The sequence below is a fragment of the Nycticebus coucang genome, chromosome 11 (assembly GCF_027406575.1).
Source record: "Nycticebus coucang isolate mNycCou1 chromosome 11, mNycCou1.pri, whole genome shotgun sequence".
Classification (NCBI taxonomy): Eukaryota; Metazoa; Chordata; class Mammalia; order Primates; family Lorisidae; genus Nycticebus; species Nycticebus coucang.
This window is the reverse complement of record NC_069790.1, coordinates 59,431,532-59,719,889: the sequence shown is the minus strand read 5'-3', so window position 1 is coordinate 59,719,889 and position 288,358 is coordinate 59,431,532.

The window sequence follows — 288,358 nt, the reverse complement described above, 5'->3', positions numbered from 1 at the left end:
ACAGCTTCTTCAATCTGAGTCCCAGAATGAGGAGACATATGGAGCAGACCTGAAGCCAACCCATGTCCTGGTGCCAAGCCCAGGGAAACCCAGCCCAGCCAAGTCCAGTTGAACCATACCAAATTCACAGACCTGTGAACAAGAAATAAATGTTTTTGTAAGTCATCTGAGAGTTGGGGGGATTGTTTGTTACCTAGCATGATTGTATCAAAAAGTTAATTAATACAATGGTTATCTAGCAAATTATTCTGGCATTACTTCTATATGATTTGTAGTAGTTTTTAAAATTCAAATTATATATCTATTGTCCAGTTTAATCAAGTATCTATTTGAAGTAACAAAGATAAATAACCAGTACTCTACAGAGTTGCAGTCACACTTGGGTGAATGCAGTAGAAATATATCTGTGTCTGCTGCTATAACAAAAAGTCACAGACTGGGTAATTTAAAAATAATAGAAAATTTTTATCATAGTTCTAGGGGCTGGAATATCCAAGATCAAGGACCTGGGAGATTCAGTGAAGATTTGCTTTCTGCTTCAACGTAGTACCAGTTACTGTATCCTCACATGAAAGACGGGGCAGAAGGGAGATCAACACTTTGTCCTCACATGACAAAACAGATGAAAGAGCCAGGAAGCTCTATGAATTAATCCCTTCGCAAGGGTAGAGCCCTTGTGACATAATCACTTTTCCAAAGACCCCACCTATTACTATCATCACCTTGGGATTTAACTCCCAACATATGGACTTTGGAGGGACACGTTCAAACCATAGAAATTTGCATCTTTCCATTAGGGCTGAAATATTTCAATTGTTTTCCACCAGCAGATCAGGAAACTAGAGAGATCTTCACACATGCAAGCCCTTATATTCAACTTGGAGTGTAGCCACTCTTGGCAAGCTTTATGTTGGCCAAAAATAACATCCTATGCAGTGGGAAGAAAAGTACAACTTCCTAATGACCAGCTGTTGACTTCTACAACTGCAGCACAAGGGCAGCATCCTATCAGTGTGATGAAAGAATAAAGTTGCAGTGAATTTTGGTATTTACATATTACCACAGGTATCTATCTCCTCTATCTTATGTTGACATCTGTGATGGCCTTTCTAAATAACTCAGGGCATCAGAGAGTTGCTGTCTACTGCAAGCCAAGATAGCATTGGCAAACACATCTGTATAATGTGTGCACTGGGCACATTTCCTTGTTGAATTATTCAATTAAATCTGATAATGAGAGCACATTGACATAGTTAAATACTCAGGTGAATAAAAGATTCACTTTGAAGTGCAGAAATTTCTGGAGTCATCTGTGTGTTACCAAGTGATAATTCTCACTGCCATCAATCCAGGGAAGGAGAAACTTTAGAGAAGGTAAGTTGGAATGGAGCATGCTGAAGGCCTTTTCTGGCATGATTTCAAGGAGATGAAAGGTGGAGGCAGTTTTCAGTGTTCATTTGAGCCATCAATCTTTTTGGAATGAATGTATTGAATTTTAAGAGACAGAAAAAAATAAGAACTCACTTCTGAGGTAAATCTTTTTCTTCTGAACTCTAACAGGACACAGATGAACACTAGCACAGGTATCAACATCTGTTTTCTGCTATTTCCTCTGCAAAACCCTTCACACACAACAAAAACATCTGACTTTTCTCCTCTCAGTTCTCACTCAGTAAATGGGAAAGTTTGGTTCTCCATTATTGATTACCACAGCACATTACAGAGCACCCACGAAAGTTTTTGCACCTGAAAGGACCATTCATAAATGCAAATTTGGTAATAGCTAGAATGCATATTTAAATGATGTGTACATTATGAAACATCTGCCAGTCACACTGTCTATCTTTAAAGCAAGTGCACCATCACTAACAGTAATTGGCACTTACAAACATCAGCTTGTATTTTGATTAGCCCGCTTTGTACATCCAAATAATCTGTATACACCTTAGAGACAAGGACCATTTCTTAACTCTCTTAATCTTCATTACTTAGCATGACACTGAAAGCACAAGGTAGGTCACCATTAATTGAACAATGAAGATAGTTAATAACCACTATTTATTGATCCTCTTCCATGTGCCAGATCCTATGTCAGGCATTTTATATTCACTATCTCTACTTAGTACAATTGTACAAAAACCCCAAAGAAAATATTATTCCCATGTTGCAGGTCAAGAAATGGGAGGTCCTAGCTGGTGCTGTAAGGCAAGAAAAGGAAACAAAACAAAAAGGCACAGAGATTTAAAAGGAAGAGCCGGGCAGCGCCTGTGGCTCAAGGAGTAGGGTGCCGGTCCCATATGACGGAGGTGGTGGGTTCAAATCTAGCCCCGGCCAAAAACCACACACACACAAAAATAATAATAATAAAATAAATAAAAGGAAGAGCCAAAATTATCATTATTTATAGATATGTAGTTTTGTATATTATAAAATCTAAAGTATCTACAGTTTTATTTTAGAATTAAAAAGATAGCTAGGTAACTTTGCGGGATTAAACAAAGCAATATACAAGAGTCAATTTTATTTCTAAATGACAAAATATAAAATGAGTGAAATTTAAATAAAACATTTATAATATCAAAGATCTAGAAAAAAAAATCTGCCAAAAGATATGCCAGACTTCTACAGAGATAACTATAAAATTTTATGAGAAAAAGCAAAGACTTAAATAAGTAATTGATAAATATACTATATTCATGGATTAGAAGACTCAGAAAAAAGAGGTAATTTCTCCCCACATCGATCTATAAATTCAATGCAATCTCAATCATAATTTCAACAGGAGTTTTGTTAGAACTTGAAAATCTGTTTCTAAAAATTTAAATGAAAGGATGAAGGGCGGATAAGGACTAGACTATTCCTGAAGAACAAGGTGGGGGGCTTGCTATATTGGTTTTCAAAGTTGCTATAAATCTACACTCACTATGTTGCATTTTATAACCTATATAAGGCCTGCTCAGGTGTTTACAATATACATAATGCTATATGCTTATGTTTATTCACTTTTTTAATAGACAATTTTTATTGTGTTTTGTATTTGAAAAGGGGTATTTGAAAAAGGAAAAATAAAACTGAGGGTCAGAGGGGCTACGAGTTAAGCCAAGGTTATACTGCTAGTTTAATAAGTATGATTATGCCTTTAAATGAATAATATATGCTTAAAATAATTAGATGTTCATGGTTAACACTTTAGAAAAGCAAGAACCAAAATAAAGTACCACTAGTAATTGTTAATTACTGACATATTTTATTGTCTTCATTAACCATTTATTCATGAAACATGGAAATCAGTTCAATCACAGAAGATGTCTATCTGGCTTAATTCTTTCTTTCCAAATCCTTATGTCAAAATTATGAAGGGGTACTGTTTTTGTTAAAGCTTTTTGCTTACTTGCCTTTGAAATAATGTCTATTCAGTCCCATACTTTACATATACTTACACTTTATATATTATACTATTTGCCCCATTAGCTCAAAAAGAAAAATGTTAAAGCAAGACTGGGGGCGGCACCCATAGCTCAGTGGGTAGGGCGCCAGCCACATACATCAAGGCTGGTGGATTGGAACCCGGCGGGCCAGCTAAAACAATGACAACTGCAGCAGCAGCGACAACAATATAATAGCCAGGCATTGTGGCTGGCGCCTGTAGTCCCAGCTACTTGGAAGGCAAGAGGATCACTTAAGCCCAATTTAAGGTTGCTGTGAGCTGTGATGCCATGGCACTCCACCCAGGGTGACAGCTTGAGACTCTGTCTCAAAAGAAAAAAAAAAGGCCAGGGAGAAAATTGGGAGGCAAAGGATATAACATAATTTTTTGAAACACTGACCTGTCCAAATGTAGTAATTGAATCATTCCCCTAAGAGGTTAGAAAATAAAATCTATTTTTTTTCTTCTCATTGTGAAAAGATGTTACCCCTAAATTTGTGTAAGCTGGGTGTTATTTCTCCACTGGCCTCCTCAGGATCATAATCTGATAATGTGGATGAGTCACTTAGAAGAGTTTCCTCCTCATATTATCTCATTCACCATCAAGAAAGGGCCATTTAGCTAACCATTCTGTTTTTGCCTCTGAAGAAACTGGAGCCCAGACAGATGAAGTGACCAGATTGCGGTCAGTCAGCTGGCCAGTGTCAGAGCTGCAATTAGAAACCAACCTTTCTTTCCATTACTCCAACCCCAAATTTCCGAATTGTACTCTTAAAAATACACTATCCTTTTCTCATGTAATGATTAAGAAATATAATGATACAAGCCTAAGAACCGCATAATTTTCTTTAGTCATGAATTAGCTAGTGACTTGAAGAGTATGCCTCCACATATATGCAGTAAATCTAATGGTTTTGTTTGTTTTATTGTTGGGGACTCATTCTAATGTTTTAAAGTCAATTCTACTTATCCACAGCAGTAGGAGGACCAGGATCTTATTAATAAAAAAGCTCACATTTAGTGTTGTATTTACCTCTTTTTTTTTTTTTTTTTTGAGATAGAGTTTCAGTTTATTGCCCTCAGTAGTAGAGTGCCATGGCATCATAGTTCAAAGCACCTCAAACTCTTGGGCTCAAGTGATTCTCTTGCCTCAGCCTCCTGAGTAGCTGAGACTACAGGTGCCTGCCACAACACCCAGCTATTTTTTTTAGAGATGGTGTCTGACTCTTGCTCAGGGGGGTCTTGAACCTGTGAGCTCAGGCAATCCACCGACCTTGGCCTCCCAGAGTGAGTGTTATATTTACTACTCAATGAAATCTTGGGAACTGTTATTACAAACTTGACTTTGTAGATGAGGAAATTTGATCAAAGAGACTAAATCATCCAGTCAATGGCTGGTAGAGTCAGAACTCAAAAAATGGTTGTATAAACTTGCTTGCATTGCTTCTTCTATTTCAAGAAATTTCCTAATTCTTCTCATGGCAGAGTTGCCTAACTATCTCCCCAAGAGTACAAGCTCCTACTTTTCAAGTGTAGAGGTTTAGCCAGGAGATGGATGCCTATGTGGTGACCACAGCCTCCACTCCATCCCCATTTAGGTGAGATCCTATGTTAAGCATGGGCAGAAGTGTTATGTGTTGGAAGACATGCCTCCTCCACCCTTTCTTTTTCTCCACATGTCTTATGTTTGTTTCCAGGGTACTACATATCCTCAGAAGGAATGTGGACCATAATCCTGAAAGACATGATCTCGAATTCCATAATCTCAAATGTTGAAATCTGGAAAGATCAAAATCCCTAAGGGAAAGTGCATATTGATGATGGTAAGGCTACGGAGCCTTGGTCCCTGAAGAACAATGGAGTAGTTAACTGTGCCTTGCACACCTCTGCTGTTAAGCAGTCATTTCCACAATGAACTGTTACATGAGCAAAAACAAACGCTTCTCGTGAAAGCTGCTGGAATTGTGGGGTTCTGTTACGGCAGCTATAGTACCCTAACAAAAATGAACAGACTTTTTCTGGCTAGAGTTCGGTTTTCTAGTTCCTGATAAATCTCCATAATATTTGTTTATTAATTCACTAATTTTAATTGTACTAATGGAAAAGACTCTACTGAGTCACTTTCCCAAGGGCCTCTGTTCTTTGCTTTTCTACCAGTTTAAGTTAATGATAATTACTACCCAAGGTTTCTATGTGTGGTGCCAAAACAAAATTATCATAAAAACCCCTTATGGCATAGTTAATTGTAAAATAAATAGATATATGACCCAAAAAAGAAAATTAAAATGACTTCCCTCTCTTAAACCCTTCCAAGCACTTCCTATCTTCAAAAATAATTTTGAGCAAAATATATACCTTTGACTGGGAAGGGAGTGGTGGTCTGAAATTAACCACTGAGGATTTATAGAGTTTCTTAAGTATATGGCTTATCTACAAGTTTCCCTGCAAGTTGGCAACCCTGAAAGCCTTAACCCCGAGGACGCTCCCTCAGGAAAACACAAGGCCTGTTGTCTGAGCACTAGTTCCAAAATGCGGCCTGAAAACCATGCCAAGACTCAAATCTCTTGCATTTCCCCACCACACAGAAGGTCTGAGGCCTTCACTGCTTACACTCCCTTGATGTGGTTGCTCGAGGAGTAAGCAGGGAGAAAACGCTTCTGAGAAGGGTCCCTAGAGAATTTATTTTGACAACTCCCTCCTCATCCGAGGCTTTGCACTTGCCCTCTCTCTGGAACTTCAAGGTGTTGCTCCTCTTAATATTTGAAGTCTAAAACCTGAATGCCAAATCTGAGAAGAAGGAAAGTTTTGCCCACAGAGCAGCCCCCATGGCAAATGATAAATGCTCCAAGTGCTTTTTTGGAAAAAATTCTGAAAGCAGAGTTTGGTTGCTAGAGAAAATCCCCATAGAGAAAGAAATAAATCTCTGTGACATCTGCTAATGTATACCATTTCCCTTAAACACCTCTTCCTGTCCACTGTCCACACCTCCTTCCCCCTTCTCCCAATGCTTCTTTTGTTCTGTGCTTTTGGCCTTCAGGGGAGGACTTAGCCAGCAGATGGTACCAGGAAAACCAAGGGTATTGCATCCAGCTGTGTGTAAGCAGATTGGTGAATCAAAGCCCCTGATCTAGGATCTGAAATAAAAATCAGTATAAGCAAAAAGATGGATACTTTTTACTCATGACTTATTCATTCCTTAGTCCAGAAGCGTTTACCGTTTACCTCTGGTCTTAGTACCGTGTGAGGCATGTGCTACATCTGCTATCTCTTATAACTCTTACTAGGTACATTCCTCTTTTGTTCTCATTCTGCATGTGAGGAAAAGACTGAAAGGGATTATGCGATGTGTCCACTGGTCTTGATGACACCTAGTTGGGCGGATACCTGAAGGCATCTGATAAGAAACTACTCGTGATTTGGGGACTCATGTTTGTGGGTGATTTCTGCCTTCCTTGAATTAATTTCAAGTGAATGAAACATGCTGAGTCCTTCCTTCTCAAAGCCTCCATGCTGCTCTCCTCTGTCAGTCTCGCCTCTATTCTCACCACACCCATATATAAGACTTCTAGGCACTTTCCTTCCACACTTCTCCTCCCTGCTACCTACACGAGGTGCAGCGCCCGCGGCAAGGGTGCAGAGGAGCCCTCTCTCACACAGGCCTGTATTAGAGGGCTTTTTTTTTTTTTGCAAGAAGTGCTAAAGGCTTTTATGACAAAGAGAGAAATTTTCCCTGTTCTCAAGAACTATTGGGCAAGTTTCCAAACTCCCAATGAAGTAATTTATTCCATATGATGAAAAACAAAATCCAGCTATCTCGAGCATTTTCTGCACCTGACACCATCACATTAGTGGCATCAGATTACATATTCAGTAAGGACTTCTACCACATGCTGTTGCAATTAACCACATGGAAATGTGCAGGCCAGGACCCCTCGCAGTTATTCAATCAGTGACATAACACAACACACAAAGCAGTGAGAACAAAAAAACACCCGTGGAACAGAACGCTGTATCTCATTAGGAAATGAAATCGTGACTTTCCTGGGAGTGACAGCTCTGGCAGGAAGAGATGGTGGCCCGGATTCCTAGTTATCACCAGTATAACTATTCTTTAATCCTCTGACTGTCTGTCAGGTCTTTGATAAAGAATCTCTAAGAAAACTTCAACATGGTATGACTGAGGCAAGGCCTAAAACAGTGCCCATAGATGTTAGATGCCTGATCAGCTCCGAGCACCCAGCAGGGGGGTGGGTATAGGGCATTCACTAGTCCTTAACTCACATGTTGCTTTGAGGCCAAGGGAAGTCAATGCAGTTATGTCTATGGTACCTGCCCCAAGACACCTAAAATAGCACCTAAGAGTTCTGCTTTTGAAACTGTTCTCACCACTCCCAACTTTTCCAAGGATCCTGGAACACCCAGGCTCTACCCAGGCTGCTAAGAGATCTCGGCAATGTCTTCCTTGCTGCCCAGAGTTTCAGATCTGGCCCTACTTCTCCTCTCTGCCTCTACCACCTGCATCTGTTGACAGCATCCTTCCTTACAGGGGCTTCTTAGTTTGGGAACTGTCACTACCTAACTAGGGAAACAGAAGGTTGCAGGCATTATTTTCTGACGGATCTTTGCTATCTTCAATTTTAATCACAATGGGCTAAGTCCGCTTGGTAGTATAATATTAGAAAGTGAGGGAATAAATAATGATTGAGCAGTCTTACTATAGAATCCTGCTTCCTGACTCTTGATCATCTGAAGACTTTGCATAGCCCTCAAAATAGGTATGGTTTTAGTACTGCAGCAAAAAGTCTGTTCTGAGAGAGCATTTATATAATCCATGCCAATTGCCAAATATAGGTTAAAGAATAGGCATTCATCATGAAGATAGCTTAAATGAGAATGGACCACTGTCTCCAAGTAACAAAGCCAGAGACCACACCAACACCACTTGGAAAGATTAGCAGGGAACATGCTCTTCTTCCCACTTGTCAGCATCTCAGTTAATACAGAATTTATATTATTACCATCTACTGTGGCAGAGACCAGGTATTATGCTCGTGAAATCTCTAGACCACCTTATTCAGCCTCTCCTGAAGTTGGCTGAACCGTATGACTGAGTTCTGGCTGATGGAATGTGGGCAGAAGTGATGCTATGGCATTTCTAGACATAGCTCCTAAACCTATGTGTGGTCCTCTGTGAGCTCTCTTTCCTTGTATACCACCTAACGCAGCAAAGGAAAAACACCAAACAATTGCAGAGTCGTCCTATAAAAGGAACCTAGTCCCTGATTAACTGTGTACACAAAACACGCCCCACCACTACCCCCGCCCCTCCATACCCTCCTCGGACTGTGAAATGAGCAAGAAAGTCACTCTCCTTGTCTCAAACATCCCCCAAGCATCAGAGCGTTGTTAAAACAATTATCCTGATTAAGAAATGGACTTCCTTTGTGCTCAGGGATGTTCCCTGGGTACCAATGAGATAATTGGTGCATCAGGGTCAGGACACAAATAAAAAACTAAACGACCATGAAAGATGATCAAGGCTCTCCTTCTGCAGCAGGAAAATTTTGGCATACTGTCACTGAGAAATACCTATTTTTTTTGCCATTGTCCTGTTTCCTTCCTGAATAGTAATGGGGAGGACATTCCTTGGGGACCAGGGCTCTTTCCGCCCACCTTTGTAACCTGATGAGATCCTGCTGCAATGTGCTGGGCATTCTACAACCCCTCGGTGGTTTTCGGCCGAGTGAATTCAAACAAAAGGAATGTGGTGATGCAGGCAGCAATCTCAGCCCCTTGGGTGCCATGGCCTTTCACACACAGCACGTGTCCACAGCCAAAGCACTCAGGATTCAGACCCCAGATGAGTGCATAGTGTATGGGAGGAAGGGGATGACTTAAAACAGATGAGGGTTTTAAGTTCAGCCTGTGCTTAACAGTTAAATTCAATTTAGAGACTTCCCAAAACCTTTCTGAAATTACAAAAAGGCCATGAGAAATCAGCTGCTTTCTTTTGTGGTTGCCGAGTTAATTCTGCAGTTCATGAAGCTGCGTCAAAGGCTTGCATAACACTGCAAGCTGTTGCTGATGGAAACGAGGATGGTTCTTCTCTGTTGTTAAATACCTAGAGTTATTCCACAAACATTCAGCGCCCACTGTTGTGTTAGATGTGTGAGCTGTGATGCCTGCCCCCAGAGAATTCACTAAAAATGCCTGAGTGAGGAAAATGCTAATGGTAGAGCTGGGGCCCCCTAGAGGTTACACTTGAAAAGCCCATCCCTGAAAGGGAAGACTTGAAAGTCTGGGGAAAATACAAGGCTAAATTTACAGGACTGAGAGGGGTGCCGAAGACTGGAGGTTACATTCCCTGCCCCTGGACATGGTCAGCACAGCCATTTTTCAGCACTACAGAAAATCTGCCTGCTCTGAAATTGCTTCTCACAACCCGAAGGAAGGTTTAGATTACAGCCTGGAGGCACCAAGCTCTAGCATCCTCAACCTCTTGATGGCGACTGGGTACATTGCACTATTTTTTTTTTCCTTTAATATCAAAAAGTCTAAGCTTGGAAACTAGAAATATGGTTCCCATCCTATAATTAATTGGTTAATAATGTGACTTCGAACAAGTCCCTTCCTTTAATTTTCTTCTGTGAACTGCAGAGTCTGTTACATGAAGGCATATAATAAATACGTGTTAATTTGAAATCCTGGAACTGCTTTCTCATTGGTAAGATTATTTAGAGTGGGAACTCTGGAAGAATAGGGCATGGAAGTTGCTAGGGAAGAGTTTTTCTTTGTTAGCTTTTCTTTAAGATATAACTTAACAAAGTTAAGAATGCATTGGTCTTAAATGTACAGTCAATGTGTTTTGACAAAATATATACACTCATGTACCTACCATCCCAATTTAGATATAGTGTTGCCATCACCCCAGAAATTTCCCTGAGCCCCCTACCACTTAAGTCCTTCCTCCTCATGATCAACCACTCTTTGATTTCTGTCACTATCTGAATGGAGCCCAAAGGTATTCCTTAGTATCTGGCTCATTTTACTCATGTTAATTAAAAAAAAAAAAAATCATGATTTTACTTTTTATTTTTTATTTAAAGGAAGAGCTTTATTTCTCGTGAAGAGTTCTCTACCTGCAGTGGCCATTCTAACTGGTTGGGAAACACCACTCAGGCGTCAAGCCAAGAACACGTATCTCACATGAGAGATAAAACGGAACAGGATTTTATACTGAGCAGTGTGGCTAATTATACATATTTAACAAGATATAGGAGGAGTCATGAATATTTATGAAGAGAAAACACACATATGTAATGGTGCTTTTCACCTCCCATCCCTCTGTGGCTGGGAACACAGTTTTAAGGCTTTTTTTTCTGGGGTCCTCTTGGCCAGGAGGGGTGGGTTCAGTTAGCAGGGGGCTTAGGATTTTATTTTTAGTTCATACTCATAATATCTTCGAAATTCATTATTTCCTTTTTATTGTTGAATAGTATTCCCCTGGAATGGCATCCCCCAAATTTCCTATGTTGAGTCTTAATCCCCAGGTGATTGAATATGGAGATAGGAATTTTAGGAGGTAATTAAGGTTAAATGAGGTCACAAAGGTGGGGCTCTAATCCAATAGTATTAGTGACCTTATATGAAAAGGAAGAGAGAGATATCTCTCTATGTGCTAAAAAAGCACATTTCTCAAATATATTAAAGTGGGAAAGAACTTAGGGGAAGATAGATAGTTGTAAAGACAATGATTTTGCTGTCTAAAAATACCAAATAAAAGAGAAGGATTCCATTTGGAGCAATGTGATTTTCAAAACCTCAGAAACTATAAGGAAGATCTAATAAACAACAACATTTTAAATGCTAAATTAGGAAGAATAAATAAATAGCCTTCCCAAGGGAGAACTGGCTCCCTGGATATTTTAGTTAGATTTTCTTATTTATGAGAAATTAAATTTCATTAATATTAGACTTTCCAGTTATCTGTATGAGTAACATAGATGTTTTTGAGAAAGGAGAGATTAAATAATTAATATTTACTTCTTCATTAAAATCTATGACTGACAAAAAAAAAAAAATTAACCCAGTCTTAAACTATGCAAACATAAAAATTATCTTAAGTTTAGCAAACATTTTATAAAAAGCAGCTAATATATGAGCCCAAGTTTTAATTGGTAGGAAAAGTTTTTTCGTAATTTAATAAACCACCTCTACCTCCATCCACAGGCCTAACTTTGAAAACACTGGAAAGACAGGCAAGCAATCTAATGAGTATGTGAACACTCCCCAGGGACTGACCCAGGGTTGAGCAAACGTCTAAGAAATTTACACTATAGTCCTCCAGGTCTGGCCATACACCCTTAGGGTGATTGTAGGAATGGCTCCTCCCCCCAGTCCTCTGTTCAGTGTACAACAGACACCCATTATACAACCAGTATATATTATGCCAGTGCAGGTTATGAGAATGGATGCTCCTGTGGTGCAAGGCTAGAAATTGGGCTGTCAGACAACTAAACAGTGGTGGGAGAGACAGATTGGTGGCCATATGGCTCTGCAGTGCCTGGGAAAGCTGAGAATGAAGAAAACACAGAAGATTTAAATTAATGTAAAGCAATGGCCCCCCAAATTTTTCAGATGCCAAAAAAGTCCATTGGTCTGTTTAATTCTAACAAATAAATTAGCATCTGTTTTAACAGCAGAAAATATGACTATTGGATAGGTATGCATGTTTCTGTGTGTACATAATACACATATGTGTGATACACATACACAGTACAAAAGCATTACCACATGTCTACTAAGGCAGGCTGCAAGCCAAACACGGGGGCTGCCTCTCGTTTTCCCTATTAACGTTTCTCAGGTTGTTCATTTTGTCATCTGCTAGGATTCTCAACCGGGCAAGTGGTTACAATTGCCAATGGTTTGAGAAATAATCTATGGAAGAATAATGGAATCAGGGAGATCATTCCTTAACTTATATTTGTCTGAGAACTGGAAAAAGATGATTATAATTGTATTGTAGGGGAAATTAGCTGGGTCTATTATAAGACACACCCATAATTGTTAAGACCCTTAGCTTGCAAATGGCTGAAACGGACTTGAGTTAGCTAAAACAAAAAAGGAAAAATGTTTAGAAGAATACTTGCATATGAGTATTTCTTAGCATATAAAGGCAAAGATGAAATAAGGATTCACGAAATATTGGAACCGAAAACAGTGAGGACAGCAGGACTCTTGCTCCAACATGATCTTGTTTCCCTCTGCATGTCTGATAGTCTCTCTTTCTCTCTCCTCTCTCCCTCATCTGTCCTTTCCCTGGCCAGCCCTTCTCTAAACTAGTTCTTGGCGCTTTTTACCCATAAAACAGTTGTATATGATTACTGTCATATCTCCCTATTCATATTTCATATTCAGAGATAGAATCTGTTGTTTGCTACAAGGGAAATATACACCCAGCTTACTGTATTATAATTGTGTATCACTTCTGAACTCTGTACTTTGTGACTGCCTTCCATTGTAACAGTAGAGAGTGGACATCATCTACTTAACGACCATCAAATCCTTAATCCTTTGTGCAAAGGACTTTTACTAAAAAATACCTCAGCACTGAATGTTTTAGCTTATGGAAGTGGCCTTAGGAACAGGCTACAGCCCTGTTCTTATGCATTTGTTAGGAAGTTACTGCTCAGATGCAGAATTCAGCTCTGTAAGCAACTAGGATTCCAGACTGCTTCACAGGGCTCCTGGGGGACAGTTGCCCTCCTCACCACAATGGTAAGTACACAGCACAGCAGCTTATAGCCCCCAGTGCACCCCGATATAGAGTCCATACACTTGAACTTTTCCTCTTAATAGGCAGAGAGTTGCTGTGTCCTCAGGACAGTACCGAGCAGGCGCATTGAGTGACATCTGTTTCCTGGAGGAGGGAGAGCTGGCTCGCCCTGGGCAGCCGGGCACAGAGGATTACACTGCTTCTGTGGCTCCAGAATTGTCCATATTCACACAGACTATGAAGTGAAAGAGTGAGCTGATGTTGAGCACTATAATCCGTCCTGCTGGCACAGTCACATCTAACTTACCTGTGCGTGCTGAGCTGCCTAAGCAGATTAGGCAGCTGTCACGCACCACAGATGAGGAGAACTCCAGTCACCCATGAGACCCAGGACTTCTCAGTACTTCCCAAGGTGGGGGGAGTCACCTGGCTTTGCTGGAGGTTTATTTTGGCTGGAGGAGAAGGTGGTAAAAGGATGTTAGAGGTATGACAATTAACAAATAGCTATTTTGTACAGAAGGGTAATAACTCAGGTTACTAAGACATGGTGTCAGGTAACGCTCTACTAGATCATGTAGCTGGTTGATGAGGCAAAGATCTGTAGGTAGAAGTGAAAGATTCTGGGTGCTCTTGCTACTGTGTCTACAGGCCCCTGATAAAGATGTGTTAAGCCAAACACCTGACCCATGTCACAGAGCCCCAAGGTGCTTGTTACACACCCTGACTGCCCCAGGTTCGATGGACCATTGAGGTTCCTCTGCTGGGTACTGGGAGATCAGAATCCAGACTCCATTTCTAGCTGAAGAACCTTTGCAGGCCAGCTTTATGCCTATGCACATAGAGGTATGATATAACAGGAATGAATATCCACTTGCCTAAGAGCATTTCCTCATCAGCCTGCCACGTGCCTAAGTTCCAGGAGATCTCTCTTCCTTTGTGGTAATACCTCGTAAACCTACCTGTCTTTTCCCTTCCTGCTCTCCTCACCCCCTACCACCATTGGCCGGGGCTACAGTAACTGCTTCTACACTAAGGTCTCTGCTCCCAGTCTTTCCCCAAACTAACCCATCTCCCAAGATGCTGCCAGAGGCTCCTGTTCAAACACATTTCTGGCATGTTACACTCCTCCCTGCTCAAGAACCATCATCTCCCTGTGGCCCGGGAAGTGACAGTTTGAGCACAAAATCCTCTGACTGGTATTCAAGGCCATTGCCAATGTGAAAGTGATCTAAATTTGCAATATTTGCTCTCATTTCTCTTCAAACTGACATGTACACTCCAAACAAATTGTATTATTCTGTTTCTGGGATACATTCTGCACCATTTATCTACAGATCTGTGTTTCTGCTATTTTCTAGGCCTAGAATTCTATTCCTCCAAACGTCTCTGCTTGTAGAACTCCCATTTATTCTTCCAGGCCAATCTCAAATGCTATTTCCTGGGGATAGTAATCTGATAATGTATGTTATAAATGATTTAAAATTTGACAGACACGAGATGTAAAACGTTATTTACAAATACTTTAGTCTTGGAAACTGTATTAGTTTGCTGAGATTACCTTACCAAAGTACGGAAAGTGAGTGGTTAAAACTACAAATGGTTATTATCTCACAGTTCTGGAGGCTGTAAGTCCAATAGCAAGGTATTGGAAGGGCCATGCTACCTCTAAAGGAGCTAGGGATGATCTGTTCTTCGCCTCTTCCAGCAATTCCTTGACTTTGTACAGAGTAACTCCAGTCTTCACTCTCCATGTGTGTAGGTACCTCTGTCTCTGCGTCCAAATTTTCTTCTTTTTAAAAAGACACCAGTCATATTGGGGTAGAATGCCTCTAATTGACTTCACTTTAATTTGATTACCACTCTAAAGATGCTCTCTAATAATTCATTCAGAATTATTAGGGGTTAGGATTCCAACACATTTGGGGGCGGGGAGAAACAATGAAACCCATAATAAAGGATGCAACTTTGATCTTTATTTTGGCTGAAGAAAGGCCCTTGATACTGGAAGTTTATCCTTTCACCACCAAAACCAAAAAGTCATAGAACACAGGCAGAAGCTCAATAGAGTAAGCAGTGCAGGGATTTCCTGCTTCACAGCACCTGTAGAGTTGATACGTTCCCTACACCTCAAGACACAAAGGATTATGTTCTTATCTACCTACAGATTCAAGAAGACAAAGTCAGAAGTCTGTGAAAGGAATACGGCAGAGGATAGGCCATTGAAAATCTATGATAAAGAAGATCAAGAAAGTCTATAGCATCACCTGACACCAGACTTTGATTCTACTTAATGACCTCATAAAACAGTACCACATTCAAGAGACGGGTCTTAACTCGGCTGCACATTGGAATCATACTCCACCTGCCCCAGATGTTGATTTAATCAGCATGGGGTGGATCCAAGCTTTGGATGAAACCAGGGAAGAGAAGCACTGATCAAGGTTCTAGATGCTACAGTAAGGCAGCTCTGAATACCTCAGTATTTACAATAGTACCTATGATGGCTATGAATTTAAATGGAATTTGCACCCATCCTAGACTGTTCATGCTGCTATATAAAATACCTGACACCAGACAATCTGTAAAAAACATACATCTTTCTTATGTTTACAGCTCTGGAGGCTGGTAACAGCATGAGAAGGGCACCAGAAGGTTTGTTGTCTGGTGATCGTCTGGTCTCTCTTTCCGTGATGGTGCCTTGATCACCTCGTCCTGTAAATGAGGAGGACACTGCATCCTCATGTGGCAGTAAATGGAAGAGAAAAAAGGGGCAAACTCCCTCTGTCAGCTCCTTTTTATAAGGACTTCTAATCCCCATGTTGTTGCACTGGGGATTAAGTGTCAACATGAATTTTGGAGAGAGCAAAAACATTCAAACAATATTTTGTACCACTTGTCCCACCAAATCCATGTCCTTCTCCCATACAAAATATACTCATTCCATCCCAGTAGCCTCAAAAGCTGTCTTAACTCACCCCCATATCATTTAAATTAAGTTTAATTCCAAAGTCTCATCTAAACATCATATGGGTGCACTTGAGGTGTGATTCATCCTGAGACAAAATCTTCCTTACCTAAGAGTCTGTGAAATCAAACCAGTTATATGTGTTCAAAGTAAAATGGTGGGACGGGCATTAGACATTTTCATTCTAAAGGGAAATAGGAAAGAAAAAGGAATAACAAGTCCCAAGTAATTCTAGAACTCAACAGGGAAAACAAGTTTATATTTTAAGGCTGGAGAACAATCTTCCTTGCTCCATGTCCTGCCTTCTGGACACACTCCTTGGTTGGCCCCAGGGCTCCAGATGGCCCTGTCTTCTTGGCTTCGCTGGGCATAGCCCAGGCCATGTTGTAGCTTTCATGCTGCCTGCAGCTCTGTCAGGCTGGCGTTGCCTGCTGGTGGCTCTACAGGTCTGGGGCCTTGAGTGGCAGCTCTGGCTCCACTAAGTTTTGCCCTAGTGGGGCTATCTGAAGTGGTTCCACCCCTGAGGCAAGTCTCTGCCTGGGCCCCAGGCCTGTCTGAGGCATCCTTTAAAAGCTAGGAGGTAGCCATGCCTCCATGACTCTTACACAGTGCATGCCGCAGAGTCAGCACCACGTGGACCCCATCGAGGTTCATCACTCGCACTGTGTAGAACAGTGGTCTGAACTGCACATCAGCCCCAGCTGGGGCAGCTGAAGAGTGCTACTTCAGAAGTGGAGGAGGCAGCTCTGTGCAGTGAGCCCTGAGGTCCCACAGGTTCCCTGGGCCCCTCCTTCAAAACTGTTCTGCCCTGAATTCCCTGGCACTCTGAGCCTATGATAAATATGGCAGCCTCAAACTCTTTGAAATGCCCTCAGGGTCATTCTCCCCTTGTCTTGATCAATAGCACCTGGCTTTTTTCTATCCACAAGGACGTCCTTCTCAAATGGATGCTTGGACACACTCTTATTTCTCACCTGAATGTGCTTTTTTTGTTTTCTATGTAGCCAAGCCAAGAATTTTCTAAATCTTTACGTTCTGCTTCCCTTTTAATTATAAATTCAGTTTTAAAATTGTTTCTCTCTTCTTGTATTTTACAATAAGCATTTAAAAGAAGCCACATCACCTTTTCAATACTTTGCACTGAGTGGTTTCTTTGGTCAAATATCCTAGCTCATTCCAATCTTAAGTTCTATTTCCACAGAATCCTAGAACACAGATACACTAGTAATTCAGGACTCAGCCTCACGTTCAGCCATGATCACTCTGCCCTCATGACTCATCACCTCGCTAAGGCCACATCTCCCAATACTGTTGCACTGGGGATTAAGTTTCAACATGAATTTTGGCAGGAGCAAGAACGTTCAAACCATAGCATGCTCCCTTTGTAGTATTCAGATAATTCAGTCAAGAGGAAGCATATATGGCAGTTTTCCTCAGGGCAGTTTGCCCATATTGAGCCCATGTTGTATTCTTTAGGATTTCTGAGGTAATAGCAAAGCCCTAGGTTGTGAGAATAAACTCCTTACTGGTCAAGCTTTCTGTTTGATGTGGTAAAATGTCTGTTTTGTCTCTTGAGAACTAACTGAATGAAACTAGTAGAAAGCAGAGCTCCAAGCACCCTTGTTTCAGTAACCCCCCCCCCCCAAATTGCCTGTTGTATATACTGAGAACTTAAATGCTTACACTTGGGAAAGATGATATCAAATCACTTTCAAATTGAAAGTGTTATTTTGCTCCATAGAAGGGAATTAAGGAAGTCTAGAACATCTAACAAAATAAATGACCTCAAAACCAGTAGCCTAAACTGGAAAGATTATCGGAAAGATAAAATCTTGTAAAGTTTATAAAGTCATCCTGTGGCTCAGTGAGTAGGGCGCCAGCCCCATATGCCGAGGGTGGCGGGTTCAAAACCAGCCCCGGCCAAACTGCAACAAAAAAATAGCCGGGCGTTGTGGCGGGTGCCTGTAGTCCCAGCTGCTCGGGAGGCTGAGGCAAGAGAATCGCTTAAGCCCAGGAGCTGGAGGTTGCTGTGAGCTGTGTGACGCTACGGCACTCTACCAAGGGCAGTAAAGTGAGACTCTGTCTCTACAAAAAAAAAAAATAAATAAAGTCATTCTAAAGTCATGATTTTAGTGGCATAAACTACACTTAATTCTGGAACTTATCTAAAACACAAATGACCAGGCCCTCCCTTTCCAGTTCCCAAGGTTTAGGTCTTGATCCCCTTCCCAAGGCTGCAAGCTCTGTGAGAACAAGGACCATGCTCTATCCTTCTCTCACCCAAAATAAACAAGTACAATGCCAAGCATATTCAAGGTTCTCAGAGAGCAGAGCGTTTTATAAATGAATTCTCTAAGCCTGTCTGTTATTGCTAGAACCAGGAAGAAGGAGAAAAGGAGAGTAGCCTACTATGTCAGCATTTGGTACCCATACTGTGTGCTCCAAATGCAAACTGCAGAGGATCAAGAGTAAGTGTGGTATTGCCTGGTCAATCATTCAATCACTGATGACTGTACAGTGAAAAAAGAGAGAAACACGTTGACCAGAGAAACTCAGCTGGCTAGCACAACTTTAATTATTTTCTGTCTGTGTGTGTTAGTGTTCTTGTTGCATATTTCTGATGACTCATAAGGGATGGAAAGTGAAGAAATCAATACTCATTTCTGGCCATAGCACAGGATGACCTAGCCTCTGGTTCCATAAAAATAATGTTGGAATCTCACAGAAGGATGCCCCTTGTGCATTTAAATATTGGGTTATCTAAGGATGTAGATAGCTGAGCAAATATTTTATGAGCCTAGAGTACTGTACCAAAGTCCCATTATTATGGGTCCTTTAGAGATGGTCTGTACTGATAAGATAGAGTTAGGTTTTGCAACAATGAAAGACTGCCTTGTTGGGCAGTGCCTGTGGCTCAAAGGAGTAGGGCGCTGGCCTCATATGCCGGAGGTGGCAGGTTCAAAACACAGTCCTGGCCAAAAACTACAAAAAAAAACCACTGTCTTGTTGACAACTCAGCAACAATCCCATTATTTCAAAAATTTATAAATTGAATTCATGAAATAACTGAGATTTTCATAGAATGTTATATAAACTATAAAGAAATTTCTATAAATTACATGAGTATAAAAATAAGGATGTGAGCCTATTAATTATGAATGGATGATGCTATTATGTACAAATTAAAATTAAGACATTTTTAAAAAGCAAAGTAAGAAGGTTCCCCCTAATAGTTTCTACTCAGAAACTATTTTGGAAGAGTCAAGATACTATATATACTTTAAAATTATTTCAAAAGAATTTAAAGTTCAAATTTACAAAATCCAATTGCTGTTCTCCTATTCATCCGAATCTGTAAATTTCTACTAAAATTTAATTTTCCAGGATAATTTATGACGTTGTTAGTGTAAATGACCTGCCATTCTGCTCGCATACAGCGTTAACTGAATCACATTGAGAAATTCTCCACTATTTTAAACTACTCAATTCATCTTAAAATTGAAAACTATGTTATCAAATAATGTTTCATATTTGACATCTGAGTTTAAAAACAGTCCATTCATCGTAAGGTTTAAGAGCATTTCAATAAATGGTAATCATGTGAGTACAAAAGCTCCATTCTGATTACTCCAGTCATGACTAAAATAACATTTAAAGCACCGATTCCTGTATTTCAGCAGCAACTTGCTGAATTATCTTTTCATTTTATGCTAAAGAGATGTGACATCAAGCCAAGAATTAATGCTGTTGCTTGACTTAAGGCCATAAAAGTCTGTATAAATAGTTCCAGAACAAGAAAAAACCAAAACACAAATAATGTTTCATATTAAAAAAATTTTAATGTGACATTGCATTGGTTGTCAGGTTTTTTTTTTTTAATCACCATGAATATGATCATCACTGAAACTGTATTTTGCCATTTCAGCCTACTTCCTTAAATACTATATGGGGACATACTTTAAGGATTGATGGAAACCCATAACCAACTTCATGTCTTCCTTCCTTCTCCTGAGAAAAGAAGCTGCGACGGTTTGGGGACAAGAGAGACCTCAGGCTTTCTGGGCACCGAGGTGGGAGAATTTCACTGTGAGCAGCATGAATGACTGAAGACAAGCAGACACTCCTGGTCCCCACCCAGGAGTGGATTCTGGGAAAAGCCTGGCTCAGAAACATATCTAGATCCGAGAGGGGGATGAAATGTGGCCTCCTGTAAATGTGTGGTTCGTCTTCTCTCTAGGGGCTGAGAGGAGCTGGACAGAGAAGCGGCGGCTTCTCTGAGCCTGAGCTCGGGGAGGGTGAGGAGACTAGACAGACAGGAGGCTTGCTGCAGGAGAGACCGCAGCCGGCTTTCTTCTTCACCACTAACCCAGTGGGGAGAAGCTGTCATCTGCCCTTTCCTTAAGAAAGTGCTGCACTTAGGGTCCTGGATTTGAGTTCAAAGTAACCAGCACATAAAAAAGAGGAAGCTACTTTAGAGAAAAATCAGTCAGAACAACAACAACAAAAAAGAACATGTGTAGGAAAATAGGACTGCTGGATGATGGACACCAATTGAATTCAAAAAAAGAAGGGAAGAAAAAAGAAAATGGAAGAGGAGGACAATTTTCAACAATAATGTCAAGGCAATTCGATGAGGGAAAGAATCTTTTCAACAAATGGTGCTGGAACAACTGCACAGCCACATACAAAAAAACGAATTTGGATCTCTATTTCACACCATACACAGAAATTAACCCAAAGTAGATTAGAAATAAATATAAGAGCTGAAGATATAAAACTCTTAGGAAAAAGCACAAAAGTCTGTAAGACTTTAGGTTAGACAATGTTTTTTTTTTTAATATAAAACACCAAAATCACAGCAAAAAAAAAGAGGAAGAAAAGGAAAAAAGGTAAATTAACCAAAATTTAAAACTTTTGTGCTTTAAAAGGTACCATCAAGAAAGAGAATAAAGAGTTAATATTTGCAAATCTGTTGAGAGACTTATATCTAGACTACATACTGAATTCTTACATTTGTAAAAAGATAACCTAATTTATTTTATTTTTTTTATTATTTTATTTTTTGAGACAGAGTCTCACTATGTCACCCTTGGTAGAGTACCGTGGTGTCACAGCTCACAGCAACCTTCAAACTCTTGGGCTCAAGTGATTCTCTTGCCTCGGCCTCCCAAGTAACTGGGACTACAGATGCCTGCCACAACGCCTGGCTATTTTTAGGGATGGGATCTCGCTCTGACTCAGGCTAGTCTCGATCCTGTGAATTCAGGCAATCTACCCACCTCGGCCTCCCAGAAGATAACCTAATTTAAAAGTGGACAAAATACTTGTATAGATATATCACCAAAGAAGATATGCAAATGACCAATAAGGATCTGAAAATGTGTTTAATGTCGTCAATCATTAGGGAAATGTAAATCAAAATAATAATAAGATACCACTTCACTTCCACTAGGATGGTTATAATAGAAAAGACAGATAGAAATATGTGCAAATCACACCAGATATAAAATAAAACAACAAAAAAAAGCCTTCGAATGTATGAAGATGTTTCAGATTCCAACTGATGAACAAGCCTATAAATCCCTTCAATTAGACAAAAATGTTCAGGGGGAAAAAGTGTGGCTTTCCTTTGAACCTTGAGAAATGTAAGGAACCCACAATCAAGTGGAGAAAGAATGAGAGAACATGGAGAAAAGAAAAAAAGGAATTTAGCATATCTAGGAATCGTATATTAAAAAATGGAGAGTAAGCTCTTGGTATATGAAGCTAACTAGAATAAAATACCTAAAAATCTGACCAAATTTTGAAGAGAATTGCACGGCCAATAGAAGCACCAGCTTGATTAAAATTGATTAAGGTTACGGTCTAACAAGACCCCTGGGCTGGCAAAAAAAGAAGCAAGAAACAGGCTGAATGAGCTGCTGAGGCTCCAGAAATAATCTTCAGTGGTCACGTCAGGACCAAGGAGATAACAGAGGAGGCAGAGCCTCTCAAACAGAGGAGCAGAGGACAGAATCAGGTCTGACCAAGGGACACGTATCACCCCTCAGGGAAGGGGACTCCCGCCTCCTCTGCCCAGAGAGATTTAAACATTCCTAGGACTATCCCATACTTCCCCTATTGAAATGCAAAATAGTTGCCTAGTTTTTCCTATTTCTGTTCTACCCTTATATGTCAGGCATATGGAAGGAATAACACACATGTTTTAATTCACAGGCTTAAGAAGCCACATCCAGACCTGATACATCCCTCCGAGATCCTGAGCTCTGAGCTGGATGCTGTAAGTGGGTGGGATTTTGGAGTTGCCTCCCCTGGGCACACAGAGTAAACAAAATATGTGGGAACCACAGGGTGAGCTGTGGTAGTCAGGTTTCATCAATATTCTCAGCTCCCCTCCCAGGCACAAGGTAGATTTGTACCTCCCCCTTCTGAAACTCGGTGAGGCTGTGCTACTTTAGACAGTGAAATGTGAGAAGAAGGAGTGTGTGGTGCTTTGAGCCACTTCATGCTTCCCATGTTCCCTTCCCTCTAGTATAATGATTGCATGTGTCAAGACAGCCTCAGCCTTGATCTACAACTATAATGAATAGAAGCCTCTACATTGGACCACAAGAAAAATGTGTAAGATAGACTTTTCTTTGGTTAAGACACAAGGATTTTTTTTTTTTTTACCAGTATGTCTATATTGACCGAGGCATATGTCAAACTGAATTAGAAATCCTAGCTTTTTATGGCATAAGTATTGAAAAAACCTGAAAAACAAGACATTCACATTTTAAAAATAACAACACTTCCACAGTGCTGGATAAAATTTTAAGTTATAACCCTGTTCCTAGATTCTTTAATGATGCCTTAGAAGAATCAATTAAAAGTTTGTGTAGGATCACAATTTGTCCTGGGATCATAATGGAAAGTAAATTTTTAAACACCTCTTTGAAATTCTTATTGAAAGGGTGCGCTCACACAGCTTCATCATCCACTTAAAATTGCTTTGGCTATGTGGGCTCTTTTTTGGTTCTTAAATAAAGCTTAGGATTATTTTTTCTAGATCTATAAAATACGACAGTGGTACTTTGATGTGGATTACATTTAATCTGTAAATCGCTTTGGACAGTATGGACATTTTAACAATGTTGATTCTACCAGTCTAGGGGCATGATATAGTTTTCCATTTGTTCATGTCCTCTGTAATTTCTTTCATCAATATTTTTTACTTCTCCTTGTAGAGGTCTTTAAACTCCTTTGTTAAGTATATTCCTAGGTATTTTATTTTCTTCATAACTATTGTGAATGGTTTTGAGTCCTTGATTTGACTCCCCACTTGACTGCTATTAGTATAGAGAAATGTCACTGATTTGTGTACACTGATTTGTACACAGATCAAAACTTTACTGAATTTATTTATCAATTCTAGGAGTCTTCTGATGGAGTTGTTAGGTCTTTATAGATACAAGATCATATTGTGAGCAAACAGGCATATTTGACCTCCTCTTTCCTGATTTGGATCCTATATTTCCTTCTCTTGCCTGATTGCCCTGGCTAAGACTTCCAATACTATGTTGAGTAGAAGTGTGCTATGTGCATGGGCAGATGCCCTATCTCTTGTTGACAAGGAAAGATGGAGGTCTTTAAAATCCTTTCTCTTTGGCTAGGCCTGTGCTCTTCTTAACAAAGTGAATTATATTGGGATGGCCAATTTAATCTCTGAGATGGTACTCTCTTTCTGGGTAAGAGTCAGCCATACACCCTATGATTGAGTCAGTAAATTCTATAAGGGGCTGTACAAGTTGTCCTCCCTGCCAGTAGGTGGTGTTTGAAGGAAAGAGCCAGTTGCAGTGTTGTTTACTGGGACGTGGGACTGGGGTTCAGAATCCCTGCCAGAAGTGACAATGATTCATATTGTTATCTTTATCTGGCAAAGTTAGCTGTTTTATTTCCAACACATTTTGTTCTTTCTGTGTCCCAAATATTTAGTTAATAAACATTTATTGCTCCTTTATGTGTGCCAGGCACTATTCGAGATTCTGGGGATTCAGAAATGAGTAATATATAAATAAGAACTTTGCCTTCAAGGAGCATAATTCTAATGGGAAGACAGGGACAATAGATAAGTAAATAAACACAGTAATTTCAAATTATGAGAATGGTTGTAAAGGAAATAAATAGAATGCTGAGCAAATGGAGTGAAGTGAGGGGATCAGGAAGGTCTCTCAGGAGAGCTGAGGTCTGAAAGATGACCATGTGCCAAAAATGGGAAAAGCTGGAGGTTATATATTCTAGCCAGAGGAAAAAGCAAATGCAAATTCACTAAGGCTGTGCAAGCCCTATGCTCCATGATAAACTGGCTATATTCTAGTTATAATGCTGATTTTAAAAGTTCAGAAAGTTAACCTAAGAATATGGGGAAGGGGGAGAGGAGGGGAGGGAGGTGGAAGGTTGGGCAGAGGGAGGGTGATTGGTGGGATTACACCTGCAGTGCATCTTAAAAGGATACATGTGAATGCAGAATATGATTGTCTTAACACAATAACTAAGAAAATGCCAGGAATGCTATGTTAACCAGTGTGATGAAAATGTGTCGAACTGTTTATAAAACCAGTGTATGGTGCCCCATGATCGCATTAATGTACACAGCTATTATCTAATACTAATAAAAAAATAATAAATAAAAAAATAAAAAGTTCAGAAAGTTATTTCTCCTTTGGTTGACAAGTGCTCAACTTCCTGCCTCAGTATTCAGAGATCATCATCTACATTTATGTTGCTCTGGCTATTTTCCCATTGCTCTTGCACACATATGTGTTGGACAAGAACTGTGGGATTTGTAGCTCATTTGTACAACTTTCAAATGCCTTTGAAAGGTTGAGGTGGAAAGGATAGTCATCTTCCAGCCTAAGTACTACTTGAAGACTCCTGCTATGGTTTGCATGTTTGTCCCCTCCAAACCTCATGTAGAAATTTGATCTAGGAGAGTTTAGGAGAGTGAGTGAGCTCTCACCCTATCAGTTCCTGAAAAAGCCGGTTGTTAAAATGAGCCTGGCACCTCACCACTTGCTTCTTCTTTCACTGTGCGATGTCTGCATACACTGGCTCCCCTGGCGTTCCCCATGAGTGGAAGCAGCCTAATCTTGAGCTTTCCAGACATCAGAATTATAAGCCAAACAAACATTTTTTCTTTATAAATTATCTAGCCTCAGGTATTCCTTTACAACAACACAAAACAGATTAAGACAACTTCCATAACCCAATTCCATTGATTTTTCTCAGTACAAATATCCCAGCTCAAGACAGGAAAACCAAAAGCTAGTAAATAAAAAGCACATCTATTACTTTCAATGGAATGACTTCTGCACCTTGTTAATAACAACTTCTGGAAACACTTTAGGTGCTTCACCACAATTAAATGTCATGGTACTTAGTTGATATATCTTCTCTGATGTATGTATATGATACAAAAAGATACATGGACATATCTAATGCAGAATAATAATAATCCTTCTTTGGAATGCTGTTTCATTTTTAATGCTATTTAAAATTTTTTATTCTGATACACTTTTTTCCTTTATCACTACCATTAATGACTATTCTATGTGTCGTAGATACTGGGTTTTGGCCCTTTGGCATTCATCTATCCTACTCCATTCACCAGCTTCCCATTTTGCTTTGAGTATCCATCTTTCCCCCACTCTTAATCCACAGCAATAATGGCAAAACTGACTCCATACCCAACTCTATAGATGTCATGAGACCCAAGCCCAATCAATCAGAGCTTTAGCCGGTCATACTGATTGGTTTATGGAAAGGCATCAGAGGTGATGATATGCCATGAACCTCTTAATGACACTTCTGGACCTTAATTTGAACATAATTAGAGCAAATAATTGCTACAACCACCTTGAAACTCCATGTAGCACAAGAATTAATTGGACACATAACAGAGCAGAGCCAAACCAACAGATGATAAACAGATCTGGGTCCTGGTATCTCTGTTACGTAAATCCTTGTAGCTCATTTGTACAACTTTCAAATGCCTTTAAAAGGTTGAGGTGGAACCAGAGATGCCTGGAATATTTAGTTCCATAAGCAAATAAACAAGTTTGGGTTGGGTTTTCAGTCACAACAGAAACAGTTCTGACCCCTGATAATTATTGAGAACAAATTCATTCACCAACTTTTCGATGGTTCTGCCACACTTCCTTAACTGCTGCTCCCGCGTTAGCCATAGTGTATTCATCCTCAAATGGATTTATCATTGCATTACATTAGAGTAGTATTATTTTCTGTTCCCATTCTCATCCTTAATTCTATTTTTTTCTGTGTTCTTCTAGATTTAAAGATCAAATAGCCAAGCTCACTCCACATTAACTTGCTGTTTTGCATGTTTGAAGATAATTTCTCAAACACAATGTCTACAATCCTTTACTATGATTCAGAGCATTAAACTAAGAGACCAATATAGCCTTTATAAATGCCAGGCAGGAAATAACTAATAGCTGACTTCATAAATCCAGTTCTGAGAAACAAGTTTCAAATAATACCTTGTATTTAAACTGTATGTTGTTTTTTCCCAAAGGGCAATCAGCAAAAGTCTGATAGTATAAACCCACCCGCCCCACACACATATACATAGCCATGATCACAAATGTATATGAAACAAGGTTTCTTTGAAAATTTAATGAATGGTATTTACTCCAATTCCCAAGTCTTGCCACTCAGCAGTACACTTTGGCCTGAATAATTTATCCTTCTAGCTGATACTGTCTCTACATTGGAAATGTGCTTCTCCCTTTTACTAAAAAGATTTGGGTAGCCCCTTTGCAAAGTAAATTTGCCATTAACCACTTAATCAGAGTTATACTATAGGGAAAACTTGAAAGCTTCAACACTAGACCGGTCAGCTGGGACCACTTTCAAAATCTGTCTCTACTGGCTCGTCAGGAGACTTCTAGAGACCCACTTTCCTTGAGATCTGAGTTCTCTACTGGGAGCAAAGAGATAACAGAAGGCAAACCAACCAGCCTCCAAGGGTCAGCTTAAGAACCAAAGACGGTATTGGTCAACTAATGAAGCAATTTAAAGTCATTATGAAAAGAAGGAAAAGTGTACCATTTAACTTTTGATCCATTTTTATAGCATTTTTGTTTCCAGTCAGTAATTTAGCTAAAGAAATACAGTTTTCTCATCAGTGAGACAGCTATGTGATTACCTTCCCTTCCTCCTTGCTGCTGACAGTGAGCTTGAAGCCCCTGGAGTTACAGTTTCTGGCAGAAATGAGACATTTCAAACCTTCTGAGAACATGGTTAGTTCCCTCATCTTGTGTATAGAGAGTTCATTACTGAAAAGTGTATGCTGTGGGTGGGAAATAAAAACAACAGGCCCTAAATAGCCTAGAGCTAAAGTAATTACCTGTGGAATGGTTTGGGAGTGCTGTGGTGCTTAATATTTTATCTGTTTAGGCCAGAGCTAGGCTCTAAAGAAAGCCTCACACTAAAAATCTACTGTCTGAAAATTTTGGAAGGCACTGAAGTGGGCAGAAGCAAGACTCATTGGGAAAGAATCATTTTTCTCCTTGGTTCCTGCTACTTCTGAAGCAAAGCCCAAGCCCTCTGGACCTGCTGTTCTGTCTTGGGCACAGCTGCCAGGCTGGGGTCCATGAGAGGGGCCTGGGAGGAGAGGTTCAGGCTGCCGTTCACAGGCAGGTTTCCTGTCTGGTGTCCTTCTTTTATGCACTGCTGGGAGAGCAGCAAAGAGTAATAATTGGAGTTTAAACTCAGGGTGTGAGTTTGTCATGGATCTTGCTGACATTTTAAAGATGGGAGAGGGACTTGGGCAACATATGTATATAATGGGGTAGGAGAGGAAAGGGATCTAGAAGTGGTAACTGATCATTAGATTTTTTTTAATTATTCCTAATATTAAATTATTCCTACTTTTTTTAATATTTAAATATATCTAATATTCACTTAAGCCACAGTTGGCTTCAATCATTTTATAACCGAGGCATTGAAGAAAGAAATAGGGAGACTGTCTGTTCGCATGGAGTAGAGAAATTGCTGCAATCATCCAAGACAATTCAGGCAAAATTTCTACCTAAAAATTCATCATTTTTACCTAAACCATCCAGATAATTAAAGTCAAAGATAGAATATTTATTAGGTTTAAATAGATAGTCACCCTTAGTTCTCCATTTAAATGCTCACATTTTAGAATTATTTGTTTCTCATTCATTCCTAAAATAATTTAAAGTCACTAAAACTTGTATAGTAAAATGAAATTTTTAAAAAGGAGACTTCTCGAGCTAATAAGAATAATAGCCAATATTTATATAGAGCTTACTCTGTATCAGGCATTATCTTACTTTACCTTTTTAAACATCTCACTATGACCCTAAGAAACAGGTACCATTCAGACTTCAGGTTATATTACAAGTCCGCAGTGATCAAAACAGCATGCCATTGACACAAAAATACAGACAGAGACATATGGAACAGAATCGAAAACCTAGAGATGAAGCTAGCCTCTTATTGACATCTGATCTTCGATAAACCAAACAAAAGCAAACACTGGGGAAAAGAATACTGGAGCTGGGAGAACTGGATAACCACATGTAAAAGACTGAAACTGGACCCACACCTTTCACTACTTAACAGAAAGTGACTCAAGATGGACAAAAGATTTCAATCTAAGACATAAAATGATAAAATCCTAGAAGAAAGCATGGAAAAAACTCTTGATGATGTAGGCCTGGGGAAAGATTTTATGAAGAAGACTTCATTGGCAATTGTACAACAAAAAATAAACAAGCAGGAGAGAATTAATTAAGCTGAAAAGCCTCTGCACAGCTAAGGACACAAAAATTAAAGCACATAGACAAACTTCAGAATGGGAAAAGATATTTGCATGTTATTAAATCAGATAAAGAGCTGATAACTAGACTCTATAGAGAACTCAAATTAAGCCCATATATCTCTGGGCAAGAGATTTGAACAGAACCTTCTCTGAAGAAGACAAATGAATGGCCAACAAACATATGAAAAATACTCATCATCCCTGATAATCAAAGAAATGCAAATCAAAATCACCCTAAGATATCACCTAACCCCAGTGAGAATAGCCCACATCATAAAGCCCCAAAGCTGCAGATAATGGTGCAGATGTGGAGAGAAAGAGAAACTTTTATTGTCTTGGTGGGATTGCAAACTAATATTGCCTTTTTGGAAAGAAGTATGGAGAATCCTCAAAGAACTCTGTCAGGATCCCACACCTGGGGCAGGGTCCATTAAGACCTGTGGAAGTAGCGTGACCAACTAAAGAAATATAAAGTTAGGAACGACTATCTATAAAGATAGAAACATAAGACACAAAATAGAATTTTCAAAGGTGGGAGCTCAGGGGACCACTGCCTGTTTGTGAGCTATGGCGGGTGGCCATAAGACTGTATTCCACTCAGCTTTTATTCAAATCTCTTTGCCCAGGTGGTAAGCTGAGGGAAGGAACAAAGACACCAGCAGTTTCTCTGAGTGAGTGTATCATCTCCTATTGTTATTATTATTAACTTTAAGGATTTGAGCAGTTTTGAGGAATCTGAAACTTGAGTCTTGTGTAGGGGAAGTCTCCTGTCTAGAGTCATACACACAGCTCCCTAGGGAGGTGTTAAACTTCGCTCGTTCACTGTGGAGTAAAATGCCACTGGTGTTAATCTCCTCTGAGGAATCAGTGGGAGAGAGGCATTTTCCTCTCATCACCACCACAGAGGATTTTCCTCTGTGATAGGGATGTAAGCCCTCCTGTCTGTACCTCAGAGGTCAAGCTGTTCTTGGTCTCTGCCCCAGCCAAATGCAAATCTCCATAATGGGTATCTGCTTTGTCTGTTTAATGGGCAGGAAATGACCTAGAAGGTGGATCTTTTCTAGTACTTGCCATAGTTTCTTCTATGGCCATTATTTTCCTCAGAGTGTTCATAAACTCAGCAGGGGTATTTGTATAAGCAGTATCCTCAACAAGCCAGAGTTTCAGGAAAGGCCAGAAACTTGTTCAGATAAGAAATTTAGCAATGGCTGGCTAAGGTAAACTAGCTGACTTTTCTTTGTTCCAACTCCTTCAGCTTACTTTTTAATTTTCTTTTTTTCTGGGGGTGCCCTCCCCTACCAAGAATGGGGTCTTCAATCCCCATTCTGCCTGCAGAACTCAAAATAACCTTCCATTTATTCCTGAAATCCCATTACTAGGCATCTATCAAGAAGAAAAAAATCACTTTATCATAAGGACATTTGCACTAGATTTTTTATTGCAGCTCAATTTACAATCATTAAATGTGGAAACAACCCAAGTGCCCATCAACCCATGAATGCATTAATAAACTGTGGTATATGTATACCACGGAATACTATTCAGTCATTAAAAAAGATGGACACTTTACATCTTTTGTATTAACCTGGATAGAGTATGAAAGCGTTCTTTTCAGTAAAGTATCACAAGAATGGACAAGCAAGTATTCAATGTATTCAATATTAATATGAAGCCAGTAGATGAACTAATACATGATGACACAAGAGAAAAACTCAATTCAATTCAAGTTGGGGGAGGGAGGAAGAGGGGAAAAGGAGGTTGTGGAGAGGGAGGATTGTCATGCTCCCACCTAATGGGCACAATGTAAGGGTACATGGCACACCTCTTGGGTGCAGGACACACCACAACAGGGACCTCACCTAAGAAATGCAAACATTGTATCCCAATCATTTGTACCCCGATATTAATCTGAAATTATAAAAAAAGAAAAAAGTACTGTTATTGTCTCTGTTTTAGAGATGAGAAAACAGGAGCACAGAGGGGTTAAGAAATGTGCTAAACATAATAGGGCTTAGAGCAGCGGTTCTCAACCTGTGAGTCGCGACCTCTTTGTTACAATGAAAATGCATCCTGCATATCAGATATTCACATTACGATATAACAACAGCAAAATTACAGTTATGAAGTAGCAACGAAAATAATTTTATGGTTGGGGGTCACCACAACATGAGGAATTATATTAAAGGGTTGCAGCATTAGGAGGCTTTAGGAAGGTTAAGAACCACTGGCTTAGAGGAAGTGGTGCAGCAGAATCCAGACCCAGTCTGTCTGGCTCCAGCCTGTGTTTTTAGCAGCTAATGCCCCTCTCCCTGTGAGAAAAGTGAGATGGAAGAAGAGGAAGGACACACAAGTGACAGTCTCAGTTGGTTACCAAAGGAGGGCCTTAGGGTGGCTATGAGTCTTCACGGCCAAAGCAAAAAGGGAAACTAGAGAAGCCCCAAGTGTTGAGACAGAAGAACATGTCAGGTGCTCTGCTTGTGTGCACACACATTACCCTGCTGGGATGACTGGGTTCTCCTTCTGAAGTAGACATTGGGTTGGACAAAGGGGAGGGGTGGGAGATGATGCCTTCTACCACTGCCAGTCTGACAGCAACAAATTACAGAGGGCGATTTGCTAAACACATCTTCAAAGCAGACCAGAGGTATAACAGAAGTATAACATCAAAGCACCACATTTGAATTCACAAATTCAGTAAGAAATAGTTCTTGGAAGAGAGGGAACACCAGTAAGATGCAAATAGCCATTCCTCTGATGGTCTGGATGAATAGAGAGATAAAAATCTAGCTTAACAGTGGGATAAAATAACTGCACATCTTCCTGGCAATCCTTCGTAAATATTATTTCTCATAAGCGAGCTTTAGGCAAATGCTCGCCAACAGACAGTTTGAGCCTAGAAAGAGGGAAATATTGTACTAAGAGCAAACCTATATGCTTAAAAAAAAAATCAACCCAAGAAAAGGTGAAAGGATGTTCCCTTAAAGACACCAAGGGATAAGGCCCAGAGGCTTGCTGCAGAGGCCACCCAACCACCCTTTCGTGGTCAGCATATCTCCCTCTCATCTAAGATTTTATTTCTGAAAACAGAATCAATCTAGGAAAACAAGTTCTAATTTTAAAGCCACCTGAAGTCACGTTTGTGTGTGTGTGAGAGATAGTCAATTTGCATTTAAAAAAAACAAACAAAATTTAGTGAGTGGTGCTGAGGTGACACTTGGATGCAAAGCTTCACAGAGAGGGGAAACAAAATGCAGGTGACTTTAATATCACCTGTGCCACAACTTCTCCCATCAACCCAAAGTAAATAGCGGAAACCCAAAATAAGACACCAGAGTAGTTGCATAAAATGAGTAATTTTACTCTTTTTGAGCCTAGGATAATCACATCTCTGGCACCTTATAAGTCAGTGTGGGACATTTCTGAAAAATTAGATTTACAGATTAATAACTCTTCCATCTCATTTTTTCCACCCTCTACTTCCTCACCCTCCCCATCAGTGAAATTGTGACTTGCTGGTCAAGTATGAGCACAGTATCCAATCACCTTATGCGTGAGGGTGCTTACCAATGCTTTTCCATTAAGATTCCATAGGTTTGCCCCAGGCAACAGATTGCATAATTTTGCTGAATGCCTCATGCTGTTCTTAAGGAGAAAATTTTTATTTATTTATTGCTCTCACTGCAAATGGCTGTAAATCCAGCCCAGCCTCATCTCTGTCTTCAGGTGGACCTCATCAGTTGTAGGCATCTTATCAGCAAGAAACAGCCTCTCCTAATGGCTTGATAAATATTCCAGCCTCCCCAGAATCAGTTATCAAGAGATTCAAATCATGGTCAGTACTTATAGCAGCTATTACTACAAACTTAATGCCAGTTACCCTTTGTACTTATCTCTGCAACCAGAGAGGCTGAAAAGCTCTTTTTATCTCTCCACTCCTGGTCACTAAAAGCTGAGTTCATTCAAAATTTCCTCCTGCCTAGGGAGCTTGCAGGCCTGTAATAAAAATTGAAGAAGAGATTTGTGTGAATATAAAATAAAATGTTTGTTTCCCTGGCATCCACTTCCTCCCCCAAATCCTGCCCTAAATTTGGCACAAGGGCAAAGGAATGTGAGAATTAAACGGTAGGGCAGGGTGAAGGTAGAAACAAGCCTAGTTGCCTTTCGATTGTTTAGTGTAAGGCAAAATGGTTTTAGGGTGATATGGTTTTTCCCTTCTGCCTGTTTGCTTTAATAAAATTGACCTACAGAGCCTGAAATCCAAAGAATATAGGGCTTGGCATTTGTAAAATTTTGCCAATTCTTGACCGAAAAGTACTTCTTCTGTAAGGCCCCAACAACATACTTTTGATGAAAATAATTACAAAATCTCAATTGTTAAGAACATTAAGAGGAGCTGCAAAGCAAAACCCTCATTCCTTTTCCTGGGAAATGAGTCCCATGTGATAAATAGAGAGTCTGGTAACTCTTCTGTAAGGAAACGTGACAGGATGCAGAGAAAGGTGGTACTTTCTCAAGGAAATTAAAAACAATCAAACGCTCATAAGAACAACTCTCAAAAATAGAAATACACACATCTTCAGTGGCTCTTTAAAGCATCATCATTTATATCCTTTTTATTACATTTTATGGTTAATTGGATCCTCCATCAGGGAAACAGCGTTCCACAGAACACCAACCGGATGGCTTGATTTTTTATAAACTATCAATTGTATAGAACACTCTTTAGCTGCCGGAGTTCTTCCCTTTGTTGTATCTTGCTGATCCCCACAACAACCCAGCACTGGAAAAGAATGAGTGTACCCATTTCACAGACAAGATGGTTGAGATTCAGGCAAAGTTGAGCAATTTGCCCAAGGCCACAAAATCACTCAGTGATGGAGCACTTATTGTGGGTCTATGTGCAGCTTACAAAATCCCGGCTCTTCCCAACCTGCCATGCTGCTACGGAGAGTACCAGGGCTGAGAGCTGATGGGAGTGAGAAGGAAACCAGCCACGAATGGACACACATGAGCGAGAAGGGACGGACCTGCCAGGCACACACTGCTAATCCCACCTAGCTCTAATTCGCCTCCCTGGTTGTCATTTTTGCACAAAAGGAAATGAACCAAAAAACAGTATCTACTTTCATATTACTTATAAAATTGTTCCTTTTACAGTTTTTGTTTCTTTTCTTCATAGGGTCATTCTGTTGCCTTGCCATCTTGTCAGTATCTGAGGACGATCTTCCCTAAGAAAGCCTCCATATCTGTCACCTTTTGTCCAAACTCTATGCTTTGTCAAGATGAGAGGAGAGGCACAGGGCTGAAGCAGAGATCTGTGCCCTGCTCTGGGTTTCCAGCCTCCTCATCCCTCCCGGGCCCAGAGACAAGCTCCTCACAGCCTTGGCTCAGCTCACCCCCTGGGAAGCAGCACTGAGGACTTTGTCCTGCCTGAGACAGGGTTCAGGGGAACAATTAGCAAGAAATAGCCTGGCAACTGAGAAAAGCAAGGGAGCTCAAGATCTGCAAGTGAAGCCCCAGAACTCTTAAGGCCATGAAAAAGTCTTTGCTTAAAAGCTCTTAGTAGGAAAAAAAAAAAAACATTAAATTCTCCTCAAATCACTTTTTTTCCGTAAGTGGAAAAACTTGCTAAATCTGTGACCCTATGGTTGACAATAACTGTGGAACTGAATATATGACAATAAAAGATTTCCCTCCAGTTTCAACACCCTTTAGTGCCATCCCTGAGGCGGTCACAATTGTCTTTGGACCCCTTACAGCCTTTTACCTGGAATAGGAAAAGAAAATTCACGCTGAATCCTTCCTTCACACCCAGAGATTAAATGGTCAGTAGTATGTAGGAGGCCGCATTCCAAGTCCTTCTGAGGCCGTTGAGAAGTGACTGTTGTTTTAGGGTTCATCTGCTTGCGTCTCCGCCCGACGACAAGCCTACGCCTGCCACACGTCTTTCCCTCGGAAGTTCTTTCCTCACAACCGGCCAGGAATCTCCTCACCTCTTACCCAAGGAGGGACTAATGAAAGAACATTTCCTCACTCAGGAAGGGGCAGTTGGTTTTGCTTTTCCCCCCTTGGCATTCACACCGTTCTCATCTCCCAATGAAGATTTAGCCATAAACATTCTATTACTTCCTAACACCATAGGGATACTTCAGTTCACTGTTATTATCGTATCTCATTTTTTATCGGGCAGAAAGATTTTCTCATGGATACTTATTCCTCTTCTGCGACCCTGTGTTTATTTTTCAAACTTGTCAGAAGACAACTTCGTTTAACAGGAAACTCTGGGCCAGTCTAGGTCAGCTAGGCTTTTAGTTCCGCTGTTCCTGTCTGGTCTGATCATCCCCAGCACACCTCTGCAGCAGCCCTCAGAAGGCCTGGCTGAAATGCCAGCATCTGAATGGAATATAGTCTTTTAAATCGCAATACTTTTCTCCAGCACACCCTGTGAGAGGCGTTTGGCAGAATCTCACGCACACCAAGGAAGACAAGTCAGCCCCATGGCGACCTCCGTGGCGACCTCTATGGCTCTCTGACTCAGGCCTGAAATATTTGCTGTCAGTGGTGCATAGACAAGGTAAAGCGTCTGCAAATGGCTCTGAAAATAGCTGAATCAATCACCTGGGTAACTAGGCAAACAAAAATAAAGCAAAAAAAAAAAAAAATTAAACACAAACCAGTGCCACCCACATGTGGCAAAAAGCCTGCAGCAGTGGTAAAACAAAAAAATTTTTCAATGGCTTTAAGACAAAAAAAAAAAAAAGAAAAGAATGCAAGAAGGGAACTGTAACCTTAGGGCTGGAGAGGAAGTTCCTTTAGCCTGCCCCAATCCGATCCTGAATGTCTGGAAAGGATTCCTGTGCTTTTATTAGGATTATTTGTAAGGAACCAGTTCAAAAAGGTAGGAACGAACCTTAATCCATCTCAGAAACCTGCTTCAGTCTTGTGTCCTCTGTGGGGTGTGGGCAGGAAGACAGCCTGGAGATGGATGGTCCTAGGGTTGTCGTCTTGGGGTCTTACTGTATTTGGTTCTAAATACATCAGTAGAATTAAAGCCAGACCTGGGCAAAATTATAAGGCAATGGCAGCTTTGTGCATTTCTAACCCCTACCACTCTACCATATAGTCTGCTGCTTGTGGCTAATATTTTGTGATGTTAGTCACTTTCCTCCACTTTTTTCTTCACAGTACCCTGCCTTATTTAAGCAGGCTCTGCTTTACCTTACCCCAGGGTACATTCATTTTAAAATATAACCAGAAAGTAAACAGTCTCTAAGGTTTTCTGACTTTTGCTTTCCAAAAGCCTGAACCTTTAGAGCACGGTAAGTTCACTGGAGAGGGAGAGGAAGAGAAGGAAGTTTGTAGGTAGAAGCAGAGTAGCTTTGGGGGAGCCTGGGAGGAAACAAAAATAAAAGAGGTTTCTCTATGCCCAGAGGTAGGAGAGCAGGAGACAAAACAGTTGGCTGATTCCAGAGGGGCAGAAACTTGGATCAGCTTTTGGGCAGCACCCCAAAGAAAGGTGCAGAGAGGCATGACCATGACCGTGAGATTGATCTAAAACTAGGCATTATCTCTGATGTGTCTTACCTCTCTCTGCACATGGACTGGGGTTCACATTGACTCTTCCTGTAGTGACCTCATTTGGCTTGCTAAGAATTTTCATGCAGCACATCTGCTATGTGGTCAGATTGCAATGCCAAAATTAAAACAGGCAAAGAAAAGCAAAGGAAATCTTCAAGATTTACTTATTTATTTATCTTTATTTTCCTAGATGATGGGTTAGTTATTCTACAGATGTGCATCACATAAAATTGCTGTTAATCAACTGTTTGTTGACCTATAAAAAAGGTGATTTCATATGGTTCACAAATTAATGAAAAGGTAATCTGTCCACCTGATAGGTACTGACCCTCCTGGACAAGTGGGTGGAGGTATCTGCCTCTTCCCGGGTTTCCCTAAACAAAGGTCCACCACAAAATCATCATGCTGTTTGCCCACCATGCATGGAACACCCACTGAGTGCTTAAGTGTGACTCCTGGCAAAAGAGAGGCAAGATAGGATGTGATGGGGAGTTAAGTGGCTAGAAGCTGGGAGAAAGGAGGATCACAAGTTAGAACACAAACCTACTTGGCAGCCTTTCATTTTTCTCTTTGGGAGGCTTGGCTTTCCTAAATAGGGTGCACTTTTCCATCTTTTTGTTTCCCATCTTCAAATGAATACTTGTGCTTGTAAGCATTTCTCTGGGCAACAATGAAGAATAAACTAACCACGGTCCCTCAGCTTTCGTGAAAGCAGTGAAATAAAACTCTTCCATGCATGACAAGAGAAGGAAAGTCTTTGATTTAGGATGTTTTAAATATAAACAGTCAGTTAAATATATATCCATGGAAGAAAGGACATACCTCCAAACCCAAGCCCAGATCTCTGCTGACAACAGAAAACTCCATTTTCCTTGGGTATATTCTACATTATAACTGTCAATCAGCTCCAAAGCCGCCTCTTCCATGAAGCCTTCCCCTAGTCTCCCAGCCGTAATGGGTTTCTACCTTCTCTGCTTTTCCAAGAAACCTTATGTTACATCATGAGATTGTTTCTTGGGTTACTCAAATATCACTCATCTGTGAGCACCTACTCTATTCAAGGCACTTGAAAACACAGCCATACCTCTAAGACGCTCTGTGTCTAGTAGGTAGTTATTTTTTGTGGGCAGTTTTTATTTGGCCTGTGGCAAATGCTTTAGTATATTTCTCGTTATTAGATTGCAAGTGTCCAGTCCTCTCTTTGTCCCCCATGATGCAATGTCCAGCACTGTACTCAGCAATACAGGGTTCCATAATGCAGAGACTGAGTTCCTGGATTTGGGGGTTAACATTAAAACTTGGTGGATGGATGCACCTGCTCCACACTGTATCTCTCTCCACACCCATTCATTTATCTTTTGGGCCAGCCTCCAGCAAGCTTCTGTAGTGGGGCTCAAAGCATTGGCTCTTGCCCTTCACTCACTCAGTCCTAATCTCAGGACTAAGATAGTCACACTCGGCCTGAAGCACATGCTCCATTGTGTGCCGCGCCCACGGCACCATAGCCGTAGTGAGGCGGCGCTGTCCGCGTTCTAGAACGACGGGAAGGTGGATTGTGCTCCACGGAGCTTAGCCCCCAGGGCCCCCAGTATGCACAGCATCAGAAATGTTGCCTAGCATGCTCAGTTACCCGCTTAAGTTTAAAGATTGTGGCATCTATTCATGTGTTTGTCATTCTGTACCAGAAGTCTGTTTGTTCTGATAAACTATCAATATGTACTTTCTTAAGAATGAACACAATACACTGTTGATCCAAATATAACACCACCTCATGAGCTTGTTAGACTCAGTGGCACTACTAATGAACACACAAAGAGGTTTTTCCCACCATAAATATCAGTGGGGACAGAAAAAACAGAATGAATGCATAAGCGGAACTTTTACAAGACATGACCTCCCACAATAAGGATTTGTTCAAACATCTTGCTTCACTAATTTTCATATGTAATACAAATCAATAGAGTAGTTTAATGTTTAACAAACAATCAATTATGAATCAAAGTATAGTTACTAATAAGAGTAAAAATATATAGAAAATATATATAAAAGTAGTCAAGCATTATACATAAAAGAATATGTCCAGCTGTTTTAAAAATAAAATCATAAGAAACTGAAAAGAGTTGCAGGACTGAGAGAAGTTGTAAGCCTTGACATTCCTGAAGAGGGAGTAAGCAGGTGTTACTGATAAACCACCTCCCTCCGGAGAGCAAAACCTTGAAAACATGTAATGCATGATAAACCGCATATGCAGACACAAAGATAATTTACAAGCATAAGCAGAATGAAGATTGCATTGTTTGAACCTTGGAAAGAAAATGTATAAATACCAACATATACTCTCAGTAAAATTTGCAGCTGCATACTTTAACCCGTAGTGTGCCAGACTGTCATTCCTGCGCCGACCTCTCAACTTTCCTCGTTCCTTCTCCCTGCTTTCCCTCGGACTGGAGCCCACTGACAGGGTGGTCCGTGGCAATTGTGTAAATATTAATAAGCACAGTCATTCAGTTTTCTCTCCTCTTTTCTTACCCTGCTGACCACCAGGGCACATGGTTTGCTTTTCTTTCAAGTACATTCTCTTTAAGACAGTTGTGGGAATCTTATTTTCTTTTTTTTTTTTTTTTTTTTTGTAGAGACAGAGTCTCACTTTACTGCCCTCGGTAGAGTGCCGTGGCCTCACACAGCTCACAGCAACCTCCAACTCCTGGGCTTAAGCGATTCTCTTGCCTCAGCCTCCCGAGTAGCTGGGACTACAGGCGCCCGCCACAACGCCCGGCTATTTTTTGGTTGCAGTTCGGCAGGGGCCGGGTTTGAACCCGCCACCCTCAGCATATGGGGCTGGCGCCCTACCGACTGAGCCACAGGCGCCGCCCGGGAATCTTATTTTCTCATTGTAAATTCTTTGGGAGATCACTATGGCATGATGTGTTTCTTTTTTATTTTTATTTCAGATTGATATGAGGGTACAAATGTTTAGGTTACATTGTTTTCATTTCTAAGGTAAAGTTCAAGTTGTAGTTGAGATTTCACCCAAGGGATGTGCTTCTTTCTTAATGTTATCTGACCTGTGAAATAGTACTTCCATTCATGAAGAATTTCACATGCTAAAAATTACATTTAATGCTCCAGACGTTGGCGGGTACAAAGTCCCTAGCTGGAATTATAATGAAGAAGCCAAGGTCTTGGTTTGGTTTCCCCAAAGCAGAGTCTGAGACATGGATTTGCATGCAAGGATTTGAAAACTGGTGCTAGGAGGCAGGGAGAAGTGAGGGCATCTGAGTTACTGCTACTGCTATCACAAAATGCCACGGACTGGCCTGGCTTATAAACCATCGGGATTTATTTCTAGCAGTTCTGAGGGCTGAAGTCTGAGGTCAGGCTGCCAGCAGGGTTGGGTTCTGATGAGGAGCCCTTCCAGGTTGCAGATGCTCACTTCTCTTTGTGTCCTCACGTGGTAGGGAAAGTGTGAGACAGCTCTCTGGGGCTCCTTTGTCAGGGCACCGATCCCATCCCCCTGGGCTCTTCCCTCATGACCTAATTAGCTTCCAAAGGCCCTCACCTCCTGATACCACCACACTGGGGCTTAGGGTTTCAACATATGAATTGGGGGGGAGGGATCGGTGCCCTGAACAAATGTTCAGTTGGTGACAGAGAGTGAAATAAGGGAAGGAAGAAACACAGCAGAGGGTGTGTTAACAGGCAGACGCACCTGGAGCTCAAGGACCCCATGGGACACCGTGCAGACAGACACACCTCTGAGGGGACGCCCCCAGGGGCAAGGAGGCTGGGCATTTACCCACCAGCTCCGCTGCACCACTCCCTGTTGACAGCTGTTCATGCGTATTAATCCCTGTCTGGTCCAGCGTGCCCCTGAAGCCGGAAAGAGTCCTCAGGCAGACAAGTAAAAGGTCTTGGCTTGTACAGAGACGCTGCAAATAACTCTGGAAGGGCTGAGGGGATCTGACCAGGCCCAACCATATCTGCTGTACTTGCTGATGTACAATGGAACCTGAGACCTCACAGGACCCACCCTCTGGTGACTGAGAGAATATTGTGCCTGGGACTGCACAAGGGCGTCCAGCTAAGGGGTGAGAGTGGAGCTAAAACCCAGCTCACATTCTATCCACCAAATTGTTTGCTCTGTGTGGGGCTGTATCTGCCTGGAAAGGAGGAAGCTCTTTTTCCCATTTGTACCCAAGTAGTAAATGGGCTAGCAGTGGCCTTAATTACACCACCTCAACATTACAACAGATCCCAAAAGAAAATAAGCATTCAATGTGGGTGTGTATTAGATCGTCTACTACTTCATATTACATTGGATTCTTGCTTCTCTGTTCTTGTGATACTTATACTAAGAAGAATGTGTTCCAACTCTATCCATTTTAATGCAAAAGATATACAATCTCCACCATTTTTAACGACTGAATAGTATTCCACGGGGTACATATGCCACAGTTTGTTAATCCATTCCCGGATTGGTGGGCATTTAGGTTGTTTGCACATTTTGGTTATTGTAAATTGAGCTGCAATAAAGAGCCTAGTGCAAATGTCCTTATGATAAAATGATTTTTTTTTTCTTCTGGGTACATGCCTTGTAATGGGATTGCAGGGTGAAATTGGAGGTTTAATTTGAGTTCTTTGAGGATTCCCCACACTTCCTTCCAAAAAGATTGTATTAGTATGGAGTCCCACCAGCAGTGTAAAAGTTTTCCCTTCTCTCCACAGGACAACACATCTTTTTGCATAACAGCTAGAGGCGTCCCCTTGGAATTGTGTGCTTTCCTGTCTTTTCTTATCATTGGCTTATCGCTTTGCTCACCAATGACTGTGCCAAACCCAGAGAGCATTTTCACTTGACCAGAATCTTCTTTTCCAAACTGAGCTCTGCATGAGGAAACCTCATAGACTCCTTGAGGCTCCTGATGGGGAGGGTTGGCCTAGGAGAGATGTCTCTGGTTATTTCAGTTTGGAATTTCAGTTGGTGCTGAGGCTCCAAGTTCCACATTTACAATGGACATGTTGGCTCTGCTGAATATGTTTCCGGCACTTCCCTGTGCTTCTGGGCAAGGGATCTTAATGATCCTTTCTCTTCCATAAACTGTGGTTTGCATGTTTTCCATCTGACTTCTTAATGGCAAGATGCCTTTCTCCACCTCATGAACAAATTGAATTTTCTCATCATGGATTATTTACTTAGTCTTTGAAATCCTATAACTTGTGCAAATCCATAACTTGCAGCCTGGAAAAGCTCAGGAGTAGTCTGGTGTAACAGAACCTCAGTCGAGAACCTTTAAGTTCCACAGCTACTGGACATTATGAAGCCACCCTCAGGGGCCTTTCTGTCTTGCCAATTGTTAGCCTCCTGGAATCAGAAAGCGAAGGCTGGACAAGGCCTTGGAAAGCATCCCAGAGTACTGTCTAATGTCCGTGGCTTCTAGAATACAATATCTTCCCATGATTTGATGGAGAGAAATTATTTTAAGGAGGACCTGAAATATGTTCTATCTGTCATCCTGGCCTTACTTGAAATGGAGGAGGCATATGGATGGTGAAAAGCAGCCTCCTGGCATGTTCTTGAGATTTTCTTTTAGTATTTTTTTTTTTTTTTTAGTAATTTTTGATAGCTGTTACCCTGGCCTTAAGTCTAACCTGGGGAGTCCTGAAGATACAGCGAGTAAGAGATGAAAATCAGTACAGGGGTGTCCCTGTACTTGACAGGGGTGTCAAGTTGTGTTGAGTTCAAGTTGTGAACTCAACACAACTTGATCAGAGTCTCATGCACCACAGGTGGATTCTCCTCTTTCCCGTAAACAAGGATGGCAGTTTCATATTCTGACACTTGGTACAGGGAACTTCTATGTTGGCACATGAGTAGAGCACCAAGGAGCTCTTCAGTTGTGGGGCCTGCTTTTACAGTTATTGAAGTTAATGGTTCAACTAGGTAGACAAGCCCATTTGACCTTCTGCATAGGAGAAATGACTTTGATATCATAAAGTTTCTTTAAACAGTATGTAACCTGTTACCACATTGCAGTTTATATTCTTAACTTGAAATTTAATCTTTCAACTCCTATAATAACTTCTTGGATTTTAATGATTCAGTCACAGAGATTTTTTTTTTATAACTGGAATCACTTGAAATAATGGGATAGTGGCTTTGGGGATGAGAGAAATAGGAGTTAAATCCCTTTGGCTAGCTCTGTGACCTCAGTCAAGTGATTTCATTTGGGAAGCTTCAGTACCCCTGTCTGAAAGACTTGAGTTAATAATATATTATAATAATAGAAATGTTGAAGCTAATATAGCGTCTAGTACATAATTGATCTAGCTCTTACCAAACATTTCTCTCATTTGCTTCTCTCTATATTTCTCCTGACTTTCTTATATGACTATATCAAGAACTCTAGTAAAATACTCAGTATTTCTTTCCAAGCTAAAAATAATTATTCACAAAAACTGCAATATCTTCCATATTTTCTTTCAGGACAGTGTTTTGGTCTCTTGTAAGCCAGATGCTGAGGTTTATTTTTTGTGAGTAGGCCTTTTTCTCTGTGCTCTTTCTGGTACTAGATTCTGCATTGGTATAAGAGTTCAGCAGGATGTCAAGTTTTGATCAATTAAATGAATCATTAATTCCAAATCTGAGCTACTCTTGTTCTCTATTCTGAGGAAAATTAGAAGTAACAAGAATTTTCTCTCTTGCCTCTCTGACACTTGTGGGTGTCAGTTCTCTTAGCTGATGCTTTGATTTCAGAGATATCACCCCATTGTGTCTTATATTACCTGTTTCTCTCATCACCCCTTCCACAGCCCACTCTCTGTCTTCCCACCTGGTGCAGAAACTGGCAAAACAGTGCCTCATCAGCCCTTCTCTGCCTCCTCAATTGTGATTCAGTGGCAAGCATCTGGAGAAATTGGAGTTGTTGGAGGGATTTATTTTATTTTCTATTTAGTAGAATCATTTTGGAGTTCTGCTGCAAATCATTGCAGAGAAAATGCAAATGATCATCTTGGCAATTGCTAACATTTGTTGAGCATATCTAAGGAGTAGACAAGAAGTTCCTTTGTTAAATTTGTTGTGTTGTGTCTGGAGACATATGTTGGCCTTTCCCTTCTGTCACCCATGTGTGGAGACATGCATGGGGCCACTGTGGAGTGCTGTATGTGGAGGGTCCAGCATGTTGTGACTGCCTTAGAGTCTGGAATCTCCTTAGGTCTCGCAAGTGTCATGTGTTCCATGGAAAACTCTAGCAAGGCAGCCATGAGATCTTTGGGCCCCTTCTCACAATAACCTTTTTAGAAAAGAATAAAATATGGTACCTCATATGTCAAGGGAAGCTAATTATATTAAAATACAGTTATCAAAGTATTTTAGCATGATACCTGCTTTTTCATCAATGCGTATTATAATAATAAGATCTATAATTCCAAAGTAGTGATAAATATAAAAAGCAACGATGAACTAGCATGAAAATATCTTTGGGTTCTTTTTCCTGGTGAAAAGGCATATGTATTACTAACATGACTATAGTTTGCTTCCTACCTTTATAAATGAAGAATCCTAGATTTCTGAGATTGGCAAAAGTAAAGATGAATTTTTTTTTCCGTCCAAGTTTATGGACCTCCCCTGAATTCCGCATTACCAACTCCTTGGTTCTTCAAGGCCCATAAGTTTAAGAATCTTCAGTCCTCAACTCACAGTATGTGAACCAAACTCTCTGGTTGGAAGTTCCCACCCTCTGGCCTCCCTCACTGCCAAAGATGCAACGATTCCTGAGAGTCAATTTCCTGCCTCTGGCAAGAGGCAATATCTGAACATTCAAAGCCAAAGCTGTACTTAAGAGAAGGGCCTTTGTCTTTGGAGACAATGGAAGGGATTCACTATGAAAGATCGTTTATGTACCGTTAGTGTTTGGTTAATGTGCCTTTGAAGGTTCTGGAGCACATCACTAGGAGAATTCATTCCCCTACCCAATAGCAAAAAAAAAAAAAAAGACAAATCAATGTATTTAGTCTATGGAAGACAAACAGCCAGTTTATGTCTGGGCAGCAGTGAAGTCCCTCAGGCTGGATCATGCCCTTGAGACGGGCCTTGGGATTTTCATCCTAGACCCTGGGGGTTCCCAGCACTACCTTTTGTCTGTTTCTTCTCTGGTATTTGTTTTTTTATCCCCTTCCCTCCTCCTCTTCAGCCTGGCTCTGATTCAGCTCTGAACCGGTGCCCCAAAAGGCTGAGGCAGACTTCCTCCAGGAAACCCTCCGAAGCCATCCTAGGCTCTGCTGGGGGACACCGGAGTGACATCAACAGAACGGTCACCACCTCCACTTTCCTCCCGCCACTCTTCACGTCCACAGACGGGTCTCACCTCAGCTCCTGCCAAGCCCTGACAGCTCTGGAAGCTGCGAGGCTTCCTTTGACTACCTCTCAGGTCTCCGGGCTGTGTGCTGCTGCCAAGCCACGGGGCCAGCTCTAGGAATGTGTTTTTAATAGTCATTGTTCATTCTGTCTGTTACCGATGTGTGCAGCTGCAATTACTCTAATTCTTTGCACATGTGTTGTGATGAAATGAGTGCCCTTTAAGCGACGCCAGGTTATTTTTTTTCCTTTCTGAAACCCAAATATATTATTTCTACCTATGTTTCAGTTAGTTTGCCACGCTTCTTTATTTTAGTTCAAAGATCAATCTGGGCGGCAAAGGAAGAGTGGAGCGTGCACAAAGCAAGGTCCGCCTGCTTTCCTCGTGGTGGAACAGTTGCTTTTAATTTAGGCTTGTGCAGTTTCCACCTCCCTCTCTTGTTTTCTTCTCTCCATGCACACAAGCAAGCTGACTGTCAGACAGGCACAGCCCACATGTGCTGCTCCTGGACGAGCCATCTGCACTCAGGAAAGGCACACGTGCAGTGCACAAAGCACAGACACGCACACATGTGCATGCGGACGGCATTGGGGGCAAGATTTCTTAGATATTGATATTCTTCCCTCTCAGTGGTTGGGAGAGAGAATCTAAAAAAGGCTGGCTTGCTTTCTTTCTTTCTTTCTCTCTCTCTTTCTCTTTCTTTCCTCCCACCCTCCCTTCCCTCCTTCCTTCTTTCTTTTCTACTTTAATTGGGCCTTTCCTGACACAATGTAAAAACTTCATTTGCTCTGGCACAAAAAGGATCGTATGTCTTCGTGAATTCAGATAGGTTTATTTTTGGTTTTATTTTTTATCAAAGAAAATAGCATGTGTAAAATTAGATTTTAAAATCTGCTAATATATTTTAAATTTCTTAGGACAGGGACAAAACCTTAGTAAATTAAGAATGACTATTGTTCTACCTTTGAGAAGTGAGTCTGGATATTTCACAGAAGCTGAACGAAGACTAAGAAAAACAGTGGAGTGATCCCCCTGGCACGGGTCACCAGCTCTCCCCACAGACATATTCCTTTCCTTTGAGATTCTCAGGCCACTCTCTACTTTTGCCAGGCAGAGAAATCTGACACGCCTGCACCCCTGCCTGCTAAGCATTTTACTTTCATTGTTAACTATATCCATTTGTCATCGTGAAACATTATTATTTTAAGGTAGCAGGGAAGCAGGACTGTTTGTTGCATAATGGTGCTGTAGCTCTCACTGCCAAGAAGTAATCAAAGAAAAGGACAGTGGTTAATGTGGGAAATCACACCAGAGAGGAAGGAACATGCAGAGAGAGACAGAGAGTTGGGGGAGGAAGCGGAAAGAGCAATGAGGAGACACAGATAGGCCTGGAAAAGATACTGAGAGGCGAAAAGCAGAGACAGGGACCTGCACAGAAAAGCTAGAATTTCCATGAAAAGATCTATAAAAGGATGATATAGCTGTTGCTAGGGAGCTGGGAGAGCAGCAGATCCTGCACTCACTGGAGAATTTTAATATAAACCTGTATGTCTTTGTTTGCATCATCCCTCCAGCGAGGGGACTGGGTACAAAGGAAAAGAAACACAGTGGAACAGTCTTCTTAGACACACACCGTTTCAACAGTACACTCTATGCAACATGAATTTCAGCTGCTGTGCTGAGGGCATGTCTGAGGTCAAAGGGCACAGCCTCACTCCCCCAGTTTCCAGATCCAAGGCTCTACCCATCTAGCTATGGGAAGTTCTGTGACACAGGCAAGGCAGGTCATGCCTTCTTCTGACCGAAGGGCTGTACCTTGGTGACCTGTTGGGGCAATGAAGTAGCCCAGTTTTACTGTCACACAGGTCTGGATTTGGGTAGTGAAATCTGGTGCTGCCAGAAACCAACAATGGTACTTCTCATGATGGGACTAGGGAAGTGGGATGGAGATCACTACTGCTCCAGGATCATCAGAGGGGCAGCCTGTATTAGTCAGTATTCTCTACAGAAACAAAACTGAGAGGGGGAGAGAGTGAGGTGGGGGATGGCAGCAGGTGTGGGGGGGATATTTTAAGGAATTGGCTAATGTGGCTGTGGGGGCTGGCAAGTTCAAAATCTGCAGGACAGGTTAGCAGCCTAGAAAACTCTGACAGCCAAGAGGCAGAAATTCTTCCTCTTCTGGTATCCCGTCTCTTCTCTTAAGGCCTTAAACTGACTATATAAGACCACTCATACTATGGAGGGTGATTTTGCTTTATTCAAAGTCTTCTAATTAAATGTTAATCATGTCTAAGAAAATACCTTCACAGCAATATCTAGACTAGTGTTAGAACAAACCAAAGGGTGTTATAGTCCAAGTTGACACAACAAATTAACTACCACACAGCCCCAAGGAATAAATGGAGCAAATAATATCCATTCACTTACTGAGCCAACACACCAAAGAGTCCAGGGTATGATTAGAGCTGGTGTGGCAGAAGCTAGGATCTTTATCTAGCATAGTCATTGCTTTATTCCATTTCAAGATAATTCCTTCTAGAATTAGGTCTTTGAAAAGGAGGCTCCTCTAAGGAATCTACCTGATCCTGGACACACTCCTGTACTCCAGTCAAGTCCCTTAGGTAGACAATCAAACCACACTAATGGAAACTTCACCCCACTACACCCTTGGGTCCATCCTCTGTCCACACCCAAGAAAGGTCCTTCATACTCAGGCCTGGTATTCACCAAACTATCCTCCACTTAGCTGTGGGCTCCAGAAAGGCTGAGGGAAGTCAATTCTACTCCCATGTGGGAAAGTAAATACAGGTGTCTAAAGTGAAAGATATGGGGCTGCTTACCATAGTACAGTAGGACTGTCAGATTTAGAGGGAGAAAAAAAAAAAACAATTAAATTTGTATTTTAGATAAACAACAGATAACTTTTTAGAATGAATATATTCTATATTTGGAAAATATTAAAAAATTATTCATTGTTGATCTGACATCGATGCCAATTAAATTTGAATTTCAGATGAATAACAAGTAATTTTTAGTTTAAGTATCTCTCATGAAATATTTGGTACATACTTATATAAAAAATTATTCCTTTTTGATCTGAACATTTTGTATTTTATCTGCAGCACTCAGAGGTGGCTTAACTTATAAGGATATTCCTCTAACTCATGCAATATTTTTGTCACAGACACAGTGTAGCCTGATTTTCTATCCAGTAACAGATGTGTTTCCATAGGCAAGGCTTTGGGTCTTGCTCTCTCTCTGTAACAAAAGCTTCTAAATCCTGGGGGGTGCGGGGGTGGAGCCATTCCATCTTTAGTCCTTCTCCTAATTGGTGTAGGGAGGAAGGAATGTCCAATTCATCCTTGTTCAGATGGATGCATTTTCAGAGAAGGGATCCTTGGCAGCCTCAGACATCTAGGCTCAACCCCCCCAGACCCATCCTCAATTCTCTCTTTCCCTTGATTCACCTTTCTAGGGATTTACTCACATGTCTTTTGTGTCTTCTCTCTTTCATCACAGCTATGCTCCTAATCCAGATTCATTATTTTTCACTTGGGTGACAGCATAAACTCCTAAATTTTTCTTCTGTCTATAACATCTTCCTTCTACAGCTCTTCTACCACACTCATGGTCCTGAATTCAGTCCCATCACATCACTGGAACACTCCCAAGACTCAGAAGCGCTTTGTCTCCAGAATCCTGCCAAATGAAGTCATATATTTTGGCTTCCATCAAGTCTAAATATCAAGGCCATATATCAAGCCCTTCAAGCAGCTGACTAAAGGTCACAAGCTTTTTCCTCTAAGAAGCCAGATAGTAAATTTTTTAGGTGTCACAATTACTCAGCTCTGCTTGTTGTATGGAAACAGTTATAGGCAATACATCAATGAATGGGTGTGCTGTGTTCCAACACAACTTTATTTATCAAAACAAGTAGAGGGAATGGTTGGCGCGTAGGCTGTAGTTTGCAGATCCTTTCTCTAGCTGGCAAATCAAACCTGTTCTCCAAGTCGCAGCTCAAGTGTTACTCTCTCTATAAAGCTCCACCAGTTTGAAATGGCTCCTTCTTCACTCCGTGCACTTTGTGCCTCTTTTATGGCAATGTCCACACTCCGCCTTATGCAGAGTACTTGCCTCCTCTCCCCATCAACATGCTTAGCAGTCCTCTCAGAGGCCACCATGATCCCTTACACATGGTAAGTATTTAATAAAAAAGTGTTGGTTAAAAAGAATGACTGAAAATCACTAGAGAGTGAGTCTACTTAGGTGTGGCAAGCTCAAACACCTGTCAAAGTGGCAAACTAGAGAGCTTCAGCTTCAGTATGGCAAGCAGCTAGGCAGAGAAAGAGCAGAGGTTTCATCAACTACAGCCTCCTGCCTCTCCTCTAGGAAAAGTGAGAGTTCCCTTGAAAACCAGGGACCAATAACACCCAGTGCCTTCTGGAGAAGCCCAGCTTCCAGTCCAGTCAGCCATCATTTTAAACACACAGAAGTCTGCCCACCAAAAATAAATTAGCTAAACGTTTAATTCCCCAACCAGGAAGGTTGGTATTACAGATGGATTTGGGCTGAAACCATTTTCCTCTTTGAAACACACCCAAGTTTTAAAATAAATAGCTTCATCTGATCTGAACTGCCAACACATTCCTCCAATTCCATCCCTTGAGAGAAACTTGTTCCCTGCTCAGCTCAAAATCCATGACTCCAAAGCAGCTGAGATTCTCATAGAAAGACTAGAAACATCCAGACCAGGTGTGCCTCAGAGAAAGGTTTTCAGAGCTAGGAAAAATGAGCTGAGGGAAAGATCAGTAACACAAATATATCCTTAGCAAAGTAACTAAAAAGTTTAAAAAATTATTTTAAGTTGGCTATTGTTGAAAATTGTAAGTCAATTTGTTTCTCTATCTCTTCAGCATTGCTGTCATATTTTTTAGACTTATGGATAGTTTGGTTACATTAACACACACTTAATTTTAAGGGTATGTTGCTTTCTTAATCTACAGGCTCCTCAAGAGAAGAATACACATTTTCCATTTCTTGCATACCTCTAGACTAGCATTATAATTCCAGGGCCACAGCAAATACTCAAAAGCACACAATAAATGAATGAATATAGGGAATGTATTAGCCTACTAGAGCTCTTGGTGAAGAAATGAAGTTACCCAAGTTAATTTTTTATTATTTATTATTTATTTTATTTTATTTTAAGAGAGTCTCACTTTGTTGCCCCTGGTCGAGTGCTGTGGTGTGATAGCTCACAGCAACCTCAAACTCTTGGGCTCAAGTGATCCTCTTGCCTCAGCCTCCCAAGTAGCTGGGACTACAGGTGCCCACCACAACACCCAGCTATTTTTAGAGATAGGGTCTCACTTTTGCTCAGGCTGGTCTCCAACTCCTGAGCTCAAGAGATCCACCTGCCTTGCCCTCCCAGAGTACTACAGGTGTGAACCACTGCACCTACCTGCCCAGCGACTCAAGTTAATTTTTTTTAAAAAGAATTCTTGCTTCTCAAATCTTGATCCCACCTCCTTCTCACCACCTCTATTTTAAGTCCTTTGCAATTTTCATAACAATGAGAGGGGAAAACCAAAATTCTGCTTTCAGCTAAGTTTTATAAGATTTAAAAGTTATTTTATTGGTGGGATGTCAAACATTCACACAGAGGAACAACAAAACTTTTTGTTACTTGCAGCTCCAAAGGAAAGAAAGATGCCACCTGGGGCCACTCAGGATGGCACCAGGATCAGTCCAAGCAAGCTCAGCCACAGTAGGCAACGTATGCAGTATGCAGGACAAGGTGGTTTAGCCAGGTTTCCTGAGCTCCCTTTGGACTGACTAATTTGAATAATTTCCTTGGTATGCTTAGTTGTTCTTTGCACCTTGCCCTGGGGCAGGTAGGACTGCTGCCTGAAGGTCCAGAATGTGAAAGCCTGATAAGGGAAGTCCTTAGAGGTGTGGACTTATCAGCTATCCAAAATGGGGAACAAACCAGTGTCTATCAGGGCCTCAAAACAAGGGGGTTGTTTTTCAATTGCATTACAAACTGTAACAGCTGTCACTGAAACACCCTCTCCTAGGGTGTGAGTGTAGATGGTTCCCAAGAAAGCAGGACCCTACCTGCATCGCTCTCCTTGTCACCATATCTCAACGCCTAGCATGTTGAAAGCACTCACCGCATGCTTGAGTAAATTGTATAAATCCATATTTTCAGCCCCCAAACAAGGCAGAAAGATGGTCCAATGAGACAGCAGGCCTAGATTCAACACTTTCAGTTGGTGTTGAGAGCTCCACTGCAGGAAATCCGGAATGAAGTTCTCATCCAGAAAAAAAAAAACTGCAAACTAGGTCAATATTGGTCTAGCAAGAGATTATATCCATAGTCTGGAATGTTTTCATTTTATTGGAATAACATATATCATGCTGATAAAAGCTAGGACAAAGTAACAATTTGGGGGTAAAAGAAATTAGAATGAGGGAGAAAATGGCCAAATGCCAGCTAAATTGTCTTGTAATCATTCTGCTGTGGAGTAGAAGACAACAAAGTTTGAAAAATCAGAATAAAGGGAGGTAAGGCATGATTCTGGATAACAGAAGTTTACGGTTCTGGGAAGAGTGAGTCACTGATTTTATAAGAACTAAGGGCATGTGGAGGGTTATCATAGCCTGTTGGCAGAAAATAATTGAAAGAATCTAGAATGTCTAGATTAGCATAGACAAAATAAATAGGAAATTATGTTTTGGACTATAGAAAATCATTATTCCTATTAATGCAAGGAAACACACTTAAAGAAATGATACGACAACCAGTACAGTGTTTCTACGAGAAATACCACAGAATGGGAGCCTCATGGTAAATAGCTTTAGAAAACTCCAGGTTAAACAAACTTAAATTTTTTTATTTAAATTTCTTTATCACAGGAGCAATCAGATTTTTTACTATGTTAGTGTATGTTGGGAACATGCACTAACATAGTAAAGTTAACATAAGGAAAAGTGTGATGTGTGGGTCTTGACCATCGAATCCTTCTTTCTTGGGGAAGCTCATATAAGTGGAACTCTCTGATACAGCCTATGACAATATGATTTTGTTCCTTTCACCTCTTTTATTTTCATAGCAATAGAAGTTTTTTTATTCTGCCAGAGAACTTAGACAACTAAATTCCAGCACATGTCACACTATCTTACTTCTTTTTTTCTTTTTTTGCAATGTTTGGCTGGGGCCGGGTTTGAGCCCGCCACCTCCAGTATATAGGGCCAGTGCCCTACTCCTTTGAGCCACAGGCACTGCCCTATCTTACTTTTTAGGGACTAACTAGAAAATTCTCCTCATGTCTAATAAAGACACCAGGTGTCCTTTGAGAAAATGCATAAATAAATAAATATATATGTGGTATTAGCTTTCCCCCATGCTAAAAAATTAAAAGCATAAAAATAGAAAAGATTTGAAGCAGGCTATGGTGAGTGATGAAAACGTGACACTCTGATCCTAATGTTAACCTTTGTCCTGTCACCCTCCCATTAAACCTAGAAAAGAATGAACTTCAAGCCTAGAATCAAAGTAGCAAGTTAGGAACAACATTAGCAACTAGAATTTCAATTTCTGCATGTCTTTGCAGAATTTGGTGGTGACTTCTGTTGAATGAGCATCTGATTATGACATCAAATAATATCTAATATCAGCATTTAGCTACTTAATCTGACATGTCAAGCAACAGCAAAATCTCTAGTCAACATTCCAGAAACAGTTGACTGTGATAGGCTGGTCTTCACTCAGCAATTTGCTCAGCAATTCTGAGACAAGCAATCTGTTTCTCTTTTTTGCTGTAAACATTCTTATAGGATGTTGTGATTCTGATGCTCTAATGGGGAAATTGTTTATTGACATTTTGAATGATGTAAGGTCATTTTAAGAGGACCTTTAAGAAACTACTGACATTACCTTTTGATTATTTAGATTTCTTTTCCATTATGCAATGAATTGTAAATATACAGCTAGGAAAGCTTCTCTAAGATAACTGATATTACAAGGAAAACAGCGCAGAGGAAGTTGGTGGCTCTCAGTAACACCTCCCACAGTGGTTTCTTTCATTGAAGTATTTAGTGAGGATATTCCATGTGCCAAATCATTAGTTCCCTGGCCTGATTCAGCTCTATCCTTATAAAGTAAACACCAAGATAGCCTAGTCAACCAGTCTTTAAATTACTTTCAATGGCAAAGAAATAGACTGAAGGTCACACAGTCAAGGTATCAAGCAGGTATCTTAGGCTCATGTATTATTATTGCTTAAAATGAATTCATGCCTAGTAAACAGCCCCTTTGGAAAACTCAGGTACACTTGTATAACGGGCAGAAAAATTACAACACCATTCTCATGGGGGCAAAGAAAATGAAGCTTCTTTGTTTTTCTATTACTATGATGACCAAAAGTGGGATAATCACAGTTTACACCTATTTCTCCAGTACTCCAATTGATCTAGCATTTGTCTTTGTTTTTTTAATGAATGATTATTACTAGTCGCATTACTTTGTATTTTCAGCTTTGGACAAGACCTTGTCTAGCAGCATAGGAGATGAATGTGCGATGAAAAGATTTTTTTTTTTTTTTGCTTTAAAATGTCATTATATCTAAAAGATGTCCAGAATTAACCCATCTTTCTCTTCCCTGTTTTTCAGACTCAACACGACAAGTACCATTCTTTCAAAGACAGCATGCATGGCACTTGATGATGAACACAAAGCACTCAAAACAGAGAGATAACGAAGCCAATTTCTCAAAGTTCGAGTGGTGCTGGGAGAAGGACTCAAAACCATTGCCCCAGCAGCCATTGTTGGGCCAGCCAATGGTGCTGTGACCTATGCCACAGCTTTGAACCCCCTTAAAAATGCATCAAGACATGGAGCTATTAGTTGACAGGGTCAGGAAAAATGTGGAGGTTCATTGGTTAGCTGGGAAACATGAATGAGAACTGGAGGCTGAGCCATCCATTGTAGCTTATACTGAGTAGCCTGCATACCCTTGTTACATAGTTTTGTTATTTATTGTATGATGTACACAGTTGTATCTGTAGCTATTTGTATTTAATGATGCTCTTACTTTACAATAAACTCTTTGAGGAACAACGAGCTCAAAAAACCAAAAGCACATATTTAATGAAAAATTAAGGTCTAAATTTTGATTTCACAATAAAGTTATGATGAATATGGAACATATAGAGAATGTTTTTCAACACAGATCTACCATAAGGCTTGAAGAATCCTGCTGACCACATGAAAACCAGAAGATACAAATTTGCTGAAGAAGCACCAGAATCCACTTCAAAGGTCAGCAGTTCCTTTAAGACTGTGTCCAAATGTGACTGTCAGACATAGGCACCTGCAGGAGGAATATTTACCACTCTTCAGTGGAGCGTGACTCTTCTTTTACCTCAGATGGTGGTTCTTTCACATTAATGTCATCCACTTTGGACTTCAAGTTTCCTTTTGGACATAAAAAATAAAGTGATTACTGCTCATTTGTTGGCTCCATTAGCAGAAGAAGAAGTACGCAAGCAGTTAAATAAAGCCAGTCTTTACCAATGCCCGAGATTGGTAGATTTTTCAAAGAGAAAACCAGTTAAGTTCCATTAAATGTTTGTTTTCTATTTTTCAAAGAGAACACCAGTTAAGTTCCATTAAAGGTTTGTTTTCTATTATTCAATTCATGAAATTAAAATACACTTTTGAATATTCATTCTGTTCATGGGAAATACTTGACTTCATTGTGAATGCTATTACAGGCCCATGTAAAAAGTTTGACATTAAAAATAAAATTAGTTGTTGTGTGGCATGTAAACACAATTTCAGCAGAGTACAGTGTTGTGGTAACAACTAAATATTCTTACTAGATTAAGAAACATTGGAGCAAAACTGTAATTTTTGAAATTGGCCACAGTACATATACAATTAATAGTTGGATCTTTAAAAGATTCCATAGTTCACTAAGGAAAATAAAACTGTTCTTGTCAAATGACATGCAAATATTGTACACAGACGTGTGTGCATGCACCTGCAAAGATAGAGTAACTGAACCCTAATGCTTTTGATGGGGAAGATGTTTTCAACTTTCTTACGGAAATATACATTGCTTTTGCCTCCCACCATCCAGATCTGCCCCTAATGTTTGCAGAACCCCTGGCAAGAATACAAATAGATGCCCTCATACTGTAAGCCTGAAGATTTGTAAGTTATAAATAAAACTATCAGACTGTCGCTGATATACCTTTATAATGGCCTGAAAAGTCAGGTTACAATTCAGAATGTCCAGAGTCCTGGGATTCCTGTGTGGAAAGCGCCCCCTCCAGCCCATGCCCAGCTCTTCCTTACTCCAGGTTCCTCTAGCACAGCAGGTGCCTCCTATACACAGGTGAGGACATCCCAGACCAGCTCAGTGTCCAAGCTCTGCTAACAAGACCCCTGTCCCCACCCCCAAACAGCTGTCCATTTGCTTCTTCGTAGGCCATAGCATGGCCGTACTGGTAGTGAGGTCTGCTCTGGGGCCATCTGAGAAAGGAAATTGGGGTCTAAGTCACCTGGGCATTTGTCTGGATAAGCAAGTCTCCTTGGTGGTTTTAGATTCAAGATGAACTGGAAAAGGGCCAGAGCAGGGTGGCACTGACCTGATCAATTGGATTTTAGAAATGTTTGGTTTTAAAAAGAAAATCCTTTTGAAAATCAAGTTAAGTGCTTAAAAATAATGTACACCCACATACAATCACCACATCTCTGATGCTTTGAAAAATAGAAGAAAAAACATGTTAAACCAGAAAATAAGAATAGCATGAACCTTCAAAGACTCCCAAATGGGGCCAGCTTCAGGCTCCCTAGACTCAGAAGGACCCTACTTTTTGTTGTATGCTCCCCTGTCTCCTTGACATTTTAAATAATTTGAACACGGGACTCCATGTTTTCATTTTGCACTGGCCTCTGCAAATTATGCAGCCAATCCTGTTCTTAAGGCTTTCACTCAGCAAGAGGATTTCCTGTGAAACTTGTGGCTGTCTCTCTTTTGAGAAAAAGTCAATAGAGCCAGCATTTCACTTTCAATTATTTCATTTTCACCTCTAAACCTGGACACAGCATAAGGGCAGAGGAGAAAATGGTTTTTAAAGGCCACTAGAGTATTTTAAAACCTTGACAAAGGCTCTATCAGATGGTTCAGATAGGTTCTTGTCATTCTGGGATTGCCTCACACACTCCGTACCTAATCCCTGATTAAATGCCACCATTTTCAGCCTGGTGTCTTCTTCCCCCAACTCTCTCTCTCTCTATTGTAGAGGTTTGCTTTTTCTTTGTGAATTATTTTTAATTCCCTCTACTTCTTAGATTAAAGTTTAAGGGTAATATTATTATTAAAGCATAATTCCAAGCAGAGATAAGAAGCTCTCCAGCATATTGTTATTAATTCAGGGCAAGTCCATTTTGAAAGAAGAAAAAGAAAGGAGATTTGTAAAGGGCAAGGGCTAGCCTTGCAGATCCTCACAGCAGGGACAGAGTCAGGCGCTCTGCAGAGGTGTCTGCAAAGAAACACAGCAAAATTGCCCATAGCATAACAGTCTCTCATGACTAAATTTCCTTAAACCTCCTGCTCCTCCCTATATCCAGCCCTTCTATCCTATGAACTCTGGCTTAGAGTTTCTTAATTCACTAGTGCCTCAGTTGTTCAGGCTGCTATACTAAAATACCATTAACTGGGTAGCATATGAACCACAGAAGTTTATTTCTCACAGTTCTCGAGTCTGGGAAGTCAAAGATCAAGGTGCCAGCCGTTTCAGCACCTTTTCTTTGTCCTCACATGGTAGAAGGAGGAAGGCAGCTCTCTAGGGTTGCTTCTGTAGGGCACTAATCCCATTCATGAGGGCTCCACCTTCCTCGTGACCTAATCACCCCCACCAGTGCCCCTATCCCTAATTTCATGACATTAGTGATTTGTTTTCAAAATACAAATTTTGAGGGGAGGAGAGACATAAACATTCAGACCACAGCAATTATCTATTCTGCAGATTTTCTCTTCCAAATCTCCAAACTTCTCCCTTAGTTTTTAGAAAAGGCCTGACAACCCAGCATCCCTCATAGGTGGGTAGCACCCAGGGAGAAAAGGTGAATCCACAGGCTCGGCAGCTTAGGAGCAGCCTTCACACTCTTGGCAAGCTGGTAAAACAGAGAGGCCCAGGCCCACTGACTTGAAACCTGGAAGCACAGGAAGCAGCTCGTCTTGAACAGTGTTCCTACCTCTTTTCTTTCTGTCAGATTATTTTAAAAGGACCACAGAGGCTTGGGGTTCAGAATAGAGGTACAATCAAGGCTGAATGGGAATGGCTCCGTAACAAGGCAAAGCTTTCTGGACCAAGGAAACAGACAATCCCACTTCCACTCTAAAGGCCCCCTGAAGTACATCTCTCCATGGAAATCAGCCAGAGGACAGAGACACAGAAATGATGATAATTTTCTGCAATGCTCTGAAAATGCCCAGATCCTCGTCCTCCTTGGGTTTCCGTGAAATTTGCACATAGCTATTCTTTTTTTTTTTTTTTTTTGCAATTTTTTTTGGCCGGGGCTGGGTTTGAACCTGCCACCTAGCATATGGGGCCAGCACCCTACTCCTTGAGACACAGGCACTGCCCCACATAGCTATTCTTTACTTCTCTGAGATGTGATTCTCTAGTTGCTTTGCTAGATTTGACTCAAGGAGCAATATTCTGAAAATTAATAACTGGTAAGGCATAGGCACAGACCCGTGAGAATAGGCCCTGTCTTTGAAGCCAGGGAGAAGGGGTAGTGGTTGAACAGGAGAGATAAAAGAGATGTGAGGCAGCTGCCATTCAACAATAGGACACACTTCAATATTTTAATAGTAGGATCTATCATACGAGTGCTGACCAACTAAGTACTAGCTCTATTAACAAGTCTTTGGCTCAAATAAATAAGGAATCAAATGTATCTGGGTTAGAATCTTCCATCACTCACTTCCAGATGTATCAATGGTCTTAGATAAGTTATTTAACTCCTTGGCCCTTGGATCCCTCATTTGTAAAACTGGGATTACACCCTTTAGGTTGTTGTTGTTTTTTTTTTTTTTTTGACATTTACATGAGATACAACTTGAAATTCTGTTCACATAGAATTCAAGAAGGTATCCCTGGAGAATGTCACATAAGGAAAAAACAGATGTGATTACAGTTTAATGCCACACATGAAGCAGTCAGTGTGTGCTAGGCCCTGTGCTGGTGATGTACATCTCTTAGCTGAATAATTCTACAGTGGCCCTACACAGTGGGAATTTCTATCTTCATCAGATCCCTTTTTGTGGACAATAATAACAACAATTAATATTTATCGAGTGCTAACCAGAACATTTATTGTCAATGGAAAACAGCCCAATTTCTGTAAAATAATTGGAAGGGGTTTATTCTGAGCCAAATTTGAAATGTGTGGACCATGGACCAGAGCCACACCCACGAAGACGTGAGCAAGTAGACTCACTGTGATTAGGTTACAAGTGGTTTTATACATTTCAGGAAGACAAGAATTACATGTTAAAATCATAAATCAGTACATGGAAAGTGTACGCTGGCCCAAAAAGGTGGGACATCTCAAAGTGGGCAGTGGGGAGGTTTACAGCAGTGGTTCTCAACCTTCCTAATGCTACAGCCCTTTAATACAGTTCCTGTGGGTCGCAACCCACAGGTTGAGAACTGCTGGTTTACAGGTTGTATGTGGGTTTCAAGACTCTTTGCTTTATAATTGATTAAAGAAATGAAGCTTTGTCTAAAGGTTTGGAATGTTTTAAATTAAGATAAGGAAGTCTGTTAATCAGAGACCAGCCACCCAAACTCAAATGTAAATTGAGGCCTGCAGTGTGGTTTAAGCTTTGTCTTGCATAGACTTAGGCCTGTTAATGAATTACACAGGATGTCTCCAACAAGGTAAGGGAGCATGAGGAGATTTCTCTGACCTGCCTTCTCATGGCCAGAAACTCAGCTTTAGAATACTTCCGGTGTTCATTAGGCCAGGAGTGGGTCCATTCAGTTATCTGGGAAGGGCTTAATATTTTATTTTAATACATACTATGAAGAGTTCTGTTAGTGTTCTTCAGATAAACAGAACTAATAGGATAAATATATATAGAGAGAAAGAGATTTATTAGAAGGTATTGGTTCACATGAGTATGCAGGCTGAGAAGTCCCTGGATCTGTCATCTGTACTGTGTAGGCCCAGCCACATAATTCAAAGGCCTGAGAGCTGGAAAGTGATAGTGTATGCTTCTGCATGCACCTGAAGGGTCTGAAAAGCAGGGGCAGAGTGGGCAGAGTAAGATGTCCTTGTTCAAGCATCCACGGAGGAAGAAAAGTAGATCAAGCTTCCTCCTTCTTTATTCTTTCAGGCCTTCAGCTCACAGGATGATACCTACCCATGTAGAGAAAGCCATTTGCTTTGCTCAGTCTGCCAATTCAAACGTGAGTATCATGCAGAGACACCTTCATATACACACTGAGAAATAATGCTTAATCAAATGTTTGCATTACCAAAAGTTTAGTACTTGTCCCCACATCCAAACAAAAAACCAGGACAAAGAGAAGTTTATTATTTTGCCAGCAAATGAGGAGAATGTCAGACTCTCATCTTAAGGTACAATTGCCCTCCATATAGGCAGAAATACATGGTACAGAACCTCAGTGATAGTGGTGGGGTTATCTTTAGGCTATTACTGTTCAACTATAATTGATGGTCCTGAATGACTGAGCTCATCTCCAGGGAAGACAATCTTATGACCTCTGCTCAAACAATTCCATTGAGCCATCTCTTGTGAGACAAAGAAGAAGGACCTTCCCCTGCTCCTCTGATTACTGGCCTTGGATGGGGATATAGTTTTTAGTTCCCAAAAAGGGTCAGAGGGTTTTAAAGAGACAGATCATAAAACATTTTTACCCTTTTCAGGCAGTTCCCTCTGTTTCATATTCCCTACTGCCAATTTTATTTTTCCATACCTATGGGAGGAGGAGCTACTTCCTGCTGAATTGGGACGATGTTTTAGATGAAAGGTTTATACTTATTTCTGCTATTGCAAAACTTTGGTAGTAGATTTATAAAAATTAAAGAATGTAATAGGTTACTAGGTGAAAAGAGGCATAACCAGTAACTACAATTTTGAGGATTAGACGAGGCAAAATGGGGGAGGACAAGATAGATTTTTTTCCCACTTGGTATCTAAGACACCAGTAAGACTGTGAGTCTTTACTGTTGCCTTGCACACAATGTCCAGTTCAGGACTGGGTTAGAAAGAAACCTGGGACCTCTGAGTATGGAGCTAATAGTCGCATCCTGCAGTTGATCTGAGAGATAAGCTTCTGTAAATTCAGAAATAATGTACAGGAATACTTGTACTGAATAAGTTTTAGGGTGACAAACAAACTCAACAGTAAGACAGAATGGCAGAAGTGATAGCCTAGGAAATCTTTAGTAAAGAGTCGTCTCTCTATCTCATAGAACAAAATGACCAAAGAAAGGTTAGTAAATAGCAACATTTTCATTTTTCCTTCTTCTTAAACAGATACTTTAGATCACCTAAAACTTGGTCCTATCTCCTGGGGCTTAGGTCCTCTTTACCCGTGGGACATCTCTTTACTCTAGTATGATGGACTCAAGATTTTACTCCTCACAATTTCAATGAGCTGTGCATTTTTAGAGCCACTTTATGAGTTCCTTCCACTTCTCTGCTTCCAACTGCAGCAGGGACCTCATGCATAGTGGTTAGCATCTGACCCACTCATTTGACATATTGCTTTACTCTGCCTTATCCATTCTTATATTACCAAATGTATCAAATGCCATGCTAGGAAGAGTCTCCCATAAACTATTTCTTAGGTGCTCAACTTAAGCCTGCTTCTAGGGGCTACCCTTATTGAAGGAAAGCAAGTGGCAACACATTATCCCACTTTAGATGGGTTTCCTCCATCAATTCCAGGAAGCACACTGTTTTTATTCTAGATGTAGGGCTTTGCTCACTTGCTGGGTTATCTCTGGAATAAAGATGGGTCTATCATCATTCTGTATGGAGGAAGGAAGCTTACCTTGGTGACCTGCAGGATCATTGAGTCCACCATGTCTAGTTCGTTGAAGAAATTGTTCACCAGGTTCCTACCAGAGGGCCACTCAAGGATGCTGATGGGCGATTACAAGATCCTGGTGCAGATGGTGAGAAGCAAAGATCCTCACCAAGCCCTGAAGTGCCATGGAGTGGCACTTTTGGTCACTGCCATGGAGTGACCAAAAATCATGATGGCTTGTAAAATGTTGAAGACTTTGTAGAGGGTACTCTTGGGTTCTGGCAACAATGGGGCAACTGGACCTGAGCCAATAGTTATAATCCAGGGCAGCAGTGTGGTTACACAAGAGCAAGATGCTCAAAAGGAAAATGAACAGTCTGATGGCCTTCACGTAGTCCCGGGACATGGACCATTTGGCCTTCCCTGTCTGAGCCTTGTCTGCCCCCATCAGCTCTCAGGTCTCTTCCTTCTTTGTTCTGGCTTTCTGCAGCTTGGCTATGTTGTTATGGTGTCTGCTGACAGCCCCACTGTGGGATGAGGAGCTGCTGATCTGCCTCTGCAGCTTCCTGCCCATGGCATCCATCACCAGCATGCCATTCTCCATCTGCTTAGCCTCTTTCCCTGGACTGCTAACGCTCATCATCTCATCATCCTCTGAGGCCTATTCCTCCTCCACTCTGGCATATGCACACAGGAACTCAGCACAGGCCCTGTCCCTGGCCAGCAGCTCTGGGTAGAAGCCCATCTGGTAGTGAGTTCCTTCAGAAGAATTCTGGTAGCTTCACTCTCTCCATTGTGTAGGGTAAGCCTCTATGCCTGAAAAGATATCTACTAATACAAGTTTAGACATCTGAATGAAATTGTCAGTCATCAAAAAGGAGGGTCTCCACATGGTGGCTCCCTGTGTGGCAGGTGTCTCGAGTACATAATGGTCAGCTCCAAGATATTTATCAAATGGGGTCTTCTTAAATAAAGTTCCCCCAAATGTATTAAGTCATCATACCCACAATGTGTGCATTCATGTGGGTGCCTCATAAGAGACCATACCAAGGCTTGGGGTAGGAGAATGAGTCCATGAGAATTCTGTCTCCACTTAGGCGTGCCATCCCAAATATCAGAGCCTCAGCCTTTAGTTTTAAAGGGGATTTGCATTGACTAAAATCTACCTGGAGTGCATGACCATAAAATCAAATTTAGAGGGGTGGCGCCTGGGGCTCAAAGGAGTAGGGTGCCAGTCCCATATGCCCGAGGCAGCGGGTTCAAACCCAGCCCCAGCCAAAAACTGCAAAAAAAAAAATCATATTTAGATCTCGACCTGGCACTGGCATTGGCTGATTTGAAAGATCCGTCCTGCTAGAATAAACAGCTACCAGAACCTCTAAACAGTCATGCTGCAAAGGCTCATTCTCTTCAGCTGGTAACAGGCTGGCAGGATTGAGAGCAGACACAGTCTTTAATAATAACTCACAAGTAGCTGCTACTGCCTGAAGGCAAAAAGGCCATCCTCTCACAAGATTGTCCAGTAGCTTTGACAAGTATGCCACTGGCCATGGGATGTCTCCCAGCATCTGTACTAAGACTTCAAGGCTCATTCCTTGTTTTTCATGAATGTATAATTTAAATTCTTTCTGCAAGTCAGGCAACCCCAAAGCAGAGGCAGTCATAAGATTCTGCTTTAGTTTTTTTTTAAAGACATTTTGACAGTCTGCGGTCCAGATCAGGGGCTCCACAAGGGCCGTGTTCAGGGCTTTGCCAGACTTTGGAATCCAGATGTGACAAAGCCCTGTGGTTCCTAGGAACCTGTGCAGTTACTGCTAATTTGGACTCCCAGATAAGAAACCTGCTGTTTGCAATATGTCCAATTGCAGGTTCTACAAATCCCTCACCAAGCTCTCACAGAAAGGGCAGAGTCTTTGTAAACCATTGAGGCCACACAGTCCAGTAGCACCACAAGGCCTACCTAGTGCTAGGGTCTTGCCACTCAAAGGCAGCTGAGTACCACTCATAGTCACTTGTACAGTATCATCAATGGCATGTAGATCCTTCATAAAACATGTACTCACTGGTATGAAGAATTTAAATTCTTTCCTCACATCCCAGGGTCCCATCAGTCTATACAGATTTACTCATTTCCTGGTAGATTTCTTCTTGCAAATGCTGCAATAAAGTGCAGGTCTGTTGCAGCCAGAACTTCAGAGCAAACTGCTCTACAATGGCAGTCTCCCGACATTTCACTAGGCCCTTGTACTCATCCAGCGGGAGCTCGGCAGTGCCCGTGAGATGAGCTTCTGCTGCTTCCAGAAGAGCTTCTGGTACTCACCCAGATCTGTCTTGCCTATAGCTGCCTCACTGCCGCCTGCCTCCCAACCCTGCTCGCGCACTGCCACACAAGGCTGGGACCAGGAGCCAGGGACACAGCAAAAGGGGGACGCCTGGACTACTTCTACACATGTGACTTGTCACCAGTTGAATCCCCCTGCCAAACACACCTGAGGCTTCTGTGGAAATGTATGAATGAGAGCCACTAGTGTGACGACGACGGGGCCTCAGGCCCCCTCCTTTGTCATCTGAGTCCTAAACTTGAAAAAAATCATTTCCTGTTGTAGAGGTTTCTTCTTACCTGGAGCCCTTTGAAATTTTAGGCAGTGCTTTTCCCAATGTGTTTAGTTTTAACAAAAAGCACACTGACTTTGGTACAATGACCAGGGATAACTTCTTTGCTTTTCCTTTCGACTGTCTCGAAGAACCCTGCCATCTGTCCTTGCACATTCAAGCCCCCGTCTGACATTGCCAAAATGGAAATTTCCTTGTCCTGGAAATTCTGGCCAGGTGCTTTCTGGCCAAATTGAGCTCCCTGCTAGATCTCAGAAGGAGAAACCATCCCCCCTTCCCAAGTGATAACCTAGTGTGCACGGGACTAAATTAATTCCAGTCACGCCCTCCCTGGCCCCTCTCATGGTGCTGAGACAGCTGTGGTGGATGCCCTGGGCATGGCTCCATGTGGGGCCATTTCCTGGGCCAGTTGCAAAGTTCTGGCAGGGGGAACCCACTCCCATTAGTGCACTCAATGAACACTGCACTGGGGACCCCAACAGCACAAGCTCAAGCATGGCTGAGCCTGCAGTGCTACCTCTGGCAGTTGGGTAACTGGCAGCCAGGGATGGGCTCAAGAGATCCAACCCAGTTAATCCCTCCCCAGTTTTATCACACACCCTTTCAGCCTCTTTATTATGCAATTGCATGAAAAGATTATACATAGGGAATTTCGTTCCAATTACCTAACCTTTGACAAAATAACTCCTGTTGTAAGATATTATCATTATTTAAGATTCCCTTCAATGGCCACTTCTCACATGTACATTGGATTACAACAACATCATTCTCTTTTAGACATAGACTTATAGCTAAAGTTGGCCACTGGCTCAGAGCCTGTAGCTCAGCAGCTAGGGTGTCGGCCACATACACCAGAGCTGGCGAGTTTGAATCCAGCCTGGGGCCTGCCAAACAACGTGACAGCTACAACAAACAAACAGCTGGGCATTGTGATGGGTGCCTATAGTCCCAGCTACTCAGGAGGTTGAGGCAAGAGAATCTCTTAAGCCCAAGAGTTGGAGGTTGCTGTGAGCTGTGACACCAGAGCACTCTACCAAGGGCAACATAGTGAAACTCTGTCTCAAAAAAATAAAATAAAATAAAATAAAATAAAAAATAAAGTTGACCACATTAAGCCAAGATTCTCCCCAAGGGGCTTTCAGATGGAACAGTAATGTAGCCTCCCATATTAAAACAAAATACACAAAGAAACAAGCAGAGGGAACTTGCAGAACAAACAATTTCAAATGCCAAAGCCTACCAACAAATGAGAACCATCCAGAATGGAACGATATTCTCAAATGAGAGCCAACATCTCCTACTCTAAATGGAGAGTTAATTCCCCAGGTTCCACCCAAGCATGACTTCTACCCTAAAACGGCACTTCCAAACAAATCCAAACAAAATGCCCTGCCACAGAGCAGGAAGGTCTAAAACCCTTCCCTAGACAGGGGATCAAAATCTCGGTCTGCACTCTCGAGAACTTCCTGACCAAATGGCCAAGGCATTGTGATGCTTCCCAAATCTGTTTCCTCTTCCTCAAAAGAAAAGTGCAGAGTGAGTTGTGTGTAATCCAGGATGCGAAAAGTGGGAGCTCCCCCAAGCTACATAGCCTCCAGTAGCTGCTAGGGTGGTTCTTTACTCTCTCATGGCAAAGAGAGGTTGCTTCTATCAGCAAAGACCTACAGCTTGACCTGTAGCTGCCCCCTACCTCTTCCATCAATTGTGGGGTCTTGTTCCACTGGAGCCTGATGGGATCACCCAGGGATGCCAAATTATTTTCCTGAAAGTTTCACTCTTATTGCCAAGGGTCACATCAGAAGAACTGGGACTAGGTTTGAGAAGGAAAGAGAAGTTTGTTAATTTGCCAGCAGTTGAGGAGAATGGCAGACTCATTTGAAAGTACCATTGTCCTCCATATCAGCACAAATACAGAGCTTTTAAAGGGAGGGTTTGGGGCTTCAGACTATTGCTATTCAACTATATAGTTCATGGTCCTAAGTGACCCCATCTCTGTGGAAGATAGTCTTGTGACTCCTGACCAGACAATTCCTTTGAGCCGTATCCTGTGGTACAAAGAATCTAAGGAGACACTCCCCTCCCCTTCTGATTAGTGGCCTTGGGCAGGGAAGCAAGTTTTAGTTCCCCAAAAGGGTGAGCGGATTTTAAAGAGACAGCTCATAAGACATTTTTACCATTTCTCAGGCCATTCCCTCTGTTGCATGTGGGCATCCTATGGTCTAGTTAAATTAACACAAAAAAATTAACCATCACGGGAACTTTTGTACTGACTCCATTGTGAAAACTACGAAACTGTGGTTTAGAATGAGTAAGTAATTGAGATATAGTGTACAAGCAGCAAATATTGTCTTTGGATTTGGAGACATTGGTTTAAATTCCAGCCCTAGAGAAGTTACCAGACCTCTCTAGGCCTTGTTTCCTCATGCTTAAGTAAGAATTTAAAGGGCCTTTAATTATAATAAGCTCTCTGTATCCATAGGTTCTGCACTTGTGTATCCAACCAGCTGCAGATCAAAAATTATCAGAAAAAAAAATTCCTGAAGTTACATCTGTAGTGAATATGTGCAAATGTTTTTCATGTCATGATTTCCTAAACACACAGTATAACAACTATTTACGTGCCATTTACGCCATTTACATTGTATTAGGTAACATAAGTAATGTAGAGATGATTTAAAATATATGGGAGGATGTTTGGGGGTTATGTATATGCAAACACCACTTTATTACATAGAAGGAATTTGAGTATCTATGAATTTGGGTATCCACAAGGATCCTGGAACCAATTCCCCATCAGTGCTGTGGGTGCCTATACTCAGGGTTCTGGCAAGAAACAGATGGCACACTCAAACAGGGAAATTGAGGATGATTTAATGGGCTATGAGCAGGGTAAAAAGAAGTCTACAACGAATGGAAAACATATGGGGGCAGTGATGGAAGGGGAAAGAAACCACAGAATACTCAGCATGGGTATTCTATTGTCTGGGTTCTCCAAAGAAATAGTGTGTGTGTGTGTGTGTGTGTGTGTGTGTGTGTATAGATAGATAGATAGATAGATAGATAGATAGATAGATAGATAGATAGATAGATAGATCCTAAGACACTGTCATATATAATCATGGATTGTCAAAGCTGAAATTTCTAGGGCAGGCCTACAAGCTGGAAATTGAGACAAGAATTGATTTCTGCAAACTAGAGTCCAAATTCCACAGAGCAGCAAGCTGGAAATTTGAGCAGGGTTTTTATGTTGCAGTCTTAAAGAGAATTCCTTCTTCTTCAGGAAATTTCCATCTTTGTTTTTAAGGTCTTCAATGGTTGGATGAGGCCTGCCCACATTATGGAGGCTAATCTGCTTTGATGACAGTCTACTGTTGATCTCATCTTTAAAAAATACTTTCACAGCAACATCTAGAATGGTATCTGGTCAAACAACTGGGCACCAGAGCTTAGCCACGTTGGCACTTGCTATTAACCATCACACTTACCTGCTCCCTTTATCTAGCATGGGTACCTACTTCACATGTCTGCATTGAGTATATGTATATATACTCCATGGTTTCTATAAAGGTAAAATAATGCAACCCCTGGGACAGTAAATATTCAGGAATTGTTAACTGTTACCATTGCTGCTTATACTTAACTTTTGACTGGGTTGCTTCAAGCTCTTGTTTCTTTAAAACAATGATTTAACCTTGAAAGACTTCTCTTTTCTTGTTGCATCTGAAATAGGCCCTATAAGCTCCCTTTTAGTTCCTATATATTGTGGTAACCCAATGACTTTCTGCTCATCCCTCCCAGAAATGGTGCAGGGCTGGGCTGTTAAATCCCTGTACCCAGGACTAGGGGAGGTGAGGCCAACTCCTCCTGAGTCACTGGATCAGCAATTCCCAAACAGTATTAAGGAAAATGGTTTCAGGATGTTTAGGGGTGAGTTAAAAAATAATCTTCCCCTGCACAAATTCAGTTGTTTATTGAATCATTAAACACAATTAAACAGTTATTTACTGGGGAGAGTTTCAAGAGCCTTTACTGAGTCGATATACTTCCAGATGGAGTTTTAGGAAGCTGTTTCCTGAGTTTATATGTCCGCTGATCCTTTTGCCCTCCAAGCCTGTCTTGGAGATCTGGGATTTTAGGGAACGAAGTTTGGGAACAAGGTCCTGGGGCCCTCCTGAGAGTTGTGCTAAGAATGTTATTGGCCTGCTCTCTGCTTTCCTGCTCTGCTCTTGCAGTAAGGGAAAATCCTAGGGAAGTGAGGACGAGCTAGTTCTTGGGAGACCCAGGTCTAGGACCTGCTGCATAATCTGCAGAGCCCAGTACAAATGAAAGTATGGAATTGTGTGTGTGTGTGTGTTGCCTACTGTCCTGGGACACTTCCCGATCTAGACAATTATACCTTCTGCAGCCTTCTCATTAGGCCCCTAAGATCATCAGAGCCTCACCCCTGCCCCTTAGCACTTCCCTGTCCTTCTTCTGGTCACAGAGAGCAAAGGGAAGGGGGATACCCTCTAAGGCTTTAAGAAGACTCTACCTTCCCTAAGGCCCTGTGTGGCTCCCCTGCTCTCTCCTCCGCCCACATGCCAAGAGGAGCATCAACAGGGATGCCTGCCCCCAGAGATCCAGGTGGGACTGGCAGGACCCAGGGCCTCTCCTTCTTGGAGGGAACTATAATATGATTAGGGCCCTGTCTCCAGGAGGGGCACAGGTTTCCTCTAGTCTAGCATCTTTGACTTTCATCGTGTCTTCAGATCCCACCCTCCTGGACCCACACTCGGCGCAAACACTGACCTGCAGTTAAGGAATGCAATCTTTCTCAACTTTTCCCTTCCCTCTGCTCTCACTTAAAGTTGGAGTGTTTTGTTGTTTGTTTGTTTCTGTTGTGTTGTTACCGATTTTTACTTTGGGTTTGGGGTTTTGTTTTGGTTTTTATTTTAAGCCTTGGGATGTTAAATTACTTCAGCCTCATTATATCGATTATCAAATCTTTTCCATCTCATACTTTAAATTTCCTGAAATTGAAGCAAAGAATTTGTATCTTTGATCCAGAGGTATGCCGGATCCACCTCAGGAGAGCCAATTGTTCCATCCCTTCCTAACTCCACATTCAGTGATGTCTCATTGGCAGCTTGAGATCAGCCTTCAGGGGGCTATTTATACTACCGAACCAGCAAACACCACAAATCCAGGCTCTTTTTCTGGAAATCCATTTCTTGAACATCTACTAACATATTATTGCTTTGGTTCCATGCTCAAAACTGAGCAATCTTTTCTGGGGTCAGGGGCAAATTCATCTTACGGCCCTCAAAGGGTGGAAGAGCAATAAAAACATAGAGTCAGTTCACACCTCAAGTTATTATTATTCAAAGTGCACACCGCATAGGTGCAATCGTCCTGTGTTAGCTGACTCTGCTCCACTCCAGCCCCCCACCTCTCTCTAATTGCAACCTGAAGCAATTTTTTTTTTCTTTTTAAGAGAGAAATGAATACCAAAAAACTTAAACATTAATGAATCCAGCACCTGTGACTTCTTGTCTAAAGTAATGTAAATTCTTTTTCTTCTTCTTTTTTTCAAATCAATACCGATGAGTTTCCTTACTGGAGTATCACATGGGATACTGTTAGAATTCTGGCCAAACCTTCACGTGCAAAGAGTGGTTAATTGACGCATAAGACACTATAGGGAAGTTAAATAGATAAGTTCCAGGACTACCTAAATGCAATCAGGATGTAAGTCATTTAGCATACACAGCATTTTAAAAGTAGATCTTTAGTATATCCTATTTCATGCAATTAGTTCTTATCCCTGAAGAAGATTTGAGCTCCCAGATTACAACTCATTCATATTTACAGTATTTGATACCAAAAATTCCAGTTAAGCAAAAAAAGTCTGATGGTCCTTTTATTACAATACCAGGCACTATTCTGACATTTCCATTATCTGAGTCAACAAACATTTCCTGGGCATCTCCAGGCACCAGGCATCGTTCTCAATGAAGGGGTTGCACAGGTGCACAGCACAGACAAGATCTCTGCTGGCATGAAACTTATGTCATAGCTAGGAAGAGATGACACTTACACATAAATGTCTGTATTGCAGAAAATTAAAATAGGCAGATGTGGTAGAGCCTGACAGGCTTGATCCAGTTAGAATGCATAGTGGAAGAGGCTCCTCTGACAGGTCGACTTGTAGAAGGGATTTGAATGACAAGAAACAGGCAGCCATCCCAAGAGCAGAGGAAGACCCTTCTAGCCGAACAGAAAGCCAGGCAGCCAAAGTGGAGGCCCCTGGACAAGAGTGAGTTTGACATTTTCAAAAACCAAAAAGTTGACTAGTATGGCCAAATCATAGTGGGCAAAATGTAGGTGGCTTGAAATGATGTCAAATAAGTAAACAGGAGCCAGACCAAGGAGGCTCATGACTAGAATGAGAAATTGGAAATTCATTCCAAGTGTGATTGGAAGTCATTGGAAGATTTTATTAAAGAAAGTGATGTCAACTAATTTATCTGTTAAAAACCCATTTAAAAAAAAAAAAAAAAACATCTGATTGCTTTTCTGAGAATGAAGTCAAGTGGAAAGAAGAGATGGAAGAAAAAAAAGTCCTGTCCAAGGCTTATTGACCCCTCCAAGAAGTCATCTCAATTTCTCTGCTGATACGCTAAAAAGAAAGTGAACATTATGGATACCTAACACTCTGTGGATACCTAAAAAGAAGTGAATGTTCTGCTTGCCTCCTCACTTCCTGTTTTCTTCTCAACATTACGGCACCCTTCCTCCTTCACTGAACAGTTCTCCCAGGCAAGGGGTTTCCACAGTACAATTTTATCTTGCTTTTTTGTCCTTCTCTCTTAATTCCCTTTTCTATTAATTTCAGTTGCCAATTTCTAAGTCAAGTAGTTAAGACTGCTGACAAATACAAGGACTTAAATAAAAGCTAATAGTTTGAAGAAAGCAGTGTCATCCAATTATATACATTCCATGATTCCCCCTGGTATAGGGAAGCAAAGCTGTAACACCATATTTCTGTTTAGCAAATTGATTAACATGCAAGGAATATTAACTACAGAATCCAAGTGTAAATCAAGCCACACTTGACCAAGGAGCCTAACTCAGAAATCAATTATATCAACATAAGTGTGTGTACCTCTGATATACAAAAAGTGTTTCAAAATGGAGACTGAAAAGAAAACAGCTCCTTAACCACATTAAACAAAATCATCATGTAGTAATAAAACATTGGGGACACATAGGCAGGCTCTAAAATACAGCAACTAAAAATTCCATTAAATCAGCTGCTACACTCAAACTCAACCACACCCATGCCTCTCTTGGATTTTGGCAAATTCCCTGGCTTATTTTGTTCAGCTTTATTTTGACTCCTTTGCCTTTTTCTAATACTCAGAAGCTTTTTAAAAGTACCAGTTCCTTCACTAAGCACTGAATAATTCAGTGGGCTGTCCTATATTTTAATCTCAGTCACACGACACACCCACTGAAGAACCTAGTCATTTGAGCCCCATGTCTCAGTCTGCTCACCACGTGAACTGTGAGGACATCACTGCCCTGCTTCCCTCACTGGTTCATGAGAATTACAACCAACAATGTGTGTATGTGATGGGGGGGGGTGCTGTAAAGCTCTACATAAACTAAAGCTTCTATTTTATACTCATATTAAATAAATAAAACAAGGCATCTATTTTCATCAATACATTTTTAAAGATATTATTTGCAGTGTAGCACGTTTGCATAGCTGTCCTGACACAGGTAACCTGACATTTGGTTAGAATTTTACATTATATCTCTTCAATAAATTGTTGCAGAATTAATATTACCTCTTTTGTTCTATTCCTTGGCACCTAAAATTAAGGACACAGTGCTTAACTAGAGGCAAAATTTAAACTCTAAGTACACAAGTACACCTTGAGATATAAAACAGTGAGTTAAATTCATATTGAGATGTCAGTGACACTTTGCTAAGCAAGATATTGCTACAGAAGAGCAATTGTTAGGTTTGATACTTGGAGTGAACCAGTGTAGGGTGAGAGTGCCTCATTTTTGCTAAATTGATCATCTCTCCAAGGCCGACTCTTTTGTAGGGGCATATTTAAATTGTGAATGCTCTCAAAAGTTGTTATCTATCTTTGAAGACCCCCCCAAACCTTAATAAATTTAAGTAAATAAAGTACGAAAAATATACAAAGAGTTTACATCAATAGGAAAAAGAGAAACACCCCAATTGAGAAATAAATAAAGGACATGATCAGGCTATTCTCTCAAGAAACAGAAATAACAAGTAACCATGAAGGAAATATTAAGTATCTTTACAAGTTGTTTCAAAGAAATGCACTTTAACCCGAGATACATTGTCGCGCATCAGAATGGTAAACTCAGTTTAGCTGGATACAAGATCCGGGGTTGAAAGTTATTTTGCTTTAGGAGATTAAATTTTGGTGACCACCCTCTTCTGGCTTGAAAAGTTTCAGCAGAGAGATCTGCAGTCATTCTAATATTCTTCCCTTTGAAGGTAATGGTTTTCTTTCTCCTGGCAGCTTTGAGGATTTTCTCCTTCATATTAACTTTAGTGAAGTTAATTATGATATGCCTGGGGGATGTCTTATTGGAGTTGAGTCATGCTGGGGTTCTGAAGCTGTCCGCTATCTGAATTTCAGAATCTCTAGGCATGTCTGGAAAATTCTCTTTCATAATTTCATGCAGAAGGGCCTCTGTGCCCAGCGAGGCCACTTCATCTGTTTCTGGAACCCCTATGATTCGGATATTCGCCTTCTTTGAATTATCCCGGAGCTCTCTGAGAGAATGATCCGTTTTTGCTCTCCGTTTCTCTTCCTCTTTGAGAGTTTGGGAGCATTCAAAGGCTTTATCTTCGATGTCAGAAATCCTTTCTTCTGCTTGCTCCATTCTGTTGCTGAGGGATTCTACTGTATTTTTCATATCTTTGAGGGCTGCAAATTCTTGCTTCAGTGTGTCTAAGTCTTTGGTGGTTTTGTCTTTAAGTTCGTTAAATTCTTGAGACAACTTTTGAATTTCTCCTCAAATTCCTAATTCCACTTTGTTAATCTTGTCTGCAATCCAAATTCTGAATTCGCTTTCTGACATCTCAGCCAGTTGTTTATGAATGGGATCTTCAATTGCATCTGCCATATCTTTCCTTGGGGGGGTTGATCTATTCTGGTTATTCATGTTACCAGAGTTTTTCCGCTGATTCCACCCCATGGTTGTTTTACTACCTCTAATTTTTTCCCCTGGGGCTTTGTCGAGGGCCTGTACAGTGTTGTGGCCTGAGAAACTGGAGCCCTGTCTGGTGTGGTGGGGCTAAGTGGTTCTGTCTTGTTTTTAGCTGGTTTCTGTTCCACCCTAGTGAAATAGATACTTTGGATTGAAGTCTCAGTTGTGGAGAAATATCAGCAATTAAGTCACCCTGCCCCCCACCGGCAAATAATTGGAAAAGAAAAATCAAACCTTCCTACCACCATGCACCCAGGGCACTACCTAATTTGTCCTCAGGCGATTGGTTCAGTTCAAAAAGGTCCAAATCAATTGTCTCAGTCTGCACCTGTCTCGGGTGAGAGAGTTTAAGAGGTCTCTGGGAACTGGATCGCAGGGGTCTGGTGACTACTCTGGTGTGGCTTGCTCCAGTGCTGCGTGGAGTCAGGAGAAGCCACCCAGCCGATAAATCAGTCTGGGAAGGTTGCTGCCTCCTTCCCCACCTTGCACCACTTCACATCCAGTCACTGATAGCCCTGCAGTTGGCTGACCCAGTTGCCTGTAGTGAATCGGTACTCCAGGAGTTTGTACCTGCCTGAATCACAAGGAAGTCTGCCAGGCCACTGCGCTCTGCCTCTCTCCAGCAGGAGGAGGTGAGGCCTGACAACCTCGGGCGCTAGATGAAGGTTGAGGGGTTTTCACTCAGGTCCAGTCTCACCCCTGATTAATGTTACTGACAGAACAGAACAGAACAACTCTGCGGTTCCCCTGCAGAAGAGAAGCTGAATTGAGCTCCAAATCAGCTTGTCTTTGCTCTTGTATTGTCTATAGGCTGACAATCCCCTGAGGGCCAGGTGCGTCTTAGGTTTAGTAAAGCGGACCTCTGAGTCAGCCCCGCCCTGGGAGTTTCCCTGGTTTGCAAGTTGGAGTTGCCTCAGGCAAACTCAGAGTCTCTGGTTGCCCAGGGAGACAGGGGGTGTGGCTTCAGAATATTCGGTAGTGAGCAGTATTGCTAGCAAAAGAGGGCTGCTGCTTTATGGCTCAGGCAACGACCGCTCCAGTGTAGCTCCGCTCCGGCCAACCGTCCTCTCTCTGCTCCCATACCCCAGAGTCTGCACTGACTGGCTGCAGCCCAGCACTGTCTACACCCCTCGAGCAATCGTCCAAGAGTCTGGACCCCTGGGGGACAGGCCTCCAGAACTTGGAGCGAGAGCAGAGGGGAGTGCGGGGAGCACTGGGAGCCTGGGGTTGTGGGCAGAGAACACACAGAGCTTTACACAGTTTTATGCCTGGCCGTATTGTCACCAAAAGACGGCTGTTGCACTGTGCCTCAGGGAACTGCCACTCCGGTGCAGTCCCCTGTCCGCCGACCGACCGGGACTGGCCTCCAGACCCCAGTGTGAGTGAAGGGGAGCGCTGGGAGCTCAGAATTCCAGGCAGAGACTATATACAGTTTATACAGTTTTATGCCTGGCAGGAGGACGCCGTGGCACCCTAGTAGGGGAGGTAGGTCCAGTTTTTAGACGGTCTCTCCTGTGGAGTGTAGTGGGAGGATCTTTGAACTCTGACCAGTTGTTTGTGGGGCACTCCGAGCCATTCTCATGGGGGAGGGGACTCCCATCCGCTTGGTGATGGATTTTGTACCTTTTGTTTGTATCCTTGTGGTCGCAGCTCGCCTCAGCGGGGTTGATGTGCGTTCTACAACCTTCTCTCTTAGTGCAGCTCAAATCCACCAGGTTACTTGCTGAATTTTTGTCCTTTAACTCTCCTTCTGGACGGGAGCCTCTGTGGAAAGCTGGCTTCAGTCAGCCATCTTGTCTCCTCCCTCCCTCGGAAATGTGTTTCTGTACCTATTATATAGACCTTGCTTATCAAATCAGCAAAAGGTTTTTCCTCAAAGTACTTATAATTGTTTCAATAGTATAATCTATTTATAAAGACAATACCTGCTCACTGAGTAAAATTCAAACAATATAAATTATTATTAAAGAAAACAAACCTAACCCCCTCCAAAATTACTACACAACTGCCATTACAATCACCACTTAGAGATAATTATTGTTAATATTTGGGCAAACAGCCTACCAGGTAATGCTTTCTATATCCCTAGACAGAGAGAGACATAAATGGGGTCATACTACATATTATACATGCTGTTTTCAGACATATTTTTTTTAATTTAAAACATCTTAATGAATATTATTGCACTTTAACCTCCTCAGTGACTACATATCCTATTGTATCAATGTACCAAAACTTATTTTTTTAAACTTTATTAAGGTATAATTAATAAATAAAAATTGTATATATTCAAAGTGAGCAATGAGGTGTTTTGATATTCATATACATTGTGAAATGATTACCAAAATGAAACTAATTAACATATCCATCACCTCATATAGTTACTTTTTTGTATCCAAACTTAATGAGCAAATATCCTATTAATGCACTACTAGTTGGATATAATTGTTCACAGTGAGATAAATAACACTATGTTGAACATCCTTGCATGTACTCATGTCTTCATACAATTATCTCATTAAATCCTTAGGATGAGTTTCCATCGTGGTGTTTTTGAACCACTGAATATGTACCTATCTGTACATGAGGGTAAACTGACATCAAAAAGTATTATCTCAGTGTACTCTTTCCTACTCACAGCCAAGTTTGACTGCCACCAGTTTGTCAAGCATTTTTTCCAGCTTTTTTTTCATACTCATCAATGATTGCAAGCCATTCATATTCCTTCCTTTGTTAATTGCCCTTCATGTCCATACTCCATTTTTTCTACAAGGATATTCATCCTTTCTCTTAATTTTATAAAACTCTTTACATAGGAGAGCTCATAACATTTTGTGTCCCACATCCCACATAAATTGCAAGGTTTTTTGTTAATATAGGTATTATTTGTTGTTTCATTTGGGTTTTTATTTAATAGCTTGTTATTTGCTGTTTGAAAAAGATGGAAAGCATAATGTGCATTCACTCTGTACATTAGCACCTTATCTTTTAAGAACCAACTTCAATCACATTAGGTTGGGAAGCCTTATCTCCTTCCCATCCTAATAGGATCTCTCCCTCTGCTTAACTTCCAATTCATTGTCCATACCATTTATTTGGCAATTTATCTCCTAGTGCCTAAATCTTCAATCATTTTCAAATCCCTGTTGTCTACACCAGCAGCCATGTCCTTAACAGGATCATACCTGAAAATTTTGCATTCATTCTACCTCTTCAAAAAGGTGTTCAATAAATAATAAATAATAAAGACATTTAAAAATGAACAGAAGAGAAAGTAGGTGACAGAAGTCGCCTCAAATTTTCTAGGTGGGGTGGAGGGACCGTGGCTGAAGTGTTTAGCCAGGCAAGTTATAAAGCTTCATTTTTCTTCTGTTCTTAACATTCTGACCCTGGACAAATTTCATTCCAATGATGTCAACTCATCAGACTACTCTGCTATTTCTATATCCCAGTTTACTCAAAATGATCCCAGTTCAAAGCCCCACTTTAAGTCTTACATACCTGTGCAATTATTAAAGTGCCCTTTATTACTCTACCTAGAGATTCTAATTTGCTTTTTGGTTAAGGATATCCTTCCCCTTGACTCCTACCAGGTCATCACAGACATGTGAGGGGATAATATTGATTAGAGTACTGATTGGGAAGTGGTATCATGAAAACCCAGTTGAATAACAAGATTCACTGTTATGTCTTTGGCTCTGTTGTCCATGGATACAGCTCATCTGAATTAGATGTGTCTGAAAATTCAATTACCCCAATGGAAACACCTGGCTCCTTTTTTCGTCCTTTAATCCTTTCTCCTGGTGACTCTGCCAGACAGTTCATATCCCTTTTGGTTTGGCAGGAAACATATAAGGGCATAGTTAGAAGTGGGAGTAGCTGGTAACAATGTTTCCCTATCTGCTTATTATTATTATTATTATTATTAAATGTGGTCACTTTCCTTGTCTAGATATTAGAATCACAGATTTTTATCAAAGTATAGACCTTAGAAGAGAAGTAGGTGTAACTCCATATTTTATACAAGGAGTAATTTGGAGTCCAGCAAAATGAAATGAGTTGTTCAAAGATACATAAGTCAGAATGGCAGGGCTGTGCCACCAGACCTTCTTCTGATTTCCAAACCGAAGTACTTTTCAGTATGCTAGATTCTAGCTGCTGTTCAAATGTTAGCTATTACTTTGTCTCAATCTGTGATACTAGGTTTTTTTTAACTGTATTAAATAGAAAACTTTGTTCATTTAAAATAAATTTTAATGCTATGAGAAACAAGAAAGTATTGTGTTTTTTTTTTAAGTCTGATACTTTCAGTATATACTGAGGGATAAAATTAACTTCTTATATGGATGGAATATTTCAGCCAAACTCAGACATGTTTGTGTGTGTTTATAAACTATGAGAGAATCAGAGGAAGTAGGATCTGATAGGAGAGATCACAGCCTAAATCATACACCATCATGTACATCTTATCTCTGCCCTGAATCCTTTTCACAGAAAAAGAAAAGTTCTGGGAACAAAAAAAGAGGGAGAAGTAAACTTATATTTGACCTGCAATTTTTAGTTGTAACTTAGGAATAGAAGAGAATGAAATCTTATTATAATTACATCCATAGGGGATAGAGACAGTCCATTTAGATAATCCCAGTTAGAGAATGACTAGTTTTCTAAACTGAAAAGAAAGATTTTGATTCTTTGGGCAAGCTGTGACCTCATGCAGGGGAGAGGCTACACAATATTATGACCAAGAGAAGAGATTTTTTTTATATAACCTACCACATGTCTGAGAATACGGAAAAGATATTTAAAAGTCTATTTAATCCTATTTTGGAAATAAATTCTTATCTTTCCTTCCCCCAAAAATGTTCACAGTGAAATTTCTGTTTCTAGCCCACTTTAGAAAATCATGTGAAAATACATTTGGTTTTTGTACCATATTTTTTTTAATCTTTACTGATTTAACTTGTACTCTTGGGAGAAAATTGATCTTCCCGGCTCCACTCGCCTTAGGCTTAGATATAATGGTGAGGTCATGACAGAGGAACATGTTGAAATAAAGGAAATAAAATCCAGAGTGAAAAGGAACATGAAACAAAAGCCTTTTCCATCTGATTGGAGGGAGAGGGTAGCAAGAGCGATTCAAGGTGGAGATTGGGGTGGCGCTTAGAAGAAGGAAGAAGAGGCAAGAGAAGGTGGGATGCCTGAGTCCTAGCATCCTTTCTCCAGTGTTTGACCTAGAGAATGGCAGAAAAGAGGTAGTAGATAAGTTGGGGGAAGGATGAAGGCCTGGCCGGCTTCGCCTTTGGTTCCCTGGGAGGAATCTCCAAGCAGGGTGCTCTATGTCAACATGGGGCAGACTCAGCAGTGTGAAGAGTGTGTGAGAGTCTGGCAAGAGGAGGGCAATACCTCTCCAGCTCTCAGGTGGGCAACCTAGAAGATTTCACTTGCTCCTATGGAGGAAAGGGTAGAGGAATGGTAAATGATGATTTGAGATGCAGAAAATCTTCCAGGAGCCCACTGTGGTAAGAGGTGAAGGGACCTGCACAGGCTTATAAGGTGAACTGTCCAGGCTCAGGAATCAACTAGGGGATGTGGATAGTCAGCAAGGATGGCCTCCAGTGAACCCCATCTCCCAGTGTCTATGCTCTGGAATTCTTGAGTATTAGTCAGCTGGACCTAGTGGCTCACTTCTAACCAACTGAATACAGCAAAAGTGATGGGATATAACTTCAGATATTAGATTAAAAAAATACGATGGGTTCCATCTTCAGCACTTTTTTTTAGTCTCTAACTCATTTGTTTGAGGAAAGCCAGCTGCAGTGTTGCAAGCTATCCTAGGGAGATGTCTACGTGGCAAAAAGCTGAGGGAATCCAGAAGATCTGAATTCTGCCAACAACTACATGAATGAATTTGCAAGCAATCATGTGCTATACTCCAGTCAAGTCTTTAGAAGAGACTTCGGGTCTGGTCAACATGGTGATTGCAATGTGATGAGCAAGCTACCTGGAGGAAGCATATCCAGATTCCTAACCACCAGCAACTGAGTGTTTTAAGCTGCTAAATTTGGGGCGGGGGGTAATTTGTTAAGCAGCAATTGAAAAAAAAAACTAATACATTTGCTGGGTGCTCGTGGCTCAGTGGTTAGGGTACCAGCTTTGGGACTGGTGGGTTTCAACCTGGCCTGGGCCTGCTAGACAAACAAAAAAAAACTAATATTGCATGGAACCTAATTTTCTTTATAGAAAACTTATGTAAATAATAACATCAATGATGAATCAAATTTCAGAAATTTTAAAGGGATAGGCAAAACAGAATGTCCACATGATATTTGGTAATGACAGACCTGGAGCCTAGGAAGGAGCAAATGGTAAATTCTCAGCACCAAGGTTATAAAGGAAGTCATGACGATGGGTCAACTGTCTGTGAGGACTTGGTAGATAAGAAGCATTTGTCAAATGGATGAAGGGAATAATTTACTTCCTCCCTTTTAAATCTTTAAGCCTCATTTGATGAAGAGTGGGGAGCTTATAAGAAACACTTGGGGAAATTTATAAGTATGCTGGTGGTCCTATCTTGCCCTTCTCCCCAAGACTGTGAGTTGCCTATGTAGTATTTTACCTTTTTTTTTTTCCTAAGTGGGTTCTTTTTCTTTTCTTTCTCTCTCTTTTTTTAACATCTTTACTGTATTGTGGGCATTAACCCCTTTTGTAAATATACTTCACCTTTACTGAAGGTGTTTTTATTTCTCCATTCATATGTTTTTAATTTGTTAGGTCAAATCTATTCATTCTTCCTTTTGTATATTTAGGCCTTGGCAACACACTAGGGAAAATCACTGTTGTCTCAAAAGAGTGTAAAAATTTTCTCTCTCTTTCTCTCACCATTAACAGAGTTTGTATGTCTAAATCCTTTGCTATTTGGAATTTCTTATTGATCGTAGCAGTAGTTAGTCATCTAACATTGTTTTCCTCAAATTGCTATCCAATTGTAACAGTTATATGTGTTCACATTTTTCATTAATTTTAAATGCTTCCTATCATCACACACTAAATGTCCACACATATGTACAATTTCCATAACTTTTATTCCACTTTATTGGAATTTATCAATAAATTTATCCAATTTATTGATTTATTTATCTATTTCTGGACTGATACCACAGTTTTAATTACTCTACCGAGTATGTGCTTATGATTTTTAATGTAATTATCTTGTTATTCGTTCTGTACAATTTATGGACATTCTTTTACTCTAGTAAGAGTGGCCCACATAACAAAATCCCCAAACTATAGATGTACAGATGTTGGCGTGGATGTGGAGAAAAGGGAACATTTCTACACTGCTGATGGGAATGCAAGCTAATACATTCCTTCAGGAAAGAAGTTTGGAGAACACTTAGGGATCTAAAAGTAGACCCGCCTTTCCATCCTGCAATTCCCCTACTAGGTATATATCCAGAAGATGAAAAATCACTTTACAACAAAGATATTTGCACTGGAATGTTTATTGCAGCCCAATTCATAATTGCCAAGTCATGGAAGAAGCCCAAGTGCCCATCAACCCATGAATGGATTAATAAATTGTGGTATAAGTATACCATGGAATATCATGCAGCCTTAAAAAAAAGACGGAGACTTTACCTCTTTTATGTTTACATGGATGGGGCTGGAACATATTCTTCTTAGTAAAGTATCTCAAGAATAGAAGAAAAAGTATCCAATGTACTCAATACTATTATGAAACCAATATATAATCACCCACACTTCCATATGAAAGAAAAAACACAACTATAGCCCAGGATGAAGGAGAGAAGAGGAGTGGGGGAGAGAAGGGGGAGGTTGCATAGAGGGAGGGTAATCAGTGGGACCACACCTATGGTGCATTTTGCAAGGGTACATGTTGAATCCCTTAAGTGTAGAGTATAAATGTCTTAACATAATAATTAAGAAAGTGAAGCGAAGGCTATGTTAACTAGTTTTATGTAAGCATTCCAAATTATATATAAAATCAGCACAGTGTACCCGATAAATGCATTAATGTATACAGCTATGATTTAGTAAACAAAAATAATAAAAAATAAAATAAAGAAAGAAAGAAAGAAACACACTTTAGAGGTTCACATCATTCTAGTCTGGAAACAAATAAAGCAAAAGTCTTCTTACTATTTCATTATGTTTAATCATCAACAGGTGCATTGCACACTGTCAACGTCTTTTTGGTGAATGATGGCCTATAATGATGTGCATTTAACAAAAGCTAACTTATCAAAACTGAAAGTCTTACCTAAGCCAACAGGAGTTATATATGAAATTTATTTTACAGGAAAGCCCACAAGTTAGAACTTACTTTAATGAAGAAAAAGTGTCAGAAAATATAAGAAAGATTAAAAACTCTAGAACATATTTGGCATGTAAATGTTTTCTGATTGTGAATTAACAACTGTAATTTAGTTTTCAGATAATGTGATCCTAGCTCATAAAAAAGTTTTCATAAATACCCTAAATCAAGAAAATCACCTTCTTTTCTCCTTCCTCTTCACTGTGGTAAGTCTGGCTGTGTGTGCCTCAGTGCTCTGCAGTGTTGTGACTTGCAAGTACTGAAAAATCTGTAATAAGGATTCTGGGACAACATGGAAGCCAGAAAATGGTGAATGTGTGGGGCAGGTTGTCCTGGAAGGTAGAACCTGCAGGAATTAGCTGTGGTGTTTGAGACCTCCCCGGTCATCTCCAGAGTCTGCAGGCCAACTCCCTGCTGAAACTGGTGACATTCAGGGATGTCAACACAGAATTTGCTGCAGAGGAGTGGAAATACCTAGACCCTGTAATGGAATTCGTATGGAGATGTGATGTTAGAGAACCTCAGAAACCTGGTCTCTGTGGAAAAGCCATCTGAAGATGGCCGACTGAGAGCAGCTTCCAAGGGAGGCTCCTGTCCAAAAGGAAAGATAATGTCCAGAAACAGCTCAGTTAAGCTGAAGACTGGGAGCCCAGCCGAGAGAGATGATAACTGCAGGTCACTTCTGCTAAGGCAAGCTGCAACGCCAAGAAACCAAGCTTCAGGCAGAAATATCAAACTAAGATCTTCCCTGCCATTCTGAACTTCCAATACACCCTTCCCCCCTTACCCAATGAACTAGAAGCCTAATCCCTGTTGAGACTGACGAAGGAAGTTCTTGAGCAGTGCCCCCACTTCCTGTCTGCTGGTCTAAGCACCCACCCCAGCAAGAGACTCTGGGGGTTGCACTGAGCAACCCCCCACCAGGATCTCTACCGGCAGCTGCGTGGCCTCGCACCCCGCACCACACGCCCCACGCCCCATGCCCACCAGAACCTCCATATGAGTGGTGCGCCGGGCCTCTGCATGCCCTGACCAGGAACTCCAGGAGCTGCAAAACCCCACGTCCTCCCTCCCATACCCTCCCTGCCTCCACACCAGCCCACTCGTCTGACCAGGGACTCTGGTAGCTGTGAGCCCTCCAGAGCCCTCCCTGCCTCTGCATAGAGCCCTTCTCCTGGCCAGAGACTGCAGGAACCTTGGGCTCTCTGTGCCAAAGTCACCAGGTGCCAGGGACTCCCAGAACCATGTGCACCACCCTCTGCCCTGTTGCTGGATCCGGGTGTGCCACACTCCGGAGGTGCTCCCACAACCAGAACTCCCTGGCTGGGGCAGTCCCAGAGGAGTTACACAGGGTCACTCCCTACAAAGATCCATCAACAATAGAGTGAGCCCGCTGGGGTCCAATCTTGGAGAGACACCTCCCCAACTCTGAGGACACCCAGAGGCAATGGTAAAAAACAATCATGAGGCGAAATCAATGGAAAAACTCTGGCAATATCAATAATCAGAGTAGATCAACTCCCCCAAGGAACAATGGGGTAGACACAGCACAAGATCCCATGCACAAATATATAGCTGAGATGTCAGAAATAGAATTCATAATCTGGATAGCAAATAAGATCGGCTTAGAATTACAAGCAGTAACCCAAAAGATGTCTCAAGAATTCTATGAATTCAAAGGCCAAATGACCAAAGATTTTGATGCATTGAGACAAGAAGTAGCAACCCTCAAAGATCTGAGAAACACAGTAGAATTGCTCAGTAACAGAATGGAGCAAGCAGAAGAAAGGATTTCTGACATTGAAGACAAAGCTTTCGAATGCTCCTAAACTCTCAAAGAGGAAGAGAAATGGAGGGCAAAAACAGATCACTCTCTCAGAGAGCTCTGGGATAATTCAAAGAAAATCAATATTCGTCTTATAGGGATCCCCAAAGGCAACAAAGTGGCTTCACAAGGCACAGAGTCTCTTCTTCGTGAGATTATGAAAGAGAACATTCCAGACATGCCAAGATATTTTGAAATTCAGATAGAAGACAGTTTCAGAACTCCAGCACGACTCAGCCCAAATAAGACATTGTCCAGACACATCATTATCAATTTCACTAAAGTTAATATGAAGGAGAAAATTCTGAAAGCAGCCAGACGAAAGAAAATCATAACCTACAAGGGAAAGAATATTAGAATAACTGGAGATCTCTCTGCTGAAACCTTTAAAGCTAGAAGAGGATGGTCATCAACTTTTAAGCGCCTAATACAAAATGACTTTCAACCAGGATCCTGTACCTAGCTAAAATGAGTTTCATTTATGATGGAGAAATTAAATACTTTAATGACATTCACATGTTGAAGAAATTTACCATAACTAAACCAGCTCTCCAGGATATTCTCAGACCTATCCTCCATGAAGAACAGCCACAAAAGTAAACTCGCCCAGAAACTTTTGATCAAATTCCAACTTCCACCGTCACAAAAGTATTAAAAATGTCCACCGGACTCTCAAAAGGCTTATCAATATTCTCAATTAATGTGAATGGTTTAAATTGTCCTCTAAAGAGGCACAGTTGGCTGACTGGATACAAAAACTCAAGCCAGATATCTGCTGCACACAACAATCTCATCTTACCTTAAAAGACAAATATAGACTCAAGGTGAAGGGATGGTCATCTATACTCCAGGCAAATGGAAAGCAGAAAAAAGCAGGCGTTGCAATCCTGTTCGCAGACGCAATAGACTTTAAACCAACCAGAATAATTAAGGATAAGGATGGACACTTCATATTTGTTAAAGGTAATAAGCAATATGATGAGATTTCAATTATTACTATTTATGCATCCAACCAGAATGCACCTCAATGTATAAGAGAAACTCTAACAGACTCGAGCAACTTGATTTCCTCCAGTTCCATAGTAGTTGGAGATTTTAACACCCTCTTAGCAGCGCTGGATAGACCCTCCAAAAAGAAGCTAAGCAAAGAAATTTTAGATTTAAACTTAACCATTCAACATCTGGATTTAACAGACATCTACAGAATATTTCATTCCAACAAAACTGAATACACATTCTTCTCATCGGCCCATGGAACATACCCCAAAATTGACCACATCCTAGGGCATGAATAAAACCTCAGCAAATTTGAAAAAATAGAAGTTATTCCTTGCATCTTCTCAGACCATAATGGAATAAAAGTTGAACTCAATAACAACAGGAACCTGCATACCCATACAAAAGCATGGAAGCTAAATAACCTCATGCTGAAGGATAGATGGGTTATAGACGAGATTAAGAAGGAAATCACCAAATTTTTGGAACAAAACTACAATGAAGACATGAACTATCAGAACCTCAAGGATACTGCAAAGGCAGTCCTAAGAGGGAAATTTATAGCACTGCAAGCCTTCCTCAAGATAACAGAAAGAGAGGAAGTTAACAACTTAATGGGACATCTCAAGCAACTGGAGAAGGAAGAACATTCCAACCTCAAAACCAGCAGAAGAAAAGAAATAACCAAAATCAGAGCAGAATTAAACGAAATTGAAAACAAAAGAATTATACAACAGATCAATAAATCCAAAAATTGGTTTTATGAAAAGATCGATAAAATAGAAAAACCTTTGGCCAACCTAACCAGGATAAAAAGGGTAAAATCTCTAATTTCATCAATCAGAAATGGTAAAGATGAAATAACAACTGACCTGTCAGAAATTCAAAAAATCCTTAATGAATATTATAAGAAAGTTTACTTTCAGAAATATGAAAATATGAAGGAAATTGACCAATACTTGGAAGTACGCCACCTACGAAGATTTAGCCAGAATGAAGTGGAAATGTTGAACAGGCCTATATTAAGTTCTGAAATAGCATCAACTATACAAAATCTCCCTAAAAAGAAAAGCCCAGGACCAGATGGCTTTACATCAGAATTCTACCAAACCTTTAAAGAAGAACTAGTACCTATATTACTAAACCTCTTCCAAAATATAGAAAAAGAAGGAATACACCAAACACATTCTATGAAGCAAACATTACCTTGATCCCTAAACCAGAGAAAGACCCAATAAGAAAAGAAAATTATAGACCAATATCACTAATGAATATTGATGCAAAAAATACTAAATAAGATCCTAACAAACAAAATCCAACAACACATCAAAAAAATTATACACCATGACCAAGTGGGATTTATCCCAGGGTCTCAAGGCTGGTTTAATATACGTAAATCTATAAATGTAATTCAACACATAAACAAACTAAAAAATAAAGATCATATGATTCTCTCAATTGATGCAGAAAAAGCTTTTGATAATATCCTGCATCCCTTCATGATCAGAACACTTAAGAAAATTGGTATAGAAGGGACATTTATTAAACTCATAGAGGCCATCTACAGCAAACCCACAACCAATATCATATGGAATGGAGTTAAATTGAAATCATTTCCATTTAGATCAGGAACCAGGCAAGGTTGCCCATTGTCTCCATTGCTCTTTAACATTGTAATGGAAGTTTTAGTCATTTCAATTAGAGAAGAAAAGGCAATCGAGGATATCCACATAGGGTCAAAAGAGATCAAACTTTGCTCTTTGCAGATGATATGATTATATTTATGGTTCTACTACAATACAACAATGTCTCAGGTTACAAAATCAACACCCGTAAATCTGTAGCCTTTATATATACCGACAATAGTCAAGCCAAAAAAACAGTCAAGGACTCTATTCCTTTCACAGTAGTACCAAAGAAGATGAAATATTTGGGAGTATACCTAACAAAGGACGTGAAAGATCTCTACAAAGAGAACTATGAAACTTTAAAAAAAGAAATAGCTGAAATTGTTAACAACTGGAAAAACATACCATGCTCATGGCTGGGAAGAATCAACATTGTTAAAATGTCTATACTACCCAAAGCAATATATAATTTTAATGCAATTCCTACTAAAGCTCCATTGTCATATTTTAAAGATCTCGAAAAAATAATACGTCATTTTATATGGAATCAGAAAAAACCTTCAATAGCCAGAACATTACTGAGCAATAAAAACAAAGCAAGAGGAATCACACTACCAGACCTGAGACTGTACTATAAATTGATAGTGATTAAAACAGCATGGTAATGGCACAGAAACAGAGAAGTAGATGTCTGGAACAGAATAGAAAACCAAGAGATGGATCCACCTACTTACCGTTATTTGATCTTTGACAAGCCAATTAAAAACATTCGGTGGGGAAAAGATTCCCTATTTAACAAATGGTACTGGGTGAACTGGCTGGCGACCTGTAGAAGACTGAAACTGGACCCACACCTTTCACATTTAACTAAGATAGACTCTCACTTAAGATTTAAACTTAAGACATGAAACTATAAAAATACTTGAAGAAAGTGCAGGGAAAACTCATGAAGGAATCAGCCTGGGTGAATATTTTATAAGGAGGACTCACCAGGCAATTGAGGAAGTAACAAAAATACATTACTGGAGGGAGAGGCAGAGCAAGATGGTGGCCAAGTAACAGCTTCCTTGCATCTGGGCACCGTGAGTCTGGGGAAATAGGACTCCAGGCATCTTTGGCTGGTGGGATCTGCCTATCATCACCCCTGCGAGGATACAGGGAGTCAGCGAGAGACTTCTGGACCCCAAGAGGAGGACTAAAACAGTGGAAAACTGGCAAGTGGTTGCATGTGTTCAAACCGTCTAAACCCGCCCGCAACTGTAAGTTCAGTAGCAGTGAGACTGCAAACCAGAAAGGCCTTACCTGTGAACTGTTTTGGTGTCTTTGGAATTGGCACTCAGTTGAACTGCCTTGGGGAGAGCCTGAGTGGGAGTGTGGAGAACATTGGCCGTTGTCTAGGGCTCCAGTCTGAGCCGCTGAGCCAGACGGATCTAATAGTGTTTGGCTGTGGGTCACAGGTAGCCATTGTAAGCGATCTGCCCCAGCAAGCTCCACCCTCAGGGTCACAGAGCTAGAATCGGGTGGGAGCTGGTAACCCAGTGACCAAGTAGCCTGAGGGCGGGGTCTGAGCCGCCTTGCAGCCCTAACCCTCAGGGGCAGAGTGAGACCGGTTTTGGCACACTGGGTAAGTGGATAGCCACTTCAGCAGTGATTCCAGCGACAAGCACTTTCCTGGGAAAACTTCTGCTCAGCAAGTGAACAAGTTCAAAGTGCCTTTTAAGTGGGCTGAAGAGAGATTTAGGGTGTCTACCTGCTGGGGTTTGAGAAATCAGCAGCCTCCAGTCATATCAGAACTGTGATTAACATCTCATACCCCAGAAGACCACGTGTTGCCCAGACAATATTCAATAACATATACACACTGCTTTGTTTTTGGTTGTGTTGTTGTTTTTTTTGTTTGTTTGTTTGGTTGTTTTTTTAGTTTATTTTAATGTTGTTGATGTTGTTTTGTTTTTTAATTTCAACCTTTTCCATACAGATCCTTTTTCTTTCTCAATTTTTCTAGTTTAATTATAATTTCCCATTGATGCCTTTTTCAATAACTAGAACTTCATTTTTGCTAGTGTTTCTACCACTATTATTTGGTTTTTCACCCAATTTTATCCCATAAAGTTTTCTGTATGCTTGTTTTGGTTTGATTTATAGCATTTTTGTCTTTCCTCTCTACTTGGTGGAGGTGGGGTACTGTGTCTGATCAGGTTAGAAAAGAGCTGCTGACCTCAAAGGAACCACCCAACTGGGCACACCCAAAAGGTGGGGTTTTGTTAAGGTTGTGTCAAAGTACCCTACTGTACACCTATATTGCTCTGTCTCCCTCTTTCTGTGCCTCTCTTCTTTTTGTCAATATTCCTTTTACCCACCCCATCTCCTTTCTCTATTTTTCTTTTTTTTTTTTCTTATCACTCGGTCCTCCTTTCTTTCATCCCTTTTTTGCTCTTCAACCTTCTCACCCTTCTGGTCCCGTAAGCCTTAGTCCACAGGCACGAAAACTTAAAGAGCAAGAGGAAGTGAAAGGAAAATTAGGGCAAGGAAACAGATAAAAGAAATCACTCATGAGGAAGAATCAGCAGAAAACTCCAGGCAACATGAAGAACCAGTCCAGAACAACCCTGCCAAGGGACCATGAGGCAGCTACTGCAGAGGATTCCACCTATAAAGAAATGTTAGGAATGACAGAAAGGGAATTTAGAATACACATGTTGAAAACAATGAAAGAAATGATGGAAACAATGAAGGAAACTGCTAATAAAGTGGAAAATAACCAAAAGGAAATCCAAAAACAGAATCAAATCAGAGATGAACGATATGAAGAATATAAAAAGGATATAGCAGAGCTGAAGGAACTGAAACAGTCAATTAGGGAACTTAAAGATGCAATGGAGAGTATCAGCAACAGGTTAGACCATGCAGAAGAAAGAATTTCAGAGGTAGAAGACAAAGTTCTTGACATAACTCAGATAGTAAAAGAGGCAGAAAAGAAGAGAGAGAAAGCAGAACGTTCACTGTCAGAATTATGGGACTTTATGAAGCGTTCCAACATACGAGTTATAGGAATCCCAGAAGGGGAAGAGGAATGCCCCAGAGGAATGGAAGCCATACTAGAGAGTATTATAAAAGAAAATTTCCCAAATATCACCAAAGATTCTGACACACTGCTTTCAGAGGGATATCGGACCCCAGGTTGCCACAACTCTAACCGAGCTTCTCCAAGACACATTGTGATGAACCTGTCCAAAGTCAAGACAAAAGAAAAGATTCTGCAAGCTGCCAGGAGTAAGCGCCAGTTGACTTACAGGGGCAAATCCATCAGCGTGACTGCAGACTTCTCTAATGAAACTTTCCAAGCAAGAAGACAATGGTCATCTACCTTTAATCTACTTAAAGAGAACAATTTCCAGCACAGAATTCTGTACCCTGCTAAGCTAAGCTTAAAAATTGATGGAGAAATCAAATCATTTACGGATATACAAACATTGAGGAAATTCGCCACAACAAGACCAGCTCTACAGGAAATACTTCAACCTGTTCTGCACACTGACCACCACAATGGATCAGCAGCAAAGTAAGAACTCAGAAATTAAAGGACAGAAACTAACCTCCACACTGATGCAAAAGATAAGACTAAGCAATGGACTCTCACAAATAAGATGAATAGAATACTACCACACTTATCAATTATCTCAATAAATGTTAATGGCTTGAATTCCCCACTGAAGAGACATAGATTGGCTGACTGGATTAAAGAACACAAGCCATCCATTTGCTGTCTGCAAAAAACACATCTGGCTTCAAAAGACAAATTAAAGCTCTGAGTCAAGGGTTGGAAGACAATTTTTCAGGCAAATGGAATTCAAAAGAAAAGAGGAGTTGCAATCTTATTTTCAGACACATGTGGATTTAAAGCAACTAAAGTCAAAAAAGACAAAGATGGTCACTTTATATTGGTCAAGGGAAAAATACAACAAGAAGACATTTCAATTCTAAATATTTATGCACCCAATTTAAATGCTCCCAGATTCTTGAAGCAGACCTTACTCAGTCTGAGCAATATGATATCTGATAATACCATAATAACAGGGGACCTTAACACTCCTCTTACAGAGCTGGACAGATCCTCTAAACAGAAATTAAACAAAGATATAAGAGATTTAAATGAGACCCTAGAACAACTGTGCTTCATAGACGCATATAGAACACTCCATCCCAAAGATAAAGAATATACCTTTTTCTCATCACCCCATGGAATATTCTCCAAAATTGATCATATCCTCGGACACAAAACAAATATCAACAGAATCAAAAGAATTGAAATTTTACCTTGTATCTTCTCAGACCATAAGGCACTAAAGGTGGGACTCAACTCTTAACAAAAATGCTTGACCTCACCCAAAGGCATGGAAATTAAACAATCTTCTGTTGAATAACAGATGGGTGCAGGAAGAAATAAAACAGGAAATCATTAACTTCCTTGAGCAGAACAACAATGAAGACACAAGCTACCAAAACCTGTGGGATACTGCAAAAGCAGTTTTGAGAGGAAAATTCATTGCTTTAGATGCCTACATTCGAAAACAGAAAGAGAGCGCACCAACAATCTCACAAGAGATCTTATGGAATTGGAAAAAGAAGAACAATCTAAGCCTAAACTCAGTAGAAGATAAGAAATATCCAAAATCAAATCAGAGATCAATGAAATTGAAAACAAAAGAATCATTCAGAAAATTAATGAAACAAGGAGTTGGTTTTTTGAAAAAATAAATAAAATAGATAAACCATTGGCCAGACTAACGAGGAATAGAAAAGTAAAATCTCTAGTAACCTCAATCAGAAATGATAAAGGGGAAATAACAACTGATCCCACAGAGATACAAGAGATCATCTCTGAATACTACCAGAAACCCTACGCCCAGAAATTTGACAATGTGAAGGAAATGGATCAATATTTGGAATCACACCCTCTCCCTAGACTCAGCCAGGAAGAAATAGAGCTCCTGAACAGACCAATTTCAAGCACTGAGATCAAAGAAACAATAAAAAATCTTCCAACCAAAAAATGCCCTGGTCCAGATGGCTTCACTCCAGAATTCTATCACACCTTCAAGAAAGAGCTTATTCCTCTACTGCAGAAATTATTCCAAAAAATTGAGAAAGAAGGAATCTTCCCCAACACATTCTATGAAGCAAACATCACCCTGATACCAAAACCAGGAAAAGACCCAAACAAAAAGGAGAATTTCAGACAAATCTCACTCATGAATATAGATGCAAAAATTCTCAACAAAATCCTAGCCAACAGATTACAGCTTATCATCAAAAAAGTCATTCATCATGATCAAGTAGGCTTCATCCCAGGGATGCATGGCTGGTTTAACATACGCAAGTCCATAAACGTTATCCACCATATTAACAGAGGCAAAAATAAAGATCACATGATCCTCTCAATAGATGCCGAAAAAGCATTTGATAAAATGAAGCATCCTTTTCTAATTAGAACACGGAAGAGTATAGGCATAGGTGGCACATTTCTAAAACCGATTGAAGCTATCTATGACAAACCCACAGCCAATATTTTACTGAATGGAGTAAAACTGAAAGCTTTTCCTCTTAGACCTGGAACCAGACAAGGTTGTCCTCTGACACCTTTACTATTCAACATAGTGCTGGAAGTTCTAGCCAATACAATTAGGCAAGACAAGGAAATCAAGGGAATCCAAATGGGAGGAGAGGAGGTCAAACTCTCCCTCTTTGCTGACGACATGATCTTATACTTAGAGAACCCCAAAGACTCAAGCACAAGACTCCTAGAAGTCATCAAAAAATACAGTAATGTTTCAGGATATAAAATCAATGTCCACAAGTCAGTAGCCTTTGTATACACCAATAACACTCAAGATAAGAAGCTAATTAAGGACACAACTCCCTTCACCATAGTTTCAAAGAAAATGAAATACCAGGAATATACCTAACGAAGGAGGTGAAGGACCTCTATAAAGAAAACTATGAAATCCTCAGAAAGGAAATAGCTGAGGATATTAACAAATGGAAGAACATACCATGCTCATGGATGGGAAGAATCAACATTGTTAAAATGTCTATACTTCCCAAAGCAATCTACCTATTCAATGCCATTCCTATCAAAATACCAACATTGGACTTTCAAGATTTGGAAAAAATGATTCTGTGTTTTGTATGGAACCGGAAAAAACCCCGTATAGCTAAGGCAGTTCTTTGTAACAAAAATAAAGCTGGGGGCATCTGCATACCAGATTTTAGTCTGTACTACAAAGCCATGTGGTCAAGACAGCATGGTACTGGCACAAAAACAGAGACATAGACACTTGGAATCGAATTGAAAACCAAGAAATGAAACTAACATCTTACAACCACCTAATCTTCGATAAACCAAACAAGAACATACCTTGGGGGAAAGACTCCCTATTCAATAAATGGTGTTGGGAGAACTAGATGTCTACATGTAAAAGACTGAAACTGGACCCACACCTTTCCCCACTCACAAAAATTGATTCAAGATGGATAAAGGACTTAAATTTAAGGCTTGAAACAATAAAAATCCTCCAAGAAAGCATAGGAAAAACACTGGAAGATATTGGCCTGGGGAAAGACTTCATGAAGAAGACTGTCATGGCAATTGCAACAACAACAAAAATAGACAAATGGGACTTCATTAAACTGAAAAGCTTCTTTACAGCTAAGGAGACAATAACCAAAGCAAAGAGACAACCTACATAATGGGAAAGGATATTTGCATATTTTCAGTCAGACAAAAGCTTGATAACTAGGATCTATAGAGAACTCAAATTAATCCACATGAAAAAAGCCAACAATCCCATGTATCAATGGGCAAGAGACATGAATAGAACTTTCTCTAAAGATGACAGACGAATGGCTAACAAACACATGAAAAAATGTTCATCATCTCTATGTATTAGAGAAATGCAAATCAAAAGAACCCCAGTGAGAATGGCCCACATCACAAAATCTCAAAACTGCAGATGCTGGCGTGGATGTGGACAGAAGGGAACACTTTTACACTGCTGGTGGGATTGCAAACTAGTACAACCTTTCTGGAAGGAAGTATGGAGAAACCTCAAAGCACTCAAGCTAGACCCCCCATTTGATCTTGCAATCCCATTACTGGGCATCTACCCAGAAGGAAAAAAATCCTTTTATCATAAGGACACTTGTACTAGACTGTTTATTGCAGCTCAATTTACAATCGCCAAAATGTGGAAAGAGCCTAAATGCCCACCAACCCAGGAATGGATTAACAAGCTGTGGTATATGTATACCATGGAATACTATTCAGCCATTAAAAAAAATGGAGACTTTACATCCTTCGTATTAACCTGGATGGAAGTGGAAGACATTATTCTTAGTAAAGCATCACAAGCATGGAGAAGCAGGAATCCTATGTACTCAATTTTGATATGAGGACAATTAATGACAATTAAGGTTATGGAAGGGAAGCAGAAGGAGGGACGGAGGGAGGGGGATGTGTCCTTGGTGTGTGTCACACTTTATGGGGGCAAGACAAGATTGCAAGAGGGACTTTACCTAACAATTGCAATCAGTGTAACCTGGCTTATTGTACCCTCAATGAATCCCCAACAATAAAAAAAAAAAAGAAAGAAAAAAATACATTACTGAAACCTGATCAAACTAAAAAGCTTCTACACAGCCAAGAACACAGTAAGTAAAGCAAGCAGACAGCCCTCAGAATGGGAGAAAATATTTGCAGGTTTTACCTACGATAAAGATCTAATAACCAGAATCCACAGAGAACTTAAATGTATTAGCAAGAAAAGAACAAGTGATCCCATCTCAGGGTGGGCAAAGCACTTGAAGAGAAACGTCTCTAAAGAAGATAGATGCACGATCTACAGACACATGGGGAAAAAATCATCATCCTTAATCATCAGAGAAATGCAAATCAAAACTACTTTGAGATATCACCTAACCCCAGTAAGAGTAGCCCACATAACAAAATCCCAAAACCAGAGATGTTGCAATGGATGTGGAGAAAAGGGCACACTTCTACACTGCTGGTGGAAATGCATACTAATACGTTCCTTTTGGAAGGATGTTTGGAGAATACTTAGAGATCTAAAAATAGACCTGCCATTTGATCCTGTAATTCCTTTACTAGGTATATACCCAGAAGACCAAAAATCACAATATAATAAAGACATCTGTACCAGAATGTTTATTGCAGCCCAATTCATAATTGCTAAGTCATGGAAGAAGCCCAAGTGCCCATCAACCCACAAATGGACTAGCAAACTGTGGTACATGTATACCATGGAATATTATGCAGCCTTAAAGAAAGATGGAGACTTTACCTCTTTCATGTTTACATGGATAGAGTTGGAACATATTCTGTTTAGCAAAGTATCTCCAGAATGGAAGAAAAAGTATCCAATGTACTCAGCCCTACTATGAAGCTAATTTATGGCTTTCATATGAAGGCTATAACCCAACTATAGCACAAGAATATGGGGAAAGGGCCAAGGGAGGGGAAAGGAGGGGGGAGGTTGGGGTAGAAGGAGGGTAATGGGTGGGGCCACAACTATGGTGCATCTTAGAATGGGTACAGGTGAAACTTACTAAATGCAGAATACAAATGTCTACATACAATAACTAAGAAAATGCTATGAAGGCTATGTTGAACAGTTTGATGAGAATTTTCAGATTGTATATGAAACCAGCACATTGTACCCCTTGATGGCACTAATGTACACAGCTATGATTTAACAATAAAAAAATACCCTAAATCAAATGAATCTGTCACACTGTATTAGATATTAAAGTATAAAATAATAAAATAAAGTATATTCCAAAAAAAGATAAATAATTTTATGACAAAAGGCAAATATTTAAAGGTAATGGATGTCCCAAATACACAGATTTGATCTTTATAAATTAAATGAATTATGATCTGTTCCCTCCAGCTCTGTACCTCTGTTATACCCCAATAAAACAAAACAAAATGAGAGAAAAGAAAAATTCAATCAGATTTATAAGATAAAAAATAACTAGTTGACACAGTAATTAAAATTTTACTAAATCCATAGTTTAATTTGGAAAGCATCTTTATAATTCTGCATCTTCCTGTTCAGGAACACAGTATCATTAGAAAATGGGGTGAGATGCTGGTGGAAAAGAATTTAATTCCATCTTGGCAGAGTCAACCCTTTTTCCTTTAAGGTCCCAAAGAAACCAAAGTAAGGGGAGAAAGTGCTTATTATTAGCTGATGCTTTGGCTCTGCGCCACATGCAGACTCTGGTACGTTAATTTGGACCAACTGGAGATCTCTTTTTTATTAAGCTCCATCAGTGTGACTGGCCCAGCACCAGAGAGCATGTGCTCTGCTGGTCCTACATGTCATCAGCCCTCTTGATCCTTGTTCTTCAACCTTCCTTCACTCCTACCACCAATCAATAATAAATCTCATATACTAAAATCTGCCACTACAGTGGAATGGAACGCCAGACTCCTCAACACTGTAGAAAGAGGATCAAGAAGGATATGTGGAAAGAGAAAACACACTTGTCCTGTCATTGAAAGTAATACCTAAGTAAAGCCAGCGAATGTGAGAGAAAGAAGGTCCAGTGAAAGAAAGAGAAGTGGCCACACTTGATGGAAAAAAAAAGAGAGAATTGGGACCACTTTGATGATCTCACCACATAAACACAAAGATGAAATTTCCAGTGCTTTCAAATCCCCACCCTCAGAAAAGGTGACCTACTCAGTACATGTCAATCCCAACAACTGGATGAGAATTCCTCTCCAGTAGATTTGAAATGCAGATGTGACAAAACGGTGCAGAGGTGACTTCTATTCAAAGTTGACAGGCATTTCATTCATACATTCAGAATTGTACACACGTCAGCAAATCCTTACAGCATTCCTCATAAAGTGTTACATATTCTTTGTCAGGTTTATTTCTGGGAATAATTATTTTTGGAATGTTTATTTTTATCCAACCTCATTGGACTCTATTATTTTTAATTCTCTGGAATCTTCTAAGAACACTGTCACTCTCTAGATAATAAAACAGTAATTTGATCCCTTTCTTTCTTTTCATGTTTTCTAAAATACATTATATATACAAAAGAGTATTATAACATACATGTACATTTTAAAGAATAATAGTAACAACTTTTAAGTAAAGTAAATACCTATGTTCTCTCCAAGCAACTAAAACACCAATTTCTTTGAAACTCTATTGTATCCCTCACAGAAGTAATTACTGCCCTGAATTTTGCAGTAATACTAATGTCCTTGTATTTTAGTGCACTCATGTGTGTAATTTTGTTTTATCTGGCTTTCAATTTTATACAAATGGAATCATACTGTATACATTCTGTGACTTTCTTTATAATTAAAATTTTTTAATTAACAAATAATTGTGTGTATTCATGGGATACAATATGATGTTTGAATCTATGTATACATTATTAAAAATTCAATTGGGCTAATTATTGTATCTAATCAACTCACCAGTTTATCATTTTCTTGTGGTGATAATGTTAAAAATGTAGTTTAGCCATTTTGAAATATACACGATTATTAGCTGTCGTCACCACCCAGTGTAATAGATCTTTAGAACCTCCTCCTCCAGTCTAACTGAAACTTTGTACCCTTCCATCAGCATCTTCCCTTTCTCCAACCCTCTTCCTCCCCTAGCCTCTGGTAGCCAACTTATTACTCTCTGTTTCTATGTGATCAGCTTTTTTAGATTCCACATATAAGTGAGGTCATAAATTATTTGTCTTTCTGTGCTTACCTTATTTCATCTAGCACTGTCCTTCATTTCTATCCATGTTGCCACAAATGACAGAATTTCTTTCTTTGTTTAGGCTGCATAATAATCCATTGTGTACACATACCACATGTTCTTTATCCATTCATCCACTGATGGACACTTGGGCTGCTTCCCTATCTCAGCTATTGTGAATAAGGCTGAAATGAACATAGGAGTGCAGACACCTGTCTGGTAATGGGCAAACGATCCGAACAGACATTTTTCAAGAGAAAGGTTATAAATGACCAATAGATACATGAAAAAATGCTCAACATCTCTAATCATCAGGGGAATGCAAATTAAAACCACAGGGAGATATCACCTCAGTAGGATGAAGTTTCCTCAAAAACCTAAAAGCAGAACTACTATAAGTTGGCAATAGTACTTCTGGGTATATATACAACCGAATTAAAATCAGCATGTGACTTGTTTTTTTACTCTCATCATTGTGCTTTTGAGATTTATCCATGTTGTAGGAAGCAGTTGTATTCAGACCATTTTCTCTGCTGTACAATACTTTTTTATTTTAGTTTTAATTTTTAACTATTATGGTACATAATAGTTGTATATCTTTGTAGAGTTCCTATGATATTTTGATACAGGCATACAATGTGCATTAATCAAATCAGGGTGGTTGTGGTACCCGTCATCTCAGGTATTTAACACGTCTTTGTGTTAGGAACATTGCTTTGTCTGTTCATCCACCGATGGACACTTAGATTGATTCCATATCACTGCTGTTGTGCATAGTGCTACAATAAACATGGAAGTGAAGATAACTTTTCAATATACTGATTTCCTCTCCTTTGCATGTGTACTCAGCAGGGGTATTGCTGGGTCATATGATAGCTCTATTTTCAATTTTTTTAAGAACCTCCAAACTGTCTCTGTGGTCATTGCACTAATCTACATTCCCACTAACAGTGTACAAGGGCTGCCCTTTCTCCATATCCTACCCATCATTTGTTATGACCTGTCTCTTTGATAAAAGCCATTTTAACTAGGGTGAGATATTTCATTGTAGTTTTGATTTGCATTTCTCTGACAATGTTAAGCATTTTTCATATATTTTTTGGCCATTTGTATGCTTTTGAGAAGCATATAGATCCTTTGCTTTTTTTTTTTGGAGTTTTGGCTGGGGCTGGGTTTGAACCTTCCACCTCCAGCATATGGGGCCAGCATCCTACTCCTTTAAGCCACAGGTGCCATCCTTTTTTTTTTTGCTTATTTTTAATCAGATTATTTGATTTTATCTGCTGATCTCTGATGTCACTTTTGTCATATCTTTAGATTTCCATATATTTGCAGATGCTTCTGTATTCTCTATTCTGTTCCAATGTCTTTCTTATTATAATAGCTTTGTAATGTTCTCTAGCTGCTTAAGTCCCCCAACCTGATTTCTTCTTCAGAATTGCTGACTAATACCACCAGACCTATGTTAGATAATAATAAAACTAATCTTTATTGCTTTGCTCGTCTCTTTATTGCTCCTTGTTCCTCATTAGTTCTATGACAGGCTTGTTGGTTAAGATACATAAATATACATGTTACAGTATAGAAATGACCATCTAGTCTTATTCAAGAGGTTTCTAAAATCAAAATAGAATATTAAAAATTATTGCATTCACCTTGAACATCTTTGAAAATAATTATAGAAGTTTTCCCTTTCATCAATAAACATTATACCAACAAATTATAATTGGATGACTTCTCTTTTTTTTTTTTTGGTAGAGACAGAGTGTCACTGTACCGCCCTCGGTAGAGTGCCGTGGCGTCATACGGCTCACAGCAACCTCTAACTCTTGGGCTTACGCGATTCTCTTGCCTCAGCCTCCCGAGTAGCTGGGACCACAGGCGCCCGCCACAACGCCCGGCTATTTTTTGGTTGCAGTTTGGCCGGGGCTGGGTTTGAACCCGCCACCCTCGGCATTTGGGGCCGGCGCCCTACTCACTGAGCCACAGGCACCGCCCGACTTCTCATTTTTATAATTTAAATTGATCGCAGTAAATTATTCTTTAAATATGCTCCTGGGTTGTTTCCTAGTTTATTTAGGATGTTTTAAATGCTATTTGTAACAGATTGATTTGTATTTTTCCTTTTGAAAGTGTATGTGAGTCTGTGTGTGAACTCAAAAGAAGGTGAATGGGATACAGGACAGATGGATGCAAACGGAAAACAAAGTATATACAACTTTGAAAAAAGTGAAAATCATCCCTCTCTCTCTCTATCACCCCCCAATCATGCTCCTTCCCAGAAACCCCTACGAAAGATCTTCAGAGCAGGTGGAAAACATTTGATTTTATTCCAGATCCTCAGTTTGCAAACAAAGGAGCTGACTCCTAGAAAGATGAAGTGCTTGTCCAAGTTCACTTACCTGGTCTCCTTCTAACAGCAACTAAAAATTGAAAAGGAAGAGGTCTGTGTGGAAAAGCTAGTGGAACTTTATGATAGAGAAGAGGCTGACTGGACATTTTCTTACAGTCTTCAAAATGATAAAGGGGGTTCAAATAAGCAATGACAAGCTGTCCTTTTCCATGCTCATTCTGGACAGGAGAAGTAAAATGGTTTTAATTAATTCATGAGGGATTTAGGTCAATAGTAAGAACTCTTGAATGATTGAATTCCAAGACAATAGAAAGGGCTGCCAAAGGAGGCTGTGAAGAGCTTTCCCTGCAGCTGGTAAGAAAAGCAGTGGCTGCAGCTTTTCTGCAGTGATTTTGGGACTGTTAGTTTGAACCAAATGAAACTGCTGTTTTTACCTGGTTCAATCTCATACATGAAAGCAAGGAAGTAGGCTGAACCCTAGACCATATCTCGTCTTCCATGTTAGCCAAATGTGTAGGCTAAAGACAGACTTATCTAAGAAGCTCATAGTTTAAGACTTACAAAGAGACCCTTGCCTAAATTAAATTCTTGACATTTAAAAAGCTGGAATCACCAATATTCTTTTTGTACAATCAGTCATTCTAGAATTGATAAGCAATAGATGATGTACAATATGAAATGTAGTTGTTAAATCCATATTTGGGATGTTTGATGTCTTTTCGGTGCCAAGAGGTTCCATCTCAATGAGGTCTTTGGCAGTTGAGGCCTTCAAGACAATAACAGCCGTAATGATTCTGTTGATGAGATTCATTTAAATGCTTGTTGACTAGATTATCTCTGTCCTACATTTTTGGGCCAGATACCCCATCTGAATAGTAGTTGTGCAGGAAGTTTTCCCATGGTCAGTGACTTTGGGTCAGCGTTTATAAATTCCTGCTAAGTTTTGACATTACTCTCTCAGAACTCTTGGAGTCCAGGGGGACTACATTTATCAGATCTCTTGTAGTTTTTCTATGTAGCCATCTTTGAATCAGTTTTCCTTCCAAGAACAATGGAAACTGGTAAAAGAATAAGACTGGTGATTAAAAAAATGGAGTTTTCACTCAAAAGAAATTGCCCAATTGGGGCAATTTCCTAGGAACATGTGCAAGCAAAAAGGACAAACAAAACTAAATCCTTTAGTCTTGTTTACTCATCCTGATATGGTGTGACACATCTGAAGGACTCTGTATCCCCTGACATGTAAGCTGGAGACTCCACTTTTGCTATTTGCAATGTCCCTGAGATCCTCAGTATGGTTGCTATAGGACTTCCCAAGTACTCCCATTTATTCTGTTTTTACCTTTTGGGGCATCTACACCACCTGTTGTCACAACCATATAACTTATCATTTAATCCTATCAGGTCATGAGCTTGCATGTGCATCTTAACTTCTCCCATTCTGTAAGCTCCTTCATATGCTCAGAGACCTTTACTTCTTCAGCTTTATGAGTATAGTGAGCTTTGCATGGAGAGTCTAAGTCTCTGTGCACCTTGTTGCTTCATCCTCTTTTAATGAGATTTCAAATTTCTACTCATAGTGTTGTTAGGAAGACCGAACAAGTAAGGCAGCATGAAAGTAACCCATGCAAGTTAGACATGTAATGACTGGTTGTTTTCACAAACTTTGTGTCAAATAAAGGTTCCTAGCACTGTACTGGACACATACATGCTTAGCTCATCATCGTGTCCACACCCAACACATACATCCCAGACTTGTGTTCTCCATCCAGCCACTCAAGTTAGAAACCTCACTTCAACCTTGACTCCTTTTCTTCCTCACCTACCATATCTAATTAGTCACCAAAGTCTGTCAATTTTATCTTTTTTCCTTTACCTTTCTTGAGTATATCTACTCCAGGCCACCCTTGAACTGGGTGTCATTGCCCCAGTTCAAGCCTGGCTTACTGCAATCTCCCTCATTATGACTACAATTTGCTCTGCAAATTGCAAATTGGACAGTGTCACCCTGCTGCTTACGACCACTCACTGCCTCCCCAAGGCCCACTGAGATCTGTCTGTGACTCACCCTCCCAAATCATTTCACACAGCTTCCTGTCTCACTGCTTCTTTTCAGAAAAACCTCACTGTCACACACACATTTCCCCTCCCTGCCCTTGGCCAGGTGTCTCCTCTTCCTGGAGCCTCCATTACCCAGAAGGATCTCTTCAAAGTCATACTTTTAGATCATGCATGTCCCCTGTGCAAAAGCCTTCATTGACATCCCTCCCAGGCCACATGCTCACTCTCCAGTCCCATCCCCACCCTTGTTCACCACACTCCAGCCACACTCGTCCTCTTTAGGATGCTCAAACTAGACAAGCTCATTCCCATCTCAGCACCTGCAGGACAGACAAGCAAGTTATATCCTTTGCCCATATGTGTTAGTGGCAGAAAATTTAGAAAATAAGGAAAAGCAGAAACAATTAAATAAAATCTAATATATAATCCCAGTATCCAGTTTTTGTGACATTTTGATATATTTCCTTCAAGTCTTCCCTTTTGATTTACAAACTGCATTTAAAATAACATCTCAACTTTATTTCAGATATATTCATAATATGTATTTATGAATGAGATGATATTTCATGTACAAAATTATTATCCCTGAACCATTGTGGATATAGTGAACAAAATCAGCTGGATTACATATACTATTACTAAACCAGCATAATAGAGAAAAAAGTTAAACTGAGTTGGTCTTTTCTCATAAAATATAAATATAAATTTTTTTTTTTTTTTTTGCAGTTTTTAGCCGGGGCTGGGTTTGAACCCACCACCTCCAGCATATGGGTCCAGAGCCCTACTCCTTTGAGCCACAGGTGCCGCCCATAAATTTGCATTTTTTATGTTTGTTTGTGACAGAGTTGTGATGACATTGTATAGAATTACATATTATATATTTTTTATCCTTGTTCCATTTTTTCACATAACAGAATCCTTTTCCCAGATTGTTAATAATTCTTTGTTTGCTTATTTGTAAGCAGAGTTGTCATACATTTAAAATGATTGATTATAAAAAGTTTTTTGCAGCAGTGCCTGTTGCTCGTGGGTAGGGTGCGGGCCACATACACCGAGGCTGGCGGGTTCAAACCCAGCCCGTCCCCGCTAAAAACAACAATGACAACTGTAACAAAAAAATAGTCAGGTATTGTGGCAGGTGCCTGTAGTCCTAGCTACTTGGGAGACTGAGGCAAGAGACTCACCTAAGCCCAAGCATTTGAGGTTGCTGTGAGCTGTGACGACACAGCACTCTATCGAGGGTGACACAGTGAGACTCTGTCTCAAAAAAAAAAAAAAGTTTTTTACAAACCTCAATGTAACCTAAACCAATTCTGTAAAAGATACACAAAAAATAAAAAGCAAAAAATTAAAACACACTACCAGAGAAAATCACTTTTAAGAAAGAAATATAGGAAGGAAGGAAGAGAAAACCACAAAACAATCAGAAATCAAATAACAACATGGCAGAGAAAAGTCCTTACCAATCAATCAAATGTGAATTGACTAAACTCTCCAATCAAAAGAAATAGAGTAGCTGAATGGATTAAAAAAAAAAAAAATAAGAGCTGGGCGGCACCTGTGGCTCAAGGAGTAGGGCGCCGGTCCCATATGCTGGAGGTGGCGGGTTCAAACCTAGCCCCGGCCAAAATAAAAAATAAATAAATAAATAAGAGCTAACTATACTATATGTTGCTTATAAGAAGGGCTCTTCACCTGTAAAGACAGCTGTTGACTAGGAATAAATGTATAAAAAAAAGATACTCTGTGTAAATGGAAACAAAAAATGAGCAGAAGTAGCGATACTTCTAATAGATAATACGCTGTTAAGACAAAAACTGTAAAAAGAGATAGAGAAGGTCATTGACCTTCCTCTTGCAAGAGGATACAAGAATACAATAATTCTAAATATATATGCACTCAACACTGGAGCAGATATTTACAGATATTTAAAGCAAATATTACCAAAGTTAAAGAGAGAGAGACTGCAATAATATGAACATCAGAGACCATAATAATTCATTTTCATCACAAGACAGATTATCCAAACAGAAAATCAACCAAGAAACATTGGACTTAATCTGCATCATAGACTAAATGCACCTCATAGACATTTACAGAATGTTTCATCCAACAGCTCCAGAATACATATTCTTCTTCTCAGCTCAGGGATCATTCTCAAGAAGAGATCATATGTTAGACCACACACACACACACAAAAAAAAAAACAAGAATAAAACTAGAAATCAATAACAAGAGGAACACTGGAAAATATAAAAACTCATGGAAATTAAACAATATGCTCTTGAATGGTCAGTGGGTTAATGAAGAGATTAAGAAGGAAATTTATAAATTCCTTCAAATAAATGAAAATTAAAACATCGAAACCTATGGGATATAACAAAAGCAGGAAAGTGCATAGCAATAAGTGCTTACATCAAAAAAGTAGAAATGCTTCAAATAAACAACCCAACCATGCATCTCAAAGAACTAGAAAAACAAGAGCAAATCAAACGCAAAATTTGTAGAAGAAAAGAATTAATAATGATCAGAAGAGAAATAAATGAAATTGAAACTCAAGTATACAAAAGATCAGTGAAACAAAAGTAATTTTTTTGGGAAAAAAAAAAACACAACAAAATTGGCACACCTTTAGCCAGAATAACTAAGAAAAAAAGAGAGAAGACCCAAATAAACAAAATCACAGGTGAAAAGGGAGACATTACAACTGATACTGCAGAGATACTATAAGGGACTATTTGCCAATAAGGTGGAAAATACAGAAGAAATGGATAAATTCCTAGATACTCAAAAGCTACCAAGATTGAACCAGAAAACAATCTATAAGCTGAATAAGCCAATAAAAAATAACAAGATAGAAACAGTAATAAAAAGTCTTCCATCAAAGAAAAACCCAAGACCTAATGGATTCCCACTGCTGAATTCTGTCAAGTATTCAAAGAACGAGCATCTATCCTTCTTAAACAATTCCCAAAGATTCAGGCAGAAGAATTACTTTTATAGACATTGTATAAGGCCTGTTTTCACCCTGAATCCAAAACCAGACAAAGACACATCAAAAAACCAAAGCTATAGGCCAATATCTCTGATGAACTTAGATGGAGACATTCTCAACAAAATAATAGCAAACTGGGGAGGCGGAGCAAGATGGCAGCCGAGTAACAGCTTCCTTGCATCTGGGCACCGTGAGTCGGGGGAGATAGGACTCCAGGCATCTCTGGCTGGTGGGAACTGCCTATCATCACTCCTATGAGGCTACAGGGAGTCAGCGAGAGACTTCTGGACCCCAAGAGGAGGACTAAAACAGTGGAAAACCGGCAAGTGGTCGCGTGTGTTCAATCCGTCTAAACCCGCCCACAACTGTAAGTTCAGTAGCAGTGAGACTGCAAACCAGAAAGGCCTTACCTGTGAACTGTTTTGATGTCCTTGGACTTGGCACTGAGTTGAACTGCCTTGGGGAAGGCCTGAGCGGGAGTGCGGAGAACTTTGGCCGTTGTCTAGGGCCCCAGTCTGAGCCGCTGAGCCAGACAGAGCTAATAGTGTTTGGCGGTGGGTCACACGGATCCATTGTCAGTGATCTGCCCCGGCAAGCTCCGCCCTCAGGGTCGCAGAGCTAGAAACGGGTGGGAGCTGGTAACCCAGCAACCAAGTAGCCTAAGGGTGGGGTCTGAGCCGCCTTGCAGCCCTAACCCTCAGGGGCAGAGTGAGACTGGTTTTGGCACCCTGGGTAAGTGGATAGCCACTTCAGCAGTGATTCCAGCAAGAAAGCTGGGAAAGCTTCTGCTCAGCAAGTTTACAAGTTCAAAGTGCCTTTTAAGCGGGCTGAAGAGAGATTTAGGGTGTCTACCTGCTGGGGTTTGAGAAATCAGCTGCCTCCAGTCGTATCAGAACTGTGACTAACATCTCATACCCCAGAAGACCACATGTTGCCCAGACAATATTCAATAACATATACAAACTGCTTTGTTTTTGGTTGTGTATTTTTTTCTTTTTTTTTTTTTTGTTTGTTTGTTTATTTTGACGTTGTTGATGTTCTTTTGTTTTTTAATTTCAATCTTTTCCATACAGATCCCTTTTTCTTTCTCAATTTTTCTAGTTTAATTATAATTTCCCATTGCTGCCTTTTTTAATAACTACAACTTCATTTTTGCTAGTGTTTCTACCACTATCATTTGGTTTTTCACCCCATTGTATCCCCATAAAGTTTTCTGTTTGCTTGTTTTGGTTTGATTTATAGCATTTTTGTCTTTCCTCTCTAGTTGGTGGAGGTGGGGTACTGTGTCTGATCAGGTTAGCAAAGAGCTGCTGACCTCAAGGGAACCACCCAACTGGGGCACCCCCAGAAGGTGGGGTTTTTTAAGGTTGTGTCAAAGTACCCTACTGTACACCTATATTGCCCTGTCTCCCTCTTTCTGTGCCTCTCTTCTTTTTGTCAATATTCCTTATCCCCACCCCCTCTCCTTTCTCTATCTTTCTTTTTTTTTTTTTTTTTTCTTATCACTCGGTCCTCCTTTCTTTCATCCCTTTTTTGCTCTTCAATCTTCTCACCCTTCTGGTCCTGTAACCCTTAGTCCACAGGCACAAGATCTTAAAGAGCAAGAGGAAGTGAAAGGAAAATTAGGGCAAGGAAACAGATAAAAGAAATCACCCATGAGGAAGAATCAGCAGAAAACTCCAGGCAACATGAAGAACCAGTCCAGAACGACCTCGCCAATGGTCCATGAGGTAGCTACTGCAGAGGATTCCACCTATACAGAAATGTTAGGAATGACAGAAAGGGAATTTAGAATACACATGTTGAAAACAATGAAAGAAATGATGGAAACAATGAAGGAAACTGCTAATAAAGTGGAAAATAACCAAAAGGAAATCCAAAAACAGAATCAAATCAGAGATGAACGATATGAAGAATATAAAAAGGATATAGCAGAGCTGAAGGAAATGAAACAGTCAATCAGGGAACTTAAAGATGCAATGGAAAGTATCAGCAACAGGTTAGACCATGCAGAAGAAAGAATTTCAGAGGTAGAAGACAAAGTTTTTGAGATAACTCAGATAGTAAAAGAGGCAGAAAAGAAGAGAGAGAAAGCAGAACGTTCACTGTCAGAATTATGGGACTTTATGAAGCATTCCAACATACGAGTTATAGGAATTCCAGAAGGGGAAGAAGAATGCCCCAGAGGAATGGAAGCCATACTAGAGAATATTATAAAAGAAAATTTCCCAAACATCACCAAAGATTCTGACACACTGCTTTCAGAGGGATATCGGACCCCAGGTCGCCTCAACTCTAACCGAGCTTCTCCAAGACACATTGTGATGAACCTGTCCAAAGTCAAGACAAAAGAAAAGATTCTGCAAGCTGCCAGGAGTAAGCGCCAGTTGACCTACAGGGGCAAATCCATCAGAGTGACCGCAGACTTCTCTAATGAAACTTTCCAAGCAAGAAGACAATGGTCATCTACCTTTAATCTACTTAAACAGAACAATTTTCAGCCCAGAATTCTGTACCCTGCTAAGCTAAGCTTCAAAATTGATGAAGAAATCAAATCATTTACGGATAGACAAACATTGAGGAAATTCGCCACAACAAGACCAGCTCTACAGGAAATACTTCAACTTGTTCTGCACACTGACCACCACAATGGATCAGCAGCAAAGTAAGAACTCAGAAATCAAAGGACAGAGCCTAACCTCCACACTGATGCAAAAGATAAAAGTAAGCAATGGACTCTCACAAAATAAGACGAATAGAATACTACCACACTTATCAATTATCTCAATAAATGTTAATGGCTTGAATTCCCCACTGAAGAGACATAGATTGGCTGACTGGATTAAAAAACACAAGCCATCCATTTGCTGTCTGCAAGAAACACACCTGGCTTCAAAAGACAAATTAAAGCTCCGAGTCAAGGGATGGAAGACAATTTTTCAGGCAAATGGAATTCAGAAGAAAAGAGGAGTTGCAATCTTATTTTCAGATACATGTGGATTTAAAGCAACTAAAGTCAAAAAAGACAAAGATGGTCATTTTATATTGGTCAAGGGAAAACTACAACAAGAAGACATTTCAATTCTAAATATTTATGCACCCAATTTAAATGCTCCCAGATTCTTGAAGCAGACCTTACTCAGTCTGAGCAATATGATATCTGATAATACCATCATAACAGGGGACTTTAACACACCTCTTACAGAGTTGGACAGATCCTCTAAACAGAAATTAAACAAAGATATAAGAGATTTAAATGAGACCCTAGAACAACTATGCTTGATAGACGCATATAGAACACTCCATCCCAAAGATAAAGAATATACATTCTTCTCATCACCCCATGGAACATTCTCCAAAATTGATCATATCCTGGGACACAAAACAAATATCAACAGAATCAAAAGAATTGAAATTTTACCTTGTATCTTCTCAGACCATAAGGCACTAAAGGTGGAACTCAACTCTAACAAAAATGCTCAACCCCACCCAAAGGCATGGAAATTAAACAATCTTCTGTTGAATAACAGATGGGTGCAGGAAGAAATAAAACAGGAAATCATTAACTTCCTTGAGCATAACAACAATGAAGACACAAGCTACCAAAACCTGTGGGATACTGCAAAAGCAGTTTTGAGAGGAAAATTCATCGCTTTAGATGCCTACATTCGAAAAACAGAAAGAGAGCACATCAACAGTCTCACAAGAGATCTTATGAAATTGGAAAAAGAAGAACAATCTAAGCCTAAACTCAGTAGAAGAAAAGAAATATCCAAAATCAAATCAGAGATCAATGAAATTGAAAACAAAAGAATCATTCAGAAAATTAATGAAACAAGGAGTTGGTTTTTTGAAAAAATAAATAAAATAGATAAACCATTGGCCAGACTTACTAGAAATAGAAAAGTAAAATCTCTAGTAACCTCAATCAGAAACAATAAAGGGGAAATAACAACTGATCCCACAGAGATACAAGAGATCATCTCTGAATACTACCAGAAACTCTATGCCCAGAAATTTGACAATGTGAAGGAAATGGATCAATATTTGGAATCACACCCTCTCCCTAGACTTAGCCAGGAAGAAATAGACCTCCTGAACAGACCAATTTCAAGCACTGAGATCAAAGAAACAATAAAAAAGCTTCCAACTAAAAAATGCCCTGGTCCAGATGGCTTCACTCCAGAATTCTATCAAACCTTCAAGGAAGAGCTTATTCCTGTACTGCAGAAATTATTCCAAAAAATTGAGGAAGAAGGAATCTTCCCCAACACATTCTATGAAGCAAACATCACCCTGATACCAAAACCAGGAAAAGACCCAAACAAAAAGGAGAATTTCAGACCAATCTCACTCATGAACATAGATGCAAAAATTCTCAACAAAATCCTAGCCAATAGATTACAGCTTATCATCAAAAAAGTCATTCATCATGATCAAGTAGGCTTCATCCCAGGGATGCAAGGCTGGTTTAACATACGCAAGTCCATAAACGTTATCCACCATATTAACAGAGGCAAAAATAAAGATCACATGATCCTCTCAATAGATGCAGAAAAAGCATTTGATAAAATCCAGCATCCTTTTCTAATTAGAACACGGAAGAGTATAGGCATAGGTGGCACATTTCTAAAACCGATTGAAGCTATCTATGACAAACCCACAGCCAATATTTTACTGAATGGAGTAAAACTCAAAGCTTTTCCTCTTAGAACTGGAACCAGACAAGGTTGTCCTCTGTCACCTTTACTATTCAACATAGTGCTGGAAGTTCTAGCCAATACAATTAGGCAAGACAAGGAAATAAAGGGAATCCAAATGGGAGCAGAGGAGGTCAAACTCTCCCTCTTTGCTGACGACATGATCTTATACTTAGAGAACCCCAAAGACTCAACCACAAGACTCCTAGAAGTCATCAAAAAATACAGTAATGTTTCTGGATATAAAATCAATGTCCACAAGTCAGTAGCCTTTGTATACACCAATAACAGTCAAGATGAGAAGCTCATTAAGGACACAACTCCCTTCACCATAGTTTCAAAGAAAATGAAATACCTAGGAATATACCTATCGAAGGAGGTGAAGGACCTCTATAAAGAAAACTATGAACTCCTCAGAAAGGAAATAGCAGAGGATATTAACAAATGGAAGAACATACCATGCTCATGGATGGGAAGAATCAACATTGTTAAAATGTCTATACTTCCCAAAGCAATCTACCTATTCAATGCCATTCCTATCAAAATACCAACATCGTACTTTCAAGATTTGGAAAAAATGATTCTGCGTTTTGTATGGAACCGGAAAACACCCTGTATAGCTAAGGCAGTTCTTAGTAACAAAAATAAAGCTGGGGGCATCAGCATACCAGATTTTAGTCTGTACTACAAAGCCATAGTGCTCAAGACAGCATGGTACTGGCACAAAAACAGAGACATAGACACTTGGAATCGAATTGAACACCAAGAAATGAAACTAACATCTTACAACCACCTAATCTTCGATAAACCAAACAAGAACTTACCTTGGGGGAAAAACTCCCTATTCAATAAATGGTGTTGGGAGAACTGGATGTCTACATGTAAAAGACTGAAACTGGACCCACACCTTTCCCCACTCACAAAAATTGATTCAAGATGGATAAAGGACTTAAATTTAAGGCATGAAACAATAAAAATCCTCAAAGAAAGCATAGGCAAAACACTGGAAGATATTGGCCTGGGGGAAGACTTCATGAAGAGGACTGCCATGGCAATTGCAACAACAACAAAAATAAACAAATGGGACTTCATTAAACTGAAAAGCTTCTGTACAGCTAAGGAGACAATAACCAAAGCAAAGAGACAACCCACACAATGGGAAAGGATATTTGCATATTTTCAAGCAGACAAAAGCTTGATAACCAGGATCTATAGAGAACTCAAATTAATCCACATGAAAAAAGCCAACAATCCCTTATATCAATGGGCAAGAGACATGAATAGAACTTTCTCTAAAGACGACAGACGAATGGCTAACAAACACATGAAAAAATGTTCATCATCTCTATATATTAGAGAAATGCAAATCAAAACATCCCTGAGATATCATCTAACCCCAGTGAGAATGGCCCATATCACAAAATCTCAAAACTGCAGATGCTGGCGTGGATGTGGAGAGAAGGGAACACTTTTACATTGCTGGTGGGACTGCAAACTAGTACAACCTTTCTGGAAGGAAGTATGGAGAAACCTCAAAGCACTCAACCTAGACCTCCCATTCGATCCTGCAATCCCATTACTGGGCATCTACCCAGAAGGAAAGAAATCCTTTTATCATAAGGACACTTGTACTAGACTGTTTATTGCAGCTCAATTTACAATCGCCTAAATGTGGAAACAGCCTAAATGCCCACCAACCCAGGAATGGATTAACAAGCTGTGGTATATGTATACCATGGAATACTATTCAGCCATTAAAAAAAATGGAGACTTTACATCCTTTGTATTAACCTGGATGGAAGTGGAAGACATTATTCTTAGTAAAGCATCACAAGAATGGAGAAGCATGAATCCTATGTACTCAATCTTGATATGAGGACAATTAATGACAATTAAGGTCATGGGGGGGAAGCAGAAAGAGGGATGGAGGGAGGGGGGTGGGGCCTTAGTGTGTGTCACACTTTATGGGGGCAAGACATGATTGCAAGAGGGACTTTACCTAACAATTGTAATCAGTGTAACTGCCTTATTGTACCCTCAATGAATCCCCAACAATAAAAAAAAAAAAATAATAATAATAATAATAGCAAACTAAACTCAACAACACATGATTATTTATCATGATTAAGTAGATTTCTCCCAGGGATGCAAGGATGGTTCCACATATGCAAATCAATGTGATACATTATATCAGTAGAATGAAGGACAAAAACCATGGAATCATCTCAATTCATACTGAAAAAGCATTCCGTAAAATTCAAGATCCCTTCTTGATACAAACTCTCAACAAACCAGGTATAGAAGCAATTTACCTCAACAAGATAAAAGCCATATGTTACAGACCTACAGCTAGTATCACAGTGAAGGGAGGAAAAGTGAAAGCCTTTTCTCTAAGATCTGGAACAGACAAAGATGCCCATTTTCACCACTGTTATTCAACATAGGACTAGAAGTTCTAGCCAAGCAATCAGACAAGTGAAAGAAATAAAGGGCATCTAAATTGGAAAGGAAGAAATCAAATTATCCCTGTTTATAGATGATATGGTCTTATATCTAGAAAAACCTAAAGATTCACAAAAGAACGGTTAGAACTGATAAATTCGGTAAAGTAGCAGGATACAAAATCAACATACAAAAATCGGTGGCATTTCTATGTGCCAACAACAAACAATCTGAAAAAGAAACCAAGAAAGTAATCCCATTTACAACAGCTACAAATAAAATTAAATATGTACAAATAAACTTAACAAAAAAGTGAAACGGCTCTATAATAAAAACTATACAACATTGATTAAAGAAATTGAAGAAGACACAAAAAAATTCCATGCTTGTGAATTAGAAGAATTAATATTATTAACAATGTCCATACTACCCAAAGCATTCTGCAGATGCAAGGAAATTCCATCAAAATACAAATTACATTCTTCACAGAAATTAAAAAAAAAAATTCCAAAAATGTATTTGGAACCATAAAAGACCCAGAATAGCCAAAGCCATCCTGAGCAAAAAGAACAAAACTGTAGGAATCATGTTACCTGACTTTAAATTATACTACAGAGCTATAGTAACCAAACAGCATGGTACTGGCATAAAAACAGATCTACAGAACAACGGAACAGAATAGAGAACCCAGAAATAACCCACACATCTATAGTGATCTTATCTTTAACAAAATTCCCAAGAAAATACTGTGGGGAAAGGACAGTCTCTTCAATAAAACGGTGCCAGGAAAACTGGTTATGCATATGCAAAAGAATGAAATCCTTACACTTCTCACCATATACAAAAATCAAATCAAAATGGATGAAAGACTTAATTCTAAGATCTGAAATTATGAAACTACTAAAGGAAAACATTAGGAAAATGCCTCAGGACATTGGTCTGGACAAAGACTTGTTGAGTAATATGCCAAACGCACAGACCACCAAAGGAAAAATGGGATCACATCAAGCTAAAAAGTTTCTGCACAGCAGAGCAAACAATCAACAGAGTGAAAAGACAATGCACAGAATGGGAGAAATGTTTGAATAACACCAATCTGACAAGGGACTAACAATTGGAATATTTAAGAAGCTGCAACAACTCAACAGGAAAAAAATCAAATACTCTGATTTAAAAATGTGCAAAGGAGATGAACAGACATTTCTCAAAAGAAGACATACAGGTGTGTGGAGAAAAATGCTTAACATTATTAGTCATCAGAGAAATGCAAATCAAAACTACACTGAAATCGCATCTCACCCCAGTTAAAATGGCTTTATCAAAACACGGGCAATAATGAATGCTGGCAAGAATGTGGAGAAAGGGGAATCCTCATACACTGTAAGTGGGAATGTAAATAAGTGCAACCACAATGGAAGTTCTTCAAAAAACTGAAAATAGAGCTATCATGTGACCCAACAATCCCACTACCAGGTCTATGTCCAATGGAGGGGAAATCAGAATATGGAGAAGATATCCATACTTCCATGTTTACTACAGCACTATTCACAATAGCCAAATTTGAGATCAACCTCAGTGTCCATCAGCGAATGAACAGATAAAGAAATTGTGGTACATACACCCAGTGGAATATTACATAATCACAAAAAAGAATGAAATTCTGCCATTTGCAACAACATGATGGAACTGAAGAACATTACGTTGAGCAAAGCAAGTCAAGCACGGAAAGACAAATCTTGAATGTTCTCACTTGTGGGAGCTAAATACTAAAAACAATTGATCTCATGGAGACAGAGAGCAGAATGATGATTACCAGAAGCTGGGAAGGGTGCCAGGGAGCAGGGGATAAAATTAGGATGCTTAATGGGTGCAAAAATACATTAGAAACCTAAATAGAATGAAAGATATTTGATAACACAACAAAGTACGACAGTAGTCATACTGATTAAAGTTGGGGTATACTTTAAAATTGAGTGAAGGGGAGGGGGGAGTTGAGGAAGAGAGAGGGTATTTAGTGGGAATTCCTATTGTGCATAATGCAATGGTACATTTCAAAACTACTAATAGTATATTATAAATGTCTTATCACAACAAATAAGTGAGATGATGGTCATGTTAATCAGTCTGACTTAAGCATTCCACATTGTATATCAAATCAGCACATTGTACCCCATAGCTGTACACAGTTATGATTTAATTTAAAAAAATCTTATAAAGCTCGGCACCTGTAGCTCAAGCAGCTAAGGCACCAGCCATATACAACAAAGCTGGTGGGTTCGAATCCAGCCCAGGCCTGCCAAACAACAATGACAACTACAACCAAAAAATGGCTGGGCACTGTGGCCGGCACCTGTAGTCCCAGCTACTCAGGAGGCTGAGGCAAGAGAATAGATTGAGCCTAGGAGTTGGAGATTGCTGTGAGCTGTGATGCCACAGCAGTATATCCAGGGTGACAGCTTGAGGCTCTGTCTAAAAAAAAAAAAAATTATAAAAACAAAATAAATAAATAAACCCCCAAAGTAATATGTAACTAAAAGGACTTATCTATTGTATAAAGGAAGTATGCCTGGCTTAGGGGCCACATTCCTTAAAATGATATCCTAACTAGAATTAAAATCTAAGGTAAAAATACATATGTAACTTCAGGACTTATCTATTGTATAAAGGAAGTATGCCTGGCTCAGGGGCCACATTCCTTAAAATGATACCCTAACTAGAATTAAAATCTAAGGTAAAACAGGATTAAACAATTTAATTGTTTACTTCTCCCTTGTATGGAAGCCAGTTAAGTGGGTAGTACAGAGATAACATGGAAAGTATCAGGATTTCCAGTTTCTTTTACCTTCTTGCTCTGCATACACAGCTTCCATTCCCAAGAACACAGCCTATGAGGGCTGCTGGATCCCCAGCAATTACATCGACATTCCAGCAGCAAGGTGGAAGAAAACAGAAGAAAAGCTTTCCCCTCCTACTGAGGACAGTTTCCAAAAGTTGCATTTTTACTTGCCTTCCATAGCCACATCTAACTAACTATAAGAGAGGCTGGATATTATAATACATATTCTAGGATGGAATATGCCCTGCAAAAAAAAAAAGAAAAGAGGGGGACTTGAATTACCAAGCAAGGCAGATGGGAAAAAATGGATATTGGAAGGTAAGTAGTAGTTTCTCCATGAAGCATATGTCATTCTGGACTAACACATAAACTAGAGACTAAAGAAAACTAAGACAAACAAAAATAAATTCTTTACTTGTCATGGGCAAACATTTTTTCATTACACAGAATTTAAGACAAAATATGATACTGTCTCTAATCCAGTGGGCAGGATCTTTGGTGGAGCCTGTATTAACTGCTGGTTTGGAGTCAACGAGCCTTTATCTTCAGACAATTGAGCAGTGAGTTAAAAAAATATTTCTTGAGCATCACATTGTTACTGAACGTAACACCCAGAGGAGCTAAGCTGGGTACTCTGAGAGGTACAAAAGAAGTCATCAGAAATAAAAGAAAAATGGTCTATCTACACTCCATAAAGTTCTTTATGGAGTTATGAATTTCAGATGAGGCATGACAAATACAACACAAGTAAACTGAGGATTGCATTCAACTCCATCCTTCCCAGTACCCATCACCTTTCAAATCATGTGGGTTTTGTGACTATTCAATAGTGAGATTCCCATCCAATTAGTTGAAATCTTTTCATAAATTCAAATGCCTTACATGATCAAGCTTTAATAATTGTTTCCTCCTCCCTTAGCTTCTCAACAGGGAAAATATTCAGCTTTTACCCAGCTCTTGGGCTTTTATTCCCCCCCTCACCACCACCACCACCCCACACCCAACCTGACCACCATTTTGGCCCTCCTCTAGGGAATGAAAATAGTCTTCTAGGAAATGAAAAATAGTCCCTTTTCACCAAAAAACCTGGGGCAGGTTTTGTTTCCAGAAAGCAGATTCTCTAATTCAAGCTTTTCAAGAAAACAAAATGCAAAAAGAAGGTTAAATGTGTTTTAACTATTAAAAGAGGTGGGCAGATATTCATTCTTTTTATCTGTATAAGATTTCCCTTCCTGACATTGAGTCATGTTCACTTTTCCCAAGAGGGAATAAAATGTTCCCTGTAAAAGCACAACCTTTTCTTTCCCATTGCTCTGGACACATGCCAACATAACAGAAACTGCCAAATAAAGGGCTGTGATAAGCTCCTCAGGTACCAGGGGAATGTTATCAGAGGAAATCATCTTCCTCCCTGTGACAAGATGTATGGATCCACAGCATACTCACACAAAAATTGGGGACCCCCAGGAGTAAGAATTCATCCAATACTCAGTGGGGAATTGTGCACAAAACAGCAATGGAAACCAGTGGGAACACAATTTTATTAACTCCACAAAGTTGTGCCAATTGGATTCTTAGGAATAGTACCCAGAGAGATGTGCCTGGAGATTCAGGACTTTCAATGACAAATATGACAAAATGTGTGAGAAAGATTGTGTTTCTTTGCTTAAGATTCCAATATTAAATCTTGGGGTCTGTAAAATACAGTCTTCACATAAGCTACTGGGCCATGGAAGGAACAAAAATTTAATACATACTACAACTTAGATGTGCAAAATTCTAGAAATGTAAACTCTTTTATTTTGTCTATAACTAAATGAGTCTTTGCCACACGCTGAGTGGTTGAGCTAGTATTTAGCTTCTCCAGGAAAGAAAGCTCAGACTCAGATTTGTGCAATCTTTTGGAGCCCAGCTGGACATATGAGGTAGAGAATCCCCAGGGGGGTTAGGTGTAGCGTATTTTAGTCTTCTGGTCTCTGGAGCAACATCTTTTGCCCTTCAGCTGGTATATGTGGCTGTCTGTGGCTACTGTGATTCAAAGTGTGTTTTCTTAAGAACTGTTTCCAGCTTTCCAATGGAAGTTGTCGCACTATGACCTAGCAATGAATAGATACACATTCAGGCTTGGGTTTCCTAAACCAATTTCCTATAAAACAAAAATTTAATTCTGGGAACTGTTCCACAAAAGAAAACATACATATTTTGACAATAATTCATCCATTTATTGGCTGTCATAAATGTCTTCTGCCTAGGATTTATTCAAGAAAAAAAAAAAGATGGCTATTGAATTTTTCTATTCCAGTTGAAATGAGTGATTCATTCATTAGAGGTTTAAGTGATGATCACAGAAATATACAGCACTGGAACTGGATGGAACTAATCTCTATTTCACAAGACTGAGGAAACCAAGGCTGACTTAACTCAAATGACAGACTGAAGGCAGTTACTTACTGGCAGAGCTGAAATTTGAATTTGGCACCCCCTGACTCTTCATAATTATACTACAAAAGTTCAAAAGTTTAAAGGGTAATTTTTAATTTATCTAAATTGTTAACTGATTTGCCACAAAATTGAAGTCTATACTTTTACTTAGAAATAATTAATGTTAACGTACATATTGTTATTCCCTTTTGTAGGTAGCTAAGTTGGGATATGAATGGTCTTCATTAATAGGAAGTAACTAAAAGTCTTTAGCTTTCATAAAAATGTCTATTTTAAAAGCTGAACAATTCTAAATCAAGGTGAGAGACAGGCACTGGGATTTTCTCCTGGATCTTGTTACTATTCTTTATTTCAAGCAAGAGTTTTTAATGACACCAATTAAACTATGTTTTAAGAGCTCTTTCGCCCTTTAAAAATTAAAAGAAAGAAGAAAATGCCCAAAGAAAGTATTCAGATCAATTGCTAATTGATTAATTCCAAACTGCAATTTTCACTTTATTTTAGGTCTTAATACATGTCCAAGAACAGAGCTACCTGTCTCCATCATTAAAATCCTCTTGAGAAACTCCCCTGCAGAGCTTGTCTCCCAGCCATGTCCATGCATGGGCCTCCGTGGATAGTACATTTTCTCCACTCACAATAGAAGGTATTGTTCTTTATAGCTAGTCAAATTAATTATTCGAGCACCCCAGGATGTACAACATGAAAGAACAGCTTTATAGATATTCAGGGCACTATATAATATGCCATGGTGAATTATTGACTCTAATGAGAACATCTTTAAAAGGCTCAACTCTCAAGGGTGCTGGCTGAGGGATTGGGAGGAGGGCCTCATACATCAAATCAATAATGAGGAAGACAGAAGGAAGAGAAGCAGATTGGGCAAGAGATTTCTGAAAATTGAAAACTTGTCATCTGTGTATCTCCCTTGCTGATTATTAATTAAATGAAGATTAACTTCAGTAACTTATTGACCAACGCGCCAATAAATCCTGAGCCATATCCTTTGCAATGCATGAGACAGACAAGCCTGGAGATACTGCCAAGGGATTGACTAAGTGTAATAAGTTTGGAGAAATTCATTAGCATATTTAAGCATTGTGTTAGTTATGTGTGTCTCACTCTTAGGGACCCATTATGAACGTTTACCACTTGGAGTACTGTGTAAGGTTGATAGGGATATAAAAGCAGCAAATAGCATTCCTAAAGGAGTTTATAGTTTATCTAGAGACCACAAATATGCTTATCTGTTGTTAGGCAAGAGCATTTACTCATGTTTATAAAATGACACTGCGATCTTTTACAACATGATTTGTATCTTTTACCTCGTCTCTGATTCATGCTCACATCTTACCTAAGTAAACTTTCCTTAAAAACAGGTTGCTTTTGCGTTTGCAATATATTCTGCCTAAGGACAAAGAGATCGTATCAGTTTTTCAAAACATGACTAAAGTAAGGAAAAGTATACTTATAAACTACAACGAAATTTTCAGAAGTACTCCTGGTCTATCAGGATCACTTACATATATTGTATTAAAGACTTTTCCAGCTGCTTACACCCAACATGGTAGAGTGAGATTTTAGGCCATCTCTCAAAGAGGTTCAACGAGTTAAGGTCCTAGAACATGGTGAAACCTACAATATTTGGCTCCTAAGACTAGTACAGAAATCAACCTACATATAGTTTGCACTAGCAAAGTGCAAGTTTTAGTTTTAAAAGTAACTAGCATTTTGAGATCTTAGAGAAGTAAGAATAAATGAAGATGGAATCCTACATTCTTCAGTTTTGATAGCCACGAGGGTTGCTGGGTTCCCTCTGATTGATTCTCCCGTCCATGTGCTCCATGAATGGGCCCAGTTAGGCTCTACTCAAACTACTCACAGCTCCCACTAAGGATAGGAAATGTAAAAAATCCGCTCCTGGCACCACTTCCTCCAGTGAGGTTAGCACAGTATCAAAGTCTGTCTTGCTCCTAGGCCTCAATGCTTCTAGTACCTGAGTTTTGCTCCCTTTCACCTACTGCCTAGGACTTTCATCATTGGTCTCCTAGTTTAGGCCCCAGGGTTCCTGTTACCCAAATTCATAGCCTGTTCTGCTAATGCCTACTCAGACCACCCCACTTACTTATTGAGTAGCCTGAGGAGTTATTGCAGGTAAAATCCAAACACACACACACACACACACACACACACACACACACCACATTTTCCTCATTCTGGGATTTTCTGAGAGAACAATGGTAACTGTGGCAACCCTGGCTATTTCCCTGTGGAGTTTTTTGAGAGATTGATGTTTTGTATTGTTTTTCATCCTAGGAAACATTGGCCTCAAAAGGCAAAAGTCCCTGGCAAGAGAAATGTTCCTAGAAGACCCTGTAAATACTGTCTCCTTTTACGACAGTTAGCAAAATATCTTCTGTCATTTCTGGCCTCTTATCGCCCCTCTGTGCAGCATTCATAGTGTCAAGTATATTAAGGATTCTCATCATTTGTATGTGGCCCAGACTCTGTTCTAATCCTGTGAATTAGTACAGCTAACTGCAGCTCACTCGGTGCTGCTGTTTGCACAGCTGGACATGTCGGATAGAAGGAGTTCATCCCTTCAAAGATGAACTTAAAGCCACCATCTAGTAGTGTCTTTCTTTCTAACACCTACCACCAGCCCTCGTTCTCACAAGCACAGCGAGTTTTAATGAAGTCATGTCTTTTAGTGTAACGCTGCAGGTGCACAAATGCTGATAAACCTCCTTAACTCACTGTCAGATCAGCATGTTTATCTGCAAGCTGCAGAATGTATTTAATTAGAAGATATGAAAAGGTCCTTCAGATTTGTTCTCTGGGCGTAGAAGCTAATGACTCATCCGTGAAGCACTGTATCTCCTAAAGGTTATAATGACTAGTTGCTGATGGTCTGAAGAACTCCTTCATGGTAGCACCTGGACTGTAAAGTATAGAAATGTATTTAAAAATAAATAAAAACATAAATAGCTCCTAAAGGTCCAGGAAATTTTACCGTACAGTTAACATAATTAAACACATGTGTGCGTATGTCTATATGTGTGCGTGTGTGTGGAGAGAGAGAGAGAAAAATGCCAACAGGATAGTAGAGCAGCCAGCTTCTAGAACTATGCTATAAGGAATTCACTCCCAACGTCCTAAACTGCGAATACCCCTAGGAGGTTATTAACATTTTAGTATAAATTAAATTTAATCACATTGCTTTTTTCTTAAGACTAAATTTCTGAGGGAATGAGAGTTTGACCTGGAAATTGGAAGGGAAATGCATGAAGGAGGAATGGGTGCTCAGAAGAGGGGAAAAGGATTTTGAAGTGCAGGATTCTCCCCAGTAAGACAGAGCTGCAAACATCCCTTCAGAACAAGAACACCACGCACTCAGAGAGCCATGGGATCCCAAGGGAAGGGGAAGAGGAAATCTAAGGATGTGGGAGGAAGGCTCAAGCAGTGAGTATAGACCCATGGGGCAAGAATAGGGAGGGCCGACAGAGAGAAGACTCAATCCTAAAAACACAGGTTCGGTGGAAACTGCATTTAATCGAGAGTGGACAAATCACTTAACCTGTAAGCATGCTTCCATCTGACACTGGGGCCTACCTGCCTATCTCACCTCATACATACTAGTATAATGTAAGATCAGGCCTTAGGAACAACTTACTGGAAAGTGTTTTAAAACATGAAGCAACGCTGAAAGCAAAGAAATGTAAAGCCCTAGATCATGTAAATTACAATTACCACTTCCATTAATCAGTTGAGTAGTTATTAGACTGACCGTTCAGCATGCCCGGTACATAATAAGCGCAATAAAATCCTTTCACTCATTTTTTTCAGAGTTCTGTGGAGAAGACAGGTGAGTCAACAAATAGCCACAACCCAGGCTGCAAAATATATAGCCCAAAGTGCTGCAGGGGTGAGGAAGAAATGGGCCTCCTCTGCCTGGGGAAATTAAGAAAAGATTTTCAGAGGAGGGACGGTTGTGCTGAGTTCTTTTTGATGAGGTCACCAGAGGAGACAGGAAAAAAAAAAAAAAACAGAGGGACAGTGAGGGCAGAGGCTGCCAGCCCCAGGCAGCTAGTCTGTGCTGCCCAGAGCGGCTTGGCCTAAAGAATGAAAAGTACAGGAATGCGAGTCTTATAACTCACTCCCCAGCCTGATTCTATGCTCACCAAGCCACCCTCTGATGATAATTTGGCTTCCCGCATGGAATCGCCTGCAGGGAAGGCACATGCTGGTCAAGCTCCAGCAGCATCCAGTCCACTTGATGATTGTATTTCTCATTGTGAATTAATAAGCCAGCGTTCTGGCTGATGCATTTTTTACAGCACAGGAATGAAACTATCACTTATAAGGCAGATGCAAAGGAAATTAGGTGAAAATTCACTAGGAAATCAGCCTTCAGGCTGCTGCTGAGGACAATGACAGAACAGCAGTACAAACATCATAGGTGACGTCCGGAAATGGGGTCCTGACAAAGCCATAGGACACAGCAGGTTTCTCCCTAGATGAAGTGCTCCCGCTCACAATTTTCTCCACTGCTATAATCCTCTCAAATAGCCCAGTCAAAAGTCAGCATCAAATGTCAGCCACCCCAGACCCTGGAAACCCAGGTCTGGAGGGAAAGATGTGCCCATTTTACAGAATCCTTTACCCTTCTTATGGGCTGATGGTGTCTCCTCAAATTTGTATGCAGAATTCCCAACCCCCAGTACCTCAAAATGTGACTGTATGTGGAGATTAGACCTTTGCAAAGGTAATTAAGGTTTTGTGAGGGTTATTAGACTGGGCCGTAGTCTGATAGGACTGGTATTCTTATAAGAAGAGGCGATTGGAACATAGACACACAGAGGGAAGACCATGTGAGGGCACAGTGAAAAGATGGCCACCTACAACCCTGTCAACACCCTGGTCTCAGACTTCTTGCCTCCACGTCTATCAGGAAATAAACGTCTGTTATTTAAGCTCCTCAGGCTAGCCGGGTGTTGTGGCTCACAACTGTAATCCCAGCATTCTGGGAGGCTGAGGTGGGAGGATCGCTTGAGCTCAGGAGTTCGAGGCCAGCCTGAGCAAGAGCAAGACCCCATCTCTACTAAAAATATAAAAACTAGTTGGGCCTCCAGGTGGACACCTGTAGTCCCAGCTACTCCAGAGGCTGAGGCAGGAGGATCACTTGAACCTAGGAGTCTGAGGTTGCTGTGAGCCAGGCTGAGGCCACAGCACTCTAGCCCAGATAACAGAATGAAACTCTATCTCAAGAAACAAAACAAAACACCCTGTTTCATAGCACTTTGTTATAGAAGGCTTAGCAAACTAATGCATTTGCTTTCAAGTTCTTTCCTCAACCATTCCCAACATATGTCTACCTGGGGCCTTCAATAACCCATAAGGCTGTTTGCTGCCATCATCAGGAATTTAACTTATTTCTTCATGCTTAGCTTCACACCAGACACTCAAGTGGGTGATCTGGAGCCCCCAGTCATGATAAGCATTGTCTAGTCTTGCTAAAGTAACCAAAGACATGATGTCTGAGGCATAAGGGCTTGAAAGTATAATGCTTATACAAACTGTGCCAAGTTCTTGACACAGACAAGGCAAAGGACTTACAAAATGAAAGCACAAAAATGTATGATTATCCTCATTTTTTCTTGATAATTTCTAGAGAATATCTTTAAAAACCAGTACCCTGATAGACTGGTGAGCCACAGGAGTTGGACTGTGCCCAGTTAATTCCTAAAGATATACACCCTGGAATAATCACAACTCATTTGAAGAACTTCTAAACCTCTCTTATCTGATGATTAATTTCTGAATGGGTGGAATCTCTGAGTTCTAGACTTAATGGTTTCAAAATTTGTTTGCACACAAGTGTGAATCTTTTTTGCGGGCTGTCTCAATGAAAACCAGTTTGAGAAACTAGACCCCCATTAGTTTGCAACTGGAATTGGAGTCAAATATGTTTCATTTTTCCTCTCCTCCACTTTCTGTTTGTTCTTTATCATTTTTTCTTTTGCGAAACGCAAGACCTTTTTCCTTGTAAAAATTGTCATCTAATACATATGTATTAACATGGTTCATTAATATGGATGGTCTGTTTATATATCCCTTTAATTTGTGTTGAGATATACACTTTGGGAAGGTAAAATCTGCTTAATTCCTAATAACTCAATACCTGCTGTAATTTGGTCAAAGTCTTTTATTTAAAATGTTCCTGTTCCATCCACATAACTCATGTGAATTAGTATATACCCTTGAAACAATGTGATAGAAATGGCACTTTACCTATATGGTCTTCCTTACAAAAACTCATAACCCCAGTCTAATCATAAGGAAAGCATGAAACAAATCCTGAGTCCCCCTCCAGTGAGGAAAATTTGACTAAATATCTGTCCAGTACCTAGTTGTCAAGGTCATCAAAAACGAGGAAAGTTTGGGAAAGTGTCACAGCCCAGAGGAAACCAAAGAGACAAGAGAACCAAACATAATATGGGTGGAATCCTGAAACAAAAAAAAAAGAACATTAGGCAAAAACAAAGGAAATCTGAGTGAAAGTATGGACTTTCATTAATAATAATTTGTCAATGTTGATTCATTAATTATAAAAAATGTACCACAGACTTATAAGATGTTACTAATAAGGGAAACTGAATGTGGAACATGTGCAAGTTCTTTGTACTCTCTTCACAATTTTTCTGTAAATCTAAAACTGTTTTTAAATGAAAAGTTTACTCTTAAGAATATTGCTGTTTAACTCTCCAAAACGCTGTGGCTGTCCGTGACCGGGCTCTAACACGTAGCCAGTCTTCTCCAATCCCCTCCTCTTTTCATTCCATGTCCCAGTGCAACTTCTGCACATATTGAATGCAAGCACTTTATCTGTCAGTAATAAGAGCATCTGTTAACTCTTGACAGTCATTTGAAGGTTGCTGCTCCTTCTCTTTAAAACATACTTTGGTGGAGGCTTCATATCATCATCTCATCCCCTGCGCGGCACACGACTCCCATCTTGATGTTTTCTCCATTGGGATATCTACAACTTCAGTTCCTGGGGCAGCTTTCTCACAGTATAAGCCCCAAGTTTTCATTAAATAAAGCCCCCTGGGGCCAAAACTCAGCGGCTGGATGTAGTAGAGAAACGCCAAGAGGCCCCATACTAAATCAGTGTGAGGGAAATCGATACCAGGGAAAGCTGGGGTGTACGCGTGTTCAGCCCTTAGCATTAAAGTTCTGCAGCACTAAATGCATCCAGATGCATGCCACCCAAGACTCAGAGTCCCTGAAGATTTTTCTTTTACTTTTGAATCATCTGGGGTTTGGGCTACTTTTTTGTTGTTTTTGTTGATTGACTTTTAACTAATCAAAAAGCAGTGTGTGTTTGCAGAGAAAGCCTGTTGGCCTTGATATTTAACTCACACTCAAGTTGGCTTGTATTCAGAGCCAAAGAAACCTTGATCTTCATTTATTATTCAATAAGAAAAATATAACTAGCCTGGAGTTGGTTTGGGGGCCCAAACACAAAGAAAGGCCCACATATCTGGGCAGGGATAATTCCATTCTCCCTATAACTGATTTGATAAAGCAAGTAACAAGCTGCAAATCAATACCCCACCATCCTCTTCAACACCAGGCTTAAAGAGAGCTTTTGCCTCTGCTCAGAAAGCAGAGACAGATAGACCTGCCTGGCAAACATTTACTGATGGGAATTGTTTTTCTGTATAAATCATTGATTTAAAAAGCATATGAGTGCTATGAGAAAGAAAGTCTATGAAATTCTGATAATAGATGCTCAGCACAAAAGCAAAGCTAAATACTAGAGAAGAATGGAGCCTTCCAGGAAGAAGAACACTTAAGCCTCCAGTGGGCCAGGTAGAATCCCTGGGACCCCCCTCCCCCGCTCCCAAGAAGGAAAGAAGTGAAATAAACCAGAAGTACAAGGGCAAATATCATGTGTGAGAGTTAAAAGAGGGCATCTCGTGGAGGTAGAGAGTAGCATGATAGCTACCAGAGGCTAAGAAGAAAAGAAGGGGGTGAAGACAGTTTGATTAATAGATATGAGATGCAGTTAGCTAGAATGAATAAGTTTTAATATTTGATATCACAGTAAGGAAATTGTAGGTAGCAATAATTTATTATATATTTTTAAATACCTAAAATAAAAGAATTGTAATGCTCCCAACGCACACAAAAAAGATGAATGTTTGAGGTGATGGATAACCCAGTAACCCTGATTTGATCATTACATATTGTACATCATATCAAAATATCATGTGCACTAAAGTGTGTGCAACTGTGATACAACAACAAAAATACAGAAAAAAGAAAACAAGATTTCGTAACAGAATTGTTATGTATTATATATATATGTCATATCATATGCATGTGTGTATATATATATATTCCATTGACCTTTATGGAAATAGGATCAATTTATATCAAATAATCATTGCTACCAATCAGAATCATCAATATATAACTGCATCGTATGATTAGATCAGTATATAGCGTGTTACTCTGTGAATGGCTACTACTAGTTCTGGAATGCTAACCATATGCCAAGTACTATGATAAAGACTTCCTCTCATTAGCTAAGCTAGACCTCACAAGAACTCTATGAAGGAGGGATCACTATTATTGTCTCCATTTTATCACTGGAGATAACTATTCGCAGTGGGACCAAAGAAAGTAAATAATTCCCCTGAGGTCTCGCTAATAAGAAGGAAAGCTGGAATTTGGCCTAATATCTCTCTGGGGCCTAACACAAAGCCATCCTGCTAAGGGCTCTCTGTTTCCCTAACCTGTACCCTATTTTAGTATTTTTTTGAGACAGAGTCTCACTCTGTTGCCCTGGGTAGAGTGCTCTGGTGTCATAGCTCACAGCAACCTCAAACTCTTGGGCTCAATTCTATTGCCTCAGCCTCCCAAGTATCTGGAACTACAGGCACCCTCCACAAAGCCCAGCTAATTTTTTTTCTATTTTTAATGGGGGTGTGGGTCTTGCTCTTGCTCAGGCTGGTCTGGAACTCCTAATTTACCTTAATACAAAAGCCCTCTCACCATCTCCAGGCATCTGTTAGCACTGCAACTTAATTTTCCCACTCAGCAGCTGCTGCAACAGATTGTTCCCACTAAAAGAAAATATGCAAGAGTAGGAAATACCTACGTGTCCCACAGTTCAATGCCACTGTCTTCTCCAAATAATTGCTGGAGATTCTGCAAAGATGATTTATGATTAAAAAAAAAAAAATTTTCTTTCCAGTCTAAGACTTTAGAGTCATTAGATCAGTGGTTCTCAAACTTTGGGGTGATTCAGAATCACTGGGAGGACTTATTAAAACTGAACCCCACCCCCAGGCATTCTGTTTCTGTACTTTGAACAGGCCTGAAGAGGCTTCTGGCCTTTGAGGTGGGCCTAAGAATCTGCATTTCTAGCAAGTTCTCCAGTGTTTGCTGATGTTGCTTCCTGGCCCAGATTCAGAGAACCATTATGTTAGACTATCTGATTAGCATAAACATTGCAAAGTTTTTCATATAGACCCAGCACAAACAAGTCTGAACAAATACCCATAACACAAAGGTACCAGGCAATTTCCAAATTCATGGCTGGCTTCATGAGCATGTGACCAGGGCAATGGCACAGAGTCCTGTGTGCAGAGTCCTGCACTTAGGATTTAATGCTCTCCAGTCACTATCTTTATGCTTTCCTTTTTTGGCACTCACTGTCTTAAAATTCTAATGATTTGAGCTTCGAATTTCTGTTCTGTAACTGAAATCCAGTGGGAAAACGGAATATGTTTGGTGGGTTTGAAACCTTGGTGTGATTCTGCCTCCTGCCACCTCTCTATCTCCCTGGAATGGCTTCTCAGTCCCCACTGTTCCCTGTTTCCTGGTGCTGCAGCCAGCTGGGCTCACCCTCCCCAAATGCACCGCTGCTGCCTCACCACCAGTCATGCTGTGGGAGGGGTGGGGGGATGCAGTTAGACCCACGTTCCTCTGCTTCCTAGAGGGCCTGTGCACTGGTGTGGGAAGGGTGGAGGCTGGGTACAAGCCCCAGGGCCTTTCTGGGTGGAGCGAGATGATGGTCATGCTGAGTGTGATGTGACAGTGCCACGGTAAGTCCTGCAAGTGACTCAGCACTTAGCACTTGGCCATCCACAGATGTTGATGGGAAAGACACCTACCATTCTTCTAAATTCTAAATGTTGAAGTGGTTGGGTTGATTCTAAAGAAGAATCAACTTGAGTTGACTAGCACCTCCAAAGTGAAAAGATTCTCCAAACTTTTGCAAATGAGTTTTGAATGGAGCATTTCAGGGACATTTTCAGCTGTTGTGGTGATCACAAAAAAAAGAGATATTTGAAAGACTTGAATGGAACTTTTAATGAAAACTTCGTTTTATGTCTGATTTCCTTCCCACCATAGCCAATTCATCTACACGTGTGTTTGATGATGTATGTGCATCTTCATAGTTTGAAGAATACTCTAGACTAGGGTTTCCCAAACAATTAAAGTGCATAAAAATCACCTGGAGATTTTGTTAAAATGTAGATTCTGACTCAGAAGGCCTGGAGAAGAACCCCACAATCTAAATTTCTAATAAGCTTCCAAGCAATAGTGATTCTGCTGGTCAATTTTAGACTCTTGCCCTCAAAATATGGCCTATGGTCCAGCAGCATCAGCAGTCCCCAGGAGTTTGTTTGAAATTCAGAATGTCTGGCCCTACCTCAGAACTACAAAAAAAAAAAAAAAAAAAAAATCTGCATTTTAACAAGATCTTTAGGAGATTCATACCAGATTCATTAACGTGTGAGGAGCACATCCTAGGCCTTCCGAATCATATCTTCCTCCTTCCATTTCTTTGGCTTTCCAAAGCTACTGGCTCTACTGGTGACTGTCTCAAGTTCATAATCTGGTAGCTCTCAGGAAAGACAAAGTCAGCTTTGTTTTATTCTCTATCCTGACTCTCCCACTCATGTCCCAGGACACTATAACTTCTGGCTATTTTCTAAGAGTCATATATAGACTCAAACATAGCTTCAATTTTCATAAAATAATGGTAGGACTAACATTCTTACTTTATAGAGCATGCTCAATCTGAGGAAGGGATGTCTATAGGAGCTGTGGAGGGCACTTAAGTGGGACCAAACTTTTTCTGAACCTTCTGACTTGTTCTGTGAGTAACTGCAAATTATTCATAGGCTTAGATAATAAGAAAAAGCAACAGAAGACCTCTATAATTTCTGCAATTCAGTATTAAATGGAGTGTATTCATGTTACTTACTCGGAGAGGTGGTACAGCAGAGTGGTCAGGAACACACAAAGGCTCCAGATATAGACTGCCTGGATTCAAATTGTACTTGAATGCTTCTTCGAATTGTACTTGAATTGTACTTCAAATGCTTCTTACAAGCTGTGTGATCTTGGGCAAATTACTTAACTTCTCTGTGCCTCAATTTCCTCATTTAAAACAAGTATGATAACATTCCTACTTCATAAGATTCTATGAGTATTAAAGTCATAAAGCCCTTGGAATCATGCCATGCACACAGTAAGGTTTGCAAAGATGTTTCAATGTTCACTTTAAAAATATGGCTAAATTTTAAAATTACTTTTACAGTGCTTCAACATTTCTATAACTTAGCTTAATTGAATCTGTTGTACTGTGACAAGTGACACATTTTGCATTCCATAAGAAGGAAAAGATTCTATCTCAAGCGTCAGGAGCATCCCTGTGGTTACTATGGCAATGAACACATCTGCAAGAAGTTTGAAAGTGTTGATCCAAAACCCAGAAGGTAAGGGCCTGAGTCTAACTTTACGTTTCCTTGTGACCCACACTAGAGAAGGAAAATTCAAAATACACCTCCAGACTCGCACATATGCAGAAAGTCTAAACCAATTTAAACACCAATTTATTTTCCTTTAATGTTCAGAGATTATTATTTTCAGAATAGCTAAGCATCTGTCAAAAGCTACGAAAGTACTGTGCAACATGGAGTCTAAAACTGGATATTTGGCAATTAAATCTCACTCAAAATTGGCTGAGATCGGTGCCATAAAGTAAAATATACAAACACTGCTATTCACTGAGATTAAAAACCTAAAGGGGAAAACCCATGCGACAGAAACTCTCAGATTTCAACACCCCTTCTCCACCCAAGATGTTGGAGATAGGGCTGAATATACTGCAAGGTGTCTGCCCAGCGCCACTGCCAGTTTTTCCTGCACTCCATCAATTATTTCTTTGTTTTACTGGGATGGTGCTTGTCATCTCCTTAAGGTATGCTCCTGGGCACTTATGCACGTTTGAGATTTTTCCCTTCTGATCCCTGTTTGGCTGTCTCTGGACCAAAGCTGATTTGTAGGCAAAGGAAAACTGCTGAACATTTCATGACATTTAGGTTTTCAAAAAGCATGTGGTAGTGGCTCGATTGGTTTGCTTACCTTGGATTAAAACCTATTAATGTTCCAGCGTTTTCCTCTCCACGAGATTCATTTCTGCCTCGCGTGTGGTGACTTGCAGAGTGCTTCATTACAGCTCAGGGGCACAACTGATGCCACACAAGCCATTAAAAAAGAGTTTGCAAGAGTACAAAAAGAAACCTTTGTAGACGAGGGCCAATTTGTTTCGAAGGCGATGCACTGTAAGAGCATTCACAAAGTGGCACGCATTATCTCAGATTCAAGCTATGCCGTTTTCGCTCCTGTTTTTAAATACCAAATAGAGAACGGGGAGAGTCCTTTCTTTGTGACAGCGGCTTTGGTTCCTGCCCTTATTTTCTGCCATTGTAGCTCCAGTTAAGCTATGTGAACAGCACTGTGGGTTTTTTGCTTTGGATAAAAATCCATAAATCTGTGTTTGGCTGGGGTCCTTATGAGAGTCATCTTATTCTCTGTACCTCAGTTTCTTTGCATTTTAAAATATCTCCAAAACCAAATTCACAAGATTGTTGAGAGAGCTGGGGAAGTCTAATGAATATAATTTTTATAAGTGAAAACAAATACTTAATAGAGCATCAATAATTATTTTTGTTGTCATTAAACAGGCATATTTACTATTTGCTATCTCAAGATTGCCCCTTTGTTTTTCCTAATTGATTTTAATTTAATTAATTTGGTTTCAATCGATCCTCTCAATATTTGCATATTTCCCCTAGCTGCAGGCTCCAAGACAAATAACCTTTGTTCAGGGTCTCTCTACCTCAGCAACATTGACGCCTTGGACTGGATAACGCTTAGGGGGTGAAGACTGCCCTGTGCACTCCAGGATCTTTCACAACATCCTTGACCTTTACCTGTTAAATGCCAGCATCCCTCCCCTTCAACCTGGTGAAACAACCAAAAATGTCTTCAGACCTTACCAAATGTCTCCTGGGGAGAGAAATAGCCCCGTAGAGAGCCATACTTTGAAGTTTATCAAGCTGGTGTTGTCTCTGGTTGCATTTACCGTAGGTGGAGAATAGTGAGAACAATTGAGCTAGTGAAAGCTATAGACACCAGTAGACACATTCAATAAACATACCACAATGTGTATGGCACAGATATTAACCAGGTCTAGAGCTCATAGTAACCTCTAAAGCAGTGGCTCAACCTTCCTAATGCCTCCTAATGCCATGACCCCTTAATACAGTTCTTCATGTTGTGGTGACCCCCAACCATAAAGTTACTTTCATTGCTACTTCATGACTGTAGTTTTGCTACTGTTATGAATCTTAATGTAAATATCTGATATGCAGGATGTATTTTCATTGTTACAAAGGGGTCATGACCCACAGGTTGAGAACCACGGCTGACTGAAGTTAAGAATCAGGCTGAGGCCGTCAACAGAAAATTTAAAAAAAAATAGCTCAGGAGGGGTCCTCAGACCTGTGTGTGAACATCCACGTAATAGTGGAAAATGTGTCCCCTCTCCCAGGAGCAAAGGAGAGAGAAAAGTACCCAGGGTGGAGCTAGTCAAAGGGAAGAGGACGACAGAAAAGAGAAAAGGCTTTCATGTTGGGCAGAAGGCAGGTGAAGAGGAAAGAGCACAGGGTAAAATAATCCATAGAAAATAAAAAAGCAAGAAGACTCAGGAAAGATGAGAGAAGAAAAAGAAGGGAAGAAACAAAATTGACAGTGCATGTAGAGGGAAGAAATGAGGGCAAAGCCTAAGGGTGTAAAGATCAGCCCGGCTTCTGGGCTTCTCCTGGCCAACCACCAGCCCACCAGAATCTCTAACCTGGCCTCTCACCCTGTAATTTCTTTCTTCCCACCACTGGTATGACCTTGATGAAATGCATCTGCCTTCTCACAGGCTGCTCTGCCCAGGAGACCATGCACTGAAGGTCCAACTGGTAGAAAAAGACAGAACCCACTGCCCTGTCTGTGCCTCAGCCCATATTCTATCCTTTTCCTTTGAAATCTAGCAAACTCAGTGGCTCCTGTTCCTAACACAATATCAGGTGGAGCTGATATTGAATCACAGAGTGTCAGATGGAGCTGAGACTCCATTCTTGGGCTGACCTTCGAGGCTCTCCAGATTCTGCCTTCACTCCCCTCTCCAACCTTGACCACTCTCATTCTGATTTATTTTTTTCAAAAATTGGAGAGCAAGATATTAATTGCTGTTATGGTCCCTCAGGTAGGAGTCAGCTTTCTTTAATGAGGCCTAACACATTTTGTAACTCTTGTAGACTTAAACCCATATTGTATTTTATTATGAAATTTGTGTACATTTTGCCCTTCCTACTAGAGCAGCAATTCTCAACCTGTGGGTCGCAACCCCTTTTTAAGAATAAAAACACATTACAGCATTAGGAAGGATGAGAACCACTGTACTAGAGCATAGATTCCTGCAGGAGGCACCTAGAATGTCATGAGTATTAACTAAATACCAGATGCAGGCTGGAAGGGAAGGAGGTAGTTGAGTCTAATAAAGCTAATGCTACTAGAGAGGAAATGGAAAGAGAAGGATTAAAAAAGGGGAGAGAAAGAAGAAGGCATTTCAACAGCATGTTTACTGAGATAAATATAATTAATTTACATGCCCTGGTGAGCTACATTTCAGAGAACTTGACATAACTGAATCAGTGTCACTAGCCACTATTTTTTAAGACTCTTAAAGAAGTGAAGTGGGAAGTGATGTCTTTGATAGGGTCAAATAACATTTATTTTTAAGGAACCAAGAAAAGGTCCTTAAAATGAAAGCATAAAAACTTGATGTAGGACAGGCTGCTTCAGAGGCTGGATGCTTCAGGAGCATCCGCGGGGACCGGGAGAGGTGTGAGAGATTGAGGCCTCATGACGCCCCTGCTCTCAGCCTCCAATGCCTCGGCAGATCTGAGCATGAGGCATGGGAAGTGAAAGAGCAAGAGGAAGTGAAAGGAAAAGCAGACCAAGGAAACAAATGAAAGAAATCACTCATGAGGAAGATTCAGCAGAAAACTCCAGGCAACATGAAGAACCAGTCCAGAGTAACCTGTCCAAGGGACCATGAGGCAGTTACTGAAGAGGATTCTACCTATAAAGAAATGTTAGGAATGACAGAAAGGGAATTTAGAATACACATGACGGAAACAATAAAGGAAATGATGGAAACAATGAAGAAAACTGCTAATAACGTGGAAAATAACCAAAAGAAAATCCAAAAACAGAATTAAATAAGAGATGAACGATACAAAGAATATAGAAAGGATATAGCAGAGCTGAAGGAACTGAAGCAGTCAATTAGGGAGCTTAAAGATGCGATGAAAAGTATCAGCAACAGGTTACAACATGCAAAAAAAAGAATTTCAGAGGTAAAAGACAAAGTTCTTGAGATAACTCAGTTAAAGAGGCAGAAAAGAAGAGAGAGAAAGCAGAATGTTCACTGTCAGAATTATGGAACTTTATGAAGTGTTCCAACACACGAGTTATAGGAATCCCAGAAGGGGAAGAAGAATGCCCCAGAGGAAGGGAAGCCATACTAGAGAATATTATAAAAGAAAATTTCCCAGATATCACCAAAGATTCTGACACACTGCTTTCAGAGGGATATCGGACCCCAGGTCGCCTCAACTCTAACCAAGCTTCTCCAAGACACATTGTGATGAACCTATCCAAAGTCAAGACAAAAGAAAAGATTCTGCAAGCTGCCAGGAGTAAGCGCCAGTTGACCTACAGGGGCAAATCCATCAGAGTGACTGCAGACTTCTCTAATGAAACTTTCCAAGCAAGAAAACAATGGTCATCTACCTTTTAATCTATTTAAACAGAACAATTTCCAGCTCAGAATTCTGTACCCTGCTAAGCTAAGGTTTAAAATTGATAGAGAAATCAAATAATTTATGGATATACAAACATTGAGGAAATTTGCCACAACAAGACCAGCTCTACAGGAAATACTTCAACCTGTTCTACACACTGACCACCACAAAGGATCAGCAGCAAAGTAAGAACTCAGAAATTAAAGGACAGAACCTAACCTCCACACTGATGCAAAAGATAAAACTAAGCAATGGACTCTCACAAAATAAGATGAATAGAATACTACCACACTTATCAATTAACTCAATAAAGTTCATGGTTTGAATTCCCCACTGAAGAGACATAGATTGGCTGACTGGATTAAAAAACACAAGCCATCCATTTACTGTCTGCAAGAAACACACTTGGCTTCAAAAGACAAATTAAAACTCCAAGTCAAGGGTTGGAAAATAATTTTTCAGGCAAATGGAATTCAGAAGATAAGAGGAGTTGTAATCTTATTTTCAGATACATGTGGATTTAAAGCAACTAAAGTCAAAAAAGACAAAGATGGTCACTTTATATTGGTCAAGGGAAAAATACAACAAGAAAATGTTTCAATTCTAAATATTTATGCACCCAATTTAAATGCTCCCAGATTCTTGAAACAGACCTTACTCAGTCTGAGCAATATGATATCTGATAATACCATAATAACAGGGGACTTTAACACTCCTGTTACAAAGCTGGACAGATCCTCTAAACAGAAATTAAACAAAGATATAAGAGATTTAAATGAGACCCTAGAACAACTGTGCTTGATAGACACATATAGAACACTCCATCCCAAAGATAAAGAATATACATTCTTCTCATCACCCCATGGAACATTCTCCAAAATTGATCATATCCTGGGACACAAAACAAATATCAACAGAATCAAAAGAATTGAAATTTTACCTTGTATCTTCTCACACCAAAAGGCACTAAAGGTGGAACTCAACTCTAACAAAAACGTTCAACCCTACACAAAGGCATGGAAATTAAACAACTTTCTGTTGAATAGTAGATGGGTGCAGGAAGAAATAAAACAGGAAATCATCAACATCCTTGAGCATAACAACAATGAAGACACAAGCTACCAAAACCTGTAGGATACTGCAAAAGCAGTTTTGAGAGGAAAATTCATCGCTTTAGATGCCTACATTCGAAAAACAGAAAGAGAGCACATCAACAATCTCACAAGCCATCTTATGGAATTGGAAAAAGAAAAACAATCTAAGCCTAAACGCAGTAGAAGAAAAGAAACATCCAAAATTAAATCAGAGACCAATGAAATTGAAAACAAAAGAATCATCATTCAGAAAATTAATGAAACAAGCAGCTGGTTTTTTGAAAAAATAAATAAAATAGATAAACCATTGGCCAGACTAATGAGAAATAAAAAAGTAAAAACTCTAGTAACCTCAATCAGAAATGATAAAGGGGAAATAACAACTGATCCCACAGAGATATAAGAGATCATCTCTGAATACTACCAGAAACTCTATGCCCAGAATTGACAATGTGAAGGAAATGGATCAATATTTGGAATCACATCCTCTCCCTAGACTCAGCCAGGAAGAAATAGAGCTCCTGAACAGACCCATTTCAAGCACTGAGATTAAAGAAACAATAAAAAATCTTCCAACGAAAAAATGCCCTGGTCCAGATGGCTTCACTCCAGAATTCTATCAAACCTTCAAGGAAGAGCTTATTCCTGTACTGCAGAAATTATTCCAAAAAATTGAGGAAGAAGGAATCTTCCCCAACACATTCTATGAAGCAAACATCACCCTGATACCAAAACCAGGAAAAGACACAAACAAAAAGGAGAATTTCAGACCAATTTCACTCACGAATATAGATGCAAAAATTCTCAACAAAATCCTAGCCAACAGATTACAGCTTATCATCAAAAAAGTCATATATCATGATCAAGTAGGTTTCAGCCCAGGGATGCAAGGCTGGTTTAACATACGCAAGTCCATAAACGTTATCCACCATATTAACAGAGGCAAAAATAAAGATCATATGATCTTCTAAATAGATGCAGAAAAAGCATTTGATAAAATCCAGCCTCCTTTTCTAATTAGAACACTGAAGAGTATAGGCATAGGTGGCACATTTCTAAAACTCATTGACGCTATCTATGACAAACCCACAGCTAATATTTTACTGAATGGAGTAAAACTGAAAGCTTTTCCTTTTAGAACTGGAACCAGACAAGGTTGTCACCTTTACTATTCAACATAGTGCTGGAAGTTCTAGCCAATACAATTAGGCAAGACAAGGAAATCAAGGGAATCCAAATGGGAGGAGAGGAGGTCAATCTCTCCCTCTTTGCTGGTGATATGATCTTATTCTTAGAGAATCTCAAAGACTCAACCACAAGACTCCTAGAAGTCATCAAAAAATACAGTAATGTTTTAGGATATAAAATCAATGTCCACAAGTCAGTAGCCTTTGTATACGCCAATAACAGTCAAGATGAGAAGCTAATTAAGGACACAACTCCCTTCACCATAGTTTCAAAGAAAATGAAATACCTAGGAATATACCTAATGAAGGAGGTGAAGGACCTCTATAAAGAAAATTATGAAATCCTCAGAAAGGAAATAGCCGAGGATATTAACAAATGGAAGAACATACCATGCTCATGGATGGGAAGAATCAACATTGTTAAAATGTCTATTCTTCCCAAAGCAATCTACCTATTCAATGCCATTCCTATTAAAATACCAACATCATACTTTCAAGATTTGGAAAAAATGATTCTGCATTTTGTATGGAGCCAGAAAAAAACCCATATAGCTAAGGCAGTTCTTAGCAATAAAAATAAAGCTGGGGGCATCAGCATACCAGATTTTAGGCTGTACTACAAAGCCATAGTGGTCAAGACAGCATGGTACTGGCACAAATACAGAGACATAGACACTTGGAATCAAATAGCAAACCGGGGAATGAAACTAACGTCTTACAAACACCTAATCTTTGATAAACCAAACAAGAACATACCTTGGGGGAAAGACTCCCTATTCAATAAATGGTGTTGGGTGAACTGGATATCCACATGTAAAAGACTGAAACTGGACCCACACCTTTCCCCACTCACAAAAATTGATTCAAGATGGATAAGGACTTAAATTTAAGGCATGAAACAACAAAATTCCTCAAAGAAAGCATAGGAAAAACACTGGAAGATATTGGCCTGGGGAAAGACTTCATGAAGAAGACTGCCACGGCAATTGCAACAACAACAAAAATAAACAAATGGGACTTCATTAAACAGAAAAGGTTCTGTACAGCTAAGGAGACAACAACCAAAGCAAATACCAAGACAACCTACAACCATGGGAAAGGATGTTTGCATATTTTCAATCAGACAAAAGCTTGATAACTAGGATCTATAGAGAACTCATATTAATCAACGTGAAAAAAGCCAACAATCCCGTATATCAATGGGCAAGAGACATGAATAGAACCTTCTCTAAAGAAGACAGATGAATGGCTAACAAACATATGAAAAAATGCTCACCATCCCTATCTATTAGAGAAATGCAAATCAAAACCACCCTGAGATACCATCTAACCCCAGTGAGAATGGCCCACATCACAAAATCTCAAAACTGCAGATGCTGGTGTGGATGTTGAGAGAAGGGAACACTTTTACACTGCTGGTGGGACTGCAAACTAGTGCAACCTTTTTGGAAGGAAGTATGGAGAAACCTCAAAGCACTCAAGCTAGACCTCCCATTTGATCCTACAATCCCATTACTGGGCATCTACCCAGAAGGAAAAAAAATCCTTTTATCATAAGGACACTTGTACTAGACTGTTTATTGCAGCTCAATTGACAATCGCCAAAATGTGGAAACAGCCTAAATGCCCACCAACCCAGGAATGGATTAACAAGCTGTGGTACATGTATACCATGGAATACTATTCAGCCATTAAAAAAAATGGAGACTTTACATCCTTCGTATTAACCTGGATGGACGTGGAAGACATTATTCTTAGTAAAGCATCACAAGAATGGAGAAGCATGAATCCTATGTACTCAATCTTGATATGAGGACAATTAATGACAATTAAGGTTATGGGGGGGGAAGCAGAAAGAGGGATGGAGGGAGGGAGGTGGGGCCTTAGTGTGTGTCACACTTTATGGGGGCAAGACATGATTGCAAAAGGGACTTTACCTAACAATTGCAATCAGTGTAACTGGCTTATTGTACCCTCAATGAATCCCCAACAATAAAAAAAAAAAAAAACAAGCTGTGGTACATGTATACCATGGAATACTATTCAGCCATTAAAAAAAAATGGAGACTTTACATCCTTCATATTAACATGGATGGAAGTGGAAGACATTATTCTTAGTAAAGCATCACAAGAATGGAGAAGCATGAATCCTATGTACTCAATTTTGATATAAGGACAATTAATGACAATTAAGGTCATGGTGGGGGTGGGGGAAGGGGAGAGCAGAGAGAGAAAGAAGGAGGGAGGGGTGGGGAAAGGAAGAGCAGAGAGAGGGAAGGAGGGAGGGGGTGGGGCCTTGGTGTGGGATACACCTTCTGGGGGCAAGACAGGATTGCAAGAGGGACTTTACCTAAAAAATGCAATCAGTGTGACCTGGCTTATTGTACCCTCAATGAATCCCCAACAACAACCAAAAAAAAAAAAAAAAAAAAAAAACCTTGATGTATATTCATAGAAAAATACTGGCAAAAATCACCTCAATAGCAGTTTCAAGGCCTGTAATAATTCATTGATATGCAGGTCATTTATTTGGTGACCTCAACTATCGCTACCAATAAGTAAACAAAGAACAACCAATAAAGAAAGGTCTTCAAAAAGATGCAACATCAGCAGACTGGAGTTCATGTAGTTTAGTAGTGGGCCCAGGGTTAGAACCTATTTACTTTCTCTTCACACATATTTCTATAAAGAATATATAGAAAATATTTTCTAACCTATAATAGATAAGTACAGCATTATTATAAGGTGGAAAGAGGAACTTCCAGAAGATGCTTGGAGCATCAAGTAATCATTTCTAATAGAGAATACCTGTGATCATGTGATCTCTTAGCTCCACCTTCAGAGGCTTACCTCCAGAAAAGCTGCTTCCTGCAGAACAAATGCCCATGGAATGGAAGGTCCCTTAAATCCAGAGGTATAGCCAGAACAGAAAGATTATCTGAGCTTCTGCAACCTAACAAGCATCATGTACCTTTCTGCTAGTCTCTGTATGTTCTCACACTCTTCAGGGCCTGCTGATAGACCTCAGCCTGCTGTTCGGTGGTCTCCTGGAGACCCTCAGAGGAAAGTCTGTGTCTCTGTGCTTGTGTTTAGGAGCCTGGATTCATGTGGCCACAAAACCAAGGAAATGGATGGAGACTTGAGAGCACAGCTCTGTGGTTGATACAACACGATAGAGGAGGAGAAGCTAGAAAAATCCCCCAAAATGTGCATTTGAAAATCTAAAAGGATATAGTAGGCAAGAAACACTTAGTGCACAGGCAGATAGTACTACATACCTTGATATCTCCCAAGGTTGCTCCTGCATAATCACAGTATTGCACAACGACTGGAATTCAAGTTATTAAATATGCGTCCTCAGCACCCAGTGCATGGTACAGTGCTTAATACAGGTTAGTTTAAGAAAGGGGAGTCAATATTTTAGAGAATTTCTATCAATGTAATTAAAAAATTTGGGCACCTAAATGATAAGCTTTAGTTACCTGAAAAATTTACTTGTGCAGAGTACCTTAAAAGAGAAAGATGACATGACTAAGCTTAGATGATCACAATTTTTATTTTGCTATTGACTAACCTAACTATAAATAAGACTTTAACTCAGAAATATTCATCTAAAAGTTGGAAAGTATGGCCTAGAATTATTAGACCACACAATTATTGTGTGGGTAGACAATTGAATAGTAGGTTACTTTCTTGGCTCATTGTCAGTGAAGTAGATAGAAAAACTAAGAAATTATGAATTCCAAGATAATATATATTCCTATTCTTTCATACAAATAGTCCTTAATTTTCACCATTCCTGGAAACCAAGTCATAAAAAAGATCATGTTCCCACTAGGAAAATGAAATAATTGGAGGGTTCATTCCAGACCAAGTATTTAAAACCAAGGAAACCGTAGATATGAATAACAACATGTCTTAACCGTCAACTATAAACTCTTATGACATTTAAAACACTAGGCTGATACTTCAAGTCCAAGAGAAAAAATAGGCTGAAATGTATTGCTTGCCCTTAAGAAGAAAACTCTGTAGTCAAAAATAGAATAGATCCGTGGATCAATAAATATTGGTTGTATAATTTATTATGCTTCATAGTGAAAGAAATTCAAAAGAGCTCTCCTTCACTCAAGGAGTTGAGAGTCTGGTCAGGAAGACAGACATTTACATAAGTAACACTATAGTACCATGCAGGAAGGGTTTAGTACCAGGAGAGGGATGACAATCACCACCAGCATTGATTGAGCACTTACTATGTGCCTGGTACTGTTCAAATCACTTTACTTAAGTGAACCTACTCAATAAATAAGCTTGCAAAGTAGGTACTAATATTAGCCTCTTTTTACAAACAACAAAATGGAAACAAAAGGTGATTAAGTCACACAACTCATGTGTGGTAGAGGCAAAATTAAATCCACACAGTATGGCTCCAGAACTCACATTCTTAAAACCATCAGAAGGAAAGAACTATCTGAGTGAGCCACTGAACAGATCACTTTCAGCTGATGGAGAATGTGAAAAATCCTTCAGGAAAAGTTGCAATTTGTGCTGGACCCAGAAGAACACGTTGCTCTTGAATTTGTAGAAGCACTGGGGAGGGCAGTCCCAGTGGAGGACACAGCACCAAGTCTGGGGGATAGGAAATTGTGAAGCATGTGGCAAATCAATTACCCCAAATGGAGTGTGTTTCAAAGGGAGCCCTTCACCCTACCTGTCTTGTATCTTTTCATTGGTGGTTGGCATCTTCATTTACCTAATGCCTAAGAGAGAATTCAGGATTTTCATCCCCATCACACACCATCATCGCTCCCCATACTCCCTAATCCTCCCTCTCCTCTCCCTCCCCACCACGGCCCCCTCTGTTTAAGCCCCTGTGCCTACTCACCTGTACCATGCCATAGCCTCCTACCTTGAGTCCCCCACTATCAGTCTCCAAACACACTAATATAGATTCCACATATATGTTAGAACATCTTTCAAAAATGCCATCTGGACAAAGAGCCCTCTCACCTATAGGATAAATACAAATTGGTTACTGAGGCATAAAAGACACTTGTGATCTAACCCCTGCTTACTTTTCCAACCACATGTTCTGACATTTCCCTATAGACACCCTTTATTCCAGCCACAGCAGACTACTTGGTCTCCGACAGTAATATTCTCCCTACAGCTTTCGACCCTGAACACCCGTCCCCACCCACCTCTCAACCCTCCATCCCTAATTCTATTCTGAAAATTCCTGGGCAGGTGATTCAGCCCGCATTCTTCTTGTGGAAGTTTTCAATGACCACCCAGCGCAGGTTAGGCGTTTTTCCTGGGCTCCCATAGTGTGTAATTTGAGCCTCTATTTAACAATTTCCTGCATCATATCATACTGTTTCTTTGTGTCTCATTACTTACCAGACTGTAGGCTCGTTACAGGCAAAGGTTTTGAGACTCATCCTTACCTGTACTTCCCAGCGCACCCTCCACATGGCAAATGAGTGACTGATTGATATTCCAGAATTCTGGGGCCATGGACAGTCTCCAGCTCCAGCCTGTCACTTCGTCAACGGAAGGCTCGTTATTTTCTCCACTGGATCTGTTCTTAAATTAAGATAGCCAGATAATTACATTACTGCTAATAACTTTATGTTATCATTTCTAAAGCTGCAAGACAGAGAAACTAATTGAGAATGTTTACAAACTGGTTAATCCAGACTGAAGAAAGAGATTTATGCATTTCATTTAGATCGAATTTAATAGTGAACTCTCAAAAACTGCCAATGATATCTTCACTGCATGGGGAAGGTTACAAGTATAGCATAAAATTGTTTGACATTTGGATTCTGTTCATAATCCTGCAATATAAATCTACAGAGTGCTTTTCTTCTTTTTTGTATAGATCTTTGTTGTCCTAGTTACTTATTTTTATTTTTCCAATGATTTTCCTGTGGCATCTGCTTTTTGTTTGCTTCTCCTCATCCCTAATTCAAGCCCAATTTACTGACACCTTGGCTGCACAACTACAGGCCTGCCTTGCCCTGTCTGCTGTTACCCCTGCAGCTGCCCTTTCTCTGCTGCAAACCCCAGAGCCTCCTGGGACCACGCCCATCCTCCAGCACTCAGGAGCTACTTCTCATCTTGCCCCAATGTTGATTGATGGTGTTTCTTACTTCGAGATTGGCAGTGGTGATATATTACTAAAGGAAAAACTTATTAATAACAGTGGCGGTAGTAGTTTTTTTTTGTTTGTTTTTTTTTTTTTGAGCATTTGCTATGTGCCAGATACTCTGCTAAGCCACTGTCACTTGGATTAATTTTCATAACGCTCCTATGAAAGTTAATAAGTGAAAGGGCTCAAACTCAAACCCACACCCATCTGATTATGATATAATCCAGCAGCTCCTTAGCAGGACTTGTGAAGGACGATGACAGAAGTGTCCTCTCTTCTTCTAGCTAACCGCATGCTCCTCACCTCTTCTCCTCACATGCTCCTGGGTCCCTCATCCTCAGCATATCTCTGCCAGATAAAGACATTAAAACAAACACCACCTCTCATCACTATCATTTTGCCAAAGAAATAACATTTTTAACACCAAACTAGAAATACTCTCAACTTAAGGGATATTTCTTTGTAGAAAAAGTTTACTTTTATGAAAAAAATATAGGTTAGACGAATCTGCCAGTGAACTCTTCAATAGTAATGCAATGTGGCCTTCCACAACCTCAACGCTTGGCCTGAGATGTGAACCTGGAACCAACTCAAGAGCTCTCCAGTGCTCCCCATCCCCTGCCACCGTCCTGCCAGAGTGGTGCCAGCACCACATATCCTATAAGCTCAAGATTCAAGAGAGATTTTAAATAGCTTTTTCTCAAAAGGGTAGTTCGCCCATCCTTGGCTTGAATTGCTCCCCCCATTCTCTTTATTCATTCATTCTTCAGAGAATTAACTGACCCTTTTCTGAGGTGCTGCTAGACTTTGTACAGAATTTTGTTCTCATATATTTTTTGGTGGTTATGGTTTTTTTGTTTCCTCCACTTGACTTTGAGCTCTTTGAGGGCAAGGATTTCGTCTATCTCATCTTCACTTCCTTGGGGCCCAGCACACAGGAGTCTTTCAATCTGACTGTTGAACAGAACCTCATAGTAGGGAAACCAGGTCACTAAATTAAACAGAGAAACAGAGCTCAGTGAAGTGTTTTTCAGGGTACTTTTCATTAATCATATTTTAAACGTTTGCTGTAAGATGGCAATCATTTTTGAAACATAATTGATAAATTATTGAGTCTTATTTTTAGTGAATGCAGGTAAACAAATCAATTCCCATTGATGAACCAAAGGGAAGGAACCAGGCTAGAATTAACAAATCGAAATAGGATCCTTACCTTCCACTGAGAACACTATAAGCATGGAATCTCACCAATCACAACACCAGCTAGAGATTTGTTAGTCATTAACTATGAAGTCCATGTAGAATTAAACATTAAAACTATGTTGTTGTTACTTTGGGAGGCCCTACTACTTAGAATATAATAAAAATATATATACTAAATGAGCAAATAGATTATTTTGGCAGAATAGTTAGTGTCTGAGTTTCTGAAACTAGAACAATGATCCCTGGTATTCTTGTTTGAAAGTGGTGGGTGTGAGAGAGGAAAAGGTAGGATGTGAATGAGCTGATAGATATATCTTAGGCTCAGTGGTCTCACTGTCATAAGGACAGCACCTCCAACCTATCTAGTCCTTTGAGACAACTTTCTCAAAGACATACATATTGATCTGCAATTGTTTTCACTCGGCTATCTGGATTTGGTACTTTCTTACTGTATAAGTCAAAAAATATGAAGGATATGTAAATTGTGAATTTTTGCCTCTCTCTTCCATCTTCTTTTCTCCATGATTCCTATCTTTTCTGTCTATCATAATGACTTTACAGTAGAACCTCCATAGTTGACCACCTCCCTACCTTGACCACCTCCTTAAGTTGATCTAATTGTCATAGACCAGACGTGCACCACAGGCACATTTCAGTACATTAGGCCTAGTTCCTTATGTTGATCACCTCCGTGTGTTGACCAGTCTGTTATAGTTCCTTGGGTGGTCAAATTACAGAGGTTCTGCTGTATTTATTCTCTATTCAAGTTCTAGAATTAATATTACATCTGAAATACCACTGAATGCATTTTGAAGTTCCCACCATATACCAGGCACTCTTCTAGGCCCTGAGTGTACCACAATGAAGAAAACAAAGGTCATCTCTAATTCCATGGCATTTATATTCTGGTAAGAGAGCTAATGATCAAGGAAACAAATATGTACACAAAAGTACAAAAAATGATAAACACTAGGAAGATTGTAAAGTGAAGAAATGGAATTACGAATCATCAAGGAAAATAGAGTACACCCCCCTTATAAATATACTGGATGGAGAAGGCATTTCCCAGTCCTAAAATAGAAATATTAATAATTTCTCCCCACCCAGGCTAACTTGCTCAAAGGCATTGGTGATCAAAGAGTTATCCTCATTTATAATCTCCTCCAGAGAAGGGCTTATGTCAAAGTACAGTGACTTAGATGATCTGAAAGTGACCGTAACCTAAATAATTTTCCTGTCATATTCACTTAGAAGCCCATTAACTAGAAAAACCATTGAGTTGCTCCAGCGAACCTCTGACAGTCACACAAGAAACTTACTCCTCATCAAAGATTTACCCAAAGTACCAGAGACCACCTGACGATGTGTTTTACTTTCTTTCACCCTAAATGCTCTTCACCCACTGGGATATTATCTGTTGACATCCAACATCTGTTGTTCATTTTCGAACACTAATCCCTGTGGTGTGTCCTTTGGGTGATCAAACTTACTCTAAAGCTTGTTATAAAATATTCAAGAAGATTTTGACTCTCCTATTTTTCCATTGACATTTTTACCCCACCTTTGATTTCAACTTGATTTTCTTTTTCCTTTGCTTCCCTTTCGACTATTTATCTTCTTTTTTCAGGAGGGCTTTTCTGTTCTGTGCACACCACACAGCCTTCACCACCTGGCTCTCAAACTTACAAACCTCGTGGAATTCAAGCAAGTTATATTTTTTAAGAAAAAAAAAACACATATGCTGGCACTATTATATTAGAAAATAAAACTTTTTAAAATGTCAAATCTATTCTCCTGGGAAAGATGTTTTTCATATTAGGGTCTATCAAAATTTATACTTCAGAGACCCGTCATAAACCCCTCGGTGTTGGGAACCCCTCCTTCATCACTGCCCTTTGAAGTTAGGAGTTTATACCAAGGATAATAAAAATAAGCACACTTATATTTATACTTGTCCAATACCCTTCATTCCAAAACATAAAAACAAATTTCAAACAAATTAAACTACTTTTTTTTCATAGATAAATATTATGATGAATAAGTAGCAGCAGCAAGGGCATGTTAATCTGCCAGACACGCAGTAAAAGCTGTGCTAAAACAAAAACGTCTCCATGAATTATTTCTCTTATATTTTCTCCTTCTACTACTTCTAACAGTCCCCCTCCCTCATCTTCCAATTTTCTCTGAAGTGGCTAATTTAGATATGAAATTCTTCTCTCTTCAAATCCTTTCAATGACAGTGCACTGAGATTGTTAACCAGTGTGTTTCTCAATGTTAAAGCTACAACAGAACAATTTTATTGGGAAGCGCAATTTGCCTGACATTCTCATCTTTCCAGATGTTATGGAAATTTCCTTTATTCACCAAGCCAAAGAACCGGGATATATAAATGGCTTTGAAATTGGCAGGTAATTTCAAAACAATTTCTAAGAATTGAATTCTTTCTCTGAATCTCTCCCTACATTTTCTGAACCTCTGAAAATGTCAGAAGCAACATTTCCTATGAGCAAAGTGCTCAAAAGAGAATTTGTTCTTCACTTCTGGTACTTTTTTTTTTTTTAATTTCAGAGGGCATGTAATAAGACTTCCTAAATCTTCAAAATCCTCTGGTCCTATGACTAATAAATTAATCAAGAGCCATATGCTATCTAAGACTCTCCCCAAGACATCCTGAATAGAGAGTTCCATTTGCTCTGCAATCTAAAAACCAGGCATGGAAGGAGGGTGGGGACTGAGAGGCAGCGGCCCGCCTACACCGCATCACCATTCATTTCCATACTGGTAACTCTGAGCCATCCAACTCTCCTCTGCAGGCCTCAGGTTCCCGCAGAGGTAGAGTCAAAGAAAGACTTTTGACTCTCAGGCCTTCCCTTCTCTAAAATTATAATGTATTCACTTATTATATTAGTCACCAAAAAGCAACAGGCAAAGTAATAGAGAATAAACACCCCACCGGGTCTGCTCTCTAGCCCCTTTTTTATTTGTGAAACTGGCCCGTCCATCCTCCTCACACAAATCAGGACAATTGGCTTAATTTTCATCTTGTGGGAAAAGCATTTATACTACCAAAGGAAGGGAATCAGAGTACACAGCCTTTACGGACACCATTAAAATGGGGACACAGACCAACGAGAACATCAAGTTAAGATTTTTCTAATATGGAAATCCCACTCTTTCAGTCATCAGAAAGTGCTTCCAGTTGGAGGAATATTTAGCTTGCGTTTCTATCCCTGTAGAAGGACAGTTCTAGAAGCAGTTTAATGGGTCAAGGGAATTAATTCGGGTGACCAGAGAAAGGGATTTCCACATGTACAGGGACGAAGCCTGTTCATGAAACACTTCCCAACAGCTCACCCCATAAAGAAATGCTGCCTCCAGGTCTGTTTGAGCACTGCTACATTCTGGTTTCCTTCTTAATATGGAAAACCTATGTTTCTGATTATTTTCCTAAAGTTGGCATGAACTAGCAGGGAGTAACACATTGCAAAAGAGCTCTGTGCTGGGCAGCCACACAAGCTGCGGCCCTTTAGATCCAGTGTGGCAATGCCAGGAAAGGGTCAGGCCTTCTGGCTCCCTCCACACACCCCCTCCACAAGCCCCTCAGATCTCCTCTGCAGAGCAGGGCAGCAGGGCCAACTCACACAGGCCATCCCACCCACCAGCCCCATGCTGGCCTTTCCAAGTTCCCTCTCTCTTTGCAATGTCTCCCAGCTTGCTTCATACTGCAAATTTCATTCCATTAGCATGTCGAAGCCTCCTCCTAGATTATTAATCAAGATGTGAAATAAGATAAAACCTAATCCACAGTCCCTCAGCTACGAATGCTCAAAGCCAGGCTCATTAAACGTATCTGTCAACGATGGATTACACCAGCCTTAGGCCCCAAATTGATTGGAAGTCAGGAGGAGGGGGAGAAAGTATTTGCTTGCACAATATATTCAAGAGAAATGACTCCTTTAAAGGTGTGGACAATTAAATCTGTTTAGAGATAACCATAAGCTATATAGGTTTAGAGATTCTTTTCTCCAATTATTAATGGCAGCCAAAGTGATGGGAAAATAGATGCAAAGCTGGGATCCAATAATTCATGTACCATGTGTGCAAAAAGCTGAAAATCATTTATGAATGAATGGCGTAAAGCAACATGCCATATAAGAAGCTAACCTAGTGAATTCCTGCATGTATTCAAACACTATTTCCTTATGTCAAAAAGAAAAAAAATACTGCATTCTGTTTAAGTGCTTAAAGTCACATTTCACTAAGGTTCTTATCTATCATTCTGTCATTAGCATCCTTACCACCATCCCCATCATAATATACTTTGTATTTACATTGGGCTTTTCAAGTTCAAAGCACAAAGCAGACACACCAGGCAATTAATCACCTTGAGGGATCTGAGTTGGGTGGAACACTTTCCCAGCAAATGCATTCCTCACATGTCACTGGAAGATCCACTCAACAAGAGTGTTTCTGGCCCACAATTTGATGTCATACGTTGGCATTTTGTCAGATTTCAAATATACATTTTCACCTACCAAACTGACAGCCCTATTTACTGAATCAAAGGAAAAGTGATTTTACTGATCTGTTAGCATTAAGAATCACTCCTCTCGATCTGGGTGTTTCTGGGCAGTAGCCACATTTTATACATATCTAAAAGAAAAGCAGGGGGGAAGTAAAATTAAATAAATATATTAATTGTTTTACAAGGAGAAAGTGAGTAACAGGAAAAAAAATCAAATCTGCTGAGATTTATAATGGGAAACAGATGTGGATGTGCAAGGGATCGGAAGGAACCAAAGGGCTCCAGACATCTTCCAAGAATATGTTTCAATACATAAACATTTCACAGCACAATAGCTAGGCCAAGATTGCCTAATTTCAGAACTTCACCTGCGTTCCTAAGTAAGTTTGCTTTTTATTCCTTGAGATTAAGCAGGACAGAGAGGATTTCCCACATTTGGGCTGTTTATTAACGATTCTTCGTTTATGATGGACAACAAAACCAGGCATGTCTGGTTTGCTTTTCCTAGCAGGTTTCATATTCTGCTTTCAATCCCCATGCCCCCGTGCTGTTCTATTTGAATTTCCAATGCAGCAGAGGAAATGGCTTCTAAAATATTAAAATCCTGTTTTCATTGACTTCCTTTACGCTTTTCGACCACATTTCTATTCAGATCAGGTTGCACAGCTTTTAACTTTTCTAAGCCTAAATTTAAAGTTAGAGCAACTTCACGGTACCCCTTAAGCAGATAGCTCTTACAACAAGGGAGAAAGCTGTCTTTAACTTCACAGCAGCCAGACCGAAGATATGACTCTTTTTTTTTTATTTTAAAGGTTTTTTTATTCCACTTTTCAGACTTTTTGAAACTGTTTCAAGCAACAACTACATTTTGAAACAGGGGGCTCATTTGGAGCAAGACACCAACCTGGGTAAAGTCTCCAAAAATCAAACTTGCCTGGAATCACTTGGTGTGGAAAATAAAGTCTCAGTCAAACTCCCAACCCCCATCCCATGATTTTTCTCCTAACTTCCAATCTTGCTTTGCCTAAGTCTCAAATTTTTACGTAGGAATCCTTTTTATTGTTCTCATATTAGGTAGGCCTTTATCTCTCCCTCCCTGAAGATCGAGCAATAGACTAGAAAAACAAAGCTGACCATTCTCTTTGAGAGAATCAGTTATAAAGCCCCACCTTTGTCCCTAAAGAAAAACTACCCGAGAAGTTGAACTTGGGGCCCCAAGAATCTTGCTTGCCCTTCCCTAAGTAACAATTCTCACTGTAATATTATAGTTTAATTATTAATGCCTCTGCAGTATTTTATATTTCATAAAGTGTTTTCATATCTTCACAAGAGCTTTGTGACAAAAGGTGGGGAGGTTTTGTTTTATCTACATTTTATAGAGAAGGAAACTTTCAATCAGAGAGATTACATTAATTGTCCAAGATAACTTAGATAATTAGTAGACAAACCAGGGCTCCAACTCAGGCCTCCTAATTCCCAATTCTATTTTCCTTCCCCCACACTGCACGTTCCCATTATTTGTGTTCCTGAAAGTAGGGTTATTCTCAGGAGTTTTTGATTTCCTGGTACCTGCCTTTCATCCCACGTACAAGTGGATAAGAAAAGGTTTGAGGGATTCATTCAGACCACCATCAAACACCTTGTGTGCAGAGGTGGTTTGTCTAAACTGCATCCCAATTCACTTCACTTGGATCGAAAGCTAGTCTTGGTTGTGTTACAGAAGGTTTTCAATTCAAAAATTATTTATGGAGCGTCTCCTTTCCAGGCACTAATCTCTGGGAGAAAACAATAAATAAGATCAACCCCTCGCCAGCCATTAAGGAGCTTACAGTCTAGATTAAAAACGTGACTACAGTCAAACGTAAAAAATCCTATAAGAGAAGATGCACAGGGCACAGAAATCGTCCTGGAAGGCTTTCTGGAAAAGGGAGCATCTAAATTAAGGCCTTAAAAATGAGGTAGCCAAGTGAAGAGACAGGGAAAAATATTTCAGATAAAATATATGCACATGTTTCACAGGACATTTTCTATTTAATAAGTACAGAGTTTCAGTCTTGCAAGATGAAAAAGTTTGGAGATTGATTGCACAACAATATGAATATATGTAACACTACTGAACTATTCACTTAAAAATGCTTAAGACGGCAAATTTTTCGTTACGTGTTTTTTACTACAATTAAAAAGAAAATGTATGTATATATTTTTTCAGTATGTACAATGAAATTAAGATCAGTGCCATCAGAGACAAATCTCACACCACCGTCCGTCAAACTTTCGGCACTGAAAGCGATCTTTGGAATCAGCTTTAACTGATTTTACATCATTCCCTAGTTAGAAGTTTCAGTCCCTCTATTGGTAAACTCTTATAAGGGACAACTGTAAGTGAAAAGAGTATATTAATTATGGTTCTACTCAAGGTCAGCCTCCTGAAGAAGTTATCCCCTCACAGCCCTGAGCTCCTCCAGACCTGCCCAGATTAACCATGCTAAAGTGCAAACAAGAAAACTTCCCTTTAGCTGAGGCCAAGCTTAGGGAAGGGAGTAGATCCAGGCCTGGTAGTTTAAAATTGTGCTAATCTGAAAACTTGTGTTAAAATACCATTAATTATCTGGGGATGAGAAATCCATGCCCCTTATAGGCTCACCTATTTGTAAGATTTTATACTTTTGTTTTTAAATAAAGTTCTTTCTGAACATCTCCAGTTTGGCTGGACAAGTGGGGGAGATATCACCGTTTGTAATGATGGCAGCCACTGAACCTCTGGAGGGCTGGGAAACCCTGAGGGAGCTGGAGCAGGGAGGAGGGGCCCTGGCCTACTGCACTGGCTGACCTTTCCCACACAGGCTCACGTTACACTAGTACAGCACACAGGCATACTCCCATTTTCCCAGAACAGTGGGCAGAGCTGCCAGGATTGGAACTTTCAGAAGTTGGAAACACCATGAGGAAAACATCAGCAACTGGAGGAAAGAGTTACCCAAGAGCCATATCACCCGTATCCCTCCTTCCTCACCTTTCCCCATTTGCTCTCTCCAGAAAACCTTGAACTCCTCATAGGCCAATATGCAGCCATAAGTAACCATCTTAGTCTGTTTTCTGTGGCTACAACAGAATATACATCCTGGGTGATTTATAAAGAAGTTTATTTAGCTCACAGTTTTGGAACCTTCAAATCCAAGAACACAATGCTGGCATCTGGTGAGCGTTCATGCTATGTCATAACACAGCATAAAGTGAAAGCAGAAGAGTGTGTGCACAAGAGACCACAAAGACAAGCCAAACTCACTTTTATAACAGCCACTCTCACAAGGACTGACTCACTCCCTTGACAACAGCATTAATCCTCTCATAGAGGTCTGCCCTCATAACCCAGTCATCTCTCAAAGGCCCCACCTCTTAATGTTGTTGTATTGGCAATTAAGTTTGCAACACATGAACTTTCAGAGGACACAGTCAAACTCTAACCATATGGGTCCTGAAGTAGACAAAGCCTGAAACACCAACTAAACGAATACTAAAAATCTACCTGAGGGTCTTTATTTTTTTAACCTTTCGTCCCAGATACTTACCATTTATTCCTCCTGTCTACCTGAAATACTGCACCATTTGGCCAACATCTCCCCATTTCCAGCAGCCCCCGGCCTTTGGTAACCCCCATTCTGCTCTCTGCTTCTGTGGGTTCTATTGTTGTAGATTTCACATGTAACTGAGATCGTGTGGTATTTTTCTGTCAGTACTGGATTATTGCACTTAGCAAATGTTCTCCAGATTCATCCATGTTGTCGCTAATGATAGAACTTTCCTCTTTTTTAAGGCTGAATAGTATTTCATTGTGTATATGTTCCACAATTTTTATGCATGAATCTGCTGATGGACACTTAGGTTGATTTTGTAACTTGGCTATCATGAATAATCTGCAATAAACATTAGCAAGAAGGTGTCTCTTTGACATGCTGATTGCAAATCCTTTGGATATACTCAGAGTGAGACTAGTGATTCATATGGTAATTCTATTTTTACTTTTTCAAGAAGCCTTCATATAGTTTTCCATGATGACTGTCTAATTTACTTTCCCATTAACAGTGTACACATATCCCCTTTTTTCCACATCCTCACCAACAATTGTTATCTTCCACTATTTTATAATAGCCGTCCTGACAGGGGTACAGTGATACATGTATGCTAGTTTTGAGCCCAGGGCCTCATGAATCATATATAACTCACACATTTTTTTTATCTTGGGAGCTGCATGGTGCACAGGCAATTCATGCTACCATGCTGTAGTGCATATGTTTACATGGTGGGTAGTCCCCTGGGAAAACCCTGCAGTTGTAATAAAACACTGTGACCCCAAGGAAAAAAATTTTTTCTAGTGTGGGAGTCAATGTGTTGATTTGCATTCCCCAAACGATTAGTGATGTCAAGAATTTTTTCACATGCCTCTTGCCCATTTATTTGTATGTCTTCTTTTGAAAGATGTCTATTCAGGTCCTTTGACCATTTTTTAATCAGGTTAATGTTTAATGGTTTCTTGCTATTGAATTGTTTGAATTCCTCATATATTTTAGATACAAACCCCTTATCAGATGTATGGTTTGCAAATATTTTTTTCCTAATTCATAGGTTGCCTCTTTACTCTCTATTAATTGTTTGCTGTACAGAAAGTTTTTGGTTCAATATAATACCATTTGCCCATTTTTGTTTTGTTGCCTGAGTTCTTCAGGTCAAACCCCTACATCTCCCAAACACACCACGTGCACTAAAATTTTACCTTTACTCTTGGAGCATCTGAGCTTCATTCCGGCCTTAATCCACTGTTACTTCAAGTGTCTGTCTACTTGTCAGCTTTCCCACCAGGCCATGCATTCGCAAGGACAAGAACTAAGTCTTTTACTCTTATGTTCACAGAGCTCAGGCTGGCTCACGGTTTCTACTGGGTACCCAATAATGATCATGAGATGAATGAACAAAATACAACAAGCAGAAATGATCTAGAAATTCTAACCAGAGTTCTGTTTTAGTTAATCTGGAAATCATCTACATTATTTCTTAAGAGTAATCATTTTAATTTTTTACCCATCTTAGTATGATCATGGTTTCTAGTCTTATCCATATTCCATATTAATTCTGGTGCTTTTGGAATAGTAGGAGTTTCTTTTTTAAAAACATCATTGAAATAGCACAACTATGGGCATTAAGTTAATCGGGAAGTGGGATTTTTAGTATTTAGGATAGATTTTTCCATAAAAAATATCTTATACTTGGTGGTTGGGCATCCAAACAGCTCACATTTTTTTGTGTGTGTGTTCGATTTATTATGTAACTAAACTCAGGTTCTACACCATGTAGATTGAGAGCAGTTCTCTAGAGAGCTCTCAGCTCTAATTTTTCTGTAACTCAACTTCACTTTTCAAAATGAGTTTGGGGTTATCTTAGCTCTGGTTATTCAAGAAGTTGACTCTGAGATAAGATTTTAGTGCAAGTGGTGTGTTCAGAAGATGTAGGGAACGTAGGCAGTGAAGTAGAACATGATACAGAAAGAAAAAGCAGCCAACATAGGGTGATCCATTCAACCAGCTACCACAGGAGCAACTACCTGAATCTCACAGGGGAACTCCAGAAAAGTGGTAAAACACATGCTTCTGAATAATCCCACCCAAGCAGCAAGGGAATTGGGACATTTTTATATACTAATTCCTGACTGTCATTAGAGGGAAGGCTATACGGCAGGGCACACAGAGAGATGGATAGTGGCAGCTGGAAGTCATTGAATACCCACTAAATGGCACAGGAAGATGTCAAGCCCTGAGGGGTAGGAGAAAGGAAGTAATGTCCCTTATCGTACTCATATAGTTATGACACCAATGTCAAAGAGAAGTGACCTCATCCCATCAAAACAAAAGCTCTAAAAACTAAGCTGAGCAATCTGAAGGCTCATCTCCTGAGTCCACCAGGCTGCAAGGTATTTGTTCTATGTCTGTGTCTGTGTCCAGTCATCTCCTGGTCTGCACTGCTGTCAAGGGAGGTTGAGGTAAGCTCTTCTAAATTAAGAACATACTCCTACAGTAAAAGTAGACTTCGGTTTAAAATAACAGTTAAATGGTCAATGAGAGGTAAGTTCCTCCCTTTTTCTTCTGTAAAAGTAGTTCCATTTCTGTGTTTTCCTGATGGCAGCTGACGCCTTCCAGAAAGCTGAGATGCCAGCTCACTAAAGGGTTCAAGCATTAGAGGATCACTTACCTTCTGTCCTTTTACAACAACAGTAAAATCAATCTCTGCTGTTGAAATTGGGGTCTCCTATTACATTGCAGTGCAGCATTCAACGCAACAGTGGGGAAACACCAATGTTTGTAGAGCAGAGGAAATCCTATAATTGGATATTGTAACAGGAAGGCATTTAGGGGGAGGTATTCCCCACCTTAGGTAACTCAAGCCCTCCACAGTGCTGCAGAGAAAAAGAGACTGATCTGTTGTTTTTTTTTTTTTTCAAACCATCTGCCCTGCCTGGGCCCTCACCTATTGTTACTTCTCAATATTTCACCAAAAGAGACCGGGAAAGTGTGTCTTGTTGATAAACAAGCTAACCATTCAATATGCTATTTTCCTAAACTACTAACTTCACTGTAAATTCAACTAGACAACTACTGAGCAAAGATTTTAAGAAAACCACTTCCCAAGAGGGAATTTCCTTTGGAAGAATCACATAGGCTGGAAAGTGTTGGGAAATTCAATCCCCACCAAAGGGAAACTCCTTCTCCAAGCATAAACCCAAGGATGTATTCTCAACCAGAACAGGAAACTTGCCACAGGGGTAATACTTAAATACCAAAATTCCTATGACATGGGTGGCAATATAGGGATTTCACATTAAATGAATCCTCAAATACTTTTTCAATAACAGAAGTACCTTAGAGTAATTTTTAAACTATTGTACATTTATTTTTTCTTAAAAATTATTTAATACAGCTATATCAAAAAGTTTTTTGTTATAAAACAAGTAAAGACATGTGGTTTCCAACTCACACACAAAACACCTGCTCTTTTTATACATTACTTTTATATTCTCATACTATGTGGCTTTTTACTGATCCAATGCCATTATGGTTTATTTAAACCACACTAAACTACATATCAGAAAGTTCACCAATTTTCAGTATACATTTAAATGGATTTTTAGTAAATTCACCATGTTGTGCAACTATTACCATAATCCATTGTTTAAAAGTTTTCATCACCCCAGTGAAATCCCTAATGCCCGTTTATATTAATTCCCTTTCTCAACTCTAGCCCCTAGCATCCACTAATCTACTTTCTTTCTCCATTGACTTGTCTTTTCTGGGTTTTTCACAGAAAGGGAATTATGTAATATATGGTTTCTTGTATCTTTCTTCTTTTACTTAGTATATTTTTGAGGTTTATCCATTTGTAGCACTATCAGTACCCCATTTTTATTGCTGAATAATATTCTATTATATGAATATACTACATTTTATTTAATCCATTCACCAGTTGTTAAACTTCAGGTTGTTTCTACTTTTTTGCTATTAAGGATATACTGCTATATCCTTTATGTGTGAGTGTTTATAAATAATACTCCTGAAATAGTTAATAACAATATATTATATATATACTTGAAAATTGCTAAGAGAGTTGATTCTAAGTGTTCCCATTACACACAAATAAGTATGTGCAGTAATGGCTAACTTCACTTACTACTATATATATATATATATTTTAAAACATCATGTTGTATACTACAAATACACACAATTTTCATTTTTCAAGTAAAAATGAAAACAAGAGACAAATGAAAAATTAATACTACTACTATGAACATTTACATGCAAATCCTCACATTGACATAATGTTTTAATTTCCCTTCAACTTATTTTATTTTTTATTTCAGGATATCATAGGGGTACACACATTTTGCTTATATAATTTTCTTTTATACATTTTAAGCCAAGTTTATAAGTGTACCCTTCACCCAGAATATGTATATTGCACCCATTAGGTATTGAGTTTACGCTACCCCTTTTTTCCCCTCCCACCTACTTGATTTCTGTTGAGTTTTGCTTTCATATGTGCACGTAAGTGTTGATCAACTAGTTCTAATTTAATATTGAGTATATGTCATGTTTGTGTTTCCATTCTTGTGAAACTTCACTTAGTTTCACTAGAACTAGTCTCCAGTTCCATCCAGGCTGTTACAAAAGATACTAGATCACCATTGTTTATGGCTGAGTAGTAGTACTGCATGACATACATATATTACAGTTTATTAATTCATTAATGATGCCCTTGTGTTGTTTCCACATCTTTGGGATTGTGAATTGTGCTGCTATAAATATTTGAGTGCAAGTGTCTTTCTGATTATATGTCTTTTTTTTTTTTTCTCGTAGTGGGATTTGCTGAATCAAAAGGTAAGTCTACTTTTAGTTCTTTGTAGTATCTCCACATGACTTCCCATAAAGCTTATACTAGTTTGCAGTTCTACCAACGGTGAATGAGTATTCCTTTCTTTACACATCCATGCCACCAGCATGTCACTTTGGGAATTTTTGATACAAGCCATTCTCACTGGAGTTGGGTGATATCTCAATAATAGATATTACAGTGAGACAGAAGATAAGTCCTATCATTTGAATATTTGTCCCTTCCAAAACTCATGTTGAAATGGCCAATGTAATGGTATTAAGACATGATTAAGCAATGCAATTATAAAAGGGCAAGTTTTTCTTCTTTTTGTCTCTTTGCCCTTCCACTTTCTTCCATATGCGGACACAGCAAGAAGGCCCTTGCCGAGTACCTATATCATGATCTTCCAGCCTATGGAACTATAAGAAAATATATTTCCATTCTTGGCCAGGCTCACACCTATAATCCAAGCACTCTGGGAGGCCAAAAGTGGGAGGATCACTTGAGGCCAGGAGTTAAAGACTGGCTTGAGCAAGCGTGAGACCCCACCTATACAAAAAATAGAAAAATTATCTGGGTATAGTGGTATATGACAATAGTCCCAGCTACTTGGGAAGCTGAGGCAGGAGGATCACTTGAACCCAGCAGTTTGAGGTTCCAGTGAGCTATGATGATGCTACTGCACTCTAGCCTGGGTGATAGAGTAAGATCCTACCTCAAAAAAAAAAAAATCCTGTTCTTTATAAATTATTCAGTATCAAGTATTCTGTTATAACAACACAAACATATTGAGGCAGTAAAAAAAGCAATAACTTAAACCACACAATAAACCAACTACATTTAGCGAATATATATAGAATACCCTGGCCAACAACAACAGCATACACATTCAAGAGCACATGGAACATTTTCTAAGACAGAGTGTATGTTAGAACACAAATTAAGCCTCAATAGATTTTAAAGGATAAAAATTACACAAAGTATCTTCTATGACCACAAGATGAAGTTAGAAATCAATAACAGAACTAAAACTGGAAAAGTCATATAATTATAAAAAAGGTATATACTAATGCATCAAAGAAGAAATCACAAGGGAAATTAGAAAATAATTAGAGATGAATGAAAATGAAACCATAACATATCAAAAGTTGTGGGACATAGAGAAAGAAGTGCTAAGGGAGAAATTAATTTCTACAAATGCTTCCATTAAGAAAAGGAAAGATCTCAAATCCACAATCCAACCTTACAACTTAAAGAACTAAAAAAAAAGACCAACTAAACACAACACTAGCAGAAGGAAAGAGGGAAAGAGAAATGATAATTAGAACAAAGATATACAAAAACAGAACAGAAAAAATAGAGAAAAATCAATGAAACCAAATATGAATCAATGAATATGCCAACAAAATTGATAAACCTTTGGTTAGATCAACTATGAAAAAAAGGAAGAACACTCAAATTATTAAAATTGGAAGTGATAGTGGGAACATTGCTATTAATTCCACAGAAATGATAAGGATTACATAAGAATAGTATGAACAACTGCATACCTACAAATTGGATAGCTTAGATAAACCCACAAATTCCTAGAAACAAAAATGTCCAAAGACTAAATTACGAAGAAATATAAAATCCAAATAGATCTATTACTAGTAAGGAGATTAAATCAGTAATCAAAAATTTTCCAACTAGGAGGCAGGGACTTTGGGAGGAGATTAGATCTTGTAGGCAGAGTCCTCATGACTGGAGTCATGGCTCTTACAAAGAGAATGAACAGTGCTAGCTAGGCTTTTCTACTGTGTGAAGACACAGTGACGTGTCCTCTATGAACCAAAAAATAGATCCTTGCCAAACACTGAATCTGCCAGCATCTTGATCCTAGATTTTCCAACCCCCAGAACTATCAGAAATGGTTGTTTTTTCTGAGCCACCCAATTTGTGGTATTTCGTTAGAGCAGCCTGAAAAGACTAAGATGAGAACATTTTCTTACTCACTCTATGACACCAACACCACCCGGTTACCAAAACCAGACAAAGACATTACGAGAATAGAAAGCTACAGACCAACATCCCTTGGGAAAATTGATAGAAAAATCCTCAACAAAATGTTAGAAAACAGAATTCAGTAGCATGTTTAAAGGGTGGTACACCATAAGCAAGTGGGATTTATTCCTAGAATGCAAGGAAAGTTCAACACATGAAAATCAATTAGCATAATACATCACATTAACAGAATGAAGAGAAAAAACATAATCTTAATTGATAACAGAAAAACATACCACAAAATTCACCACCCTTTCATGTTTAAAGCACTCAACAAACTAAAAATAGAAGGAAACATCTCTAACATAATAAAAGCCATATATTAAAAAACAACAGCAAACATCATACTCAATGATGAAACATGCAAAGCTTTTCTCTAAGATCAGGAACAAAGCAAAAATGCCTTGTTTTCACCCCTTTTATTCAACATAAAAGTTCTAGTCATAGCAATTAGGAAAAAACAAAAAGAAAAGGAAAGAAATAAAAGGTACCCATGTTAGAAAGAAAGAAGAATTCTATTTATATAGAAGATATGATCTTACATGTGGAAAACCCTAAAGATTCCACCACCACCACCACCCCAAAAATGTTAGAACCGATAAATGAATTCATTAAAGTTGCAGGATACAAAGTTAACACACAAATATGTTGCATTTGTATATACTAATAATGAAAGTTTGAAAGGGAAATTATGAAAACAATTCCATTTACAATAGCATCGAAAAGAAAAAAAACTTAATAATTAACCAAAGAAGTAAAAGTCTTACAAAATAAAAACTACCAAATAATGTTGAAAGCAATCTTTGAATTTAAATAAAAGTAAAGATTTCAGTAAATTGGAAGATTTATTATTATTAAAATGTCAATACCACCAAAGAAATCTATACATTTAAGCAATCCCTCTCAAAATCCCAATGAATTTTTTTTCAGAAATAGAAAAACACACCCTAAAATTTATGTGAAATCTCAAGCAATTCTATATAGCCAAAACAATCTTGGGGAAAAAGAACAAAGCTGAAGAATTTATAATTCCTGATTTCAAAACTTACTACAAGATTACAGTAATCCTAACAGCATGGTGCTGGAATAAAGACAGACATATAAATCAATGAAATAGAGTTAGTGAGCCCAGAAATAAACCCTGGCATATATGGTCAAATGATGTTTGAAAAAAGGGCCAAGACCATTCAATGGGGAAAGGACAATCTTTTCAACAAATAGTGGTGGGAAAACTGGATATTCATATGCAAAGAATAAAGTTGGATCTTCAACCATCAAACCTAAATGTAAGACCTAGTACAATAAAAACTCTTAGAAAATGGGCAGTGTCTGTGCTCAGTGGGTGGGCCACTGGCCCCATATACCCAGGGTTCAAATCCAGCCCTGGCCAAACTGCAATAAAAAAAAAATGTCGGGTGTTGTGGTGGGCACCTGTAGTCTGAGCTACTCTGGAGGCTGAGGCAAGAGAATCGCCTAAGCTCAGGAGTTGGAGATTGCTGTGAGCTATGATGCCACAGCACTCTACCAAGGGCAACAAAGTGAGACTCTGTCTCTATTAAAAAAAAAAATAGAAATTTTGTGCATCGAAAGCCTATCAACAGAACAGGAAAGGCAATCCACAGAACAGGAGAAAATATTTTCAAATTGTATATCTGATAAAGGATTAATATTCAGAATATATAAAGAATTCCCAATACTCAACAGTAAAAAGCAAGTAATCTTACTCAAAAATGGGCAAAGGACTTGAATAGCTGTTTCTCCAAAGAAGATATACAAATGGCCAGTACTACATAAAAAGATGGTCAGCGTCACTAATCATTAGGGAAATGCAAATATAAACCAGGAAAGAACATCCCTCACCCATTAGGATGTTTACTATTATGATGCCCATTCCAGTACAAAAGTTCCAAACTTGTTTTGAAGGGTGGACTAGGCACTGAAATTAGTGCATAGCTTCCTAAGGGAAGTATTATGAAGGTGACCTTAGTGATATTCAGCAATGAGATATGTAACACTTTTTCTAGGATGAGTTTGTGAACCTAATTGTCTGATTTCATATAGCTGTGTGGAAACAGTATGAATAAAACTGTAAAGAATAAAAAAGAATTATCATACAATCCAGTAATTCCACTTCTGAGGATATAATCAAAAATTGAAAAAAGAGTCTCAAAGAGATATTTGTACACTCATGCACACAGCTGTTTTGGTCATAATGGATGAAATGTGGAAACAACCCAAATGTCCATTGATAAAGAAATTTTGCCACAATCCTTGGAAATTTTTTTTAAATAATGTGATTATTGGACAAAATTGGAAAATGAATATATCACCTATCAACCCACAATCAACATTTTAATGACTTTCCTTCCAGTCTTATTTTTAACATATGTATATTTACAGTTTCTCTTGTACTATCTATACAGTGTTTTATCTTGTTTTTGAAATGAGCAGTTTACATATAATTAAATCTCCTCATAATTACATTTCAATAGCTGCATCGTATTCCATCATATGCAACACACCGTTTTTTATTAAACATTTCCCCTTGCTGGACATTTAGGTTCATTACTTTAATAAATATTTATTGAAACTCTCGTATGTGTCAGAACACTGTATTAGGCACTAACACTATGATAATAAAAAAAAAATCAAACATCACTTTCCTCATGTGGAATACAGCATAAAACATCACTATTATAAATAATTATTTTAAAATCCTCAAAAGTAAGTCTGTATTCTCACTTCATATTATTTTCTATGACAGAATCTTAACAGTAGAATTAGTGGCTCAAAAAGCATTAATATTTTAAAGGCTGTTAAGAAATGTTGCCAAGGAGTGACATCAGCAAGATAATGGAACGGGAGGTCCCCTACCCACATCTGCTCACATTAACAATAATTTGGCAGTCATCTACAGACAAAAGTGCTTTTGTGAGAGATATGAGATCTACGTAGGAGTTTGTGAAACTCTGGTGGAGCCCAAGACTGAGGAGGGTCATCTTGAGAAGGTAGGTGTGATCCCAGGTAGCAAGCTCACCTACAGTGGTCCCAGCAACAGACCTGGAAACAGCTCCATATCCCTATGAACTCCACTAAAACCCCATCTGGCCTTGGTCCTGCTATCAGTACTACCTACCACGGAACCCAGTCCCAGCATGGATTCTGAGGCAGCCCAAGATTTGGCTCCAGAGTCCCCCAAACATGCTCCAGAAAAAATCCTATCTGCCTAGGCACCTGGCCAGTTCACCCTCCCAGAGGAAGGCTTGCTGGTCTCAGTCTAATGGAAAACCCTGAAGCAGGCCTGTGATTTGGCTCCAGCTCCTGTCAGTCAAGGTCCAGTGATCACCCTGCCTTCCCAGGGGCCAACTTGGAGACATACTGGGAGTCCTCCCAGGGACCTGGCTGAAGCTACATCTGTCCATGCACCCGAGAACAGGCCTAATGTCTACAATACTAATGCCAACCCTGAAATGGACACTGTCCCGGTGCCAGTACTGGATGTATCACCAAGGTATGGATGTAGCTCACCTAGTCACAAAGGTACTGGATGTAGCTTCATCTGCCCAGGGACAAGGCAGGATTCCACACTGTCCAACACCCTAGTAATTGGCCTGCCAGCTGCAAATCCAGCAGCAGCCATGTGACGTGGCTTCAACCCCACCCGTCTGGGATCCCAGAGGCATTCCCTTCAGCACAGAGATCTGGCAGGGGAAGACTATTACCTGCTTAAACCAGTCTGTGAAGACTGAAAGAGACATTTTCTCGTTCACTTGCAGGCCACTAATGCAAGGCTGCATGGATCAAAAAGAATCAAGCAAACATGACACCATCAAAGGAAACTAATAAAGCTCCAGTAATCCAAAGATTTGTAGATCTTCCAAAGAAATGGAGTTCTACAAATTGTTTGACAAACACTTCAAAATAAAAACACCTTAAGGAAGCTTAATGAGATGCCAGTGAACATCTTCTGTCAGATAGATAACTAAATGAAATCAGAAAAACAATGTATAAACAAAACGGGAAGTTTAATAAATAATTAAGAACCATAAAAAAGAACCAAATAGAAATTCTGAAGCTAAAGAATACAATAAAACCAGTGAAAAACTCAACAGAGAGTTTCAATAGCATACTCAATCATGCAGAAGAAAGAAACCAAGAACTCAAAAGCAAGCCATTTGAAATTCGCCAGCTGGTGGGGGGGGGAAAGAGAAAAGAATGAAAAAGAGGGGGGGGGAAGCATGTGAGACACCTCAAAAAACCAAATACATGCATTATTGAAGCCTCAGGAAAAGAGACGAGAGGAAAAAAAAAAAGCAGAACGCTTAAAAAAAAAAAATGGCTAGAAGCTTCCAAAATCTTGGTAAGAATATGGAATAAGATTGAAGAAGATCAAAGATCCCTCCAATAAAATCAATCCAAAGAGTAACCTGAGATACATTATTGTCAAAAGGCAAATACAAAGAGAGAATTTTGAAAACAGCAAGAGAAAAGTGTCTATAAGGGGAACACTCATAAAGCTATTAGTGAACTCCTCAGGAGAAAGCTTACAGGCTAGCCAGGGGGAGTGTGATGACATATTCAAAATGCTCTAAGATAAAACTGCAAACCAACAGTTCTTCACCTAGTAAAACCGTCCTTCAGAAATGAAGGAGACATAAAGACATTCCCAGGGTGGCAAAAACTAAGAGTTCATCACCACTAGACCAGAGTTACAAAAAGGGAGTCAAAACATAAGTAACAACATGAAAAAATATGAAAATATAAACTCATTAATAAAAGCAAAGATATAGTCAAATTCAGAATACTATACTATGTGGTATGTATAAATCACTTTTAGTACTAGCATAAAAATTAAAAGATAAAAGTATTAAAAATAGTCATAGCTATAATAATCTGTTAGTGGATATACAGTATAAAAGGATATAAGGTGCAGGCTGGTGCCTATGGCTCCAGGAGTAGGATGCTGGCACCATATACGGGGGGTGTCAGGTTCAAGCGAGGCCCCAGCCAAAACTGCAAAAAATAATAATAATAATAAGGTGCAGCATCAGTAGCATAAAATGTGGGAGGAAACAATAGTATATACTTTTTGGAAATGTTTAAAGTTGTTATCGGCTTAAAATAGACCCTTATAAAATGTTTTATGCATGCTTCATAGTAATTATAAATGAAAAATTTCTAGTCAATACAGTAAAGAGAAAGAGAAAGGAATCAAACCAGAACACTACAAGACATCAGCAGATCACGAAGGAAGACAGCAAGGGCGGAAGAAAAGAACAGGGTACTGCAAAATGATCCTAGAAAACAAACTGAATGGCAATAGATTCTGACCTAGCAGTAATTCTTTTCAATGTAAACAGATTAAACTATTCAATCAAAGACATAGAATAGCTGAAAGAGAAAAAATAATATCCAACAACATACTGCCTACAAGAGACTCACTTTAGCTTTATGGACACAGAGACAAACTGAAGGGATAGAAAAAAGATATCCCAGGTAAACAGCAAACAAAAAAGAGCAGGATTGGCTGTCTTTATTATCAGACAAAATGACTTTACCTCAAAATCTTTCAAAAGAGACAAATAAGGTCCTATATATTGACAAAGGGATCAATTAATCAAGAGGATAACTAGAGCACCTAAATATGCCAAGCACATATTAACAGAACTGAAAAAAGAATACCACAGTACAGTAATAGTAGAAGGCCTCAATCACACTTCCAATGATGGATTGATCGTCCAGAGTATCAGTAAGCAAACAGTGGACTGCAATAACAGCATAGACCAAATGGGCCTAACATAGATACAAGGTCTGACAATGAAGTATGTGAACTCATCCTAAACAAGTGCTACGTACCTCGTTGTTGAATATCACTACGGTCACCTTCAAGGTACTCCCCTGGGGAAGCTCTGTTGTGACACCAGTGCTGAGTCCACCCTTCAAAGCAATTTTGGAACTCTTTTTTCTGGAATAGCCATCAGAGCTGTTATTATATGAGGTCTGACAATTAAGTTTGAGAACTTACTACCATGCGCTTATGTTGGCAGAACTGCACCAAAAATTCAGGAAGGTTTCGTCATCTTGGCATATTCATGTATTGCAGCTGTGTTCCTGTCAGTGTGTGGTGGTGCCTTGCTGAGGGGGTCCTTATTGTTATTGCATGTTTTTGTGTGTCCTACCACAACAGCTCTGATAGCCATTCCAAAAACAGAGCCCCAAAATTGCTTTGAAGGGTGGACTAGGCGTTGGAGTCAGTGCTGAGCTTCCCATGGGGAGTACCTCAGAGATGACCATGGTGATTTTCAGCAATTAGGTAGGTAGCACATTTTTTAGGATGAGTTGGCGAATTTAACTGTCAGATCTTTTAGCTATTGTATGCTTGAAACGTGCTAGTAAATCTTAAGTGTTTTTACCCCCCACACACACACACATACACACAAAACAATGCCATCTTTGTGGTATGATGAATGTGTTAATAATTAGCTTGACTCTGGTGATCTTTTTACAATGTGGATGTATATCACGTCATCATGTTGCATACCATAAATATGTACAATTTTTATTTCTCGACTGTACCTCAATATAACTAGAGGGGAAAAAAGAAATATTGCCAAGTAGCTTCTTGAAAGAAAATACAAATATTCATTAATATTGGCAGTGTATGATAGTAGCCATCTCACCATTTCTTTGTCAATACCACATTTTTAACAAAGCTTCAGGCTACTTCAAAACCTTTTTGGAGAGGGACAGGAATATTCTCATATTTATAAAAATCAACTCTATCTTCCATTTTCAAATTTCTATTTATTCATTGCAACAAAGTGGTGATCACACTCTAAAGCTGCAGTAAGTACCAAAAAATTTTGATGATGAGCAGATCTTATATAATAATAGATATTTTCCCAAATGCCTATACTTAATAAAGATCCTTTCCCTTTGGAGATATCACTGATATTTGATCCCTCTCATATGCGCTGATAATTAGGATTAGAATATTTGAGGGATGCTTTTTCTCTAAGACGCTTTTTCTCTAAACTTGATTTTGAAGGCAAACCCTAGATAATTATCTAAGAAACTGGGGGAGCATTCTCAATGATTCTCAATAAGCTGTCATATTGGTTTAGATATGATAATTTATAGAGCAGCCTAAGGCAATTTTTGTCTTTAGCTACATATGGGTTTTTCTAATATCTTGATTAAGCTTTTTTTTTTTTTGATACTTCAGAATTGTCTATAGCTTCGATTCAAAGCCCCAATAGACTCCAGAATTCTTTACCAAAACAATAACCTACATATGGGAGAGAGGATGGGAAGAGAAATTATTAAGAATCTTTTGAATTGAATTTAAATCAAATGAATTTACAGCAGAGGAAAAAAATATAGGCTATGACTCATCCTACCTCAACATTAAAAAAAAAAAAGAATAGAGTAAATGAGTCAAAAGCTCTATTAATTAGTTTGATGTAAGCATGTCAAATTGTATTAAAAAATCAACTCATTGTACCCCACATATGCATAAATGTATTCATGATCTCTGTGTATATGACTTAACAAAAAAAAAAGAATAGTATATTATACTCTTTTGAATGGTTATAGAATCACAGGTTCAATTTGAAGAAAAGCTCACAAATCTCTAGCACAACCCTCTTATTTTGCAAATAAAATTATCAAAAGGATATAATGATCTTTCTGAGCTCACATAGTAATACATAGGAGAGACAGAACATCAACCAAAGGCTTTTCCTCCAAAACCATCTAATATGATATGTCACTTTTAATGATGTGTAGAACATGAAAATAAGCATATAGCAAACTCCTACAACATTATGGGCCAAATGGACCTAGCAGCATATTCATAACATTCCAAATGGACCTAGAAGGCATATTCATAACAGTCCACCTAACAGCAGTAGAGCACACGATTTGCTCAAATGCATCTAGAACGTTTTCCAGGTTAAATCACATAAAAGGTCACAAAAGAAGATGTGACAAATTTAAGAAGTTTGAAATTCCCCTACATACATTTTTAAATCACAATGGAATTACAATAAGAATCAATAAAAGAAAAAGCCAGGAAAAAACATTTTAAAAACTTAGAATCTGCTCTTTACAAAGATCCCCCAGTGATCCATATACACATTCAAGTTTGATTAGCACTGGGACAACCCAATGCCACTTTCCTAACCATCCCACAAAACTGCCTCAAACTCCTGGAAAAGTCAAAGAGACTACTAAAAATAATTGTGTAGATATGACATAACCAAAAATTAAATACAGCCCACTGCCTTAAAAACTTATAAAAATCAGCATTCAAATCTAAGATAAAAACTGCAAAAGCCCAATACCCCCAAAGTACAAAATAGACAAAGGTCAGTACTGTCAAAATGTATATTTCTACCAATTCCAATAAGAACAAAACTTTAATCCACAAAAGCATAAAGATTCTGAAATTGTTACCAATGGGAACCTTGCAAATATGGGAAAACCTAGTGAGTTGATGGCAGACACTTCCATTCTTAATTCTCTACCTTGGTTTCTTCCATCCAGATTGGAGGAAGATGAAGAGTAACTTGTATTTGAAAAAAAAAAAAAAAAAAGAGTTACTTCCAAGAAAAATGATCACAAATATATTGAGATGGTGTTTTCATTAGGTAACAATGCCAAAAACATTTTTTTTTTAACTGACAGCAAGTTGGATACAAAAATTCCAACCATTGCTGATAGGAACACACCCAGTTAGTCTTCTTGCCATAATCCCTCTAGAAAAACAACTTGACATTTTTGAATCCATAAACAACACATGGACTCTGTAAAGTGCAGCATAAATAATAAGCAAAAATTATTTACCAGAATTCAGTGTGAAAGAGCTAGAAAGAGAAAAAAAGGCACTAAACTGTGCAATTAATGCTACAAAGTTATATTGGCACATAAATAACATTGGTGGCAAGTCATAGGATTCACATGCATATTTTATTACGCTGCAAGAAATAATTTTTCAATCTGACCCTGATCCTTCTGCGTACTTTGAAGTCTGCAAATCAGTAGTATAGCCTATAAGTTTAAAGAAATTTAGAAAGAATTGTGAAGTTAAAAGATACTTTTGATGTTTGTTCTTTTTTTCCCATCACAAGGGCATCTGATACAACCAAAGAAAAGTAGAAAATGTTGAAACCCAAAAAATTTCCATAGCAGTCACATTCATTTAACCCTTCGTGACTACTGCATGCTATAGGTCAAAGGTTGTCACATGTTGTCAGTGTTCAAAGTTCCCAGGCCCCATAACCCTCCCCTCTCTTTAATAAGGCTCAGCGCTATGGCACTTCCCACTGTCACAACCAGCCCCTGACTTCCTTCCTTGTCCCTCCTCGGGTTACAACGTTTTTCAGGCTGAATCTTCTGAAGCATAGTTCAGATCACAGTGCTCCCCTGCTCAAAAACCTTCAGTGGTTCCCCTTTATCTGCCAAAGGAAATTTATACAGTCTGACCCTCAAGACCTTTCATAATATGGCCCCAACTCCCTTTCCAATTTGTTTCCTGTAGTTTCCACACACCCACCTTAATCACAGGGCAGACTGAGCTCCCTGCTATTTTCCACCTCACAACTTTCCCCTTTCTTGACTTTGCATACAGTAAAGTTGATATAGACATAGACCTGAGAGTGGTGCTGCCTGGATTTCAATCCCAGATTGACCTCTTACTAGCTATGCGGCCTTGGGCAAGTCATTTAACCTCTCTGTGCCTCAATTTCCTCACATGTAAAATGGCAACAGTACCCATCTTACAGTGGTGTTAGGAGGAACACTTGAGTTAACAAAGCATATGCCATGTGTTTAAAACAGGGAATAAATTAAGTCAGCTGTTGTTATTGTTGCTATTATTGTTTTCCTTCTAAAATCTCAAATCTTTGCCATCACTCTCCTCTTGCAAATGTGAATGCTTTTCTCCTCCTATCTCTGTGTTCAAACCCACCCTTCAACATCTAGTTCATATGAAACCTCTTCCATGAGTTTATCTCAACTGCTCTTAAGGGATGCCTGGCATTTTTTTTTAGTACACAATGAAAATGACTTGCTAAAGTACATGATTGACCACTGACCATTATATATTTTAATTGCCTGATTATAGGTCTTCATCCTCCCCTGAACTTTAAGCTCTGTGAGAGTAGCCACAGCTCTGCCCCCAGCACTGGCACAACACCTTGCCCCCCATGTCCCTGAACTAATATCCATTTATGAAAAAATAAACGAAAGTTGGGCTGTGCTAGCATCCTTTTTGTACTTATTCTGTGTCTACTTTCCTTTATGATTATATTAATCAGGGTAAATTATATGTGTGTGTGTGTGTGTATGTGTGTGTGTGATGATATATATATACACACATATGTATGTACACACAGAGAGAGATTGTTAGCATGCTATATTAATCATGGTAAAATCCAACATCTGACTTTTCTTTATATTCCCAGCGATGAGCACAGACTCATACAAAAGGTACTCAATTTAAGGAGAAGAAGGCATGGAGGAAGGAAGGAGAGAAAAGAAGGGAGGGGGACTATGTCAAGCACTAGTGCTAATGTGTCTCATGAAGAATTTCCCTTTTGCTGGTTCCCACTGTCAGAATGCATCTATCCAGACCAATAGGAAATTCTCTGTGCCATAAAAATTAACTTGGTTATGTAAGATTTATCCAGATTCCAAAGCATATGTTAGCCACATTGCCATTGTTTTGTTTTTATAAAATGCTATCCCAATTTTATAACCCCTTATAAAAATGAAAAAAAAGGTGTGGAGGATAGGTCTCCAGAGAGTTGGGAAAACTTTCAAGAACTTTTTTTCTGTTCCTTTACCTTTACTATGGACAATTCTTAGTTTGTATCAGACCTGTGGCTCAAGGTTAGAGCAGGGATTTCTCTCTTTCCGCCAGACCCACTGTTATTTCAAGCATCTTGCTCACTCCTTCATCTGGAATACTTCTGGGAGTCAGCCAAGCAAGTTTGTTCTTGGGTCTCCAAAGCTCAGAGAAGACTAGACCAGCAAGAAGAAGGGTGTGGGAGAGAAGGCTCCACAGTTCTACTCCGCCCACTATTCTCCTCCCAACCATAAATGACCCTACGACGTTGCTTTCTCTTCCAGACACTATTATACAGTCAGAAGGCAGAGGCTAAGAATACACCCAAGAGCTTCCAACAGAGTTTTCAGCTCACAGGCTCCTCAGGAACTCTAAGAACAAACAGTTCATCCTGCCAGATCGAACCAAAAGGATGTTGTTCATGGAACAAAAGAAGAAACACGTTGCTTGTTTCAACATCAATATCTGACTTGTAGCCAAAGCGTCATAAGGAAAAATGGCAGATTTCAAAAATATGTGTCCAATGAAAATTGGTGGATAGCGAGCATTATAAAAACAATGAACACAGAAAATGGAGCTAGGTAGACCTGGACACAACCCAATCCTGCCTTTTACTCACTATGTAACCTCTGGCATTTTACCTAAACCCTGTGAGCCTCTGTGAGTTATAATGGTCTTATAATTGATGTATATAGTACACCTAGAACACAGTAAACACGAAGTAAATGATATCTACCAATGACATTGATGTAAAACAATGATTCTTGGATAATAACTGTCTATAACCATAACATTTTATTCTTGCCAATAAAAAGTTGTTATTATTGTCATCATTCTTTATTCTGCCCATTCTTTAAATAGGATCTTATTATTCATCCATCAAGCATTTGTTCAAGAGAATTAGTCAAATATAAACATAGTATATAGATTCAAAATAATATCTGATATTTAAATTAGTATTTCTAAAGACTGTGCAGGTAGATCTTACTTTATGGAAAAATTAACATTTTAATAAAGTTATCTCTAAAATTATTAATTTTCCATTGCCTTCTATTATAAAGAGCAGGAGGTAGGAGGAATAATATGCTAGTCTAAAATTTTTTTGTCTAAGGCCATTAAAATACCAGTCAAAGGGAACGAGGCAAGATGGCTGAATAGAAACTTCCAGCAATCAGCATTCCACATGAATGCCAAATTCAACAACTACCTATACAAATAGGTACCTTCTCAAGAACCAAAAACCAGGTGAGCAATCACAATACATGGTTTTAACATCATATCAAGGAAAAAGGGACTGAAGCGGGCAGGAAAGACAGTCTTGCATTGCCTACGCCTCCACTCCCCATGCCTCAGTAGTACTGCACCAGCGGACCAAATGCAGAGAGAGTCTGTGTGCTCAGGGGAGGGAGAGTGAAGTTATTTTCAGACTTTGCATTGGAACTCAGGGCCACCATGCACAGGGGAATGCAGGACAGCGCTGAATTCAGCTGGCACACACAGAGGAAACTTTTATACAAGTCCAGCCAGACAGAAATCTTCTGCCTCAAAACGTGAGTTCTAGCTGGTCCCATTACTGGCTGAAAAAAACCATCCTGAGGCCTGGAATAAATTCCTAAGGCAGCCAAGTCTCAAAAACCACAGTCCTTGGATAATTCTTGTGGCTGTGCTATCTCAGAGCCAGTGGACTTGGGGTACACATGGCCCAGTGAGACACCAACAGCTATGGCCAAGCCCGTAGCCCCAAACTATAGGTAGAGCAGCTTAGAGAGGAAAGGATGGGGAAACACTCAGAGAACTTTGTTGTACAACTGGGTACCAGCTAAGCCACAGTAAAACAAAGTACCAAAGAGACTCCTGAAACCCCCGAGTACAAGTCTTAGTTCCTGGATGGCATTTCTAGGCCCACCCTGGGCAAGAAAGGAACCCTGTGAAGGGAAGGCCCTCATCCCAGAGGGTTCACTACCTGGTGACTAAGGGCTTGGAATAAACATCATAGATAGCCAGGCAACAGTCCCCTGGCTTTGGGTGAGGCTGGGTTGGCTTCCGTGTGACCTGGCACAGTCCTAGCTGTAGTGACCACAAGAAAGTGCCCATATCACTCCTCTCCCAACTCTAGCAGCCCAGCACAGAGAGTGAGGAAAGAAAGTGAGAGATTTTGCCTGGTCATCCAGAAAATTTTCCCTTATTTTACCAAAGGTCAACAAAGGTAGTACCACCAAATAATACCAGGAGTCTTTAAGAGTCACAGCATTCCTGAGCATAAGATGGCCCTAGTCATGATACATCTGATGTGACCAAAGGCTTACATCACCAAACTCACTTCCATTTGAATATCTGGAAAGTCTTATCAAGAATGAAAGATTTAAACAAGCTCAGACTGTGAAGATTAAATCTCTTTAATGCCCAGAAATTGATGAAAATCCACAAGCATCAAGAACACCCAGGAAAACATGATCTCACCAACAAATTAGGTACCAGTGACCAACCCTGGAGTGATGAAGGTATGTGACCTTTCAGAAAAAGAAATCAAAATAGGTGTCCAGAGGAAGCTCAGTTAAATTCAAGACAATTCAGAAGCCTATCTGAGAAATTTAACAAAAAGAATAAACTAATTTTAAAAATCAAGCAAAAATTCTGGAACAGAAGAATTCAATTGACTAACTGAGAAATACATCAGTAGAATTGACCAAGCAGAAGAAAGAATCAAAGAGCTTGAAGTCAGGCTATTTGAAAATAAACAGAATAGAATAAAGAAAAAAAGAATGAAGCATAAATATAAGATCTAGAAAATAACCTGAAAAAAGTGGCATAAATTTCATGTGCAGTTTACTATTAAACTTTATGGCCACCTGTGTAAGAGTTGTTGGCCTTAAAGAGAAGGTAGAGAGAGATTATCATAGAAAGTTTATCCAAAGAAATAAGAGAATTTTCTAAGCCTAGAGAAACATATCAATAATTCAGTTGTAAGACGGTCCCAGAACACCAAGCAGATAGAACCCAAACAAGACTACCTCAAGGCATTTTAATAATCAGGTTTCTAAAAGTCACAAATAAAGAAAAGATCCTCAAGGGAGCAAGAAAAGGGAAAAGCAAAAAAACATACAAAGGAGCTCCAAAATAGCAGACGTCTCCAGGGAAACTTTGCAGGCCATGAGAGAATGACATGACATATTCACAGTGCTGAAGGAAAAATGTTAACCCAAGACTATTATATCCTGCAAAAGTATCCTTCAGCTATGAAAGAGACACAAAAGCTGAAGGATTTCATCAACATCAAAGCTGTCTTACAAGAAATGCTACAAGGCATTCTTCAATCTGAAAGAAAAGGACAGGGCTCAGCACCTATAGCTCAAGTGGCTAAGGCGCCAGACACATAGACCAGAGATGGCAGGTTTGAATCCAACCCAGGCCTGCCAAACAATGACAACTACAACCAAAAAGTAGCTGGGCATTGTGGTGGGCACCTGCAGGCCCAGCTACTTGGGAGGCTGAGGCAAGAGAATCACTTAAGCCAGGAGTTGGAGGTTGCTGTGAGCTGTGATGCCACAGCACTCTACCCAGGGCAACAGCTTGAGGCTCTGTCTCAAAAAAAATGAAAGAAAAGGACATTAATGAACAAAAAGAAGTCAACTGAATATATATATAGCTCACTGGTAACAATGAGTACAACAAATACAGAATACTCAATTGCTATAGTGGCAGTGAATAAACCACTTACATTCCAAGTAGGAAGATAAAACGCAAACCTATCAAAAGTAACTACAACAACGTTTTGAGAGATAGTATAAAAAAAGGATGGTAACAACCAAAAGTTAAAAAGGGAGGGGGAATGGGTTAAAGGGTATAATTTCTGCATTGGTTTCAATTTTATTTATATATGCTCTGACCTTTATTATTTCTTTTTCTCTCCTAATTTTATATTTAATTTTCTCTTGTTTTGCTAATTCGTTGAGGTGCTTCATTAGATCATTTATTCGAAGATTTTCTACTGTTTCTCTTTGGTTGTTAATTTGTTTGCTTGTAAGCAGAGTTTCTATTTGTTCAAAATAATTATATATTTTTATGCAGGACTTAAGGTAACCTCAAATCAAAAAACCTGCAACATCCCTATAATACCACATATAAAAGACAGAAACTAGACCTAAACCTCTCATCATGGACAAAAATTGACTCGCTGGATAAAAGATTTAAATTTAAGACATAAAACAATAAAAATTCTAGAAGAGAACGTGGTGAAAATGGTTGATATTACTGGCCTAGGAAAAGATTTTATGAAGAAGACCCCCTTGGCAATTGCAAGAACACCAAAAATAAATAAATAGGATTTGATTAAGCTAAAAAGCTTCTTACAGCTAAGAGTACCACAACTAAAGCAAACAGCCAGACTTCAAAATCGGAGAAGATTTTTAAATGTTATGAATATGACAATAGGTTGATAACTAGAATCCACAGAGAACTCAAATTAATCAACAAGAAAAAAGCAAACAGCCCCATTTATAAGTGGGCAAGAGACTTAAACAGAAACTTCTTTAAAGATGACACACAAATAGCCAACAAACACATGAAAAAATGCTCATCATCTATAATTATAAGAGAAATGCAAACCAAAACCCCTCTGAGATATCACCTCTGGTGAAGTTAGCCCACCTCACAAAGTCCCAAATCTGCAGATGCTGGCGTGGATATAGAGAGAAGGGAACACTTCTACACTGCCGGTGGGACTGCAAACTAATACAACCTTTATGGAAGGAAGTAAGGAGGATTCTTAAAGAACTGAAAGTTAACCTTCCATTTGATCCCACAATTCCATTACTAGATATCTACCTGGAAGAACAAAAATTATTTTATCACAAGGACATTTGCACCAGAATATTTACTGAAGTTCAGTTCACAATTGCCAACTCATGGAAGCAACCCAAATGCCCATGAACTCATGAATGAATTAACAAACTGGTATATGTATACCATGGAGTACTATTCAGCCATAAGAAAAGATGGAGATTTTACATCTTTTATGTTTACCTGGATGGAGTTGAAACACGTTCTTCTTAGTAAATTATCTCAAGAATAGAAAAAGAAAATTCAATGTACCCAATAGTAATATGAAACCAATATATAAACAACTACAAGCCCACACAAAAGAAAAACACAAATATAGTCTAGGGAGGGGGAGGACAGAGGTGCAGGGGTAGGGGGAAGGGAGGGTGATTGGTGGGCTCTCATCTAATGCACACGATGTGAACATATTCAGCACGCCCCCTGGGTGAACAGCTCAACTACAACTTAAACTTTACCTTAGAATTGAAAACAATGTAACCTAAAATTTGTACCCTCATATTAATTTGAAATTTAAAGAATCCAACAACTTGAAATTAAAAATAATTCAACAAATCTTCAGGGAAATTCAAATAAAAACCACAATGAAGCATCACTTAAAATAAAGAAACCTGCAACAGATACACACACACAAAAATTAAGAAATTAAAACACACTGCCCGCAACAATCACTTTTAGCAAAGGAAGACAGGAAGGAAAGAAGAAACCAAGAAAGAACTACAGAAATCAATCAGAAATCAAATAAAAACAGGGAGGAATAAGTCCCTACCAACCAATTATAACACTGAATGTGAATGGACTAAACACTATAATCAAAAAACAAAGTATGACTAAATGGATTAAAAAACAAGACATATAGATTAATGGAATGCAATAAAGAGCCCAGAAATAAACTCATACAGCTATAGTAAACTTATCTTTAACAAAGGTGCCAAAAATATACAGAGGAGAAAGGACCATCTCTTCAGTAAATGGTTCTGGGAAAACTGGATATACATAAGCAGAAGAATGAAATTAGATGCTTATCTCTCACTCCATACAAAAATCAAATCAAAATGGATTAAACACTTAATTCTAAGTCCTGATCTATGAACTATTAAATGAAAACCCTGGAGAAATGCTTTAGTACATTGGTCTTGGAAAGGACTTCTTGAGTAACACCCTCAAAGCACAGACAACCAAAGAAATATTGGACAAATGAGATCAGATCAAGCTAAAAATGTTCTTTATGGCAAAGGAAACAATCAAGAGAGTGAAGAGACAGTTCAAGGAATGGGAGAAAATATTTGCAAACTATCTATCAGAGAAGGGAGTAGTAACTAGAATATATAAGGAGCAGCAACAGCTTAGCAGGAAAAAAATCAGATAATCTGATTAAAAAGTGGACAAAAGATCTGAATAAACACTTTTCAAAATTAGACATACAAATAGCCAAAAAATGTTCTAAAAAATGTACTAAATGTACTAAAAAATGTTCAACACTCTTAGCAATCAGAGTAATCCAAATCAAAACTACAAGTTACCGTCTCACCACAGTTAAAATGACTTTTACCTTTGACAAAAGATAAAAAACAGGCAATAAGGAATGCCAGTGAGGATGTACAGAAAGGAGAACCCTCGTTTACAGTTGGTGGGAGTGTAAATTAGTGCAACTATTATGGAGACCAGTATGGAGTTCCTCAAGAAACTAAAAGTAGAATTACCATATGACCCAGTAATCCCACAGCTAGATATATAGCCAAAAGGAGGGAATTCAGTATATCAAAAAATATCTGCACTCCCATGTTTATTGCAGCACTGTTCACAATAGCCAAGATTTGGAATCAACCTAAATGTCCACCAACAGTTGAATGGATAAAGAAAAATGTGATACATATACATGTGGAATATTATATAGCAATAGAAATGAATGAAATCCTGCCATTTATAACAACACAGATGAAACTGGAGAATATTATGTTACATGAAATAAACCAAGCACAGAAAGACAAATCTTGCATTTTCTCACTCATATGTGGAATCTAAATACTCTTAAGAACAATTGAACTCATGGAGTAGAATGATGGCTACCAGAAACTGGGAAGGGCAGTGGGGAGAGGGAGAAAAAGTGGGGATGGCTAATGGGTACAAAAATACAGTTAGATAAAATGAACAATATTTGATATCATAATAAAGGAACCGCAAACAATAAGTTGTGGTAACAAAAAATAAAAATAAAAACAAAATAAAATGCTAGTCTTTGAAATTTAACAATTGAACACTAAGCGATGATTATAGTCATCTCTTAACAGCTCACATTTTCATGTAGCAACAATCTAAGCAACTTGTCTCCGCGATTGGCTGCCCCATTTTCCTCCTGCTCTTCCTGAGCCATGGAATTTCCCAGAGTCCCCAGCTTTATGCCCCAGCTTCTTTGTGGCTTTTCCCTCTTCTGTTAACTAATAAAGCTGAATAATACTTTCACTCCTCATAGTGTAACACGTACTATTTTTATTAAGAGAATACAAAAAAGCTAAAATAACATATTTCCCTACTTTATTAGGCTTGGAGTATTGCATACTGTGTTTACTTACAAAGAAGACTACTCATACTACATATAACATCCAAAAATGTAGTATAAAGACCCTTATTTAATTCATAAAGCTTTTCTTATACCAGATCATCATAAACTGTATTTATGATATGCAGATGGAAGAGCATTTCCTGTATTTAGTCAGTGCGAATCACAATCTCTGCCAGGCTTTAAAAAATATATATTTGTGTGTTAAAAAAAAAAGACAAGAAGAATAAATATTCCTCATTAGCAAATAATCTTTGTTCACAAGTAAGTGATTCTACCAAAATGGCAAGGCCCCCAGATTTTGAAGTCTTTACATTTTTAGCCTGAGTTTCCAAAAGTTAAGAAAAGAATGATGGGTGGCGCCTGTGGCTCAAGGAGTAGGGCGCCGGTCCCATATGCCAGAGGTGGCGGGTTCAAACCCAGCCCCGGCCAAAAGAAAAAAAAAAAAAAGAAAAGAAAAGAATGATGCGGATTCAATTATTTATATATACTTAACAAAATAGAGGGAAAGAGCTGAGTTTTTCTTAAAACTAAATTGTCCCTTGTAAGGGGAGGAAGATAATGCTTGTATTACACCAACTTATAAAACTAATTAGGGACTGTGAAACAATGGATAGAGGTCATCTAAGATCACTCAGAAAAGGGACACTAACTTAATTAGAGCAATTACTGTTGTGCTTTACTTTAAAAGTTGCATCACAGCCTCTGTGTATTGGCCTGCTGCTGCTATTATAATTGGCACTTCAGCCTTTCTGCCCGGTTGGAACAACTTCCCATAAAAGATTCTGAACCTACTTGAAGTCATCAAAAATCCTTTAAAAAATATAGGTTTTGGTGGAAGCAACCTGCCAATAATATTGAGCAAGCTAAATAAAGAGAAAGACTGGCTGACATTCAAGCTCTGAACACACTGTTGATGTGGCAAGGCATCGTCAGTTCAAAAGATCATCTCCTCAGTCACAGGAAAGCTAAGTTCAAAGTGAACGTTCCGAGAAAGCTAAATTCATGTTTGCGTTTAATCTCCATGTTAAGGAAACATCAGACAAGTGGTATTTAGAGAAACTCTAAGGCGAAATCCAAATTCTGGGACTCAAACTATATTTACTATTTGGGAGAAGGAACCATAAATATAGAAATATTTTAACAAAAGAGAGTATTCTGTTTCCTGATATACTATACTAACCATATTCATTATCAGTGGAGATGATTCTATTCCATGTATCTGTGTTTAAGTTTTCCTGGCTCTGTTTTCCTTCTGGAATTCCAAATGTGTCAGCCTGCCACTTCTTCCCATCAAACTATAAAATAGTCCTAGACAGGTAAAATAGTCCACATCACATGCCTTTATCCTGGATATTTGTATTTCCATTTATAATTTTGATGTATCTATAAATCAAAAGCAACTACTGGGAGCAAAAAGAGGACCTGGAGTTTGCTGCAGTTTTGAGGTGCCAGATTCAAGACCTGTTACTAACTGTCTAAGAATCTTAAATCTTCAACGTGGTTTCTATGCCCTCCAATCTTACTAAGCTGCCCATGGCCACAATTGAGACAGATTTTTAAGCAGAAAATTGTGATATTACAACAAAATGACTTTTATGGAAGCAGGCCTTCAAGTTGAAATAATGTAGACTGCACTGAAAAAAATTATTTTTGGGGTGGAAGACAGAGTATCACTTTGTCACCCTTGGTAGAGTATGTGGCATCATAGCTCTCAACGACCTCAAACTATTAGACTCACATGATCCTCTTGCCTCAGCCTCCCAAATAGCTTGGACTACAGGTGCCCACCACAATGCCCAGCTATTTTTAGGGTGGTCTCAAATTGCTGAGCTCCAGCAATCACTTCCTCTGCTCTGGCAGACCTCAGCCCCTCAGAGTGCTAGGATTGCAGGCACGAGCCACTGTGCCTGGCCCTTCAGAAAAATTATTGAACAAAGCTTTCTATGCGTAATCCATAAAATTAATTGAGTCAATGAAGCCCACCCAGTATCCCCACTCTCTATTCCCTAGGTTCACCCATTGACCCGGTCTAGCCAACTTCAAGTGCCTGACAACTGATCTAATGACCCTTCTCAGGGTGTAAGCCAAGGGGAGACCCTGCTGGGTATAACTCAGTAGGAAGCCATTACTGTAGCCTCACATAATACATTCAACAACAAGCAAGAGAAAAGAGAATAGGAGGCAGAGCAAGATGGCAGCCGAGTAACAGCTTCCTTGCATCTGGGCACCGTGAGTCTGGGGAGATAGGACTCCAGGCATCTCTGGCTGGTGGGATCTGCCTATCATCACCCCTGAGAGGATACAGGGAGTCAGCGAGAGACTTCTGGACCCCAAGAGAAGGACTAAAACAGTGGAAAACCGGCAAGTGGTTGTGTGTGTTCAATCCGTCTAAACCCGCCCGCAACTGTAAGTTCAGTAGCAGCGAGACTGCAAACCAGAAAGACCTTACCTATGAACTGTTTTGGTGTCTTTGGACTTGGCACTCAGCTGAACTGCCTTGGGGAGAGCCTGAGCAGGAGTGCGGAGAACTTTGGCCTTTGTCTAGGGCCCCAGTCTGAGCCGCTGAGCCAGACGGAGCTAATAGTGTTTGGCTCTGGGTCACAGGCAACCATTGTGAGCGATCTGCCCTGGCAAACTCTGCCCTCAGGGTCACAGAGCTAGAATCGGGTGGGAGCTGGTAACCCAGCAACCAAGTTGCCTAAGGGCGGGGTCTGAGCCGCCTTGCAGCCCTAACCCTTGGGGGCAGAGGGAGATCAGTTTTGGCACACTGGGTAAGTGGATACCCACTTCAGCAGTGATTCCAGCGACAAGCACTTCCCTGGGAAAGCTTCTGCTCAGCAAGTGAACAAGTTCAAAGTGCCTTTTAAGTGGGCTGAAGAGAGATTTAGGGTGTCTACCTGCTGGGGTTTGAGAAACTAGCAGCCTCCAGTCGTATCAGAACTGTGATTAACATCTCATACCCCAGAAGACCACGTGTTGCCCAGACAATATTCAATGACATATACAAACTGCTTTGTTTTTGGTTGTGTTTTTTTTTTTTTTTTGGTTTGGTTGTTTTTTTTGTTTATTTTGATGTTGTTGATTGTTGTTTTGTTTTTTAAGTTCAACCTTTTCCATACAGATCCTTTTTCTTTCTCAATTTTTCTAGTTTAATTGTAATTTCCCATTGCTGCCAATTTCAATAATTAGAACTTCATTTTTGTTAGTGTTTCTACCGCTATTATTTGGTTTTCCACCCAATTTTATCCCGTAAAGTTTTCTGTTTGCTTCTTTTGGTTTGATTTATAACATTTTTGTCTTTCCTCTCTACTTGGTGGAGGTGGGGTACTGTGTCTGATCAGGTTAGCAAAGAGCTGCTGACCTCAAAGGAACCACCCAACTGGGCACACCCAAAAGGTGGGGTTTTGTTAAGGTTGTGTCAAAGTACCCTACTGTACACCTATATTGCTCAGTCTCCCTCTTTCTGTGCCTCTCTTCTTTTTGTCAATATTCCTTTTACCCACCCTGTCTCCTTTCTCTATTTTTCTTTTTTTTCTCTTATCACTCGGTCCTCCTTTCTTTCATCCCTTTTTTGCTCTTCAACCTTCTCACCCTTCTGGTCCCGTAAGCCTTAGTCCACAGGCACGAGAACTTAAAGAGCAACAGGAAGTGAAAGGAAAATTAGGGCAAGGAAACAGATAAAAGAAATCACTCATGAGGAAGAATCAGCAGGAAACTCCAGGCAATATGAAGAACCAGTCCAGAACAACCCTGCCAAGGGACCATGAGGTAGCTACTGCAGAGGATTCCACCTATAAAGAAATGTTAGGAATGACAGAAAGGGAATTTAGAATACACATCTTGAAAACAATGAAAGAAATGATGGAAACAATGAAGGAGACTGCTAATAAAGTGGAAAATAACCAAAAGGAAATTCAAAAACAGAATCAAATAAGAGATGAACGCTATGAAGAATATAAAAAGGATATAGCAGAGCTGAAGGAACTGAAACAGTCAATTAGGGAACTGAAACATGCAATGGAAAGTATCAGCAACAGGTTAGACCATGCAGAAGAAAGAATTTCAGAGGTAGAAGACAAAGTTCTTGACATAACTCAGATAGTAAAAGAGGCAGAAAAGAAGAGAGAGAAAGCAGAACGTTCACTGTCAGAATTATGAGACTTTATGAAGCGTTCCAACATACGAGTTATAGGAATTCCAGAAGGGGAAGAAGAATGCCCCAGAGGAATGAAAGCCATACTAGAGAATATTATAAAAGAAAATTTCCCAAATATCACCAAAGATTCTGACACACTGCTTTCAGAGGGCTATCGGACCCCAGGTCGCCTCACCTCTAACCGAGCTTCTCCAAGACACATTGTGATGAACCTGTCCAAAGTCAAGACAAAAGAAAAGATTCTGCAAGCTGCCAGGAGTAAGCACCAGTTGACCTACAAGGGCAAATCCATCAGAGTGACCGCAGACTTCTCTAATGAAACTTTCCAAGCAAGAAGACAATGGTCATCTACCTTTAATCTACTTAAAGAGAACAATTTCCAGCCCAGAATTCTGTACCCTGCTAAGCTGAGCTTAAAAATTGACGGAAAATCAAATCATTTACGGATATACAAACATTCAGGAAATTCGCCACAACAAGACCAGCTCTACAGGAAATACTTCAACTTGTTCTGCACACTGACCACCACAATGGACCAGCACCAAAGTAAGAACTCAGAAATTAAAGGACAGAACCTAACCTCCACACTGATGCAAAAGATAAAACTAAGCAATGGACTCTCACCAAATAAGACGAATAGAATACTACCACACTTATCAATTATCTCAATAAATGTTAATGGCTTGAATTCTCCACGGAAGAGACATAGATTGGTTGACTGGATTAAAAAACACAAGCCATCCATTTTCTGTCTGCAAGAAACACACCTGGCTTCAAAAGACAAATTAAAGCTCCGAGTCAAGGGTTGGGAGACAATTTTTCAGGCAAATGGAATGCAGAAGAAAAGAGGAGTTGCAATCTTATTTTCAGATACATGTGGATTTAAAGCAACTAAAGTCAAAAAAGACAAAGATGGTCACTTTATCTTGGTCAAGGGAAAAATGCAAGAAGAAGAAATTTCAATTCTAAATATTTATGCACCCAATTTAAACGCTCCCAGATTCTTGAAACAGACCTTACTCAGTCTGAGCAATATGATATCTGATAATACCATAATAACAGGGGACCTTAACACTCCTCTTACAGAGCTGGACAGATCCTCTAAACAGAAATTAAACAAGGATATAAGAGATTTAAATGAGACCCTAGAACAACTGTGCTTGATAGATGCATATAGAACACTCCATCCCAAAGATAAAGAATATACATTCTTCTCATCACCCCATGGAACATTCTCCAAAATTGATCATAACCTGGGACACAAAACAAATATCAACAGAATCAAAAGAATTGAAATTTTACCTTGTATCTTCTCACACCATAAGGCACTAAAGGTGGAACTCAACTCTAACAAAAATGCTCGACCCCACCCAAAGGCATGGAAATTAAACAATCTTCTGTTGAATAACAGATGGGTGCAGGAAGAAATAAAACAGGAAATCATTAACTTCCTTGCACAGAACAACAGTGAAGACACAAGCTACCAAAACCTGTGGGATACTGCAAAAGCAGTTTTGAGAGGAAAATTCATCGCTTTAGATGCCTACATTCGAAAAACAGAAAGAGAGCACATCAACAATCTCACAAGTGATCTTATGGAAATGGAAAAAGAAGAACAGTCTAAGCCTAAACTCAGTAGAAGAAAAGAAATCTCCAAAATCAAATCAGAGATCAATGAAATTGAAAACAAAAGAATCATTCAGAAAATTAATTAACCAAACAAGGAGTTGGTTTTTTGAAAAAATAAATAAAATAGATAAACCATTGGCCAGACTAACGAGGAATAGAAAAGTAAAATCTCTAGTAACCTCAATCAGAAATGATAAAGGGGAAATAACAACTGATCCCACAGAGATACAAGAGATCATCTCTGAATATTACCAGAAACTCTATGCCCAGAAATTTGACAATGTGAAAGAAATGGATCAATATTTGGAATCACACCCTCTCCCTAGACTCAGCCAGGAAGAAATAGAGCTCCTGAACAGACCAATTTCAAGCACTGAGATCAAAGAAACAATAAAAAATCTTCCAACCAAAAAATGCCCTGGTCCAGATGGCTTCACTCCAGAATTCTATCAAACCTTCAAGGAAGAGCTTATTCCTCTACTGCAGAAATTATTCCAAAAAATTGAGGCAGAAGGAATCTTCCCCAACACATTCTATGAAGCAAACATCACCCTGATACCAAAACCAGGAAAAGACCCAAACAAAAAGGAGAATTTCAGACCAATCTCACTCATGAATATAGATGCAAAAATTCTCAACAAAATCCTAGCCAATAGATTACAGCTTATCATCAAAAAAGTCATTCATCATGATCAAGTAGGCTTCATCCCAGGGATGCAAGGCTGCTTTAACATACGCAAGTCCATAAACGTTATCCACCATATTAACAGAGGCAAAAATAAAGATCACATGATCCTCTCAATAGATGCAGAAAAAGCATTTGATAAAATCCAGCATCCTTTTCTAATTAGAACACTGAAGAGTATAGGCATAGGTGGCACATTTCTAAAACTGATTGAAGCTATCTATGGCAAACCCACAGCCAATATTTTACTGAATGGAGTAAAACTGAAAGCTTTTCCTCTTAGAACTGGAACCAGACAAGGTTGTCCTCTGTCACCTTTACTATTCAACATAGTGCTGGAAGTTCTAGCCAATACAATTAGGCAAGACAAGGAAATAAAACGAATCCAAATGGCAGCAGAGGAGGTCAAACTCTCCCTCTTTGCTGACGACATGATCTTATACTTAGAGAACCCCAAAGACTCAACCACAAGACTCCTAGAAGTCGTCAAAAAATACAGTAATGTTTCAGGATATAAAATCAATGTCCACAAGTCAGTAGCCTTTGTGTACACCAATAACAGTCAAGATGAGAAGCTGATTAAGGACACAACTCCCTTCACCATAGTTTCAAAGAAAATGAAATACCTAGGAATATACCTAATGAAGGAGGTGAAGGACCTCTATAAAGAAAACTATGAAATCCTCAGAAAGGAAATAGCAGAGGATATTAACAAACGGAAGAACATACCATGCTCATGGATGGGAAGAATCAACGTTGTTAAAATGTCTATACTTCCCAAAGCAATCTACCTATTCAATGCCATTCCTATCAAAATACCAACATTGTACTTTCAAGATTTGGAAAAAATGATTCTGCGTTTTGTATGGAACCGGTAAAAACCCCGTATAGCTAAGGCAGTTCTCTGTAACAAAAATAAAGCTGGGGGCATCAGCATACCAGATTTTAGTCTGTACTACAAAGCCATAGTGCTCAAGACAGCATGGTACTGGCACAAAAACAGAGACATAGACACTTGGAATCGAATTGAAAACCAAGAAATGAAACTAACATTTTACAACCACCTAATCTTTGATATACCAAACAAGAACATACCTTGGGGGAAAGACTCCCTATTCAATAAATGGTGTTGGGAGAACTGGATGTCTACATGTAAAAGACTGAAACTGGACTCACATCTTTCCCCACTCACAAAAATTGATTCAAGATGGATAAAGGACTTAAATTTAAGGCATGAAACAATAAAAATCCTCCAAGAAAGCATAGAAAAAAACACTGGAAGATATTGGCCTGGGGAAAGACTTCATGAAGAAGACTGCCATGGCAACTGCAACAACAACAAAAATAAACAAATGGGACTTCATTAAACTGAAAAGCTTCTGTACAGCTAAGGAGACAATAACCAAAGCAAAGAGACAACCTACACAATGGGAAAGGATATTTGCATATTTTCAATCAGACAAAAGCTTGATAACTAGGATCTATGGAGAACTCAAATTAATCCACATGAAAAAAGCCAACAATCCCATATATCAGTGGGTAAGAGACATGAATAGAACTTTCTCTAAAGACGACAGACGAATGGCTAACAAACACATGAAAAAATGTTCATCATCTCTATATATTAGAGAAATGCAAATCAAAACAACCCTGAGATATCATCTAACCCCAGTGAGAATGGCCCACATCACAAAATCTCAAAACTGCAGATGCTGGCGTGGATGTGGAGAGAAGGGAACACTTTTACACTGCTGGTGGGACTGCAAACTAGTACAACCTTTCTGGCAGGAAGTATGGAGAAACCTCAAAGCACTCAAGCTAGACCTCCCATTTGATCCTGCAATCCCATTACTGGGCATCTACCCAGAAGGAAAAAAATCCTTTTATCATAAGGACACTTGTACTAGACTGTTTATTACAGCTCAATTTACAATCGCCAAAATGTGGAAACAGCCTAAATGCCCACCAACCCAGGAATGGATTAACAAGCTGTGGTATATGTACACCATGGAATACTATTCAGCCATTAAAAAAAATGGAGACTTTACATCCTTCGTATTAACCTGGATGGACGTGGAAGACATTATTCTTAGTAAAGCATCACAAGAATGGAGAAGCATGAATCCTATGTACTCAATTTTGATATGAGGACAATTAATGACAATTATGGTTATGGGGGGGGAACAGAAAGAGGGTAGGAGGGAGGGGGTGGGGCCTTGGTGTGTGTCACACTTTATGGGGGCAAGACATGATTGCAAGAGGGACTTTACCTAACAATTGCAATCAGTGTAACCTGGCTTATTGTACCCTCAATGAATCCCCAACAATAAAAAAAAAAAAGAGAAAAGAGAATAGATTTTGTTTAATGATTTTTATCAAGTCTTTGGGAAGACAGCAAAAGTAAATATAATTTTTATTCAATCAGAGAGGAAAAAGAAACATTCACCCTAAAATCAAAGAAAGAAAAACAGAAGGTAGAACTTGCTCTTTATATCTCATCCTTTTCCTCAAAGAACTGAAACATCTCACAGATACATGATCATAGTAGAGAAAAATATGGAAGAAAATTTCAATGAAGGGATAAGTTGTGACCAGGAATAAAGGATATAATTTGACCTACACAGCCACTGTGTCTGAGCTCCATGCTTTCTTTCAACTAAATCAAAAGAGGGGTAGGATAGTGGAGTAATTCTTACTGTCAGACGAGAGGAAACATACTCGTACTTTGCTGGAAGCAAACATTTCCTGTGAGACCCCTGTGGATACTCTGATGTGATAGAGAAGGTATCTGATGGCATCCTCAAGGCAAATATGATGATAGATTTCATAGGTGTATCCATCATGGTTCCCCAGAAAATAAATGCAATAGGAGATAACATTTCAAGGAATCGACTCCTGCCATTGTGGCGTTTGGCAAGGCCAAAACGTGTAGAGCAGGACTGCAGGCTGGAAACTCACAGAAGAGCTAACGTAGCAGCTGTGAGTTTGAAATTTGTAAGGCAGTCTCCAGAAGGCTAGAGACTCAGGCAGAATTTCTGCTACAGCCTGGAGGCAGATTTCCTTACTCTCTGCAGAACCTCAGTGTTCACTTTTAAGGTCTTTACCTGATTGGTGGAGGCTCGCCCACACTACCCAGGGTAGTCTTCTTTAGTTATAGTAAACTGATAGTAAATGTTACTCTATCTAAAAATACCTTCCCAGTGACATCTAGACTAGTGTTTGCTCTAACAACTGGTCACCACAGCCTATTCAAGTTGACACAAAAAAATAACTGTTACAGTGTTCTCAACAGCATCTCATGAAATTTGAGGGCACACCAGCAGAAAGGCAGTTGCATGAAAGGCTAAAGTCATTTAAGCTGCCACCATAAAGGATCACTTAAACAAATTATATCTATATTATAATAATTATTTTTTCTATGTTACAATGAAATACTATGCAACCTGTAAATGATGCAATTTCAAATAACATTTAATAACATACGAAAACATTTCTGATTTAGTAATAAAATAAAAGTATATATAGCATGAGACATACAATTATACTTCTAAATCACATAACTATGAGTGGTTTTTATTGTCCTACATTTTTCTTTAATTTGTATAAATTGTTTTTATAATCAGAAAAATATTCTTTGGTGGCTGGGTGTGGTGGCTGATGCCTAAAATCCTAGCCCTCTGGGAGGCTGAGGTGAGTGGATTGCTTGAGCTCAGGAGTTTGAGACCAGCCTGAGCAAAAGTGAGACCCTGTCTCTACTAAAAACAGAAAAAATTATCTGGGCATGGTGGTGCAGTCCCAGCTACTTGGGAGGCTGAGCCCAAGAGTTTGAAATTGTTGTGAGCTAGGACACCACAGCACTCTACCCCGGGCACAGACTGAGACTCCGTCTCAAAAACTAAATAAATAAAAATAAAAATAAAAATAACGGAAAATATTATTTTTAAAAATAACCAGTTTGAGATTATTATCAAATTCTGCCTCCCGCTGAATGGCATCAAGGGGCCCATATAGCATCTGCAGACAACAAGGTTTCCCTCAAGAAGTGATTCTAGATTTGATAAATTATGTTACCAAACATGAATAAATAGTAGCCTTAAATAATAGCCGTCACTATATATCATCTCCAAAATTATTTAGTTTAGGATGTTTTCAAAACAGGTGTTACTAGCCCTAGTAAAAGAAATTGTCAACATTGCTCTGAGGAAATGTCTGGTTTTGATCGGGCTTCTAGGAAGTGCCTGTATAATCCAACTACCTACTGGGATTCAGCAAGGCCACTCAGCCAGGAGGTGGCAGATCCAAGCCTCAATTCCTATACTCTGCTATCTCTTCCAGGGGAAGAATTAAGTGGCTGACCTCCACCCTTTCCACAAATCTGCTATCCTCCCTACTTTGTGGCACTTCATGGTGTGAGGGTCCCTCTTGGTCTGGGTTCCTCCCTTCTGGAAGGCCAGACCTCCCAAGAGGGCATAGTACCCAAGGACCAGGGTTTACATTTACTCCCTGTCATTCAAATGGAGCCCAAATGGAGGTGGGCATCCCCCCTTGGAGTGAAGGCCTTTTGCTGGATTCCTTCTGAGTCACAGGATTCTATGTAAGCCACAATAGAGCGGCTGCCAGAAGTATATTTGGTAAGTGATATCACACCATAAATTACAGTGACCCATCCATCTGGATGGAGCCTTTCCACAAAGCATGCTCTCCCCTAAAATTTCTGTCACAGTGGCTGAAATTCCAATAATAAAATTCATTCTTCTGGGTTAAGATGACTCTCTTTAGGACACCCCTTTGACAATGCAAATATAGGTCTAACAAGAGGCAACATAATTTATCAGCATCTTTTATACATTTAAGAGGCAAAAGACGTAGAATGGTCTCCAAAAATGACCAATATTCTGGAGTTCTACTTAGGAGCTTTCAAGCCAGATCCAAGCCAATGATAGATTTCTACTTGTCTCTCCTGGGTTAGAGAATGACTTTGAAAGAAGGAGAAATATTTTCTTCCTCCCCCAAAAGCTCTAGCAACTCTGAATTCCATCCTTGCTGAAAGTAAGCTTCGCCTAGATTTGACCCCTAGAAATGCTTCTCTTGGTCTGCTTGTTTAGACATCCAAGGAATGAGATGTGTGCCTCCTGCCATTTTTCAGTGTTCTCTTATACTGCCTGCCAGGAATCCCAGTGAGCACAGGAGCAGGGTAACTCCATTGTCCCGAAAGAGTGACAATGAAGCAACCCTTGGTCATGATTTTGTAGATTCACTAACTGCATTCAAAGCATTCTAGGTAGACACAGGTTCTATCCCATGCATTTCAGGCTTGACTGTTTTTAAATTGTGGAACAGACCTAATTTTGTCATTGATGGAAATCATCTTCAGAAAATGTCAAGTGAACTGGGTTTCTTAACATGAGATCATACTAGGAATGGTAGCAGTTACTACATGTCTACAAGGAGAAGAAAGCCTACCAGATTCCAAGGACACCAGCTCAATCTTGTTAAAGACTGAGCTGCTTGAGACCAAAGGAGAACCAGAGCAGATTTCCATGTTCCCAATGTAGATTATCACAGTATCTCCAAGGATGGCTATGGGTAAAGGCCATCCTGACCATGCCTTTTATAGAATGAAGGAGTGTAGGCAGAAGAAGTAGTAGACAATACTTTAATTGTTTAAGAGTTTTAATCTTTGTCAAAAATCACAATATCTGAACATCAGATGTAGCTTATATGAAGGGTTTGGCTGTCATTATCTTTACCTACCAAAGAGTTACTTTGGGACAATCTTAGTCTTTCCTGTTAATTTTTTTTTCAGATGGTAAGGTAACAAAATATGCTACAGTTTGGATGTTTATCCTCTCCAAACCTCCTGTTGAAATTTGATGTTGGAGGTAGGACCTAATGGGAGGTTTACACAGTGGGGTTGGATCATTCATGAATGCCTGGAGCCATCCTTGTAGCAGTGAGAGAGTTCTCACTGTTAGTTCCTGTGAGAGCTGGTGGTTCAAAGAGCCTGGCACCTCCTCTTTCTCTCTTGGTTCCTCTCTCATCATGTGATCTCTTCTCTATACATGGTGGTTCACCTTCCTCTTCCCCCTTCTCCTTCCATGTGCAGAAGCAGCCTAAGGCCCTCACAAGATCTAGATGCTGGTGCCATGCTTCTCCTACAGCCTACAGAACTATAAGCCAAATAAATTTCTTTTCTTTATAAATCACCCAGCCTCAGTATTCCTTAATAGCAACACAAATGAACTGAAAGTGCTACTACTGTTATGTCATCACTGAAGATACTCATGTTGGGAAATGTAAAAGGATTCAACCAAAAGACTCAGGGAAATGACATCCTTTCAGAACATACAGTTTACGATGCCAAGCCAAGGAGAAGTGCTCAGCTGCAACATGGCAATTTCTGATGGTGAAAATGAGGAGCAGGGAGCTGAAGAAGCCCTGGGTCAGAGTCTGTGCAATTGTCATGTACTAACAAATATATATTCTGGTCTTTCTTCCAGTTTTCTGCCACATAGTTCCCAGCACCCTTGGAATATCTGAAATGACAAGTGCCTTTTTGTATGCTAGTGAGGCAACTGATGATTGAGGGCTCCTGGATAGCCTCAGGATGGGGGCTAGTTGCCGAAAGAACCAACCTTCTGATTATGGAGTGGGAACTTTCAACCCTACCTAAGGGGAGAGCAGAGAGCCTGCAGGTTGAGTTCATCCCAATGGCCATTGATTTAACCAATTATGCCTGCACACTAATGAAGCCTCCATAGAAATCCCAGAAGGCCTGGGTTTGGAGAGCTCACAGGTGGCTAACCACACAGAAGGCAGCCAGCTCTGAGAGGATGTGGGAGCTCTGTGCCCCTTCCCTAGACCTTTCCCCATGCTTCTCTTCTGCCCACCTCTTCCTGAGTTATGTTCTTTTATAATAAAAGTAAGCAAAGCACGTTCCTGAGTTCTGTGAGCCCCTCTAGCAAATGATTGAACCCAGGAAGGGAGTCATGGGACTCTCCTAACAGAGCACAAGTTAACATTTTACATGCTCTGTTGGTGTCTAAAGTGGGGAAAGTCTTTTGGGACTGAGCACGTACCCTGTGGGATCTCTGCTGACTTTGGTTAGTGTCAGAATTGAATAGAAGTATAGGACAGCTTGTTGGTGTTGGAAAGTGGTAGGGTGTGGGAAAAACCCACACATCCAGTGTCAGGGAGGAGCACTGAGAGTGGTAAGAGCATAGGAAGCAAGAGGAAATGGTTAGCTTGTTTTTCCCTGTTAACATGATCCAAAAAAGAGATTTTGAGCAAATTAAGCTAATATTCCATATCCTAACTTGCTCACTTCTAAACTGACATGATGCTTTCCTGACCACTTTGGCTTTTTTAAAGACTGATCTGAATTCTAAATAAACTCTTGGGCTGGGTGTGGTGGCTCACTCTATAATCCAGCATTTTGGAAAACTGAGGCATGAACCTTGCTTGAGCCTAGGAGTTTGAGACTAGCCTTGGCAACATAGCGAGACCCCATCTCTACAAAAAATAGAAAATTTAGCCCAACATGGTGGCATGCACCTGTAGTCCTAGCTACTTGGGAGGCTGAGGCAGAAGGATCACTCGAGCCCAAGAATTATAGGCTGTAGTGAATGGTGACGGTTCCACTGCACTCTAGCCTGAGTGACAGTTAGAGTCTCTCTCTGTTCTCTCTTTCACTCTCAAAGTCATTTAGAGACAAACACCATATAAATTAAAGGCATAGGACACCTGGTGTTTTATGTTTTAAAGTATATTTTAGACCCTGTGTATTTTGCCACATCAACTCAAGACAGTCTATGGATCTGTATCTATTATGAGCTTATTACATATCCTCAGCTTGTTACCTCCCACCTGCCACCTTCCCCAACCCTGCCTCCTTGCCCTATGACCCTTCATCATCTCATCTTTCCTAAAATTGCCCTGTGCAGCTTCCATCCAGAGGCATAATCCATCAAGATTTTCCTTGTAGCCATGTTTGAACACACTCAATTGTCTTTAAATAATTTAGACACACAATTTTAAATAGATTATAGTTTTTCACAAAATAAAATGAGCTTCAAATCTTTTTCTTTTTTCCCTGAATAAAAGTCCAAATACAAGATGGTCTTTTTGAGGCTCACAAATACATATTGCTATTTATTTCTGTCCCACAAAATAACACTCTGGCATCAGTTCCCTGGACCTGCCAGGCAAGGCCACATTTGGTGGATAACCCCCACACGACAGATAGTGAAAGGCCATGTTCTTCTCTGCCCCAAGGAGCTGGGGATTATCCTGCGTAATGGGCTGCAACGTGTGGATCTCATTAGAAGAACCTGCCAGCACTATACATGGTAAAGAATGTATTTCTGATAATACTTCAGTTAGGTTTGGACTGAGGCCAAGAGTCTCTCTGGCAGACTAAAGCCACTTTCCCAACACTTTACTTTAGCAGGAAGATTCATGATAAGGAGATGTAAACAAGACGCCTTGGGTCACAGGGTCACGACACCCCACTTCCTCGCCCACTCTTCCACCTCTTCTGAAGGGTGAGGAAATGCTCCCCAGCTATTAGTCACGACCTCTCTCCTCCCTCAGTCTCTCTCCTGATACTTTTTACTAAGAGAGTCTGCTTCAGGGGCTTTAGAAAGTCAGTTTCCACTTTTGGAACCGTTTTTTAAAGATTTGAATAACAGCAAAACCATCTGGTTTAACAGCAATTCCTCCTCTAATGTAAGTGTCCCTTTTAAAGAAATTTTTATTTTAAAAAATACTTTATTAATAAAAGGAAAGCCTAACATAAATGATAACAATGCTTGATGTAATAGAGTTTCCAGAGAAAGAAGTAAAAATCAAGTTGTCTGCGTATTGTTTTGTTTTGTTTCTTGTGATGCTCGAGATTTGTGATTTGCCAAAACCAACGTGAGACAAAGGCACCAAATGTTTAGCCTGCTTATTTTTTTTTTTTTAATTTCAGATTGATATGAAAGTACAAATGTTTAGGTTACCTTGTTTTCAATTCTGAGATAAAGTTCACGTTGTAGCTGAGCCCTCCACCCAGGGAGCATGCGGATCACCCTCACATTGTGCACATTAGGTGAGATCCCGCCTCCCGCCTCCCTCCCCCACTTCTTTACCTCCTCTCTCCTCCCCCTCACTAGACTATTCTTGTGTTTTTCTTTTGTGTGGGTGTGTAGTTGTTTATATATTGGTTTCATATTAGTATTGAGTACATCGGATACTTTTTTTCCTATTCTTGTAATACTTTACTAAGAAGAATGTGTTTCAACTCCATCCAGATAAACATAAAAGATACAGTCTCCTTCTTTTCTTATGGCTGAATAGTACACCCTGGTATACTTAGGCCACAGTTTGTTAATCCATTCATATATTCATGGGCACTTGGGTTGTTTCCACATCTTAGCAACTGTGAATTGAACTGCAATAAACATTCTGATGCAAATGTCCTTGTGGTAAAATGATTTTTTGTTCTTCTGGGTAGATAACTAGCAATAGAACTGCAGGATCAAATGGAAAGGCCACTTTCAGCTCTTTGAGAATTCTCCATGCTTCTTTCCATAGAGGTTGTATTAGTTTGCAGTCCCACCAGTCTCTCCACATCCACGCCAGCATCTGCAGCTTTGGGGCTTTGTGATGTGGGCTAATCTCGTTAGAGTTAGGTGATATCTCAAAGTGGTTTTGATTCGCATAGCATGAACGCTAATATGATGATTAGGGATGATGAGCATTTTTCCATTTGTTTGTTGGCTTAGCCTGCCTTTAAATTCTACCTTAGTCAATAGCCAGCCAAAAACCGTGAATAATAGACTTACAAAGAATGAGAGCTGGACATCATATTGGTAGACATATTAACAATTCCTCTACTTTAGGAGGGGAGAAACCCAGGCCTGCATGTGCTAAGCATCCTTAGATGCAATCTTGCAAGGGACAGGTTCAGTTGCCAGATGCTGCTCCTCTGGGTGCTCACTAGACCTATGACCCTGAGCAAGATGCAGAATCTCTATAAGCCTCAGCTTCCTCATCAGTAAGGTGGGGCTAAGAATCACACATACCTCATCTGTGTCATGAGGAATGAGAAGTTGATAGACATAACACACTAAACCTGATACAAAGCAGAAACTAAGTAAATATTAGGCACCACTATTATTATAAAAGGCAGAGTTGAAGGAAGAACCGGAATAAGGAACTAAGTCAATGAGTTTTCTTCTGATATCTTCTTCCAAAAGTTGACCATCAATAGAGTAATGGGAACATTATTCAAAACACAACACTTCAGAAAAATCTATAGTATAATATCTAAATATTGATGTAAACTGGAGCTTAACTACATATTAGAGGGATGGTAGGCCGAGTGGTTAAAATCATGGACCAGAGATAGACAGGGGTCACATCCCATCTATTCCACATTCTTGCTGTGTAACCTATAGTGAGAGTGATTTAACATCTCCATGCCTCATTTTCCTCTGTAAAATGGGACAATAATAGTGTGTATTTCGCGGTGTTATTGTGAAAATGAATCGAGTAATGTTTGGAAAGCACTTAGCACCATGCCTATGCCAGTATTATAAAGTATTAGTTATTATAGTTACATTACAGGACCACCTTGCATATCATCTAAGATACTTTTGTACTGAAAGCACCCAAAGAAACTCGTACCAATAATTTTACTTCTAAAACTACCCAGTATCATTGATTCTGTTACTCAAAAATCCTCATGTAAATCCGTTGCTGCAATCCTATTCTTAAAAATAATTTAAAATACCCAGCATCCCTAAGCATCAGAGAAATGCAAATCAAAACCACTCTGAGATATCACCTAACCCCAGTAAGAATATCCCACATCACAAAGTCCAAAGGTTGCAGATGTTGGCCAGAGTATGAAGAGAAGTGAACATTTATATGCTGTTTGTGAGATGGCAAACTAATACAGCCTTTTTGGGAAAAAGTATGGAGAATCTTCAAAGAGCCAAAAATAGACCTCCCATTTGATCCCACAATCCCACTACTAGGTATCTACCTAGAAGAAAAAAAAAGTCATTTTAACATAAGGACATTTGCACTTGAATGTTTATAGCAACTCAATTCACAATTGCAAAGATGTGAACACAACCTAAGTGCCCATCAGTCTGTGAATAGATTAATAAACTCTGGTATATGTATGCCATGGAATATTATTCTACCATGAGAAGATGGACACTTTATATCTTTTGTATTTACCTGGAGCTGAAGAACATCATCCTTAGTAAAGCATCTCAAGAATTGAAAAGCAAGCATCCCATGTCCTCAATACTAATTTGAAACTAGTAGATGAACAATTCTGGGCCCACATGGAAGGAAAAACACAATTAAATTCAAAAAGGGGAGAGTAGGGAAGGGGTTTAGTAAGCCCCCACTTGACAAATACAACCTAGGGGTGTATGGCACACCTCGCGAGTGAAGGACTCAAATACAATTTGGACTTTTCCTAACAGATGCAAACAATGTGCCCTAATGATATGTACCCTTATATTAATCCTAAATAAATAAATAAAATAAAACACTTTTAATTGTGCTTTTAAAAGGATTGTTAATTAGATACCAGGTAAGTATTTCCTTTGTTACTGAATAACAACTTCTAGAGTTTCAGTTTAATATTTATACTCTTTTTCTGTCTGTTTAAAAAAAATTATAATAAAAGAATTAGCATAAGTTCTTTTGACAATAATTGTGAAAGATTTCAAAGTAAACCACACAAACATCAAAAAGCAAGCATTCTTATGTTAATTTACCTCACTATAAATTGTATATTGTTTAAATTATTCTCCATGCATTAAACGTGTAGCATAAATCTGCTTACGTCTCAAGTTGATCATCCATTTTCATTTTCTTTATTCTCCACAACGTGTTAGTAATGATGCTTTCCATCAATACACTATCATCAGTTATTTTTAGTCTAAAAAAATAATAAAAGTAGATAAATATTTTTGTGCAGTGGAATGGGAAAAAAAATCCTAACCCTGAAGAGTACTGCGTGACTCAAATATAACAGTGTGTAAATAGAATTTGGCTCATCTGTACTTTGGAGTTACTGCTTATCAACTTCTGCCCCTGATACACTGTTGGTGACATATCTTCAGAAGAACTTTTCATTTACTGGAATTTTATTCACCTTTGGGGGAGTTTATGACTGCAAATTGATAGTATTTTTAGAGACTGGAGGGAGTGATCAACTAGTCCAATCATTTTACAGATGAGGAACCTGAGATGTAGACAGGTAAAGTAACTAGGCCGACAGGCGGCTGGTGTATAAGGAAGATCATGCGGGGGGTTACCTTAAGCGCACTAGCCTTCCTCCTCTAGTCATCAGACCGAGCTCCACCTTCACACTATAAATCTGATTAACTGGATCCGTATTTTATAAATAAGTAGCTTAAATAGCAGCAGTATTTCACCCAGTTGAACTTCAAATTATTTCAGATCAAAGCAATGTATCTTTTTGGATATTAGACTCTTGCTTAAAAATTTATGTACTTTAAAATTCCTGTTACAGAGAACATAAACAGTACATTGAGTTTGATCAGTCAGTGAAAAGTTAATCTCAGGGGGTAAATGTTTCATCTTTCAGAGCATCAGAGAACTAAGTAACGATTTACTCAGTTCCACCCTGGGCCTGAAATCATCTGCTTATGTCATATGGACGAGTAACTTACAGAGGCTGGTCAGTCCCTACAGGGCCACCCTTACATAGTAGAGAGGTTTTCTTGAAGGTGGTCATCACAGGACAACACTAGCCATACCCCATGACTCAGATGTACAAACTAATTCTTTCTCTTTTTCAACCTAACGTTCAGGTTTGAGTTAATCATATCTCAACTCATCACAGTATACCTTCATCCAACTTCATAAAGTCTATATCATGTTTTATTAATTTGATTGCTGTCTCCTTAACTCCTCTCCTAGCTCCCACAACCACCACCACCAGAGGCATCCACACTAATGTTTATAAGGTGTAGGTGTATTTAGGTATTGTGACAGTTACTTTTAGGCGTGAACTTGACTGGATGCTTCTTCCCACCCTATGGGAGTTTTCATCACAATGCCTGGAGCAGGTTCACTAGTGCTGAGTTCTTATCCTCCCCTCCTCTAGGAGACATTTGCCCTGTTTTTCCCCGGGACATATAATGGAGGGAAGGTGAGGCTGGGGAGATTAGATTACAGAGGGAAAACATATTTGAAAATACAGACAGGGTATCTGTAAAGTTCGTGTGCAATTTACTGTGTTAAACTATTTTAAATTGCCCATGAATTTTATGTCCACCCTGTATTGTATGGATGCACTTACTATTCCTTAGGAATGACACAAAGCATTCCAAAGCACTTTTACACATCATTTGACCCTCTTAAAAACCAAGATAGGGAAGTTGTTACCATTTGCAGACAAAAATAGCAACTAAGACTAAGAAAAATGAAACAATTGAATGCAATAATAATATAGGTAACTCACAGATAACCTATTTTAAAAGATTTTGTATGTCTTTTATAAATTTTCCTTCAAGTATATTAGGGTAATTTTTTAAGTAGAAAAATCTCCCTGTTTTCTCTTTTGTAGATCAAGTAATCTGAGCTGAAAAGAGTTTCTGGCACCAAAAAATGAGTATTTTGTTTCTGCTTTGCAGCAATAACTTGCGGTTGCTCTCAAGTATTTGCAAGAACTCGAATTCTTATTCCATCGTTGGCAATACTCTTAAAGCTAAAAGTTATTTTCAACTATGATTAGCAACCAAACAGCTATTCATTTTTAGTCTATATTGTGCTTATTAAATTTTATCTCATTCTGATACAGATTGTTAATTGGATTTGTTATGTGGCACAAGAATTTTACATGTTTGATACTCTGGGTATAGTGTTATAGACACAGTTTATTTTAATCATGTAACTCTGCCCACATCTGAGTAATTTAAGCTTCAAATTTTTGATGTTTTAAAATCTAAAAGCAACATACTTTCCTCACCTATTTTCACAACACACAAAAAAGTTAAATTCATTTAAAGAACACTTTTCTGTGTCCCACGTGGGCCTTTTCTGCTCGATGGTCAACAAAAATCATTTCTACTTGAAGAGAGGCAGTTTGGGTTAGCGAAAAGTGACAGACCTTCTTATGAATCCTATCTCTCTATAGCCTGCCAGCTGTGTGGCCTTTAGGCAAACAATTTAATTCCCAAACCTCAGTTGTCTCTCTATAATATGGGAATAATAATACCTATGCTCAAAGGTTACTGCGAAGATTAAATGAAATCCTGTATACACAATGCCTAGCGTGCAGTAAGCAAGCACTAAAAATGCTAATTTTCTTCTTTCTTCTTCCCTTAGTCTAGTGTTTTTCAACTTTTTTTTATCTCACGGCACACTTGAACATATAGTTAAACTTCTTCAGTACATTTAAATTATGTTGATTCCCAAAAAAGAGTAAAAAAAAGCAATTCACTTACTGTGCTTTGAACATCTTTCAAAAATAATTTAATTAATGATCTTTAAAACTTTTCACGGCACACCTAAGATCCTCTTTCGGTGCCACTGCACACGGGTGGAAAATAAAGCCACTGGTTGCACTCCAGAAAAATCTACGGAGAAAATACTACAGAAACAGGAGCACCTTTGAAATGAATGACAGAATCAGGCACTTGCATGCCTTATTGTTCAAATATGTGGCTCAGTTTTGCCCTTGGCACACAGTAGGAACCTTGCTTGCTGATTCAAAATCCATCACTAAACAAATGTTAACACATTCGTGTTAACACAACAGCAAATGTCATTCAGATGAATTGTTTCAATCAAATAAAAATATATTTGAGGCAAAAACCTTCTTTCTCTCTATAGTCCAGTTATTTCTTGCACACAGAATGTACTCTTTGAAGTCAAAGAGTCGTATCATATACATGAGATATCCTCTCATATACAGACAAGATATCTAGGTAGTGAAGAAATATGAGGGAAAATGGTGGGCCTATGTTGGTTTTGTTTCATTTTTAAGGAATAAGCGGGTATTTAATGCAGATATTATTTCTTATAGGGCTGAGAACTGGAGGTTTTTTATGTGTGTTTTTTATTTTTCTTGTTGTTGTTGTTTTTTTTTAAGTTATCCAAAAGATCAAAACCCAAAGACCTATATAAACCTTATGCAACTCTCATTTATCCTCAAGAGGCCTTCCTCAACATGGCCTCGCCTTCTGCAAGCATGTTGAACTGCTTCAGAATTGGTTTTGCCTGTAACTTATATAATATATTCTTTCTAGGGGAAAAAAATTTTTACTTTCTGTGCATTGAGTAGTCCAAAAATAGCATCTCGTTTTCATTCCAAGAAAATAGAAGTAGACTAATCTAGGTTAATAATTAACCAAAATAAAAGCTTCACTCAACAACTGTCCACACCTCTGCCCTGTTCCAGAAAGCACAGGCCGAACAGGCCCAAGTAGAAAGATAACACAACTCAAGCTGGATTTAAAATAGTGTGTGCAGCAACATTTAAGGCTTTTCCTCTCTGCATTCCAGAAAGTAGTTGGTGGGACGGGAACCTAAATGCAGTGTGTATGTGTCGAGCACAAATGTATTTATTGAAGGCTCTCAGAACATAGGACGTTCTCCTAGGCCCCTGTAAGACCCTGCTAAAGAAAGATGAGCCATAAAGCCTCTGTTCAGAACACTTCCAGTCATTCCTACTGGGCTCTGTCTTTTCAACTTCTCAACTCTGGGCAGGTGGGTGAGCATCTTACCACCACTCTGCCTTGAACAACCCCTAGATTTCAAACAAAATCCAGGCTGGGCTGGATGGTGCAGCAGAGCTACACAACAATGCATTAGGTTAGACCTGATGAACCGGGCTTCCTGATCACAGATGAGCCAAGACTTCTCAGTTTAGCTCTAGGAGATCACTGAGTTTATAACAAAATGTGGTGGGTGGAAAAGAGAATAAAAGTGAAGGTCCACAATGGACAGCAGGATGGCTGAGGGGACTGGAAGATATGAATCAGTAGGATAAAGGGACGATCCTGGATGAGAAAGAAAAAGCAAGAGATGGAAAGCTATTGTAATAGTTACTATGCCTGAAGAAAGGACTCTCCCTTTACATAAGAGTTTTCAAATATTGCACTATTTCCAAGGCTAAAAATTAAGAAAATAGTCACAATAGCAATCATTTACCATGTGCCAGGTGCTATTTTAAGATGTGTTACATATATTAATGCACTTTATCTCCACAGTAACAACCCTATAAGAGAACCGTTATCATCCTGCCCCTTCAGATGAGGAAACTGGTGCAGAGAAGTGAAAGTCATACAGCTGGTTAGTAAATGGCAGAGCCAGGGAGGACTCAGATAGTTGAGCTCGGCACCCACTTGTTTCATTACTCCACATATTGCCTTTCAATGAAGAAAGCTTGAGGCCTATCACTCTCGGCTTAGCCCATCTATTAATAGCAATGCATGTGTCTGGATCCTTTGATTATCACTAGGAAGCAAGGACCCCAGGGTAGCATGGTGGTTCTCCCTAACATATCAGCCTCTGCACCTCACCCCATCACCACATGCAGAAGGAAACAAGCTCCCTTTCAGGCCAGGGTGGGTATAAGGTATGGTTTATGAAAAGATCCTATTTGGTCCTTTCTGTTTAACGCCTATTAAGCCTTCATAAATTGTCCTGGAGAAAGAAAAGCTTCCTTAATGAGAAATTCCCCAATGAGGGCAAACCTGTCATTCTCTCAAGCCAGATTGACATGGTAACTTTCATTTAAAAAAGAGCCCACTTGGGTGGTGCCTGTGGCTCAAAGAAGTAGGGCACCGGCCCCATATACCAGAGGTGGTGGGTTCAAACCCTGCCCCAGTCAAAACTGCAAAAAACAAACAAACAAAAAAAAAACAGCCCACCTTGAGACCCTGGGATAAAACCCACTTGGTCATGGTGTATAATTTGTTTGATGCGTTGCTGGATTCTATTTGCTGGGATCTTGTTGAATATTTTTGCATCAATATTCATTAGTGATATTGGCCTATAATTTTCTTTTCTTCCTGGGTCTTTTCCTGGTTTGGGGATGAAGGTGATGTTTGCTTCATAGAATGTGTTGGGTAGTATTCCTTCTTTTTCTATATTTTGGAAAAGCTTGAGTAATATAGGTACTAGTTCCTCTTTAAAGGTTTGGTAGAATTCTGATGTGAAGCCATCTTGTCCCAGGCTTTTCTTTTTAGGGAGATTTTATTGCAGCCCAATTCATAATTCTTAAGTCATGGCAGAAGCCCAAGTGCCCATCAACCTACGAATGGATTAATAAATTGTGGTATATGTACACCATGAAATACTATGCAGCCTTAAAGAAAGATGGAGACTTTACTTCTTTCATGTTTACATGGATGGAGCTGGAACATATTCTTCTTAGCAAAGTATCTCAAGAATGGATGAAAAAGTATCCAATATACTCAGCCCTACTATGAAACCAATTTATAGCTTTCATATGAAAGCTATAACCCAATTATAGCCCAAGAAGAAGCGGAGAGGGAGGGGAGGAGAGGGAGGAGGATGGGTGGAGGGGGAGTAATTGGTGGGACCACACCTACAGTGCATCTTACAAGGGTACATGTGAAATTTACTAAATGTAGAATATAAATGTCTTAACACAGTAACTAAGAAAATGCCATGAAGGCTATGTTAACCAGTTTGATGAAAATATTTCAAATTGTATATAAAACCAGCACATTGTACCCCATGATTGCATTAATGTACACAGCTATGATTTAATAATTAAAAAAAGAGCCCAATACTCAAATCTTCAAGCAGCAAAAGAATCCATGTAGTTGTTCTTTTGTAAAAAATTAGACCAATTCATTCATCGCAACAAGTGAGGCAATGGTGCAAGTTCCTTTTACTTACTGATGAATATAATTAGGACATAATGAGAGGAACACAATCAGAGTCTAATTCGTCAAGCCTCATGCCACTCACCTGGCCATCATCCTATAGTCCTCAACCCAAGTAATGCATTTGAAAAATAATAATCATTGGACCAGAATTATAAAATAACTATGAGCTGGAAAGAAATCCATTGCTCTTTCAAATAATGTTCAACCTCGTAGTATAAATAACAATGGCTTTATATTCTAAAACAGAATCAGCAAATTATTACAGTCCTTGGGTCAAATCTGGCTTGGTGCCTGTTTTTATACAACCCAGAGCTAAACATGGTTTTTGCATTTTTAAGTATTTAAAAAAATAAGCAAAGGAAAAATGATATATTAAGACATTCTCAGCGCCCATAGCACAGTGGTTACAGCGTTGGCCACATACACCTAGGATGGTGGGTTTGAACCTGGACCGGGCCAGCTAAACAACAATGACAACTGCAACCAAAAAATAGCTGCGCTATGTGTCAGGCCCCTGTAGTCCCAGCGACTTAGGAGGCTGAGGCAAGAGAGTCACTTAAGCCCAAGAGTTTGAGGTTGCTGTGAGCTGTGACACCACGGAACTCTACCAAGGGCAACATAGTGAAACTCTGTCTCAAAAAAAAAAAAAAAGACATGTTAAAACTATGTGAACTACAATACATAATTAATACATGCAAAACATAATGTTATATTGGAAGACAGACACACTCATTCATTTATGTCCTATCTATGGCTGCTTGCAAGCTACCAAGGCTCAAAGCCTAAAATATTGACTACCTGGCTATGGAAAAACTTTGTGGACCCCTTTCTAAAGTGACAAATGATAAATATATTGCCCTGACAAATTCTGCACCAACAAATTGTAGTTTTTAATCATTAGAAAATAGGGAAGCATTTCGTAACTGATCTCAGTAATTAATTTCTAGAAACCAATTCTAAATAGACATTGCAAGCTATTACTCATTCTAGTAAGTGTTTCCAGGGGCGTGTTTTACACTAAAATGATGTATGACTGATACAAACCAGGGCATTTCTTCAAACGCCTGAAACAAAGCAGAAAACATCCCATGCACATGTACATTTACTTGGCAGGAACATTTTGTTGTTAAGCTTGAAACCAAAACAACTAAAGCCAGTAAAGACCCAGCATGTGGGCTTCTGTTCCTGCCTCTTGCTTATTCCAGAAGCCTCAAATGCACAGAACTTTTTTGTGCAGGTTTTCATTAAGCATTTCCAAAGGAAAGCAGGGATTGGCCTTCTTTTGAAAACGTATGGTTTGTTGTTGTTTATGACTACCCTTTGACAGTAGGCAAGTACTGTATTGATATTTCTCTTGAAAAGGAATGATCTGTCACAGGATTTGGCTTTCCTTTTATATTTCTTATGCTCCATACATATTTGTAATGTCCTGTAGTCTGAAAATCAAATCTGATTTTCATCTGTGCTGCTCCCCAAATACATGCCTCTAGAATTCTTCCAAATCTGGCATCACCATTGACTTTAAAAGTTGCTCCCTAAGCAAAGGCTCTGGAAAAGACACAAAACAGACTCACCAATTATTATAAGTCAGACATCTCCTAGGACTTCATAAATGTACTGCAATAAATTTAATATGTTATCTCCCTCCCTGCTAAACTAAACGGCAACTGCTTCTTGGGAGGTACTGGCAAGAAAGAAGTGTTCAGTTGAGGGCTTGGCTATCTGTGGTCCTTTCCCAGGTCCTCTGTATACCCACTCTATGAACTAGGACATTGCAGAAAATACTCTACTCCTATGTCAGATTCACATTGTTCAAATATGCTTTCAAGTCTTGTATTCTTTGGAGACATCTGTCTTGTGATCTTAATCAGAAAATTATTTATGACTCATAGACCCCAAAGATTCCTTTAAACAAGTTTAGGAAACTTCTGAACCTCAATCAACATCTTTAAAAGCTGTTCTGAAACATAGCTCCAATCAAATGCAATATTTTTCCCAGAGAAAATAAAACATTTTTGCCTCCAACTCCCATTCAACCACTTCAAGAGATATTTACTTTAGTCCAGAAATATATTAGTTAATTTTTATAAGCAGTTTTTAAAAGAAACAGTCCTATAAGAAAATTTGCCCCTGGCACACAAATTTTAAAAATGGATTTAGCCAACAAAAATTTTTTCTGGTTCTACGAAGCTACGAATGCCACTGTTTGCCTTTGCTAGTCATTACCAAAACTATCTGAGTCAAAGCAGGGAAACGTCCCCTTCCCCAGAAAGCCCGAAAGGAATAAAAAGTGGGGGGAGAGGCTGCTCATATTTAATTAGGCCTAGGCTTACTGCCTGACTTTCATTAGGCCCTAGCCTGATTCTGATTCGACCCACTCTAAGTCCTTTTAGGCCACTGGGCATGAAGGCCAGCACTTATTTTCATGGCTGTTTCAATTCATCAAGAAAATCCTTTGAAAGATGAAAGACACCCCACATTTTTTCACCTGTTGTTCTTTCTTGTGTGCTTGTCACTTCACTCGCCAAACTCGCTTCAAGCCAAACCAAATGCTTTCCAAACCCCTACAGTATGCCTTTGAAGATCTTAGGTTAAGTATTTTCTTATGCTGACCAGTATAGCTTCCAAATAAGGAATAAAAAAAATAACATAGTACTTAAGTTACTTTTTTAAATACCAAAATTCAAAAACACATTCCAGTATGTGTATAAAAGCAAAATTATTCTTCCCCAAGTTGAGAAGTCTGGAGCCAAATACACCTGATGTTCATTACCACACCCACAGCACATTGCTGATGTATGACAAAGTTCCTGCAAAGACCATATGCTGTTTTTATTATTACCACTTCACAAGTTTTCCCAGGCTCCCTGAAAAAAAAGTATTCTATAAGTCCAGCCCACTAAGTGGACTCATTTTACTACTGACGAAATTCAGTTTGCTGTTTACTTGATTAGCAATAAACATCTCTCCTTATTTCCAACAGCACAGCAATTAGGGACCTAATCTGTCACCACTAGCTTCAAGTTTTGGCTTTCATCAAAAGAAAAGGAATTTGCCAAGAAGGAAAAACACAGCTCTACCTTCAAGCTAAAAATAGTTCTGACCTCTAGACAATATGCACTTTCACACAGCTCTAGCAAACCTTGCTTCCAGCGGCTTACAAAGGAGACGCCAGGAGAAGTACACAATGGATCCTGGTTTTAGGTACTGGTTTAGCCGAAAGATGCAAACAAAGCAAAAGCTGATACATCAAAGCAGAGAAGACAAACTGAGGGATACAAGAGGAAATGAAGCCTCTAATCTGTTGAGACTCTTTGAGGGGATCAAAAATAGATAAGACAAAACCACCAGACGTAGTGAATATATCTAAACTTCCAGAAACTTTTTATAAGCATCTACACCAAAGCCTTTATTTAAAAGTTGAGCTATGAAGGGTACATTAAATGTTTATTCTTAGGCAGAAAACTAACTTAAAAAAAATTAATAAAGTAGAGGCAATTCCCTGGATGGATCTTCTACAAGATGATCCTAATGATAATCATCATTATAGCTATTTATTAAATGCTTTTCATATCCTAGGCACTATTCTAAGTAATTTATGTACATTATCTTCTTTAATACTTTTAATAGCATCAATAGGTAGGTAAAATTATCTCAATTTTACAGAAGAATCTGAAGTTCAATGTTAAGTAACTTGCCCACAGAAGCACTGTTAGCAGATGATGATGTTGAAGGTGATCACTTAAAGTACTATTCACCAGTAAATTAGTTTTTCTGAAATCTCTGCAGTGACAAAGTCACTTACATATCCATTAACGTTTTGTCATCACATGAGTTTATTTCTGTGAGACATTGCAAATAAGAAAGAAGAGACAGCTCCCACACCTCAAGGAGATAGAAATTTGTCATGGGTCAGTTTTCCAGGTCTTGCTTATTCTTGATGTCTATCAAATGTGAGAAGAGTTAATTCATTCAATGGTTAGTTACTGGGCAGCTGTCATGGACCAGGGAGCATATGTTTATCCTAAACTCAATTGTGGAAGGAAATGAAAGGATTTGTCCCTCTCAACCAGAGTGTCCCACCTGCAGTAGAGTTTGCCCAGCTCTCATCAGCTTATGGTTGTATCAATCAGCTGACCTAGATGTCCCGGCTCTCCTCCTCAACTCATCAGGATTCAGCCATCAATCAAGCACTGCCCAAGTAACTCTGGGTAAATCCCTGGGGGCGTCTCACTGTGATAATGAACAAGTCTTGTCAGATACCATGTGGTTTCCACTTCCACCTGCCCCTTTCCTGCTCTCTCCATGGACACTGTTGGAATGGGAAGAGAAGCCTTTCCTCCTTTGATTGTATATTACATTCTATTAGAAGGATCTCCGAGCAATCCTGTTTGTAACTCCAGTGCCCAGTAGTTTTAGCAAAACAACTCATTTAGTGTTCATTTATTGCTTTCCTCTCAACTCTCTGAAGGTCTAGACATGATCTAAAGAGAGGCCAAGGCTGGAGACAAATGTGAGTCATACACACCACATCATTCTCAGAATGGCCCATCTCCTCTGATGACTAAGGCTTGTTACTGAATCAAGCTGTCACCCCTAGCTTTCTTCCCCTTACAATAATTACTTCCCAAGAAGATCTTCAAGTCTTTTGCAAAAAGACTTCTTATAGGGCCTGCCTAACAGTGATTTAACATGCCCAGAACATGGCTGAACCTCAGTGAGAGTCATGTGTAGGCCTACATCAATGTTCAACACCTGCACCCCACAAGTATACTCCTTACTAGAAAACAATCAGGGGGTGAAGTTACTAAGATGGACTTACATTACCCTTGCAATCTGATATGGCTTACTTGGGGGATTTCCTGGGGCAGAAGGAGTTGGGCAGGCAAGACAGAACATACTCTCTGGGTAGCTAGACCACCAGGAAACAAGGATCAGGGTCAGTCTAAGAACAGCCTCTACAGAACCACAAGAATAGACTGACTTCAGGCAGGATGGCTCCAAAATGGGGATTTGTAGATAAAAAGGCCACAAAAGACCCAAAGCGTTAAAGATCTATTTTTGTAGTCCCTAACAGAGTGAGTTCTACTTTGGAGAAAGTAAGCCCAACTTCTTCATATCAGAAACTGCAATCTTCTGATACAGTTGGTGCCCCACTCATATTCCTTTGACCCATCCCTATAGTTAGGTTGCCTATGGTTGAGGCAGACAGCTCCCCCGAGAGCCAAGCTTCTGGGCCTCTTCACCTTTGAACTTCCTCCACGTGCAGAGCAAGCTCTGTCCACTCCTAGGGAAGACCAGAAATGGTGGGGAGTTAATTCCTCCAGGAACAGCCCTCAACCCATAAGGGCCAGAGAATGGTGGATAAATACCCCAGCTTCCTTGCCCCTTACTATAACTGTAGTCTCTTACAGGTCCCCAGAATAATTGAGTCCCATGTGCCCACCGTGGTAAGCACTGCTGAACACACTTTCCACTGACACGCTACATGTCCCAGTCTCATATTCTATCCCCTCGCCTTGTTTCCTGGGCCCCCTTCAAAAATAAATTGCTATAGCTGGGCGTTGTGGCAGGTGCCTGTAGTCCCAGCTACTTGGGAGGCTGAGGCAAGAGAATCGCTTAGGCCCAGGAGTTGGAGGTTGCTGTGAGCTGTGTGATGCCATGGCACTCTACCGAGGGCCATAAAGTGAGACTCTGTCTCTACAAAAACAAACAAACAAACAAAAATAAATTGCTAGTTCCCAAATCCTTATCTCAGGATCTGATTTGGAAAGAACCCAAACTAAGACCTTATTTTCCAGAAAACAATTTTCTTGTATGCAAATTAACCCACTGTATTTATGCACACTAAAGCAAGTAGTTTTAAAGAAAGGAAAACTGATTTCAGAGGCTTAAGGACCTTTACCCAGCTTCATCATTTAGGAAATCATGTGAGTCCAAGGTTAAAAGGAGAGAGAAAAGCTTCAGGCAGGTTCTATTTTTTTTTTTTTTTTTTTGCAGTTTTTGGCCAGGGCTGGGTTTGAACCCGCCACCTCTGGCATATGGGGCCTACTCCATTGAGCCACAGGCAACACCCTTTAGACAGGTTCTCATTGCAGAGAACAAAGCGTAAGTTTGTTGGGGCAAATAAAGGGAGGGAAAGAGATACCTCTCTTTCCTTCTCAATTTCATCCTCTCTTTCAGGGAGGTATGACCTAGACTCCTCCAAAAGAAGTAGGAAGAAGACAAAACTGGAAAACCTGTCAGAAAGAGGTTCCTAGTAACTCTAGAGAGAAGACATACAGGCCCTGTACCATATGCTAGCTGCTGGGGCTGCTATAAAAAAATGCCACAGGGTAGGTGGCTTAAACAACAGAAATTTATCTTCTCCCAGCTCTGAAAGCTGGAAATCCAAGACCAAGGTGTTGGCAGGTTTGATTTCTTCTCCTTGGCTTACAAATGGCTGCCTCCTTATTGTCCTGACATGGTACTTCCCTTGTATATGCACATCCTGATGTCTCTTTGTGTTTCCAAATTTCCTCTTTTTATCAGGACACCAATTAGATTGGATCAGGGCCCACCTAATGGCCTCATTTTAACTTCAGCACCTTTGTAAAGACCCTATTTCAAAATATAGTCACATTCTGAGGTTAGGGCTTCAACATGGATTTTGGAAAGACACAATTTAGCTCCTAACAGGGACCCAGATCTAGTGTTACAATCTTCCTAGATCATATAAATAATTGCACAGAAAACCTTTCCCCAGGTTCTAATTGTGCATTAAATGTTCGTTTTTTACAAGATGGTAGGTATGATTCTGTTGAATCTCTAAATAATGAAATATTTATTAAGTACCTATAGTATAGCCTTTATTCTATTGGGCACCATGGGGCCTATGAAAGACATGCATGACACAATACCTACAATCAGATGAGGACATGGGTCATTTGAAAATATCAGATAATAAAAAACTAGACAAGACTGAATAAAGGCTAATGCTAAGTTGCACGGTACAGATTTTATACAAAAGCTAAAATTAATGTCAGTAAAAATACTCATGGAGGACATGGGTCCTTAGAGGATCAAAAAACAATTCAGAATAATAGTGAGCATGAAGGAAAATAACTCAGTCAGACTTGGAGAACATTTAGGAGACCAGCCTAACCATCCTAGAAGGTTTAAGGGACAGTTAGGCCAGGCCTAAGTGGTGGGGCCCTAAATGTCATGTAAAAGAGTAAATGAACTAAGAAAAGGTGGGTGAACTTTGAGAATGGCAAGTATTAAATAAAAAGATTTTAAGATATAAAATTTCATGGTGATGAGTATTGCCCAGAAAATGGATCTTGGAGTCATCACACCAATCCATGAAGGTATCATTCAAATGACTCACATTCAAATCTGAGAAGAGCATTACAAACAAATCTGAGAACATGATTTTACTTTTAAAAATCAAACTATAGAAATTTTGCATTCACTGAATGTAGTAACAACTCCTTTAAAAAGTCATTATTCAATAATGAATCTCTGTGGGACATGGACTCCCAAGCTGGGAATGTGAGGAAATGGAGGGAATGAAGGGAAACGTACTACAACAGACAAAAATGAATAATTTACTATCCCTGGCTTCAAAGAAGTCAAAGTCTATAATAATAGAAAAAAGCAATAATAATAATACTTAATTAAAATGAATGAAATATTGTTACGAATGCTATTGCCATAGAGGAAGAAGCAACACCAACTTTCTATAAATATTTGTTGAATAAATGAATGAACTAACACTGTCAGTGGAAGGAATCTTTGTGGTGAGTTTGTAAACATGAGCAGGTCTTTCCCAGAAGGGATGAAGGACCATTCAAGATAGAGAGAATAACACATAACTAGAAAAAAGATCCAGAGCAGATGATCAGCCTAGAAAATCACTGGTTCTCACATTGGGCTGTACATTGGAATTACCATGATAACCTTTTTTAAAGAAGTTGGTACCTGGGCCACAGCCAGGGCCACAGCCCCAGAAATTTCGACATACTTAGTATGGAGAAAGACCTGGGTACTTGTGTACTTAAAACTTCTCCAGGTCTTTCTCATATTCAGCAAAGTTTAAGAACCACTACTGGACTGTCATACAAACTTCTTAATTCTGCCTTGTTGACTTTCCCTCCTAATAGTATGCACTAAATTTTGCAGTAAGTCACAAAGATAGAACATAACAAGTTTCAATAAATTCACTGGGGCTCTAAATTTTGTTCTGGGTTGTCTATTCTTTCCTCTAAAGCAGCAGTTCTCAACCTGTGAGTCATGACCCCTTTGGACTGTATTAAAGGTTTGCGGCATGAAAGGTTTGCAGAAGGTTGAGAACCACTGCTCTAAAGAAATTAGATGCCCTGAATTAACACCATGATAATGATGGACAGCCATAGAAGTTAAACAAAAGGAGTGATCAGGTCTTCTCCATATAGTTCCATAATCTTCCATCTGCCAAGCTCTGCCAAAGGACCTTATTGAAAAATAAAGGCACCTTCCTTCTCTCGCTTCCAGTCCATGCTCCACATCTCCCAAATTTCTGGGGCTTTTGCTGTAACGGGGATTATAAGTTGCATGGAGGGATATCCCTTCCATTTGCCATAGAGTTCATTAAACGATTCTCCTGGAGACCATATAAAAGTTAAAATGACAAAATAGAAAGAACTAGGTTGCTGTCAAATAGTGCAGAAATTATTAGTTGCACTGTCCATGCAGAGATCAGAATACTGCTCTGAACAACATAGAAAACCTAGAATTCCAATAATAATAGTGGGCAGGAAGGAAAATGACTCTGTCAGAGTTGGAGAACATTTAGGAGACCAGACTGACCAACTTAAAAGGTTAATGGGACAGATAGCAGTTAGGCAGAGCAGGGCCTTTATGCCTTTATGGACACATCAAAGAAGGATAGTTTACTGCTGGAGGGATCCATTATAGCAAGAAACATTCACACAAAAAAAAATTTCTTCCTAACGGGGATCTAAACAGGTTCTTTCTGTATTTAGCACTTAGCCTCCATTCCCTTTTTAAGACATTGTCTCTCTTTTCATGTCAATATGACATTCCAACACAGAACAAAGAGGAAGAAGTATTCTATGTGACATTCAGAAACCTAACCTTTATCAATTGCTTCTGAAAGTCATTTCTCCCACCACTGGGAGTAAAGTGTACAAGGCCAGGAGCCCTGGCACAGTGATCAAGCATGCAGCAAAATCGGGAGCTGCTACTGCCTTTCTGGAACCCTCATTATGGTTTTTTCTTTCATTCTTTATTGATTTATCCCATTACTGAGTACCTATCATGTAACCCACATTTGGAGTACCTATCATGTAACCCACATTTGGAGTACCTATCATGTAACCCACAAAGGATGTTGCAGAGCAATCCTTTCGGATCTGCCAGGTGATAAAATCTCCCAAGACTCTTGCTAAAAATATAGGTTTCTAGTTCCTACCACATTCTCCATTATTAAAAGGTAAACTGAGGCACATTAAAATATTACAGAGTTTTTTGAATATCCATTGATTCAGGAATCCAGCAGCTACAGATCACAAACAGTTTGGGGGCTCCACCAATGGGGCCTGAGGGCAAGGCCTTGTAGGGTGAGTGCAGAAGTAAGACAAAGAAAGTATTCGATTGGTTAAAATGAAGCAGCCTTATTTGGATCATTCCAGTGGAAAGTCCTGTTAGAGATTTAGCTGGCAGTTTCTGACTGGTTAGACATTTTACTGTTTACACTGAGTTGGTTTTCAGTTTATTTAGTAGGAACCCAAAGCGATGGAGCCACCTCAGTACAATAGCCTCCCAGTTAATGTTTGTATTGGAATGCCCGGAGGGAGGTGGGAATCTGTACTTTTAACAAGCACCTACATGACTCTTACTACATATAGTTTGGAATAGATGGTCTCTGCCCTGTCATGCTTTGTTCTGGACCAGTTCATTCAGGTCCTTTCTGATTGTAATTCTAGCTAAAATGATGGCTTCTCTATCCACGATTTTCATATCTCCACATTCACGTTTCCTGCAATGCCATGCCTACCCACAATCCTTTAAAAAGTCCATGAGTAGCAATGCATCTTTAACCATGAAGACACCACCTTTCTTTCTTATACTATTTCCTTTTTTCCATAACCAAATGTTTCAATGCTGACAGTCTAACTGTCTCATTAAATGTGACTATCATTATAGGTTTTCCCAATGTTACCTTGTTTTCTAATAAACTATAACTTTCAACAGCAATTACATGGGTGAGGTTAGCTGGATTCTGTGGGGCCAGCTGAGGTCCTGAAAGGGTTCTGAAGTTCTTGAAGTATTACAAATTGCCATCCTATACATTAACTGGCCATAGCTTTGGGAAAACCCTGGTGGAGCTCCTTTTTGGTATACCCATAGCCCGTCTAGTCACACTTGATGCATCCCAGGTATGGAAAATTTAGAATGCAAACAATTTGTGTCAATTGTCTTGGGTGGCAATTATTACTTTACTCTGTAAGGAGACATCTCTCTATGTCGTCTCCTAAAGGTTGCCTACTACCAGTAATGATCAAATACTTGCTGCCAGTAATGATCAAGGGCTGGCATCATGCAGGCAGGAAGGTGACCAAGGCAATATGCTAGGAGAGATTAGAATGCATCTTCAGCATCTGTTTTTCTCTCATAAACTATGGTCTCGGCAGCTGCAAGTTTTGTCATTTGTTGTCCTTTTATTTTCCCAAAGGCCATTTTGTCTTATCTGATGTTGAAACTCTTGCACACAGCTTTGAACACTGAAACATAAGAATGAGAAATCAGTTGGAAATTTGTTCATGTCTCTTGCTATGCTTGACATTTCCACACTGATAAGGTACAGCTAAATATTGACTTTTTGGTTAAGTTCAGATTAGGTATCTGGTCCATGAGCATTGGTTGTGAACCATTATCTTTCTTCTTCTTTAGAACACCGAGTTCTCTTACAAAAATAGAAAGGACAAAGGGAGAAAAAATTATTAGCTAAAGAATTGTCATTAAGTACCTGACGGTTTTTTCCTGAGCTGTGATAAAAATTTTCATTGATTTTTAAAATATGGGGTCTTTTGTACTGAAGATGTGTTGAATTGGGACATATTAAAAATCATATTTTTAGGGTGGTACCTGTGGCTCAGGGGAGTAAGGCGCCAGCCCCATATGCTGGAGGTGGTGGGTTCAAACCCAGCCCCGGCCAAAAACTGCAAAAAAAAAAAAAAAATCATATTTTTATATTTGTAGGTTATTCACAAATGTTTTCAAATTTACCCATCTAGGAAAATGGGTAAATTTATATTATTAATATAAGTGCACAAAGTAGATGAATGGCTGGCTTTAATTATTTGCTAGTTAAATGTACATCACTGCTCTACTAAAATCAAAATGTGAAGGAAGATCTTTGCACTCAGTTTAGCCAGCACACGGCCAACCTGGCAGATTAAGCCTCTTCTTATCATTCTGCTAGGAATAGAACAGTTAAGAGAATCGAAAACACAGATGATTTTCTATCACTAAACCCTTCGTGATTTTCTGCATTGGGAACACTATAAATTCCTTGAAAGTAGGAGAATCCTCGATTGAATTCCCAAGCTCCAACATTCCTTGCCTTCTGAAAGTATTTCCTTATTACTCCACCAACTTAAATAATTAAAGCCTGTTCAGAATCCCTTCCCTGTCAAATGCTCAACCAAATCAAGAGATCCTGTGAAGCCATACAGAGTTAAGTTATGGTCTTTGTTCCCAAGGAGTTTATAATTTATTTTAAAAGAAAATAATAATTACTTACTAAAACAATAGTAGCAAAGGAAAAAATCATTGTGTTCAAAGGAAAGAACTCACACTGTGGTTGAGAACAGTGATGGTAGCATTCATGAACAGATTTGTCCTGGGCCCTGAAAGAATTTAGACAGATGAAGGGTGAAGGCATTCCAGGTTTTCTATGAGAAAGGACATTCCTATTGCAGTGTTTTGACCACCATACCCCAAGATTAAAATATTTTATGTGTAGTCAGCCATCCATACATATAGGATCTACATGCACAGATTTAATAATCCATGGATTAAAAATATTCAGATGGTTATGTCTGTGCTGAATATGTACAAACTTTTTCCCTATCATTATTCCCTAAACAATATAGTGTAACAACTATTCCTATAACATTTACATTGTATTATGTATTATAAGTAATCTAGAGATGAGTTAAGGTATCTGGTAGGATGTGCATAGGTTACATGCAAATAATATACCATTTTATATAAAGGATTAGAGGATCTATGAACTTTGCTATCCACAGTGGGTCCTAGAACCAATCGCCCACTGATACCGAAGTAAGACTGTAAAGAAATTTTTATTTTAGGACTCAAGTGACTGGCTTGATTGTTGGTATTTTTGTTTTGTTTTGTTTTTAAGAAAAGAACTTTATTATCTTGGTTATTTGTCTTGGTAAGACAGCTAAAATCTGAAATATATATAAATACATATATGACCCATAGGATATTGCTGATATTTTTCTGCATAAACTGCAATTTCAAATGATTCAACCACACATGTATATCACATATATTTGCATGAGCACACACAAACACATAAATATACATACACATTCAATGTAAAATTTTTCATCTTTATTTGAGCAAAATTCCCTGAGCTAATTTTCAGTTGTATTAACATCTAACAGGCAAGTAATAAATTCTCAATAAAGCTATTTCTATCAATATTGTTGGCACATATTAACTCTAAAGTCTGTTTTCAGAATCTATATAACCTTGACTTGCCCAAAAAAATACTTTATGACTCAGGTTGTGAATAATAAAATAAAGAATTTGAGTCATAGTTCGATGGGCAGTTATATTAGCCTTTTATCCCTAGGAATCCATACCCAAATCTACCAGAAATCAGGAATAGAATAAGCTGAAAGTCTTGAGTCACCTTCACATTGAATACATTATCCAGGTGACAAGCACAGATAAACAGATGAGTGTTTCAGAAAATGAAATAAAATTTTAGCAACCACTGTTTACCTTACCTACCACAGTTAGGACCAACAGAGTTCCCAAGGACAAAACTTCCACACTTACAACCACTTCTGCAGGTGCCCACACACATTGTCCAAGGTCCTGAACAATCAACCTGTCCAATATGCCACCACTGGTACCCACACACCTTGTAGGAGCCTAAGGATAGCCACACTATACCAGCTGTCAACACCCACACACTCTATCCAAGAGGTGGGGATAGGGCCCCCTCCAGTTGCAGACAATAATGTGTGCCACTCAAGAACCCAGGAACTAGCCCACCCAGCCCACTACCACCACCACCAGCACTCACGCATGTGTACCGCTTGGAGGCCTGCACATGCCACTTAGTGGCCTAAGGGTTAGCTCATCTTTACTACTGCCACTATACACCTTACCATAGAGTATAGGGACTCACCTGCCTGCCTGGCCCACCCCTGCCACTGCCAGAGCTAAAGTAAATTACCTGGAAACCCAAAGATCAGCCTACCCAGACATACCACCACTGGCACTCATATACACCACCCAGGGGCCCAAGGGTGGTGCACACCAGCCCACTGCCACCACCACTGGTGCCCAAGGATCAGCCTGTTTGGCATCCTCATCCCCAGGAAAGCCTTGCCACAACTACTACTAACAACCACAGCCTAAGCCACTGAAGAACTCACAAACTCCACTAATACTGATTACAACCAAAGAAATTACACAGAGACTAGATGACTGCACCCACTAAAAATCAAAGCCAAAGCACTATATCTATTTTTAAAAGTCTATAAATGCTATAAATATATGTATTTTTAAAAGTCTTTCCCTCAAAAGCCAGTCCATAAAATTAGAAGAGGTGACTATTACATCAGATATGTGGATATCAACATAAGAACACACCAACACAACAATAAACAACAACAAAAAATTTGAAAAAGCAAGGAAATGATATACCTCTAAAGAAACAATTATTCTCCAGCAACAGACCCACCCAAGTTCTATGAAATACCTGAAAGATAATCTAAAATGATGTTATTAAAGAAATTCATGGAGATACAAGAGAACACAGATAAACAATACAAAGAAACTGGAAAACAATTAATGATGTGAATGAGAAAGTCAACAAAGAGAAAGAAATCATAAAAAAGGAGTAAAAAGAAATCCTGAAACTGAATAATTTAACGAATAAAATAAAAAATACAACCAAGAACTTTGACAATAAACTAGATCAAGCAGAGGAAAAAATATGAAAACTTGAAGACAGATCTTTTGAAATAACCCAGTCAGCCAAAAAAAAAAAAAAAAAAAAAAAAACAAAAGGGAAGAAGAAAGAAAGAAACCAAAGGAAAAGAAAGAAAAACAGAAAAAGATGAAAAGGGGGGGGTGAAAAGCCTATGTGCGTATCAAACACCATAAAATGACCAAATATTTAAATTTGGGGAGTTCCAGAAGATTAGATGCACAATGACATAGAAAATGTATTTAATAAAATAATAGCTTAAAACTCACCAATATTGCAGGAAATATAGAAATCCAGATAGAAGTCCCAAAATCCCCAGACAGATTCAATCCAAAAAGGTCTTCTTCAAAATACATTATACTCAAACTGACAAAAGTCAAAGACAATAAGAAAATTCTAAAAACAATAAGAGAAAATTTCACAATTTCTCAACAGAAACCTCACAATCTAGGAAAAACTGGGATGCCATATTCAAAGTGCTAAAAGTAAAAAAAAAAAAAGTTGCCTTTCCCAGACAAGCAAAAACTGTAGGAATTAATCACCATTAGAAAAATAAGAAATACATAAGGGAGTCCTATATCTAGAAGTGAAAGGACAAAATAACTACCATCTGGAAACCACACAAAAGTATAAAACTAACTGGTAGAGCAGATACACAATAAGAAAATCAAAGTCAAAAGTCATCACTACAGAAAATCACCAAACTTCAATGATAAACAATAAGAGATGAAGAAAGAAACCAAGGATGTACAAAGCAACAAGAAAACAAATAATAAAATAACAGGAATAAGTCCTCGCCTATAAATAATAACCTTGAATATAAACAGATGAAATCCTCCACTTAAAACATATACACTGGCTGAATAAATTATATAACTACAACCCAACCACATGCTGCCTAAAGAAACTAAGCTCAGCTATAAAGACACATACACAATGAAATTGAAAGGATGCTAAAAGATATTTCATGCACATTGAGATTAAAGATGGCAGCTGAGTAACAGCTTCCCTGCAACTGGGAACAGCGAGTCTGGGGAGACAAGACTCCAGGCATCTCTGGCCGGTGGGATCTGCCTATAATCATCCCTTTGAGGATACAGGGAGCCAGCAAGGGACTTCTGGACCCCAAGAGGAGGACAAGAACAGTGGAAAACTGGCAAGTGGTTGCGTGTGTTCGATCGACCTAATCACACCGGCAACCGTAAGTACAAGCAGCAGTGAGACTGCAAACCGGAAAGGCCTTACCTGTGAACTATTTCGGTGTTCTTGGACTTGGCACTCAGTTGAACTGCCTTGGGGAGAGCTTGAGCAGGAGTGTGGAGAACTTTGGGCATTGCTGGGGCCCCAGACTGAGCCACTGAGCTGGGCGCAGGAAGCCATTGTGAAAGAACTGCCCTGGCAAGCTCTGCCCTCAGGGTCTCAGAGCAAGGATTGGGCGGGTCAAAGTAACCTACTGACTGAGCAGCCTAAAGGCGGGGACTGAGCTGCCTTACAGCCTTAACCCTTAGGAGCAGAGTGAGATGGTTTTGGCACACTGGAGCCTTGGGCTGTTGCCCTGGGTACAGTGCCGTGACGTCAAAGCTCATAGCAACCTCAAACTCCTGGGCTTGGTGCCGCCCAGACCTCCATAAGAGCTGTGCAGCAAACCCCGACCAGTGACCCGCACCCACCGGGCCTCCACATTCCCTGACCAGGAACGGCGGGAGCCACACAACCCTGCGTCCTCCCTCCTGTGTCCTCCCAGCTTCCACACTAGCCCGTTCATCTGGACAGGAACTCTGGTAGCTGCATGCACTTTGGAGCCCTCCCTGCATCTGCGCAGAGCTCTTCTCCTGGACAGAGATGGCTGGAGCCTTGGGCTCTCTGTGCCAAAGTCACTGGGCGCCTGGCACTCCCAGAACTGTGCGCACTACCCCCAGCCCTGTTGCTGGATCTGGGTGTGTCACAAACCAGAGCTGCTTCCACACCAGAACTGCCTAGCTAGAGCAGCCCCAGAGGAACTACACAGGGTCACTCCCTACAAAGATCCAGCAACAATAGAGTGATCCCGCTGGGGTCTAATCTTGGAGAGACACCTCCCCAACTCTGAGGACGGCCAGAGGCAACGGTGAAAAACAATCATGAGGCGAAATCAACAGAAAAACTCTGGCAATATGAATACTCACAGTAGATCAACTCCTCCAAGGATCAATGGGGAAGAAACAGCACAAGATCCCATGCACAAGCAAATAGCTGAGATGTCAGGATCTGGATAGCAAATAAGATCGATTTAGAATTCCAAAAGTTATCTCAAGAATTCAACGGATTCAAAGACCAAATGACCAAAGATTTCGACACATTGAGACAAGAAGTGGCATCCCTCAAAGATCTGAGAAACACAGAATGGAGCAAGCAGAAGAAAGGATTTCTGACATTGAAGACAAAGCTTTCGAACACCCCCAAACCCTCAAAGAAGAAGAGAAATGGAGAGCAAAAACAGACCACTCTCTCAGAGAGCTCTCGGATAATTTGAAGAAAACCAATATTCGTCTTATAGGGATCCCCAAAAGTGACGAAGTGGCTTCACAAGGCACAGAGTCTCTTCTCCATGAGATTATGAAGGAGAACTTTCTAGACAGCCAAGAGATCCCGAAATTCAGATAGCAGACAGTTTCAGAACTCCAGCATGACTCAACCCAAATAAGACATCCCCCAGACACATCATAATCAATTTCACTAAAGTTAATATGAAGGAGAAAATTCTGAAAGCTTCCAGATGAAAGAAAACCATTACCTACAAGGGGAAGAATATCAGAATAACTGCAGATCTCTCTGCTGAAACCTTTCAAGCTAGAAGAGGATGTCACTGACTTTTAATCTCCTAAAACAAAATAACTTTCAACCCAGGATCCTGTACCCAGCTAAACTGAGCTTCATTTATGACGGAGAAATTAAATACTTCCACGACATTCACATGTTGAAGAAATTTGCCACAACTAAACCACCTCTCCAGGATATTCTTAGACCTATCCTCCATAAAGACCAGCGTAATCCTCCACCACTAAAGTAAACCCACTTGGAAAATTTGTGATCAAATTCCAACTTCCACAGTTGCAAAAGGATTAAAAATGTCCACCCGTCTCTCCAAAGGCTTATCAATACTCTCAATTAATGTGAATGGTTTAAATTGTCCTCTAAAGAGGCATTGGTTGGTGGACTGGATACAAAAACTCAAGCCAGATATCTGCTGCATCCAAGAATCGCATCTTACATTAAAAGACAAATATAGACTCAAGGTGAAGGGATGGTCATCTATATTCCAGGCAAATGGAAAGCAGAAAAAAGCAGGTGTTGCAATCCTGTTCACAGACGCAATAGGCTTTAAACCAACCAAAATAATTAAGGATAAGGATGGACACTTCATATTTGTTAAAGGTAATACTCAATATGATGAGATCTCAATTGTTAATATCTATGCACCCAACCACAATGCACCTCAATTTATAAGAGAAACTCTAACACACATGAGCAACTCGATTTCCTCCACTTCCATAGTAGTTGGAGATTTTAACACCCCTTTAGCAGTCCTGGATAGATCCTCCAAAAAGAATCTAAGCAAAGAAATTTTAGATTTAAACTCAAACATTCAACATCTGGACTTAACAGACATCTACAGAACATTTCATCCCAAAAAAAACTGAATACACATTCTTCTCATCAGCCCACAGAACATACTGCAAAATCGACCACATCCTAGGCCACAAATCTAACCTCAGCAAATTTAAAAAAAATAGAAATTATTCCATGCATCTTCTCAGACCATCATGGAATAAAAGTTGAACTAAATAACAACAGGAACCTTCATACCCATACAAAAACATGGAAGCTAAACAACCTTATGCTGAAGGATACATGGGTTATAGACGAGATTAAGAAGGAAATCACAATATTTTTGGAACAAAACAACAATCAAGACATGAATTACCAGAACCTCTGGGATACTGCAAAGGCAGTCCAAAGAGAGAAATTTATAGCACTGCAAGCCTTCCTCAAGAAAACGGAAAGAGAGGAAGTCAATAACTTAATGGAACATCTCAAGCAACTGAAGAAAGCAGAACACTTCAACCCCAAACCCAGCAGAAGAAAAGAAATAACCAAAATCAGAGCAGAATTAAATGAAATTGAAAACAAAAGAATTATACAACAGATCAATAAATCCAAAAGCTAGCTTTTTGAAAAGATCAATAAAATAGATAAACCTTTGGCCAACCCAACCAGGAAAAAAAGAGTAAAATCTCTAATTTCATCAATCAGAAATGGTAACGATGAAATAACAATAGACCCCTCAGAAATTCAAAAAATCCTTAACGAATACTACACGAAACTCTACTCTCACAAATATGAAAATCTGAAAGAAATCAACCAATACCTGGAAGCACGCCACCTACCAAGACTTAGCCAGAACGAAGTGGAAATGTTGAACAGGCCTATATCAAGTTCTGAAATAGCATCAACTATACAAAATCTCCCTAAAAAGAAAAGCCCAGGACCAGATGGCTTTACGTCAGAATTCTACCAAACCCTTAAAGAAGAACTAATACTATACTACTAAACCTTTTCCAAAATATAGAAAAAGAAGGAATATTACCCAGCACATTCTATGAAGCAAACATCACCTTGATCCCCAAACCAGGGAAAGACCCAACAAGAAAAGAAAATTATAGACCAATATCACTAATGAATATAGATGCAAAAATACTCAATAAGATCCTAACAAACAGAATCCAACAACACATCAAAAAAATTATACACCATGACCAAGTCGGATTTATCCCAGGGTCTCAAGGCTGGTTCAATATACGTAAATCTATAAATGTAATTCAACACATAAACAAACTTAAATATAAAGACCATATGATTCTTTCAATTGATGCAGAAAAAGCTTTTCATAATATCCAGCATCCCTTCATGATCAGAGCACTTAAGAAAATTGGTATAGAAGGGACATTTCTTAAACTAACAGAGGCCATCTACAGCAAACCCACAGCCAATATCGTATTGAATACAGTTAAATTGAAATCATTTCCACTTAGATCAGGAACCAGGCAAGGTTGCCCATTGTCTCCATTGCTCCTTAACATTGTAATGGAAGTTTTAGCCATTGCAATTAGGGAAGAAAAGGCGATCAAGGGTATCCACATAGGGTCAGAAGAGATCAAACTTTCACTCTTCGCAGATGATATGATGTATATCTAGAAAACACTAGGGATTCTACTACAAAACTTTCAGAAGTGATCAAGGAAGATAGCAATGTCTCAGGCTACAAAATCAACACCCATAAATCTGTAGCCTTTATATATACCAACAATAACCAAGACAAACAAACAGTCAAGGACTCTATTCCTTTCACAGTAGTGCCAAAGAAGATGAAATATTTGGGAGTATACCTAACAAAGGACGTGAAAGATCTCTACAAAGAGAACTATGAAACTTTAAGAAAAGAAATATCTGAAAATGTTAACAAATGGAAAAACATACCATACTCATGGCTAGGAAGAATCGACATTGTTAAAATGTCTATACTACCCAAAGCAATATATAATTTTAATGCAATTCCTATTAAAGCTCCATTGTCATAGTTTAAAGATCTTGAAAAAATAATACTTCGTTTTATATGCAATCAGAAAAAACCTTGAATAGCCAAAACATCACTCAGCAATAAAAACAAAGCGGGAGGAATCACGTTACCAGACCTGAGACTGTACTATAAATCCATTGTGATCAAAACAGCATGGTACTGGCACAAAAGCAAAGAAGTAGATGTCTGGAACAGAATAGAGAACCAAGAGATGGATCCAGCTACTTACCATTATTTGATCTTTGACAAGCCAATTAAAAACATTCAGTAGGGAAAAGATTCCCTATTTAACAAATGGTGCTGGGTAAACTGGCTGGCAACCTGTAGAAGATTGAAACTGGACCCACACCTTTCACCATTAACTAAGATAGACTCTCACTGGATAAAAGATTTAAACTTAAGACATGAAACTATAAAAATACTTGAAGAAAGTGTGGGGAAAACTCTTGAAGGAATCGGCCTGGGTGAATATTTTATGAGGAGGACTCCCCAGGCAATTGAAGCAGTATCAAAAATACACTACTGGGACCTGGTCAAACTAAAAAGCTTCTGCACAGCCAAGAACATAGTGAGTAAAGCAAGCAGACAGCCCTCAGAATGGGAAAAAATATTTGCAGGTTATGTCTCTGATATAGGTCTAATAACCAGAATCCACAGAGAACTCAAACGTATTAACAAGAAAAGAACACGTGACCCCATCTCAGGGTGGGCAAAGGACTTGAAGAGAAACTTCTCTAAAGAAGACCGACGCAAGATCTACAAACACATGAAAAAAAAGCTCATCATCCTTAATCATCAGAGAAATGCAAATCAAAACTACTCTGAGATATCACCTAACCCCAGTAAGAGTAGCCCACATAACAAAATCCCAAAACCAGAAATGTTGGCGTGGATGTGGAGGAAAGGGAACACTTCTACCCTGCTGGTGGGAATGCCCACTAATACGTTCCTTCTGGAAGGATGTTTGGAGAACACATAGAGACCTAAAAATAGACCTGCCATTCAATCCTATAATTCCTTTACTAGGTTTATACCCAGAAGATCAAAAGTCACAATATAACAAAGACATCTGTACCAGAATGTTTATTGCAGCCCAATTCATAATTGCTAAGTCATGGAAGAAGCCCAAGTGCCCATCGACCCACGAATGGACTAGCAAATTGTGGTACATGTATACCATGGAATACTATGCAGCCTTAAAGAAAGATGGAGACTTTACCTCTTTCATGTTTACATGGATGGAGCTGGAACATATTCTTCTTAGCAAAGTATCTCAGGAATGGAAGAAAAAGTATCCAATGTACTCAGCCCTACTATGAAGCTAAATTATAGCTTTCACATGAAGACTATAACCCAACTATAGCACAAGACTATGGGGAAAGGTCCAAGGAAGGGGAAGGGAGGGGGGAGGTTTTGGTGGAGGGAGGGTAATGGGTGGGGCCACATCTGTGGTGCATCTTAGAATGGGTACAGGCGATTGCACTAATGTACACAGCTATGATTTAACAATAAAAAAAGAAAAAAAAGATATTTCATGCAAACAAAAATGGAAAGTGAGCAGTACTAGCTGTGTTTATGTTAGATAGAACAGACATAAGTCTAGACCAGAACTAAATAAAATAGAGATTTTTTTAAAATATAAAGTATCAATGAAATTAAAACTTGGTTTACTGAAGAGATAAACAAATCAGTAATCACTAGCTAAACTAACCAAGAAAAGAAAGACTCTAATAAAAAAAAATCAGAAATGAAAAAGGAGATATTACTTATGATCCCACACAAGTACAAAAGATTGTTAGAAACATTGTAAGTATTATATGCTAACAAATTGGAAAACCTAAAGGAATGGATAAATTCCTGGATACATACAATTTATCAAGATTGAATCAGGACAAAATAGAAAACCTGCACAGTTCACCAATAAGAAACGAGATTAAATCACTAATAGAAATTTAACAAAAATTCTCCTAAAAAAGAAAAGCTAAGAACTGAATTTATGGCTTTATGGCTGAATTTTAGCAAAGCTACAAAGAGGAACAAACACCAATTATTCTTAAACTATTTCAAAAAATAAAAGAGGAAGAAATTCTTTCAGCTCATTCTACAAGACCTGCATTAACACAAGAAACTAAATGCCAATAACCCTAATGGATACAGATGTAAAAATCCTCAACAAAATACTAGCAAACCAAATCCAAAACACATCAAAAAGATAATACATTATAATCAAGAGGAATTGATCCCAGGGATGCAAGGATGGCCCAAGATACATTAATCAATAATATGATATATCATATCAAAAACGATGGACAAAAAACATAAGATGATCAATAGATGCAGAAGAAGCATTTGATAAAATTCAACACCCCATCATGATAATAATTCTCAACAAATTAAACATAGAAGGGAATTTACCCCAACATAATAAAGTCCATATAATACAAACCTACAGCTAACATCAAATTGAATGGGGAAAAGGTGAAACCCTTTCCTCTAAGAACTGAAATAAGACAAGGATGCCCACTTTCACCACTTTTATTCAACACAGTACTAGAAGTTCTAGCCAGAACAATCAAGTAGGCAAAGAAATAAAAGGAATCCATACTGGAAAAGAAGAATTCAAATTGTCTCTGTTTGCAGAAGACATGATCTTTAAAAAAGAAAAACCTAAAGACCCCACAAAAAAACTCTGAGAACTGATAAACTAAGTTACAGAGTACAAAGATCATCATGAAAAATCAACATCACTTCTATATACCAATAACAATCTAGCTGAAAAAGAAAGTTAAAAAGCAATTCCATTTACAATAGCTACAAAAAAAGCAAATAAAATACCTAGGAAAACTTAAATCACTGATAAAAATTTGAAGAGGACACAAACAAATGGAAAGACATTCCATACTCATGGATTGGAAGAATTGAAATTATTAAAATCACCATACTACCCAAAGCAATCTACGGATTCAATGCAATCCCTTATCACAGTCTTTAAAGAAATAGAAAAAAATGGTAAAATTTGTATGGAAACACAAAAGACCCCAAATACCCAAAGCAATGCTGAGCAAAAAGAACAAAGCTGAAGACATCACATTATGTGACTTCAAAATATACCAACAGTAAAACCCAGGACCAGATGGCTTCACATCAGAATTCTACCAAACCTTTAAAGAGGAAATAGCACCTATATTACTCAACCTTTTCCAACATATAGAAAAAGAAAGAATACTAACCAACACATTCTATGAAGCAAGTATCACCTTCATCCCCAAACCAGAAAAAGACCCAACAAGAAAAGAAAATTATAGACCAATATCACTAATGAATACTGATGCAAAAATATTCAACAAGATCGTAACAAACAGAATCCAGCAACACATCAAACAAATTATACAAACTAGGTTTTATCCTAGGGTCTCAAGGCTGGTTCAATATACGTAAACCTATAAATATAATTCAGCACATAAACAAATTAAAAAACAAAGACCATATGATTCTTTTAATTGATGCAGAAAAAGCTTTTCACAATATCCAGCATCCCTTCATGACCAGAACACTTAAGAAAATTGGTATAGAAGGGACATTTCTTAAACTAATAGAGGCCATCTACAGCAAACCCACAGCCAATATCGTATTGAATGGAGTTAAATTGAACTCATTTCCACTCAGATCAGGAACCAAACAAGGCTCCCCATTGTCTCCACTGCTCTTTAACATTGTAATGGAAGTTTTAGCCACTGCAGTTAGGAAGAAAAGGCAATCAAGGGTATCCATATAGGGTCAGAAGATATCAAACTTTCACTCTTCGCAGATGACATGATTATATATCTAGAAAACCCCAGGGATTCTACTACATAACTTTTTGAAGTGATCAAGGAATACAGCAGCATCTCGGGTTACAAAATCAACACTCATAAATCTGTAGCCTTTATATATACCAACAATAGTCAAGCTGAAAAAAACAGTCAAGGACTCTATTCTGTTCACAGTAGTGCCAAAGATGAAATATTTGGGATTTTATCTAACAAAGGACATGAAACATCTCTACAAAGGGAACCATGAAACTCTAAACAAAGAAATAGCTGAAGATGTTAACAAATGAAAAAACATACTATGCTCATTGCTGGGAAGAATCAACATTGTTAAAATGTCCATACTACCCAAAGCAATATACAATTTTAATGCAATCCCTATTAAAGCTCCACTGTCATACTTTAAAGATCTCGAAAAAATAATACTGCGTTTTATATGGAATCAGAAAAAAACCTCGAATAGCCAAGACATTACTCAGCAATAAAAACAAAGCAGGAGGAATCATGCTACCAGATCTCACACTATACTATAAATCAATAGTGATCAAAACAGCATGGTACTGGCACAAAAACAGAGAAGTAGATGTCTGGAACAGAAAGAGAACCAAGAGATGAACTTAGCTACTTACCGTTATTTGATCTTTGACAAGCCAATTAAAAACATTCAGTGGGAATAGCCAGGCGCTGTGGCGGGCGCCTGTAGTCTCAGCTACTCCGGAGGCTGAGGCAAGAGAATCGCTTAAGCCCAGGAACTGGAGGTTGCTGTGAGCTGTGTGAGGCCACCACACTCTACCGAGGGCCATAAAGTGAGACTCTGTCTCTACAAAAAAAAAAAAAAAACATTCAGTGGGGAAAAGATTCCCTATTTAACAAATGGTGCTGGGTGAACTGGCTGAAAGACTGAAACTGGACCCACACCTTTCACCATTAACTAAGATAGACTCCCACTGGATTAAAGATTTAAATTTAAGACATGAAACTATAAAAATAGTAGAAGAGAGTGCAGGAAAAACTCTTGAAGAAATTGGTCTGGGCGAGTATTTTATGAGGAGGACCTGCCGGGCAATTGAAGCAGCTTTAAAAATACACTACTGGGACCTGATCAAACTAAAAAGCTTCTGCACAGCCAAGAATACAGTAAGTAAAGCAAGCAGACAGCTCTCAGAATGGGAGAAGATATTTGCAGTTTATGTCTCTGACAAAGGTTTAATAACCAGAATCCACAGAGAACTCAAACGTATTAGCAAGAAAGGAACAAGTGATCCCATGGGCACTTGTTGAGTGGGCAAGGGACTTGAAGAGAAACTTCTCTGAAGAAGACAGGCACACAGCCTACAAACAATGAAAAAATGCTCATCATATTAATCATCAGAAAAATGCAAATCAAAACTACTTTGAGATATCATCTAACTCCAGTAAGATTAGCCCATATCACAAAATCCCAAGACCAGAGATGTTGGCGTGGATGTGGAGAAAAGGGAACACTTCTACACTGCTGGTGGGAATGCAAATTAATGCATTCCTTTTGGAAAGATGTTTGGAGAACACTTAGAGATCTAAAAATAGACCTGCCATTCAGTCCTACAATTCCTCTACTAGGTATATACCCAGAAGACCAAAAATCACATTATAACAAAGATATTTGTCCCAGAATTTTTATTGCAGCCCAATTCATAATTGCTAAATCATGGAAGAAGCCCCAGTGCCCATCAACCTACAAATGGATTAATAAATTGTGGTACATGTACACCATGGAATATTATGCAGCCTTAAAAAATATGGAGACTTTACCTCTTTCATGTTTACATGGATGGAGCTGGAACATATTCTTCTCAGCAAAGTATCTCAAGAATGGAAGAAAAAATATCCAATGTACTCATCCCTGCTATGAAACTAATTTATAGCTTTCCTATGAAAGCTATAACCCAGTTATAGCCTAAGAATATGGGAAAGGGGAAAGGAAGAGGAAGAGGGTAGGTAGGATGGAGGCAGGGAGGGTGATTGGTGGAACCACACCTACGGGGCATCTTACACGGGTACATGTGAAACTTACCAAATGTAGAATACAAATGTTTTAACACAATAACTAAGAAAAAGCCAGAAAGACTATGTTAACCAGTGTGATGAAAATATTTCAAATTGTACATAAAACCCCATGATTGTATTAATGTACACAGCTATGAGTTAATAAAAAAATAAAATAAATAAAAGTAAATAAAAAAATATATACCAACAGACTACAGTAACCAAAACAGCATGGTAATGGTATTAAAAAGATGCATAGACCAATGGAACATAATAGCAAAACCAGACAAAGTCCATGCATTTGCAGACAACTTATTTTCAACAAAGATGTCAAGAATATACACTGGGGAAAGGATACTTTCTTCAACAAATGGTTCTGGGAAAACTAGATAACCATATTCTGAAGAATGAAACCCCTATCTCTCAACATACAATGAATGCAAAATGGATTGAAGACTTAAACATAGAAACCTGAACCTATAAAACTACTAGACAAAAACACAGGGGAAATGCTTCAGGACATTTGTATAGCTGGCAGATTTTATGAAGAAGACATTAAAAGTACAGGCAACAAAACCAAAAATAGACAATGGGACTATATTAAACTAAAAAGCTTTTACACAGCAAAGGATCCAATCCATAGAGTAAAGAGACAATCTATTGAATTGGAAGAAAATATTTGCAATCTAATCACCTGAAAAGGGATTTAAAATCCAGTACAAGAAACTCCAACAACTCCAGCAAAACAAACAAACAAAAAAAAAATTTTAAGTGGGAGAAAACACAAAAATAGCCAATAGGTATATGGAAAAAATGATTCATATTATTAATCATCAGGGAAATGCAAACCAAAACCACAGTGAGATATCATCTCGCCCCAGGTAGAATGGCTTGGCTACTATGGAAGTTTCTCAAAAAACTAAAAATAGAACTACCATATGATCCAACAATCTCACCACCAGGTATCTTCCAAAGAAAAAGAAATCAGTATGTCTAAGTGATCCCTGCACCTCCATGTTCATTGTAGCACTATTCACAACTGTCAAGATATGGAAAAAACCTAAGTTTCCATCGTCAGATGAATGGACAAAGACAATGTGGTATATAGACACAATGGAAGTCAGTCATTAAAAAAGATGAAATCCTGTCATTTGCAGCAACATAGATGGAACTGGAGATCACTGGGTTGAGTGAAATAAGGCACGTAAAGACAATGTCACATGTTCTCATTCATATGTGTGTGCTGAAAAGTTCATCTCATGGAAGTAGAGTGTAGAATGATGTTTACCAAATGCTGGGGAGGGATCAGCGTGAGGCTGGGGTCAGGGTGAAGAGATGTTGGTTAATAGGTATGTGTATAAAAATACAGTTAGATAGAAGTAATAGGTTTGAGTGTTTGAGGGTCCTTTCCTCTAATAATTGAATCAGTGAATGTAGTTAATAATTTATTGTACATTTCAAAATAGCTAGAAGAGTTGAAATGTTCCCAACACGAAATGATAAATGTTTGTGATGAATATCTTAAATGAATGAATGAATAAATGAAAGAGTTTATTCAATCATTATACATTACAAGCAGGTATCAAAATATCAGATATACCCCATAAATATGTATAATTACTATATATCATTTCTAAAAGACCTGAGCAGGAAGGGAAGAAAAAGGAAGTCTGGTAATAAGGTGATAGCATCATAGAACAAAGGACAACCCAGCAAATTTTTCTTGGTTTTCTCTCTATCAAAGAGGAACTCATTTTGAGCCTCACATAGGCTATAATTCCATTCTTGGCAAATCAAGGGAAAATGACTCTAAAGATAGTTTTAAAATGTGGCTCAGTCATCTGCATTACTATGTGCACAAAAAAAAAAAAAAAAAAAAACAGGCTATTCCAGAAACTATGTTGGAGTATGATCCTCCTAGAGCTTTAAATCTATAGATTCAGATCAGAATTTCTCAAAGTGAGGTTTGCTGTTCTATTTGGGGGATTTGAAATTTCTCTCTTGGAATATATTATTGAGAATTTATCAATTTAGGGTATTCATTTCACTGATAATCTAATGTAAGCACATTTGGGATCATCTGAGTGGCCATCTGATAACAAAATGCCATCTCACAGGCCCAGTTTGCCTTTGTGTTTGTGATCAGAATGGTGTCAAGGAGTCCCATTTTCTTTTCTTTTTTTTTTTTATTAAATCATAACTGTATACATTGATATGATCATGGGGCATCATACACTCGCTTCATAGACCATTTGACACATTTTCATTACCATGGTTAACATAGCCTTCCTGGCATTATCTCAGTTACTGTGCCAAAACATTTACGTTCTACATTTACCAAGTTTCGCAAATACCCCTGTAAGATGTACCACAGGTATGATCCCACCGATCCCCCTCCCTCTACCCACCCTTTCCCACTTCCCCTTATTGTTAGGTTGTAACTGGGTTATAGCTTTCATGTGAGAACCCCAAATTAGTTTCATAGTAGGGCTGAGTACATTGGGTACTTTTTCTTCCATTCTTGAGATACTTTACTAAGAGAGATGTTGGTGTGGATGTGGAGAAAAGGGAACACTTCTGCACTGCTGGTGGGAATGCAAATTAATACATTCCTTTTGGAAAGATATATGGAGAACACTCAGAGATCTAAAAATAGATCTGCCATTCAATCCTGTAATTCCTTTGCTGGGCATATACCCAGAAGACCAAAAATCAAAACATAACAAAGATATTTGTACCAGAATGTTTATTGCAGCCCAATTCATAATTGCTAAGTCATGGAAAAAGCCCAAGTGCCCATCGATCCACGAATGGATTAATAAATTGTGGTATATGTACACCATGGAATATTATGCAGCCTTAAAGAAAGATGGAGACTTTACCTCTTTCATGTTTACATGGATGGAGCAGGAGTCCCATTTTAATTGACTCTATTTAGCAATGAACAGAGGTGGACTTCAGAGGTAAATAAGACTTTTGCACCAAATGACTTCACAGTTCACTGGAGAACAAAGGTGTTTCATTATCTCAGAAAAGAACAGGGAGAAAATTGCATTATCTTATGACGCCTGGTGGGAAAGACAGACCAAACCTAAGAGAACCCAAACCATAGTCACTAACCCCATGTTTAATGTTAAATTATCTATGTTAATTTAAATTTTGCTGTTTTTATGCAGAGGAGGTAGTTGCATGTAATTTGTACATTTGTTTTGATAAGAGCTACAAACTATAAAAGCAAAAAGCATAATTTATGCTTAGTTTTAGTTTGTACATATTTAGGGAGCATTTCTATTTAAAGGATTTAAATCAGCAATGAGGTAGTATAAGAATTTGTTAAATATGAAGTTTTAATCCTATAAAAAGATTTTCTTCATCACTCAGGAAATACTCTTCACCACCTCAAAAAAAATGTAAACCTTTTTACACTTACACTTCTTATCCTCCAGAGCACTTGTCGCTGTGTAGTATAATTGTATTCTCCTTATTTATTACATGTATTGACGACCATTTTTCCCCACTGCACCTTCCTCCAGAATGGAAGCTTCATGAAAACAGGAATTTCTACTGTCTTATTCACTGCAACATCCTCAGTTGCCTAGAATTATACCTGACATGTAACAGTCACTGGCTTGTTTGCTGAATGAATGAATGAAGACCTATGTTCCAGTGATTCCCCCATCTAGGCACAAGCCCTAGAGAAACCCTCTCACATGTGCACGTGGAGATATGCACAAGGCAATATCATCTAGAGCAGGAAAAAAAATCGAAAAATCCTGAATGTCCTCAGTGAAGGAATGAATAAATATATTGTGATGTGTTTATACACAGGAACTTAGTAATTATCATGAATTAAATTGACTGACATGGATAAAAATCAAAAACTTTGCTGGGAGAAAAAAGCAAATTGCAAAAGATACATGCCATATCGTATAAACACCCAGATAGGAAAGTTCACCTTGGGGGAGACGGAGGAGATGAAGGGACTAGGAAGGCTAAAAGGAGGGCTTTGATTGTATCTGCCATTTTTATTACTTTAAAATTTTTTACCTGAAGAAAGTAGGACAAAAATGAATATTTGTTAAATCTGGGTAGCAGGTACATGGTTGCATGTTATATTTTCTCAATGTTTTTCTAATGCTTAAAATGTTTTGTAATTTTAAAAAAATCACTTAATGTAAGTAAAAATAACTGCTAGTTTCCTTTCATGCATTAATATGTAATTCTAGCCCCCCTCTGTGATAATGATGATGATGATGATGGTGATAATGACTCTTTTCTCTGTTCTTTTCCCCTCTTTTTCTTCTGTAAGTGCCATTATTTATATATACTATCTTATTTCTCTTTAATCATGCTTCTTTCTAAAAACATAATTTGATATGGCTTACAACAAAAGATATGAATAATAATCTAGCAAGTTTTTAAAAGTAAAATGTAAATAAGCTAGCTATGAAAGTAAACATTAATGCCATAGCTGAGCTTCATATTTTGCTCCAAGCTTCTTGAAGCTGGGGATGACAAATAAGCACAACCAAGCAATTATACAGCTGTCATTATTAAAAAAGGATACCTTGGGAAAGACAAAGCTTTTCCTGGAATTAAATTCTCAAAGAATTTATACTGAGGACACTAACAGGGACAATATCCTCATGAACATTTTTACTAAAATCAAACATTGATTTCACACGCCTTTTCTTGCAACCACTTATGTAAAAAGCTGAGGACATAACATCTTAGTACAGCTCAGGGAAAGGAATTCATTCTTTAGAAGCTAAAGTAACATATGCCTTTAGTCATCCAACTAAATCCAAAGATAAAATGTCCAAATAGGTAGGCAGGGGGCATGTCTCTTAGATAATTGTTCCTAAATATAATTTCTTTTGGACAAGCTATTGATAGATGGAAACCAAGCATCTATAGCTAAGTTACTGAGCAAGGGAGGGTAGCTTTATTAAGTATCGCTTGTCTCCTTTAGAAATAACCAAAAAAGAAAATTATAAAATAAAGGACTGATTCATCATAGGCTCCAACTGGCAGGATTCTGTGTTTTCTTTTAGATTTGTCTATTCTTTAAGTCTAAAAGAAATGCTATTTTGAGTCCTAAAACCAGATTTTGTGAGCCAAGGATTATACATGCCAGAGGATGCTGTGGTTTACTGGAAGTGTTTTTTGTACATCTTTGTTAATGCCTTTAGTGTAGAGATATATTGCAGAGATTTAAGTTTGGGTCAGTCCCAGTAAAAGACTGTAACTGAAGGCCTGCTAATCCATTGACTATTTCTGCTACCACCAAGAAAACAAAGGAAAGACAATATCCAAGAACACTAACCATAAGGTAGAAAATCAAGTAAAACTACAAAGATGTTGTGATACTAATAATAATAACCACTTCCATTTGTATCACCCTTCCCACTCCTTCATGCAAGGTCTCATCTAATTCTCGTAAGAAAACCTCAAGAGATAGTTAATAGTAACAAATTTTAACAGTAATCTCCCTGAAGCTTAGGGCAACTTAGTGACTTGACCAAATCAAAGAGCTGGTCAACAGCATAGATGGGACTTGAACTCCTGAGTGCTGGCTATTGACCCACCTGCTTCACTACAGTTCCAATATAACCATGCACTCTTTGGCAAGAGACCCATGGTGCGGGACAAGTATTCCTCTCCCAAGGACGGGCATTGTGATCTTCATTCTACCTGTCTCATTGTTGGAGGGTCATGCACGGGCATCTCTCCATAGATCTTCCCTATACCCGCTCTCTCTGATAGAACAATAAAGCTTCCCTCAGAACCACATCATACCAAGTACAAAAAAGAGAGTGCCTGGAGGAAGGATTTTTTTAAGGTTCTTTAATGAATTGAAATTGCAGTTAATAAAACCAGAAATGTGAGCAGATGTCTATCTGTAAGCTGGTGCATGATCACATCCTGAGTGATATGTGAAAGAGATAGTCTTTCAGAAATGAGGTTTGAAAGTGCCCATGAACCCATGAATGGATTACTGAACTGTGGTCTATGTATACCATGAAATGCTATTCAGCCATGAAAAAGACGGAGACTTTACATCTGTTATATTAACCTGTATAGAGTTGGAGAACATTCTCTTTAGTAAAGTATCACAAGAATGGAAAATTGAGTATCCAATGTACTCAATACTAATATGAAGCCAGTAGATGAACTAATACATACCCACACAAGAGAAAAACTCAATTTAATTCAAGATGGGGGGGGAGGTGTGCTGTCACTTAATGGGCACAATGTTAGGGTCTATGGCACATCTCTTAAGTGAGGGGCACAACTACAACAGGGACCTTACCTAACAAATGCAAAAATTGTAACCTAATTAGTTGTACCCTCACATTAATCTGAAATTAAAAAGAAAAAGAAATGAGGTTCATAGTTTTTAATGGGTTCGCAGGCAGATTCATGTGGAATGTTGTCAAACAAACGTATCCTTTCTTTCCTTTTGCGTTTGTTTCTCTTACATTTGGAGCCCAGTAGTATGGGATAAAATCAATTTCTCTAAATCTGGAATTTAGCTTTATGCTTATTTAATAATTAAGGGTAATCTAAATGTCACAGGGCTTTACAAAGCTGAGTTGATTTTATTTTCAAACTCTCTAGTCTAAAGCTACTCTCAGTGGGAGGAAGAAACAGGAGGAATGGCAGCCCTAGCTAGAGCAATATGGGAAGGTCTGGGCACACAATTGTGCAATGTATTAATAACAAGACATTCTTTTCCACAAGCATCAGAATCACTTATCTTCAAATACCAGATCAACGCAGCTAAGAGACTAGGGGAAGCTGGAGCCTAGAAATACATTAAGTAGCCTGCCTAATTTTAAACCAGTGTTGACCTCCATTTATCAAAATGCATAAGACATACTATTTCCTGCCAAAAAAAGAAAAATTCACTTTGTTTCCCTTCACTTATTCAAACCAACAGGTATCATGCCTGATACAGACCAGGTTTCAATAGTATCTAAACTTCTCCTGGGTAAACAAGTGTCTGTTTCAAATCAGTCATCATAGATCTAACTCCTGCAAGTAGTGTTGCTGTATGAAGGAACGCCTGGTATTAGCAAAATACATGTTCACATAGAGATTAAAGCAACTACCAACAGCAAGCAATCATGTGGAGCCTTCGTTTTTAAAAAAGAAAGGAGACTGAATCACCAAAGTAAGAGTTAGGTACCACTCTACACACTTAGTGGGGGGTTATCCAGAGTGCCTGTGTGAAGCACATGAAGTGAGCCTGGTAAGGGTTAATTGGCTTTTGCTAACACAGAAGCAGCTTTTGCAAACAGCAAAAAGGCTTGCTACATGCCATCTTTTGTGTGTGGAGTCAATCATTCCTGTGCCCATCAACATTGCAGGAGCGAGCTCACACCTGTGGCAAAGCTGCTGACTCTCCGGCATCTCCCATCACGCAACACCTGTGTTTGATGAGCATGACATAGCTGGTTTGGGGAGAGAGGCTCAGGTAGGACAGGAAGAAGAACTTCCTCTGCCCACACCTCATAGCCTGAGTCGCATTTCATGAGGACTCATAAAAGAAACTCCATCTTTCTCAGCGATGATTTATATTTTCCAGAGCAGGAGTAAGACTGCATAGATCATTGGAACATTTTGCCTGAACAAGCATAAGACAGCTACCTATATTGCTTAGTGATGATGAAAGGCCTGTTATTATCAAATTTCAATTTTAAGAGAAAGAATATCATTTCAATTAGTGCACTGTCTTTATCTTGGTCATGTTGAGAGTCTTTTGGTGTAGCATTAGGTAAAGTAAAATCAGGGAGATGAGTAGAGGGGTCAATCCTATAGACAGCAAGAGTCACAGGCAGTGTTCAAGTGTGCTCATATGTTATCACACTTCCACTAAGAAGGGGATCCTCTGGCATCACAAATCCATTCAAGGGGAGGAATTTGTCTAATCCTTACTGAGGTTTACCACTTTTCTCCCTTGGACAAGCTAGTCAGAGTAATTACAGCATAGACTCAGAATATTAGAGTAGAATATCCTGAGTGTCACTTAGTATAACTCCCACCCAAGGCAGAAACTCTAACAGATTAGATCACTTATTCAACAAATATTTTGAGTACCTACTATGCACCAGACACTTTTAATGTATCTTGAGCAAGAAAGGCAAGGATCTCAAACAAATGAGGATATCAGTATAATGGGTGAGACAAGGTTCAAGTCAACACATGAACAATTACAGATTTTGAGACAGTCAATGAAGGAAATCAACAAATGCTTGGAGAGAAAACAACACATGGCCCAGTCTATACTCACACCTGTAATCCTAATACTGGGAGACTGAGGTGGGAGGAGCACTGGAGCTGAGGAGTTTGAGACCAGCCTGAGCAAGAGTGAGACTCTGTCTGTACTAAAAATGGAAAAATTAGTGGAACATTGTGGTGGATGCCTGTAGTCCCAGCTACTTGGAGGCTGAGGTAGCTATATCTCTTGAACTAAGAGTTTGAGTTTGCTGATGATGCCATGGCAGCACTCTAGTCTGGGCAACAGTGTGAGAGTCCATTAAGAAAGAAGAGGAAAGGAGGGAGAGAAGGAGGGAAAGGAGAGGAGGAGAGGGAAAAAGGAAGAAAAAAAAGAAGGAAGGAAGGAAGAAGAAGAAAACAGAAGGAAAAGGAAGAAAACAACACAGGGCAGAAGTTTAACCACAGATAGGGTGGTTGGGTAAGTCCTCTTTGGAAAGGTGACATTTAATCTGACTCCTAAAAAAAAGAAACTTGCCATATAATGAGGTAAGGAAACAGCATTCCAGTTAGATGAAACGGCCAGTGCAAGGACTCTGTAAGAATAAGTATCTAGAGCTGTTATGCCCAGGAGTCTCTCAAAGACCACATCACCAGACAAGTTGAATTAAAGAAGAGTCCTTTATTGAAGAGCCAGCTAGCAACTGCCTCAGTGTCCCAACATGGGGTTTCTGAGTGCAGCCCCAAGTTAACTGAGGCTCTGACTTTTATAAGGCAAATTTTTTCCAGGGGGCTAGCAAGCACAGAAAACAGCAGTTAAGGTAAATCACGAGGATAAGGCGGCTTAGTCAATTTACAATGCTATGATCACGAGAGCACTTAGTAATTTTTTTACAAAACAAATACAATCTACAATGTCCTAGGGTAGTGTAGGGGGGGGACTCACAGGTGGGGGTCGTAAACAGCATGATCACAAAAAGCGATAATCACCAAGGATATAATCACGAGTGCAGTCAGTAACCTACATCACTAACAATTTTTTTTCATCACTAACAATTTTAACTGAATGCATTCATGGTTATACAATGGGAGGGAAAACAAGAGGAACCAGTTTCAAAGGTAATGAAATACAACAGAAAAAGAGTAAACAGTAAAGTGGAGTCAAACTTGTTCTTTTAACACTTCCATATCACATACAGATGGCATGAAGACCACCTTAACATAATCATGAAGATTGTTGTCACAAAGGTAGTTAGTGACTTTCTACACAATACCAATAATTATAACAGTTCTAACCAGGTACACTTAAAATACCATGCAATGGGTGGGGAGGTAAGTGGAATCAGTTTTTTGTTTTTTTTTTAATGCAATAAAATGTAACAAAACAACAGAATGGAATCAGGCCTGGTTTGCCTTTTCACTGATTCTCAGGAAAGAGAATTATATCAAAATGGAGTTAGGCTTGCTGCTCTTTCACCTTAACAGAGCCTAGTAAGTAAAGGGAAAGAGGGGAGGTTAAAGAAGTGGGCAGAGGTCAGATAATTTCCTGGTTGACCACAAGAAGTATATCGGACTTTACCTTAAAAGCAGTAGAAAAACTTTCAGCAGGGGACTGACAGGATGTGAGTTATACTGAAAAGGAGCTCTGCCATTTACCATCCCCCATGGCATAGGAATGCCCCTATGTAAACTGGCTTTAGAACTTACAGACTCATCATAGCTCATGTGATTACTATATTTTTTTAAAAAGATAAGAATATATGCCTGTAATAACTGTAGTAATACAATTAGCACAGTATTTCAATTGTATTAACAATACAGTACAGTGGTAGCAGTAGCAGCAGCAGCCAATATTTGTTTAGTGCTTACTATATGACAAAAATCATTTGAAAAATCTTTACATTTTAGTTCATCTAACCCTCTCCATAATGTAGTGATTTAGGTTCAACTATTATCCCTTTTTTACAGATGAGGAAATTGAAGCAACTTTCCCAATAAGTAAATGCTTTCTATTTCAATGATTTCTGCTTTTGTTTTATTGCTATAATTCAGCCCAAAATGGTTTCTAGAATTCATTGTGTTGTTTTCTTTGACCCAAAATTTACTAGAAGTATGCCACTTAATGTCCAAACATCTGTAGATTTTCTATTTATTTTACTATTATTAAATTCTAGTTGAATTTCACTGTAGTGAGAGAACATTGTATAGTATTTCCATCCTTTGAAATGTGTTGAGATTCATTTTATGTCATAGCACACTCTTGTTTTATAAATACTCTATGTCTATTTGAAAATGAGGATTCTGCAGTTTTTGTGTGCAGTGTTCAATCAATATTAATTAGGTCAAGTTGTTTAATGGTGTTATTCAAATCTTCAACATTCTTATTATATTTTGTGAGTGTGTCTATCAGTTACTGGGAGAAGGTATTAAAATCTATTTGTCTATTTAATCTTGTTTTTGACTTCTGTATTTTAAACTTATCTTAAATATAATTGTTTTGCCTTCCCATAAAATCATAACTTTCAGTATCAATAAATGGTACTCTTTATTTCCCGTAATATTTTTGTCTTAAAATCTACTTTGTATTATAGCCTCACTGACTAGCTTTTGGTGAATGTTTACATGGCATATCTTTTCTATCATTTCACCTTCAACCTATCTCTGATTCCTAAAACAAGACATAGTTGGGTCCAATTTGACAATATTTGAGTTGGAGTGTTTACTCCATTTATATTTAATATAATTACTAATATATTAGAGTTAAGCTATTTTTTTGATATTTTTTCTATTTATCTTCACTGTTATTGTTCCTTTATTCTGTCTTTTCTATTTTGTTTAGATTAATCAAAAAACATATTATTTCATTTTTGGCTTCTCTATTAGCTTTATATATATTATTCTTTTGTCATTATCCTTGAAATTGAAATATACATTGTTAAATTATTAAAAATTATTTTAAATTTATACTTTGACCATTTTCTTAATGTATCCACCTTAACATAGTTTCCTTTCCTTTCTCCCTCCTACCCTTTCTACTATAGATTTCATTTTGCATCTTATACAACCTAAGAGATATTTTTATTATTGTTACTTAAATAGTCAGTATTCTTTTTAATTTATTCTTTCTGGTGATAATCATTCCTTCATATAGTTTTGTGCTTTCAGGTCATATCATTTTCTTTCTTGTATTTCTGATAGTACAGACACAAATTCCAACATCTTTGAGATTTTTTTTCTTTTTTGAAAATCTTTGCATCCTTTCATTTTACTTTTTCACTATTATTTTTTTTTTTTTTTTGTAGAGACAGAGTCTCACTGTACTGCCCTCCGGTAGAGTGCCGTGGCGTCACATGGCTCACAGCAACCTCTAACTCTTGGGCTTACGCGATTCTCTTGCCTCAGCCTCCCGAGCAGCTGGGACTACAGGCGCCCACCACAACACCCGGCTATTTTTTTGTTGCAGTTTGGCCGGGGCTGGGTTTGAACCCACCACCCTCGGCATATGGGGCCGGCGCCCTACTCACTGAGCCACAGGCGCCGCCCTTTCACTATTATTTTTGAAGGATATTTTTACTGAGTACATAATTCTAATGTGGTAGTCTTTTCCCATATATTTAACCAAGGAAGAGAAAGATCTCTACAAGGAAAACTGCAAAACACTATTAATGAAATCATTCATTATACAAACAAATGGGAAAACATCCATACTCGTGGATTGCAAGCACTGGCATTATTAAAACATCCACATTGCCCAAAGGGATTTGAATATTCCATGCAATCCCCAACAATATACCATTTTCCACAGATCTAGCAAAAAAAAATTCTATATTTCATAGAAAATAAAAAAAAAGAGCCCAAATACCCAAAGCAATCTTAAACAAAAAGAACAAATCTGAACATATATTATCTGACTTCATATTATACTACAAGGCTATCATAAGCAAAACAACAGGGCACTGGTATTAAAGTAGACACATTGATTAATGGAACAGAATAAAGAACCCAGAAATAAGACCATACACCTACAATCAATTTGTCTTTGACAAAGCAGAAAAAATATGCACTGGGTAAAGGACCCCATATTCAGTAAATGGTGCTAGGAAAATTGGAAAGCTATCTGCAGAAGAATGAAAATGGACCCCTATCTCTTACAATATACAAAATTAACTCAAGATGTAGTAATTGTAATTAATTATAATACCAAACTAGAAAAACACTAGAAGAAAATCTAGGGAAAATTCTTCTGTATATTGGTCTAGGCAAAGAATTTATGACTAAGACATCAAAAGCATAGGCAACCGAAACAAAAATAGACAAATGTTACTTAATTAAACTAAAAAGATTCTACACAAAATTTCTATACACCAATAATGAGTCAGATGATAAAGAAACCAAAAAAGCAATCTCATTTACAATTGCTACAGTAAAACACCTGGGAATAAATTTAATCATGAGGTAACAGGTCTCTACAAGGAAAATTACATGGATGAAAGAAATCCAAGTGGACACAAAGAAATTGAAAGATATTCCTTTTTCATGAATTGGAATATTTAATATTGTTAAAAATAAACATACTACCCAAAGCAAACAGATTCAATGCAATCCCTACCAAATTACCAATGCTATCCTTTACAAAAATAGAAAGAATAATTCTAAAACATAGAACCACAGAAGATCGTGGATCATCAATGCAAACTTAAATAAAAGTAACATATCTAGATGTATCATACTACCTAATTTTAAAATATACTGTATATCTACAGTAACTAAAAAAAATGGTGCTGTCATAAAAAGACATATAAACCAATGGAACAGAATAAGAAACCCAGAAATAAATCAACTTATTTTCAGCCAATTGATATTTGACAATGGGACAAAAAATATACTTTGGGAAAATGAAAGTCTTCTTCAATAAATGGTGCAGAAAAAAAATGGTTATCCATATGTAGAAGAGTGAAACTAGATCCCCACCATTCATCATATACAAAAATCAATTTATAATAGATCTAAGACTTAATGTAAGAGCCTAAACTATGAAACTACTAGAAGAAAACGAGGGAAATACTTCTGAAAATTGGTCTGGGTAAAGATTTATCTTTTTTTTTTTTTTTTGTAGAGACAAGAGTCTCACCTATTGCCCTCGGTAGAGTGCCGTGGCATCACACAGCTCACAGCAACCTCCAAATCCTTGGGCTTAGGCAATTCTCTTGACTCAGCCTCCCAAGTAGCTGGGACTACAGGCACCCGCCACAACGCCCGGCTATTTTTGTTATTGTTGCAGTTTGGCTGGGGCTGGGTTTGAACCCGCCACCCTCGGCATATGGGGCTGGCGCCCTACCCGCTGAGCCACAGGCGCCGCCCAAGATTTATCTTAAAAATACAGGATTAAATGCAAAAATAGACGAATGGCGTTTGATCATACTAAAAGGCACAGCAAGGGAAACAATCAATTGAAGGAGTGAACAGACTGCCTGTTGAATGGGAGAAAATATTTGCAAACTATTAATCCAACAGGAATTATTATAACATCCAAAATATTTTTAAAACTCAAATAACTCAACAACAAAAAAATCCAATTTTAAAAGGAGCAATTGATCTAAATAGATAATTCTCAAAAGAAGACATAGAAATGGCCGAAAAGTGTGTAAAAAATGCTCGACATCACTAAATATTAGGGAAATGAAATTCAAAACCACAATGAGATATTATCTCATCTAGGGTAGAACAGCTGTTATAAAAGACCAAAAAAAAAGGACAAAAAAATAACAAATTCTGTCAAGGATGCAGAGATACTCTTATACACTATGGATGGAAGTGCAAATTAGTGCACCCATATTGGGAAACAGAATAGAAGCTCCTCAAAAAGCTAAACATAGAACTACCATATGAGCCAGCAATTCAACTACAGAGTAAAAGTCCAAAGGAAAGGAAATCTGTATGTTGAAGGGATTTCTGCACTTGCATGTTTATTGAGGCACTATTCACAATAGCAAATACAGGTAACCTAAGTGTCCATCAAGAGATGAATGCATAAGGAAAATGTAGCATATATGTGTGTGTGTGTGTGTGTGTGTGTATACACATACATACAATACAATAAAAATTATTCAGCCATAAAGACAGAATAAAATCCTGTTATTGGCAGAAACATGGATGAGCCTAGAGGACATTATAAGTGAAATAAGCCAGGCACAGAAAGACAAATGTATGAACTTCATTCATATGGAAAAGCTAAAAACACTGATCTTGTACAAGTAAAGAGTAAAACGGAGGCTGGGAAGGGGAAGGAGAAGAAGAGGATAGGGAGAGATTGGTTAATGATAAAAGTTACAGTCTCAGAGGAGGAATACATTCCAGAGTTCTATAGCACTGTAGGGTGACTACAGTTAACCATAATGTATTGCATATTTTCAAATAGATGGAAGAGAGGATTTTGAATGTTTCTAATCCAAAGAAATGATAAATATTTGAAGTGATATATGTGCTAATTATCCTGATTTGATCATTACACATTTTTCCATATGTATGTTAAAATATCACTCTATGCCCCATAAAGATGTACAATTATGTGTCAACCAAAAATAATCTTAAAACTCTATTTTGTCCTTGTCCCATCTTTTCCAGAATTTTCCATAATACATTTATAATAGTTATTTTTAAGTCTGTGTCTTTTACAGACCAGTTCTCCAGTCCCTAAGAGCCCAGTAAATGTGTGTTTTTAGCTCCTTTGTATTCAAATCCATTGTGCCAGCTCTAGTTCCTTATCAAAAGCTCCAAGGAATTCTCTTTCTTCCACTAGAGGCCCTTTCAGAAGCTAGACAGATCCTCAGTTTATAACCTGCCACCTAAGATGGAGAAAGTACCCCTGGTAAGAAAACCACCAGTGATCTCGGGTAGCCTCAGGAGTCTCCCCTATAGGGAATTTTAGTTTACCCAGCCCTCTTTGCTTTCACAAATCTCTGATGTTTTTATTTATTTTTCATTACAAATTATTAAGGGGTACAGGTGTTTTTATTACACAGATAACTTTATCTCGTATAATGCTTAAGGCAGGGCTTTTTGGTGTGCCCATCACCAGAATAGGGTTCAATGTACTCAACAGGTAAAATTTTTATCCCACACCCACTCTCCCACCCTCCCCCCTCCTTGGTTTCTTGTGTTCTTTATATCACTGGTGTCCATGTGTGCTCATCTATTAGTTCCCACTTATTAGAGAGAACATATGGTGTTTAGTTTTCCATTCCTGAGGTACTTCACTTAGGAAAATGGCCTTCAGTTCCCTCCACATTGCTATAAATGACATTATTTGGGTTCTTTTTGTAGCTAAATAGTACTCCATGGTATTTATTGGGGAGTCCATGTGTATACATATATGTGTGTGTGTGTGTGTGTGTATATATATATATATACATATAAAGATCAGGGTTTCAAACTCATCTTATAAGACTCATCATATAGTAAATTAGAAATTGATATCTCAAACTACAATATGTGAAATTAATAGCTAAATGTTATAGAATATTCATTCGAAATATGCATTTAAGTCATCCTATGTGCAAAGCACTATGCTAGCAACAAAATATATCATAATACCATTGCTATCCTCTTAAGATTCCCACTAAAAAATGGAATACAAGTATACCAATAGCAGATATAACAACTAATGGATACCATATTCACTAGATGAACTTCATTCATTATGTGTTTGTGGCAGTGCTAAAATAGTTCAATAGACTTCTGGATGAGGGATTAAGTAGAATTCATGGGGGAGATATTATTTGAATTGGAACCAGAAGAAAGCAGGATTTTGATGGGAAAGACATTCTTTTAGGGAAAATATTTACAAAGGCTCAAAGACTGAAAAAAGGCAAAGCATTTCAAGCAGAGCTAGGATTTCATGTCAGTTAAAAACAGCAATTTTTAATTCTGGTTACACATTAGAAATATCAAATTATCTGCAAAGACTTGAAAATATATCAATACCTGTACCTCCACCCCCTCACCTTGACCAATTAGGGTCTCTGGAAATAGGGCCCAGGCATTTTTTTTTAAATCCCCAAGAAATTATGATGCACAATAGGGGTTGAAAACTGCTGGTCTCCAGTTTAGGAAAAAATAGAAAAATTGCTTTGATATTCTGGGTTTTAATCAAGCAACAATCTTGAATGCCAGGTTGAAAAATACTTTATTGATTGGATAATTAAAAGCCATTAAATTAAGTCATACAATGAACTTGGTGGCAATGTGCCAGACCATTGCCATGGAAGGAAAACAAGAAACAAGGAGGTCAGTTAGATGACTGCTGAAAGGTATAGTAAGGACTCAGACTTTAGAAGTTGGGGTGGATCACAATAGAAATAGGAAGAAGGGAGCAAACTAAATAGATAAGATAAATTGAAAAGGAAGAATAGATAGAATTTAAGAATTGACTGAAGGAGGGCAAGTGAGAGAAAATTGCCAGTGAGAGATGGCTTCCAGATTTCAAGGCCTGTAACTAATTTAACTATTAATATTAATGCAAGTGGGAAGTTGAAAGGAAAAGCCAAGGTGAGCATGAAAGAGGAAATACTACATATCATGTTCTTAGGAACTTGGGGATATGGGTGAAAATGCTAGAAGACAGCTGAAAGTTTCAGACAAAGTGGAGATAAAAATAGAGGTCTGAAAAATATTCACCAGAAGTACTAATTGAAAATATGGGTAAAATGGAATGGAAGATGGAAGAGAATGAAAAAGAGAGTCCAGAGAGGTTACACCCCCTTTCTGTCATTCCACTTGCTTCTCTACCCCACCAGTCTGCTTCCAACTCTACCTCAGTGGACAACCCAATAGTCCTCTCTCAGAGAGGAGCAAACTTGGGAAGGAGTGACTACAAGGGTAACAATTAAGTTTGTTACTTCAAGAAGAAAGTGAAGGATGAAGATAAGAGATAGAAAGGCATCCAAAGCAAAATTCAATGTATTTGATTCTAATATGAAGGTAGTAGATGATCTAATCAAGGTGGGGGGCAGAGGAATGAGAGAGCAGGGAGAGTGGAAAAGGGAGGGGGATGGGGTAACATTGTATGGCAGACCTCTTGGGGTGGGACACAATTATAAGAGGGACTTTACCTAACAAACACAATCAGTGTAACCTAATTCTTGGTACCCTCAATGAATCCCAAACAATTTTATAAAAAAGATTTAGGTATGAAAAAAGAAAAAAAACAAAGTAACAGGATAAAGAGAATATATTTTAATCCCCTAGTGCCATCCATCTGCAGTGGTCCTATCTAAGTTACAGTGTATACGTATATATACACACACACAAGGTTAAACTGCATATGCAATAGGACATTCATAATTTGAGCTAGGTAAGATTTTCCATACATTTCAAATAATTTTGTCTAATAGATATCTAGTGTCTTAGAAATCAGACATGATTCTTAGAGGTGAGGGTTTTCTTATTTATACTTTTTCCTCTTTTCTAAGTTTTATACAGTTAATACAAATTACTTTTTCAATTAGAAAAATCTACACTTTTTGTGCTCACTTCCCTTCCCACTCTAAATCTCTCTTCCAAAATTTTTTTTATGATATTAGATATAATACTATGATGTATGTCATTGCCTAAAACCAGAGTACCAGCACAGAATTCATCATTGAGAACAATTCTCCTTAACACAATCCAGAAATCAGACATGATCACGAAAGTAGGTAAAATATTTCAGGAACTTGAGTGCTACTGAGCAATAAAATTGTATTTTAGCTAATTATCATAACTTCTTATCTCTGAAGAATAGCTTGATGGATAATGTTAACATTATAGCACAGCAAAGAATCTCTAAACATCATCTGATTTTAAGCATTAGACACCTAAGCTAAGTCATCCAGAACAAAAAATTGTCTAATCTCTTGCAGATTTCCACAATCTCCCTTGACAACCCATTCCAATGTTCTGAAGTTACGATAGGGATGAATTTCACAGTATATCCTTGATTGCAGAATAGATACTATTGGAGCAAGGACAGGAGAGATATTTCAAGCTAAGTCCCATCTGAGTCCTGATAATTGTCCTGCTGAGATTGCAAAATCATTTCCAAATAATACTATGTACTCCTAAAATCTGAGAAAGCTTGATTTAGAAGCATGGTAGAAAAAAATTTTTTATATTACATGATCATACCTTGGTGCATACCTGGAGGTATCAAATTTTTCAAAAATAAGTAAAATGTAAAAATACTTCTTTGGGGTATTTAATTATTGCTGATTATTTAGTCCTTGCCAATTGAAGAGGAAGCCAGTTGCTTTTTACAACTAACCTGAAGTTACTCTCCTATGAACAGACCTAACTTCAAAGGGCAAATACACATCATCAGATGAAATACACAAGCTGCCTACCCATTCTTTCTGTTGTGGAACAAAACTATAAACTGTAAGGATGTACTTGATTACCAAATTCCCAGTCCCATGGAGTAAAGCCAAATAATTAATCCTTACCACGTGCCTGGGCAGAACAGCCACCACTTGAAAACTTAAGAATGGAATTCATGAAAACCTGCATCCAAAGTGGCACTGAATAATGGTTATGTTTGCTGTTCCTTGGGAACTCAGAGTTGAACTCTGCTGCTGGCAAAGACGGAGAGAAAACCAGCATGACATAATAAAGCCACATATCAATGTCATTCTTAATGTGATACTTGAAAATTTACTTCTGTTTCTAAGTGACAGTTAACTGGCTACATCTTAATAGTCAAAGAAGAGCAAAGCCATTTGACTGTTACCCTTTCCTTATTAATTAAGGATTCAAGTTACCTATGACACATCATTTTGTGTTCTCTAGTAGTTCTGTTGAAATCACCATTGCTTTTATGCAAGATAGTAAATAGATGACTGGTCCCTGGAAAACCTTCTAAGTTTAGTTTGTAACTGACATGTGGTTCTTTGGAAATTTGCCCTCGAAAAATCCAGTAATGAATCAAGTCCTCACAAGCTTTTGCTTTTTCTGTAAGCATTAATTAAATGTTTGTCGATGCTAATAATCTTTTTTCTCCTTCAATAATATTGGTATTGATTGTAGACTAGGAATGTCACAGATTCCATAATGGTTTACCAGGCATATATGAACACATAAAATTTAATTAGTTATGATTTTATTACGTAGGTAACCATTTAGAAAAAGACAGAAAGATCTTCAGCTATTAAAAAAGGTGATTTAGTTTGCTTTTAGTATTATCTTAATAAGCATCTAGGTCCTTCATATTTTTTTACATTAGCAACTTGGAGGATTAGAGGGGCCCTTCAGAGGGTCTCCTCATATCACCATCATTTCTCTGGTGTTCAAAGAGCCAGTGCTAAGGCTTTCTCTCCAGACCGTGGAGAGATTGGTTTATTTTCAATCCAAGAATGCATAATGATAGGAGTTACATGAAACTGCTTTATCTAACATTCCTAATAACACACCACAAACTATTTAGCTAAGATTTGCTGACTTGTCCCCTTGACAAGTCAACACAGCTCGAAGTTCAAGTTACCAAAACAGTACCAAGCATTTGATCTGCAGCAGTATTCAACACTCCCAGGTGTCATATACGACCAGACCAAACCATTCCACCATATTTAATATTGTCATGATTAACTTCATTTGTGACTGCCAATCTTGAAGAGGCAGGCAGGAGCTTGTGAAGGATCTTAAGTGAACTTGCAGCCACATTCTCCATAAGTCTGCTCTTATTTAGATAGCTGTGCAGATGGACATATCATAAAATGTGCTCATGATTTGAAAATGTGCCAAAAGGAACAAGCAAGTACTAACTTCGGTTAGAGTCAAAGGTAGGAATGTGGCTATGATCCAGGGCAATGCAGTGCTGAGTAGACAGAGTGGAGAGACATTTCATGATTCATCTAAGCAATTGGCTTTCAGGAAGGCTGTAAAGGTACTGGCCCCTGGCACACTTAAATAGGGTTTGTTATTTTTCTCCAGCACTGTAAGTGCTGAGACAAAAAGCATGGATCACCGAGTGGGCACGTAGGAGAAGAGGATAATAGTGGTGTGGTTTGGGCACCACCTTATTCTATTCCCCTGAGGTTAGAGAAATTGTTTTCTTGAACTACATAAGCACATATGTTTAAACTACATATATCAAGAATAAGATATTGGGGTCTTTTCATTGTTGACAAGTGAAACTTTTTTTTCAACAAATCTTCATGCCATAACTTTCTAAATTTCCATCCCAGGCTTCATTCTAAAATTGGAAAAAAGCCTTTGTATGAAAACACTTTTTGAATAAATTATCACCCAGTAAAAATATTTGTTTTTGCTTTGTTTTGTTATTGTTGTTGTTTATTTTTGTTGTTGTTTTGTTTTTATTTTTTTGAGCACCTTCTCTGCAGTGGAAGCACTAAGGAATGATTTGGGAGTTTCCCACATACACGTACAATACCCAATAGTCCCTTCCAGTCCACCCCAAATAAAAATACAATCCAGTAAAACCATGAACTGGTTAATGAAATATAGCTACAAGAAATGCCTGTTCCCTCTTCCTAAATGACAACCATCCCAAACACATCCTATATGGAAAGTCTGCAATCCAGAGAAAAGAATGTCTTCTGATTTTCCTACGTCCTCTCCTCTCTCCATCTTTCTTAAAAATTTTTCATTCCAAATTGAAAACCTTAACTTTAATTCCATTCAGAGTCTCTACTATAAAGAGGTAGGCACTAGTAGAGAAATAGAAACTTAGTAATTTTTTAATAGTGGTCATATCCGTAAACCTTAATGAACATTTTCTTTCCTTCCTTTTTTCCTTAGGCTCTGTCCTTAAAGAGTAAAATGCAATATAAAATTTTCATTACTGTTACTATTATAATGTCACATAATGACTCTGAGATTGTAATTAGTGGACAACAAACATATACTTACCCAGGTTGGGTCACCATCACTGCACTAACCCCCAATCTTTGAAAGCTGAGACCACTGCTCTGAGTATGTTTCAGATGTTGCCTCCTGTGACTAGTCTTACCTGGTCCCAGTCCCTTAGAAGAATGAAACTCTTCTGTGATTCTACAGCACTTTATTTGCACCACTAATATATCATTTTATATATTCTATTACAGTCAATTATTAATAAGCCATGTCCCTTCCTACATCATGAATTCCCTAAGGGCAAAACCCATAACATATTTATCTTTGTATGATTACCATTTCACACAAAGCTTGTCAATTTAGACTTTACCAAACAATGCGATGAATGACGGAATAAAATAAATGAAGTTAATCTCTTTTAAAAGGAACCTCTATACCAAATTTGACAATCATGGCAACTGTCTATCACTTGAAAGGAAGATAGGCAGGGTGGAGATCCAATTTAACTGAAAAGTTGAGATAATATGGAATCAATAATGAAGAAGGTAGAGAAAACAAATAATAACTAATTTTTTTCTAAAATCTGTATGAAATATCAGCACTGTGATAACATTAAAAGTCTAGGTCTGGGAGCACTTAGCCTTCCAAGGGTTGATCCTGAAGTGGATAGAGCTAACTTGCACCAACAAGTGTAATGAACTAGAAGAATCCATAATAGTCCATCTTTCTTTCTGGTTTCATATGTCAGTGGACCATTGGACATAATGAGGACTTACTGAGAGAGAAAAAAAATGAGAACCTAGTGTATTTCTCAAGAGCAGTCAGTTCTGGATAAGAGGTACCTGATGGCATTTTGACTTCTTTTTCCAGCTTCTAGCATTTGAATCCAAATGAGCATTCAGAAAACCAGTAGAATCCCAGGCAGATGACCCACTCTGGATGCTGTGTCTTGTCAAACACAAGTCTCACCTTCCCAGAACAAGGCAGTACACATAGATCTCAATATCTTCATCCTTTTACTCCCAACACATACAATGAGTTCTCAAGAAGAACTAATCCAGTGAGTAAAATTTGAAGTCACCGCCTAGGCACAATGTTGGCCAAGAAGCCATGAATAACACCTCTATCCCTGGCAGATGGTCTTAAACTGCTAAAACAATGTTAACCAATAAGACATACTTTTATTAAAAAAAAAAAAAACTCTCTAGAAGATAAGATGCAAAGCATATGCAAGCTGGAACACACTTTCCTTTAATCCTTTCACAGAAATAAATTTATTTTTAAAATAACTTTCAAGTGTTTATCTAGAGTCAGAGATAACTAAACTCTACCCATGAGAATAGCCCTTAGTGGCAATATTACTGTCAGGATTTAGGTATCAGATGAGTTTATTCTGTGTCTTTTAATGCCAGCAAACTAAACACTAAATGTGAAAGAAAATTCTTCAGCTGATTTCAAATCACAGGCATATGTTTGGCTGGAAATACATATTGAGGAACAAACACTTCAAAGGAAAATCCTTTAGAAATGGAATCACTGGCACCAGACTCATTGCCTGTTAAATTGTGTGACCAAAAAGACAGCTTTAAGAACCCTCAGCTCTTTACCCCTATAACCAAAGCAGGAATATTTGGAAGCAGTCCTGAAACCATAACTTCACTTGTGACACAATCCCTTTTCCATAACTCTGGCCAAATAATCTAACTCTCTAAGGAACCAAGAATCGAGCAACCTCTTCCTCTTGATGTGAAAAAGACTTCCCAAAGGTAATTAATTCTGATACAAATAGAACACAAAACTACTCCACAGGTACAACAACTATTTTTGATACTCAAAATTTTATCACTTTGGAGTTGTTATTTTCTTATAGGCTCATTTCCATCTCATCTGTAGGGCTAGTACATATGTATGTATGTGTATATCTCTCTGTGTGTGTATGTGTGTGTGTGTGTGTGTGCGCTTATACCCACATATATGTACCAAAAGAACTTCCATTCAGGACTCAAAATCAATGGCCATTTTTAAACCATGTGACAGAAGGTTTGAGAGAACTTTTATTGATTTCCTTTCTATAAAGAAAGTATATATTTTATTCTATGTGTTCTTAGAATAGCTTGAATAGAAGAAGACACACAGAAGATGAGAATAAATCCTCTTTTAAAAAATTTACAGATTTTTTTACACATGTCAAATCACTAATAAACAATAAGCCATCTAGACAAAAACATCCAAACATTCTCTGTTGGAATATAAATTTCACATATTACCATGTATTATACATTGAAAAGTCATTGTGTATATATATGCACATTTCTGGGTATATTTGTTCCTACAAGAAGATTATAAGAGGATACAGTTCCCCAGGTGCAAACAGTGAAATCACTTGGCAGTAGATAATTTTCAGAAGTTATTCAGAGTCAATCCTTTTTGATATATTTTATGTGCATTCACATTTTATTCAGTTATAAATTAGAAAACTTACAGTCACAGACTAATAAAAGTTTTCCTTGTCCTAAATAGTCTCACTACTATTTTCTGCACCAAACACAAGGCATTTCTCCACTTTCTCTGTTTAACTCTATTTATATGAGGAACAGCTATCTTCCCACATTTTTCTCTCAAAATGCATATTTAGTCAATGGGAGAACTGTGCTTTTTGCCCTGCTCTCTGGCAAATCTCAGGCCTGGAGAATTTCAAGGCATCAAAAAATTTAGCACAGAACCTCCAGGAGACAAATGTTCATGGCCCTAAGGAGCAACAAATGCCATGGGTACCAAAAGCTGCCAGGGAAAGTGCATCCAAGGGACAGCCGCATTACATGCTGTAATAAAAGAATAACTTTACTAAAGGGCAACTACTTTCATGAAATACAGTGAGAGACCCCATACCACCACCATCACCACCTTGCAGAAACTGTCTCTTGATACTTGCTAATTACTGAAAACTTCAATCGCTGTCCTGGAATTCATCATCCTCTTCCATGCTTAGATAACTCCTTAGAGGACATCATGACAGGAGCTCTCTGTGAACCCACTCAGATAATGTGCAGTGCTGGTTCTACTTTTGCCACATGAAATGAAAAGCAAAGGAGCAAAGTGGATGATGTAAGACATTTCCAGCCCAGGCTTGAGTTTCCATTCTGAAGACTGGACTACAGTACAGTATAAAATGATAAAAAAAAAAAAAAAAAAAACTTAACCCGTTCTCATTACACTCACAGGTTATCACCTTTAGGTCACCATTAGTTCCATATCTCAGCAATTAGTTATAAAAATGGAAATCTCCATGACCTTTGGTTTTCAGAATTTTTGAAACTAAAAAGAAACTTGGTTTCACAAGAATGAAGATAAATGGCAACAGGAGTGAGTCGTCTGGCAGACATTTTCTTCAGATTAACATTCACATCCTTGTCCTTGTTTGGTAAACCTCAGAGAAGATCTTGCATGCCCTTCTCCTTCCTGCTCCATCCCCTTACCTCATCCTAACCTCACCCCCAAGTTGTAATGAAACTCATTCATCTTATGTTCTCATGACATTGTGTTCAAATGCTTATCACATCCCACCACAAGTATATCATAATTGAATATATGTCTCCTCTGCCCCACTGGAGACAAATCAGTTCAGATCACAGAGAAAGTTCCATTCCATTTTCCTCTCCAATGTAACTTACAATAAATATTTGTTGAATTACATCAAATTAAAAATAAAAGATAATTAAAAGTACTGGAAATATTTGAGTTCCTACTAATGTATAGGATATTTATCATGAATACTCTTTGAAGCTGAAAAATACCCATGTGTACAGTATACCAAAAACTGTGAGAGAATGGTGAATGAACCTGAGGTTGGACAGACTAGGACTTGCTTTTGTTTTTTAATGAAAACACAGGATTATATTCATATGCCAAGATAGGCCTCTTATTATCCATAGACTGAGAGCCTATGAAAAGCAAAATTGCATGGGGCCTTTCTGACGTTAATGGTTATAGCTATAGAGAAAGAGTTTTTTACCAGTCATGGTGTAAAAAAAAGAGAGAGAGAGAAAGAAAGTTTAGCGTGGTGGTTAAGAAGGGGATCTAAACTAAAAGGGTCTTCTGAAGGCCAAATTGGGGGCTATTTGAGCAACTAAAGAAATAATTATAGTAATGTATTATAACTCATAAAACAGAAATAATCTATGTATTCCCTATTGATAAAAAAAATGATAGCTCTTCTTTACAGCAGAATTGCAACTAATAAATATAGAAGGAATGATGGAAATAGAAAACACAAAATGGCAAAAACCATCATAACTATTTCAGGTAAGTATCTTTAATAAATGTTAAAATCCAGGGCAAAAAATATAAAAAACAGGGAATTTACATTGTCTCAAAATGTCTTTTGACAATAAATGAGACAAAGTTTTTTAACAACTAAAACCTTACATCCAGTGGATGGTCCTGGAACATTGTCTTTGTTGCTGTTGTTGTCACTGTTTTGTTTGTTTGTTTGTTTGTTTGTTTGTTTGTTTGTTTGTTTTAGCTGTCCCGGTCTGGGTTTGAACCCCCAGCCTTGGTGTATGTGGCTAGCACCATACCCACTGAGCTACGGGCACCACCTGGAACATTGTCTTAAGAGACTGTGTCTACTTACTCTGGCTGAACACATTTTTTAAAAACTAAATTTTCAAATGAAAAAGGCAGAAATGTTCTATTTGCAGTGAAGAAAGCTGGCAGACACCACCTTAACCAAATGGTCAAAGTTAACATCACCAGCAATGGAAAAATCAAAATCATGTGCCTGCACTGAGGTATGATGTACTGAGGAAGATACAACATGACTTCTGAAATATTTTTCCCAAAAAAAGAAAAACCTGAATTGAATCATGAGGAAATATCAGACAAGTACAAACTAAAGAATACTCAATGAAATAATTAGCCAATACTCTTCAAAAGTGCCATGGTCAGCAAGAGATACTGAAATTCAGACAGCAGACAGTTTCAGAACCCCAGCTTGACTCAATCCAAATAAAGCATCCACTAGAGACACTGTAATTAACTTCACCAAAGTTAATATGAAAGAGAAAATCCTGCAAGCAGCCAGTAAAAAAATCATAACCTACAAGGGGAAGAATATTAAAATGACTGCAGATCTTTCTGCTGAAACTTTTCAAGCCAGAAGAGGACAGTCATCAACCTTCAATCTCCTAAAACAAAACAACTTTCAGCCCAGGATCCTGTATCCAGCTAAACTGAGTTTCATTTGTGATGGAGTAGTCAAATACTTTAATGACATCCACACATTGAAGAAATTTAACATAACTAAACCAGCTCTTCAAGATATTCTCAGACCTATCCTCCATAATGACCACCACAATGCTCTACGACCAAAGTAAACTCACTCAGAAATTCTTGATCAAAACCCAACTTCCACAGTGGTGAAAGGATTAAAGATGTCCACTGGTCTTTCAAAAAACTTGACACCCAAAATACTACCAGGCTTATCAATACTCTCAATTAACATGAATGGCTTAAATTGTCTGCTAAATAGGCATAGGTTGGCTGACTAGATACAAAAACTCAGGCCAGATATCTGCTGCATACAAGAATCTCATCCTATCTTAAAGGACAAATATAAACTCAGGGTGAAGGGATGGACAACTATAATCCAGGCAAATGGAAACAGAAAAAAGCAGGGGTTGCAATTTTATTTGCAGATACATTAGGCTTTAAACCAACAAAAGTAAGGACAGAAAAGGATGGTCACTTCATATTTGTTAAGGGAAACACTAAATATGGTGAGATATCAATTATTAACATTTATGTGCCCAACCAAAATGCTCCTCAATTTATAAGCAAGATCCTAACAGACATGAACAATTTGATATCTTCTAGCACCATAATAGTCGGAGATTTTAACACCCCTTTCAGAGTGTTGGATAGATCCTCCAGAAAGAAACTCAGCAAAGAAATTCTGGACTTAAATTTCACCATACAACAATTGTGGGGGTTTTTTTGGCCGGGGCTGGGTTTGAACCCGCCACCTCCAGCATATGGGACTGGCACCCTACTCCTTGAGCCACAGGCACCACCCGGCAACAATTGAATTTAATAGACATCTACAGAACATTTCATTCTAACAAAATTGAATACACATTCTTCTCATCAGCCCATGAGACATCCTCCAAAATTGATCACATCTTAGGTCACAAGGCTAACCTCAGCAAATTTTAAAGAATAGAAATTGTTCCTTGTATTTTCTCACATCATCACAGAATAAAAGTTGAACTCACCAATAACAGGAATCTGCATACTCATACAAAGACATGGAAACTAAATAACCTTATGCTGAAAGACAGCTGGATTAAAGAGGAGATTAAGAAGGAAATTACCAAGTTTTTGGAACAGAATGATAATGAACATACAAATTATCAAAACCTCTGAGATACCACCAAGGCAGTCCTAAGAAGGAAATTTATAGTGCTGCAAGCCTTCCTTAAGAGAATGGAAAGAGGAAGTCAATAACTTAATGGGACATCTTAAGCAATTGGAAAAGGAAGAACACTTCAACCCCAAACCCAGCAGAAGAAAAGAAATAACCAAAATTAGAGCTGAATTAAATGAAATCAAAAACAAAAGAATTATTCAAAAGATCAATGAATCAAAAAGTTGTTTTTTTGAAAAGTTTAAAAAAATAAACCCTTGGCTAGCCTAACCAGATAAAGAAAATTTAAATTCCTAATTTATCAATCAGAAATGACAAAGGCAAAATAACAGCAGACACCTCAGAAATTCAAAAAATCTTATGAATACTACAAAAAAACTCTATTCCAATAAATATGAAAATCTGAAAGAAATTGACCAATACTTGGAAGCACACCAACTTCCTAGACTTACCCAGAAAGAATTAGAAATGTTGAACAGACCTATATCATGTACTAAAATAGCATGAACTATATGAAATCTCCCTAAAAAGAAGAGTCCAGGACTAGATGGCTTCACATCAGAATTTTACCAAACCTTTAAATAGGAACTAGTACCTATATTACATAACCTTTTCCAAAGCATAGAAAAAGAAGGAAAAAAAGAAAAAGAAAAAGAAGAAATACTTCCTGACACATTCTATGAAGCAAATATCACCCTGATCCCCAAACCAGGAAAAGACCCAACGAGAAAAGAAAATTACAGATCAATATCACTAATGAATATAGATGCAAAAATATTCAATAAGATCCTAGCAAACAGAATCCAGCAATACATCAAAAAAATTATACACCATGACCAAGTTGGTTTTATCCCAGGGTCTCAAGGATGGTTCAATATACATAAACCTATAAATACAATACATCACATAAACAAAATAAAAAACAAAGACCATATGATTCTCTTAATCACTGCAGAACAAGCTTTTGATAATATCCAGTATCCTTTTATCATTAGAACACTTAAGAAAATGGGTATAGAAGGGACATTTCTTAAACTGATAGAGGCCATCTACAGCAAACCCAAAGCCAATATCGTATTGAATGGCATTAAATTGAAATCATTTCCATTCAGATCAGGAACCAGGCAAGGTTGCCCACTGTCTCTACTGCTTTTTAACATTGTAATGGAAGTCTTATCCATCTCAATCAGGCAAGAAAAGGCAATCAAGTATATCCATATAGGGTCAGAGGAGATCAAACTTCCACTCATCACAGATGGTATGACTGTATGTTTGGAAAACCCCAGGGATACAACCACAAAACTCTTAGAACTGATCAAGGAATACAGCAGCATCTCAGGTTACAAAATCAATACAAATCTGTAGCCTTTATATACCAACAATAGTCAAGCTGAACAAACAGTCAAGGACTCTATTCCCTTTACAGTAGTGCCAAAGAAGATGAAATATTTGGGAGTTTACCTTAAAAAGGATGTGAAAGTTCTCTATAAAGAAAACTATGAAACTCTGAAGATGTTAACAAATGGAAAAACATATCATGCTCATGGCTGGGAAGAATCAACATTATTAAAATGTCCATACTACCCAAAACAATATACAATTTTAATGCAATCCCTATTAAAGCACCACTGTCATACTTTAAAGACCTTGAAAAAAATAATACTTCATTTTACATGGAATCAGAAAAAAACCTTGAATAGCCAAGACATTACTCACAAATAAAAACGAATCAGGAGGAATCATGCAACCAGACCTCAGACTATATTATAAATTAATAGTGATCAAAACAGCATGGTATTGGCACAAAAATAGAGAGGTAGATGTATGGAACAGAATAGAGAACTAAGAAATGAACCCAGCTACTTACCATCATTTGATCTTCAATAAACCAATCAAAAACATTCAGTGGGGAAAAGATTCCCTCATTAACAAATGGTGCTGGGTGAACTGGCTGGTGACCTGTAGAAGACTAAAACTGGACCCACACCATTAACTAAGATAGACTCACACTGGATTAAAGATTTAAACTTAAGACATGAAACTATAAAAATACTAGAAGAAAGCACAGGGAAAACACTTGAAGAAATTGGCCTGGGCAAATATTTTATGAGGAGGACCCCCCGGAATATTGAAGCAGCATCAAAAATACATTACTGGGGGGGGAGGAGAGCAATGGCAATTGAGTAACAGCTTCCTTGCATCTGGGCACCGTGAGTCCCAGGAGATAGGACTCCAGGCATCTCTGGCTGGTGGGAACTGCCTATCATCACCCCTGTGAGGATATAGAAAGTCAGCGAGAGACTTCTGGAACCCAAGAGGAGGACTAAAACAGTGGAAAACTGGCAAGTGGTCGCATGTGTTCAATCGGTCTAAACCCGCCTTACAACTTACAACTGTAAGTTCATTAGCAACGAGACTGCAAACCAAAAGGCCTTACCTGTGAACTGTTTTCGTGTCTTTGGACATGGCACTCAGTTGAACTGTCTTGGGGATAGCCTGAGCGGGAATGCGGAGAACTTTGGCCATTGTCTAGGGCCCCAGTCTGAGCCGCTGAGCCAGACGGAGCTAATAGTGTTTGGCTGTGGGCCACAGGGAGCCATTGTGAGCAATCTGCCCCTGCAAGCTCCGCCCTCAGGGTCACAGAGCTAGAATCGGGTGGGAGCTGGTAACCCAGCGACCGAGTAGCCTAAGGGTGGGTCTGAGCCGCCGTGCAGCCCTAACCCTCAGGGGCAGAGTGAGACCGGTTTTGGCACACTGGGTAAGTGGATACCCACTTCAGCAGTGATTCCAGCAACAAGCACCTTCCTGGGAAAGCTTCTGCTCAGCAAGTTTACAAGTTCAAAGTGCCTTTTAAGTGGGCTAAAGAGAGATTTGGGGTGTCTACCTGCTAGGGTTTGAGAAATCAGCAGCCTCCAGTCATATCAGAACTGTGATTAACATCTCATACCCCAGAAGACCACGTGTTGCCCAGACAATATTCAATAAGATATACATACTGCTTTGTTTTTGGTTGTGTTTTGGGGTTTTTTGGTTATTTTTTTTTTTTTTGGTTTGGTTGTTTTTTGGTTTATTTTGATGTTGTTGATGCTGTTTTGTTTTTTAATTTCAACCTTTTCTGTACAGATCTTTTTAATTTCTCAATTTTTCTGGTTTAATTATAATTTTCCATTGCTGCCTTTTTTAATAACTAGAACTTCATCTTTGCTAGTGTTTCTACTGCTATTATTTGGTTTTTCACCCAATATTATCCTGTAAAGTTTTGTTTGCTTGTTTTGGGTTGATTTATAGCATTTTGTCTTTCCTCTCTACTTGGTGGAGGTGGGGTACTGTGTCTGATCAGGTTACCAAACAGCTGCTGACCTCAAGGGAACCACCCAACTGGGCACCCCCAGAAGGTGGGGTTTTTTTAAGGTTGTGTCAAAGTACCCTACTGTACACCTATATTGCTCTGTCTCCCTCTTTCTGTGCCTCTCTTCTTTTTGTCAATATTCCTTTTACCCACCCCCTCTCCTTTCTCCATTTTTCTTTCTTTTCACTCGGTCCTCCTTTCTTTCATCCCTTTCTTGCTCTACAACCTTCTCTCTTCTGGTCCTGTACCAAAAGGACTCATCTAACCCTTAGTCCACAGGCACAAGAACTTAGAGAGCAAGAGGAAGTGAAAGGAAAATTAGGGCAAGGAAACAGATAAAAGAAATCACTCATGAGGAAGAATCAGCAGAAAACTCCAGGCAACATGAAGAACCAGTCCAGAACAACCCTGCCAAGGGACCATGAGGTAGCTACTGCAGAGGATTCCACCTATAAAGAAATGTTAGGAATGACAGAAAGGGAATTTAAAATACACATGATGAAAACAATGAAAGAAATGATGGAAACAATGAAGGAAACTGCTAATAAAGTGGAAAATAATCAAAAGGAAATCTAAAAACAGAATCAAATAAAAGATGAAGGATATGAAGAATATAAAAAGGATATAGCAGAGCTGAAGGAACTGAAACAGTCAATTAGGGAACTGAAACATGCAATGGAAAGTATCAGCAACAGGTTAGACCATGCAGAAGAAAGAATTTCAGAGGTAGAAGACAAAGTTCTTGAGATAACTCAGATAGTAAAAGAGGCAGAAAAGAGGAGACAGAAAGCAGAATGTTCACTGTCAGAATTATGGGACTTTATGAAGCGTTCCAACATACGAGTTATAGGAATTCCAGAAAGGGAAGAAGAATGCCCCAGAGGAATGCAAGCCATACTAGAGAATATTATAAAAGAAAATTTCCCAAATATCACCAAAGATTCTGACACACTGCTTCCAGAGGGATATCGGACCCCAGGTCGCCTCAACTCTAACCAAGCTTCTCCAAGACACATTGTGATGAACCTGTCCAAAGTCAAGACAAAAGAAAAGATTCTGCAAGCTGCCAGGAGTAAGCGCCAGTTGACCTACAGGGGCAAATCCATCAGAGTGACCACAGACTTCTCTAATGAAACTTTCCAAGCAAGAAGACAATGGTCATCTACCTTTAATCTACTTAAACAGAATAATTTCCACCCCAGAATTCTGTACCCTGCTAAGCTAAGCTTAAAAATTGACGGAGAAATAAAATCATTTATGGATATACAAACATTGAGGAAATTCGCCACAACAAGACCAGCTCTACAGGAAATACTTCAACCTGTTCTGCACACTGACCACCACAATGGATCAGCAGCAAAGTAAGAACTCAGAAATTACAGGACAGAACCTAACCTCCACACTGATGCAAAAGATAAAACTAAGCAATGGACTCTCACAAAATAAGACGAATAGAATACTACCACACTTATCAATTATCTCGATAAATGTTAATGGCTTGAATTCCCCACTGAAGAGACATAGATTGGCTGACTGGATTAAAAAACACAAACCATCCATTTGCTGTCTGCAAGAAACACACCTGGCTTCAAAAGACAAATTAAAGCTCCGAGTCAAGGGTTGGAAGACAATTTTTAAAGCAAATGGCATTCAGAAGAAAAGAGGAGTTGTAATCTTATTTTCAGATTCATGTGGATTTAAAGCAACTAAAGTCAAAAAAGACAAAGATGGTCACTTTATATTCGTCAAGGGAAAAATACAACAAGAAGATGTTTCAATTCTAAATATTTATGCACCCAATTTAAATGCTCCCAGATTCTTGAAACAGACCTTACTCAGTCTGAGCAATATGATATCTGATAATACCATAATAACAGGGGACTTTAACACTCCTCTTACAGAGCTGGACAGATCCTCTAAACAGAAATTAAACAAAGATATAAGAGATTTAAATGAGACCCTAGAACAACTGTGCTTGATAGACGCATATAGAACACTCCATCCCAAAGATAAAGAATATACATTCTTCTCATCACCCCATAGAACATTCTCCAACATTGATCATATCCTGGGACACAAAACAAATATCAACAGAATCAAAAGAATTGAAATTTTACCTTGTATCTTCTCAGACCATAAGGCACTAAAGGTGGAACTCAACTCTAACAAAAATGCTCGACCCCACCCAAAGGCATGGAAATTAAACAATCTTCTGTTGAATAACAGATGGGTGCAGGAAGAAATAAAACAGGAAATCATTAACTTCCTTGAGCAGAACAACAATGAAGACACAAGCTACCAAAACCTGTGGGATACTGCAAAAGCAGTTTTGAGAGGAAAATTCATCGCTTTCGATGCCTACATTTGAAAAGCAGAAAGAGAGCGCATCAACAATCTCACAAGCCATTTTATGGAATTGGAAAAAGAAGAACAATCTAAGCCTAAACTCAGCAGAAGAAAAGAAATATCCAAAATCAAATCAGAGATCAATGAAATTGAAAACAAAAGAATCATTCAGAAAATTAATGAAACAAGGAGTTGGTTTTTTGAAAAAATAAATAACATAGATAAACCATTGGCCAGACTAACGAGAAATAGAAAAGTAAAATCTCTAGTAACCTCAATCAAATGATAAAGGGGCAATAACAACTGATCCCACAGAGATACAAGAGATCATCTCTGAATACTACCAGAAACTCTATGCCCAGAAATTTGACAATGTGAAGGAAATGGATCAATATTTGGAATCACACCCTCTCCCTAGACTTAGCCAGGAAGAATTAGAGCTCCTGAACAGACCAATTTCAAGCACTGAGATCAAGGAAACAATAAAAAATCTTCCAACCAAAAAATGCCCTGGTCCAGATGGCTTCACACCAGAATTCTATCAAACCTTCAAGGAAGAGCTTATTCCTGTACTGCAGAAATTATTCCAAAAAATTGAGGAAGAAGGAATCCTCCCCAAAACATTCTATGAAGCAAACATCACCCTGATACCAAAACCAGGAAAAGACCCAAACAAAAAGGAGAATTTCAGACCAATCTCACTCATGAATATAGATGCAAAAATTCTCAACAAAATCCTAGCCAATAGATTACAGCTTATCATCAAAAAAGTCATTCATCATGATCAAGTAGGCTTCATCCCAGGGATGCAAGGCTGGTTTAACATACGCAAGTCCATAAACGTTATCCACCATATTAACAGAGGCAAAAATAAAAATCACATGATCCTCTCATCCTCTGCATGATAGATGCAGAAAAAGCATTTGATAAAATCCAGCATCCTTTTCTAATTAGAACACTGAAGAGTATAGGCATAGGTGGCACATTTCTAAAACTGATTGAAGCTATCTATGACAAACCCACAGCTAATATTTTACTGAATGGAGTAAAACTATAAGCTTTTCCTCTTAGACCTGGAACCAGACATGGTTGTCCTCTGTCACCTTTACTATTCAACATAGTGCTGGAAGTTCTAGCCAATACAATTAGGCAAGACAAGGAAATAAAGGGAATCCAAATGGCAGCAGAGGAGGTCAAACTCTCCCTCTTTGCTGACGACATGATCTTATACTTAGAGAACCCCAAAGACTCAACCACAAGACTCCTAGAAGTCAACAAAAAAATACAGTAATGTTTCAGGATATAAAATCAGTGTCCACAAGTCAGTAGCCTTTGTATACACCAATAACAGTCAAGATGAGAAGCTAATTAAGGACACAACTCCCTTCACCATAGTTATAAAGAAAATGAAATACCTAGGAATATACCTAACGAAGGAGGTGAAGGACCTCTATAAAGAAAATTATGAAATCCTCAGAAAGGAAATAGCAGAGGATATTAACAAATGGAAGAGGAGGAGGTGGGTAGAGGGAAGGGGATTGGTGGGATTACACCAGTGGTGCATTTTACAAGGGTATATGTGAAACTTGGTAAACGGTCTGTGAAGCTAGTGAATGATTCCCCATGATCATATCAATGTACACAGCTATGATTTAATAAAAAAAAAAAAAATGGAAGAACAAACCATGCTCATGGATGGGAAGAATCAACATTGTTAAAATGTCTACACTTCCCAAACAATCTACCTATTCAATGACAGTCCTATCAAAATACCAACACCGTACTTTCAAGATTTGGAGAAAATGATTCTGCGTTTTGTATGGAACTGGAAAAAACCCCGTATTGCTAAGGCAGTTCTTAGTAATAAAAATAAAGCTGGCGGCATCAGCATACCAGATTTTAGGCTGTACTACAAAGCCATAGTGGTCAAGACAGCATTGGTACTGGCACAAAAACAGAGACATAGACACTTGGAATCGAATTGAAAACCAAGAAATGAAACTAACATCTTACAACCACCTAATCTTCGATAAACCAAACAAGAACATACCTTGGGGGAAAGACTCCCTATTCAATAAATGGTGTTGGGAGAACTGGATGTCTACATGTAAAAGACTGAAACTGGACCCACACCTTTCCCCACTCACAAAAATTGATTCAAAATGGATAAAGGACTTAAATTTAAGGCATGAAGCAATAAAAATCCTCAAAGAAAGCATAGGAAAAACACTGGAAGATATTGGCCTGGGGGAAGTCTTCATGAAGAAGACTGCCATGGAAATTGCAACAACAACAAAAGTAAACAAATGGGACTTCATTAAACTGAAAAGCTTCTGTACAGCTAAGGAGACAATAACCAAAGCAAAGAGACAACCTACACAATGGGAAAGGATATTTGCATATTTTCAATCAGACAAAAGCTTGATAAGTAGGATCTATGGAGAACTCAAATTAATCCACATGAAAAAAGCCAACAATCCCATATATCAATGGGCAAGAGACATGAATAGAATCTTCTCTGAAGATGACAGACGAATGGCTAACAAACACATGAAAAAATGTTCATCATGTCTCTATATTAGAGTAATGCAAATCAAAACAACCCTGAGATATCATCTAACCCCAGTGAGAATGGCCCACATCACAAAATCTAAAACTGCAGATGCTGGCGTGGCTGTGGAGAGAAGGGAACACTTTTACACTGCTGGTGGGACTGCAACCTAGTACAACCTTTCTGGAAGGAAGTATGGAGAAACCTCGAAGCACTCAAGCTAGACCTCCCATTTGATCCTGCAATCCCATTACTGGGCATCTACCCAGAAGGAAAAAAATCCTTTTATCACAAGGACACTTGTACTAGACTGTTTATTGCAGCTCAATTTACAATTGCCAAAATGTGGAAACAGCCTAAATGCCCACCAACCCAGGAATGGATTAACAAGCTGTGGTACATGTATACCATGGAATACTATTCAGCCATTAAAAAAAATGGAGACTTTACATCCTTCATATTAACCTGGATGGAAGTGGAAGACATTATTCTTAGTAAAGCATCACAAGAATGGAGAAGCATGAATCCTATGTACTCAATTTTGATATGAGGACAATGAATGACAATTAAGGTTATGGGGGGGAGGAAAAGCAGAAAGAAGGACAGAGGGAAGGGGGTGGGGCCTTGGTGTGTGTCACACTTTATGGGGGCAAGACATGATTGCAAGAGGGACTTTACCTAACAATTGCAATCAGTGTAACCTGGCTTATTGTACCCTCATTGAATCCCCAACAATAAAAAAAAAAAAATACATTACTGGGACCTGATAAAACTAAAAATCTTCTGTGCAGCCAAGAACACAGTACATAAAGCAAGCAGACAGCCCTCAGAATGGGAGAAGATATTTGCAGTTTATGTCTCTGAGAAAGGTTTAATAACCAGAATCCACAGAGAACTCAAACGTATTAGCAAGAAAGGAACAAGTGATCCCATGGGCACTTGTTGGGTGGGCAAGGAACTTGAAGAGAAACGTCTCTGAAGAAGACAGGAACACGGCCTACAGACACACGAAAAAATACTCATCATCTTTAATCATCAGAGAAATGCAGATCAAAACTACTTTGAGATATCATCTAACTCCAGTAAGATTAGCCCACATCACAAAATCCCATAACCATAGATGTTGGTGTGGATGTGGAGAAAAGGGAACACTTCTACACTGCTGGTCGGAATGCAAACTAATATGTTCCTTTTAGAAAGAAGTTTGAAGATCACTTACGGATCTCAAAATCGACCTGGCATTCAATCCTTCAATTCCTCTACTAGGTATATATCCAGAAGACCAAAAATCACTTTATAACAAAGATATGTGCACCAGAATGTTTATTGCAACCCAATTCATAATTGCTAAGTCATGGAAGAAGCCCAACTGCCCATCAACCCACAAATGGATTAATAAATTGTGGTATATGTACACCATGGAATATTATGTAGCCTTAAAGAAAGATGGAGACTTTACCTCTTTTATGTTTACATGGATGGAGCTAGAACATATTCTTCTTAGCAAAGTATCTCAAGAATGGAAGTGAAAAGTATCCAATGTACTTAGCCCTAATATGAAACCAATTTATAAACACCCACACTTCCATATGAAAGCTATAACCCAACTACAGCCCAAGAAGAAGAGGAAAGAGGAGGAGGAGGGTAGGGGAAAGGAGGATGGGTGGAGGGAGGGTAATTGGTGGGCCACACCTATGGTGCATTTTACAAGGGTACATGTTAAATCTACTAAGTGTAGAATATAATTGTCTTAACACAATAACAAGAAAATGAGGTGAAGGCTATGTTAACCAGTTTGATGAAAGTATTTCAAAATGTATATAAAACCAGCACGTTGTACCCCATAATTGCATTAATGTACACAGCTATGATTTAATAATTTTTTTAAAGTGCCATGGTCATAAAAAAAAAAAAAAACAGAAAAGAAGACCTTGCATGTCCAGGTTTTCCCAGATTAGAGGAGGAGACTGAGGAGCCACAAGAACTAAATGCCACATGTGGTAGGATACGGAATGGAGATTAGATCGCACTACTGCAGCAGGTTCATTTCCTGATTTTGGTAATACAGTATGTTAACATTTGGGCTTATCTAAATGAAGGGTTTACACACCTTCTTTGAACTGTTTCTGCAAAAAGGGAAGGAAAGAGTGTGGACTTCAGAATTATGCTGCCCAACGTGGTGGCAATACCCTTATGTGAGGCTATGAATTAAAATGAGGCTAGTCCAATTTGAGATGTGCTGTAAGCATGAAATATATAACTATTTCAAAGATTTCATTACTTTTTTTGAACTCCTTTTTTAGGTTTGTTCTCAGGGCAACCATACTAGTAAATAAGTCCCAGTACTTTATGTGAAGGGTTTTTTGTTTCTTTGGGGGTTTGGCTTAGTTTATTTATTATTTAGTAATAAATTGATAAATTATAGTTATATACATTCATGGAGTACAAAATGATGTTATGATTTGTGAATATGATATGGTTTGTGTTTTTTTCTGAAGTCAATAGTACCCACATTGACCACATATCCCACTTTTTAGACTTGGTTTTTAAGAAACATGTATAAATTCAAAAAGAAAAGTTTTATGATGGCCCCCAAAGAACTTTGATTAATAAACACATTGTTGAAATAAGTAGATAACTTCCAAAAAACACTTTGAAACAGCAACCATATTTTAGATATATAGATTCTGAGTTAAATCAGATTATATTGCAGACACATTTTTATATTTGTTATAACCTGCAAAGTTTATGAACCAAATGAATAGTGGTTTCTGCCTTTATTATTCGCAACACACAATTTCTGCTCTTTATTTGATTTAAAAAATACACGCATTTTAAAACCTATTCCTAAACATTTTTAAAGCAAATATTTTATTTTATGCCTAAATATATTTACCTTTTTTTTTTTTTTTGCCTCTAAAGCATGTACTGTACCTCTTGGGTTCACTGGGAGGACTCCGGGATTTCACAAAACCTGAGCTGGAAATTACAGTCCTGAACTAAGACTCCAGCTACACAGGATTATAGAAAGTCCTGGTATTATTTCAAGTCAGGATTTTCTTCCATATCCAATTTCACCCAAAGACGAGTATTAGGCAGCCTGAACCTTTCATATAGCAGGAAGGGAGATTTGATTAATGTGATTTCTTTGTAGAAAAATCTAAGAAGATTAAGGCACAATGATATAGGAAAAGCATGCCCTTTCTCAACATGACATTCTTCAGCACTGTATAAAGGTCTGAAGATCTTTCTAGTCATTGGATTGTTCACACTAGCTGCATCTGAAAGAGGAAAAATCTATCATCAGGGAAAACTTCCAATTTTCACATTTTAGTTTCCATCTCATGAACAGGTCAACAAGTCTAGAGGGCAGTATTGATTTCACTCTATAACTAGGTAGGAAAGGGCATTTTTCAAGGAAACATTTGCAATTGTTTCCCCCATCCACCCCTCCCCTTTTGGGGACTGTGTTTTGTGATAGTCCTTAGGGAAAAAAATTAGAACTTTCTAGATGATCTCTGTACTCGGTGAAGCACAATGCAAAAAATTAATAAATCCAGTTGAGGTGATTTCCACTAACTATTTTCCATGAGTGTATTCTGAAAATCTAATACTAACTAGGAGGCATGCTTTTCTGATATGATGAAATGAATTCGAAGCTGATCTATATATATATATATATATCAAATATCATCTGCCTCTTCCATTTTTACTTTATATATGTTGGTGTGAAAAAATATAGGTTGTGAGGAAAAGAATAAAATTAAAATACCTTTCCCTAGACCCTCTCAGCTTTCAGAATATGGATATCATACTCCCACTGCTTTGCTCAAATTTAGACCATCTGAGAATGTGACAGATGAGGAAGTAAATTACTTTCAATAGACCATTTCCAAGGTTGTTTGAATATCTCATGTCAATTTGATGAATATGAATCTAAAGATTCAGTTATGATGGAGAGGCTATAGGGTCAGTCAGAATTTACTGTGCAGTCTTCTTTGTACATCTCAGCTGCCGAGCTAAGACACCTCAGAACTCACAACTTAAAAAACACCCACTGCACCAGTCAGGTTCTCTTGATCCTTCACCTCTGTTCAGAAAACTGACAACCCACACATGGCTACCTAAACAGACATAAGAACTATCTTCTTTTCAGAGAGAGTGGATAGGGGAGGAAGAAGAAACCCTTAAACTGAGAATTTAAGATCTCTACCCTCAAATACAATTTATCTGATGTTATAAATGATAGCATGAATGCTTAATTCCTGACTTTTAAAACCATACATGGTTTTTGTTTGATTGCTTGTTTGTTTGCCCAGGTTGGACTCCTGTGGCTATTCACAGAGTCAACACTGTGGCATTGAATTCCTGGCCTCAAACCATCCTCCTGTTTCAGCCTCTCAAGTAGCTGAGAATATAGACATATTCCACCACACCCAGCTATAATACAGGTTTTTGACAGTCACTATGACCACAATCTCTACATCCGAGTAGAACATACTGCCTATATGTTAATGTTAAGTCAGTTACATTAGGAACTATTCCTAGTTTTAATTCATGAATCCTAGGACAGGTAAAAGAGAAAAAAAAACTATGGAATTCATCATAGAGAAAGTAATAGATAATAGTTACTTGAATAGAAGCTACTTACTAAAACTTAATATCTGATCTCAAGTAAAATCATAATATTTCATTCTTCATGTCACATAGGAAAGATACACACATATAAAACCAAAAATTATCATACTGAATAGAAAACAAAGAAGTTCTTACAATCCACTTCTAGTAGGATTTCTAGTAGGTTGAACCACATGGAATTGTGTTTAAAGGCCAAAAGTGGTCAAGTAGCAGCAATTTCATGTTTCTTTCTAATTCTTAATACTGTACTATAATTCAAATGAGATCCAGGACACATCTACTTCTCTCCATTTCTACCATCATCATCTGTCACCTGGACAATTTCAATGGCCTTCTAACTGGTCCCCTCCCGCTCTCTTCTACAGTGTATTCTCTCTTCTAGAGGTAGAGTCATCCTTTTCTAACCTTTTAAGTTTAATATACATACATAAAAGTGCACAAATCATGAGTGTATGCTTGATAAAATTTCACAAACTGAATACCTCATGGAACCAGTGCTCAGATTAATAAAATACTCACATAAATTGAATCAGGCAATGTGTCCTTTTTTGCATTTTGCTTTTTTCACTCAACATTTTATTTGAGTTGACATGTTGTTTCATGGTGTCATGTGTTGTACAGCAAGGAATTGGTTCATTCTTACTGCCATATAACATTCTATTATATGAATATGTTCCAATTTATCTATTCTGCTATTGATGAATCAGAGGAAACTTTTAAAATATAAATACAATTCAATAATTTCCTCACTTAAAACTCTTCACTTCTTCACCTTGCATCTAAAAGATCTTGGCACTAGCCCACCTCCCCTAGCCACCTTACCACACTCCCAGCCACCACCACTCCGCCCCTGTGCTCTAGCTACGCTCCCTTTCTTTCTAGTCCCCCCTCTGTTACACCCTAAAGTGTTTTCTACTCCTGAGATGTACTTCCCAGATGTTCCCACTCATCCTCTCCCCACCCAATTCAAAGCACAATTTCCAGGGCTAGCTCTGTCTCATCATTCAGCTGAAACTGAGATCATCTTCTTAGGGATGACTTCTTACTCGTCCTTGGAATCCTCTCTCACTCTATTTCACACCAGCCTGCTCATTTCACTTTGACTCTTTGCTTTATTTTACCTCCACTCTTCATTTGGCTCTGAGAGGAAAATGTTAAGGATAAAAATTCTTATGGAAAGCAGAGAGAAATATAATTCAGTTCTTTTTAAAGCAGAGCTCCACCAAAGTGGGAAAAGGAGATTTAATATGTAGAGTGCAGCCACACCTCAATTCATGAAATCAACACAATCAATTTGCTGGAAACATCTCTCTAGCTGGTTATCCAATATAGAGTTATTAGGGGTTTTTTTAATGATTAACAATTTTTCATTTTTCAATTTATTGCTTTGGCATCATAGCCAGTCAGAAAGAGAATTAAGAGCTCCAGCAGGTCCACAACCAGAGAAATGTTGAAAGACCGAAGTCTTATTATTCCATCTCCAAATTCCTAACTAGACTTCTAAGGTGCCTTGCAACATGCCTGTAGGAGTTTTTCCTGAAGTCAAAGAGGTACCGACACCCCATCAAAACTATAAAGACTTCCAAAAAAAAAAACAAACTATAAAGACTTCCGAGAACACAATCACTTCATCTGAAAAAAGGGAGGTTTTACATGGAAAGTGTTTACAACGCTTTCTACAAGATACAAATGTTTCTACAGAGAAAAATGAAGCAAAATTTTTACTCAGCTTCTCAAAACTAATCCAGAGTTTTCAATTAAGCAACTCGACAAAGTAAACCAGCGCATTTATGCAATTTACAAGTTCTAGCCATTTCTAATCAAGCAAAGAAAAGGGTGTCTGCAAAAAAGGTAATATAGAGGATAGTAGGGAAATTAAATGTGCTCGGTTGAGTTTAACTTCTTCATAAAATAAGCTTCTTATACTGGTAAGAAATGGGTCATAGCAATAAAAGTTGCTGTAAATTCAACTTGATAAATGAGAAAATGAATTCGGAGGGTAAGGCCTATTAAAGGAATATTTTAATTTAATCATGCAATGAATATTTTGGCATAGTAGTTTCTATATATGCAAGAAGCTGCCTTACATATCTTAATAAGGTAAAGCACAGTATTAGTTAATATAGTAATAATTTCTGCTATTACTAACTTCTCAGCCATAATACAGAAGGATCAAATCTAAGAAAATAAGGTTAGACCTCTACATAGAGATACCAGCTTCTAATACTTGCTTATAAACTTCAAAATTCAATAATATGTCATACCCACAACTTAAAGACATGTGCATAACATTAGTCATTTCAGTGAAGAGAAAAACAACCTGCTTCTTCAGCATAAAATGTGATACGATGCCACCTTATGGCTGAAAATGAAACTTTGTGATTTAGGATGATAAGCAATCATTTTCAGCTGTACTTTCTTAGATCCCTGGAGAAAAAGATACTGAGTACTACTAACCCTGTAAAATTCACAGATCAAATACACAGACCCGGCTGAACCTGGACATGTGAGTGTGCAATGTGGCACATGGCAAGGGTGCCTGTTTGGGCTGCACACCGTCCAGGAGTCTGCTCATCCCATGTCCATTCTAGGGATCTCCATAACAAAGGTCGCTTGGGTTTTTCTAGCTCAACAAACTATTCTTTACTTCCAAATTCCTAAAAGCAACAAAAAAAATAAAGTGAAAGTGAGTGAAAATTTTTGGAATTTAACCACATACAGTTTACTAAGTATTAGGTTGAATCATATGAAAGTCCCATTTCTGTGAATCAAAAATTGTCAAATATTGGAAATGTCATATGATCTTCTTGGTAACCTTAAGCATAAATGTGAATTTGACAAATGCAATAATAAACGAGCATAAATGTAGTATTAGTCAAATATTAAGTGTCACTCTGTCCCCACTAAACCACTGGTGAAGTCTTAGACAGGAGAAAGCATACTTGGTCCTTCCCAAGTATCTTTAAAGTACAGCACCTCTTAAGTAGAGCATCATTATCATAAAAGTCTTCTAGTCCTAGTTAATTCTGTTTCTGGTTACTACTGAAAAAAACCAGGAACTTTGGGAAACGTAGATCTCCTTTAATGCATATTCTATAAAATTCTGTTTCCAAAATTCTTTGCCATCTCAATATCACTATAAAGTCTCAATGGTTCCTGAAAGGCTAAACTAACTTCCTGCCTCAGAGCTACGTAAAAGTGATTTCCCTTGTTCTAAAGCTATTTCTCTTGTCACAGTATTAAATAGTCTTTCTGCCTCTTCTTCAGCAATGGTTTAACTGTGGTTAAAACTCCCCAGAGACTTTATAACCAAAATGTTGAATCCTCTACTTGTTGAATCCTTCTCAAATATGTAGGTTATTCCATCTTAGCAATAAATTTTTGGAAAATGTTGTAAGAAAGTTATAGGTACAAATTCGCTTGTAAACAAGACTATTTAAAGAGCCCCTATGTATTAAAATTATTGCAGAATTCAGGCCACCAAATGTAAGATGTTAATGTTAGGGGAAAATGCATGAGGGATATATGGGAATTCTGTATTACCTTTGCAATTGTTCTATATATCTTTTATTTCAATATTAAAGTTTATTTAAAAAAAAGTTTAGGGACTGGGAACCAAAGTCACAGGTGTTAATTCATCTTCTCTCTAACAGCTTTAGCAGATTGTGGTTTCTTTTCCTCCTTTGCACATTTATTTATGAATTCTATCCACATGCGCTCCTTTATATCTGGTAAGGTATTGGAGCTGTCATCTTACTCCTGAGGAAAAAAGCCAGCCCAGTGGCTCTGGGTTTGAAGTCACCTGTTCCAATTCAGTATAGATAGGGACATGATTGCTCTGTGACTGTAGCCAGGTGTCTTCCCTCTCTTGGCTTTCTTTTCCACTCTTGCCTAAAGGGACAAATAATACTTAGCCTCCCTCCTATTCTAGAAAAAAAAAAGGAAGGTTAAAAATTTAATCTGAACATATTATTTACAGAGGAAAACATTTCTAAGTGCCAGTTTTATACATAATACGGAATATTAGTATCTACTGGTTTTTGTCAGCCTAAGATAGTAGGTTCCTTGGGGAAGATCCTGCTCTTTGAATCACAGGAGATACTCCTGAGTCCCTTCCCAAATAACGTTGCCAATCTTTACCTCCACAGTTTTCATCCTGAAATTTCAGAGTCATTTACAAAGTAGCTTTTGCAGCCACCCACAACGCTGATATTGACAATGCACCTGTTTTCCTTTCCTAAATGTTTGTTTTACTTCTAGTAGAGCACAAGGACCTAAAAATCTACATTTGGATTTTAGATACATTGGATTATTTACATTCTGAGAAAGGACTTGTGCCCAGAATCACATAAGAACACACAGACAGTTATGCAAGGGCCAACTTGGACTCTCCCAGTCGGCTGCCATTTCGCTCCTGCCCTCTCTGTGTTTAACCTTTTGGCTCCTTGAGAGAAGTAGCAGAAGCCACAGCATGACGAATGGGGGTTCTTAGAAGTCACTGAGATCAAAGGGGTCTACCCTGCATGAACAGCATTTCTTTCTTCCTGGGCAGTTTTTGCTACTACTATCTGGTAGGGAGAAAAGCAAAGAGAAATTTTTTTTATTGATACCAAGCTGACAACTTCAGAGGAGGGAGGAATTTAGAAGGTTCACAACTAGACAAAATGCAACATTTAATGATTGCTGGTGATATATGTAGCCTTGATATTAAAGAGTGAGACAGAGCCTATAGGTTCTTAACTCAGGTGGAACTGCATGTGAGGAAATCTATTTAACAGATACTTGCTTTCTGCCCTCCTGTTTCTTCTAACCAAAGATTTGCTGTTGTTAGGAAATGATGACACTTTTTTCCTACAGGCCCAGACTATATACCATGGAGCCTTGAGAAACTGAGAAATCCCACTTGTTCCAATGCAAGAGCCCCTCCCATCCCTTTGCAACTCCAAGAGATAAGTCTCTCCTACTTTGCAGAAAATATTCAGGAATGAGCACCAGCGCCCCCACCCCAGGGACTAAGCAGCAGAAAGCCTTCTACCTTAGGTGTGGGAGAAAATGTGAGCACACCCTTTCCTCCCCTTGTCCAAGGTCAGCTGTACAATCTCCTCATCAAAAACGTAGCGACAGCCATCAGAATAAGGAAGAACCTAAATGCAATGAGAATTTAAGGATCTGACAAAGTTCAAATATATGAAAATATAGAGCTGAGACGTCTAATACATTAACCACCAGCTGCATGAAGCTACTTAAATTTAAATTAAAACAAATTAGAAATGTAATTCCCCTGTTACACTAGCCACTAATAGCTATCATATTGGATGGCCCAGATAGGAAGCATTTCCATCACTGCAGAAGGTTGTACTGGACAGACTGATACAGATAGTACAGAGAGGTACATTTGGACTCTTCGAACCTTGCTTTATCATCTTTAATTCCTTCCAGTAAACATTTCAATGAACATTGACTTCCTGTGAGACATTGGACGAGGTACAGCAGAGCATACAAAGATGAAAGTTCCATTGGGAACGCATATTTGAGATTTAGAAATAACTAAATGTAAATAACTACATTGCAAGATGGAAATCCATACTGCAGAGGAAGAGCAAGCAAACTGGTGTGTTTACATAGGAAGAGACACATGAAACTATTTCATACTGATCCCAGAATTTCAGGATAAGGAACACTGTCATAATGGAGAAGCTGTACATTTCCCTGCTGTCTGCTCCAAGAAACAGCATTTGGACGTGTTCCATCAAAACTGCTTTGAAAACTGAGCCAAAGCAAAATTTACTTTGGTGAGAAGAAGACATATAAGAAACATGAGAGACACCACATACTAATGCAGTGGTTCTCAACCTGTGGGTTGCGACCCACAGGAACTATATTAAAAGGCCATGGCATTAGGAAGGTTGAGAACCACTGCACTAATGGAAAGAGCATAAGATGGAGTCAGATGAGTTGTTTGAGAACTAACCCTGTCTTTACCTGGTATGTGACGCTGAATAAGCCACTTTGCTTCTCTGAGCCTGAAGATTCTCATTTTCGAAGTGGGGAAATTAATCCCTATCCTACCTGCCTGATAATTGAAAACTATAAAAATAAATGAGATACTGAAAGCACCTTAGACATAGTACAGTGCTATGTTATCACTGAAAGCCAACATCAAACTTAAGACAACGCATCCATTACAGGCAAGGAAATTTTGAACTACACGTGGAAGGCTCAAGTTCTACACAGGGAATGCAATCAAATTCTCAATCTATACATCTTTGTTTAGATTTAAAAGCAAAAATATATATTCCCTATCAGAACCTTTATTTCTCCTATGAGAGAGCCAAGTTCACTACATCGTAATCCCAGAAGACAGTTTATGTCGTGCCAGCTTGGAGGCAGCCATGGCATCAACTTTGAACTTGCCTTGAATGACAAATAATTTAAAATCTTCTGGCTAGGGCAAGTCAACCAATAAATGGGAAAATGGTCTGTATAGGTCTGTCTGACATGAAGAATAGAATGGATCAGGGGAACCATTCTATTCGAACAGTTCTTGGAACAATTGCTAGATATGTGTTCTGTTGATTTCATGAAGAATGTTAATAAGAATTTCACACTTTGTAACCACAAGCTTTTGAGTCTGTCCGTGAAAATGCTAAGTGCTTCTGTAAATGTAAAATGACACCACTTTTACTTTCCTGCAACTTCCAGCAATAGCATGGGATGATTTCTGTTTCAGCAGAGAGTATGACTAGATTTTTTTTCCAGATGTGCAGGGAATGGTTTCAATTAGCTGGTGCCATGTCTTCATTTTTGAGCACCCCCTTGAACCTTTTGGGCTTAGCAGTTCGAGCAAAAGAGTGGAACCATGGAGGGGGCCATCCAGCCATTCAAGCTATGGTTTCACCATGCTCTCACCATGTCGCTGGCACAGACTCTGCATAATAGAACAGAAATGCTTATGCTGGGATGCTAGGCACCGAATAGCATAAATTTTAAACAAGGAGGTCTGAGGTTAAAATAATAAACTTTAAATGATGTATGCCACATGTGACATTCTGGTTCCAGACGTAACAAACCCAAACCAAAGTCTTTTGCTTGACAATTCCAAAACAATGTTACTTTCCTAGGTTTCTGATTTTGATTTTGCCTGAATTGCTCACAGATTACACTCTGGCAAACTTAGAGACAACACAGTACTGTTTAAAACGCACATGCTGGGAAGCCTGCATGATGATCTGTACTAAATCATCCCTGAATTCTTTGTTACTGTGGTCACTTAACCATTTCCACAAATGTAGCATGGTCTTTTTCTTCTGGGGGAAAATTTTAAATAATCACTATAAGTAAGTAGTACAGTGAACTCTCCCCCTCCCTGAATAAAACAATAGACATTTGTTCTAATATAATTGGCCATTTGTCCCAGATCTCAGCAATTTATGGTTCAACTATCTAAAGCTGAAATTGCAACATTTTAATAGCAAATTATAGACTTATCAGTCATGGTAAAGTCCAGAAGTGGAGGTTCCAAAAAGTCCAAACGTTGGTATGTATTTCATAACTCAGTTGAAAGATCCAATAGTCTTTTCTTCTCCTCACTATTTTGAAATTCTGTTTTTCAATTATTTGGAAGACTTTGAAGCATATATTTTATCTCAAAATACTTCAATCTTAATGTCTTTAAGTTCAGGAGCATAAAACAATCTTTAGAATAACTAGCAGTTAGTTTTCAGTGTATCACAATATCTTTGCGAGGAAGGTAAGTTATTGATAACCCTCCCTCATTATATTATAATAAAGCAAGTATGAGACCCAAGAAAGCACACAGATTAGTAATGAAGTCAAACGATGGTGACTATCTGGGACTTGAAGTCCTCTTTATTTCAAAATATAGTGATGGCTTATTGCATACTTTGGTTGAATGATGTAAGTACATATGTAAATTTATAATAAATGTATTACATAACATAATAAAAGCTTTAGCAAGCAATGAGAAAGTCAACCAGACTGCTCTTAAATTAGTTATTATATGCTAGATAGCTAAATGTTTTTCTTTACACCTTTCCAGTAAAACCACTTAAAAGCAAAATAATATACCAGTAGGACACAAGGAGAAGTGGAGAAATATAAAAATCGGATATAATCTAGGAATATCCAGAGAAAAATCTAATGGAAGCAATGCACTAGGGGAGAGAAGCCAAAGGGAGTCAAAGGATCCCAGAATTTTGGAGCTGGAAAGACCTGAGAGCTCCATTATTCTGCCCCAGACTTTTACAAGTGATGAAAACGAGGTCCCGATAAGAAACTGGCCTAAACCAAGGATACAAAATGACAACCAGTTCCCTCCTCCTATTCAACCAGTGCTCTTTCCCAGGTCTAGCCTTCAGTTCCAATTCTGGCAATGATACCAAATTGTCCGAACACTGCTCAAATCACAAAATACTTCCATACCTCATATTTCTCCTCTGTGAAAGCAAGTAATAACCACCCTATCCTCTTCATACGATGATTGTGGAATATTATTATGTAGACAGCATAGTAAAGTTATATATAAATTAAAAAAGAATAAAAAGAAAACATCAAAGCTGTTTGTTTTTTAAAGACCATTTGAAATTACAAGTAGATAGGAAATTTTCAAAGCTCAAGGCCCTGAAGCAGGCAAGAGTCATTAAATCCACAAAGCAGTCATAAAACAAAGATACTGTCTCCTCTTTCAGATGCTCCTCCGAAGTTACCCAAGCCAAAATGATCGTGGAGAAGGAAAGAAATCATGGAATCTGAATTAATAGTCATTAGAAATTTGAAATAAAGAACTGCAGTAAATGTACAAATTTAAATCTGGGAACTTTCCTTTGTGTTCTCCTCATAGTTATTCATGATACAGGCAATAGCATTTGCAAGCAAAGATAAACAGTCTTTATGGATGCCAGCAAACATTCTTTGTAGCAAAAACTTAACTAATGAACATCTTCTCACCAGTGGGCCCCTACCTCCTACCAAGAAGAAAAATGAACTAATTATTTTTCCTGAATTTTTTTCAATTTTTATGTTATCTTTTATGCATTAAGCAAAAAGATGACTGAAAGTCTATAAGCCCTTTGAATCTGTTATATTTCACTTTTCTTCACCTAGTCCTATGAAAGAGACCCACCATTCTTGGTAGTCCTTCTTTATGAAAGATGGCAATACGTGACCACATTTCACCTCAAATTATATTGAAGAAATTGGCATAGAAATAGTTTATTGGATTATTTTATCATAATTAATGTGTTTATGATGACTAAGAAATAAAGAGTTCTATGTGATTCTGGGCCCAGATTCTTTGCACACAGGAGAGCCATGTCCTTCTCTGACATAGTTAGGTCTTTCTAGCCTAAGAACATGGAAATGAGCACAGATTGCCATGATTCCAGTTATAACCAATATAAACAACCTGTAAGTTGTTTAAAATCAAGGGTGATCAGAAATGAGTTCGGAAGTGAGTCATTCTCATAGTGACTATAGTACTGAGAGAAAGACTTTTTTCTCAGATTTACCTTTCTTGTGTTATTTTTATGGATATGTAATAGTTGTACAAAGAGGTGGGGTTGATTCTTCAAAGCAGAGATCCTATGGTAAAGTGATGGGAACTAAAAGTGAGAAAGGACTTATCACTTCTGGTCATGACAGAGAAAACTCTCCTTTTAAACAACTATAAAACTTCACAAGACATCTGAAATAACTGTTTTTAGATGTTAGACAACAGGTAAAATGTAATCTCTGAGAGAAAGGAAAGAAGATGAACTTGGAGGGACTTTACAAACCTCTGTATGGGGTCCTGAGGAAACAGTTAAGAATTCAGGGCCACAGAGACGGCTGGAATTCATGGGACATAGGGCTGGAGGGGAAAGTTGTGTAAGCTGTGTAATATAAATACATAATTCTGAGTTAAGAAATGTGCTATAAATGGATGAATAGCCAGAAATCTGCATAGGGGTCCCTCCCCTTCAGTCATTGGCTAAACACTATGCAATAGATATGCAATAGAGGCATTGAATGTAACTCTGCATAACCAAGGAAAGGAGCTACAGGGGAGCTATGGGCTGAACAATTACTGGACATCCATAGAACTTAGAAATGTTCAAGTTTTTACTTGTCAAAGTGGCAGCCTCGCTAAACACTCTGGGCATTCAACAGAGCCTAGGGCGATCATGCTTTGGGAGGAACACTACTCTAGCCCTAGTAAAGGCACACCACACCTGCCCTAATGTGGCTGAAAAAGAAGCCTCGAAAGGATCAAACTAATGGCTGTTTTGCCAAGCGTACTATGTCAACTCTTCAGGACCAACCAGGCATTGACTATGCTGCTTGTCATTAAGTCATGACCAGTGTGTGCTTTTGCTACATTAGATCAAAAAATATTACTCCAGATCTACAGGTAAAATCCTGAGTGATCAAAAAATGAACTGGATGGAAAATACATGTAGACTCCATGTTTTTTCTTATTTGGTATTTTTCAAAACCAAGTCAGAAGGCATGGATTGCAAATTCAGCAAAATCTCACAAGGAGATTTCAAATCAATTAATGGACTTCATTAAGCAACCTTGAAACCTATCTCAGTATTTTCACCAATTCCTGAAACACTGATCAACAACACAGCGCTGAATGCCTTTCTCCTAATAACACTAACATTTAGAATGTATGTTGGTTAGTAACAATGTGCTATCATCTCATCTCAATAACTCAGGAAGGTGGAATTAATATTATTCCCATTTACAGGTAATAAAACAGAGGCTTGGGGACATTTAGTACAATGTGCTAGATGTCACACCGCTGGTAAAAGACAAAGGAAGGTTTCTAACTCACAGCTGTAGGATTCCAAAGCCGGACACAAAGTCTACTCTCAGACACTCTCAGAATCCATTTCCACACAAAAAGTCCCACAAAAACACAGCAACCAGGTAAGCAAATAAAAGCCAGACTTTCCTTTATGCTTCTTGCCTGATTCCTTCCCGTCCCAGCCAGCCAGGGCAAACTAAGTGGTATGAATTTTTGTTTTGATCTGCTCATGAGTGAGGGAGTATGGTAGCATTTTTAAATTATGGGTTCTGGAAATCTTTGTTGTGGTATTTTTATCAAAAATGGCAATTTCCAAAGGAGGCCAAATTCTTTGATACAGTCTGTTCTAAACTCTCATCTATAATTTTACTCTAAACATAACTTTCCCTATTGATTTGGCTAACCATTTAAAGATGCTATAGACATTCTTAAATGTTTAGACTTTGATGAAAGACCTGACTCTTACAAATGTCACAATGTTAACTTTAAATAAGTCCATGAATCTTCCTAGGCCACAATTTCTTTGTCTATAAAATAAAAACTTTAAACTATGTTGATATTCCCTGAATTACATGCCACAGGACACTAGTGTTTAATCATACTCCCCTCAAGAAGTAAGTTGCACATCAAATTAGTAGAAGGAAAGATACAAACAAAAGCCTTCATCTAAAGAGTCATAATCTATTTTTTTATTTTGAAATAGGAAGGGGGTACAAATGTTTTTGTTACATGGATAGTTTTTTTTTAATTGTTAAATAATAGCTGTGTACATTAGTGCAATCAAGGGGTACAATGTGCTGGTTTCATATACAATCTGGCATATTCTCATTAAACTGTTCAATGTAGCCTTCATGGTATTTTCTTAGTTATTATATGTAGACATTTGTATTCTGTACTGTATTTGTATTCTGTATTTCACCTGTACCCATTCTAAGATGCACAGTAGGTGTGGCCCAACCCATTACCCTCCCTCCACCAAAACCTCCCCACTCCTTTCCCCTTCCTTGGCCCTTTCCCCATAGACTTGTGCTATAATTGGGTTATAGTCTTCATGCAAAAGCTATAATTTAGCTTCATAGTAGGGCTGAGTACATTGGATACTTTTTCTTCCATTCCCGAGATACTTTGCCAAGAAGAATATGTTCCAGCTCCATCCATGTAAACATGAAAGAGGTAAAGGCTCCATCTCCCTTTAAGGCTGCATAATATTCCATGGTATACATGTACAATTTGCTAGTCCATTCATGGGTTGATGGGCATTTGGGCTTCTTCCATGACTTAGCAATTATGAATTGGGCTGCAATAAACATTCTGGTACAGATGTCTTTGTTATATTGTGATTTTTGGTCTTCTGGGTATAAACCTAGTAAAGGAATTATAGGATTGAATGGCAAGTCTATTTTTAGGTCTCTAAGTATTCTCCAAACATCCATCCAGAAGGAACGTATTAGTGTGCATTCCCACCAGCAGGGTAGAGGTGTGCCCTTTTCTCCACATCCATTGCAACATCTCTGGTTTTGGGATTTTGTTGTGTGGGCTACTCTTACTGGACTTAGGTGACATCTCAAAGTAGTTTTGATTTGCATTTCTCTGATGATTAAGGATGATGAGCTTTTTTTCATGTCTTTGTAAATCGTGCATCTGTCTTCTTTAGAGAAGTTTCTCTTCAAGTCCTTTGCCCACACTGAGATGGGATCACTTGTTCTTTTCTTGCTAATACGTTTGAGTTCTCTGTGGATTCTGGTTATTAAACCTTTATCGGAGGTATAACCTGCAAATATTTTCTCCCATTCTGAGGGCTGTCTGCTTGCTTTACTTACTAGGTTCTTGGCTGTGCAGAAGCTTTTTAGTTTGATCAGGTCCTAGTAATGTATTTTTGATACTGCTTCAATTGCCTGGGGAGTCCTCATAAAATATTCACCCAGGCCGATTCCTTCAAGAGTTTTCCCCACACTTTCTTCAAGTATTTTTATAGTTTCATGTCTTAAGTTTAAATCTTTTATCCAGTGAGAGTCTATCTTAGTTAATGGTGAAAGGTGTGGATCCAGTTTCAGTCTTTTACAAATTGCCAGCCAGTTCACCTAGCACCATTTGTTAAATACGGTACCTTTTCCCCACTGAATGTTTTTAACTGGCTTGTCAAAGATCAAATAACGGTAAGTAGCTGGATCCATCTCTTAGTTCTCTATTCTGTTCCAGACATCTACTTCTCTGTTTTTGTGCCAGTACCATGCTGTTTTGATCACTATCAATTTATAGTACAGTCTCAGATCTGGTAGTGTGATTCCTCCTGCTTTGTTTTTATTGCTGAGTAATTGGCTATTCAAGGTCTTTTCTGATTCCATATAAAACAAAGTATTATTTTTTCAAGATCTTTAAAATATGGCAATGGAGCTTTAGTAGGAATTGCATTAAAATTATATATTGCTTTGGATAGTATAGGTATTTTAACAATGTTGATTCTTCCCAGCCATGAGCATGGTATATTTTTCCATTTGTTAACATCTTCGGCTATTTCTTTTCTTAAAGTTTCATAGTTCTCTTTTTTAGAGATCTTTCACATCCTTTGTTAGGTATACTCCCAAATATTTCATCTTCTTTGGTACTACTGTGAAAGGAATATAGTTCTTGACTGTTTTTTTTCAGCTTGGTTATTATTGGTATATATAAAGGCTACAGATTTATGGGTGTTGATTTTGTAGCCTGAAACATTGCTGTATTTCTTGATCACATTTAAAAGTTTTATAGTAGAATCCCTAGTGTTTTCCAGATATATGACGATATCATCTGTGAAAAGTGAAAGTTTGATCTCTTCTGACCCTTTGTGTATACCCTTGATCGCCTTTTCTTCCCTAATTGCAATGGCTAAAACTTCCATTACAATGTTAAAGAGCAATGGAGACAATGGACAATCTTGCCTGGTTCCTGTCTAAGTGGAAATGATTTCAATTTAACTCCATTCAATATTGGCTGTGGGTTTGCTGTAGATGGCCTCTGTTAGTTTAAGAAATATCCCTTCTATACCAATTTTCTTAAGTGTTCTGATCATTAAGGGATGCTGGATATTATCAAAAGCTTTTTCTGCATCAATTGAATCATATGGTCTTTAGTTTTTAGTTTGTTTATGTGCTGAATTACATTTATAGAATTACATATATTGAACCAGCCTTGAGATCCTGGGATAAATCCCACTTGGTCATGGTGTATAATTTTTTGAAATGTTGTTGAATTCTGTTTGTTAGGATTTTATTGAGTATTTTTGCATCAATATTCATTAGTGATATTGGTCTATAATTTTCTTTCCTTGTTGGGTCTTGCCCTGGTTTGGGGATCAAGGTGATGTTTGCTTCGTAGAATGTGTTGGGTAATATTCCTTGTTTTTCTATATTTTGGAAGAGGTTTAGTAACACAGGTACTAGTTCTTCTTTAAAAGTTTGGTAGAATTCTGACATAAAGCCATCTGGTACTGGGCTTTTCTTTTTAGGGAAAATTTGTATAGTTGATGCTATTTCAGAACTTGATATAGGCCTGTTCAAAATTTCCACTTCGTTCTGGCTAAGTCCTGGTAGATGGCATACTTCCAGGTATTGGTTGATTTCTTTCAGATTTTCATATTTCTGAGAGTAGAGTTTTTTGTAGTATTCGTTAAGGATTTTTTGAATTTCTGAGGGGTCTGTTGTTATTTCATTGCTACCATTTCTGATTGATGAAATTAGAGATTTTACTCTTTTTTTCATGGTTAGTTTGGCCAAAGGTTTATTTATTTTATTGATCTTTTCAAAAAACCAACTTTTTGATTTATTGATCTGTTGTATCATTCTTTTGTTTTCAATTTCATTTAATTCTGCTCTGATTTCGATTATATCTTTCTTCTGCTAGGTTTGGGGTTGGAATGTTCTTCCTTCTCCAGTTGCTTGAGATTTCCCATTAAGTTATTAACTTCCTCTCTTTCTGTTTTCTTTTTTTTTTTTTTTTTTTTGCCAGCAAGCATTTATTTTATATATTTTGCTTTTTATAAAATAATACGTATTGTTCTGTTACATGAGCTTTCTTTTCTGTTTTCTTAAAATTAATCCACTTTACTATTTCCCAAACTCTATTTTTTTTTTATTATTGTTGGGTATTAATTGAGGGTACAATAAGCCAGGTTACATTGATTGCAATTGTTAGGCAAAGTCCCTCTTGCAATCATGTCTTGCCCCCATAAAGTGTGACACACACCAAGGCCCCCCTCCCTTCATCCCTCTTTCTGCTTTTCCTCCCCCCTGCATAACCTTAATTATCCGTAATTGTCCTCATATCAAAATTGAGTACATAAGATTCATGCTTCTCCATTCTTGTGATGCTTTACTAAGAATAATGTCTTCCACTTCCATCCAGGTTAATACGAAGGATGTAAAGTCTCCATTTTTTTTAATAGCTGAATAGTATTCCATGGTATACATATACTCTTTCCTTTTTCTTGAGGAAGGCTTGCAGTGCTATAAATTTCCCTCTTAGGACTGCCTTTGCAGTATCCCAGAGGTTCTGATAATTCGTGTCTTGATTGTTGTTTTGTTCCAAAAATTTGGTGATTTCCTTCTTAATCTCGTCTATAACCCATCTATCCTTCAGCATAATATTGTTTAGCTTCCATGTTTTTGTATGGGTATGCAGATTCCTGTTGTTATTGAGTTCAACTTTTATTCCATGATGGTCTGAGAGGATGCAAGGAATAATTTCTATTTTTTAAAATTTGCTGAGGTTAGATTTGTGGCCTAGGATGTGTCTATTGTGGAGTATATTCTGTGGGCTGATGAGAAGAATGTGTATTCAGTTGGGATAAAATGTTCTGTAGATGTCTGTTAAGTCCAGATGTTGAATGGTTAAGTTTAAATCTAAAATTTCTTTGCTTAGCTTCTTTTTGGAGGCTCTATCCAGCACTGCTAAAGGGGTGTTAAAATCTCCAACTACTATGGAACTGGAGGAAATCGAGTTGCTCATGTCTGTTAGAGTTTCTCTTATAAATTGAGGTGCATTCTGGTTGGGTGCATAAATATTAATAATTGAGATCTCATTATATTGAGTATTACCTTTAACAAATACCTTATTCTTCCCTATTTTGGTTGGGTTAAAGCGTATTGTGTCTGCGAATAGGATTGCAACGCCTGCTTTTTCCTGCTTTCCATTTGCCTGGAGTATAGATGATCATCACTTCACCTTGAGTCTATGTTTGTCTTTTAATGTAAGATGTGATTCTCGTATGCAGCAGATATCTGGCTTGAGTGTTTGTATCCAGTCAGCCAACCTGTGCCTCTTTAGAGGACAGTTTAAACCATTCACATTAATTGAGAATATTGATAAGCCTTTCAAGAGTCTGGTGGACATTTTTAATCCTTTTGTGACTGTGGACATTGGAATTTGATCAAAATTTTCTGGGTGGGTTTACTTTTTTGGTGGAGGATTATGCTGGTCTTAATGGAGGATAGGTCTGAGAATATCCTGGAGAGCTGGTTTAGTTATGGCAAATTTCTTCAACATGTGAATGTCATTAAAGTATTTAATCTCTCCATAATAAATGAAACTCAGTTCAACTGAGGATCCTGGGTTGAAAGTTATTTTGTTTTAGGAGATTAAATGTCAATGACCATCCTCTTTAGCTTGAAAGATTTCAGCAGTTATTCTTTTTTTTTTTTTTTTTTTTTATTGTTGGGGATTCATTGAGGGTACAATAAGCCAGGTTACACTGATTGCAATTGTTAGGTAAAGTCCCTCTTGCAATCATGTCTTGCCCTCATAAAGTGTGACACACACCAAGGCCCCACCCCCCTCCCTCCGTCCCTCTTTCTGCTTCCCCCCCATAACCTTAATTGTCATTAATTGTCCTCATATCAAAATTGAGTACATAGGATTCAAGCTTCTCCATTCTTGTGATGCTTTACTAAGAATAATGTCTTCCACTTCCATCCAGGTTAATACGAAGGATGTAAAGTCTCCATTTTTTTTTAATAGCTGAATAGTATTCCATGGTATACATATACCACAGCTTGTTAATCCATTCCTGGGTTGGTGGGCATTTAGGCTGTTTCCACATTTTGGCAATTGTAAATTGAGCTGCAATAAACAGTCTAGTACAAGTGTCCTTCTTCCCTTTGTAGGTAATGGTTTTCTTTCGTCTGGCTGCTTTCAGAATTTTCTCCTTCATATTAACTTTAGCAAAATTGATTATGATGTGTCTGGGGGATGTCTTATTTGGGTTGAGTCATGCTGGAGTTCTGAAACTGTCTGCTATCTGAATTTTGGAATCTCTTGGCATGCCTGGAAAGTTCTCCTTCATAATCTCATGGAGAAGAGACTCTGTTCCTTGTGAAGCCACTTCATCACTTTTGGGGATCCCTATAAGACGAATATTGGTTTTCTTCAAATTATCCGAGAGCTCTCTGAGAGAGTGGTCTGTTTTTGCTCTCCATTTCTCTTCTTCTTTGAGGGTTTGGGAGCATTCGAAAGCTTTGTCTTCAATGTCAGAAATCCTTTCTTCTGCTTGCTCCATTCTGTTACTGAGGGATTCTACTGTGTTTCTCAGATCTTTGAGGGATGCCGCTTCTTGTCTCAATGTGTCGAAATCTTTGGTCATTTGGTCTTTGAATCCGTTGAATTCTTGAGATAACTTTTGGAATTCTAATTCGATCTTATTTGTTATCCAGATCCTGAATTCAATTTCTGACATCTCAGCTATTTGTTTGTGCATGGGGTCTTGTGCTGTTTCTGCCCCATTGATCCTTGGGGGAGTTGATCTACTCTGATTATTCATATTGCCAGAGTTTTTCTGTTGATTTCACCTCATGATTGCTTTTCACCATTGCCTCTGGCTGTCCTCAGAGTTGGGGAGGTGTCTCTCCAGGATTAGACCTCAGTGGGATCACTCTATTGTTGCTGGATCTTTGTAGGGAGTGACCCTGTGTACTTCCTCTGGGTCTACCCCAGCCAGGGAGTTCTGGTTTTGGGAGCAGCTCCGAAGTGTGACACATCCGGATCCAGCAACAGGGCAGGGGGTGGTGCACACAGTCTGGGAGTGCCTGGAGCCCAGTGACTTTGGCACAGAAAGCCCAAGGCTCCAGCAGTCTCTGGCCAAGAGAAGGGCTCTGTGCAGAGACAGGGAGGGCTCCAGAGGGTACACGGCTACCAGAGTCCCTGGCCAGACAAGCAGGCCCGTGTGGAGACAGGGAGGGTATGGGAGGGAGGACACAGGGTTGTGTGGCTCCCACAGTTCCTGGTGAGGGCGTGTGGAGGCACAGCGGGAGCGGAGCACCAGTCAGGGTCATGGTACAGCTCTTACCAAGGTCCGGGAGGGCGCCAATCACGGTCGGGGCACAGCTCTTACGGAGGTCTGGGCAGGTGCCGATGGGGTCACGATGCTGCTCTTACAGAAGTCCGGATGGCACAGCTCTTACAGAGGTCTGGGTGGGCACCAACCACAGTCGTGGTGCAGCTCTTTCCCCGCAGACAGTCGTTCTACACACAGAACTGGCCCAGGATATCCCGCACTTCACAGGAGTTGAGTGGTTTATCCTCCAGTAGATCTCAGGAATTTCAGAAGTTATAGAGACAGAACTGGTCAATCCAAGGATGAAGTTCAGCGGTGGGCACAGCACTAGCCTCAGCTCCCACGCCCGTCAGCTCGCCCTCCCGGGAGTGCCTGATCAGCTGCAGGTGCAGTGCACAAGCTTCCTACTTCAAGACACACAGTTCTGTGTAAGATGCATCCTATTTTACAGAAAAACTTGATCTGTTACTGTACTTCCTTAGAAGCTGGCAAAAGGAAGCCCCTCAGAAGATGGCCAATTAGTAGCAACCCTTGGTAGAGGTGGATATTTGCCCTTTTCAGATGTACAGTCTGCAAATATTTTCTTCCATTCTGTAGGTTTTCTGTATGCTCTGTTGATTATTTCCTTTGCTGTGCAAAAATTTTTAATTTAATCGAGTCCTGTTTATTTTTTGGGTTGCTGTAATTGCCTTTGGGGCCTTAGTAATAAATTTTTTGCCTATGCTGATATCTAGAAGAGTTTTCCTACATTTTCTTCTGGAATTTTTTGGTTTCATGCCATGTAAAATACATTTAAATATTTTATCCACCTTGAATTAATTTTTATAAATGATAAGAGATAAGGGTCCTGCTTCATTCTTCTGAATATGGCTATCCAATTTTCCCAACACAATTTCCCAACACAATTTATTGAACAGGGCTTCTTTTCCCCAGTGTATGTTGTCTGCTTTGTCAAAGATCAATTGGTTTTAGGCAAATGGTTTTCTTTCCAGGTTCTCTACTCTGTTCCATTGATGTGTGTTTCTATTTTTGTATCAATACCATGTTGCTCTGATTACTGCAGTCTTGTAGTATAGTTTGAAGTCCAGTGATGGGATGCCTCTGGATTTGTTCTTTTTGCTTAAAACCAATTTGGTTTCTTGGGCTATATTTGATTCCAAACAAAGAGCAGAATTATTTTCTAGATTTGTGAAATATGACATTTTTTTTTTATTGAGGCATTCTCATTGTTTGACAGGCTAGAGTGCTGTGGTGTCAGCCCCGCTCATAGCAACTCAAACTCCTGAGTTCAAGTGATTCACCTGCTTCAGTCTCCTGAATAGCTGGGACTACAGGCACCATCCATGACACCTGGCTAATTTTTCTATTTTTAGTAGAGACAGGGTCCTACTGTCCAGGGATCCTCCCACCTCAGTCCCCCAGAGTGCTAGTATTACAGGCATGAGCCACTGCACCCAACCACGATGTTGGTATTTTGATGGAGTTTTCCTTGAATCTGTAAATCACTTTGGGTAGTATGGACATTTTAACAACGTCAATTCTACTGGTCCAAAAGCACGTGTTTTCCATTTATTTGTGTCATCTTTGATTTGATTTCTTTCATTAGTGTTTTATAATTCTCCTTGTAGAGATTTTATGTTCTTTGTAGCTATTGTAAATGGTGCTAAGTCCTTGATTTAACTCTGTGCTTGGTTGTTACTAGTATATAGAAATGCTATTGTGTGTCTATTGATTTTGTAACCTGAGACTTTGCTGAATTTACTTATCAATTCCAGGAGTCTTTTAGTGGAGTCTTTAGAGTTTTTCTAGATAAATCAGTGAACAGGGATGGTATGACCTCCCCTTATCTAATTTGGATACCCTTTATTTCTTTCTTTTGTCTGATTACTCTGGCTAGGACTCCCAGTACTGTGTCGAATAAAAGTGGTGACAGTGAGTGAGCACCCTTGTCTTGTTATAGTTTTTAAGGGGAATGCTTTCAACTTTTTCCCATTCAGTATGATGTTGGCTGTTGAGTATGATAAATATATGGCTTTTATAATTTTGAAATATGATCCTGCTATGCTTATTTTGTTGAGGGTTTTTATCAAGAAAGGGTGCTGGATTTTAAATGCTTTTTTTACATCTATTGAGATGATCATATGATCTTTGGTTTTGTTCCTGGTGAATTACGTTTATAGATTTGCATATATTGACTCATCCCTGTATACCTGGGTCCTGGTGACTTTATCTCTTGGTCATGGTGAATTTATCTCTTAATGTGCTTTTGAATTTGGTTTGCTAATATTTTAGTGAGGATTTTTGCATCTGTGTTCATAAGGGATATTGGACTGTAGTTTTGTTTTTAGTCTGTCCTTTCCTGGCTTTGGTATCAAGGTGATAGCAGCTTCATAAACTTAGTTGAATAGGATTCCCTCCTTCTCTGTTATGGTGTAATTTCTGTAGTATGGATACCAGCTCTTCTTTGTAGATCTGTTCTGCTGTGAAACCATCTGATCTGGTACTTTCTTTTGTTGGGAGAATTTCTGCTACTGCTTTGGCCGCATTCCTTGCTATCAGTCTGTTCAGGAGTTCTATTTCTTCCTGATTGAGTCTTTTTCATTTATTATTGAGTTTATTTGGGTACTTTCTCTTCTATTCCTGGCTAGCATAGAAAGGTCTATCAATTTTGTTTACCTTTTCCAAAAATTAACTTTCTGTTCCATTGATCTTTTGTATTCTTTTTGTTTGTTTGTTTTACATTTCCTTTAGTTTTGCTCTGACCTTTGTTGTTTCCTTCTCCTGGCTTTTGGTTTGGTTTTCTCTTCCTTTTCTATTTCCTTGAAATATAACATTAGGTTGTTAGTTTGATCTTTCCGTCTTTTCGAAATAGGCATTTAAGGCTCTGATTTTTTCCCTTAGAACTGCTTTGGTGAATTCAATAGATTTTGATAGCTTGTGTTCCCTGTGTCATTCAGTTAAAAGAATCATTTGATTTCCATCTTAAATTCATTATTGGCCCAACAATCATTCAGTAACCTGTTGTTTAATTTCCATGACTTTGTGTAGGTTTGAGTATTTCTCTTGGAATTGACTTTTTCTTTCATCCCACTGTGATCTAAGAAGATACATAGTATAGTTTTGATTTTTTAAAATATTTTGATACATGTTTTGTGGCCTAAGATGCAGTCAATTTTAGAGAATATCCCATGTGCTAATGAGAAGAATGTGTATTCAATAGTTTGGGAGTAGAATGTTCTGTAGATGCCTGTTAGTTCCCTTTGTTCTAGAGTCCCATTTAAGTCCAGGGTTTATTTATTTTTGGCTCTTAGGATCTATTCATCTCTGACAATATGGTGTTGAAGTCCCTGGAGATTATGATGCTTCTATTTATCTCTTTGCTTAGATCTAGTATAATTTGTTTTATGTATCTGGAATTTCCTGTGTCAGATGCATATGCATTTAGGAATTCTATGTCTCCTTATTGAACTGCTCTGTTTACCATTGTATAATGACCATCTTTGTCTTTCTTTACCATTGTTGATTTAAAGTCTATTTTAACTGATAGAATAGCTGTACCTGCTCTCTTTTGGTTTCGTTTATGTGGAATATTTTTTCCATCCCTTTACCTTGAGTCTGTGGGAGTCCTTATGGGTTAGACATGTCTCCTGGAGATAGAAGATACTTGGGTTGTTTTTTCATCCATTCAGCCACCCTATGTATTTTGAGTGGGGTATTCAGACTATTAACACTGAGTGACAGATTGATATGTAGGATATTGTTCTGCTCTTCATGTTGAGCAATACCTTATTGTTTAGTTGTCCCTCTTGTACTATTAATATATATGAGCTGTGAGCTTTAGCTTTGGGGATATTTTACACTGGTGGGTAGCTATTGTGCTGATCCACATATGTAGTATAATGCAGTTCTGAGTATTTCCTGTGGGGCAGGTATAGTAGTGACAAATTCTGTAGTGTCTGCTTCTCTGGAAAACACTTTATTTCTCTGTCTGTTATGAAATTTAGTTTTGCAGGTTATAAAATTCTAGGCTGGCAGTTGTTCTGTTTAAGAAGACTGAAGCTCAGGGCTGAATCCCTCCTGGCTTGTAAGGTCTCGGCTGAGAAGTCTGAAGTTACCTCGGTGCATTTTCCTTTGTAGGTTACTAGTTGCTTTTGTCTTGCTACTTTAAGAATTTTCTCTTTCATTTTGATTTTAGCCAAGTCATGTCTTAGAGATATCCTATTTGCTATGAATCTGGCTGATGTTTGAAGACTATCTTATATTTGTATGTCTGAATCTTTGGTAATAACATGGAAGCTTTCCTCAATAATTCTCTCAAATAGATTTTTCCTGCTTTTTGCTCTCTTTTCTTCTCACTCAGGGATACCTATAATTTGTATGTCACTTTGCTTCATATAATTTCATATTCT